Source organism: Narcine bancroftii, chromosome 2 (assembly GCF_036971445.1).
Source record: "Narcine bancroftii isolate sNarBan1 chromosome 2, sNarBan1.hap1, whole genome shotgun sequence".
Taxonomy (NCBI): Eukaryota; Metazoa; Chordata; class Chondrichthyes; order Torpediniformes; family Narcinidae; genus Narcine; species Narcine bancroftii.
This window is the reverse complement of record NC_091470.1, coordinates 42,968,471-43,220,991: the sequence shown is the minus strand read 5'-3', so window position 1 is coordinate 43,220,991 and position 252,521 is coordinate 42,968,471. Positions and strand designations below refer to the sequence as shown.

At 40.3% G+C, this 252,521-nt stretch overlaps 1 protein-coding gene and 1 long non-coding RNA gene across 10 annotated transcripts; one reads left to right on the top strand and one right to left on the bottom strand.

Annotated features, from left to right (window-relative positions):
- Positions 1-36,011: 36,011 nt before the first annotated feature.
- LOC138753446 (uncharacterized) lies at positions 36,012-126,102 on the bottom strand. 4 transcript variants are annotated; one of them, XR_011351179.1, is made up of 7 exons: positions 125,301-126,102; positions 124,545-124,634; positions 102,787-102,837; positions 98,987-99,028; positions 88,016-88,102; positions 39,553-39,693; positions 36,012-37,279 (listed from the first exon to the last, which is right to left on the bottom strand). It is a non-coding gene; the product is annotated as an uncharacterized lncRNA (long non-coding RNA). The 4 variants fall into 4 exon arrangements; XR_011351176.1 differs by lacking the exon at positions 98,987-99,028 and having other exon boundaries at positions 36,014-37,279; positions 125,301-126,095; XR_011351178.1 differs by lacking the exons at positions 88,016-88,102; positions 98,987-99,028 and having other exon boundaries at positions 36,016-37,279; positions 125,301-126,090.
- Positions 46,922-244,090, top strand: eml1 (EMAP like 1). Of its 6 annotated transcripts, XM_069916448.1 has the most exons (25): positions 125,271-125,852; positions 148,304-148,357; positions 182,366-182,548; positions 184,794-184,850; positions 190,716-190,845; positions 205,393-205,527; positions 206,277-206,305; positions 209,195-209,221; positions 211,595-211,724; positions 214,773-214,922; positions 215,409-215,478; positions 218,324-218,434; positions 218,532-218,627; positions 221,598-221,732; positions 222,083-222,182; positions 223,534-223,688; positions 224,944-225,069; positions 226,698-226,829; positions 229,503-229,570; positions 234,347-234,435; positions 235,380-235,477; positions 235,868-235,955; positions 239,847-239,942; positions 240,422-240,552; positions 243,849-244,090. In XM_069916448.1, exons 1-25 carry the CDS (start codon positions 125,786-125,788, stop codon positions 243,972-243,974), a joined length of 2,583 nt encoding a protein of 860 aa, XP_069772549.1. In that variant the 5' UTR covers positions 125,271-125,785; the 3' UTR covers positions 243,975-244,090. The 6 variants fall into 6 exon arrangements, with proteins under 6 accessions (XP_069772554.1, XP_069772549.1, XP_069772551.1 ...); XM_069916453.1 differs by lacking the exons at positions 125,271-125,852; positions 148,304-148,357 and adding an exon at positions 46,922-47,098; XM_069916450.1 differs by lacking the exon at positions 148,304-148,357 and having other exon boundaries at positions 125,272-125,852.
- The last annotated feature ends 8,431 nt before the right edge of the window (positions 244,091-252,521 follow it).

Sequence of the window (252,521 nt, the reverse complement as noted above, 5' to 3'; positions counted from 1 at the left end):
TGGTGAGTTGTTCAATGATGGCAACGATGCTGAATAACAAAAAGATAAGCTAATTAATTGAATGATAGAAATATATATAAAAGGAAAAATCTTCTTGTTCTGCTTATGTTTCCAATAATGCAAACATTTAAGTCTTGATGAAAGATTCCAGGTCAAAACGTTGACCATTCTTTTTCTCCCATTGATGTTGCCAAACCTGCTGAGTTTCTCCAGTAGATTGTTGTTTGCTCAAGATTCTAGCATCTTCAGTTTCCTGTGTGAACAGAGGCATTAATGTTTGTTTCATTTTGTGGATAGACAGTTTGTTTTGAAGTGGTCTTGGAATACAGTTTGAAATGGAGCCCATCAAACCTTCCCTCATGTTCTCAGTGCCAGATTCATTGTCATATTCCTTTGAGTCTGACATTCTCATTGGGAACAAACATAAAGTAAATTCCTGGGTATCACTATCTTGGAGGACCTGCACTGGACCATCATATTGATGCCATGGCCTGGTGTGGGGACATCAATACCTCTGAGTAAAAATCCTGCATAAGGTAGTGGACTCAGCCCAGAAGATCAGAGGCAAAACTCTCCTCATCGTTGAGAATATCTAAAAACATGTTGCCATCAGAGAGCTACCGGATCCACACCACCCAACCTCTGTTCTTGCTGCTGCCAACAGGAAGGAGGTATAGGTGCCACAGAACTTGTATCACCAGGTTTAGGAATAGTTGCTACCCCCCTCAACTGTCAGACTCCTGAACAATAGACTCATTCAGAGACTCATTTAAGGACTTGTATTTTGCTCCTTATTTATTACTGTATATTTATACACCTACATTTGCACAGTTTGTTCATCGTTCTTTCCTTCTTTGAGTACAGTTTGCAGCTACCAGTAATTAGAAATTCTGCCTGGACTGCAAAAAAAGTTTCAGGATTGTATGTGATGTCAATAAATTTGAACTTTGGCTTTTTGACTTTGACTAATAAAAGCAAAGTGGGCTGACCAAAGAGAACATGTTTCCTGGAATAATTCCAAAGAGTTTATAATAATTCGGAGATTAATTAGCATTGAAGTAAATTGTCAAATGTCTTCAGAATAACGTGCTCAACATTATAAATGAACTATGCTTATTCAAATGCTATCTCAAGGTCTGACACAGAATAAAATTAAAAGATCCTGACATTAATTTATCATGCACAAAATTGGTGATATAACTTGCACAGTTGAAGAGATATATTTTGTGTAAATTAAATGATTAGGTGCCTTTGAGAGTATGATAATGTAAAATTACCTACTTAGAATCGTACAGCATAGAAACAGACCAGTTAGGCCAACTTGACCATGCCAACCAGTGGGCGCCCTTCCATATTAATCCCATCTCCCAGGACCATACCTAAGTGATTCAAATATTCATCGATATACTGAATATATTCTATCAATAACCCAACCAGTCTCTCGGGCAGTGAACTCCAGGGACTTTCCAGTCTTTGGGTGAAGAAGGCCTCTTTCAAAACCCTTTATACCGTTAGAAAGTGATGAGTAATAGTCCCATCAGAGAAACACTCCAAATCTACACACTGTTAAGGAAATGCTGTACTGTTGGACTTGCTGTCTTTGGGTTATGGTGTTAAACAGATACTCCATCTTCTTTCAAAAGGGGATACAATGGATCCTGTGATACTATTTCAAAAGGGTAATATCTATCCCTAACTAGCATAACTAAAATAGATTAACTGGACATTGTGGTATTATTGTCTTGAGAAGTTTCTGTGTACAAATTGAAACTTGGATTTCCGACTTTACAATAGTGAATATTCTGTAAAAATACTTCCTTGGTTGTGAAGCATTATGGGACATCACAAAATTGTGAAAAGCACAAAACCATACATTACAAGTCTTTCTTTTAGCACCAGCATTGCCTCGGGCAACATGGTTGGCGTAGCGGTTAGTACAATGCCTTTACAGCGCCAGCGATTAGGACTGGGGTTCGGATCCCTTGCTGTCTGTAAGGAGTTTGTACTTTCTCCCCATGTCTGTGTGGGTTTTCCCCAGGGGCTCCAGTTTCCTCACACCATTCAAAACGTACTGGGGTGTAGGTTAATTGGGTGTAATTGGGTGGCACAGAGGCGTGGACTGAAATGGCCTGTTACCGTGCTGTATGTCTATATTTAAATTACATTTGAATTTTAATTAAAGTGATCAAAGCTAAGATTCAAACAAATAATAACAAATAAAGGGATGGTTCAAACAGGTTTCATTCTGCATCACTTTCTATGAATCATCTGATTTTTTTTTCTCCAAAGGTTATTTTTAATATGTAGTAATAATTCTTATCAAGTGTGGTTTTTTAAATAAAAAGTAGATTGTAGTGAATAGAATCATGGAAGCAGACAGATGGAAGATAGAGATGGACTTTTTGCCCCACAGAGTCTGTGCCAACCAAGAAACAGCCATTTCTAATCCTACCTGTGATAGTACAGATTCTATCACCAATGTGTCTATATAGAGATGGTAGTGTAGGATGACTGTGATTGGCTGACAGTGTAGCCACACCTACTGGCAGGTCTTAAAGGATTGCTCCTAGCCAGACCAGGTCATTCTGGACTGGTCGACCTACTTGTGATGATGCTCCAGTCTTCTAGTTAATAAAAGCCTTGGTTTGGATCAACAAGCCTTTGATTCTTTCAACACGCTCTACACTACCCATTTTATTTTCCCATCATTCCAATCAAACCCCCCCCCCATCAAAATTCTACAACTTACTTACTCATAAGGGGCAATTTACAGTGAACCTATCCACCAAATTACTGAGCACAACAAATTTGGAAGGAATCTATAAAATAAAGAATCTTCTTTTAGTATTCTGTTTTTAACTGACTAATATATAATCACTATTCCAAAGCAAAACAAAAAAGTGCTGGAGAAACTCTGCAGATCATGCAGCATTTATAGGAAGTAAAGGGAGACCAACGTTTCTGGCCTGAGCCCTTCATCAAGGTATAAGCTCTATGGTTCTTTTATTTTGCTGATGTGGATGCGACACAAAATGCACTCTACCTATTTGTGAAAGATTCAAAGTCTGTACTGTACCTCCCACACTGATATTGTTTTCCAGTTCAAAGAATAAGGGCAGAAGGTACATGGGGAAATCATTACCTCCAGGTTTTTTTTCTTCTGTTTTCAACCATTCTTACTCACAGATAAATATTATTGCTTCCTTGTCACCAGGTCAAAATTTTAGAACTGCCAACCTATCAGCCACACGAGTCTCTTCACTTTTGGGATTGCTGCAGTTCAAGAAGGTGGCTAACTTCCATTTGCCCAGGGCTAATTGAGGATGAGAGGTAAATATTGCCCTGCTTAATAATGTCCCCGCCTCAGGTATGAATAAAAATAAAATGCTGGATAAAAATGTCCTTTGATATTCTAATAAGTATATAGTTATAGATAAATTAAATAATTGGAAATGTGTTTTAAATAGGAAATATTTTGGATACCATTCATAAAATTTGTTATGAAAGTGTCACTCAAATGTGAACTAAGGTTATTTTGGATCTTCCAATACCATATAAAGCAAACATGCTTTGTTTGCATACATCAGCATTCAGGATACTAATAGAAATGAGCATAAAGCAAAGGTGGTGAGTCATTGTCAGGCAGTGTTGCAATATTCTTGATATTGCACATCAAAATCTTGTATCTAAATTGCCTGAATAAAGTTGCAAAACAAGCCCAGACACTTCAAGGTGTGTAATAGAACAACACGATCCACAAGAAATGAAAGACTGTGCTTGTATCACTTTTTTCCCCCTGTTCTCTGTTATGGGACTGTGGTGCTCATAATGAACCCAACCCTGCAGCTCAGGCAGGAACTGGTGAAATTCATCAGTTTCCAAAAGCCAAGTTCAAGTCCTGGGGCTGTAACTGCCTCAGCTTGAGGGCCAATGTGAAATTTATGTTAGCGAACAACAAAAGCTCAGAAAATATTAGCTTGAATCTTGTAATATGGTCATTTTTATTTAATTTGTGTCCAAATTGTGGCAATGTGCCTAGTTTATTATGGTGACTGCACTTTTAAAATATTTCAACTGCTTGGCATGCACTGAAAAGTTCATGGAACACTGTGTAGATCAGAGTCTTCTTTTTTCTGCCTCAGGCAGCTTTAGTGCAGTTGATGTAAAAGCCAAGTTGCTCACATATGAAGGAAACAACACAAATGAACTTGTAAGACAATCTGTAAATCTGCAGAGAGAAATTGTGTCTCAGACAAGAAATATTCATATAATATTGGGCAATGGATCATGCATTCCTGTTTTGCAGGTTATAGATTATAAGGGTGTACAGAAATTCAAAATTGTGTTTGCACAGCTTAACTCCAATATTAAAAAGATAATTATGAGAGTAGTTGTGGGAATGCTATGTAATATCAATGGGTGTTGCAAATGCATGTCAACTCATACCTAATATACTGATATACACTGATAATTTGTAAGGTTGCTTGAAAACTTGATTTTCCCCAACCATGCTTTGTTATTCTTTGCATTTGTATCTCTTCCAGCAATTAGGAATTCCATACAGTACTTAGAATACCGGGCAAAAATATTTTGGCCTAAAAAGTATTGATATTTGTAGATGATAGACAATCATAAGATTACTTGAGGACTCTGTGAGATAAATTTGATACTCCATTGAGTCTTAAGATGAGAAATAATAATTAATAGTATCCATTTTCTAGACAACGTCTGTCCCCTTGGAGTTCAAAAATTACGTCCTCAGTGAGCATACAAATTTGCAAGAGGAATTGCACTTGATGCCACATTGGTGAGGCACAAATGCGAACAAAGTCAGCAGGGCAGGGCAGACCACTTCATATTTGAGATCAGTGCTATCATTTTGCAAAGGAAGCATTCTATCTGTGAATACATTAATGCACAGTAAATAACTTGAGGGGCTAAGACTGAGTCACTGAACTTCAGGCTTTTATTCACAATGGACAAGGACCTCATCCTGAGGTGTCAGAGGTATTATACAAGGTCAAAAGAGGGAGGGGCCACAGATGGAACAGAACCAGGTAATCAGGAATACAACAGTTCACCACATTCACCCCTTGTTTTTTTTAATTGTCTGGCAGGGTGATGTGGGACACAAAATCTTACATGTTAAGCCAGTCTGGTGTCTTGATCTTCCGTACTGATTAGGGCAAGAAGGATGACTTTCCACACGGTGCCATTTTCTCTCTCTCTACCTGACCACTCATGTCCTGCCGGTGGTGATACACCTGACCAGTAAGAACTGGCGCAGCTCATCACTCATAAACAAGGACCCCCAGTCGCTATGGATGTAGTATTGGTACCTGAACAGGGTGAACAGATTGCACAGGGCCCCAATGGTGGTGGTGATGGTGGTCATGTCGGGGCAGGAGATGGCAAAGGGGAATTGCGAATACTCATCAATAACCATGAGGAAGTATGTATTGCGGTTGGTGGAGGGAAGGGGGCCCTTGAAGTCCATGCTCAGGCACCTAAAGGGGCACATGGCTTTTATCAGGTGCGCCCTGTCCATTTGGTAAAAATGCGGCTTGCACTCCGCCCAGACCTTGCAGTCCCTGGTCATGTCTCTGAGATCCCCAGTGGAGTATGGCAGATTCCAAGATTTGATAAAGTGAAAATAATCTCGTGACACTGGAGTGGAAGAGGTCGTTGTGGAGGGCCTTGAGGCGATCCACCTGTGCGCTGGCACATGTTCCTCGTGAGATGGCTTCCCTGGCCAGTACAGGATGTTGTAATTGTAGGTGGAGAGCTCAATCCTCCACCTCAAAATTTTATCGTTCTTTATCTTACCTCGCTGTTTATTGTTAAACATGAATGCCATGGCCCATTGGCCCATGAGCAGGGTAAAATGTCTGCCAACCAGGTAGTGCTTCCCATGCCATACTGTCTCAACGATCACCTGATCCTCCTTCGTTTGAGGAGTGTCAGACTTCAGGGTCCTGGAGAAAAAGCCATCGAGGTGGCCTGCCCGATTAAGGGTGGTGGCCAGGGTGAAATCGGATGCCTTGCTCTCCACCTGGCGGTGACCTGGGCTTTCTGGGGAAGGGTCAAGGTTTTAGAGGGTTTATACAAGGTTAAAAGAGGGAGAAGACACAGGAAGGGGCAGAGCCAGCTAATCAAGAATACAGCAGTTCACGAAATTCACAAAGCTGAAGGAAAACCTGGTGCAAACCTACACACGGATAATGGGAACATGAGAAAACCTTTGCAGGGAATGCAGCACGACTCTGAGAAAGGGACAAGTAGTGCAGAACAAACTGTTAGAAGATGGAGGTCAAGCAATGAGACTCATGGCAGACAGATTACATATGATTTGGTCTTTAGAGAGGAATTTTCCCACTTGGAACTGACCATTTGTACTTCATTGACAATTGCTCCTCTAAATGAGCTTGATGCAATTTCACATCAAGATAAGGGATTTCAGTGTTAATGATGGCAATGAACTTTTTGAATTAATTTTGTTCCAGGCAAAAGGAGTGAGGGGCTGAAAGAAGTAGAAAAGCAGGGATTACTAAAAGCAAGCCACCAAAAAAACTGGTGATTACCGTAAATATTTCTGTATAATGTGTTTTGTGTATAATACAAGCCCCCCTTTTTGAGGGGAAAAAGGGGGAAAATTTTTACCCCCATGTATAATATGACCTCCCTCCCCTCACCCACCCGATTTGCGCTGGCGTCTCTCCCCGCCCCTTGCCCGCCCAAGTTGTGCTGCTGTCTCTCCCCACCGCTTGCTCGAGCCACGCTGCTGTCTCTCTGCCCGCCCAAGTCGCACTGCTGTCTCTCCCCCCTCACCTGCCTGAGTCGCACTGCCATCTCTCCCCCCGCCCCCCCCAAGTCGGTCTGCCGTCAATGTAGGCGACTGTTGATAACCTTATCATTAAAACTTGCAGAATTTAAAAAAAAATTTTTACTCCCGTGTATAATGCGACCCCCCCCCTCCCCTACTTTGAGCTCGAATTTTGGTACAAAATCTTTTGCATTATACTCAAATATTTACAGTAGTATTTGTAGGTTGCTGGAGAAGAGGTTTCATGGACCTTCACTAATTTATCAGAGGAAACTTCCAGGCTCAGAGTCCAGTGCAAACTAATTTTACACAATTCAAAATTACCGCCTGACATTTTTCTTCTTTTTCTATCCTGATCATCCTTTCTCCCATCAGTGGCAACCAAAGTGGTGTAGCATTAGGAAACGGGACATAGGGCTAGTTGCTTGAATGCAAGTGCAGTTTCCATGCACACCTGGAATTTGATTGATTCGGGCTGAATATTATCATCACATGTATAGCTGTTTAGACTTCCACGCAGTTGTCTCCTAGCATTTTCTCCTGTCACAACAATACCTTCTGATTTGTGTCAAATGCCATTGACCCACTATTGCCATTTATTGTTTAACAAAAGCAGCAAGGCATTTTTTGGTAAGATAGTGGTTTCACTATCAGTAGCTCATCAGGTAGGAAGAACCATATTTGACCAGTAGTTGGAAGAAAGACATCTGATGAAAAATATTTCTGCTCCATAACAAATAAAGAGAAGCTGAATATTTGCTTGCTTACAATCATTTTCAGTATGTTCAAGACCAAGTTTATTTGTTATCCAATTGTACCAGTACAACTCGATGAAACAGCATTCTCTGGTCCACATTGCAGAACAATGTAAAACATGTTTACAGACATAACACAGATGTAGACAAGCAATACATATAAACACAACAAATGTACATATATTAAAATAAATATTCTTAATAAATAGTAGGGTCACAGAGATTTGTTTCCAGCATTCTCAGTGCCAGAAGGAAGAAGCTGTTCCTCAGCCTGGTGGTTTTGGCTTTGATACTTCTATATCTTTTTCCCGACGGGAGTAGCTGGAAGATGTGTGTGGGGTGGTAAACCTCCATAACGGTTTTACGAGCTCTCTTTAAATAATGATCCTCATCAACCCCATCCCATGGTGGGCGGGGGGGGGCGGGGGGGGGGGGGAGTATGGGGACAGCAATACTAGTTATCCTCTCTGCAGCTTTTATGGTCCTGTGGATTGACCTGCGATCGATGCTCTACAGCAACCACCCCAAACTGTAATGCAGGTGGCCAGGACACTCTCAATAGGGTTCCCATAGAATGTGGATTCTGAGGATCTTGTTGCTCTCCCACTGCTAAGCTATTGATGGGTAGTGGAGGGTGGTCATCCCTGGTCCTCCTAAAGTCTACATTCATCTCCTTTGTCTTGTCCACGTTGAAACTCAGGTTTTTATTCTCTCACCATTTCACAAGATTTTCCACCTCTTTTGTATATTTCAAGATCGTAGTTGCTGATGTTCTGTCATCTACAAACTTGATGACTGTTGGAACTGGATCTGTTGTTCAGTAATCTGAACAATAATGGACTGAGCACACAGCCCTGAGGTGATTCACATTCTGCTGCCCTCTAATTATAATTATCTGGTGCCATTGAATTAATGGATTCCTTTAACAAAATCAATAAAAATATTCAGGTTCCTTTTCCACTGCTAGATTCCAACATTGACCGAATGATCATTAGTAACCCAAGCTTTCCCACAAAGCTACTTCAAAGATATTAATAATGGACAAACAAGAGGAAGATGTAAAGAAATTAAAAATTTTTAAAAATTAGTGAAATCTAAAATAGAAACAGAATATGCTAGAAATACCATGCAGGGTAATCTGCACCTGTAGGAAGAGCAACAGAGTTGATATAGAGAAAAGATTGGGAAGATGAAAATATATTACAAGGATAGGAAGGGCAGAGAAAGAGAAATAAATTATAATCTTTCAACTGCACGTCCATCGACCATTCATACTGACCCGAACTATCCTCCATCTATGCCACTTCAGCACAAAATTCAAATCACAATATTTTCAAATCCAGATGAAATGATTTCTAGCAACATTTTTTGTGTCCACACATTTCTTGATCCTGCAGAATTAAAAGACCCAGCATCATTGTTCAGGTGCGCACCAAATCTCCTGAAGTCCTTTTTATTTGTTTGTTTCATTGAGATTTTCTCTTTTATTGGAAGGTGGAAAGAGAAGGAAAAGTACGAACGAGTCACAAGTAATAGACATGCTGCTCAATACAGTTTATAGGAGGCACCCCTCCTTCTGAAGGAAATACATAGAGCTTTTTTTCTGGGTTACAGATAACTGCACAACTATGTGGATTTTAATTTTAATTTAATTCAGAGATATAGCATGGTAACAGGCCCTTCTGACCCACCTACCTGCGCTGCCCAAATACATCATGTGACCAATTAACCAACCCACCCCATATCTTTGTAAGGTGGGAGAAAACCCACATGGACACAAGAACAATGCACAAACTGCTGACGGACAACAGCGAATTTGAACCTGGGTTGCTGGTGCTGTGATTGTGCGGTGCTAACCACTACACTAACCGTGCTGTGTGAGCAAGGATCTTCCTTACAAAGGTTTGTATATTGAACATAGAAAAGTATAGCACAGGAACAGGCCCTTCAGCCCACATGATCTCCCAAGCAAACTAAAACTCTGCTGCTTGCTCCCTGATAGATAGATACCCCTCCATCCTTTCATATTCAGGCATCTGTTCTGAATTACTACCATGCCTGGTTCCGTCTCTACTCCTGGCAGCCTGTTCCAGGCATCTAACCCTCTCTGTGTCTAATATTTGTCCCTCACATCTCCCTTAAATTCCCCCCAACCTCCTTAAATGTTCCCTAGTGTGTGATGCTTTTTCCCTGGGGCAAGGATTGGACTGTCCACCATAACAATCCCTCTCCTGATTTTATACACCTTGTGGCAAGAATAAAAGCTCTCACAGCTAGAGTGAGAACACATGCTTTTATTAGCTTTTATTAGCCCACCTCATTGACAAAAGGCAAAGGAGGAAAAACCCAACACCCAACCCCAACCCACCAATTTTCCCCTGCAACCGCTGCAACCGTGTCTGCCTGTCCCGCATCGGACTTGTCAGCCACAAACGAGCCTGCAGCTGACGTGGACATTTACCCCCTCCATAAATCTTCGTCCGCGAAGCCAAGCCAAAGAAAAAGAAAGAAAGAAGAAAGAAACAAAGGGCAGGGTCTTACAACAGATTTCTGTAGGGCTCAGGATTTAGATGGGAAACCTGGGTTATATATGGGTAGATGGGCATGGAGCCTGGGGGAGGAGCCAGTCATTAGTACAACCCATCACCAATGAATCTCAATTCACTGCACCCCTCTATCAGGTCTCCTTTCAACAGCCTTCTAGATTTGAATTAATTTTCTCTAATAACCATGACTGCAATTTAATTACAATTATAGCCTAAATATCCATGAGATTGTCTAATCTCAGAAGCTAAGCAGGCATAGGCCTGGTCAGTACTTGGACCGCCAAGGAACCCCAGGTGCTGTAGGTTTCCGTGAGGGGTGCTGGACAAAGTAATGACTCTCTGTCTGCCTTGTGGTAGACAAAAGTTAAAGAATTTCATGCATGCTACATTCTAAATGAAGTATTACATGACAATAATACTTAATACTTATTAAGTATTACATGACAATAATGGAACCTTTACCCTTTACCTTTTTTTTTTGTCTTCTTTGGCTTGGCTTCGCGGACGAAGATTTATGGAGGGGGTAAAAAGTCCACGTCAGCTGCAGGCTCGTTTGTGGCTGACAAGTCCGATGCGGGACAGGCAGACACGATTGCAGCGGTTGCAAGGGAAGCAGCGGTTGCAAGGGAAACCCTTTACCTTTATAATCACGTAAAACATCAAAAGTGCTCTCCAGCTACAAGTTCTTTCTTTCTCCCAAGCCACCAGCGGTGTTCATTTCAGACAGTACTATGTGCATGCGATTCCCCCTTGTGATTGCAGTTATACCTTTTTAAAGCACAGAATTAAGTTAACAGCTATGAGTGTCTCCAAGGAATGCACTATTCCATGGAATGGTCTCGATAAAAATGATCACTATGAGCTTACGGATAGAAAGAATGGGGGATGTAGCAACATCATAGTACTGATATCAAAAACTGCTATTGGTTACCACAATTGCAGAAGGTTCTGGATATTAAATGATGGCTGAGGTAGGGCAAAAGAGGAATCGATTTGACAAGGGATTTTAGTCTACTTGAAGGGAGTTTACAAGTTGTTCAGTTGAAAAGGGCTGCTTTATTTTAAATAGTTTCAATTTTTTTCATCTTTTTTTCTCTATCTCAATAATAATCACTGAAAACAAAACACAAGTACTCATCACAGATGAGCCTTGGCTCAAATGCTGAGGCAACTGGCCTTGAACTACAAAGGGAATGGATAATATTTTAGCAGATCCGGTGGGACTACACCATCAAAAGAATTTCCTGTTGACCCACACCAATTTTAATTTTGCCAGCACATTATAATCTCTCACTTTTCCAATTAAGCTCTGTGTTGAAGTGAAACAGGGAAGTCTGCAGACACTGTGATTGTTGCAAAAACACAGAAATGCTGGAGGAACTGCAGCTTCCCTCAGAGGTAAAGACATTTCAGGCCTGAGCCCTTCATACCTTGAAGAAGTGCACCTTCTCTTCATCAGATTCCACCACTGACAACCTTTGACACTAGTAATTTCCCATCCCACCCTGAATAACTCGTATTTTACCTGGCCCCTTTGTTTTTTTTTAGCCTATCTCTCTCCCTCTGTCTGGCATTTGCCAAACAACGGCCTCTGTCCATTATCCAGTACCTCTTCCTGCTTCACCAATCCTCCAATTGTCCAAGCCCCCCCCCACCCTGTCCAGATAACATCAGCTGCCTCTCCTCTGCACTCTCAGTCTTGGTGAAGTGTTCCTTTCCAGAAGGTTAATAATTCTTTTCATCGTACAAATGCTGCTCAACCCGTTGCTCTGGATTCCAGCATCTGCAGTCTCTGGGTGTCTTCAAGGGCATAACATCCTCCTTGAGCCTATCATAAAATTGGCAGTTCACTATTGGTATACATGGAGAAAAAATGATTCTTCCAGCTGTAAATGAACTTCCAGCTGTAAATGAACATGTATGCTTATGTGTATATCCATCTACCCAGTGACCTCTGGGAATGACAGAGGTCTTCTGATCACCCTCCAGAAGTTCAGCATGCCAAAACCACATTCTTGTAGGCAACTAGAAGCAGGTTGTGACCTTCATTCGCACAAACATTCTTTGGAATATAACCAGAATACCACACTACCTGACCATTTTAATCATTGAAAAAAATCTGAATTAATATTGCCCTTATATTGTCAAGGATGTTCTGCATGAAACAAATTGTGTGCTTGAGTAATTTTTCACAGCAGGGCATTAAAAGGTTCATTTACCAGTCTGTTCTAATGTACTCTCACAGAAAATGGTATGTAATATCTAATTTGACAGAACAGAATCAATTATCCTTCTCAAACCTCTCTGTGGGAAGACATGAACTGATTCCTATAGTGTGGTGTATTGGCCTAGAAATTGTTTACCCCCTGTTTTGCTGTTATAAACATTGACTGTAGTATTACCTAGTGTCGCCGAGAATATTCTCCCAGAATCACAGTGCGGCTTTCGCGCAAACAGAGGAACTACTGACATGGTCTTTGCCCTCAGACAGCTCCAAGAAAAATGCAGAGAACAAAACAAAGGACTCTACATCACCTTTGTTGACCTCACCAAAGCCTTCGACACCGTGAGCAGGAAAGGGCTTTGGCAAATACTAGAGCGCATCGGATGTCCCCCAAAGTTCCTCAACATGATTATCCAACTGCACGAAAACCAACAAGGTCGGGTCAGATACAGCAATGAGCTCTCTAAACCCTTCACCATTAACAATGGCGTGAAGCAAGGCTGTGTTCTGGCACCAACCCTCTTTTCAATCTTCTTCAGCATGATGCTGAACCAAGCCATGAAAGACCCCAACAATGAAGACGCTGTTTACATCCGGTACCGCACGGATGGCAGTCTCTTCAATCTGAGGCGCCTGCAAGCTCACACCAAGACACAAGAGAAACTTGTGCGTGAACTACTCTTTGCAGACGATGCCGCTTTAGTTGCCCATTCAGAGCCAGCTCTTCAGCGCTTGACGTCCTGCTTTGCGGAAACTGCCAAAATGTTTGGCCTGGAAGTCAGCCTGAAGAAAACTGAGGTCCTCCATCAGCCAACTCCCCACCATGATTACCAGCCCCCCCACATCTCCATCGGGCACACAAAACTCAAAACGGTCAACCAGTTTACCTATCTCGGCTGCACCATTTCATCAGATGCAAGGATCGACAATGAGATGGACAACAGACTCGCCAAGGCAAATAGCGCCTTTGGAAGACTACACAAAAGAGTCTGGAAAAACAACCAACTGAAAAACCTCACAAAGATAAGCGTATACAGAGCCGTTGTCATACCCACACTCCTGTTCGGCTCCGAATCATGGGTCCTCTACCGGCACCACCTACGGCTCCTAGAACGCTTCCTCCAGCGTTGTCTCCGCTCCATCCTCAACATCCATTGGAGCGCTTACATCCCTAACGTCGAAGTACTCGAGATGGCAGAGGTCGACAGCATCGAGTCCACGCTGCTGAAGATCCAGCTGCGCTGGATGGGTCACGTCTCCAGAATGGAGGACCATCGCCTTCCCAAGATCGTGTTATATGGCGAGCTCTCCACTGGCCACCGTGACAGAGGTGCACCAAAGAAAAGGTACAAGGACTGCCTAAAGAAATCTCTTGGTGCCTGCCACATTGACCACCGCCAGTGGGCTGTTATCGCCTCAAACCGTGCATCTTGGCGCCTCACAGTTTGGCGGGCAGCAACCTCCTTTGAAGAAGACCGCAGAGCCTACCTCACTGACAAAAGGCAAAGGAGGAAAAACCCAACACCCAACCCCAACCCACCAATTTTCCCCTGCAACCGCTGCAATCGTGTCTGCCTGTCCCGCATCGGACTTGTCAGCCACAAACGAGCCTGCAGCTGACGTGGACTTTTTAACCCCCTCCATAAATCTTCGTCCGCGAAGCCAAGCCAAAGAAAGAGTATTAATGTGCACTCCAGACTTCAGAAAAAATGCATAACTTGGCATAAACATAATGGGAGGTAGTGCGGAGCACACAAATTCAGGAACTCAAGTGGGACCTCAGTCCTTCCTGTTGGGATCACTAGCGCAATGTCAACAGCCGCTGAAGAATTGCAATTGGAAATAGATCTGTGCTTAAAGAACTCAGGATAGCCTTAGAATACACACAAAATGGAGAGAGGAAATATGCTCAGGATCCTCACACATGATGAACTGGTCAATTAAGAACGGTTTAATTTCACAAAAAATGCCTTATCTCAAAATAGACTTACTCCATTTTCTATGGATAATTAATTGCTGAGAAGTTGGATACGGATGGGTGTGAGAGAAAAGAAGATTTATTATTTTGAATGAATGAAGAATAAATTTAATGTGCCAAATAATTTTTTTTTCTGTTTGTAGAGCGCGTCAAAAGAACCAAAGACTTATTGATCCAAACCAAGGCTTTTATTAACTAAAAGACTGGAGCATATCACAAGTAGGTCGACCAGTCCAGAATGACCTGGTCTAGCCAGGAGCAATCCTTTAAGACCTGCCAGTAGGTGTGGCTACACTCTCAGCCAATCACAGTCATCCTACACTACAATCTGTACATATACACATTGGTGATAGAATCTGTACTATCACATTCACTCCTTTGAGAACTGACCCCAGGGTGGATGGAGGTTAGGGGCTGTACTGGTCAGGGGGCCCGACCATCCGGCGTGACCACCGTGGCGCCGGGATTGGGGTCGCCGGAGTCGTGTCACCGGCAGGCCCGTAGGGTGCAGCCACTGCTTCACTCAATTCCCCAGCGGCGTTGTCGACAGTCTGGCCTGAGCTGGTGGGGTGGTGCTGGTCCCTCTGTTCAAGCACATGACCTGGGGGAGAAGGAATAGGGGGAGGTTGGGTTAAAAGCACTGCTGCACCTGATTCGGCTTGGGCTAGTCCCTTACCGAGACTATGTTCTCTCGCCCGTCTGGGTACTCAACGTAGGCATAATGCGGGTTTGCATGGAGCAGAGTCAGTCGGTTAACCAAGGGGTCATTCTTTGAGTACGGGACATGGCATCATAAGAGGACCGGACCGGGAACCATGAGCCATGCCGGTATGATCGTACCCGACTCAGATTTACTCGGGAAAGAGAACATCCTTTCATGGGGAGTGGCATTGGTCGCGGTGCATAGGAGGGAGCGGATGAAGTGTAGGGCACTAGTGAGCATGTCCTGCCAGCGAGAGGTGGGGAGACCTTTGGACCAGAGGGCAAGCGTAACAACTTTCCAGACGGTGGCATTCTCTCGACTTGCCCATTACCATGTGGGTTATAGCTGGTGGTCTTGCTTGAAGCAATACCATGCTCCAGAAGGTTCTGCCACAGCTCTGCACTCATAAACGAGGATCCCCTGTCACTGTGAATGTAACTGGGGTACCCGAAGATGGCGAAGATGCTGTACAGGGTCTCTATAACTGAGGAGGCAGTCATGTCCGAGCAGGGCACAGTAAATGGGAAGCGGGAGTACTCGTAGATGGCCGTAAGGATGTAGGTGTTATGGTTGGTCAACGGTAGTGGCCCCTTGAAGTCTACGCTGAGATGCTCAAAGGGGTGGGTGGCTTTGATGATGTGGGTGTTCTCCGGACGGAAGAAGTGGGGCTTGCACTCAGCACACACCGGGCAGGCTTGGGTCATGGAGCAAATCTCCTCGACCGTGTAGGGCAGGTTGTGAGCTTTGACAAAGTGCACGAACCTAGTGACCCCTGGATGACAGAGCTCCTCGTGGAGTTTCTGCAGCCTGTCCAGTTGTATGTTGGCGCAAGTCCCCCTGGAGAGCGCATCTGGTGGGTCGTTGAGTTTACCTGGCCGATACAGTATGTCATAATTTAAGGTGGAGAGCTCGATTCTCCACCTGGCGATTTTGTCATTCTTGATCTTACCTTGCTGGGTATTGCTAAACATGAAGGAGACCACGCGTTGGTCAGTCAGCAGCATAAAGCACATGCCAGTGAGGAAGTGTCTTCAACGACGTACTGCTTCGACTATGGCCTGGGCCTCCTTGTCGCCAAAGGAGTGTCAGCTCTCAGGACCCTGGAGGGTTCTGGAGAAGAAGGCTATCGGCCGGCCAGCCTGGTTCAAAGTGGCTGCCGCTGCAAAGTCAGACGTATCGCTCTTGACTTGGAACGGAATTGATTGGGATACCCATACGGTTAGAGGGCTGGATGGGCTGGAGTTCGTTAAATGTGCTCAGGATTGTTTTCTAAATCAGTTAGTAGAAGAACCGACTCGGGACAGTGTAATACTGGATCTCCTGTTAGGGAACGAGCTAGGTCAGGTAGCGGACATTAATGTTGGAGAACCAATTGGGTCTAGTGATCATAATTCTGTTAGTTTTAGGGTAGTTTTAGGGAAGAGCAAGGAGGGGCCTAAAGTTGAGGTTCTGGATTGGAAAAGAGCAAATTTCAAAGGAATAAGAAGGGATTTGGGGAGTATTGAGTGGGACAGGATATTTTCAGGTAAGGATGTTAATGAAAAATGGAGGATATTCAAAAAAGAAATTTTGAGGGTACAGAGTAGTTATGTCCCAGTGTGGATCAAAGGAAAGGCTGGAAGTCAAAGGGAGGCTTGGTTTTCGAGGAATATTGGAAATTTGGTTAGGAGAAAAAGGGAGGTGTACAAGAGGTATAAAGAGCAGGGAACTGAGAAGTTGAAGGAGGACTACAAGGAATGTAGAAGAATCTTAAGAAAGAAATTAGAAAGGCCAAAAAAAGGCATGAAGAGGCTTTGGCAGACAGAGTAAAAATAAATCCAAAGGGTTTCTATAAGTACATTAAAAGTAAAAGATTAGTGAGAGATAAAATTGGACCCCTTGTAGATAGCGAGGGTAGGCTGAGTGAGAAGTCTGAGGAAATGGGGGAAATTTTGAATGATTTCTTTGCCTCAGTATTCACTGGGGAAAAAAATGTTGAACCAGTTGAAATAAAGAAAAATAGTGAGGGGGTCATGAAGCATATAAGGATAACCGAGGAGGTAATGATGGCTGTGTTAAAAAAGATAAAGGTGGATAAATCTCCCGGACCGGACAAAATATTCCCTAGGACACTCAGGGAGGCTAGTGGACAGTTAGTGGGGCCATTAACAGAGATATTTAGGATGTCACTGGCCACGGGGGTGGTGCCAAAGGATTGGAGGGTGGCGCATGTGGTTCCTCTGTTTAAGAAAGGGTCCAAATGCAAACCTGGGAATTATAGGCCTGTAAGTCTGACGTCTGTGGTGGGCAAGTTGATGGAAAGTGTTCTGAGGGATGCTATTTACAAATTTTTGGAGGTACAGGGATTGATAGGGAGTAATCAGCATGGTTTTGTCAGGGGTAGATCATGCTTGACAAACCTGATTGAGTTCTTCGAGGGGGTTACAAAGACCCTGTTCACCGGTCGCTTGTAGAGCCCTTTCAGCACCTTCATGGCTGCGGTGTAAGGGGTAGGTTCCTGGACACTCTGGTAGAATCTTGGGGACACCATAGTGATCAATATTAGTAGTCGATGGCTGTCCTCTATCACGTCAGGGTCAGAGAGCTGTAAGTATGTCTCGAAGCATCTCACCCAGTGCTTAAAGTCTTTCGAGGCTGTAGCTGACTGTGGGTCGATGTCGAGGCATTCCAGCTATAGCATACGCTCCATCCCTTCAAAACTTTTTAGTTAATAAAATTGTAGAGCGTGTCGAAAGAACCAAAGACTTGTTGATCCAAACCAAGGCTTTTATTAACTAAAAGACTGGAGCATATCACAAGTAGGTTGACCAGTCCAGAATGACCTGGTCTGGCTAGGAGCAATCCTGTCAGTAGGTGTGGCTACACTCTCAGCCAATCACAGTCATCCTACACTACAATCTGTACATATACACATTGGTGATAGAATCTGTACTATCACACTGTTATTATCAAGTTAAGGCTTTTTTGACAGATAAGATAGGTCCTAGTTTGATGTTACCTACTTTGAGTGAATTGGAATTATTGATTCATAATAGTAATGTGAATAAATTTATCTCTGTAATATATCATTTACTTCAAAAGAAAGCCCCTAAAATAGGGGTACATATATTGAGATTAAGATAGGAAGCAGATTTGAATAGACAAATGGATGAAAAAGATTGGATGCAACTATGTAGAGATGATAGGACAAAAATACAAGATGGTTCAATATAATTTTCTTTTAACATGAGTTATACTTCACTCCTCAAAATTAAACCCAATATTATCAGATTTATGTTTTAGATCTGGTTGAGAAGTTGGATCATTTCTGCATTCCACTTGGAAGTGTCCTAAAGATAAATGCTTCTGGTTGGAAGTTGGAAATTTTTTAGAATTAAGTTCCTGCAAGATCCAATTATTCTTTATCAAACTTCTCTGTGGGAAGACATGAACCAATTTTTATAGTGTGGTATATTGATCTAGAAATTGTTTACCCCCTGTTTTGTTGTTATTTGTTGGGTAATATTAAAACTAAAAGACCTAAATTAAAATTAACTATGTATCAAATTGAATTTGTATGAATTGCTTTAGCACTTTCTAGGAAGTGTTGAGCTATTACTTGGAAATCAGATACAGATTTAGGGATGGAGAGATGGCATGCAGAACTTCATAGCTGTATTCCACTTGAGAAGATTACATATAATTTACAAAATAAATATCAAATATTTTGGAAAATATGGCACCCATATTTGCAAAATGTGGGTATGAATGTTTAACAGACTCTCTGAAGACCCCATCTCTTTGTAACCTCCAGCATCATTACATGATTAAAAACTTTATGTTAAATAGTGTATTCTTTTGTCATTCTCCAGGTTTTCTATTTCTTCCTTTTCTTCCTTCTTTTCCTTTTTTTGGGGGGGTTTTGGGAGGGGAGAGGGGAGATTTTGTATACCACATGTATAACTTTTGTAAACTTTTTATTGGAAGAAATTATTCACTGTGGTTTAAAAATTGTTAAATAAAATATTAAAAAAAAACTGGTCAGTCAACTTCTACACTACCAATAACCCCAGCCCACCAGGAGGGGAGGCCTGAAAATGGAACCCTGCATGAAGCTCACAAGTAAATGCTTAAAACAAGTGGCTGTGATCATTGAAAGGAAACCCACTGAGTAATCTCTTATTCTTTTTCTTCTTAGAAATTTCCTGGGGATGGAGGGTGATTTACTTCCCTCTGGATTGGTGGCTGACAAAGCCCAATTGGGAACTGCAGACTCGCATAGATGGAGTCGGAGGTGTCTGATGGGATGGGCAGATGCATTGTCGTGTGCTCCTTCCACCATTTTCGCTGAGTCTGAAAGTTTGTGGGTGTTGTATTGGAAATTTGCAGTCTGATCCCTGCATCCTGCATGCCAGTGGGCTCCCAACAGAAATTTTCTCAGGGCACTGAAAAATATAACACTGTCCAATGATGGTTTTACTTCCTGAACACGTTTGGGTGTATTTTTCGGATTTCCGACTGCTGATCACAAAAATCATCTTAAAATTTTCCTGTCACATACCTATTTTTAGATATAACCTATTTTTGTGATTTCTGTCATATTTTATATTTATTTCAAGCATACAAAACCACGAAATGCAGCATGTCATTGAAGATTCATTTTTTGCATTCACACTTGGACTACTTCCCTGCTTGCAGTCATTGTCAAACATAGTGAAAGATTTCACCAGGAGATTGTGACCATGGAAAAGCGGTATCAGGGCAACTGTAATCCATTAATGCTGACCGACAATTGTTGGACACTGACACAAGAGGCATCAGATGCCGAGCGCAAATGAAAATCAGCGACAAAACACAATGTATCAGCATTATTATGCGATTAAATATGCTAGATTTATTAAAAGTTAATTTAATGTTTCTCCAATTTCCTACATGATACAGCAAAGCTGAAGTGATCTTTGTGTTCAGTGTGAAGTTGTTCATCATAATCTATTTTTTTTTCTGGAAGCAATTCGTTTGAAAAAAAATTTGTTGTCTAATGTAACCAACTCTGTCTCCATAAAATCCTTCAATTTTGTTTTAGAAGGATAATTGAACCAACTTCAGGTCTTATTTCAATATCTTCAGTTGTTCTACACTGGGCATCTTTGCATCTTCAACACAAGACTCCAGAAATGGACATTCTATTCTGAACTCAATAATAGGAGAAGGGAGGGAACTGTGTGGCCAGAGAAAAGAGGCCAAGGATGTTCTCAAAGCCTCATTGAAAACTAGTAACAACCCTATTTACTCAAGGGGACCACTAACCCATCATCAGTCAAAATGAGCATTTGGAAGGCATTGAGACCATGCATAATAAATGCACAGAACCCCTGTATAAGCAGCAGTAGGAACACAAAACCTAATGAATTATACACTCACCTATGCCATCTGATCAGTCCACCGTTCCCACATTGGCCTCATTGGCCACCTCAGAATCTAAAGAGCTGGAATGGACTCATATCATCGTCAATTCTGAGGGACTGCTAAAGGCTAAGATCATCTAAATCATTAGATGTTGAATAAATCTGAGGTTTTGTGATCAATAGTAAAAGCTGTCCTGAGGAACATACTGTATTTGAATTCTATTTTATGGAGCAGTAAAATCCTTGGTATCTGGAATTCAAGCAACCGACAAACTCAAGCAACTGGCAAAAAAAAAAAGCGGAAAATAAATAGGTAAAAATATGAACATTTAAAATTAGCGCTCCTAGCAGCTACTTCACCAATCACACAACATGCGATTGAAAGCAACTGGCATACCAACTTATCCAAAATCTATCATCCCCATAAGTGCCAGATACCAGGGGGTTTACTGTGCATAGTTTGTGTATTATACAATCAACAGTTTATGAGAAGGTGGTGGATATATGCAGCAAGCTACCAGAGGAGGTGGTAGAGAGAGTCGGGGGGATTTGGATCTAATGCAGACAAATGGGGATTAGTGTAGATAGGCATCAGAGTTGATATGGACAAGCTTCTCTACCATACTACTCTTGTAATGGAGCACTTATTCTTCATTTCTAGGCCGAGCAGAAGCATATTTATTTGGACAGATTGGTGAGGTTGAGGTCAAATAGGTTTATCCATTGCATTTATTAATGGGCCACCTGTCACATTTGGCAGCTGTGTCCTTCAGTTCATTGATACTATCAAGTCATTCTTGGTGATGTCTCACACCCTTGCTACTTAGTGCTTCTTTTGCTCAACACTGATTCAATAAGTACAGGATTGAATAAGTATAGATCCGTGCATTAAGGGTCCCTGATTTTCCTTTGTGCAAGTGGTAAGTGGGAGGAGGTTTCCGAGCCCAAATTTCATCTGACACCTTGGGACTTCCTATGGTCTGGAGTGAATATTGAGGACTTCACCAAGTTGTATCCCCCTGTGTGTTTTTGCTCGTGAGACGAGATGTACTCAGGAATCAAGGAATCTGCCACATGGCCTGTCAGTTAGGAATCTGTGGGTTTGATTATATCAGGCTGTTGCTTGCTAGTTGTAAGTAGCTCTCCCAATTTACTTACCAGATGTTTCTGAGGAGGACTTTGGTCTGGGAATAACTGTAGTGTCCCAATTCAGTGCACAATTCAATGCCGGGTGGCCCATTCAATTGTATTCATTCTTAGAAGGACATTTAAGGAGCACATTTAAGGGCCATCCAAGTCGGGTGTGTCTGGGTTCACACAAAGGACACATCTGCTAAGGATGACAGGCTTTCTTTTCTCAAAAATACATTTGTGAACCTTGTCAGGAAGTTGCCACCAGGAATCTTTTATTTTCCCTGCTCTTCTTGATAGCTGCAAGTTGTAAAGCACTCAAGTAATCATAATTCCTTGGTGATCCCATGCATCCTTCCTGATGATACGCAGTTGTCCATGTTCTTTCACCGACCAGGCCGAGGTCATCATTAGCAAATAGAAAGAAAATGGACAAGCGAGTGAGAGATGAGAAAAACTGATATTGCAATATGAACATGAAGAAAATAAAATAGATATGGGAGGAGGGAGGGAGGGGGGGGGAGAAAATGGCACTGTATATGTTTGAAAAGGAAAAAGTATGTATCATGGTTAATGTGGTTAATGCTGTGAAAAAAAAATAGATACATAAGTAAATGAATGAAGCCAATACAACCAACATGAGACATGGATATTAGAAGGCAGGAAGCTGACACTGTCTGGGTAAGATAAGAATCTCCTAGCCCTTCAGAAAGAAGCAGCAAGTTCACTGAATGAAGGAGATAAGGACAGATAGAATTAGCAATGCATAAATAATTAGAAGACCTTAGACTGTATTAGCAAGTTATACATATATTGTTGGGGTCTTTCATGGCTTGGTTCAGCATCATGCTCCCCACCATGACTACCAGCCCCCCCACATCTCCATCGGGCACACAAAACTCAAAACGGTCAACCAGTTTACCTATCTCGGCTGCACCATTTCATCAGATGCAAGGATCGACAATGAGATAGACAACAGACTCGCCAAGGCAAATAGCGCCTTTGGAAGACTACACAAAAGAGTCTGGAAAAACAACCAACTGAAAAACCTCACAAAGATAAGCGTATACAGAGCCGTTGTCATACCCACACTCCTGTTCGGCTCCGAATCATGGGTCCTCTACCGGCACCACCTACGGCTCCTAGAACGCTTCCACCAGCGTTGTCTCCGCTCCATCCTCAACATCCATTGGAGCGCTCACACCCCTAACGTCGAGGTACTCGAGATGGCAGAGGTCGACAGCATCGAGTCCACGCTGCTGAAGATCCAGCTGCGCTGGATGGGTCACGTCTCCAGAATGGAGGACCATCGCCTTCCCAAGATCGTATTATATGGCGAGCTCTCCACTGGCCACCGTGACAGAGGTGCACCAAAGAAAAGGTACAAGGACTGCCTAAAGAAATCTCTTGGTGCCTGCCACATTGACCACCGCCAGTGGGCTGATAACGCCTCAAACCGTGCATCTTGGCGCCTCACAGTTTGGCGGGCAGCAGCCTCCTTTGAAGAAGACCGCAGAGCCCACCTCACTGACAAAAGGCAAAGGAGGAAAAACCCAACACCCAACCCCAACCAACCAATTTTCCCTTGCAACCGCTGCAATCGTGTCTGCCTGTCCCGCATCGGACTGGTCAGCCACAAACGAGCCTGCAGCTGACGTGGACTTTTTACCCCCTCCATAAATCTTTGTCCGCGAAGCCAAGCCAAAGAAGACATATATAATTAGTAAGTCATACACAGATTTTTCAAGTATGCATATTTAACTAGTAAACCCTAGACAGGATTAACGAACCCTGCAGATGAAGGGACTGACTGTAGCCCTGAGAGTCGGGAAGGTGTGAATGGGGGCAAAGTTGTGAATAAGGACAATGGGAATAATGGCATGAGAAGACACCGACAGGATACCCCCTGGTCCTCCAAGTCCACTGAAACTGCACGTAGGCAGGAAGGATTGCCTCTGCCAAACCCATCCAGGGAGCAGAAGAATGTAAGGGGGAGGGTATTCTGATACTGAAATTTACTGTATAAAAGTTGGGTGAGCCCCACTGTACGTGTGCATTCCCAGGATAAGGGGAAGCACCCAACTTTGCATTGTTGTTGTAATAAATGTTCTTTGTTCTCAATATTTGTCTCGAGCAATTTCTTTAAAGGTACTTCTGTTTCTAACAAGCGAGTTGTGGCCATTCATTCTTGTTTCCCATGCTGGGACCAGTGACGTTGAGGCACCATCACCACCCTTCACCCAGGTGACATGAACTCACTGTCCAGGGATCTAATCTCTTATCTTTGTAGATTATAATTAGTTATTTATCCATGGGCATTCAGTTGCCCTTCAGAAGCAGAGCAATTGTATTGAACTTCAGAATAGCTATAAATCAAGCTGATGATAATGAAATCACTTTCTGAAAAGAAGATCCATTATGCTTCTTTCGTGTATCAACCCCCTACTCTTGAACCGGTTCTTGGTTCACCAATGCTTTGATTTTAAAATTCTTCCATCACTCCATACCTTCTCTCTTGACTAAATTTATAACCTGCTCCATCTTTATCCGCTTCTGAGAGTTCTGCATTTCAACCTCAGCCACACATCCACACTTTTTTTTTTCATTCCACTATTGAAAGCCTTCTGCCAAACCAACCTGGAAATCTGGAATTCCCTGACTAAATCCTCCTCAACCCTTCCTCATTAACATACTTCCTGAAGCGTTCTTGTCAGTGTCAAACTTTATCTGATTATGTCTCTGCAAATACCCTTTCGACATTTTTAAAAAAAACAATGTATAATATAAAGAAAATGCAAGTTGTTTTCTTAATAAATATTCTGGACATAATTAGTGACTTTTTAAAATATGTTTCTTCTTTGGCTTGGCTTCGCGGACGAAGATTTATATGTTTAAAGTAATCTAAAGTTCAGCCTAAATCTCATCATCATTACAATATTAATTGAAGGTGCATTCTCACCTTGATGACAAGTGCTCTGAATTATTTGGCAGAAGGAGTAGAATTGGGAACAGTTTACTTGTCTCTGCCCAAGGATAAGAAGGTTTTCCTCTGTGGGCAAATGCAAAATGCAGCATCTTCTTCAACGGTCTGATGCTTTTAGAACCATTCAGATCAACTCCTCCCAACAGCTGTTCAAGGGTGCACTTTATTCCTTTTTAGGTTAAACTGAATACAATTTCTTAGTGAGTGAAAGTTAATTGGAGGCCGTTTCTAGGAGATTCTGCACTGCCAAGAAGTGAGTAACTTTTAAAATATTTAGCTGTTGTGGGTTCAAACTCTGATGACCTCACCAGTTTGATTTGACATTTTCATTTTTTCTGCCTTGCAGGGTGGATTGATTTGGACACACTTTCCATGCCCTTTAATAAAGTAGAATCCAGATGCAGACATCAGAAACAAAATGGAGGGATAAATATTTTACAGTCCAAACTGCTAAACACATTAGCACATAAAATAAAACTTTATGATTTTAATAGGGCAATAAAAATATTCAAACCTTTACATTGCCAGATTTTCTTTCCATGGCTTACAACTTAGATAATTATCCTCTCAATCTGATGCACCACCTCCTCCCTCATCTTTGAGCAAGTGATTGATGTGCAGTCAATGCAGAGTGGCTCGGGTACTTGCTGATTACAAACATAGTTTCTAAATGATGGGCTTTGTCTTGTTATCTGCAGCAATGGTGGTCCTGGTTAAACAGCAGCTACAACCCAGGCAGGTCATTTGTTGGCCTTTCTGTGAACCAATCTTTCCAAGCAAATCAGCTCAGTAGTACTGCCTGACTCATGCTCCCAAAATCCTGTTTGGATTTTGTGTCTGAGGTCTCAATAATGGCGATAGAAAGAGGAGATGTGGACCATGAAAAGCATACAGAATATATTAGCTCAAATTTGGTTGAAATTCAAGAGGTGAAACATGGATACGTAATTGAATAATGGGCATGGTATATAGGACGGCTTCATTTATTGTGTATTTTCCAGTGCTGGTGTGAGATTCATTCATGTTATTCATTAAATTTCCACATGAAAGGTGATAAATCAAAGGAATTCTGAAGCACATGTTCTTTTCAAACACAGATGGGTAGTGTAATTTCTGCGATATTCCTTTTTCATAAACCTTTGATATTTCCCTTACCACATGACATCAATCTAAATTTTTAAAAGGACACAATCTTTGATTTCACTTACATATTCTATTTAAATGGTACCTTTTAATGTAACAAGACGTGTTATAACAAGTCACTTTGTTATGGTGTAAATCAATCTTATTGTGCCATAGTTTTATGAATTAAATATTTCTCAAATGGCAAAATTGGTTAACTAAAATTCCACGTGACATGAAGCCTTGCATTAAAATTTACATTTTTCATATTCAGAATGGATTAAACTGAAATGCAATTAGATTGTATTGTATTAAGATGACAGGCACCTTTGAGCATGACTCAATTTTAATGGCAGAATAAAACTTTATAAACTACCATTATAATACTAGGGTAATTATAAAACAGAACGTCATTTAATGAACAATGTGTAATGCCACTGGGGAACCACTCGTATGAATGGGTCATTGTGAGTTACCTTCTACCTGTTAGCCTGTTCCACCTCCTCTTGCCTACCCTTTTATTCAGACATCTCCTCAATTTTGGCAGTCCTGAAGAAGGGTTCAGGCCTTTAGGCCTTTTACTATCTATGGCTCCTGCATGACCTGCTGAGATTTTCCCAGCACTTTTATACGTAGCACTAGACCCCAGCATCTGTAGTGTCTTGTTCACCTTCAAAAAAGTACCAAGTTATCATTCCTGAGAGCTCTCTGTGCTTATCTGTCTCATGATTCTTCTGATTAACAAAAAGTGATGATGTGGAGACATTTTTGCGTGTGGCAAGAGCCCCTCCTTTCTCATTAGAAAGAAACTGAGGAAGAACCCCACCATATCTTTTCAGGAAGAGAAATCAATTTTTAAACAGTAAATGCAAATCGTACTGGTTTCAAGTATGAAAAAAAAACAATGAAATGAAGTAAATCAAAACATTTTCTAAAGAAACTTTGTGGTGGATATATTTCAGATTTTGATCTTGTAACGAACAAAATACTTTACACATGATTTTTAAAAAAATCTATTAATTTCACTGAAATAATTCAAAACCAACCAAGCAAGTTATTCTATAATCATTCTGTTGGCTTCTACTGAGGGAGTTTTCTTTCATCTCTTCACAAAGCCATTAGCTGCGCTATCATTTAAAAAAAACTCCAAGCATTTTCCTGCAAACACTGTTAGATAACAACACTGATTTCTTACCTTCCCCTCTCCAGTGCCTCAGCCTCTTGTCTTTCATACCTGGTTTCCAACATGGCAACCTTAGTCCTCTCATCTCCAGGTTCAGGTCCCATTACAGCAAGGTTTCCATTATTTCTACATCTTCCCACCTTTCAGTGCAGCATTCCTGATTCTTACCTCTTGCCTCATATATATTGCCTTCTTTTCTGGTCGTTCAGTTTCTGTGAATTCATCTACCATTCGGTCCATCTGTCTCTGGAAGATTGAGACTCCATTTGTGATACCAAATGAGACCCTCCAGAACTGATAGATCCTCCCGCTAGCCTCAAAAGTGGTGAGGGATGGTCCTCGAAACGGATTGGCAACTGGTGGTAAGCAGCTTTAAGGTTGATGGTCGAATAGACCTTGTACTGCACAATTTCGTTCACCATGTCCAAAATGCAAGGGAGGGGGTATGCATCCAGGAGTGTGATGCGATGAATAGTTTGACTATAGTCAATTACTAACCTGAACTTTTCTTCCCCTTTTACGACAACCACTTGTGCTCTCCATGGGCTGGTTCTGTGCTCGATAATGTTCTCATCAAGCAGTTGTTGTGTCTCAGCCTGCTTTTTGTAGCAATTGGTCTGCAATCGGCACTCAGATTGGGGAGCAGAAGGGGTGAATCTATACTTATTGTGGAGAGACAGCAAATGGCATTAGAATTTTGAGACGTTCCATTCTGAACCATAATGGATGGAGAATATCACGTTTTTAAAGTGACACAAGGAGTCAAGGCCCAACAGAACCGGGTCACATAAAATTCTTAAGTATATACAGTTTGAACTTACAGAATTCCCCCTCCTGTAAAGATAAATGAATCATACAATGTTCTTGAATATTTACAGACTGCGTATGGAACACTAACTAAATACAATAATTAGCGGGATGATTTTGGACTGTCTCTGTGTTTATGAAACTCCCAGTTGAGCCAGAGCCAATTAAGTATTTCAGTTTATGCCTGTTAACCCACACCTTTGTCATGGAATTGTTCAGTTGGTGTGGTATCTCCTGGTCCAACACCATCGCTGCCAAGACTCCGGAGACGACGTCATTCCCCTTGTTGGAGTCGCTCCCCCCGCACAGATCCTCATGCTTGAAAGATGGCGGGGCCCACAAGGCACAGATAGATGGCCGTCATCCTCCTCCTGCTTCCACCGTTATAGATGGCATGGAATTTGAACGCCGGAAAGTGGTGGAGACCACGTGGTGCAGTAAAATGGCTGCTGTCGCTCCTTGTCAGATGAAGATGGCGCCAGTTTCAAAATGCCCCGCAGGAAGGTCATGACATACAACACTAGTATCAAGAGGCCAGGGGTTTGGGTTTTGGGCTCGCCTCAGTCAGCCCGTCAGGAATCGTGCACACATTGGACTCTCAGCTCTCCCCCTTGCCCCGCAGACTTTCACCCAGTGCCTCTTCTTACCACAACTGGGGCAGGTGGAGTCTTTAGCTGGACATTGAGTTCTTGAGTTGTGTTGCCGACCGCAGAAGAAGCATCTGATGCAGCGTGTGGCGTCGGTCCAGGGCCCAGGTCTTCATGAGGGGTGCTGCCACCTTCCAGATTGTCAGCCCCCCAGTTGGGCCATCTCCAGCTACTTGGCCAGTAGTACATAGTCAGGCAGTGCCATGCTGCCTTTCTCCAGCAACTGCTGCCGAATATATTTGGACCACACCCCAGTGACCAGAGTGTCCTGGATCTGCTCATCCTCTCATTCTTGGGCTGCGTCGTCCTCATACCTGTAGTTCCTCAAGAGTGCTCAATAGACTCACCAGGCTGCTGCTTCCATTGTGAGAGTTGATGCCTTGCTGGGACAACGATTTTGGCCTCATGTGGTGGGCCTCCAGCTTCTCAACAGCCATTGTGTAAGTTGTACAGCCCCTGATGATTGGGAATCCTTTAGGTTCGACGCAAGAGAGGAGCACTGATCTCTTGATCTCATCCATCGAGTAGTCCTCTTGTGTGGTTGACAGGTACATTTGGAAGCACTCCAGCTAGTATGTGAACTCTTCCAGCACCTCCGGGGACAGAGGATTGATAAGGAGCATCGCGGGCTTCAACAGCACTTCCATCCTGTTATTTATTGAATAAAATTGTAGCGCGACAGAAAGCACTCAAGCCACTTTTATTCAATAAGAATGGCACACATGGTCTGAATTGGGGTTTTGGCAGAGGGGTCTAGGGTTTATATTGGGATATGCGGGGGAGCGGAGTCAGGGGAGGAGCCAGTCCTTAGAGCATCGCCCCAATAGTGAATTCCCAGTTCACTACACCCTGTTAATGGAACTCTATGTCTTCCAACTCCTTGTGAGCTAAGTACAGACTGTGCAGAATGCTTAACTATAGCTTTCAGTTGAATTTAGTAACAAAGATTATTAATTAGTTCAGAGAAATTGAAGGATCAACAACCACTGCTGAATCTTGAACAAACAATGAATGAGCTGTTAGAGGAACTCAACAGGTCAGGCAGCATCCATAGGTAGAGAAGATCAGTCAAGATTTTGGGTCAGGAGTCTTGTCTGGAGATACTGTGAATAAGGGCCAGCTACTAATAGACTACTGCATATTACTATCATTAGGAAGTTTAAAATGTCAATTTAGTCATATATTGACAAATGATGGTGAGAACAAGGTCAGAGGACCCAATAGATAACAATTCCTGGACACGGTTTATTAACAAACAATAGTCTTTATTTACATGCAGAGGAATTTGCAACAGGTAACATACTCACATACACAGATAAAGCAACACACAAACTATGTGCATCGGATGCAGATTAATCACCAATAATCACAACTCCCAACTGTAACGCGAGGGTTAAACAGATGATACTTTCACTAGCAGGCATGGCACAGAGATCAACAAAAAGATGCCAATTAACTAGTAAAAATAACATGTGAGACACAACAGTCTCTCTTGGGTATGCACCACAACAACCCCCCACCCTTTACCCGTACACATCTTGAAATTGTTTCTCCAGCGTCACCAATGGCTCACAACCTGGAATGGAACTATGGTTCCTCCCAAGGGGAAAAGAGAATGAGTTGCTCCACATGCTCCAGCATCTGGCTGGAGGGGCTGGCTCAGGTATGCCCACATGTCCTAAGGTGTTGAGGAGAACCAGTACCAATGCAGCCTCACCTGTGGGACTTGTTAGCAACTTTAACAAAATATTATTGATCAAATTTAGGATAAATAACTAGTACAGGAATAGTAGGACTGTTATGGGGAAAATTTGTTAATTTTTACCAAATGCTTATCCAAATATTTCACTAGACTGATTGGCAGTAACAATATTACCCACCATCTTCATACTGAAGTATGGAAATCTCTCAGCTGTTTCCGACGTCACTTTACAAATCACATTGAAGACACAAAGCTCCCTGGCTTTTTCCCTTCATTTTCAGATTCCTAAAAAAAATTCTTGGTGTGGTGATTTTTTTTGTAGTATTTTTGTTCAAAATGCAAACACTATATGTTTATTCTTCATCCATGGAAACCTTAATGCTTTTACTCAGTTATCTGACGAGAAAAATATGAAGGAATCCTGTGTAACCTCCCTTGTTTCATCATTTAGATGGACTCACAATATTTCATCATTTCTAAAACAGACGCACCACTGAAGGTTAACCTACATTAACTATTCTTTGCCTGAATGGGGGAATAGAAGTAGGACAATGCAGAAGAGGCTAATATTTCGAGAAATAATTGACACATGAAAATATTTCCCTCTTTTGGTTATGTTTTGATTCTAGATTGATTTGTATCAAATTGAAATCTCTCGTCCACTGTGGTGCTACAAAGAATTATATCCCTAGAGCAATATTTGCAACTATTTCTTCTTTTTTCTTTGGCTTGGCTTCGTGGACGAAGGTTTATGGAGGGGTAATGTCCACGTCAGCTGCAGGCTCGTTTGTGGCTGACAAGTCCGATGAGGGACAGGCAGACACGGTTGCAGCGGTTGCAAGGGAAAATTGGTGGGTTGGGGTTGGGTGCTGGGTTTTTCCTCCTTTGCCTTTTGTCAGTGAGGTGGGCTCTGCGTCTTCTTCAAAGGAGGTTGCTGCCTGCCGAACTGTGAGGCGCCAAGATGCACGGTTTGAGGCGATATCAACTACACCGCCTCACACAAGTACATTCCATTATTATTTTTCCATTTTCTGAGTGATTTTAGTAGAAACAGCAGGAAAAAAAAACACACTTGTCCTGTACCCTTAATGTATAAACTGATCATGACCATAATCTTTTCCACTGAGGTTTGTTGAGGAATAGGTAAGAGGTTATGGGGATCTTTCCTGCCTTTTTCTGCTAGTTTTGTGAGAGAATAAATTAGGATTGGATTTAATATCCCATCCGAAAGAGGCATCCAGCAACAGCACCCCCTCCATACTCTCATTATTTGCTGTCTGACTTTGTACGTGTGCAAAATGCAATGGAGCCCCTAACCTTCCAAGTCTGAAGTGAGATGGCTAGCAACTGAGCAACCGCTAGCAGAACCTGCTGGGTAACTGAAGTCACAACTGTTCATAATGAGACAAAAGAATAATAAGGATAGAAAGAATTGAGGGGGAAGTTGTAAGTTGGCGGAGATAATAGAGAAATGGAAGAAAAGGCTATTTTAAGTAGAATTACAATAGTTTTGAATTTGAGGGATTTAAGGACCATGTGCTACTTTAAGTCTTTAAGGTAAAAAGACAGAACATAAAAATAGGAGCAGGAGTATGTCATCCAGCCCATTAAGCCTCATCTGCCATTCCGTAGGCCCTTATATAGTGTGTAAAAAAAATTACTGTAAAGACAGATACCCACTCTTTAAATTGCTTCACTTACTTCCATAAAAGGTCTGAAGGCAGATTGCCTGGTCGAACTTGCTATATCATCCATCCACCTGGGTGGGGGGGGGGTTGATTCAGAAGTGGAGCGAAGTCGCTCTACCTCCTCCGTACAATTGCTGCTGAATGCAGCTCCAAAGGGGAGGGCTGATGACATCACTATGATGCCGTCAGCCCACGACCCAGCAGCGCGAATTTTAAAGAAACGTGGTCGAAAAAAGTGATGATGTTGCACAGAAGATCTGCCTGAGACCTAAGACTGCATGCATGGATTTCCACTAGTGCTCGAACCTGCCCTTCAGTCGTCATTGTCAATATAGGCTGCTTTCTCTTCCCAGCACATTCATTGGACATTACAGTGGCGGACAGCGCTACTGCACTTCTCGCCCCGGATCCTTCAGCTTTGGAAGCCGCCTCATGAGTCACCTCTGCATAAAAGCATCATGCGGTGAACTGCACCCCCTATCTGAAGTGATGAGGGCAGGGAGCCCGAACTGCGCCACCCAGGTTGCGATCAGAGTCCTGGCGCGTCTATTGGTTTGTGATCCTCCCCCTTCTCGGTCTTTCCATCTCCGAGCTTTTTATTTCAGGCTCCTGACAACTTTTTACCAGTAACTTGAAGAGGGCCTGGTATGCCACTGTGAGAGAAAGAAACATGCTGAGTTGAGCAGAGTTTGAGTACAACTGATTTTCTAATTCAAAATTACGTGCTTAAGAGGACCACTCTTCCCAGCGACCCTTGCACCCTGCGGGGCGGAAGTGACATTGACTTCTGGGCTGAGGCCCCACACAGAGTCCCCATGGATCCCACTGGCTGTGGGGCCGCTCATGACCACTGGAGCTGATTCGCTTGCCGCATGTGTGAGCCGCAACATGACACCCCCACCCCAGAAGTGGCAATAGGAGGCACAGAACCCTTAACCTGTACACTGTCCATTTTACATGGCCAGCCACGTCTCTTAGCAGGTGGCACCACAAATGGTCGTTCAATGTCCAGGTGTGCCAATTTGAGATAGCCGACGGTAAAAGAGTCCTCCTGGCCACCAATGTCCAGAATATAGGTTGTCCTAATATGGCGCACCACTTTGAAGGGTCCTTCGTACGGCCGCTGCAGGGGTGGACTGAGTACTCCTTGGTGAACGAAAATGGGCATGAATGAGGGTACTGCTCTGTGGTTGAACATCAGTCCTTGCTACCTCTGGGACCAATGCGTACCTGTGCCTCCGCTAACACTGCGTAGTCTGCCCCTGGAGACAGAGTGTGCACTGACTGGATGGATGCCCAATGACAGTGCGTCAGCCACCACATTGTTCTTCCAGGATATATGCTTGATCGTGGTGGTGAATTTGGATACATACGGCAGGTGGTGCTGCTGGCCATGGGTCAGTCACTTTGGCAAACACAAAGGTGAGGGGCTTGTGATCTGTGAGGATTGTGGAATCCACCCCTGAAGTGCTGGATGGCCAGGTACAGAGTTAGCAACTCTCTTTTTTTTTCAAACTTTATTTAAAATTTTCAAGAAAAAACTTATACAAAGTCCATAATATAAAAATGAAAAACTACAACTAACCCACCCCCTTGCACCCACCCTCAGCAAACCCCGCAAGGATACAAAAAACATAATAAAAGAAACACATACAACATACACATAAACACATAACACATACGTACTTGATCTCTGGGGGTCGTAGGTTCTGGCTGAAGAAAGCAAACAGTTTCCATTGGCCTTTGATTAGCTGTTCAAGTATGCTGTCAGCTGGAGCTTCAAAGGCATCTACAGTGAGGGCTGTTGGGACATCTAACTGGGGATGGACCAGGACTGTGGCATCAGCCGGTGTGTTCTTGGTTTGGTTGAAAGCTGCCGTCGCCTCCTCTATTTGCCGGACATCAAACCAAAAAGGGGATGCATGATCTGAGCCACTGAGGGAATTAACCGGTGGTAAAAGTTAATCATCCTGACAAATTCCTACAGGCCTTTGACTGTTGGGCCTGGTGAACTGACGAATGGCTTCCACTTTTATCGGCAGAGGAACAGCTCTGTGATGGTTGATCCAGTGTCCCATGAAGTCAAAAGTGGGTAGGCTGAACTGGAACTTGGTGAGGTTGATTGCCAGGCCATAGTCACTGAAGCAGCAGTAGAGCAGGTGCAGATGTGCCAGATGCTCCTAATGGGAGTGGCTGACTACCAGGATGTCATCAAGGTAGATGAACAGAAAATCTAGATTCCATCCTACTGCATCCATGAGGCACTGGAAGGTCTCCACTGTGTTTTTAAGGCCAAACGATGTAATATTGGCAATCTTTGGAACATCATCCAAGTGGATAGGGGCTTAATGATACCCTGCAACCAGGTCAATTTTTGAAAAGATGCGTGCCCTGTGCAGGATGGCCGTGAAATCCGAGACGTGGAAGACTAGGTATCTATCGGAGATGGTTGCGTCATTCAAACTTCCTGTAGTCACCACATGGCCTCCATCCTCCCGCGGACTTGGGCACCATATGGAACAGGGAGGCCCATGGGCTATCCAAACTCCTCCATTTTGTTAAACTCCTTTCTTGTGAGTTGGAACTTTTCTTGTAGTAGCCTGTGGGCCCAGGCGTGCAGGGGGTGTCCCTGTGTGGGAATGTGGAGCATCAGACAGTGTTTGGGCGTTGCTGTGGAAAACTGCAGCATGATGATGGATGGAAACCCCGACAACACCCTGGCAAATTCCAGATGGAGAGCGTGGAATTTGGCCTCACCGAGAGAGAAGGTTTGGAATGTCTTTGCATCGACTCACTGTCATGCCTTCAGATCCACGAGCAAACAGAGCTTGTGGAGGAAGTCTGCACCCAGCAATGTTTATGATACCGCGGCCAGTGTAAATGTCCATGTGAAGCAGTTGGAACTGAATTGCAGGGGATAGATCTTGTGTCGTAGTTGTGGATGGTGTTGCTGTTGACTGCTGAGAGCTCCCCTCTAGCCCTTCTAATTCTGGTATCGTGGCTCAAGGGGGGTGGGGGAAGACACTGATTTTCATTCCTGTATCTACCAGGAATCTGCACCTGGAGTGTCTGTCCCAAATGTATTGGAGGCAATCACAGTGGCCAGATGCCATAGCCATCAGCAATGGCTGGCCTTTTCGTTTCCATGGAATGAGCATGGTGGTTGGCATTGGTGGCCCCCGGATCCCTACTTTTGATGGTAAAAAACACTGAGACTCAGAAATGGTGTCGTCTCTTGGTGTGGGGATTGCAGGTTTTGTCTCCATGATGCAGTGTGGCTGGGCTTTCAGCCGTGACACAGCATTGATCCCGATGCTGGCTCCACCATTTTGTTTGGTGGGCCACAGAACGACCGTGTGAATTGCCACGTTTCGCAGGTTGGAGAAGTCCTCGTTTGCTAGTAGGAGACAGATGTCTCCTGCTCCAAAAAGATTTGTTCAAAGAGTAGTTACAGCTTATAGCCATCTGCTAGTGCTAGCATGTCACTGATCAGGGCTGACGGCACACGGTCGCCCAGGACGTCCATATGTAGCAACTGCCCGCCCGTTCACGGCGTGAGAGGCTGAATGTGCCTCATACTGTCAGTCTCCAGGGGCTGATGAAAATGTTGATTACTTGGCCTGCTGTTTCTTGGTTGAGAGCAGCCACCACGTAGTAGTACCTGGTCTTATTGGAGACAATGTTCCTGATCTGGAACTGGGCCTCTGCTTATAGAAACCAGACGAGGGGCTGAATGGTCCAGAAAGCTTGCAGTTTAAGCGAGACTGCATTCTGAAGAGCCGAGTCATTCATGTTGTCCATGTCGATTGTGTTTTTTGTGTTGGGTCCAAATACCATTGGACCTTTGGGGTCATCAGTGTGGCTGGTATGCCATTGCAAGTGAAAGAAACACGCTGAGTGGAGCAGAGTTTCAGTACAACTGATTTACTAATTCAAAATCGCGCACTTAGGAGGCCTGTACTTCCCAGCAACCCTCGTGACCTGTGGGGCAGAAACGACATCGGCTTCCAAGCCGAGGCTTTGATCCCCCACTGAGAGTCCTCACTGGAGCCGGTTCGCTTGCCGCATGGGTGAGCCACCAGTTATATACCTTTATCTCCTATGGACACTGCGAGACCTGCTGAGTTTCTCCAGCATTTCTGTGTTTTTACACAATCACAGCATCTGCAGACTTTCATGTTTCACTCATAGGTTTATAAAGCATGAGATGGTATACAGATGGTTGATGAGATTTGGAATAGTGAAGACTGAGATTTCTTTTAAAATAACCACTCAATACTTCTGAAAGAATATCTGTGATTTTAGGAATTGCAGACCACCCATAAATAATGCCTCATAACCTCTGCAGCAGTTTTCATTGCTTTCACACCATTGTGTAAAGTATTATTCCAAATCAAGTTTGCATAATGTGAATGCAGCAGACAACACAATCAATGTTTTAATGTGAAAAGGTCATCAGTGTTCATGGCCATTCAGTTCTACACATGCTGAAGGAAAGTCGAAAAGTGGATCCACTCTATTTAATGAACATGACGTGATTTCCATAAATGCTTAATTAATTACAGCCTGTCGTCTGCATTCAGGGAACATATAGTAAAACAGCAGTTCACGCAAGAGAAGTTGAAAATTAGGTTCACCTAACTTTACAAAACTAACATGAGGATTACAATTCAAATGAAATGATTAAGAGCAAGAAAGCATTAGAGAGTAATGAATGTCTCTGTTTATTGATATCACTACCTGTTACTCATTGTCCTAATGAACAAAAAAAACATAATTCCCTCATTATCACATGATTAATTACCTGGAATTCTCTACCCAAGGCCATGATGGAAACAGATTCATCACCAGGGCTGCAGTTGCTCACAAATACCTCTCAATGCCCACAAAGTAAAGCACTACAAATCAGATTGCATATTAACATGCAAACTAAAATTCAGTCTCCACGCTGCTTTGTCGACTTTTCAATTTCACAAAGTAATGTATTTATCATAGTTTCACAAACTCTGATGTTGAAGTATTTGAGCTCTTATTTCCATTGCTTCTTTGTGTTCTCTTTGCGTGAAAGCAATATCCTTGCCCTTGTTATACTGAGTGAATAAAATTAATATTTATTTTTACATCTTTAAATGTGTGCATATTTATTCATTTTTCTCTGTTGCTTTATTTACTATTGTTAATAAACACCTCCATATAGTAAATGAGTCCATTTAAATTTATGCTTTCATTTCCCCTTTTCCAAATTCTGTATTGCTATGTAACTGCATATTGTAATCATCACATCGTCCTTTCACTTCCACACTCTGTATTTAAGCCTACTCCAGATGGATGTAATCCTTGTCCGTTCAACTATTGATGACGAAAGTTATCAGCCTTGAGCAATTTCAGCACAGATTCACAGCAGAGAACCATCTGAAATTTACAGATCACTCAGAGACCATAGCATGTGGGAAAGTCACAATGGAACAGAAGGTTTAACCTTGGGTTAAAGTTCACATCGAGGACCCAATGAACAGAATTTTATGTGGTCCATAACTTTGTAAAGCTTGATGCTGGCACAAGGTACCTGCTCTGCAAAAAGTTTCCATTGCCATCAGGTCTACCTGGAGGAGCAGAAGAAAAATCCACAATTTGTTTCCACAAAAATATTTTATTAATCAATATATTAATTGAAATGTTAAACAGAAATGGTTTATGCATGAAACTTGGCTTTTTGACTCTCTGTCAGTAACACACATTTCCGATTATCTGAAACCCACTTAATCGAAATTCTCTGGTATCTGAAAGAAATTTCGACGGCAACATGACATGACAAGTTGAATAAAAATTTTCACCTGTCATGCTCATGTGGGGCTCTACGTGCTGTTAGCGGCAGTTTGGTAACATCAGTGAGTGACTGAAAGAAATCGGCGGGTCAGGCATCACATGGGGAGATTGTCCTTGTTCCAGGCAACTCCCTCCTATTTCTTCTTTACCCTCCATTATACATGGTTTTCCGCTGTCCCCGGAGATGATGTCAGAACAAATCTAATCAGGGAGCACTAAGGTAACCACAGGGGGGCACTGAAATTTTGGCGGTGTTGGACTGGGGATGGCAGGGGAGGTAGTGGCGGCAGCATCGGACCTGGAAGGGGGTGGTGGCAGTGGCAGGAACGGGGGCATCGGGCTCCCAGGCAGGTCTGGCAACAGTGCTGGGGAGGTGTTGGGGATCGGCGACCGCAGCAGGAGTGGGGACCTCAAGGTCCTGGGCAGGATTGGTGGTGGTGCTGGTATTGGAGAAAGGGACCTTGGGCTCCCAGGCAAGTAGAGCGATGGTGGTGGGGAGGTGTCAGCAATCAGTGATGGCCGATACAAGTATTCTGCTGATGCTGGGCTACTTAAAGCCATTTCTCAGTTTCCTAAAAAATGTAGTTAATCGATACAGGTCTGGTCTCGAGCGTTTCGGATAATCAGAAACGGAAGGTATATAAATACATATAAACACAAGTATAAATGTATTGTTAAGAACTGAATAACAATGTATTATGTGGTATGACTTCGACAGATTACCGTATTAGAGGATGCCCTATTGATAGCTTTAGCTCTGTAATTTGCCTATGATTGAGGATCATTAAGGCTGAGACACAGTGTATATTTACTTTTGGGCTTATTATATCTATTCTCAACATCCAGAAAATTCATATGTACACATTGCTCATTGGTCACATGCATTAGAGTCACTTTGGAGATTCAGTTCAGCTACCTTCAATAGAAACAGTTTTTAGAAGCAGAATACCATGTCACAAATTTAATAGATTTGACAGAGGACAAATTTTCCACTCAATTACTTGACCATTTTAACTATTCTGTTTCTCCTGGTCTATGTGAAAATTCAAACCTCCCATTTAGTCATTTGTTTTTGCTCCCTCCAGGCTTTCGTAAACAATGAAGTTACACATCCTTTAGGCAACAATTACCATACTGTCCATATAATGCAGCTTCATTTACATTCTTGAAAATGCAATTGAGGAATGTATAGATAAAGGAAAGCAAATTCAATTTTAAAATTTATTTTATGAAGTTTAGAAAATTAATCTTTCGGTATTGCTGTTCTTTCATCATTCTTCATCAATGTCCTTTACACCTTCCATCATCTAAATGCACAATAGTTGACCCTGGTCACCAAGTATTTTTTGAATGGTTTAATGTAATATGTTTGTGACGATCTAGTAGATGATATATTTAATTGATGCTTAAATGTGGGTTGTCATGGAAGATAGAATTAGCTCAGTGATTATTCTGTAATTCATACCAAGAAACATTGCCACTTGATCTTTACTTGTGATGCCAACCACATAGGTATTTGATTATCTCAGCACAGGAAAAAAGATCAAAATATCAATGTTTAACCACTGAAATATAAAGGAAAATGAGTACTTCTGAAGCATTTTTCCCCAACCTCAGGACAGCCCAAGGCATCTTATAGTCATTAAAGCCCATTTGAAGTATAGTTACCATGGTCAGACCATGGGAGGTGGTGCCAGATACACAACAAACTCCCTCAAGCAGAAATGCAATAGTGATTACATATTTTCAAACTAATACTGATTGGATGATAAATATTAGGCAGGGCACAGGGCATAACACCTCCTCAATACTGGAATTTCAAATATAGTTTTTTGTGCTCCATAGTGGGAATACAAATTCATGTTTCCCTGTAATTTTTCGCATAATATTAGCGGAATTACTTTTATTTATTGTATGTGTCTCCTAAAACAGGTGTGCAATATGAAAAATACTCTGTTCATACATATACATGGAGAAAGCAATTTCAAATCTCTGGCGTGTTTGTTTTTTTAAATTAAAAGTGCTGATTTTTAAAGCGAATACTACTTACAATATTATGCAACATCTGATTCTCAGATCCAGTTTATATCTGTTTAATCTGGAGCCTTTTGAATATGAATCTTTCCTCTTGTATTTAGATTAGTTCCTTGTTTCATGCAAACTATCCAGGCATCACAGATGTCTTTGGGTTCTGCAAGCACAATTTCAGAAGTTTTACTCAACTGGAAAAGAAAGAACAAAGAAGCTGTTCCTGAACCTACCAGGAGTAACTTTGTATTCTTTTGGACTGGTTTGTAGTAATATTCAAGTGAATATTTACTAAACAATATAACACTGTCTGTAAGGAGTTTGTAAGCTCACTCGGTGTCTGCGTGGGTTTCCTCCAGATGCTCCAGTTTCCTACACCCTTCAAAAACATACATGGATTGTAAGTTAATTGGTGTATTCAAGGGTCACAGGTTCATGAGCTAGAAGGTCCTGTTACTGTGCTGGATGCTTAAATAAACACTGTACACCAAAATGTATCCATTTTCATGAGGAGAAACTGGAAGCTTTCCAACAAGATTTGGAAAGAATTGTAAAAAAGGAGCATGAACTCAGAGGACTGCCAACATGAAAGAGAGAGACTGATGCGTCCAAAGATTTGTCTGTGGGGTGGTACAGACCAGAGCCTGTGCTCAAGAACTAATCCAACAGCCAGGGAAACTTTTTGGAGCAGAAACGTGATTATGCTATACCCGTTAGTTTGCAGGAAGTAGGTGCAAGGCCTAATATATTGTGCAGCGTAGATGTACTCAGTATATATCCAATTTCAGAAACCTATAATTGTCCAGCACATTTTCCTATAAGGTCCATTGGTTCTGTAAATCCAGGGCACAAACCTTTTTAGATCACTAAGCAAGTCAGAAATCACTAAATAATGGGAGTTGCCAACCACAGAGCATAAAACATTACAGCCCTTCAGCCCACAATGATGTGCTGTCCTATGTAAGCTACTCAACAATTTAAACTGTCCCTACCTCACAGCCATAATCCTCTATTTTTCTTGCATCCATGTGTCTGTCTAAAACCCCTTTCACACTTGCATCCCAGTAAATTGGCCATATAGTGTCCTGGGATAGGAATGGGAGATTGGCCTTTCACACTAGACCACTCCTAATTGGGACACTGAACACTTTCACACTTGCAAAGGTTTATCCCTGGCGTTTGGTCTGTTCTACCTTTAATTGGAAGTGCCTGCAATGTTGCTGCCTGTTTCACACTTGTCTGATCTCAACACTGGTGTCTCTAGATGCCGGAGATTGTACTAGGGGTTGAGGCTGGCGATCCCTGGCATGAGATGACGTCATCTGATGCCGACGTTGAGCAGATTTTGCTTTCACATTTGCCACTTTAAAGGCTGATTGGTGTTCAATTCCTGGGATCACTGTCAAGTGTGAAAGGGGCTTAAGAGTCTTTTAAATGTCTCGATTGTACCAGCCTCAACCACCACCCCTGTCAATGCATTCCAGGCATCCATGACTCTCTGTGTAAAAAAAACTTACCCTGACTTCTCCCCTAAACTTTCCTCCCCTCACCTTATACAGATGTTCTCTGGTATTATTAGTATTGTTCAGGGGGAAAAGGTGCTGGCTGTCCATCCTAACCATAATCTGATGGACCTCAATTATTATTTTTGAAGCACCAGTAACAGCAAAGTGTGTTATAGGTGCTGAGTGCTTTGATTTTTTTTCTCTCTACATGGTCTCCAAATACAGTCATTGTTAAATATGTGTGTATAATGGAGCTAAGCAAGGAACATGAGCACATATATATATATCCACCGCCAGTGGGCTGATATCGCCTCAAACCGTGCATCTTGGTGCCTCACAGTTCGGCGGGCAGCAACCTCCTTTGAAGAAGACCGCAGAGCCCACCTCACTGTCAAACGACAAAGGAGGAAAAACCCAACACCCAACCCCAACAAACCAATTTTCCCTTGCAACCGCAGCAACCGTGTCTGCCTGTCCCGTATCAGACTTGTCAGCCACAAACGAGCCTGCAGCTGAGGTGGACTTTAACCCTCCATAAATCTTCGTCTGCGAAGCCAAGCCAAAGAAGAAAAAAAGAAAGATATATATATATATACATGTAAAATGAGAATGCCAATGGCAATTTTCTGTTACTTTCATTGAGTAAATATGAGAACATTTGCAGCACGTAAAGCATTATTCAGCTTGTCACTGCACAGAAAATACTAATTTGTATGTCAGTGATGGATAACATTTTTGTCACTGTTTTAAGTTGTTAACATTTTGGATACAGTTGGGGAGGTCCTGAGATGTCTGCAGGAGAAAATGATAGCAGCAGCCAGATCAGTGGCACCCCAAATGGCTCAGCAGGGAAGATCAAACACTAGGCGAGCAACTGTGTCTGAGGTCCACAGAGAGGCAATTCTGTGGCCACAAGTGGGACTCCAAGATGATGTTCTTTCTCCCTGAGTCGTCACAGCACATTCTGAAAGGGGAGTATGAGCAATTAAGAGGTCACGGTCCACAGTGGTATTCACGACAAAGGCAGAAGAAGAACTGAGGTCATGTAAAGAGAATTTAGAGAATTTGGAAAAAAGTTAAAAACAAGACCCGTATAGTTGAAATTTCATGGTTACTCAACATGCCATGTGCTAGCAAAGGAAGATAATCATGGCTAAGGAGCTGATGCAGGAGAGAGGACCACAGGGGTACATGGATCATTGGGCTTTCTTCCAGGGCAGCTGGGACCTTATAAAAGGGTTTGGCCACAGTTAAATTCCATTATCCTAAAAGAGAGGTTTGCTCAGGAGGGTTTGAGGTGGCATTTAATGGGTATGGGAACCATATCAGTTGGTCAGTAGTGGGTGACTTTAATTTCCCCAATACTGACTGGGAATTTCTCTGTGCAAGAGACTAAGATGGCAAAATTTCTTGGGTGTATCCAGGAGGTTGTTTAGAAACAGTATGTTTATAGTCCAATCAGGGAAGAGGCCATGCTAAACCTTATACTGGGAAATGAATTTCAGTGGGAGAGCATTTTTGGAACAGTCATCATAACTTTGCAAGTTTTCAGAAAGTTATGGATATGTCTGAACCTCAGTGAACATGTTAAATTGGAAAAAGATAATTAAGAGGATTAAGCAGGACCTGGAGAGAGTAGACTGGGAGCAGTTGGTATTGGGAAAGTGTGCCAAAGGGCAGCTGGTCAGAATTCAACCCAACATGTACCCATAAGAAAAAAAGACAAGGATGGCAAGGTCCAGGAATCTTGGATGACTGTAAATTTAGTCAAAAAGATAGAGGAGTCATGGAAGATTTGGAAAGTTGAAATTGAATAGGGCCTTGAGAAACATAAAGAGTTCAGAAAGAACTTAAACAAGGAATCAGGAGGGCAAAAAGGGAGCATAAGATGTCCTTGCTGAATAGGATTAAGAAGAATTCCAAGGTATTTCATACATATGTTAAAAACAAGATGGTTGCTGGGGAGAAGGTAGAACTGTAGCGTGTCGAATTATTCAAAGACTTATTGACTCAACCAAGGCTTTTATTAACAAAAGACTGGAGCGTAGTACATCGAGGTCAACCAGTCCAGACTGACCTGGATCTGGTTAGGTGCAGCTCTTTATGACCTGGCCAGTAGGTGTGGCTATGGCTCTCAGCCAATCATTATCACTATATGCAAATATATACAAATATTTACAGTGGTGATAGGATCCCATACTATTACAAGGACCATTCAAAGACAACATTGCGAATTTATTCCTGGAGCCAGAGGAAGTGGGTGATGTACTTTTCATCAGTATTCACCAAGGAGAAGGGATCTGTGAGATCAAGGAAAAGTATACTCATATTCTAGGGCATGTTGATATCAAGGAGGTGGAGGAGTTGGGTCTTTTGAAAAGCATTAAGGTGGATTGAGCCTGATGGGACATATCCCAGGTTATTGAGAGAGGCAAGAGAAGAAATTGCTGAGGTAATTGCCGGAAAATAAAGGATGTCATATTCAAGCAAACACACCAGGATGAAATCTGACACAGAAGGATCTTAATCTATTGACCCAGAATGGAAGAATAATGGTAGGCAGATTTTAAGAATTCCAAGTACTGAGATTACCCAATGTGATTGCTTTATCAGCCTGAATTCATCCATGCTTTTGGAGAAATTTTAATCTTTAATTAGTCTTTTTAATTAGCATTTATGCAGAACAGGAAGGTGTCAACCAAATGAGTTCAGGCTGTACGATTTGAGCTGTTCTTATTTTTTTCGTGCCAGGTCTTTTTAAAAATATAATTTTGCTGGATTTGTCCACTGCTTCCATGGTCAGCAGTTTCTGTTTTATCACTACTTATCCTTGAGATAATGGTGACAAGTCATCTTCTGAAGCTACTGCAGTCATTTTTGTGAAGGAGCTCCCACAGTGTTGAAGGGTGGGACATTCTAGGACTTGAACTCAGCAACTATGAAGGATTGGTAATATATTTCCAAATCAGGATTGTATGAGATATGCGCCCATAGGTTAGAATGTCCCAACTTGCTTCTTTGGACACAATATATTCTTTGGCTTGGCTTCGCGGACGAAGATTTATGGAGGGGGTAAAAAGTCCACGTCAGCTGCAGGCTCGTTTGTGGCTGACCAGTCCGATGCGGGACAGGCAGACACGATTGCAGCGGTTGCAAGGGAAAATTGGTTGGTTGGGGTTGGGTGTTGGGTTTTTCCTCCTTTGCCTTTTGTCAGTGAGGTGGGCTCTGCGGTCTTCTTCAAAGGAGGCTGCTGCCCGCCAAACTGTGAGGCGCCAAGATGCACGGTTTGAGGCGTTATCAGCCCACTGGCGGTGGTCAATGTGGCAGGCACCAAGAGATTTCTTTAGGCAGTCCTTGTACCTTTTCTTTGGTGCACCTCTGTCACAGTGGCCAGTGGAGAGCTCGCCATATAATACGATCTTGGGAAGGCGATGGTCCTCCATTCTGGAGACGTGACCCATCCAGCGCAGCTGGATCTTCAGCAGCGTGGACTCGATGCTGTCGACCTCTGCCATCTCGAGTACCTCGACGTTAGGGGTGTGAGCGCTCCAATGGATGTTGAGGATGGAGCGGAGACAACGCTGGTGGAAGCGTTCTAGGAGCCGTAGGTGGTGCCGGTAGAGGACCCATGATTCGGAGCCGAACAGGAGTGTGGGTATGACAACGGCTCTGTATACGCTTATCTTTGTGAGGTTTTTCAGTTGGTTGTTTTTCCAGACTCTTTTGTGTAGTCTTCCAAAGGCGCTATTTGCCTTGGCGAGTCTGTTGTCTATCTCATTGTCGATCCTTGCATCTGATGAAATGGTGCAGCCGAGATAGGTAAACTGGTTGACCGTTTTGAGTTTTGTGTGCCCGATGGAGATGTGGGGGGGCTGGTAGTCATGGTGGGGAGCTGGCTGATGGAGGACCTCAGTTTTCTTCAGGCTGACTTCCAGGCCAAACATTTTGGCAGTTTCCGCAAAGCAGGACGTCAAGCGCTGAAGAGCTGGCTCTGAATGGGCAACTAAAGCGGCATCATCTGCAAAGAGTAGTTCACGGACAAGTTTCTCTTGTGTCTTGGTGTGAGCTTGCAGGCGCCTCAGATTGAAGAGACTGCCATCCGTGCGGTACCGGATGTAAACAGCGTCTTCATTGTTGGGGTCTTTCATGGCTTGGTTCAGCATCATGCTGAAGAAGATTGAAAAGAGGGTTGGTGCGAGAACACAGCCTTGCTTCACGCCATTGTTAATGGAGAAGGGTTCAGAGAGCTCATTGCTGTATCTGACCCGACCTTGTTGGTTTTCGTGCAGTTGGATAATCATGTTGAGGAACTTTGGGGGACATCCGATGCGCTCTAGTATTTGCCAAAGCCCTTTCCTGCTCACGGTGTCGAAGGCTTTGGTGAGGTATTAATATTTAAAGTGAATAAAGTAAAAAATCAGTAGCTTCAAAACTAATGTTATAATATAAATTATTAATTACATGATAAAAATTGTATTGCTATAAGACTGAGAATTAATTTCTTGTTGAAGGTAAGTTGGGAAGAAAAAAGAGAAATTCTGTTTGGCTGAAATTCAGACACAGGACATGAAGAATGACCTATGCCCGTTTGTTGGTGAAGATTAGAAGGAAGGTTTCTGCTCCAACTTCATTACAACAATTGGAGTGCTTGACCAGTTGATCATATTCATGTCAGCACATATCTTTGTTTCTCAGCCAGCACAGACATTAGGGGGCCCAAACAAGCAATAATGTAAGCAAGACTTGCGCTGCTAGTTTGTTGGCTGCAACTGGCGCTAGGGTTCCATTGAAAGGAGGGAGCCCACGGTTGGTTGTGCATGGCTATATTGGAGGAGAGGGATTCAATCTCCCCCAGAAGAGTGGAGAACCATCCAGATTGCTGGGATGTGGATATTTCATGCTCTCCTCACCTGCACTCATGAACAGTCTTTCAAGGGAGCTGAAGCAAGATCACAAAAAAAAAATGCAGGTTTCTTTCCATTTTAATAATTTATTTCTGTTAGAAAAAGAGTCATTGGTGTTCTCATAAAATCTTCCTGCCTCCCTTCCCAAGGCTCCTCATTTCCTACTGGATTTCTGGCTTCCCACCAATGCTCCAACATTTCCTGCCAGCCTTGAAGTTACAACTTGCAACTCAGCTTTAAAGGAGAGCTGCTGGAATCTCTACTTGCATCCCACCTCCTATCCACTCCCCACTCACCATGGTTTTTTGAGTGCTGGATCAGGAGTCAAATTGAGCTGAGGCTGGGACATTAGGTGGCTCAGATCATTGTGTGCCAGACATTCCTGCCCTGTTTAAACTAAAATGCAGTGAATGAAAATAGGGCTTTGTGATCAGTCTTCAAAAAGGATATGGTTACTCCGAACTGTAAAGAAGACAGTCTTTCCTTGCCACAAAAAAAGTAAACAAAACCTTTATCTGTCAAAAGAGGAATCTGTGGCTGCTTTTATTACTTTTGTGCAAAAAAAATCATGTCAGCTTCTAAATAACGGCTGAGCCTATATCATGGATGACAGTTTCAATACCACTTTAAATTATGGTCTCTGGGTTTAATGTGTTTGGTTTCCAAGACTGCTTGTTCCTTGTGGTTACACATGCAGAAAATGCAGTACTGTCTGATGCTGTAACATGACATCAGCTGACAGGGTTTTGAATCAATCTGGCCTTCAGCTCATCCTCACACTGTACACTTCCTTTCTTGCCTTATTAATATTTCAATAGGAATTAAATATATCCATCATGACCCCCTGACCTTGGGTGGGAATATGTTGGGAATAGGCGGGGAGAAATAATTATATCCACCAATGGGAAGAGAGAGTTTTGGCACAGAATTGCATTCTTTACATCCCATAATGAGCTGTGGACTGTTTGTTTCCATTAGCAGGGGTGGGGATTGCTGTCAAGCTGCATCTGGGGCTGATTACTGTTCGCAGCGTGCTCTCCAGTGGAAGATTTAAACTTCAGGTTTTTTGCAGTGGTTTAGGGATACAAGACAAAACAGTGGGAAAGAAGTAAAAAAGGCTCTTTGTACACGATGTCTGACTGTGAGGGATTAACTCTGGGTAAGTGCCAGTTTCAGTTTACTGCTCTATCCTCAGCTCTCAGCTTTTGCTCTTTGGTACAGATTTAAAAGGTGTACACTATGCGGCAAATCCTTCAATGCTGCCAGTCCACAGGATTAAGCAACTTAACCTTAACTTGTTTTAATCTTAAATAAGCAGCTGAGTGAATCAACCAAAACCATTCCCGAGTTGATGAGACTGCAGTCATACAAAATCTACAAATATCCTAAGGATCATAGAATTAAAATAAAGACTGCAGAGGTCAGGAGGAAGGAATATGTGGCGCATATAAATGTATGAAAATAGTTGTACCAGATCGTTGCAGTCCTGCTGGACCAATCATTCTCAAATCTAATTTTCTTAAGGCAGTTTATTTACCTCTTCTAAATACAGTACATTATAAATTTATATTTAATGCAGTTTTAATAAAATGCATATTCTGAGAATTGCATTTTTATCACCTATTTATAGTAGCATTAAAATAAACATAATCGATGAGATTGTAGGTCTCTTTCTCTCTTGCTTAATATTAGATTAGACAGTTTAATTGCAAAATTTCAATTATATACCACCTGAGAAATATACTCAAAATTTACAGGGACGAGACAGTCAGTGAGGTTATCTAGTACTGTGGAAGCCAGGAGAGCACAGGCTCTGAACCCACTCTGAACAACTCACACAGAGTTTATTATTGAACTTATTCCCAAGGTGTGGGAATTGAACACCCACCTTTATTACTCTTGACAATGTGATGGGTGGCAAGTCATCCTCTTCAGCAGGTGCATCCCAACTGTAAAGGTTCTTTACTTAGTGACCCGTTGGATTCACTCCAAGTCACCATAATGGAATCACATAAAACTCAAACCAGATTCCCTTCTCGTAATGAGCGCTGGTGAACCTGGCGGGTTTTTGCACAAATGTATTTGTTTCACGGCCACTATAACTAATGCCAGATTATTTATATAACTTCTCTATTGGGCTTTTAATTCATGTTTCTAGGTTAATGGTCTTGGCCACAGGGTTGCTAGTCTAGTACCTAAACGAGTGGACCACCATGGTCCAGCAGTGCAAACTGTATACATGTCTGTAAACAGCCTGAGCTTTCTGAGTGGAAAGTTTATCACAATTTGAAAAGCCAAACAAATGCTTTGGGGAGGAGAACTCAACAGTACCTATGAGAATCCCTGTCTTTGAGGCCGATGTCAGAACATCATTCAGGCCCTGATGGCGTATCTGGCAGGACACGGAGAACCTGGAATGCTCATGGACATTTTCAACCTCTCACTGCTGCAGTTGGAGTGTCCCATCTGCTTCAAAAGGCTATCAATCATCCCTGGGCCCAAGAAGGAGCAGAGTGATCTCCATCAACAACTATTGTCCAGCTGCACTAACATCTACTGAGCTGAAATGCTTTGAGAGGTTGGTCATGGCCAGAATTAACACATACCCAAGTAAAGGACTGGGCCCTCTGCAATTTGTCTACTGGCACAGCAGACACTAGTCACTGGCTCTCCACTCAGCTCAGGAAGACCTAGACAACAGCAACTCATAATTCCAGCGACTCTTTATTGACTACAGCTCAGGCCTAGACACCACTATTCCCTCAACAAGCTGGTCAACAAGCTCCAAACCCTGGGCCTCTGCACCCCAGCTTCTGCAACTGAATCCTTGATTTCCTGATCAGAAGACCACAGTCAGTACGAATCAGAAACAACATCTCCTCCTCACTGACGATCAACACAGACACACCCTAAGCCCACTGCTCTCCTCAATCTACAACCATGGCTATGTGGCTGGGCACAATTCAAATGTTATCTACCAATTTGCCAATTTGTCAGCAAAATCACAAACGGCAATGAGGAAGCGTACAGGAGGGATATAAATCAGCTCATTGAGTGGTGATACACCAACAACCTTGCACTCAATATTAGCAAAACCAAAATGATTGTGATCTTCAGGAGGAAGTCAGGAGAACATGAACCAGTCCTCATCGAGGGCTCAGCAGCGGTGAGAGTCAAGAACTTCAAATTCCTGAGTGTCAACGTCTCTGAAGATCTATCCTGAAGCCTCTATGTCGATGCAATCACGAAAAAGGCTCACCAGCGGCTATACCGGTGTGGAGTTTGAGGAGATTCTGTATGTCACCAAAGACTCTCAAAAACTTCTTCAGGTGTACCATAGAACACATTCTGGCTGGTTGCATCTCTGTCTGGAATAGAGGTGCCAACACTCAGAACAAGAAAAAAAAACTCCAGAGGGTTGTTAACTCGGCCTGCACTGTGACATCACAGGCACCAGTCTTCACTCCTTCGAGGACATCCACAGCAGCCAATGTCTTAAGAAAGCAGCCTCTATCCTCAAGGACCCCCAACCCCCTCTTCACTCTGCCACTATTGAAGAGTTTCAAGATGAGCACTCAGCGGCACAAGGGCAGCTTCTTCCCTGCTGCCATCAGATTCCTGAATGAACAATGAACCATAAATACTGCCTTACATTATCTTCTTCTTTTTCTTGCACTATTTTTATTTATTTTGTAAGGTGGTTTATGTAAATGTTTGGACTCTGATACTGCCACAAAACAATGAATTTCATGACATATTCATGACAATAAATTCTGATTCTGAATTCAACTAGACCATACTGCCTTTCCAAAAAATCATCTCCCTCTATGTTTTATTGTGAAAAACCAGTATCTGGAATTTGGATGTAATGCACCATCCTTTGACTTTCAAGATAATCTCTGAGCCTGCTCATTTCAAAATGTTTGACTTTATTCAGACAGAGGGGAACAGGAGCTCCTTCATTCCAACATTAAGTAACCTCTTGTACTGTGGCACAGTGAAGGACCATTTATGATGGTGCCTGTGAGCCAAGAGATATAAACCTCAGCAGCATACAGAGTACACATTTGAAATTCCTTGATACAAATAAACCCAAGTTAGAATGAGCTTGTTGATTTCATGGAGAAAAAAAAACCTACAGGAAACCTACATGTAAAAAGCACAAAAAGATCCTTTCACTGACCTGGGCAGCAAGGGAAAGCATTTGGCTGTCTTGCATTCAGCAATTCCACAATTTAAGAAGGATTAGAAAAGATGGTATAAAAAGCCATGCCTCATTTCTCCATCATTGCTGGAGAAACCTGCCTCCACCTTGATGACATGCAGTTGTTGGGCAGTCGCCTTAAGCTGCTGCACCAAATCAAATACTTCAATTAGATGAAGTGTGGGTGACAACAGAAGGCTACATGGTGCAGAAAGTCTTCCTATAATCCATAACTGACCTAATTCAGGAAATTGGAAGTGGTTGACAGTTTGGATGCACGGTGGCTGAAAGTACTGCTAACCAGGCAAGAAATATCTTTACTTGATTTGCCACTTGAGTAAAAATGAAAATCTCCACATATGGAGTAATTAGGCATGGATTTTTATACCACCTTTTCTTATCTTCCTTAAAGTCACACTCTTCTTGTTGGCATGTGGAGAGATATGTGGCTTCGGGTGGCTCAGTGGTGTGGCTGGCAGAACTGCTGCCTCACAGTTTTAGCGACACAGGTCCAATCCTGACTTCTGGCACTGCCTGTGCACACCTTTCGTGTTCTCCCTGTGACCACCTGCATTCTCCTCCAGATAACCTTGTTTCTTCCTACATCTCAAAGACACGTGGGTTGGTAGGTCCATGGCCACTGTAAATTGTCCCTATTGTATAAGTGAGTTGACAAGATTGTGAAGAGAACAAAAGGTCATGAGTGTAAATCAGTACTCAATGGTCAACACAGACAGCACACGAAATGCGTGGCTCTATGACACCATGCTTACCACTGCCAAAGGATCCATTGTCTTGTTGATCAAGAAAACCATTCACTGACCAGCCTTTTTGACTGCGAGCACTGCTCAGGCATCTCCCAGCCATGGCTGAGATCCTCATCTCACTCCTTGCTGAAAACTGCCAACATGGATACCCATTCAGAATATTCTATTGGTTCTTCCTTCAGAGTTTGAGTTGGGTCAGTGACTAGCCACAGCATCATACCAGTTCACTCTCAAACTTTTATAACCATATAACCATATACAGCACAGAACAGGCCAGTTTGGCCCTACTAGTCCATGCCGGAACAAATCCCCACCCTCCTAGTCCCACTGACCAGCATCTGGTCCATACCCTTCCAATCCTCTCCCCTCCGTGTAATTATCCAGTCTTTTCTTAAATGTAAATAACGTCCCTGCTTCAACCACCTCCGCCGGAAGCTTATTCCACATCCCAACCACCCTTTGCGTGAAGAAATTTCCCCTCGTGTTCCCCTTATCATTTTCCCCTTTCAATCTCAAACCATGGCCTCTGCTTTGAATATCCCCCACTCTTAATTGAAAAAGCCTATCCACATTGACTCTCTCTGTCCCTTTTAAAATCTTGAACACCTCCATCAAATCCCCCCTCAATCTTCTACGCTCCAGAGAAAAAAAGCCCCAGGCTGCTCAACCTTTCTCTGTAACTCAAACCCTTACATCCTGTCAACATTCTCGTGGATCTTCTCTGCACTCTCTCTATTTTGTTTATATCCTTCCTATAATTTGGTGACCAAAACTGCACACAGTATTCCAAATTTGGCCTCACCAATGCCTTGTACAATTTCATCATAACATCCCAACTCTTGAATTCAGTACTCCGATTTATGAAGGCCAACATTCCAAATGCCTTCTTCACCACTCTATCTACCTGAGTAGCAACTTTGAGGGTACTATTTACCATAACTCCTAAATCCCTTTGTTGTTCTGCACTCCTCAATTGTCTACCATTCAATGTATATGACCTATTTAGATTTGCCTTTCCAAAATGTAACACTTCACACTTATCCGTATTAAATTCCATCAGCCATTTCTCAGCCCACTCCTCTAGTTTTCCTCTATCTCTTTTTAAGCTACGGTAACCTTTCTCACTGTCCACAATACCACCAATCTTTGTATCATCTGCAAACTTACTTATCCAATTCACCACCCTTTCTTCCAGATTGTTAATATATATAACAAACAATAGTGGACCCAGGACCAATCCCTGAGGAACTCCACTAGTCACTGGCCTCCAATTTGACAAACAATTTTCTACCACTACTCCCTGACACCTCCCATCCAACCATTGCTGAATCCATTTCACTACCTCCTTATTTATACCTAATGCCTCCACCTTTTTTCCTAACCTGTGGGAAACTTTGTCAAAAGCTTTACTAAAGTCTAAGTAGACAACATCCACAGGCTTCCCTTCATCAATCTTTTTTGTAACCCCCTCGAAAAACTCTATAAGGTTTGTTAAGCATGATCTACCCCTGACTAAACCATGCTGACTACTACCTATCAATCCCTGTTCTTCCAAATATTTGTAAATGCCATCCCTCAGAACACTTTCCATCAACTTACTCTCCACAGACGTCAGACTCACAGGTCTATAATTTCCAGGCTTACATTTGGACTCTTTCTTAAACAGCGGAACAACATGAGCCACCCTCCAATCCTCTGGCACTACCCCTGTGACCAGTAACATCCTAAATATCTCTGTTAATGGCCTCATTATCTGTACACTAGTCTCCCTCAATGTCCTTGGGAATACTTTTTCCGGACCTGGAGATTTGTCCACCTTTATCTTTTTTAACACTAGCATAGATCATCTTATTTGAGGGGAACTGGAGATAAAGGATCATCAATCTGAAATAGTCATGGGAGCCAAATTAATTTGTGCAGAGTAATAACTGAGGCAGAGGTCAAGGCAGGGGAGGAATTAGACCATTTGAAAGAAGAGAAGATGCAACATTAGAGTAGACAAGGGCAATTAGATTAATTTAGGATTACTCTGGAAAAGATCCAAAACTCACAAAATTAATGGATGAAGGTAATTCTACAAAACATTCTACAATGTGTCCTTGTGGGTTGAATGGACCCTTCAATGGATTTTTAAAGCTCCTGGTACAAATGTCTAAATTTATAGTTCAATTTTTGTGTGAGCATCAATACCTGATATGCACGTATGCTATAATTTATCAGGTAGCAAATTAGACCATAGGAGAGTACAGCATGGGAACAGGTCCTATGGCCCATGATTTGGGGTGGTATGGTTAATATAGCAGTTAGTCAATGCTGTTACAGTGCCAGTGACCCAGGTTCAAATCCACTGCTGTCTGAAGTGTCCTGTTATATGCTGTACTTACTTTTTACCTCCCAAGCTGCAACATCTCACACTTTTCCAGATTAACCTCCATCTATTGTTTTTCCACCTTAATCACCAACTGATCTATATTCTGTTGTATTCTTTGTCAACTTGCTTCAACAATATTTTGTGTCATCTGCATATTAACTAATCATCCCATCTACATTTTCATCCAAATCATTACAAACCACAGAGATCCCAGTAACACTCCTCCAACCATTACACTCTGTCATCTTCAGCCAAGCTAATCTTGAATTCTATCTGGCAAGTAATATGTCTTGGTCAGCACAGCAGTTAGTGAAACAATGTTATAGCATCAGTGTTCAGGACTAGGGTTCGAGTTCCATACTGTTTGTAAGGAGTTTGTACATTCTTACCATGACTGCATGGGTTTCCTCCAGATGCTCTGGTTTCCTCCCAAAGTTCAAAACGTATTGGGGGTTGTAGGGTGTAATTGGGCAGGATGGGCACGTGGGCCAAAATGGTCTATTATGGTGCAATATGTCTAATTTTAAAAAAAGTAATTGTGGATCCCTGGACCTTAATTTTCTAGATCAGCCAAAACAACAGGGACCTTGTCAAGTGCTGTACAAAAATCCAAGTAGACAATATCCATCCAGTTACCTTTCTCAATAATGTTTGTCATTTCTTGAAAAAAATCAATTAAGTATGTAAGACATCACCTGCCCCACACAAAGCCTTATACCTCTAATAAATCCTTACTCTTTCAAACAAATAAATCCTCTTCCTCAAAATTCTCTCCAATATCTTCCCTGCTATTGATGAGAAGTTCGCTGGCATATAATTTGCTAAATTATCCTTATTTCCCTTTCTGAACAAAGTGACAGCATTAGTTATTCTCTATTCCTCTTGGACATCATCAATAGGGTAATAGAAAGATCATTGTCAAGACCCCAGCAATCTCCTCTCTTCCCTCTCTCAATAACCTGGGATAGATTCCATTAGGTCATTGGGACATCCATTTCCTTCTTGATATTAACATGTCCTAGTATGTTAGAAGACTCCAAAATGAACTCATTATCCTCCCACGTCCATCTCTTTAAGAATATGCTCACCTCACTCACTTCCTTTGGCTCCAAATTGATGGCACAGTTTCCAACTAGTTGTCAGTGAGGTTTCAAGATTATTTCTTTTTTTTAGTCACCCTTTCCTAAAATATAATTTGGCAAACTATAACTGTTGCGGGAAGCTGAAAGAGTATTGAAAAAGTTGCAGATTGAAGAAGCTCTCTATTATTTCCAACATTGGCTTGGTAGAGGTGAATGTCCACTTGCGTGAAGTCCCAGATGTCAGCTCATAAGAAAGGCAAAGTATTGTATCAAGGTTTTAAAAAAAGTGAAGAGAAACACAGCGTGGCAGGACTGACTTTGACCAAAAGCTATGAGCAATATCATCTGGTAATGAGGACATTATCACTTGTGCTATTCCTTGCTACAAGGTTTTATTGGGAACAGGACCATGCAAGGTATCATGTTTCTGCTGAACACATAAACAGGTCCAGATGTGAATGTGATGCGAAATCACATTCATTTTAAATGATCTACATAGTATTTAAATACTCTCAGCAGAAACATAGCAGATTATTAGGATGGGTACTTCTTTTTTAAACTGAATTTGTTCCCTGCTTCGATGAGTGGTTTAGTACAGCAACATAGGCTTCATTTCCTTGTATTTTCACAAGTAATTAATTATCCCATCTGCAGCCAAGCTCCTTCCTGATAGGTGCCAAGAAGAGATACCATATCTCTCCTATTCTGGCCTCCCTCCATTGGCTGCCAGTATGGCTCAGAATTGATTTTAAAGTTCTCCTCTTTGTCTATAAAGCCCTAATGGCCTAGCCCCTTCTGATAAGGATCTCCTAACTCCTTATTTTACTTCAAAACCCCTCAGGTCGGCTGACTTGGAGCATTTGACTGTCCTGCGCTCAAACTGTAAACTCAGAGGAGATTGTGCCTTTGTTATTGGAGACTCCAAACTGTGGAACAACATTCCTCCTTCTATCAACTCGGGCCCGTCCATCAACTATTATAACCAGAATGAATAGCATTCTGAGTCCTCCTCATCCACCTAATTGTTACCTTGTGTTCTAATCTCTTGTATTTGTTTTATTCTGTACTTTAAATAGCTGTGATGTCTTTTTGAGCTGTACAGCACTTTGGTCAATGTGAGTTGTTTTAAATGTGATAAATAAATAAAGATACACGGAACTAAACTCTGATCAGGATTTGATGTCACACGACATGCAACACTTCAGATTACAGACATTTTCTTCTAATTTCCTTTAAATCAAGACAGAAAATTTAAAAATAAATGATTTAAACTGTATACTTTAAGCATTGTTTAGTTTGAAGAGGGCCCATGGAGGTTCAACCAGAAAAATCTCAAATCCAGTGTCAGACAGACAAGGAAGCTTCCAGATTTCATCTCCAGCTTGGACATAGTTAATAGAATTTGGTGTGAGTGGTAATGTAGGCCCTCGGAACAATGGATCAGAGAGAGAAAACAGAGCAGCTCACATTCCTGCTGTTGATCATCTAAATGACAAATTGGGGCAACACCAGATTAATCTGTGGTGGCCACAACATTTAGATAACCCAGAAACAATCAATGTCCAAATTCACATCTGAGAAGTTACTAATGGGTGGGATGCAGCAGCAGAGCCCAGCAACATCCTGACATCATGTTCACAAGGAGTCACTCCCTGCCAAGTGGATAGGAGAAATTTTGTGGGTGATGAGAGGGAAGATGTACAAATATCCCCTTAGTCCTTGGGTGGGTTACTTCCAGTAACTGGCATTTGGGAATTTGAAACTTGTTCCTGCAGGAACTCATATTTTGAATAAGTAAAGTTTTTACAATTGCCATTTTTTAAAAACAAACATTGAATTGGTTGAGGCGAGCACATTGTAAGCCCTATATCAAGGGACTTGCTCCAATTCAATAATAACAATAGAAGTGAGTGCTTTTGATGCTTTGTTTCTATGGCAACAAATAACGTATTTGGTATTTATGAATAGTCTATTATGTGGCCCAGTGTTATTATACATGTAAATATGGATTGTGAACTGAATCTGAATCACCTTTGCCTTCAGAGGAGTGACTATGTTTCTCAATACTCTTTATATTCATTGACTGGCATGATATTTGAACAATAGAAGATCATTGAAATCTTTGCTTAACACAAATTTTTGTACGCACATTCAAGGCAGTAATGTTGAGTAACAAACAAGGATGGCTCCCTTTGACCTTTAGCAGACGGTTCCATTCTGTACAAATGCATGCATTTGGGAGTGGAAAATACAGCTCATTTTCTGAACTTCAGTTCAAGTGCTGACCTCGTTACGCCACCACACATTAGCAAGAAACAGCCATTCAAGGAATGAGTGGGCTTTTTTATTCCCAAGGACATTGAGTAAAGAGTTGTTGCCATTATATTTTGGTGTTAGCATTAACTGAAATTAGTAGCCATTACAAAGCAGCCATTGTATTAAAGGGAGTCTGATAACAGAAGTCTGAGAATTTTATCCAATATATATCTATTCTTTGTACTAAACCAATGAAAATATATTAAATGGGAAGGTCACTGTGAGGAAAACTTTTGACTCAATTTACAATATTTTACTTTGCTTCTACTACTTTTCAATGCAAGGAATTTTCAACACCGAAATAGGCCATTGTCCCATAAGACCTATGCGAATGCACTCCATAAGAGCTTCCTTCCCACTAACATTTTCTGACACTAAATGAATATCTTTTTTATTGCTTAAGAATTTAACTAGGTTCTCTAGAATGCACCTGTTATGCATTTCAAGTGCTTCACTCAGCAATGAATTCCATGAGGGGTTGGATCATTCTAAGCCCACCCACTGCCTGAACATGCTGTCTACAGGCCTCCTTGCCTCAAAGTTCAGGTTTATTATCAGAGAACATACATGCTATTCCATAAAACCCTGAGATTCTTTTTACTGCGGGCCAGGCAGAAGTTTTACTTAGCAGTAGTGCAAGAAAAGATATGTATAGTAACTCGATATTAATTTACTTTATTATTATTATTAACATATACAGCTATGTATTTTGCATGTTAAAACCAATAAAAAGATTGAAAAAGAAAGGATATGTATACAAAATAATTATTCCAATAAATAATGTACAAAGAGAACTTAAATGTGTCTATGATTGAATTTATTGTTTAAGCGTCTGATGGTGAAGGGGTTGCAACTGGTCCTGAACCTGGTGGCACATGTTTTGTGGCACCTATACACCACTTTGCTGACGGCAGTGGTGAAAACAGTGTGTATAATACGGATTCTTGACGATTGCTGCTGCTCTTGGCTGCATTCCATGTAGATTTTCTCGATGGTGAGTAATCGGCGGTGCCCACTACCTTTTGCAAGGCTTTCCACCCAGAGGTATTGGTGCCCCTGTACCAGGCCATGAGGCAGCTGGTCAGCACCCTTTCCGCAACACATCTGTAGAAGTTGGCTAAGTTTTAAAAAAAATCTCATACAGAGCCTCCGCAAACTCCTGAGGAAGTAGACATGCTTTATTTACGATGATGAAAAATTCTCTTACATTTAGGACTTGAAAGGAGTGAGGAGTGAGCTCCAAGCAAGCCAACATAACCCAAGGTCTCCACTCCTGCACATTACCCTGATAGCTTACAATTGTTCAACAACTGTCAAAGAATTTTTAGAAATGTTTATATGTTTCTGATCATCAGATCTTCAGAAGCAATTAAAATGAAAACAAGCATCTTTTTAAAATAAAATTAAAAGTTTTATAAATTAAAATACGTCAAAGACTGCAAAATGTTAATGTCATACTTTCAAACTGCATCCACTCTTTTTTTTTTGCATTTAAATTTTTTACAATTTTAATTTAGACATAGAGCACAGTAACAGCCCCTTCTGGCCCATCGGTCCGTGCCACCCAAATGCCCCAATTAATCTACAACCCCTGGTATGTTTTTGGAGGGTGGGAGGAAACACATGCAGACACGGGGGAAAGTACAAGGAGACAACACTTTCACTGTAATGGTATGGCACTAACTGTGTACAAGTTATAACTAAGCTATAATCAGGAACGAAGAAGAGACAATGGCCCTCTTCACATTGGCTAACCGGTAAATTGGTCATCTCTCTACCTTGATGAAGGGCTCAGGCCCAAAATGTTGGGATACCCTTCACTTCCTGAACATCGGTGGTTCTCAACCTTTTTCTTTCCACTCACATCCCACTTTAAGTAATCCCTGTGCCATCAGGGCTCTGTGATTAGTAAGCGATTGCTTAAGGTGGATGTGAGTGGGATGGGAAGGTTGAGAACCACTGCTCTGGACCCAACTGATTCTGAAATAATTTGCTTGAGAAAAATGGTCATTGGCCCATTTCCTTTAGAGTTCTGAAACCCTGCACATAATGAGTCAATCAGAGGCAATTAAAACAGTGATTTTCAAACTTTTTCTTCCCACCAACAAATCACCTTAAGCAACCCCTTACTAAGATGAAAATGGGGAAAAAGGGGATGGTGGTGGTGAGGAAGAGGGAAATGAGGTGTAAACAAGATATGAGATGGCCATGTTGAACTATATGACTATAAATATTAATGGAATACATAACCAAAATCAAATGAAAAAAGCTATTAAATTTCCTGAAAAAAGAAAAAAATAGACATAGAATTTGTGCAGGAAATACATCTACCTATAGTGGAACATAATAAAGATTGTAGATACACATGGGAATATAGTGATAGGAGGGGATTTTAACCTTAATTTGGATCCAATGTTGGATAAAACTGGACAAAAGACTAGCAAAAAGAATAAAGTGGCCAAATTTATGGTTAAATCAATGCAGGAAATGAAATTTATGGACATATGGAGGAGGCAGCACCCAAGGGAGAAGGAATACTCATATTATTCGAGTAGGCATAAAACATACTCAAGGATTGATATGTTTTTGTTGTCAGCCCATATTCAAGCAAGAGTCAGGAAAACTGAATATAAAGCTAGATTGTTATCCCCTTATCCCTTGCCGGGCAACCACAGCTCCCCTCTCCATTTGGATTGCGAAGCCGCTCGCAAGCGTCAACTGATTTCGCAGTGACGGTTATCCTCTCCCACCCAACCCCCCCCCACCCAGAAAAGACATTTTTTTTACACATATAATAAAGTTCACCCTCTTTTTTCCCCCTTTCTTCTCTTTCCCTTCTTTGGTTCTTACATATACATTATTTTTACATCTTTATATTTTATTGCCGTTCTTCATTCTTGTTACATCTCTTCATCTGTTCTGCAGGCGTTCTGCAAATTCTCGTGCTTTCTCTGGATCCGAGAACAGTCTGTTTTGCTCCCCAGGGATAAATATTTTAAGCACAGCTGGATATCTTAACATAAATTTATAACCTTTTTTCCATAGGATCAATTTTGCTGCATTAAACTCCTTCCTCTTCTTTTTTTTTTAATTTTTTATTTTTCACACCATAAATCACATTAGCCATGATACACACTTTTTCTTTTTCACACATATACAGTGACTTTTTCTCCCCCCCTCTCCCACCTCCCAAGCCACCCCCCCATCCCCCCCCCCATCCATTTTAGGTATACAATCTACGTTACATTAATCCAGTCAGACAATGTTGTCATTCAACAAAATTACACCAGAAATTCTACTGAGTCCATTCTTTTCTTTCCTTCTCCTTCCATCAACTTAGGTAATGATTGTCCCCGGTAGGTTTTCGCTATTGTATTTAATGTAAGGCTCCCATATTTGTTCGAATATTTCAATATTATTTCTTAACCTACATGTAATTTTTTCTAATGGAATACATTTATTCATTTCTATATACCATTGTTGTATTTTCAGATTATCTTCCAATTTCCAGGTTGACATAATACATTTTTTTGCTACGGCTAGAGCTATCTTAACAAATCTTTTTTGTGCATCCTCCAAATCAATTCCAAATTCTTTGTTTTTTATGTTACTTAGGAGAAAGATCTCTGGATTCTTTGGTATATTGTTTTCTGTTATTTTATTTAATATCTGATTGAGATCTTCCCAAAATTTTTCTACTCTCTCACATGTCCAGATTGCATGAATTGTTGTTCCCATTTCTTTTTTACATCGAAAACATCTATCAGATACTGTTGGGTCCCATTTATTTAACTTTTGAGGTGTAATATATAGCCTGTGTATGCAGTTATATTGTACCATACGTAACCTCGTATTTATTGTATTTCTCAGAGTTCCTGAGCATAACTTCTCCCATGTTTCCTTCTTTATCTTTATGTTTAGATCTTGTTCCCATTTTTGTTTAGTTTTACCATTTGTTTCCTCATTCTCCTTTTCTTGTAGTTTAATATACATGTTTGTTACAAATTTTTTGATTATCATTGTGTCTGCAATCACATATTCAAGGTTACTTCCCTCTGGCAAACTCAAATTGCTTCCTAATTTATCCTTCAAGTAGGATCTCAGTTGGTAATATGCCAGCGCTGTATCTCCAGTTATATTGTACTTATCTCTCATTTGTTCAAAGGATAAGAATCTACTTCCTGAAAAACAATTTTCTATTCTTTTAATCCCTTTTTTTCCCCATTCTCTAAAGGAAAGGTTATCTATTGTAAAAGGGAGTAACTTATTTTGCGTCAATATTAGTTTTGGTAATTGATAATTTGTTTTATTTCTTTCTACATGAATCTTCTTCCAAATATTGAGGAGATTATGTAATACTGGAGAAGTTCTATGTTGTACCAATTTTTCATCCCATTAATATAATATGTGTTCAGGTATCTTTTCCCCTATTTTATCTAATTCTAATCTCGTCCAGTCTGGTTTTTCCCTTGTTTGATAAAAATCTGATAGGCATCTTAATTGTGTGGCTCTATAATAATTTTTAAAGTTTGGCAATTGTAAGCCTCCTTGTTTATACCATTCTGTTAATTTATCTAGTGCTATCCTCGGTTTCCCCCCTCTCCGTAAAAATTTCCTTATTATTTTCTTTAACTCTTTGAAGAATTTTTCTGTCAGTTGTATTGGCAATGCCTGAAATAAGTATAATATCTTTGGAAAAATGTTCATTTTAATACAGTTTATCCTTCCTATTAGTGCTCTAAATCGTCCTGTAATTTTTTCATTAGTGGATAATAATTGAGTTTATATAATTGGCCGAGATTTTTGTTTATTTGTACACCTAGGTATCTTATTGCCTGCATTTGCCATCTAAATGGAGATTCCTTCTTAAATTTTGAGAAATCCGCATTATTCATAGGCATTGCTTCACTTTTATTTACGTTTATCTTGTAACCTGACACTTCTCCATATTCCTTCAATTTCTTATATAATTCTTTTATTGATAGTTCCGGTTCTGTTAAGTACACTATAACATCATCCGCAAATAGACTGATTTTATATTCCTTGTCTTTTATTTTTATTCCTTTTATATTATTATCTATTCTTATCAATTCTGCTAGTGGTTCTATAGCTAACGCAAACAATAAAGGTGATAATGGGCATCCCTGCCGCGTTGACCTGCTTAAGTTAAATTGCTTTTATACATGTCCATTTACTGTCACTTTCGCTAACGGTCCCTTATATAAGCTTTAATCCAATTAATATACTTCTCCGGTAAACTGAATTTTTGCAATACTTTGAACAAATAATTCCATTCTACTCTGTCGAAGGCCTTCTCTGCGTCTAAAGCAACTGCTACTGCAGGTGCTTTATTTCCTTCTACTGCATGAATTAAGTTAATAAATTTACAAATATTGTCTGTTGTGCGTCTTTTTTTGATAAATCCAGTTTGGTCTAAATTTAACATTTTCGGTACCTGCTCTGCTAATCTGTTTGCTAATAGTTTAGCAATTATCTTATAATCTGTGTTTAGTAAAGATATTGGTCTATATGATGCTGGTGAGAGTGGATCTTTCCCTTGTTTTAGTATTACTGTAATTATTGCTGTTTTACATGAATCTGGTAAGCTTTGTGTTTCATCAATCTGGTTGATTACATCCAGGAGGGGCGGAATTAATAAGTCTTTAAATGTTTTGTAGAATTCTATTGGAAATTCATCCTCTCCTGGTGTCTTATTATTTGGTAATTTTTTTATTATCTCTTGTATTTCTACTGTTCCAAATGGTTCTGTTAATTTATTTTGTTCCTCTATTTGTAGTTTTGGTAGTTCAATTTTAGTCAAAAATTCATCTATTTTCCCTTCTTTCCCTTCGTTTTCAGTTTGGTATAATTGTTCATAGAATTCTCTAAAGTTTTCCTTAATTTCTTTTGGATTATATGTAATTTGTTTGTCTTTTTTCCTTGATGCCAATACCATTTTCTTAGCTTGTTCTGTCTTAAGCTGCCATGCTAGGATTTTGTGCGTTTTTTCACCCAGTTCATAATATTTCTGTTTTGTCTTCATTATATTCTTCTCTACCTTATATGTTTGTAATGTTTCATATTTTATTTTTTTATCCGCCAATTCTCTTTTTTTAGTTGTATCTTCCTTCATTGCTAATTTTTTTTCTATATTTACTATTTCCCTTTCCAACTGCTCTGTTTCCTGATTATAGTCCTTCTTCATCTTGGTTACATAACTTATTATTTGCCCTCTAATGAATGCTTTCATTGCATCCCATAGTATAAACTTATCTTCCACTGATTCCGTATTTATTTCAAAATACATTTTTAATTGTTTTTCAATAAATTCTCTAAAATCCTGCCTTTTAAGTAGCATGGGGTTTAATCTCCATCTATACATTCTTGGAGGGATGTCCTCTAGCTTTACTGTCAATATTAAGGGTGAATGGTCCGATAGTATTCTAGCTTTATATTCTGTTTTTCTTACTCTATCTTGCATACTAGCGGATAACAAAAATAGGTCTATTCTTGAGTATGTTTTATGTCTAGCTGAGTAATATGAATATTCCTTTTCTTTTGGGTTTTGTTTCCTCCATATATCCAAAAGTTGCATTTCTTGCATTGATTTAATTATAAATTTGGTTACTTTGTTCTTTCTGTTAATTTTTTTCCCAGTTTTATCCATATTTGAATCCAAATTCAGGTTGAAATCCCCTCCTATTAGTATGTTCCCTTGCGTATTAGCTACCTTCAAAAAGATATCTTGCATAAACTTTTGATCTTCTTCGTTAGGTGAATATACATTAAGTAGATTCCAAAACTCCGAATATATCTGACATTTTATCATTACATATCTCCCTGCTGGATCTATTATTTCCTCTTCTATTTTAAATGGCACATTTTTACTAATTAATATAGCCACTCCTCTTGCTTTTGAATTATACGATGCTGCTGTTACATGTCCTACCCAATCTCTCTTTAATTTCTTGTGCTCCAATTCAGTTAAGTGTGTTTCTTGGACAAATGCTATATCAATTTTTTCTTTTTTCAGTAAATTTAGCAGTTTCTTCCTTTTAATTTGGTTATGTATTCCATTAATATTTAAAGTCATATAGTTCAACGTAGCCATTTTATACTTTGTTTATCTTCCCTTTCCGTTTCTCCATCATTACCTTTCCTCCTTTTCCATTTCTGTTTTCTTATTTTAAACCCTTTATAAGACAACATTCCTAAAACATCGAACATTTTCCTTATTCTCCTATTTATAACTTCTTTAGCCCCAATCTCCCCTTCCCCTCCTGAGTTGTCCTTTATCCCTTGTCGGACAACCACATCTCCCCTCTCCATTTGGGTTTGCGAATTCACTCGCAAGCGTCAACTGATTTTGCAGTGACCGCTATTCCCCCCCACCCAGCCCCCCCAGAAAAGATTTCACTTTTCATATGTAACAAAGGTCACTCTTTTAATTCCCTCCTTATCCTCTCTATTCCATTACCTTCCCTTATTAATTCTTGTCTATACTATCTATATTTTCCTCTAAGTACAGATACATTCACGTATGCACATTATACCTATACACTCTTATACCTCTTTACCCACATACATATCAATCGTGATCATTTTTACTCTCATTACACGTCTTCATCCCTCAGTCTATTTTGTAATTGTTCTGCAAATTTTCGTGCTTCTTCTGGATCCGAGAATAGTCTGTTTTGTTGTCCTGGAATAATTATTTTCAATACCGCTGGATGCTTTAGTATAAATTTATACCCTTTCTTCCATAAAATCGCCTTTGCTGTATTGAACTCCTTTCTCTTCTTTAGGAGTTCAAAACTTATATCTGGATAAATGAAGATTTTTTGCCCTTTACACTCCAGTGGCTTGTTGCCCTCTCTTACTTTTTCCATTGTCTTCTCCAGTACCCTTTCTCTTGTAGTATATCTTAGGAATTTTACTAAAATAGATCTTGGTTTTTGTTGTGGTTGTGGTTTAAAGGCCAATGCTCTATGTGCCCTTTCTATTTCCATTTCTTGCTGTAGTTCTGGACATCCTAGGATCCTAGGGATCCAATCTTTTATAAACTCCCTCATATTCTTGCCTTCTTCATCTTCCTTAAGGCCCACTATCTTTATGTTATTTCTTCTGTTATAATTTTCCATTATATCTATTTTCTGAGCTAACAGTTCTTGTGTCTCTATAGCTTTTTTATTAGATTCCTCTAATTTCTTTTTTAAGTCTTCTACCTCCATTTCTGCTGCTACTGCCCGCTCTTCCATCTTGTCCATTTTCTTTCCCATTTCTGTTAAGGTCATATCTATTTTATTCATTTTCTCTTCTGTGTTGTTTATTCTTCTTCTTAAATCATTAAATTCCTGTGTTTGCCATTCTTTAAATGACTCCATGTATCCTTTAATAAGAGAAAGTAAATCCTTTATCTTGCCTTTCCCTTCTTCTTCTATTTCACTGTACTCTTCCTCTTCCTCTTCTTCTTCCTCTGGGTTGGCCATCTGTTGTTTCTTTGTTGCCCTTTTCTTCTCTTCTTTCTTGTTTCCATTGTCTTCTGTGTTTTCTTCTTGCTGCAGGTGTTCTGCAGCTGTTGTTGCCGGCTGTGGAGATCGACTCCCCAGCTGGTCCCCCCTCCCGTCGGTGTGTTTTTTTTCATGCGCGGTTGCGCACTTTTACTCGGCTCAGCGAGCCACTTTTGTAGTCCAATTTCTACCGACCTGAGGGAGCGGGTTTCTCTCTCCACCGCGGGCCTCTTCGAACAGGTAAGGCCTTCTCCTTCTTCCTCCGTTGTCTTCTCTTCCTCCCTTCTTACCGTTGATTTCGATTTTTCTTATTTTGTCGCCATCTTCTTTTCACCTTTATACTCACTTTTCTTTAACTTTTATTTCTGTGCCTTTGTGTTTTCCTTTGTTTTTTCCAACTTTTCTGGAGAGGGCTGGAGTTCACCGTCCGGCCACTACTCCATCACGTGACTCCTCTCGCATCCACTCTTTTCCATAGGATTGGTGACTTCATTGAATTGCCATTCATACACTTGTTCTTGGCTAAAACAAGGCCAACTATGATGCATCAGTACCCTCTCTTGAAGGAGTCAGTGATCTTCTACTGAGCTCCCTGCGGGAATCCAGAGGCAGAGCACACAGTCAATCACTTCAACCTCCATCGCCTTGGATTGTCTTTCACTGCACATGCTCAGAGGTTGGAACAGCATTGAGAAGAGAGATGTGCTTGTCAGTCATTCCTTGGGCCCACTGGCTGTCAATCATCATAGTTTGAGTTGATCCTTTTACCCATTGGATAGAAGAGTTCTGTGGGTGCTTTATCACATTTACATAACTGGCTTATATTTATAGTTCTTCTTGCCAGCATCTGGCCTATCAAATGGACATTGGCTAAGTTGTTACATGATGTGAGGAGGTCCTGTAATGAGAGTTCAGGGAGTTAGGCACTAGGTGGAAGGACAGGACCTCTAGGGATGTGATCTCAGGATTGCTATCTGTGCCACGTGCTGGGGAGGTTAGAAATAGGAAGATAAGGAGGGAAGGCTTCAGGTTTCTGGATCATTGGACTTTCTTCCCAGGAAGGTGGAACCTGTTCTGATGGGACGGTTTGCATCTGAACTGGAGAGGGACTAATATCCTTGCAGGAAGGTTTTCTAGTGCTGCTCTCATAGGTTTGAACTAGATTTGCAGGGGGATGGGAACCAAAGTGTCAGAGCAAATAGTGGAGTGGAGGAAGGAAAAGATGATGTGAAAATTGCATGCACTGTTAGAAGTCATTGGGTTGTACGTGTTAGAAATGTCTCTCAGGTGAATCTATTTCAATGCAAGGTGTATTGTAGGACTGGCAGAAGAGCTTAGAACATGGATTGATACGTGGAATTATATCATTATAGCCATTAGTGAAACTTTGTTGCGGGAGGGACACGATTGGCAGCTCAATGTTCTGGGCTTCATTTACTTTAGACGTGATAGAACAGGGGGGAGCGAAAGTGGGAGAAGTGGCATTGCTCGTCAGGGAAAATATCCCAACTGTGCTCAGGCAGGACAGAATAGAGGGCTCGTCTACTGAGGCTATATAGGTGAAGCTGAGAAATGGGAAAGTTTGCTGCACTCATGGGGTGGTATTATAGACCACCCAGTAGTCAACTAGAATTGGAGGAAATTATCTGTAGAGAGAAAGCAGACAGGTGCAGGAAACATAAGGTTGTGATAGTAGGAGATTTTAATTTTCCACATATTAGCTGGGACTACCATACTGTAAAAGGGCCGGATGGCTTGAGGTTTGTCAAATGTGTTCAGAAAACTTTTTAAATCAAAGAAGAAATAACTAGATTTGCCTTTTAATTTTTCATTTAGACATACAGCATTATAACAGGCAATTTCAGCCCATCAGGGGAGTAGGTTAATTGGGCAGCACAAATTTGTGGGCAAAAATGGCTTGTTACTATGCTGTTTCTTCTTTGGCTTGGCTTCGCGGACGAAGATTTATGGAGGGGGTAAAAAGTCCACGTCAGCTGCAGGCTCGTTTGTGGCTGACCAGTCCGATGCGGGACAGGCTATATGTCTAAATTAAAAACTAAAGGTTGGCCACTCCTTTTTTTTTTAAATTTTTTATTTTTCACACCATAAATCACATTAACCATGGTACACACTTTTTCCTTTTCACACATATACAGTGCCATTTTCTCCCCCCCTCCCTCCTCCCATCCCACCCTCCCTACCTCCCCCCTCCCGTCCATTTAAGGTATACAATCTAGGATACATTTAAACAGTCAGACAATGTTGTCATTCAATAAAAATACACCAGAAATTCTACTGAGTCCATTCTTTTCATTTCCTTTTCCTTCCGTTAACTTAGGTAATGATTGTCCCCGGTAGATTTTCGCTATTGTATTTAATGTAAGGCTCCCATATTTGTTCAAATATTTCAATATTATTTCTTAAACTATATGTTATTTTTTCTAATGGAATACATTTATTCATTTCTATATACCATTGTTGTATTTTCAAATTATCTTCCAATTTCCAGGTTGACATAATACATTTTTTTGCTACGGCTAGAGCTATCTTAACAAATCTTTTTTGTGCATCCTCCAAATCAATTCCAAATTCTTTATTTTTTACGTTACTTAGGAGGAAGATCTCTGGATTCTTTGGTATATTGTTTTCTGTTATTTTATTTAATATCTGATTTAGATCTTCCCAAAATTTTTTTACTTTCTCACATGTCCAGATTGCATGAATTGTTGTTCCCATTTCTTTTTTACATCGAAAACATCTATCAGATACTGTTGGGTCCCATTTATTTAACTTTTGAGGTGTAATGTATAGCCTGTGTATCCAGTTATATTGTATCATACGTAACCTCGTATTTATTGTATTTCTCATCGTTCCGGAGCATAACTTCTCCCATGTTTCCTTTTTTATCTTTATATTTAAATCTTGTTCCCATTTTTGTTTAGTTTTATCATTTGTTTCCTCATTCTCCTTTTCTTGCAGTTTAATATACATATTTGTTATAAATCTTTTGATTAACATTGTATCTGTAATCAGGGTTGGCCACTCCTGAAGGAGAGAGTGCAATACTGGATCTCCTATTAGGGAACGAGACAAGTCAGGTGACAGAAGTATGTGTAGGGGAACATTTTGGGTCCATTGATCATAATGCCATTAGTTTCAAATTAATTATGGAGAAGGATAGGTCTGGGCCTTGGGTTGAGATTTTAAATTGGAGAAAGGCCAATTTTGAGGAAATGAAAAAGAATCTAGAATGCGTGGATTGGGATGCTGTTTTTGGGCAAGGATGTGTGAGGCAAGAGGAGGACATTCAAAGATTAAATTTTGAGAGTACAGAGTTTGTAAGTTCCTGTCAGGATTAAAGCAAAGTTAACAGGCATAGCGAACCATGGTTTTTGAGGGATATTGGGGATCTGGTTCAGAAGAGAGAGGCGTATAGCAGATATAGGCAACATAGAGCAAATGAGGTAATTGAGGAGAATAAAAACGCAAGGAAAACCTCAAGAAAGAAATCAAAAAGGCTAAAAGAAGACACGTTGTTGCTTTGGCTGACAATGTGAAGGAAAATCCGAAAGGGATCTACAGGTATATTAAGAGCAAAAGGATAGTAAGGGACAAAATTGGTCCCCTTGAAGATCAGAGTGATCGCTTTGTATGGAGGCAAAAGAGAAGGGGGAAGATCTTAACTATCTGTTTTTTTTTCATTAGTATTCACTCAGGAATCGGGCATAGGGTCGTGGGAAGTAAAGAAATGAAGCAGTGAGGTCATGGAACCTATACAGATTAAAGAGGAAGAAGCGCTTGTTGTCTTAAAGCAAATAAGGGTCGATAAATTGCCAAGGCCTAACAAGATATTCCCTCAGACCTTGAGGGAGGTTAGTGTAGAAATTGCAGGGGCTCTAGCAGAAATATTTAAAATGTCCATAGCCGCAGGTGTGGTGCCAGAAGATTGGAGGGTAGTTCGCATTGCTCCGTTATTTAGAAAAAGTCTCCAAAAGTAACCCTGCAAATTAAAGGGTGGTGAGCCTGACATCAATACACATAGTAGGTAAATTATTGGAAGATGTTTTAAGAGATCGGATATCCAATTATTTGGATAACCAGGATCTGATTAGGGATAATCAATATGGCTTTGTGCATGGTAACCAATCTTATAGTTTTCAAGGAGGTTACCAGGAAAATTGATGCAGGAAAGTCTGTGGATGTTGTCTATGTGGATTTTAGTAAGGCCTTTAACAAAGTCCCACTTGGGGTGTTAGTCAGGAAGGTACAGACACTAGGTATTTATGGTGAAGTAGTGAACTAGATTTGAACTGGCTGGACGGTAGAAGGCAGAGAGTAGTGGTGAATGATTGCTTCTCAGACTGGAGGCATGTGACTAGTAGTGTGTCTCATTGTTTGTCATCTATATCAATGATCAGGATGTTAATGTGGTAAATTGGATTAGTAAGTTTGCAGATAACACAAAGATTGGAGGTGATGTGGACAGTGAAAAAGGTTTCAAAGCTTGCTGAGGGATCTAGACCAGCTGGAAAAATGGGCCGAAAAATGGCCATGGTATTTAATGCAGACATGTGAGGTGTTGCATTTTGGAAGGACAAACCAAGAAAGGACATACACAGTAAATTGTAGGGCACTGAGAAGTGTGTTAGAACAGAGGGATCACAGGTAGATAGGATTGTAAAGGGGACTTTTGACATATTTGGCCTTCATAAATCAAAGCATTGTGTAAAGGACTTGGGATGTTATGATAAAGTTGTATAAGATATTGTTGAGGCCAAATTTGGTGTTTTTGTCACCTAACTACAGGAATGATATCAATAAAATAGAAAGAGTGCAGAGAAGAGTTACTAGGATGCTTCCCAGTCTTCAGGAACTGAATCACAGGGAAAGGTTAAGCAGGCTAGGACTTTATTCCCTCGTGTGAAGAAGAATGAGGGGAGATTTGATAGAGGTATTTAAAATTATGAGGGGGATAGGCAGAGTAAATGTATGTAGGCTTTTTCCACTGAGGGTAGGTGAGATACAAACCAGAGGACATTGGTTAAGGGTAAAAAGAGAAAGATTTAGGGGGAACATGAGGGAGAACTTCCTCATGGGGAATTAAGCCATTCTTTCATGGGGACCATGCCATCACAGGTGGCAAGGAAAGTGCCATCAGAAGTGGGCTGGTTAGTGGGAATGGAAGTGGACCAGGGAGTCACAAGGGAATGGTCCCCATAAAATAATGAAAGGGAACGAGAGGGGAAAATGTCTCTGGTGGTGGAATCATTTTGAAGGTGGCAGAAATTGTGGCAAATGATCTGTTGAATGTGGAGACCAGTGGGTGAAAAGTGAGTACCAGGGAATAGTAGCATGAAAATCATAGTTCAGGAAGAAAGGAAATATTTTAAATTTTTGAACTTAGACATTCAGCATGGTAATAGGCCCTTCTGGCCCACAAGCCCATGCCACCCAATTAACCTACAACCCCTGGTATGTTTTGAATGGTGGGAGGAAACCGGTGCACATGGAATAAAACCATGCAGACAAAGGGAAAATGTCCTAACTCCTTACAGACAGTACTAGATTCAAACCCAGGTCATTGGCGCTGGACCGCGCCGCCCTGCTATGCTAACCGTACCGCCACGTACAAAGGCACCTGTACTGAAAAGCTCATCATTGGTGAAAATAGGACAGAGAAAAAGGAAGTGACGAATAGAACAGACACCTAACTGGAGACATAGTGGGTTAAAGAGCAAGCAAGATAGTTGTGGGAGTCCGTTAGTGGTTAGTTATAAGCCTCTCTGCTGAACTGGAAACAGAGTGATCCAGAAAAGGAAGTGAGTTCAGCGATTGACCATGTGAAGATGAGAGCAGGATAAAATTAATAGTAAAGATAATGAAATTGTTGAGCAAACAATGAGATGCTGGGGGAACTCAGCAGGTCATGCATCATCCAGGGGCAGAAATGGTCAGTCAACATTTAAGTTGGAACTCTTTTGCTTGAAAAAGTTTCCAGAGCTGACATGTTGACTGGCCATTTCATTCCATGGATGCTTCCTGACCTGTTGAGTTCCTCTATCTTCTTATTGTTTGTTGAAGCTGCCAGCAGCTGCGGTTTTTAGTGTTTCTCCCAAGAAGTTATTGAGTCTGCGTTGAGTACAGGAAGTCATCATCAGGGGTCCAAGCCATGCCTGCCTTTTTGTGGGATGTGTGGAACAATGTGTGTTTCAGTCCTATTCAGACCTACTCCAGCAACTCTTTTTAGGCACAGCAATGTTTTACTGGAGAATGGAATTGAGTGGGAAAATAGATCAACCTGGATTGAATGGCAGAGCAGATTTGATGGGCTAAATGGTCTAATTCTGCTTCTACATCTAATGACTGCAGTGGTTGGACCAATTTTATTGATATTTCCGCTATTACACTTATCCACTCTGACAAGCTCAAACCAGATGTGGAATCATGTGGTTTGGCAATTCCAAGCCTACAGATGTAAGGCAAAGTAGTTTCTAAAAATTATTCTACATTAGTGTCATGTTTTAACTGCAGTTTAATTCACTTTATATATGTTTTTAATTGTTTCCCATCATTCAACTATACAGAAAACCAAGATCTGTCCCAGCTTTGCCTCTGTCATGACATACTGAGGGTGGAGCATCTGAAATACCAAGTATAGGTCTGCAGGGGCTTATTCACCAGACTGCAACTCCATCTGCACAGAAACACATTGGAAACAATGAACCAGTGTTGCTGTATTTAAGGGTGCTTTATGATAGAATAATCATTAGTAATTAGAAGCCCAGGTTTCTTGTACTTTCTCTTTGCTTTACGATCAATATCTAGGATTGGCTTGCCCTTGATAAACCAATAGTTCTATCATCATCATGTAATTTTGATTGAAATCCTGGGAACTTTCCTAGGATTTAAATTGCAGCCCTCGATTGCAGTGCATATTGCACAGAAGAGGGCTGAGCCATTACTGGTATAATTTCTCAGATATCTTCAGGCACTTTATCTATCCATGTGTACTTTAAAGCACTGCATCCCAGAACCTTACTCATGCTCAAGGTTCCATGGCGTGCTCTCTCAAAAGCGAGTTGAATAATTTTGAGCCTGAAAATATTTCTGTAATTGGCCTCAGATTGCCCACTGTTAAATTTAATCCAATGGTACCCTTAACTGCTAAGGACTACTCCAGGGCATTTTGACTTACTGTATTGATTTTATGAGCTGAATTGATTTTTTAAAAAAAAGTTAGTTTCATTCTTGGAGATTGAAAAATAAAGTGCTTTATTTCAAGTTTCCAGCATCTTCAATATTTTGTTTTACGATTACTCTTACTTCCTTAAAATTCTGAGGGGAGGAGTCATACCTGTGGCATTTACGTTTTGATAATCGAACACTAGAGGGCCCCGATGAGAGTACAATCACTGCAGTGACCTGCACTGCATGAAATCTTCCCATATAGGAAGGTACAAAAAGTCTGACATGAGAGTCAATAATATTACTGTGCCGATGAGAATACTGTATTATGCACAAAGAACACAGACTAAATTTTATTTGGAAGCTGGAAATAGTTCAGCAAGACCCAAGGTGTGTCTACAGGTCTGCAGACATGCAAGTCCCACTGTCATTCAGGAGTCCAGCCCAACACAAAGCCAGGTTCACAATGTTTCTGCTTTCAGCTGTAGCCAAGCACAGAACTTCCTGCAAACTGTTAGTTCAGATGATGTGAAGCGACATAATCAGCTGGTGATGCTTTAAGTAATAAGTAGGTCCTTGTTTGTCTGTAATAAGAACCTCATTTATGTAGTATATCAAGTTTAAAAACATGGGATCTTAGATCAGAATGTTTACATTTTAGAAGCCTTGCATTTGCTCGAACCACTCATGGAGAATAGGGTGAAGACACTTGTTAAAATCAGGGCATCAGACCTCACTTTTCAAAGTGAGTTGAGGTCAACCCGAAGTAACAAGTGATCTGCAAGGAGTCCAGGATGTCTATACTTGGTGTGTTCAAACCATTAGGCAGACTGGAGCAATTTGTAATTTTTAAATAAAAGTTTGAATATTTATTTGTATCACTTAATTCTTTGATGGAAATATTGCTTATTTTGCCCCATTTCAACTTCTTACTTCCTGTTCACATCAAATAGAATTCCTAATCTGCAGCTGCACCTCCAAGTTGGCTGCCGATAGTCTTGCCCATCTGAAATGTCTAAGACATGAGGTATTTAATAATTTGTTCCCTGGGTGCCCAAATCTCCAGGAGCTGTATCAAAGGAAAACACTGAAATAAACTAACAGCAATTGGCTCCTTTGGTTTCAAGTGAAACATGATGACTCTTGGTTGATAAAGACAAAGAACCAAACCTCCAATGGAGACCTGCCACATTCATGTCTCCTCTGATGGAAAGGAGAGAGGAAGAATTTATAATAAGTTATTAACCCTTCTTTGGAAGTTTCACTGCAACATCTGAAGTTTCTGTGCTTTAACCAAGTTAATCTGGCCCTTGTTTTATCACTTTGTGTTTGAATTTTCAAGGATTTGAACACGAGAGTTGGGTCAGGGTGAAAATGATTTTCAATTTTTCAATAAATTAAAATGAATTCAGTACATTCAACAAATTAATCCAGTGCACTCCTGAAATTTGGATTGCTGAACTGTTGCCATGTTTCTATCATTTTGAAGGCTATTTTCAGTTTCTTGATGTAGTTGTAGATGTTTCTGTTACCATGTGGTAACTGGAGAGCTTGCACTATCTCTGCCAGAGCTATGAATGCATGATATGTGAGGAGTGATATGAATGATCAGTAAAAGAAGGACGTCAGTCAGCTGCAGTTGAAAGGCCACAGATCAGGTTTGCTGTGCGTTATTTTAATGGTAAGAACAATCTATGTCGGTCTCTCTCACATCGCACCATGATTTATATTGTTATAGGTCACGAGGATAATATATTTTGCATGCTTTCGATTTGCAAGTCAAGGGGGTCAAAGCAAAATAATTCTGGTCTTTCTTTTAGGTTTTACTTTTCATAGCTTTTTCTTTTTCTGAAGATATATTAAAACTAAGAAATTTCATAAAAGTAATGAAAGCAAGATATCATCCACCTCTCTCTGCAAATTGCATGAATTTTGGCACGTGATACTGCACTAACTTTGATTTTTCAATGTGGACTCCATTGAGAGTAAGTATTCCTCTTGTATGTGCTGTTGAAGGTCATGGTGCAATGTGGTAGCAGAAGGGTTTGGTCTGCATCATTGCTTTGTTTTCATTTGCAAAATGACCACTGCTCCATAATAAATTAGTTGAGCTATAAAGGCATCTCTTGGAAGTGAAGTTCATGTTAATTTTGATTAGCAACTCAGTTGGGGTGATTTATTAATGGAAAGAACTGGTGAGGCCAAGTGATTCATTTCTTTCTGCTACAAGTGATAAATTAGCATAATTGTATAATTTAATGTTTAATTGTTATATCACAGTAGGCAGTTTATGAAGGAAAATTTTTGAGTTTTCCATCACTACCTCCATGTACTGAGAATTAATCAATCTTCTTGTCCTGCTCCCCCTTGGAATTTGTACTTAGAACAATGAATATTGCTACTAACAACATTACCCTGAGGATTCATGATCTTCCCGTAGAGACCATTTGGTTTTTGTCAGAAATTTGGCTTATAAGTGATAACAACTTGCGGATCACTGAAGCATCCCTCCTGGTTATAATTTTGAGAATCTAAATGCCAAATCCATCCATAGTTTTCCAGTCCTGTTCCTTGAAGCAAGTTCATTTTAAAAAAAATCCCTGTCAGCCACTTAAGATCCTCAGTTCTCTTCAACTCCAAACTGAACCTCTCTTTGGGATATCCTTTCCAGTTATGCTTGGCTTGACTCTCTCCAATCAGACTGCTACACCAAATTCTTCACCAGGTTTCTGCACCTGAAAATTATCAACTTTAAAGGACTCCAATTGCCCTTGGTTGCACAATTGCAAATGTCATGGAATATCATTCCTGATATCATAAAACAGCATTTATTTCAGTCACTATGAACAATATAATTTGAGGACTGTTTTTTTATGGAATCCCACTGTTTCCGTGTGTAAAAATTGTACAAAAAAAAGGAAAATTGCAGCAATCTAACTTTTAAATTTAGACATACAGTATGGTAACAATTATACCCAATTGATCTCCAACCTCCATACATTTTGAAGGGTGGGAGGAAACTAGAGCACCCGGATTTAACCTACGCAGACTCAGGGAGAACTTACAAACTCCTTACAGAGTAATGTATTATTTTTCTTATGAGGAGGCTATACCAATTTATCGTACCATACACCAATCTTGCATTCCTGTTTGACTGCAGCAATTAAGACTTTTTGTGCATCTTACGTAGTTGCATATGTAACCATAAACTCTCATTGCTCCAGTCATAAACCTTTTCTATATTCTAGTCACCCTCCACCTTCTGCAAGTTCTGATAAGTTAACTCTGTTTCACTTTTCGCAGATGCAGACTGACCAAGATTTTTCGTGTTTTTATTTCCATGATTTACATTTCTGTCTAGACTTCAATCTTGTTCCATCAAAGTAACTCCGTCTGCATCAGTGACAGTAGCCAACCACTTCAACTTCGTGCCCCACTCCCAAGCTGACATGTCTGTCCATGTCCTCATGTACTGTCCCACCAAGACCACACACTTTCCCATCTTGGCACTCTCCAACCAGATGGCATTAACATCAACTTCTTTGGTTTCTGCTAGCCTACATTTTCCCTTTCCCTTTTGTCTTCTTTCTTCCAGCTCTCCACCTCTTTGCCTTTACATTCACAGAGCTATCCCTCCTCCCCATATGCTGGTGTGCCCTCCCATTACCTCCTGCCTGTGGGACTGTGATCCTCCCCCACCCCTCCACCCACAATTTTGTTCAGGTGCATGCCTACATTTTTTCATACCTTGAAGAGCTCAAGCTCGAAACATTGGTTATGTATTTTTATCTTTGCTCTATAAAGCACACTGCTTGACCTGCTGAGTTTCACCATCATTGTGTTTTTAAATAGCGAAAACCTACCGGGGACAAACATTACCTAAGTTGATGGAAGGAGAAGGAAAGAAAAGAATGGACTCAGTAGAATTTCTGGTGTATTTTTGTTGAATGACAACATTGTCTGACTGGTTTAATGCAACCTAGATTGTATACCTAAAATGGATGAGGGGGTGGGGGTGGGGGGGTGGCCTGGGAGGAGGGAGGGGTGGGGGGAGAAAAAGTCACTGTATATGTGTGAAAAAGAAAAAGTGTATATCATGGCTAATGTGATTTATGGTGTGAAAAATAAAAAATTAAAAAAAAAAACCATGATGTCTGCAAACTTTTCTGTTTTACCCCTAATAATTAACTCAACTTGAGTCCAATTAGTCATCCACGAGACACTAAAGTGACAGAGTACATCAACAGGTGCAGGCAAGAAATTGGTCAGTGCCACTAGGAAATGTGGTGGTGAAAGAGGTGCAAAGTATTTTTTTCAGGAAACAGGGCCTTGCATCCTTGGAGGATTCACCATTGTGTAGAAAATTGGGTTGGTGTAGTGCCAGAGTCAGAGAGCAGGTGTAATGGATGAGGGAAGCCCAGGGATAGGCAACATTAAAATAGAATATTATATCAGCAACTGAAATGAAAGATTTGAATCAACTGAAGTTGGAAGCTAAGAGTATCCTTGCCAGATATTTTTAGCACAACTTGATAGATGATACAAGATAACAGTCACTGGAATTATCAGTTGGACTAATTAAAACTTCAGTAAGATGAAATCTAATTTGGAAAAAAAAAGGCCATATGCCCAATAGCTTTCAATGTCTTCCCCTAAGAACAGCAGTATATTAATCACAGTTTCAAAGATGACAGGATCAAAATAGGTCAAAACAACCATGTGAAGTAACGATGCAACTCGTTAAAAGTAAATGGACCTCTTGGTTTCATTGTGTAAAGGAGGACAGTTCTACTAGTAATTATAACTTGACTAAAGGCAAGAAATTAGATCTTTTGAAAAAGCAGCTATGAGATAAAGAAAGAGCAAAGAATATTGATTTATTCCCAGACATTCGTGCAAACCACTCTGATCCAGTTTTCTGGATTAATTTTCATAGAATTTTTCTTATTTCCTGAATATTATTACAAATTCTGTATGTTAATGTAATAATACAAAATGAAAATCTTTTGCATACAAATTATTAACTGGGCAGATTAATTAAATAAATGGATACAGAGTTTGGATCCCACTATGATAATCATTTCTCTTGCTTTTTTTGAGAGAAGGGATGCTGTTTACTAAATAATTTTCTCTCTGTATGTCATTAAGATTTTTAAAAATTATAACCTGAGCAATGTGGTAGCAAGATTTTTGTCATAAAAAGAATGAGACTTTTCATTGCTAAGTATACTACAGTATGTTAAATTATGAAATATCTGATACCTATTAGATGCTTTCATTTATTTTCCAATGAATAAACTTAATATTCTTGTAGTTTCTATAGCTATAATATAGTTTGCCTATTAGTTGCATAAGAATAGTGCCATATGAAAGAATTTGCATTTTTATAAGGATTCTGGACTTCCTAACTGCCAACCCAGGCAGTACAATTTCAAGCAATGTCATGCTGAACACTGGAGCAACTCATGGTTGTGTGCTCAGGCTGATCCTGTTCATGCTACAGACCCATGACGAAACGTCAGATCCAGCTCCAAAAGGGTCATCAAGTTTGCAGATGGCATAATAGTAGTTGACGTCATCAGCAAAAATTATGAGTTGCTCTGTAGAGAATAGGTGGAAAATCTCATGAAATGGTATGAGAATAACAACCTGAGTCTCAACATGAACAAGACAAAAGAGATGATTGTGGACTTCAAGAGGACCAGGAATGACCACCCTCTACTACACATTAATAGCTTGATAGAGCTATTAGAGAGCACAATTTCCTTGGAGTTCACTTAACTAGTGAACACACAAGGTGGCATGGTTGGCATAGAAGGCAGCCTGGTTGGTGTAGATGGGTGGCAAGGTTGGTGTAGATGGGTGGCATGGTTGGTGTAGATGGGTGGCATGGTTGGGTGGCACAGTTGGTATTGTTGTAAGCGTAACGCCTTTACAGTGCCAGCAATTGGGACCTGGGTTCAAATTCCATGCTGTCTGTAAGGATTTTTTAAGTTCTCCCTGGGTGCTCTGGTTTCCTCCCACTGTTCAAACGTACCGGGTGAGTAGGTCAATTGGGTGTAAGTCTAATTAAAAAAAAATTAAACATCTCCTCACTTATCAGGATGGTGCAACAGTGACTGCACTTCCTGAGAAGACTGAGGTGGGCAAGGGTACCCTTGCTCTGGAGAGCATCCTGGCCAGCTGCATCTCAGTGTGGTTCAGTTGCTGTAGAGCAAAGGTTTTCAAACTGCCCCTCTAAACTAAACCAAGCTCTATGCCATAAGTGCTCTGTGAGTAGTATGAATAGTAAGGGATTGCATAAGATGGTATACAAGTGGAAAGAAAAAGTTTTAATCGTACCTAATTGACTCGTTATTTACATGGTTTCATAATGTCAAAGGAAATGGGCCAATGACAATTTTTCTCAAGCAAAATATTTCAGTAAAAATTGGGTCTAGAGCAGTGGTTCTCCACCATCCTTTCCCACTCACTCACATACCAGTCTGGTGGTGCATGAGACCATGGACAGACATGTCAGCACAGTGGCAAACAATTTCATTTCCCACCCTATTCCACGTTGACATGTCTATCCATGGTCTCATGCACTGCCAGGCTGAGACCAAACGTAAATTGGAGAAATAACACCTCATATTCCATCTGGGCACCCTTCAACCAGATGACATTAGCATAGACATCTCCTGTTTCCATTAGGCTCTCCAAACTCCTCTCCCCCCACCCACCACCATCTCTCTACTTCCCCATCCTTATTTTCCCTTTCCCCGAGCTCAGTCTCTCTTGATATTCAACTAGGTGTGACAGACTGCCATGCCTGTCCAATGCCTCTATATATTGGCAACTATATGAGCAATAAATTCCAAAACAAAACCTCTAAGCTTATACGGCTGCCGAAGAGCGCTCCAGTTCTGTCTGCTTGCACAACTCTGATTTTGGTTGATTCGCCCCTGGCAAGCTGCCTGGGCCTAAAGCTTTACTATTTCCTCATTAAATGTTTCCCACCTCTCCCTTTCAACTGGCATAACATATTTGCTATTTGTCAATGCTGTAATATCTCCTTCTGCAATTGTAATCTCTCCTAAGTTATTTGATACCTTGTATTTTTTTGAGGTCCTAACTCAATGCTTGCCCATTAATACAAAATGGAGGATTTGCATAAAATATTTTCTTGCACACCAATTCTTTCATCCAATGGATCAATCTCTAGAGTGGTTACTAGAGCCTCCTGAGCTTGAAGGTTTCCTTGTTCTTTTAGAGGATAAAACTAAATGCTTGCCCAGTAAAACAATATGGGGGATTTGCATAAAATATTTCCATGTCCTCTTAGAAGGGATAATTAAAAGAGTGTGAGCTTTGTTTGAGATATCTGGCTGAAGGTCAGGGTTATAATAAACAGAGCTAAATAGCTGCAGAATATGCCCGATTCTTCTCTCTCCGTGCATTATTCTTGTATTAATATGTTCATTTGTTCAGTTAAAAGTTGCTTTTGAAAGTTAGCAGTGTGTTTGATGTCAAAACATGCATATTCACAGCTGAAGGAACAGAGAAATGTAATTGCTGAGAGTTCTACACGATAATTAAAGTGAAATGTTTGCCAAAGGTCAGAATTAATTGGACTGGCAAATTTCAAGAATGAATTGTAACTGTACAAGTTAAACAGAAATAAAATAAATTCTAATCTGTAAGCATTGGAGCTAGGTGATATTGCTTACATATATTAATTAAGAAGTAACTTTAAAAAAAAACCCAGAATCCTTAAGTTAGAGGTCAGATGGATATAAAATGAAAATCTGGACCAAGCCCCATCAATCTGAACCTAACCCAAGCCCAAGAATTCACAATTTTCCCATGTTCAACACATCTCATTTTCAGAAAAGCAGAAAACTGCTTAGACCCAAACATTGTTATTAATCGGAAATAGACCAACATAATCTTTTCTTTGGCTTGGCTTCGCGGACGAAGATTTATGGAGGGGTAATGTCCACGTCAGCTGCAGGCTCGTTTGTGGCTGACAAGTCCGATGCGGGACAGGCAGACATGGTTGCAGCGTTGCAGGGGAAAATTGGTTGGGTGGGGTTGGGTGTTGGGTTTTTCCTCCTTTGTCTTTTGTCAGTGAGGTGGGCTCTGCGGTCTTCTTCAAAGGAGGTTGCTGCCCACCGAACTGTGAGGCGCCAAGATGCACGATTTGAGGCGATATCAGCCCACTGGCGGTGGTCAATGTGGCAGGCACCAAGAGATTTCTTTAGGCAGTCCTTGTACCTCTTCTTTGGTGCACCTCTGTCTCGGTGGCCAGTGGAGAGCTCGCCATATAACACGATCTTGGGAAGGCGATGGTCCTCCATTCTGGAGACGTGACCTACCCAGCGCAGTTTGATCTTCAGCAGCGTGGATTCGATGCTGTCAGCCTCTGCCATCTCGAGTACTTCAGTGTTGGAGATGAAGTCGCTCCAATGAATGTTGAGGATGGAGCGGAGACAACGCTGGTGGAAGCGTTCTAGGAGCCGTCAACCAAATTGTCAGGATTTAGGTAAAGAATGAATTCAAGTTGGTACTGCAGGATTCATTCAAAATTGAACCTGGATATTTTCTTAGAGTACAGGAAATACCCAACTTGATTCATACTGGACGCATAAACAGATAGATGGCATGGCTTGGATCTTCCTTGTAAACTGAATCTATTTTTTATTATTTATAGGTTTGGTAAATATCTTGGGGTAAATTTTCTAGGTACAGTACTCAAGTGGAAGAGATTATCTCATCAATTATAGAAATGGGCAATGTTGTTTCATTGCTTTAATCAAAAATCCTGTCAATAACGTTGATCCTGAAATCCCTATAAGCTTTTATGGACTAAAATAGGGCATCACAATTCAAATTACACTTTTTTTTCCCCAGTAACCTGGGTCAAATGTACGTGTTATGAACCTGACTGAAACCATTTTTTGAAGTCAGAGCTCATTATTAGTCCAATAATTGGCCACTCAGATACAAGACTTTAAATCTTGTGGGCTAATCTGGTGAACTATCACATGATTAAAATTACATGACAGATTCTAGAATATGTGCAACCAGTCTCACCCCTTCTCCTTGCCTCAAGATACCTGGAACAAGGCAATATAGAGTGCATAAAAAGAAAACAATACTATGCTCCAAGTGCAGCTAGCAGAAGGTTTTGAATACAGCAATGAAGAGAAATTTGACAGGAGGCACAAGGGCAAATAGACTGGTTGCCCGCCTTTTCAAGCAGCAAGTGGAGCTGTCACTCTGTGTTGTATTTCCACAGGGAAGATCTCTCCCTTGGGGAACACACTTTGGGTTAGTTATCCTATCAGTCAACATCCTTAGTTAGAGTGAACAGCTGGAGGAACAATGCCGGGGTAGATGTGGGGGAGGGTGGAGGCATCCAGAGTTCTTTTGCTCGAAGGAACCTGGCATCCAACAACATCAGCTACATCTAAAACCAACATAATGTGATTGTAATGACCAACTGTGAATAGTTATATTTTTTCTCTTTGTTGCTATCTTTTTCTCATTACCTATGTTTCTATGTGTTGTGTGTTTTATGTAAACTGTGAAGCTACATCAACAAAGACTTTCATTGCATCTGAAATTATAACGATAAACTTAACTTCATTTCATCATCTAGTTCTAGTACATCTAGTGCACAAGGTTTCGGAATGCCCAGAAGCATTTGGCCCCAGGTTAGTGTATTCAAGGTGCCTCAGCTGTTTCGTTGGCTGCTTGAATATTGCCATGGACTAGTATGAAGTGAGGCATCTTTGGGTGCAGAGCATTGCCTTGTTAAATTGGTCATCTGTAGGGAATGAGGAGTTGGGTGGGGACATTAGCAGACATCAGCAGCTTCAAAAAATGTATTCCTCCCAAAATTTTAAGATTTGACTGACTGAAAATTTCAAAATTCTGAAGATAAATATGTGATGTAAGAGCTTAAAATAATTAAAGAGTATAAAATAAACATCATACATGTGTTCTAGCAGTTCTCATTAACTGTTTGTAGACTATCATATTCCTAGCACCACTTGCAGTTAGAAGAAGAACCACATCTATTTATATTTTTTTAAAAGTAAACTCTTATTCATAAACAATATACAAGAAACACAAAAATGCTGCATAGCTTTCTTTAAATTCAGTCAAAACACAGAAATGCTGGAGGAACACAGCAGGTCTTGCAGCGTCCATCGGAGGTAAAAATACATAACAGATGTTTCGGGCCAGAGCCTTTCTTCAATATATGAGTAAATAACAGGCAGGCATCTGAATTAAAAGGCTGGGCAGAAGGAAAGAAAGAACAGGCTGAAGAGTACAGACCAACAGACAAAAGGTGGTAATTAGACATGGATAGGAGGACATGAGGAAAAGTGAGAATTGATCAGGGGTAGTGGTGGCTCTGTGAATGCAGAGCTGGTGAAAAGGAGACAGAGGGATAGGGAATGAGAGAGAGAGAGTGAGACAGAGCTAGAGAAAATAAGAAATATAGATAGAGGAAGTAGATAGGGGAGTGGGGGAGGCTAATGGAAACAGAAGTCAATCTTAATGCCATCCAGTCTATGGTTTTATGTACTGTCAGACTTCTCCAGAAGTCACCACCCACAAATTGGCAGAAGAACACCTCATCTCCCATCTAGGCACTCTCCAACTGGTTGGCATTACATAAAATTCTATGGTTTCCATTAGACAACCCTCTTGATCTATCCCAGGTGTGGCCAACTATGGCCCATTGCCCATTTTTAAGTGGCATGTAAGACCATAGTCTCAAATAATAAATACAGTGTATGAACATGCACTTCTTAGCTTCAACACTAGATGCCACTGCCATTAGAACAATACTAGGCTACCATTGCACTTCTTAATTTCAATAGTAGATGCCGCCACACAGTTAAATAAATAAATAGATGCATAGAAACAATCCTATTTTTCTTGCAGTGCAACTGGTTGGAAATTCCCAGGCTTAATATTGTTTGGCCCACGACTCCTTATATTTTTCTGTTCTTGGACCACAACCAAAAATGTTTGGCTACCCTGATTTATCCCCATTTCTCCTTTCATTCGTCTCTCTTTCTTTCCTTTCCCCTCTATCTCCTTTCCTCCAGATCTGCATTCACAGAGCCATCCACAATCATTTCTCACCTTTCCTCTCCCGTCCTATCCAAGTCCAGTTATCTCCTTTTGTCTGTTGGTCTGTACTCCTCCCCCTGCCCTTTCTTTCCTACTCCCCAGCCTTTTTATTCAGGTGCCTGCCTGCCTTTTACTCATACCTTGAGGAAGGGCTCAGGCCTGAAATATCAGTAATACTTCTCTTCATCCTATGGATACTGCAAGACCTGCTGAGTTCCTCTAGCATTTCCACATTTTCATTCCAACCACAGCATCTTCAGAATTTTGTGGTTCACACTCGTCTTTCGAATTCACTGTTCTCTCTATACATTAATTGTGTTAGCAGGTCTATACATTTTCAATGTTAATAATTCCATATGCAAGGCACTACTGTCACTCACATGTTTTCTGGATGATACAAATGTGACTTTTTGAGAGGCTTTTGCACAGGACCCAACCTCTCTATGCTTAGTGGCAACAGGACCTTGTACTAAAGTCCTTCCCCACAAAGGTTTTGCATTGGCTGCACCAAGCTCAGTGCATCCTTTGGTAAGCAGCATTGCCTTACAGTGGTACTGGAAGGCCAACAAGGTTCAGGCTGACCAAAAAGCAGCTGACACTGAGCTGATCTTCCAGTAGTAGCTGATGCTTGTCTTGTTGTTAAGGCCTTAAATCAGCGAAACATCTATCAGGTAGCTGCTTGGGTTGAATCTCAGCAGGGATCCTTGCAGTCTTTTCCAAACCTTCTTTGTATTTATTTCGGTGTAATTTTATCAGGTGAAGATTTTAAAGGTTATCGAGCCACAGCAAGTAAGAGTTAAGCCATTATCTAGATCAGCGTTTTTCAAACTTTTTCTTTCCACTAACATACCACTTTAAGTAATTCCTATGCCACGGGTGCTCTGTGATTAGTAAGGGATTACTTAAGGTGGTATGTGAGTGGGAAGGGAAGGTGGAGATCCACTGCTCTGGACCAAATTGTTACTGAAATATTTTGCTTGAGAAAAATTGGCCCATTTACTTTGGAGTTATGAAACCGTACACATAACGAGTCAATTAGGTACGATTAAAATAGTGGTTTTCAAATCTTCTTTCCTTTACTAATCACAGACGACCCATGACATAGGGATTACTTAAGGTGGTATGCGAGTGGAAAGAAAAAGTTTGAAAACCCCTGATATAGATGATGGACCAAGCTCAAGGCCTTCTCCTGTCCTTATGTAGCAATAAATTAAATCACACTATTAGTATCTGTGCAAAGATTCAGACAGATTGAAAACCTATTAGAATTAGTGGGCTGTAAAAGTAACACAAACTATATTGGAGCAAAGGACAAAGAAAAAAAGGATTGGATGCTACGTAACAGCTATTAAGATAGTTGGGCCTGGAATGATACAATTGGGTCTTGTTTTAATTCAAAAGCACTGCAACATTGTGCTATTTGACTGATTCCTTACCAATGAAAAGCCTTGACCTTGCGGATTGCGGAAAGACATTTAGTTGGACATCAAGCAGTGACTTTGACAAGTTGCACAATTAGCTGTGATTTTCTGAGTAGTCCATCTACACGTATTTCAAATGCATAAATTGGAGGATAAATTCCACCAATCAAGCTTTTGTCAACTATGATCAGAAGGCATGTGGAGTCTTGTACATTTGCATAACCAAGGCTGTAAAGCGTCACAATTGATTTAAAAACTGCACCTCAACAGTATTTTCCATTTCTAACTGTCACCTTAAACTAGGTCTTAATGACATCATCGTGTTATTACTGCAGCTTAAAAGGAGATTATGTAGAGAACATGCCATTGTTCTTCTTATGCCTTCACTATATTAGGCAACGGCTGAGTTAAGCCAACTGGACAAAATAGATTGCATGCAGAGTCCTGTAGTTTCCCCCAAACGTGGGTTCATCACAACTTGATTCAAGTGCAATGAATATGAAGCCAATACCTGAGGAACCAGTGCAGATGGCTCATCACGCAGTTCTGCAGCCAACTCCAGGTTATTTCTTTCTTAATCCAGTTTAATGCTTTGGTCTGGGACTGAATATTGTTGAATTGTAAATCAGAGTTCTTACTGGTACTTCATGGATGTGATGTAAAGAATTAATTAGAATTTCCATACATCTTTATCTGAATTGTTTATCAACTATAAACAATAATTATTGATGCACCAAATTATGTGTATTTGGCAATGAATGAAAGGGTCTGTCACAGTTGTTTTGAAACTTGGCAGTGACACAATGGGACAGCAGAGCCCTGTTGACTGTTGTTGAGTGGGAAGGTCATCAGTGGATCCCACTTGCATGTGGACCAGACTGCCTTGGTGCCAGTTGTCAACAGTTTGAATCTGTAAATGTTTACATCTTTGCACAAGAGCATGGAACAGTTAGCATAGCGGATAGTGCAACACTATGACAGTGTTGGTGACCCAGGTTCAAGTCCGGCGATGTCCTTAAAGAGTTTGAAAGTGAGCTGCGTGGGTTTTCTCTGGGTGTTCCCACCCTCCAAAATAGATGGGGTCATAGATTAATAGGGCTTCACAGGCCGAAAGGGATTTCTACTGTGCTGTATCATTAAAATTTAGGAATGCCGTGGTTAGCATTGCAGTTAGCACAATGCTATTGCAGTGCTGGCGACCCAGGTTCAAGCCAGCACCGTCTATCAGGAGTTTGTACATTTTTCACATGACTGTGTGGGTTTTCTTCAGGTGCTCCGGTTTCCTCTCATGTTAATTGGTCACATGGTGCATTGAGGTGGCACAGGCTTGTGGGCCAGATTGGCCTGTTATCGTGCTGTATCTCTAAATAATAAAATAAATAGATTACAAAATAAAAATAGGTGGGATCTATTTTTAAAAAAATGTTTAAGTATGACCACTGCTCACTTTTTCCTCAGTGGTTGAACAAAAGAAAATGAAACTTGCACAAATTGAGCTGTTGTCTTCAACCTAATTAATTGTCTTTAAAAAATCTCATACGAGGTTTCCATCCTTAAAACTATTTTCCTTCAATAGACTTTCTGGCATTATCTGGAAAGTAACAAGTTAATATTCTCTGTGACTTAATTTAGGGGGAGTGAATGGACAGGCAACCATTTGAGAACACTGCAGCATTGAGCCAAACTGAGCAGTTATAACATTGCTGGAACCGCCATCCTTGCAGAAAACTCTCTGACTTTGTCAGCCTTGATCAATGGATGTGCAAACACCAGGATGCTCTTTATTGACTACTGTTCGGCATTTAACACCATCATCCCCTAACAATTGATCAGAAAACTCCAAGACCTGGGACTTAACACCCTACTGTGTCACTGGATTTTTGATTTCCTCACCTCCAGACTACAATCAGAGAAGATTAGTCAGAACATCTCCATAAGTAAACAAGCAACACAGGGCTACCTTCTTAGCCTCCTGCTCTATTCACTCTACACCTACGACTGTTGCTCGGAATGACACACTATCTACAAATTCGCTGACGATACCACAGTAGTGGGTTGTAATAAAAAGGGGAGATGAGTCAGCACACAGGATGGAGATTGAAAACTTGGCTGATTGGTGTACTAACAACTTCGGACTTATTATCACCAAAACCAAGGGCTGATTGTTGACTTAAGGAAGGGAAAACTAGAGTTGTATGATCCAGTGATCATTGAGGAATCACAGGTGGAGATGATGAACAAATTTAAGTCCTTGAAAGTCACTATCTTGGATGATCTTTCCTGGACCCAACACACTAATGGTATTGAGAAGAAAACACATCAGCGCCTCTATTTCCTCAGGAGTTGGTTTAAGTTTGGTATGATATCGGAAACCCAGTAAAATTTCTACAGATGTGTGGTGGAAAGTGTGTTGACCAGCTGCATCATGGTCTGGTATGGGGACTCCAATGCCGCTGAGCATAAAGTCTGCAACAGCTAGTGGACACAGCACAGAACGTCCACGGGGAAAGCTGTCGTCGGAGAACATTAGCAATCATCAAGGATCCACACCACCCAGCACACACTCTGTTCTCGCTGCTGCCATCAGGAAAGACGTACAGGTGCCACAAAACTCGCATCACCAGGTTAGGAACACCTGCTACCCCTCCACCATCAGACTCCTCAACCACAAACTCAGAGACTCATTTAAGAATTCTTACTTGTACCCTTTATTGTTATTTTTTCCTCTCTGCATTGCACAGATGGATACATTTCTTTATTTGTTTACATGTGCACATTGTGTACTGCTGTTTTTGCACGAATAAAAGTGATAATTCTGCCACGCCCGCAGAAAAAAAGAATCTCAGGGTTGTATGTGACGTCATGTATCCACTGTGACAATAAATCTGAAATCTGATGTACTTATTGCTCTTCAGAATCACTAGGATGTGCTTTGAAGCTCCAATTCCAAGATGAGTGAGGATATTCTATCAGCGGAATCATAAAACCTAATGCTTAGATTTTCTGGATACCTAGAAAATACAAAACATTCTTCACAACATTTATACACTGACCAATACAAACAAAACACTGGATCTGATGAGTTACCTTATTCTTGCTTAAATGGGGAGCTGTGCTTTCGTTCTCTGCTGGAAAATTACCTGCCTGTGAATAACTTCAGTGCACACTGAAGTTCTGAAAGAAATTGTATAAATTAGATTAATTGGTTTGAATAACATTTAATGTTGGTTAAATAAGGATATGACATAAATAAAAATGGATTGCTTCTTCATTGCGGAGATACGGTAAGGGAAGGCTCCAGTTTAGTTTCGGATCTGGAGCCAACATCTTGATCACTGTCAGGATACCGTGAGCACTTTCTCTCACCTCTGGATTCAAGTTCCATACCACAGACTTGAAAACTAGTATCTAACTTGACAACCACTGCAATTCCAGACCATATTACACCAGCATTGTTCAAACTGTCTATTTCCAGCTCTGCCACATTTTTTTTGACTCCACTTTGGTCTCAGTTCTCTTGCCTGCTGAATTCCTCATCCAAGTCATTAGATGAACATCCACTGCACTGCTGAACGAGTTACCTCTTTGGGGTCATTGAAATGTCTACTGCAACAGCTGGTCTTCATAGAATTGATTGAAACAGTCCAAAGCCTTCAAAACACCAATTACATCCGCAATGCCATATAGCACTCAGTCAGAATATCTCTTTGTGACCTAAAGTTCCACTCACACATTTCCCTTGTGCTGCTGGTTTTAAGTTGTTTTGCCTTTATTTTGTAGTTCTGTGACTCAATCTCAGTAATCTTCTCTAGATATTCTATCCTTCTAAATTTGTATGTTGTTCCAATTTTGATCATTCCAAATTTAAAGACTCCAACACTAGAAGCCGTGATTTCAATTGGCAAGGCTATGAATTGTGGAATTCCTCCATCAATATTTTTTGTTACTCTAATTCTCTTTTCTGCTTTAAGATGTTTCTCCACACCTGTTCCTCTGAACAATAGTCCCCCCCCCCCACCACTCCCTCCCGATTTCTCTATGTGCAGTTAAAAACTGGTTTTGACTTTGCTCTCTGTATGTTGTTTATATTCAATGTGCTACACAAAGACAGGTTGTTGTTGTTTTAGCTTTGTAATGCATGATCTGAATCTTTCAGAAGCAGCTTATCTGAGGAGATTGTCATTTCTTTGAGTCTGGTTAATGCGATCCCAATCTGCCAGTCCTGATACTACCTTGACAATAGCCTGCTGTGTGCCTTCAATTGCATCAGTTTAAGATTTGGTTTTAAATTTGTTGAGAATTTTCAATTAAATCATAATAAATCATTAACTATCCAAGTCAAGTTTTTGTCACCCCAAAGTAAAGTCTGACATCTTGACGGCTGACCCATCAAAAAACCTGGGGTATGAAGCCGAGGATTTGAGTAAGGTTGAATTAAACAGCTAATGCAATATCTGGTGCTGTTTCCTGTTAATGAGAAAGCCTGCAAGCTCATTTAAAACCTCTTGATGCACAAGTGGAATCAGTGAAGACCTAATTCTGAATCCTGGAGGATTACATTCACCTTCTATCAAACTGAGATGATCTGACTGAGATCTACATGGCCCTTCACATATAATTAGGATTTTGGATGTTTTGAACGACTTCAGCTAGTTCCATGGAGACCAGATTAATAGGCCTCACTTATTCACAATGGGAAAGCATTGCAAGGAAGATCCAAAACTCGATTGATGTTTGACCATTTACCGTTACTCAGAACTCAATTGTGAGCAGAACTTGTGCTGTTCACCGACTCTCTCAAATTAGGCTGCCTCCCAAATAATGGGCAGCGAGGAATAATTAGCATCTGGAAGTGAACCAAATATGAACCACCAGCCATGACACAACACAAGTAGAAAATAATTGGCCCATGATCACTTAACTTTAAGTTTATTTAAGGAAAGGGTGATTTACAAATTTATGTTATGAAGGTATTGGGAGATTTAATAGTAGAGATAATGTAGTTAATTCTGGAAGAGTAAATTAAATTACTGCAACTATATAAATTACATTTAATTTAGTCTATCTGTATATTTCAAAGGAGAAAACTGTTGTAGAAATGTTTATTTCTCTAGCTTTTTTATTTGAAGGCAGCAACTTAAAAGAAAAAAAAACTGTTGAGCAATATGCTGACATTTAAAGTTCACTGGTTTAAATCTTAAACCTATTCTGGGAATGAGGTGATCATCTGTTCCTTCTGAGTATTGTCATCACTCGACATTTTCTGTACAATTTGGTACATTTGAAGTGAAGGGAGTATGATAGTTTTCCACCGATGCTATTGGCCAGGTATATTAGTATAACAAGAGTACACTATTTGGCGACATGCAAGACCAACTTTTGTTTCCTAAAAATTGGCTCAAAAATATTCCCCAGTTGAAGTTGAAATTGAGAAGGTCGCTGGTTACTCGCTCAGCTTCCAAAAGCCAGTGGAGGTGCTGCAGCTGTCCAAGAAGCAGGCCCGCAGCTTTGTGGACCAACTTCCCTTGGGTGGCCCATGCTTTCCAGAGCCACCACCACTGCTCACTTCACCCGGTGAGAAGGCTGACTACGGCGACCCCCGCCAGCAGCACAAGAGGTGTTCACCTGTTCGCCAACTTACCCATAAATACACACAAAACAAAATTTCTTCATATTCCCTGCTGAAGGGGGTGGGGGGGGAGGGGGGGCTTATACACCCATGGTCTTCCATGCCATCATATATGGTAATTCATATGCCAGTCCTTTATCAAGAGAAAACATGGTAATTACAAAGGATAGTTTGCCTGAACAGGCAATATTTTAGATGGGTTATATATGTTTATCACAATTATGTCAATATAGTCTTATCCAGTTTAATGGTAGTAAAATGGTAAATTAATCCAATTCAATCTACTGCTAAACACCTAATAAATATACAATCTCCCACAGAAATGAATTTAGGTTTCAAAAATGCACACTGTGGCAGGTGTGGGTTGAATATGCAAACTGCACTGGTTTAGCCGGTCTCCACCCTTCCACCCATGAATCTAAGTTCTAGTCCTTAACTCCATCATCCCCAACCTTCTGAACCATTTTCCCCTTCACCCCACAGTCTTTAGCCACCACTTAATCACCAAGTTGACTCCAGTCCTATTTGGTCCAATTAACTTCTGACCTACACTTCATCCCTGAACAAGCCCCAGTTTCAGTCAGTGCAGACTAGAGTTTCTCACCTTTGCACTTGATTTAAGTAAGATACGAGCCCAAGCACAAAGAAAGGATTAATAAAGTAGAATCACTCAAACACCAGTTGCTTTATACTGCTGCGGAATTAGCAAAATTTGGCATTTTTATAGAAGTAACATTTCAGGAAGAGGAGCAGTCTGGTTTTGGAATACAAAACTAAATTAGCTCATTGTGCCATATGTTAAAAACAAAACAAAAACATATTGTGAATTTATAGTATTTATATTCAAAGGTATTAATGAGTGTCTGAGCCACAAATATTAAATGAAATTTCTTGGCATTTCCTCCTTCAGCGTTATTTGTTGCCACTGTGTCATAGCAACTGCCTGGACTTACAAAATGTTACTGTTCAAGTTATTACCAAGGAAACAGGGAGAGAAATATAAACAGATAGTCACCGAGAACATGGTTTTATCAGCACATTTTAATCAAATGCACAAATATTCTGCAACATAAATGACACTTGGTCAGGTTGTGGGGGTGTTCATTTAGCTTCCCTATATCACAGAATTGTTTCGTACAGTAATGGGCCATCTCATCTCCACTGACAGTCATGTCTGTCTAATCGCATTTGACTGCATCGGGCCCATATCCCTCCATGCCTGTCCTTTCCAGGTCCAAGTGCCTTTTAAATGTCGTCATTGTATCTGCTTCTACCACCTCCTCTAGCAGCTTGTTTCAGTTAACAACCATACTCTGTGTGGAAAGTAATTGCCATTCACTGCATAAACAGTGACAGGTTACTCTATCCTTCATTCCTTTCTGTCTTTGCCTAATTCTCCACTTAACACATTTGTCTATGTGATGCAGATAGCCACTGTCTTTTTCTTGTAAAAAAACAAACTCCTATTTGCTGGAGTAACTCAACAGGTTGAGCAATGTCTGTGGGGAAGGAAGGAACTGTCTATGTTTTGGTGCCAAGTCCTGTATTGGCACTGGGAATGGAGAGGGAAGATAGCCAGAATAAAGAGGAGGGGCTGGAGGGAGCAGAGACAGGCCAATGGCCAACAGGTGGACCGAGGAGGGATGAAAGATGATGGGCAGATGGAGCCTGATGGTGAGGGGTCAAGTTGGGAGATAGAGGCAAGTGTATGATAGGTGAAAATAGACAAAGAGAGAGAGCGAGAGAGAATAAAAAGGCAGGAAAGGAGAGAAGAGGGTGAAGGCAGTTAGAGCTGATGGAGGGTGATGATCAAGAACACAAAAGCATGATAAGGGGATAATGGGTACCAGTAAGGACCAGATGGAGCCAGATAGGGAGGGGATTTGAAGGGTGAAATGTGTGGATAGCAAATGGATGGACTGAGGAGAGGTAAGGGGATAAATGAGCGATGGAGGCTGAAGGCAGATATGAGAAAGGGTACCCAACTCATGGCTGCACTGCAAAATTCAGCTCCAAACGAATCATCAATTATACAGATGGTTCAACAGTAGTTGTAGTGAGGCAGGCGGAGGCCCCTGTCCGGGCAAGAGCGAAGGGGAGGCGGCGGCCCCGGCCTCGGTTGAGTGAGGCAGGCGGCGGCACCGGTCCGGGCACAGGGAAAGCAGCGGTGGCCCCGGCCCCGGTCCGGGCAGAGGGTAGGCGGCGGCGGCCCCGATCCGGGCAAGAGCGAAGGGGAGGTGGCGGCCCCAGCCTCGGTCGAGTGAGGCAGGCGGAGGCCCCGGTCCAGGCAGAAAGTAGGAGGTGGCGGCCCCGGTCCGGGCACAGGGAAACCAGCAGCGGCCTCAGCCCCGGTCCGGGCAGTATGGTCCGACCTAGGAGGGGAGGCAGGCCCCTCCAGCCCGGGTAAGAAACCTGCATAGGAGAAGGCCACTCCGATATAAAACCTACGACCCAAGGACCTCGCTGCCACGTCCCAGCTTGCTTGGCCACGGCACACGAACCATAGGTGTAAAGGGTGGGGCCAGTACTGCGCACACTGCACTCCACCTAAAAGCTCCTTTGCGCAGGCCCAAGGACAGGTCCACGTCCTCCCCCTCCACGTCCTCCCCCTCAAAAGAAAAAAAGATGCAGCTGACGTGGACTTTTACCCCTCCATAAATCTTCGTCCGCGAAGCCAAGCCAAAGAAAACAACAGTAGTAGGCCTCTTCAGCAATAATGGTGAGTCACATTACAGAGAGGAGGGTGAAACGCTTGTAAAATGGTGCAAGAACAACAACCTGAGTCTCAAGGTGGACAAGACAAAGGAAATGACAAAGGAGGTCTCTCAACACTTCCTCATTAGTCAGGAAGGCGCAGCAGTGCCTACAAGTCTTAGGAAGATTGAGGAGGACAAGGCTACCAGCTCCCAACTTGACAACCTTTTATAGGAGCACAATTGAGAGTGTCCTGTCTGGCAGCTTCATAGTATGGAATGGCTACTGCAAAGCATCATAGCAGAAGTCTATAGAGGATCATTAAAACAACTGAAAGGATCACTGGGGGTTTCCCTTTCCTCTATAGATGAAATTTATTGGGTACATTTATTCTCTAAAGAAGGCTCAAGGAATTTTGGAAGACCCTTTCCATCCAGCACACAATATCTTCAACCCACTACCATAAAAAGAAGGTAGAGGAGCATCAAAATCAGGACTGCAGGGCTGGGGAATAGATTCTTCCCGCAGGCTGTGAGACTGGTGAACAGTATCCTGTAACCATGTCAATTATCCCAAATATTGATATATACACTATTTATTTTTATTATTTATATGATCTTTATGTACTATCTATTGTGTTTTTGTGTACCATGGTCTGGAAAGATGCTGTTTTGTCAGGTTGTATATTTACAATCAGATGAACTTGAACAAAATGGGAGGATCAGATTGGATCAGGAGAAAGAGTTGAGCACAGGAATACAGGTGATCCAGAAATGAAAAATAAAATATTCATATCATTGAGATGGAACCATGGAATTGTACTGCATAGAATCGGCTCTAGTCGATGCCAAACTATTATTCTGTTGACCCATCGACTTATACCTGGTCTGCAGCCCTCTGTACCCCTCCCATCCATGTACCTATTTGAATTTCTCCTAAATGTTGAAATCAAAACTGCATCTACCACTTCTGCTAGCAGCTTGTTCTGCATCCTCACCACCCTCTGAGTGAAGTAGTCCCTCTGATGTTTCCCTTAAATATTTCAGCCTTCATCATTAACCCATGTCCTCTTGTTCTTGTCTCACCCAAGCTCAGTGGAAAACGCCCCCTTGCACTTATCTCTCAAAATTTTGAATGTCTCTATCAAATCTGCTCTCATTCTCTGATGCTCTACGGCAGTGGATTTCCAACTGCCCCCCCTAAACTCACATACCACCAGAAGCAATCCCTATGCCATAGGTGCTCTGTGATTAGAAAGGGATTGCTTCAGGTGGTATGTGCGTGGAAAGAAAAAGGTTGAAAATCATGGTTTTAATTGTACCGAATTGACTCGTTATGTGCACGGTTTCATAACTCCAAAGGAAATGGACCAATGACAATTTTTCTCAAGCAAAATATTTCAGTAACATTTGGGTCTAGAGCAGTGATTCTCATCCTTCCCTTCCCACTCGCATACCACTATAAGCAATCCCTTACCAATCTAGGAGCACTTATGGCATAGGGAATGTGAGTTTGGAGATGGGGACAGCTTGAAAACCATTGTTCTAGGGAATAAGTTCTAACCAATTCAACTTTTCCTTTTAACTCATATCCTCAAGTTCTGGCAACATCCTTGTCAATTTTCTCTGCACTCTTTCAATCTTGATATATTTCCTCGAGGTAAGTGAATGAAAACTGCAAACAATACTCCAAATTTGGCCTGAATAGGCCTTCTACAAATTCAAAAATAATATACCAATTCCTGTACTCAATACTTCAAGCTCTCTTTATGACCCTACCTGCCTGTAACATCACTTTAAGGAATTATGTATCTGTATTCCCAGATCCCTCTATTTTACTGCACTCTACAGTACCCTACCATTTACCATATAAATCCTACCCTGATTTGTCCTCCTAAAGTACAACACCTCACACTTGTCTGACATCTGCCATTGTGCATCCCCTTTTTCCAGCTGGTTCAGGTCTTGCTGCAAGCTTTGAGAGCCTTACTTGCTACCCACGACACCCTCAAACTTGGTGTCATCTGCAAATTTGTTGATCCAATTTCCCACCTTATCATACAAATTATTGCTATAATGACAAACAATAATGGGCCCACCATTGGTCCCTGAGGCATGCAACTAGTCAAAGAGGCAATAAACTATGAGCAATCTCTGGTTTCTCCCACAAAGCCAAAGTCCAATCCAATTTACTATCTCATCCTGACTACAATACAGATTTTGGTCTACTCTGGCTGAATACGAGGTTTTGTTCCTCTCGTTTATATTGAACTTCATGCCAGCCAGTGGAGAAGACAAGGACAGAAAAGGCTTTTTACCTTCAATTTCTCTTTTTTTTTGCCATCACCTGTATTTTTACCCCTTCTGTACCCAGGCATACTTTGACACTCATATGTCTATGACTGCAGGGTTTGGAGAATCCGGTTCTTGTTATCCACTAGCAAAGCCCAGTAGGTACTTCATAGATTTTCTGCAAATCCCTCCAACTTTTCCTTTCAGAGACCATATGTGTAGGTTGTTGAGACTATAATTGCTGCCAGTTATGGGTGGCATTGAGTCAGTCTTATAGAGTTGATAATTCCCAGAGATACCAGGAGCTTCAAAACAAGGATGGGCACCTTAAAACCAGCAAAAACTGACACATGCTTACAACACACACATGATGTTTGTAACCCATAAACACTCTGGATGCAAACATAACCCAGTCACTAAACTTTGACCACACCTCACAGAACAAATATCACATGAACAAAGTCTGGATAAAAGCAGATTAAAAATGGAACCTTAGAAATTGGCAGTGTTTTGTGGCTCACTGTGCATTGTTGGACCAAAGCCCTTCTGTTGGGGCAGTGTGAACAAAAAGGCTCTGCAGGAGCTGTCATGCAGTTGGCATCTCCACAAAGAGAAGAAGAGCTGAGAGTTCTCCATGTCCTATGTGAATTAGCAAGATGATTGAAAAGGTCATGTGTTTGACTCATATTAAAAATGATTGCTATTTAAACAGTGATTAATTTTGTCTACCTTTCTCTCTTTGAGACATATTTTATGTGCCCCTTTACTCCAAATAAATTCCAAAGGGTATGAAGGTGAGAGTTGCTTCCAACTTTCTGTCAAAGGAGCTAGATGCAGTTGAGAATGAGTTGCCCTTCCTTTACACCACCCAATTCCAAATATGTACAGTGCTCAGCTTCCATTGGCCAAATTTTTGCAGAGTCACAGCTGGAGTGAAGTGCCAAGTGAGTGAAGAGTGAAGACAGCTCATGTCTCGTCACAGTATCTTGACTCTCTAATGCACTTCAGCACAAAATAGGTTTTCTGTGCTGCTTGATACAGTAAATATGGTTTGTGCCTTCTAAATTGCTTCAGGGACATGCCATGGAGTACAGGTTTCCAACTTGCAACATTCTGTAGTTCACTTCTTTGAGAAACTATTGGGCTAAATACTATTTTGGGGCATGGTATCTCCAATCATTTTGTGGTGACAGTTGGAATATTCCATCAGTGTGTGGACTTTGCTACGAGAGGGGCGAACAAGTTGGACCTTGTGTATACGAACATTTCCGACACATATTGGGCGGAACCCCACCCCCACCTCGGATATTCAGACCACATTTCAGAAATGCTAACCCCAGCATACAGACCACTCATCATATGCTCCAGACCAGTTCTGCAACAGGTTAAAACTTGGCCAGCAGGGGCCATTCATGCACTTCAAGACTGCTCTGAGCATACTGTCTGGCACATGTTCAAGGAAGCAGTAACCGATGGTGACTGCATCATTCTGGAGGAGTATACGGCATCAGTGACCAGTTACGTTAGTAAGTGTGACATCACTGTGCCCAAGACCATTATTACTCGCTCTAACCAGAAGCCATGGATGACTGCAAAGGTGCGTGTGCTGCTCAGGAACAGTGAAGCTGCTTTCAGAGCAGACAACAAAGTAGCCCTATCTATTGCAAGAGCCAAGCTGCCCAAGGACATCCTGGAAAATAAGGACTCGTATCTTTGAATGTTGTATATTGACTTCAGTTCAGCATTCAATAAAGTGCCTGTGACGAGGAAAGACCCAGTGTGGGTCGACGAAGCCTTAGAGGCATTCCAACAAATGAAACACACCCTGGCTAATTCCACGTTACTCGTACACCCAAGGACAGACATTCCCACCGACTTCATTGTCGACGCATCTGCCACCTCCATTGGTGAGGTACTCGAGCACCTAGTAGATGGGCAATGAAAACCCCTGGCTTTCTTCAACTCCATTTGAGGCCACCAGGGAGCTGCTGGCATTTTACCTTGTGGTGTGCCACTTCATATACTTCCTCGAGGGGAGGCCATTCACGGTATTCACCGACCACAAAACCCTTAACATACGCCTTTTGCAAAATTTCGGAGCCCTGGTCAGCCCGGCAGCAGCACCACAGGACCTGCATCTCTGAATTCATCACGGACATCCGACAACGGTCCAGCAGAGAAAACATCATGGCATATGCCCTATCGAGGCCCGCAGTTCAAATGTTAGTGCCAGGCCTAGACTACACAGAACTTGCACAAGCACAGGAAGCGAATGCCGACACTCACACTCTGCGCACCGCCATCACTGGTTTGCAACTACAGGACGTCCAACTGGCACAGAGCAGAAAGACACTACTCTGTGATGTGTCCATGGGGAATCCCCACCTGGTGATCCCCACTTCATGGAGGTGCAGGGCTTTTAACTCAATTCATGACCTTTCCCATCCCTCCATCAAGACCACCATACTATGGTTGTTGGTCGTTTCATCTGGCATGGTCTGCGCAAGCAGGTCAGTGAGTGGACACAAACATACGTGCACTGCCAGACCGCCAAGATCCACAAGCACATTAAGGCACCCATTCAGCAGTTCGAGACACCAAGTCGCAGGTTTGAACATATACATGTCATCAACGTGGGGCCCCTTCCAGTCTCCAGAGGTTACCATTACCTCCTCATCATCGCCAACTGCCCCCATTAGTGAGACCATAGCAGACACCTGCACCAGAGCACTGCTGGCAACATGGATATCCCGCTTTGGAATCCCCGCATATTTGACTACGGATCGAGGTGCACAGTTCACTTCAGCCCTATGGACAGAGTTGGCCCGCTGTTCGGCGCTAAACTACACCACACAACAGCCTACCACCCCCAATCCAATGGCCTGGTTGAATGTTTTCACAGGCACGTCAAATTGGCCCTAATGGCCTGGTTGACTGGCCCCCAACTGGGTGGATGAGCTACCTTGGGTCCTCCTCAGAATCCATACAGCCCTAAAGGAGAACCTCCAGGTGTCATCACCTCACACTCCCAGGCAAATTCCTGCCAGCAACAAGTGACCAGGAGTCAGAGGCTGCCACGGTGCTCAAACTGCTCTGCAACAGGATAGGCAAGCTCGCGCCAAGCCCACTTCCCTCCATGGTCAGAGCCCCTCCTCTGTACCCAAAGACTTTGTGTTCTGAATTTGTGTTCATCCACAGGGGTGCCCACATCTCACCCCTACAGCGTCCTTATGAGGGCTCTTACAAGGTAATCTGCATCAACAGCTCTGCATTCACTTTGGACATTGGAGGTAGGGAGAACCTTTCACGATTGACTGTTTGAAACCGGCCCACCTGGACTTCAGGCGAACCGGCTCCATGTGTCACGTGCACGTCAGTGGAGCAGCCACATCAATCATGGCATATGCAAACCAATTAAGAGGAAGAATGAAAAATTACAATTACCGTAATACTTAAATTATTCTTATTCTTTGAAATGTTCCATTCCTTAAAAAGAGTGATTGAGAGAGACTTGTCAAATTTGAGGATAGATTACTGACACAAAAAATATCTAACATTGAACCATAGCTTTTAGAACATGTATCAATTTTATCAGGTTGCATATCAAAACTTGGTGTTATTACTGAAAACCTTTCTAAAATGTTTCATTCACATAGCTAATATCGGAAACATTAACTTGCTGTCAGCTGGTCATCGATGCTTTTATACTCGTGTTTTTCTTAGTCAGAATAAATTATCCTGCACTCCATGTACCGTCTTCTCATTTTAACTGCCAAATTCAAGTCTGTTATAGTACAAAAAAAAGCAGACACCATTTTCTGTGACAACTAGATCAGATTTTATAAATTTAAGAATGGGAGATTTCAGTGTCCAACATTCTACATTCAACAGGCACATGTAATACCTTGAAAGAATGGTTGCTTTGAAATGTATAGGGTCACAATCCTTTGCCAGTTCCAAAAAGCACCTTAAATTAAGGTCAATACTTCAACAAATATGGAATAACCATGAGATGCTTCTGCTTCCTCTCTCCAAAGGCAAAGTGTGATTGACAGAAATGATCAATAGTTCCCCTCGTGATACAGTCCAAACACGCTTTGATATTATTGCCAATATTGACATTCATTTCCTATAATGAACATAAATGCAATTTTCTAACACAATATTTATCCATGACATTCAAGATTCTATTTTAAAAAAAGAGAACAGAGCTCATTTCCTAATTTAGATTGTGAAAACAAAATGCTGGAAATCTGAAAAATAATCAATTGCATGTTGGAAATTCTTAGGTTGGGCAACATTAAGTTATTGCTTTCATCACCTTTCTTAATAGGTACTTTCAAGCAGGGAAAACACCTGTCTGTAAAGGCAGAGGCCCTTCGCCCCTAAGCCTAAAGATGCAACTTTCTGAATGCTCTGTGGCCAGCTCTGAGGTGCCAATTGCAACCCTTCTTGTGAAAGGATAATCAGCGGAGCACAGCGCTCCACCGCCTGACCTGAATGTACAGCTGCTGCAAACGGCTGGTTAGGGGGCAGGCTGATGATGTCATCAACCCGCGACCCATCTCCCCATTCACCCCTCTCCTTCCATGACCCCCTCAAGGCAGGGGTGGCGGGCGGGAGCCATTGGGGCAGCAGGGGCTGTCGGGGGAAGCAGGTGCTGGCAGGAGCCATCGAGACAACGGGGGCTGGCGGGAGTGGTTAGTGCAGCCTCACCAAGCTACTTTGGCCTTCGGGGCCGCTCTCTGTGGCTCAAAATATGGCAGAGCAATGGCCAAGTTGCAGCTGTGTGGGGGATTATGGGTAGGGAAGACGGCCATTGCTCTGCTGCATATTTATGATAGGTGACACTATGGCACCAGTTGCCCCACCTCCATCTGCTCCAGAGGGCACTATGAGGCGCCTCTCCATATGAATGGGACATTGGAGCAGCCTTTTAGGGCTGCCGTCTGAAAGGTAAGTTCTAAGTTTTTGATCCACTCTTGCAGTTGGCCTTCAGGAGTCCTGGCATGAAATGGCCTAATGTGACAAGATGATCTGCAAACAAGTTTTTAATTCAACTAGTCAATAATTTATTTTGACACTGATTTCATTCCACCTATTTAGTTTTGAAACACATTTTTGGAAATATTACCGAGAATGCTTCCAAAGTGTAAATCAGACCAAAGGTAAAGTTGCTCTTTGGCAATTGTATAGAATGGGCGATCAACGGCCTGTCTTGTGCTTCTACGTTATTTTTTTCCAATCGTATGATGGCAATATTACTATTGTTAATATTACTCTTCTGTTAACGACACAAATTTTACCTCAGTGAACATGCAGTGTAGTATAGCACATGATCATGGCCCCAAGATGCTTTACAACTAATGAGAGAATTAATTTTGAAGTATATTCACTGTTGTAATATGTGCAAATTCAGCAGCCAATGTGTGCATAAAAAATCAAATTAATAAATAATTGTACAGTTCTTAGCAATGTTTGCACATGGAGAAATGTTGGGCAAAACACTAGGAGAATGATCTACTTTTCATTGAATAGCACAAAAATCAAATATCTTCTCCAAAAGCTGGCACCTCTGAAAATATAACACTCTGTATTGACAGCACGATGTGAAAGACAAAAGAATATGTTCAAATATATGGAGGGACAAACACATCAACCTTTGAAGTTTAAGGCAAGAGTACTACCAACTGGACCAAGTTAACATTAGGGGGCAGCCCTTAATGGCCATCGGAATTTAGTATAAGAGAAACACTAAAGGCGCAGATTTAAACAAGAAAATCTGCAGATGCTGGGGTCTAGAGTAATATACAAGAGTGCTGGAGAAACTCAGCAGGTCACACAGCATCCATATGAAGTAAAAGGCAATCGATGTTTTGGGCCTGAGCCCTTCATTTCTGTTGTAATTACCATTGACTTCCCATGGATGCTGTGTGAACTGCTGTCCAACTGGTGGTTCTTTTTTTCGCAAAGGATTTACAAAGTCCTTTTGTTTCTAGACATAGAGTTCTACATTCTTCCTCCTATCTTGGATAGAGGGCCATTGTTGATAAAGATTTCTGAAGCGTTCTCATCACAAAGCCAAGCCTTGGTACTCGAGCAATGATTGATACCATCCTATTCTGTTTTAGCAAAAGCTGATTACCCTCAATACCATGAACACTCACAAAGACATAGCCTTAGAAATAATTTAATCAGTAATTTAGAGCTGGTTGACAAATTATTTGGATAAAATCGATATCTTTTGGAAAACAAAGCCCAATATTTTAACATAAAGAGTGTGGGTAGCAAAAATAAACAGTAACCATTTACTTCAATTTCCACACTGATACAGGAATAACTAGTTTTAGTTCCTGTGGTTATTCAGTTGTTTTCACAATAAATATCATATTTTGCACACACAATTTCTTAGCAGAGAAGAGGCACTTTCAAGTGACAGAAATATAAACACAAATTGCTGAAAATATTTGGCAGGTCATTACTGAGTGAAAATTAGATCACATCATGAAGTCCAACATTTCAGACAGTGGCTGCGATCTTGGTGACACAGGCCCAGCATCTGCAATTATCATCTATGGTCTGACAATGTTCCTACTGCTCCAGATGTGGAGGACTTCAGTGAGCTTCTAATGGCACCCCGAGTAACCCCACTCGAAAAACTCCACTCTAACCTCTGAAATGTGGCAAAACCATTCTAGTTGGCCAGTCTGTCTGAACTTTATGTTTCTGAATATCATCTGAATATCAAAAATAATTTAAGTTTAGACATGCAGCTTGGTAACAGTCTCTTCCAGCCCATGAGCCCATGCCGCCCAATTACACCCTATAGACCAACAATCCCAGTATATTTTGTAGGGCGAGAGGAACCCTGCGCAGACATGGGGAGAACATACAAAGTCCTTACAGACAGTGCTGGATTTGAACCCTGGTCGCTAGCGTTGTAACAGCAGTGTGCTAATTATTGATACTACACCAACAGTGCTGCCCTTCTGTCCACCAATGTTACACAGTAGCTGCAGTGTGTATATCCCAGGGAACTTTGAATGCAACTTCCAAACCCATAAAATATTACATCAAGAAAGACTAAGACATCAGTTGCTTTTGAACACCACTAACTATACCTCCCCCACCAAGATACAAACACATCCTGTCTTGGAAGTATATTGCCATTCCCTTAAAACATTTCTGAATCACCAAAGCTATCAAGTGAACAAACACATAACTTTACAAAAATAGAAACTTACCTTTGTTTCAAACACTTCCCTGCAACCTTTAAATCTTCATTGAAATCAATCCTGCAAAATATCCAAGAGTCAATTTGCCAGCTGAAGTATCTCATCAAGTTGGAGTACCACCATTGAAAACCTTCAGTGATAGAACATATTGAAACATGCTTCACCTATTAATGCCAAATAAGTTTGTGTCCTTACTATTTGACTAGAATGTCCCACATCTTGTAATTTGGTACGACACCAACAACCTGAGTCTAATCATGAACAAGACAAAGGAGATGATTGTAGACTTCAGGAGGATCAGGACTGACCACTCTCCACTACACATCAACAGCTCTGTGGTGGAGAGAGTGGAGAACACCAGATTCCTTGCAGTTCACTTAACTAGAGACCTATCGTGGACACTCAGCATCTCCTCACTTGTCAAGAAGGTGCAACAGTGACTGCTCTTCCTGAGAAGGCTGAAGCAGGCAAGGCTACCAGCCACCATTATGCCATCCTTCTACAAGAGAGTGTCCTGTACGGTGCTGCATAAAAATAGATTGAACAATAATCCACAGAACCCTAAGTGGCAGAGAAGGTCTCTGGAATCTCCTTCCCCCTCACCCTCCTATCAATGACGTGATCTATAGGGATTGTTATCTGAAGAGGGCACGCAAAATTATTGAGGACCCCTTCCACGCTGCACACAGCAATTTTCAGCTGCTCCCATCAGGAAAGAGATACAGAAGAAAACATCATCAGGCTGAGGAACAGCTTCTTCCCACGGGCAGTGAGAAGGCTGAACGACCAAAGGAACTGCTCACACTCACCCTCCAAGACTCTCATATTCATGAAACAATGTTTATTTATTATTTATATAGATGGATACATGTAGATGCATATATGTATTGTTTGTGTGTATTTGTGTTATGTCTGGTTGTGTTTTTGAATGTTTTGCACCAAAGAGAGGAGAACATTGTTTCATCACGTTGTATTGTGCAATCAGATAACAATGAACTTACTTTGACTTGCTGATATCCTGGTCTTGCTGGCATTTTAATACGTGTTTCTGGTTGCAGTTCAAACTATTGATATTGATTCTGATGCAGTAAAACCCCTGGTGTCCAGCACCTGAGGGATTGGCAGATGCCGGATAAATTAATTTTCTGCTTGCTTGAGACTGCATGTTGCATAATTGGCAGACTAATGTTGAGGCGTACCAATATTAAACATGTATTTTTTTTATCCATTTACTTTCTGCAATTTTTGTTTGCTGGTTGCTTGAGGCTGCTGGTTGCTTGAATTCCACTTCAATGTATTTACATTCCCTCCAGATCCATCACATTGTCTCATTTCTTATTCTTGTGCCAACATCTGTCATTCTATTTCTACCTTCCACCCTTTGTTCCTCTCACCTCTCCCATTCTTTTATCTTCAAAGGTTTGTTTGTTCATACTTCAGTTGTGATAAAATGTCACCAACATGAAATACAGTGTTTCCCTCTCCACAGATGCTGTCTGACCATTGAAGGCATCCAGCATTTTGTTTTCACTTCAGATTTCAAGGATTCGTAGATTCTGGCTTTTCTCTTCACAATGACAAATCTAGCTGACCTTCAAGTTAGCAATAATGTGGCATAGTGAACCATTCACTGAAACGGACACTGACATCCCATAAGAAATATTTCTTGGAAATCTTTAACTATGACTGACAGCAAAGAAAGGTTGTACAATTGCACTGATCTTTATTGAGCTCAGGCTCAATTCCTTTACATTGTGTAATGGCTTTAGCATTGCCGAGCAAAAACAAAAGTACATTTGTCTTTATATATTCATAATATATAGTCTAAAACAAAACAGAAAAGTAGGTGACAAGAAAAGGGCATAATATTAATTTCCTCCATTACTAATTCCTTTCCTAAAGTGATTTTGACCACTACCTATTTATTCCTTAAGATATTTTTCCTTAAGATACAGAAGGTGGTAATTTGGCCCATTGAGTCCAGATTCTCAGAACAATCCCAATCCCTTCTTATTTCCCTGTAACCTGTTCTCTTGCCTGGCTTACTCCTTCTGGATTCTCCCACATGAGGCGTACTTTACAGAAGTCAATTAAACAAACAAACAGCATGTCTTTGAGATATGGATGAAAGCAGAGCCCCTGGGGAAAACTGGTGAAATCAAGGGAGCACGTGCAAACTTCACACAGGCAGCACCAGAGCTCCGAACTGATCCCACAATACAAGGGCAGTGAGACAGCCATTAATTTATCGAGAAAACAGAAAGAACCATGCTCGTGATCGAAAGGCAAATGTAAAAAGTCAGTCAATTAAATTTGTTAATCCAGTGATTGTGTGACAGCTTTCACAGATTTGTTTTATGTACATTTGTCATTTCATTTGCTGATTCTGGTAGAAAATTTCAGAAAGTTGTGCAACAAAATGAGGGTTCATGTTTATACTCTTATGTGCAATCACGCCAATATCTATCTGCACTGAAGGTATTTTTGGGAACGTTGACTAATTTTTTTCCAAGGAGTTCAAGTTGTTCCATCCATTTCACTGCATTAAAATCCTCACTCTCAATTGCACACCCAGCCTCCTACATTTCTCATCAAGATATACTCACTCCTTCCCTCTATCAAGATTCCCAAACTAAATTACATACATCATTTTAATTTTCCATTCCCTCTCTGCTCTCTTTTACTTACAGAAAAATAAGAAATGGAGCAGACCATCCGGCCGGTCAAGCTTAATCTGCCATTCATTAATGGACTCAGCTTCATGTACCCATGCCATTAATGCTTGCCACGAGCTCTCTGATGAGAAGCTGAAGGGCATGTTTATGGCACACTTCTGTTTCAGTGTAGGATTGATAGTGGTCCAATTGGAATTGTTAGTGTCCACTAATCAGACTCCATGAATAATTAGGATTCCAAAATGGCATCCAAGGCACAAATGCACATTTCTGATGTAATGCCCACTGGCACCTGTATTCATTAAGAATTACAATTCTCCATGATGCAAGATGCACTACCACTTTACTTTGCCTTGTGAAATAAGCATTTCAGAAGAAGATACTAAGCACAGGAGGTCAACAGCTTAGACAGATGGGGTTCAATGAAGAGGGAGGAAGAACATGTGCACAGCACAAATGGACTGAAAAACCTATTTCAGTTTGCTTCTATGCAGAAAGCAGACTGAATTAATGGCAGTCTCTAAGATAAAGATCATTAATGGCAACAAACCATGTGGGATTTATTGAGATAATATACACAAAGATTATAACATTTTCAGAATGGATGTAATGAAATTTCCATGCTGCTAGGTTCTGATAAATAATATGTACTCAGCTGACTAAAGCTTTGAACATTGATTTACTTAGCTTGGCTCCTAAAGTTAAACTGATCCAAACTTTTTAAAGCAAAATAGTTTCTACTAATGCTGTTGAAATACAAATTACCAAGAGAGACTTCCCCGATACCTACATTAAAACTGTGTATAGATAATACACTTTCCATAGTTTAATGAATCACAATGAATATTTCACCAATACCAAGTGAAGACAGAAAAGACCATGTTTGCTGATGACCCAAATACTTATCAATGGTATGGTTATTTCATCCGAGAGCCTATTATTATAGATATACAGTAACCTGGAAGATTAAGCATGCTATTTGAAATTACTTCAGTGTACCCTGGGAGAGGTTAGGTGATAGTGATTACATTAGAGGTTGGGCTAGTAGGACAAAAATTTTTTAAACTGAGCACAAGCAGTGAAGCAAATTTCAATTTGCTACTGAAGTTTACGTTATTGTTATTTCCAGGAATACATTCATGAATATTTACAGAGATTTCCCCTTATTATTCTCAGAGATTCAATCTTTAATAGACACAGAGAGCTACCTCATCATTATTCATCACTTTTTTATTTAATGGGGTTCACACCTTATTAACCCGAATCATTTTGTCTTCCTGAAAGTATGGGTTGATGGAATGGCTGTGTGAACATGGAATATTCTAGGTTTGCTTGATATGAGTGGAGACACTAAATGTAGAGCCATGGTGTTAAATACACCTGGGACTAACTTTGGTCTTACACATTGTTCACCCTTAACCTGTAGCTGGAGCCACTGGCAATGATATAGACTAAGATATCTGACTGATCCTTCCTCTTGAATTCATGCTATTCATTCAATTTTCAGAAGTTTGTGGCATTATTTTTTTTACACAAGCATGAGGAGACAGGTGGCTGCACTGTGTGGTATGTGACAAAAACATCTATGTTTCCGACTCTGCTTGGAAGATCATGGTCTTTGCTCTGATCCTTGCTTTTCCAAACAAATGTGATTAAAACTCAGCACTGAGAAATTTGTGGAGGCTTACAATAGATTTATGAAGTGCCCAGTCAATCCCTGGTAAAGTAGAACAATACACTACCAGGTCTCATGCAATCCTATCATCTTTTTCAGTTCAAATAGGAGCAGCAATTACCCTCATGTAATGCCCAAGTGTCTATAGTGAAGCATGGACCCCTTTCACCACTTTGCATGCCAAGCCCATAACTGTTGTTACTGTTTTTGATGTTAGTACAAAATGTGTCAGGCATGGACTCAAAAGCACAATTTTTCAAACTCTCATGAGGTTGGCCAGTTTCCAGAAACTGTGGCGAGACAATGGCAGGGTAATGGTTACTGTCATGTGGGAGTTGGCACCCGACTTCAGACTGTGGGAAAATCTTTCATCTATTCACAGGGTGCCTTTATGCGCAGAGTGTTTAATCTCTAAGACAAACAGGGAGCTAACACAAAACGATTATCTGAAACAAAATACCCATTCGACTTCACTCATTTGGTTGAAACCTCTCAGATGTTTAATAAAAATTGAATATGGCAGCAAAGTTGCTTTACATAGTCATTCAGAGCAAAATGTTTTCAAGAAAAGCCTACATATTTACACAACAAGATCCACCAATATTTATTTTGTGGATGTGTGGTTGATATTCCGAAATAAAGCTCAGGGTACAAGGTAGAGAAACAGATTTTTTTTTTAATGGCTTAAATTTAATGTCAAATTTCAACTGCTGCTCTTGATAAAACAAAGAAAGATCAATTTGGTATTTTTTCATTTAGTTCTTGTAATCAGAAAGGTGAAAATATTATTGTTGCTTGAAGCACACTTCCATTTCAGTAACCTATTGCAGAAACAAGTTTTCAAGCTACATGTGCTACATTCCAACAGCAGTTTCAGAATGACCCATCTTATGTTTACCACGCTCTCCTCTGATTGCAATTTGGGGCTCCTTGTTTCTTTACTGCCCAGTAGGGGGTAATCCAAACCATTTTTTTTTGCAGGTGATGACAATCCACAGAAAGACAAGATATTCATCACAGCAGCCTGGGCTAGGCTTTAAAGAAATCAAAGACCAGTATCAAACCTGTTCACCTCAAGGGGTTTATTCATAGCAAATACAAAATAGAAACCCTGATACCGATATGAAGCTGAAGGCACATCAACACTTCAAAAATTTGTTTACAATTTGGCATTACCATTTTTAATTATTTATCCCACTATGAACCATATCAACCAAAATATGTACAGACATTTTTCATTAAATATACACAGTGACATTTTCCCCCTTTTCTCTCCCCTTTCCTCCCTCCCCCCTTTAAAACCAATAAATATTAAATATATACAATACAATAAAACCATAAAACATCTTCACACAATGGAAAACAAACAAGAAAATGTGTCATCTACTTTTACACACTAAATCTAATTTTTTAAAATCTTCTTATCATTTTAGGAGATGGAGGTCCGAGGCAAGCTCTTTCTGTTATGTCCATGTATGGTTCCCAAATTTGTTCAAACAAAGTAACTTTATTTTTTAAATTATATGTTATTTTTTCAAATGGAATACACTTATTCATTTCCATGTACCATTGCTGTATTCTCAGGCTCTTCCATTTTCCAAGTTAACATTATACATTTTTTTTGCTACAGATACTGCTAAGCTATCATAATGAATCTTTTTTGTGCTTTATCCAATTTGAGACCGAATTCTTTGCTTCTTATGTTACTTAAAAGAAAAATATCTGGATTTTTTGGTATGTTGTTTTTTGTGATTTTATTTAATATCTGATTTAGTTCTTCCCAAAACATATTCACTTTTGTACATGCCCAAATTGCATGTATTGTTGTTCCCATTTCATTTTTACAGCGAAAACACCTATTCAATATTGTTGGATCCCATTCTTTTAATTTTATACTGTATCATGCATAACCTTGTATTCCTCATAGTTCCAGAACATAACTTTTCCCATGTTTCATTCTTTATCTTTATATTTAAGTTCTTTTTCCACTTTTGTTTGGGTTTATATCTTATTTCATAATTTTCCTTACCTTGCAGCTTTATGTACATTTTCATTATAAATCTTTTAATTATCATTGTATCTGTAATCACATATTCAAAGCTGCTTCCTTCTGGTAATCTCAATCTGTTTCCCAATTTATCCTTTAAATAAGCTTGCAGTTGATGGTATGCAAACATTTTACCGTGAGTTATTCCATATTTGTCCTTCAACTGTTCAAATGTTAATAAATTATTTCCCAAAAAACAATTTTCTATTCTCTTGATTCCTTTTCTCTCCCACTCTCTAAAGGAAAGGTTATCTATTGTAAAATGGATTAGTGGATTTGCGTCAATAGCATTTTTGGTATTTGGTAATTTATTTTTTTCCTTTCAACATGTATCTTCATCCATATATTAAGTAAATGATACAATACTGGTGAGCTGTTATATTGCACCAGCTTTTCATCCCATTTATAAAGTATATGTTCCAGAACTTTCTCTCCTATTTTATCTAATTCTATCTTAGTCCAATCTGGTTTTTCTCTCGTCTGGTAAATCTGATAAGTACCTTAATTGTGCGGCTCTATAATAATTTCTGAAGTTTTGTAACTGCAAACCACCTTGGTTTTACCTCTGTTAATTTATGTAGCGCTACCCTCAGTTTCCCCCCTTTCCACAAGAATTTCCTTATTATTCTCCTTAGTTCAACAAAGAATTTCTCTGTTAAGGGAATTGGTAACATTTGAAATAAGTATTGTACCCTTGGAAACACATTCATTTTAATGCAGTTCACCCTCCCCATCAGTATTAGCAGTAATTCTTTCCAATGTTCTCAGTCTTCCTGTAATTTCTTTAATGGCTGATAATTTAGTTTGTACAAGTGGTTTAAGTTATTGTCCATCCTGATACCGAGGTATCGGTTTGCCATTTAAATGGAGATTCTTTTTTAAGTTCTGTATAATCCGCATTACTCAATGGCATCACTTCGCTTTTATTTGCATTGACCTTATACCCCTATATTTCTTCAGTTTTTTATGTAGTTCTTTTATTGATTTCTCTGCAAATAAACTAATTTTATACTCCTTCTCCTTTATTTTTATGCCTTTTATTTTCTTTTCTTATCAGCTCTGCCAATGGTTCTACTGCTAAGGCAAACAATGAGGGGGAAATGGATATTCCTGCCTAGTTAATCTACTTAATTTAACTTGGTTGAATACATATCCATTTACGACTACCTTTGCCAACGCACCATTATATAAAGCTCTAATCCAGTTAATATATTTTTCTGTCACATTGAACTTCTATAACACTTTAAATAAGTAGTTCCACTCTACCCTGTCAAAGGCTTTTTCTACGTCTAAGGCAACTGCCACCATTGGTTTTTTACTCCCTTGAGCTGCATGAATTAAATTAATAAATTTACAGACATTGTCCGCTGTTCGTCTTTTCTTGACAAATCCAGTTTGATCTTGTTTTACTATTTTTGGTACACAGTCAGCCAATCTGTTTGCTAATAATTTTGCTATTATCTTATAATCTGAGTTAAGTCCATATTATGCTGGTGTTTTTTTTTTAATTTTTTATTTTTCACACCATAAATCACATTAACCATGGTACACACTTTTTCCTTTTCACACATCTACAGTGCCATTTTCTCCCCCCCCTCCTCCCATCCCACCCTCCCTACCTCCCCCCTCCCGTCCATTTAAGGTATACAATCTAGGATACATTAAACCAGTCAGACAATGTTGTCATTCAATAAAAATACACCAGAAATTCTACTGAGTCCATTCTTTTCATTTCCTTTTCCTTCCGTTAACTTAGGTAATGATTGTCCCCGGTAGGTTTTCGCCATTGTATTTAATGTAAGGCTCCCATATTTGTTTGAATATTTCAATATTATTTCTTAAACTATATGTTATTTTTTCGAATGGAATACATTTATTCATTTCTATATACCATTGTTGTATTTTCAAATTATCTTCCAATTTCCAGGTTGACATAATACATTTTTTTGCTACGGCTAGGGCTATCTTAACAAATCTTTTTTGTGCATCTTCCAAGTCAATTCCAAATTCTTTATTTTTTATGTTACTTAGGAGAAAGATCTCTGGATTCTTTGGTATATTGTTTTCTGTTATTTTATTTAATATCTGATTGAGATCATCCCAAAATTTTTCTACTCTCTCACATGTCCAGATTGCATGAATTGTTGTTCCCCTTTCTTTTTTACATCGAAAACATCTATCAGATACTGTTGGGTCCCATTTATTTAACTTTTGAGGTGTAATGTATAGCCTGTGTATCCAGTTATATTGTATCATACGTAACCTCGTATTTATTGTATTTCTCATCGTTCCGGAGCATAACTTCTCCCATGTTTCCTTTTTTATCTTTATATTTAAATCTTGTTCCCATTTTTGTTTAGTTTTACCATTTGTTTCCTCATTCTCCTTTTCTTGCAGTTTAATATACATATTTGTTATAAATCTTTTGATTAACATTGTATCTGTAATCACATATTCAAGGTTACTTCCCTCTGGCAAACTCAAACTGCTTCCTAATTTATCCTTCAAGTAGGATCTCAATTGGTAATATGCCAGCGCTGTATCTCCAGTTATATTGTACTTATCTTTCATTTGTTCAAAGGATAAGAATCTATTTCCTGAAAAACAATTTTCTATTCTTTTAATCCCTTTTTTTTCCCATTCTCTAAAGGAAAGGTTATCTATTGTAAAAGGGAGTAACTTGTTTTGCGTCAATATTAGTTTTGGTAATTGATAATTTGTTTTATTTCTTTCTACATGAATCTTCTTCCAAATATTGAGGAGATGATGTAATACTGGAGAAATTCTATGTTGTACCAATTTTTCATCCCATTTATATAATATGTGTTCAGGTATCTTTTCCCCTATTTTATCTAATTCTAATCTCGTCCAATCTGGCTTTTCCCTTGTTTGATAAAAATCTGATAGGTATCTTAATTGTGCGGCTCTATAATAATTTTTAAAGTTTGGCAGTTGTAAGCCTCCTTGTTTATACCATTCTGTTAATTTATCTAGTGGTATCCTCGGTTTCCCCCCTCTCCACAAAAATTTCCTTATTATTTTCTTTAACTCCTTGAAGAATTTCTCTGTCAGTTGTATTGGCAATGCCTGAAATAAGTATAATATCCTTGGAAAAATGTTCATTTTAATACAGTTTATCCTTCCTATTAGTGTTAGTGGTAAATCTTTCCAATGCTCTAAATCGTCCTGTAATTTTTTCATTAGTGGATAATAATTGAGTTTATATAGTTGGCCGAGATTTTTGTTTATTTGTACACCTAGGTATCTTATTGCTTGCATTTGCCATCTAAATGGTGATTCCTTCTTAAATTTTGAGAAATCCACATTATTCATAGGCATTGCTTCACTTTTATTTACGTTTATCTTGTAACCCGACACTTCTCCATATTTATTCAATTTCTTATATAATTCTTTTATTGATAGTTCTGGTTCTGTTAAGTACACTATAACAATCATCCGCAAATAAACTGATTTTATATTCCTTGTCTTTTATTTTTATTCCTTTTATATTATTAACTGTTCTTATCAATTCTGCTAGTGGTTCTATAGCTAACGCGAACAATAAGGGTGATAGTGGGCATCCCTGCCGTGTTGACCTGCTTAAGTTAAATTGTTTTGATACATGTCCATTTACTGTCACTTTCGTTAATGGTCCCTTATATAATGCTTTAATCCAATTTATATACTTCTCCGGTAAACTGAATTTTTGCAATACTTTGAACAAATAATTCCATTCTACTCTGTCAAAGGCCTTCTCTGCGTCTAAAGCAACTGCTACTGTTGGTGCTTTATTCCCTTCTACTGCATGAATTAAGTTAATAAATTTACAAATATTGTCTGTTGTGCGTCTTTTTTTAATAAATCCAGTTTGGTCTAGATTTACCATTTTAGGTACATACTCTGCTAATCTGTTTGCTAATAGTTTAGCTATTATCTTATATTCTGTGTTAAGTAATGATATTGGTCTATATGACACTGGTGCGAGTGGATCTTTCCCTTGCTTTAGTATTACTGTAATTATTGCTGTTTTACATGAATCTGGTAAGCTTTGCGTTTTATCAATCTAGTTGATTACTTCCAGGAGGGGCGGAATTAATAAGTCTTTAAATGTTTTATAGAATTCTATTGGGAATCCATCCTCTCCTGGTGTCTTGTTATTTGGTAATTTTTTTATTATCTCTTGTATTTCTACTATTCCAAATGGCTCTATTAATTTATTTTGTTCCTCTATTTGTAGTTTTGATAGTTCAATTTTAGTTAGAAATTCATCTATTTTCCCTTCTTTCCCTTCGTTTTCAGTTCGGTATAATTGTTCATAGAATTCTCTAAAGTTTTCCTTAATTTCTTTTGGATTATATGTAATTTGTTTGTCTTTTTTCCTTGATGCCAATACCATTTTCTTAGCTTGTTCTGTCTTAAGCTGCCATGCTAGAATTTTGTGCGTTTTTTCCCCTAGTTCATAATATTTCTGTTTTGTCTTCATTATGTTCTTCTCCACCTTGTATGTTTGTAGTGTTTCATATTTTATTTTTTTATCCGCCAATTCTCTTCTTTTAGTAATATCTTCCTTCATTACTAATTCTTTTTCTATATTTACTATTTCCCTTTCCAACTGCTCTGTTTCCTGATTATAGTCCTTCTTCATCTTGGTTACATAACTTATTATTTGCCCTCTAATGAATGCTTTCATTGCATCCCATAGTATAAACTTATCTTCCACTGATTCCGTATTTATTTCAAAATACATTTTAATTTGTTTTTCAATAAATTCTTTAAAATCCTGCCTTTTAAGTAACATGGGGCTTAATCTCCATCTATACATTCTTGGAGGGATGTCCTCTAACTTTACTGTCAATATTAAGGGTGAATGGTCCGATAGTATTCTAGCTTTATATTCTGTTTTTTTTTACTCTATCTTGCATACGAGCTGATAACAAAAATAGGTCTATTCTTGAGTATGTTTTATGTCTAGCCGAGTAATATGAATATTCCTTTTCCTTTGGGTGTTGTTTCCTCCATATATCCAAAAGTTGCATTTCTTCCATCGATTTAATTATAAATTTGGTTACTTTGTTCTTTCTGTTAATTTTTTCCCCAGTTTTGTCCATATTTGAATCCAAATTCAGGTTGAAATCCCCTCCTATCAATATGTTCCCTTGCGTATCTGCTATCTTCAAAAAGATATCTTGCATAAACTTTTGATCTTCTTCGTTAGGTGAATATACATTGAGTAGATTCCAAAACTCCGAATATATCTGACATTTTATCATTACATATCTCCCTGCTGGATCTATTATTTCCTCTTCTATTTTAAATGGCACATTTTTACTAATTAATATAGCTACTCCTCTTGCTTTTGAATTATACGATGCTGCTGTTACATGTCCTACCCAATCTCTCTTTAATTTCTTATGCTCCAATTCAGTTAAATGTGTTTCTCGCACAAATGCTATATCAATTTTTTCTTTTTTCAGTAAATTTAACAGTTTCTTCCTTTTAATTTGGTTATGTATTCCATTAATATTTAAAGTCATATATTTCAACGTAGCCATTTTATACTTTGTTTATCTTCCCTTTCCGTTTCTCCATCATTACCTTTCCTTCTTATCCATTTCTGTTTTCTTGTTTTGAATCCTTTATAAGACAACATTCCTAAAACATCAAACATTTTCCTTATTCTCCTATTTAAAACTTCTTTAGCCCCAATCCCCCCTTCCCCTCCTGAGTTGTCCTTTATCCTTTGTCGGACAACCACATCTCCCCTCTCCATTTGGATTTGCGAATTCACTCGCAAGCGTCAGGTGATTTTGCAGTGACCGTAACACCCCCCCACCCAGCCCCCCCAGAAAAGATTTCAATTTTCATATGTGACAAAGGTCACTCTTTTAATTCCCTCCTTATTCCCTCTATTCCTTTTCCTTCCCTTATTAATTCTTGTCTATACTATCTATATTTTCCTCTAAATACGGATACATTCATGTATGCACATTATACATATACACACATATACCTCTTTACCCACATACATATAAATCGTGGTCATTTTTACTCTTATTACATGTCTTCATCTCTCTGTTTTGTAGTTGTTCTGCAAATTTCCTTGCTTCCTCTGGATCCGAGAATAGTTTTTTTTCCCATAAGATCGTTTTCGATGTTTTGAACTCCTTCCTCCTCTTCAGGAGTTCAAAACTTATGTCTTTTTAGTTTGCAGTCTTTTGTACTCTCGTTACACGTCTTCATCTCTCAGTCTATTTTGTAATTGTTCTGCAAATTTTCGTGCTTCCTCTGGATCCGAAAATAGTCTGTTTTGTTGTCCTGGAATAAATATTTTCAATACCGCTGGATGCTTTAGTATAAATTTATACCCTTTCTTCCATAAAATCGCCTTTGCTGTATTGAACTCCTTTCTCTTCTTCAGGAGTTCAAAACTTATATCTGAATAAATGAAGATTTTTTGCCCTTTGTACTCCAGTGGCTTATTGTCCTCTCTTACTTTTTCCATTGTTTTCTCCAGTACCTTTTCTCTTGTAGTATATCTTAGGAATTTTACTAAAACAGATCTTGGCTTTTGTTGTGATTGTGGTTTAAAGGCCAATGCTCTATGTGCCCTTTCTATTTCCATTTCTTGCTGTAGTTCTGGACATCCTAGGATCCTCGGGATCCAATCTTTTATAAACTCTCTCATATTCTTGCCTTCTTCATCTTCCTTAAGGCCCACTATCTTTATGTTATTTCTTCTGTTATAATTTTCCATTATATCTATTTTCTGAGCTAACAGTTCTTGTGTCTCTTTAACTTTTTTATTAGATTCCTTTAATTTCTTTTTTAAGTCCTCTACCTCCATTTCTACTGCTGCTTCTCGTTCTTGCACCTTGTCCATTCTTTTTCCCATTTCTGATAAGGTCATATCTATTTTATTCATTTTCTCTTCTGTGTTGTTTATTCTTCTTCTTAAATCATTAAATTCTTGCGCTTGCCATTCTTTAAATGACTCCATGTATTCTTTGATAAGAGAAAGTATATCCTTTATCTTGCCTTTCCCTTCTTCTTCTATTTCACTGTACTCTTCCTCTTCTTCCTCTGGGTTGGCCATCTGTTGTTTCTTTGTTGCCCTTTTCTTCTCTTCTTTCTTGTTTTCGTTGTCTTCTATGTTCTCCTCTTGCTGCAGGTGTTCTGCAGCTGTCGTTGCCGGCTGTGGAGATCGACTCCCCAGCTGGTCACCCCTCCTGTCGGTGTGTTTTTTTCATGCGCATGCGCGGTTGCGCACTTTTACTCGGCTCAGCGAGCCACTTTTGTAGTCCAATTTCTACCGACCTGAGGGAGCGGGTTTCTCTCTCCACCGCGGGCCTCTTCGAACAGGTAAGGCCTTCTCCTTCTTCCTCCGTTGTCTTCTCTTCCTCCCTTCTTACCGTTGATTTCGATTTTTCTTTTTTTGTCGCCATCTTCTTTCCACCTTTATACTCACTTTTCTTTAACTTTTATTTCTGTGCCTTTGTGTTTTCCTTTGTTTTTTCCAACTTTTCTGGAGAGGGCTGGAGTTCACCGTCCGGCCACTACTCCATCACGTGACTCCTCTCATATTATGCTGGTGTTAATGGATCCTTCCTCATCTTTGGTATTACTGTAATTTTTGCTGTGTTGCACGAGTCTGGTAAGTTTTGTGTTTCTTCTACCTGGTGCATTTACTTCCAGGAGAGAAAGAATTAATAACTCTTAAATAATTTTATAAAATTCTATTGGAAATCCATCCTCTCCTGGTGTTTTATTGTTCGGCAGCTTTTTTAATATATCCTGTAGTTCCTCTATTTCGAACAGTTTTATCAGTTTGTTTTGATCCTCTACTTGCAATTTCAGCAGTTCAATTTTGGCTAAAAACTCTTCTATTTTATAATTTTTCCCTCATTCTCAGTTTGATATACTTGTTCATAAAATTGATCTCTGTTGGGTTATATGTGATTTGTTTGTCCTTTTTCCTTGATGCCAATACAGTTCTTTTAGCTTGCTGTTTTAAGTTGCCAGGCCAATATTTTATGGTTTTTACTCCCAATTCGTAATACTTTTGCTTTGTTTTCATTATGTTCTTCTCCACCTTGTATGTTTGTAATGTTTCATATTTTATTTTTTTGTCTGCCAATTCTCTCTTTTTCTTTATATCATCCCTTTTCACTAGTTCCTTTTCTGTACTGGCTATCTCCCTTTCCAGCAGCTCTATTTCCCGATTGTATTCCTTTTTCATCTTAGTTACATAAACATATCAAAGGTAGAACAGAGCTTAAAACAGGAAATAATAGTGGGGTGGAAAGTTAGCAGTTAGTGCATCACCTTTACAGCGCTAGTGATCGGTACTGGGGTTCAAGTCCGGCACTGTCTTAATGGGATGTTGTACTAATGGCAGCAGATTTAAACATGCCAGATCATGAGAGATGCCGGACCACAGAGCGCCAGATAAGAGGGGTACAATCTGTATCAGATTAGAGATGCTTTATTGCATCTAAAACTGCCCCAAGAAAGGCAATAGAACCTAAAAAGTGAAGTAAGATGATTTAACAGAGGCATCTGAAGGAAGCAAAAAATAACTTGGGGAACGAGTCCTATAATCTGTGACTAAATGATTTCCAATTCTGTAAATCAGGAATAAGTAATGTGAGGAAACAAAGACAGAAGTATATGAAGTACTGCTAACTTAGGATGGTTGTAGGTTGAAGATTGAGATGGCATTGATATCAAGAAGGGTACGGGTAAAATCACAGACTCATTACAATATGGGAAGAAACCATGTCAGCACCTCTACTTCCTTAGGAGTTTGTGGAGGGTTTGGAATGACACCATTAACCCTGGCAAATTTCTACAGATGTGTGGTGGAAAGTGTGCTGACCAGCTGCATCATGGTCTGGGGATGGAGACACCAATACTCCTGATTGTAAAGCCCTCCAAAAGGTAGTGGACACAGCCCAAGACATCACAGGCAAAACCCTCCACACCATCAAGACCTCATCTACAAGGAACACTGCCCTCAGAGAGCAGCAGCAATCATCAAGGATTCCCCACCACCCAACACATGCTCTGTTCTCGCTGCTGCCATCAGGAAAGAGGTAGAGGTGCTACAAGACTGACACCACCAAGTTCAGGAACAGCTGCTACCCCTGCACCATCAGACTCTTCAACAACAAACTCAATCAGGGACTCATTTAAGGACTGGTGCACTTTATTGATTTTCTTTTGTTCTCTCTGTACTGCACAGTCAGTTTGTTTACATTTGTTATTTCTTTACAGTTCTTTATTTGTTCACATATATACGCTGTGTACAGTTTTTATGCACTACCAATAAGTGGTAATTCTGCCTTCCCCACAGAAAAAGAATCTCAGGGTTGCCACTGGTGCGGACCCGCAGGGAGTGAGGGAGCAGAAATTCAGCGCTCCCGAGGGTCTAGCTGCCCAGTCAAATGCCATTGACTCTGCACGGCCTTTGAATGACCAGTTGAGGGAGCCAAACAGTGGTTTTAGTTGAAATCCCACGACAGCAGGTCTGCACTCAAGATAGCGGAGCCTATTGATCGGCAGCAGCCACGAGGGGCTGCAGACTCAGGGGAAGAGGACTGGAACAGGGCACCAAAGGGTAGGAAGATCATGCCTTGTCAGAGAGAGAAGTGGACGAGATGACCCGTGAGGGAGCTCTGCAGCTGAGGGACCAGTGCATGTGGCGGGCTGCTGGCAACTCAAGGAGAGAAATCCATGGAAGCTGTGGTCTGCTAGAGACTGCTGTTGGGAAATTCGCGCCGAGCTGCGGACTGCTGGAGACTGGCTCGAAACTGGCTGAGGGGTACCAGATATTGGAACCGGATGTGAGAAGGTGCCGAGGTCACTGAAGGTTTTCTGACTGTCTCAGAGGTTTAGATCTGGAGCTCAGATTGCCAACGGTTTGGACTGTACTCTGTGTGGCTGCGGGAGTTGCGGAAGCGCTAGAGGTGAATCTTCAGACACTCAGCGACTTCAAGTAGGGTGGGGGAAACTCTCTTTTGCTTCTCTCTCTCTGCAAGTCAGACTGCTAGAGGTGCTTAGGCAGTTACTTCTGGTGGTGAATCTGTCTGCCTTGCAGCAGGCAAAAAGGAATTTCATGTAATATGACACTGTTTTATTACTATGACAATAAATTGAATCTTGAATCTTATGTGATGTCATGTATGTATTCTGGCAATAAATCTGAAAGGAAATCTATTGGAATTGTGAAAGCAAATCCTTTAAAAAATAGTGTGACTTGGTAATTGATAGTATATGGATCTTGTTTGTAAAAGAAAGAAAGAAGACTGCATGCATTGAATCCTTCACATCTATTCATAGTTTTAGACAGGCTACAGTTGATATACGAGGGAACTTGAAACATTACTTGTGCAAGGTTAAAACCAGAAAACAAAGGGAACACCACCTGTCAGCAACTTCCCCTCAAATTTATGAACTTGGACATATATTGTATTGCTTACTTATTGCTGGGACAATAGGAGTACCTGTTCCTGCAGGAGTAAAGAAGTTGTCTTATCTCTTCAAAAGTAATTAAGGATCCAGGCAATAAGAGCTAGCTTTGTCAGCAAAACCCAAATGTAAAGAAGGTAAGAAAAGAGGATGATGAGTATGTTTGAATGTCCAGCTCTGGAGTTGACAAAGGCAGGAAGAACATTGCAGTTCCTCAGTATTGTTCACAAACTTTGCTTCCAGTATCTGAGCAGAGATTTTATTTTAGAGTTACAGTAATTGCTTTGAGATCCGCATCAGTTAATTGATATAATCAGAACACCAGGCAGAAGAGAACTAAGTCATTGGGAAAAGAGATGGATTTCAGTACACTTTAGTTTCAAACAAGGCAGGAATGAGCAGCTAAAGCAGGCTAGGATTTAAATTGTAATGAATCTATTGGAGGACTGAGTGGAAAGGGACAAATTCAAAGGTAAAGGGAAGAATTTTGAAATAATTTGACATATCACGTGCTCCTACAGATATTGGCAAGGAGATTGAGAAGCTTTGTGTAAGGCTATGTGTGATTGAGGACAGAAGCAGCAGTGTTCTTGGCACCAGTATTAATCCTTCCACTTCACCGACAACAGTAATGGGAAGTAAATGGCAAAATGCATTGCATTGAAAGAGATGGGGGACACTTAACCAATGCATGTACATTGGAGTTGTACATTATCATTCAGACAGATTTGAAGCTAACTGATGCTGCATGGATTTCCTAGGGGGTGGGTAATTCAGTTTTTGTCTCCGAGGGATCCTGCCTGTGACCATTCACCGAACAGACTTCCATCTGGCCAGCTGCTCCAAGGGAGATGGAACTGCAAGATGTTATTGAGCTACCATGTTCAGATTTTTGTGTCTTTGTAATCAATTTGGCCTCACCAGAAATATTAAGGCTCTTCAATGACTCAATTGCACATTGTGTTTTTTAAGACTTTAACAGTAACAAGAAAGAGGTGAGTGTGTACAAGGATTATATTCTGGAAGCTCTAGAACAAATACATTTCAAATTTAAAACAAAAGTAGTTAGAAGCGGGATATAATTCTACCCATCAGCAACATTATACTAGAGCGTAAAATTAGACTGGCTCAGGTCAGCAAGATATAATCATGTACATTTGCAGAATAAACAGGATTTCCTTCAATCAAAAGCTCTATTGTTTTACACATCGTGATTCTGAAAGGTTGGCTTGTTGTCTGCACAATTCATAACTGCAGAGGCCACGTGCAGAAGGTACGATGACCTCAGCATTTTGTCTAATAATTGAAATCACTGAATTTTTTAAAGTGATAATGAGATTATAATCAATTTCACTTGATCCAAAGATAGTGACAGCAATTTCTAGTTCATCTCAGCCGTCATTAGTCATAGCAATGGCTTGCACACACTTGGCAACACCAGAATTTCTATTTATGTTAATTTAATTTAGAGATATAGTGTGGTAACTGATCCTTCTGGCCCACAAGCCTGTGCTGCCCAAATACACCTACGTGAACCTACGTGTACATCTTTGGAATGTGGGATGAACCAGAGCATCCAGAGGAAACACACATAGACAGTGGGAGAATGTATAAACTCCTTACAGACAGCATCAGATTTGAACCTGGGTCACTGGTGGTGTAATAGTGTTGTGCGAACAGCTACATTAACCATGTTGCCTTTCTAGTTTTGAAATTCTCATTTCTAGTTTATATTTTACATTTAATTTTTACATTTTAGTTTCTTTCCCCAGAGATAATTCATAGAATGACGCCAGTTATATCCCATGAAAGTAATCATTAAATGGTTTCCATGTTTCTTACACCTTCTAGTGTCTGTGACATCCCAGAACTCAACCATGACTGAGACTGACTTGGCTTAGTTTGTCAATTCAAAATAGCAATGTCATAAACACCACTTCTGCACAGGATTTAAAATCATTGGGATTTTGTTAACATAAATCACGTTATCCTGTTTATAAACGAAAGAAACAAGGCTACATATACATTGAATACTTCAAGTCTCATGGGCATTCACAGCATTTTGTACTGTGGACACTTCTGTTATGTGATCACAAGGACCATCTAATTAAACACTAAGATAATGCAAAGAGAAACCAAGGTATATAGCTGGTTAATCTATGTGCTAAAGTGGTGTTGGGGTAACAGGTTGACTAGATTTCTAAATAACTCCTTGCCTTTCTATGAATAGTGATATGAAATCTTGTGTATCCACCAAAACAGAGAGGAGGTGCTCTGGTTAATTGTTACATTTGAAGAAGATAACATAAATTGATGACAATGTAAGACAACAATGTAAATTGTGCTGAACTAGGCGGCTCATCAGTTCACTTTCAAATGTTTGAGTTAGCACTTTTCATTTTTAAGCAAAAATAAAATGCAGTGTTGCCTTGCCCAGGGCTTTAAAACTTGTTTGACAGTGTGATTTTTCAACAAATCTTCTCAAGAATTCTGCTTTCTATTTCCCATACTTTCTAAGCTCTTCATTCTCTTTGTCTCCTGTGTATTATTATATTTTTGGGTTGCAATTTCTCTTCTGATGACAGAAGGGATATTCCATTATATATGAGAATAGACATTTTACCTTCCAAATGGAGAAATCTTTAAAGCCAGTTTGCTTCCAATCAATTCTTTTGTAATAGATTTTCCCAATATTACAAAGATGTTAGGACAGTGATCCTGCTGTGGATGGTCACTGAATGAGTGAGATACCTACATCATAAATGGAGCATGCTTCCCACAAAAGACCAATTGCCACAATATCTGAGAGGTTGCAGATGGTTCATTCCTGCCGCAGAGGTGTATAATATCAGGAGCACGTTTAAAGTACGGTTAGGAGATTAAAGAGGTTGGAAGGAACATGTTTTTCTACCCATATGTCAAATGCTACTACATTTTATTCGTGGAGATGGACACTTGAAGGTCAGCATGGAAATCATGAGCCAAAGGGGCTGCTTCTTCACTGTATGACTATTCTTCCTTTTCTTTGGCTTGGCTTCGCGGACGAAGATTTATGGAGGGGGTAAACGTCCACGTCAGCTGCAGGCTCGTTTGTGGCTGACAAGTCCGATGCGGGACAGGCAGACACGGTTGCAGCGGTTGCAGGGGAAAATTGGTTGGTTGGGGTTGGGTGTTGGGTTTTTCCTCCTTTGCCTTTTGTCAGTGAGGTGGGCTCTGCGGTCTTCTTCAAAGGAGGTTGCTGCCCGCCAAACTGTGAGGCGCCAAGATGCACGGTTTGAGGCGATATCAGCCCACTGGCGGTGGTCAATGTGGCAGGCACCAAGAGATTTCTTTAGGCAGTCCTTGTACCTTTTCTTTGGTGCACCTCTGTCATGGTGGCCAGTGGAGAGCTCGCCATATAACACGATCCTGGGAAGGCGATGGTCCTCCATTCTGGAGGACCCACCCAGCGCAGCTGGATCTTCAGCAGCGTGGACTCGATGCTGTCGACCTCTGCCATCTCGAGTACTTCGACTTTAGGAATGAAAGCGCTCCAATGAATGTTGAGGATGGAGCGGAGACAACGCTGGTGGAAGCGTTCTAGGAGCCGTAGGTGATGCCGGTAGAGGACCCATGATTCGGAGCCGAACAGGAGTGTGGGTATGACAACGGCTCTGTATACGCTTATCTTTGTTAGGTTTTTCAGTTGGTTGTTTTCCAGACTATTTTGTGTAGTCTTTCAAAGGCACTATTTGCCTTGGCGAGTCTGTTGTCTATCTCGTTTACCTATCTCGGCTGCACCATTTCATCAGATTTATGACTATTATGATTCTATTAATGGCGCTTACTAAGGCAATTCTTCCTTTGTACACTAGGGACATAGCCATTTCTACACTGTATGATGCCATGATATTCCCACGAGATGAGAAAGACCAAATAACTTTGCAGCTATTTCACTTAATCCGTATCCTCTGATATTTTGCCTGTGGCTATCCATTAAAATAGGTTAAATTAAATAACCTTAAAATCTTTACTCTGTGAGAAGATGTTTGTTATCCAAGATTGCAATTTGTTTCTCATCAAAAATTCAAAGATGGTTGTTTCATGTCCTATTTTGCACACATTATATCACATTAGCCAATGGAGCCCCAGATGGTTAAAGACACTTCAAATCCCATCGTGGATCTGTTTTGCAGATTTAATCCAGAGAAAATGTTTTAGAACATTTAAGGCTCCTAGATTGTACGAGTTCCACCTGCTTCTACCCCACCCCTCCAAAAGCATTTAAGTGGTTTTCGCTATTCTGGCCATAAAGCAATGCACAAGAGATATTAGATTCCCAGGGTGATTGTAAAGGCATCATAAACGAACACTTAACCATGTATTCTTGATAAAGTATTTATGAAATGGAGAATATAGGAATGGAATCACTGCTAAACTTGTCGCAGCAAATAATTGACTACAAAAAAATGTGGGTCTATGATTCTTATTGAAGTGAAGTTGAAGATTACCACCATTAAAAGACTAGGCTGAATTAATGAAGTGGAGTTTGGCTTCTTAGTCATTCTCTGGAAAAGAAACCAACCCCCCCCCCCCCCCACAAATGGGAACAATTCGACTCTGGTTCCTTTTTAAACGTCTTTCAAAGGTTTGGTGGGGTAACAGAAGTGAAAGTTAATTACTCCAAACGGAAATATAAAGTGATTACCTATGTGTGGGTGAAGAAGCCTTCTGTCGGCTAACTGAGTGGGTTGCCCGACTTCTGTTGAAGCTCTGTGCTTCAGTGAACTAACCATTCGCGCTTGGTTTTGCCAAGTCTTAGTCATGTTTAAATGCCTCTCAAATCGCAAATCTTCCTTTTGGAAAAAAGGACAGTTTACGGGAATCAGAAATAAAATGAGCAAGTAGCTTCACAGCCACGAACCTTTTATGTTTTGAGAAAAGCTCCACCACAGGAGGCGAACCGCCCAATCTTGCCCAGGCAGCGTCTTTTAACACATTGCCGGGTCTGTGGCTACATGAAAGGAAGCATTTGGGGAGTATTTTAAGAATAAAAGTCCTTCATCCCGCGGAGGAATTTTAGATTCCCCATAAACTGCTGCACCCACCCCCCACCACCACACATCCAAAGGAAGTCCCTGTCCCCCCCACCACACATCCAAAGGAAGTCCCTGTCCCCCCCCATCACCACACATCCAAAGGAAATCCCTGCCCCCCCACCACCACACATCCAAAGGAAATCCCTGCCCCCCCACCACCACACATCCAAAGGAAGTCCCTGTCCCCCCTCATCACCACACATCCAAAGGAAATCCCTGCCCCCCCACCACCACACATCCAAAGAAAGTCCCTGTCCCCCCCCACCACCACACATCCAAAGGAAGTCCCTGTCCCCCCCATCACCACACATCCAAAGGAAATCCCTGCCCCCCCACCACCACACATCCAAAGGAAGTCCCTGTCCCCCCCACCACCACACATCCAAAGGAAGTCCCTGTCCCCCCCCACCACCACACATCCAAAGAAAGTCCCTGTCCCCCCCCCACCACCACACATCCAAAGGAAGTCCCTGTCCCCCCCCCCCCCCACACACACATCCAAAGGAAGTTCCTGTCCCCCCTCCAAAGGATCTCGTCGGTCTTCCAGCTCGGAACGGTGACGGAGATTGACATGACAGTACCTCCATTTAACATGAGCTCGTTTCCGCTGGAGGGCTGCGAGCAAGCCCTGTTGCCATGTCAAGCTTCACGCGGATGAGCCGAGGGAAATGGCCGCTTGGTGATCAGGCGTGTGGGCTGCTGGGGTGAACGAGCCCGGCTTCCCGGTTCCCAGTCCGTGTCGTGGCCAGTCGAGCCGCTCTCCGCATCAGCTGGTCGGATGCCGCCAGGTGATTGGTCAGCGCCAGGTGGCTGGATTTTGAAAGGACGTTGAAGTCTTGTCCGTCTTCCACGGCCGCTCCGGCAGGGATCTCCCTCCTTCGCTGTCTGAAGCCCGTGGCAGCGCAAGAAGAGACGCGTTGAGAGAAGAGGGAACGAATCTGGTGGAATGGGTTGCTATGGCAACTGACTCTGGCGGGGAGACCCCGGAAAACTGGATCGTGAATGGGGGACATCTCCCGGGGCAGGCCAACTAAGTTCCAGAGGGTCTGGAGGGAGCGGGTCGAGCATGGAGGACGGCTTTTCTGGCCACAGCAGCCTCTACGACACCTCCTCGCTGCTTCAGTTCTGCACTGGTAAATGCTCTTCGTTTTCACGATCTTGCAGGAGGCAAATTGAAGTCCTGAGCTAGGGAGTGTGGTAAAGATTAAAACTGGGACCCCCCCCCCCAAAAAAAGCTTGGGTCTGTTTTTTAAAAAAAATTACTGAGGGCTGAGGGGGGGGGGGTGGATTTTACAGCAAGGCAGGAAGTAATTTTGTTGTCAATGTCATTGCTGATGCCATTGTTTTACTATAAACTTGTGTGAATGCAAACTAAACAGGAGTGGCAGAGAGTCAAATGAGTTGGATGTTGCTCACTGTGTTGTTCTGATCATGGAAGTGGACGCAATGTTGAAAGAGTTAACCAATTGAAAAAAGTTTACCCTATGTAGTGGGTAAGTGTTGCTAATATAAATTCAAACTGCTGTTGTTATTGTTAAAGGTGTTTTCGAATAACAATACATTTTTGATTTGTGACTGTAGTTTTCCTATTTCCTTCTTTTTCAATATTATTGGCTTTGCTGGTCTATAGATCAAACTTGCCCTCCTGCTCGCTCACGTGTTACAAGGGTGGTTTTCAAACTTTTTCTTTCCACTCACACTTCGCTTTAACCAATGCCATAGGCACTCTGTGATTAGTCGAGGATTACTTAAGGTGGTATGTCAGTGGAAAGAAAAAGTTAGAAAACCATTGTTTTAATTGTGATGTTCATGGTTTCATATCTCCAAAGGAAATGGGCCAATTTTTCTCAAGCAAAATATTTCAGTAACAATTTGGTCCAGAGCAGTGGATCTCCACCTTCCCTTCCCACTCACATACCACCTTAAATAATCCCTTACTATTTACAGAGCACCCATGACAGAGGGATTACTTAAAGTGGTATGTGAGTGGGGGGGAAAAAAAGTTTGAAAACCATTTTGACTTTTGGGGGACTTATTTCCCCCATCTTCCAAGAACTCTGGCTAATTGGTCATCTGCCTGTTTCAATATCTGCCAGTCTGGGTTAACTTTGAGTTAAGATTCCCAAGTAAATCTGATTGCCGTGAACCCCAAACAGTGGGCACAAGGCAGTGAGCCAGAGTGGAGACACAAGAGGTTGACATGTAGGCAGGAACTGGTGAGAGTTGCTAGGAGGTGCCAGGGTGACCAAGAATAGGACCACAAAATATATTTACACCTAACTTTCCAGGGCCACTCACTAACGTTTGACCTCAGTGAAACATGGAGCAAACCATCGACATAATCGGGTTCTAAACTTAGGGAGAGCGAGCATTGGATTAAAAAAAAAGACGCCACAACGTAGACCAAATAACTTTATGTGTGCCTTTCAACAAAAATCTTGCAACCAATTTTTGGATCACTCCAACTAATTCGCAAAAAGCCAACATGCAAAACAAAGTATGGTGTTTGCTCTTTGTGAGTAAATTGAATTACCTGAGTAAATTGAACAACCTAAAATGAATTATAGATAAAGTAACAGTGAGAACGCCAGAGTAATTCAAGCACACCGTTTATCTAAAACCTCTATAGTGAGATTATCAAAGAAATGGGGCTTTTTCAAGCATCGCCTACTCTTTTTGAGTGATGCCTTCCTATTGGCTGCTGTGGTTACAGGCACAAAACTGAAGGAAGAAAACACTTCAAAGATGTGGCTAGCTGGCTATAAAGCTGTTGTTCAAACTGTTCATAGCAAATCTACGATACCTAATTGTATTATATTTCCATGCAACTCTTTGGCTTGGCTTCGCGGACGAAGATTTATGGAGGGGTTATATCCACGTCAGCTGCAGGCTCGTTTGTGGCTGACAAGTCCGATGTGGGACAGGCAGACGCGGTTGCAGGGGAAAGTTGGTTGGTTGGGGTTGGGTGTTGGGTTTTCCTACTTTGTCTTTTGTCAGTGAGGTGGGCTCTGCGGTCTTCTTCAAAGGAGGTTGCTGCCTGCCGAACTGTGAGGCGCCAAGATGCATGGTTTGAGGCGATATCAGCCCACTGGCGGTATTCAATGTGGCAGGCACCAAGAGATTTCTTTAGGCAGTCCTTGTACCTCTTCTTTGGTGCACCTCTGTCTCGGTGGCCAGTGGAGAGCTCGCCATATAACATGATCTTGGGAAGGCGATGGTCTTCCATTCTGGAGACGTGACCTACCCAGCACAGCTGGATCTTCAGCAGCGTGGACTCGATGCTGTCGGCCTCTGCCATCTCGAGTACTTCGATGTTGGTGATGAAGTTGCTCCAATGAATGTTGAGGATGGAGCGGAGACAACGCTGGTGGAAGCGTTCTAGGAGCCGTAGGTGATGCCGGTAGAGGACCCATGATTCGGAGCCGAACAGGAGTGTGGGTATGACCACGGCTCTGTATACGCTAATCTTTGTGAGGTTTTTCAGTTGGTTGTTTTTCCAGACTCTTTTGTGTAGTCTTCCAAAGGCGCTATTTGCCTTGGCGAGTCTGTTGTCTATCTCGTTGTCGATCCTTGCATCCGATGAAATGGTACAGCTGAGATACGTAAACTGGTTGACCGTTTTGAGTTTTGTGTGCCCGATGGAGATGTGGGGGGGCTGGTAGTCATGGTGGGGAGCTGGCTGATGGAGGACCTCCGTTTTCTTCAGGCTGACTTCCAGGCCAAACATTTTGGCAGTTAACGCAAAACAGGACGTCAAGCGCTGAAGAGCTGGCTCTGAATGGGCAACTAAAGCGGCATCATCTGCAAAGAGTAGTTCACGGACAAGTTGCTCTTGTGTCTTGGTGTGAGCTTGCAGGCGCCTCAGATTGAAGAGACTGCCATCCGTGCGGTACCGGATGTAAACAGCATCTTCATTGTTGAGGTTTTTCATGGTTTGTTTCAGCATCATGCTGAAGAAGATTGAAAAGAGGATTGGTGCGAGAACGCAGCCTTGCTTCACGCCATTGTTAATGGAGAAGGGTTCAGAGAGCTCATTGCTGTATCTGACCCGACCTTGTTGGTTTTCGTGCAGTTGGATAACCATGTTGAGGAACTTTGGGGGGCATCCGAGGCGCTCTAGTATTTGCCAAAGCCCTTTCCTACTCACGGTGTCGAAGGCTTTGGTGAGGTCAACAAAGGTGATGTAGAGTCCTTTGTTTCATTCTCTGCACTTTTCTTGGAGCTGTCTGAGGGCAAAGACCATGTCAGTGGTTCCTCTGTTTGCGCGAAAGCCGCACTGTGATTCTGGGAGAACATTTTCGGCAACACTAGGTATTATTCCATTTAGGAGAATTCTAGCGAAGATTTTGCCTGCAATGGAGAGCAGCGTGATTCCCCTGTAGTTTGAGAGTCTGATTTCTCGCCTTTGTTTTTGTACAGGGTGATGATGATGGCATCACGAAGGTCCTGAGGCAGCTTTCCTTGGTCCCAGCAGAGTTTGAAAAACTCATGCAGTTTGGCATGCAGAGTTTTGCCGCCAGCCTTCCAGACCTCTGGGGGGGATTCCATCCATACCTGCTGCTTTGCCACTTTTCAGTTGTTCAATTGCTTTATATGTCTCTTCCTGGGTGAGGACCTAGATTTAAACTAAAACCTTACTCTCTACAAATTTATGGTTTATTTATCTACAGAAAAATAAATTACTCCGACTGTTGATTTAGCCATGACTATAATGACTACATTACCAAAAAACAGGGGAATGTTGATTGCACTCACAGTAGGAGAGCAAGGAAGGTGCATTGGATAGGCTATGGGTGCCAAAGTGTTTTGCCTTGTAAACAACACAAAATTCATGGGTAGCCAATCTATAATTTGATGTTCTGTCCATTCTTCCAACTATATATTACAGTATTTTTATCACTAACATTATAATTTTGAAACCCAAGAAGAATGTAAAATACCTTCGGAGCTACTCCTCCCAACCATGCTCAACATTTCTTCAAACTCTTAGAATATTAGGCTATACTATATATTTACAAAGGCGTAGCTGGCCCACAATCATAGAAACATAAATGTAGGAGTAGGCCATTTGACCCTTCAAGCTAACACTGCCATTCATTTTGATCATGGCTGATCATCCACTCAGTACCCTGTTCCAGCTCTCTCTCCATACCCCCTGATCCCCCCTAGTCACAAGTACTAAAAAACTCTCTCTTAAATATAGCTGTGGAACCGGCCTCAATCACTTCCTGTGGCAGAGAATTCCATAAATTCACCACCCTGAGTGAAAAAATTCTTCCTCATCTCAGTCCTAAAGGACTTCCCCTTTATCCTTAAACCGTGACTCCTGGTTCTAGACTTGCTCAACATTGGGAACAATCTTCCTACATCTAGCCTGTCAATTCCCTTAAGAATTTTGAACGTTTCTATTAAATCTCCTCTTAATCGTCTAAACTCCAGCGAGTACAAGCCCAGTCAAATAACAGTAGATGGGTAAATTTGCAGTTTTATACAATAAATTTCCCAACAGCAAAAATATGTGTTTCAAATAGTTTAGATACTTTTCTTCTATGGCACACCCGGCAGAAATGCTTCATTTTTAATTTATAACCAGTTTTATATATGAGCGCCCTAGACAATCGTAAATTCGATGCAGGTGTTTTTATGAGGTGGCTGTGCTGTACCAGAAGTTCCACCACTGAGTCGGTGTGGGAAGAAGTCAGAAATGGGAAGGAAGCATCACTGTGCTGGGAGTAGCCTATAGACTCCCAAATAGTCCTCTGGACACTGAGGAGCAGATAAGCAGGCATTTTGGAATCGTGTGGGGAAAAACAGGGTTGTACTTGTGAGTGATTTCAACTTCCCTAATATTAAATGACACCTACTGACTGCAAGTGGGATAGATGGGGCTGAATTTTTCAGGTGTGTACAAGGAGGAGTCCTGACACAGTATGTGGACTGGCCGACTAGATGTGATGCCATTCTTGATCTGGTTCTGGGGAATGAACCTCGTCAGGTGGTTGGCCTCTCAATGGGGACCATTTTGGTGAGAGTGACCACAATGCCCTTAGCTTCACCATAGCTATGGGAAAGGATATAAACTGTCAAACTGGGAAAGTGCTTTATTGAGGAAGGGCTAATTATGAAAGGATGAGGCAGGAACTAGCGAGAGTAAATTGGAAACCAATGTTAAAGGATGAAATCACAGAAGTAATGTGGAGGAAGTTTAGGGACCACTTGAGCAGAGTTCAAAATTGGTTTGCCCCACTGGGACAAGGGAAAAAAACAGTAAGAAAAGGGAAATGTGACTGATGAAACAAGTCAGGTAATGTCAAGAGGAAGAAAGAAGCATATATGAGATATGGGAAACAGGAAGGGCTCATGAGAAGTACATGGTAGCCAGGAAGGAGCTTAAGAGAGGACTGAGGTGAGCTTGAAGGGGGTATGAGAAGGCCTTGGCAGTAGGATTAAGGGGAACTGCTATGTTAATGTGAAAAACAGAAGGATGATGAGAATGAAGATGGGGCCGCTAAAGGGTAAGGGAGGCAACATGTGCCTGGAGGCAGAGGAGGTTGGTGGGGTCCTAAATGAATATGTCATGTCTGTATTCACAAGAGAAAAGGACCTTGATCATGAAAGTGAACAGGCCTGTGTACTGGACAATGTGGAGATTAAGGAAGCAGAAGTGTTGGATCTTCTTAAAAACCTCAAGATTGATAAGTCCTTGGAGCCGGAGGCAATATATCCCAGGCTACTGTGGAAAGAGATAGCTTTGAATCCTCTTTGGCCACGGGGGAGGTGCCAAGGAATTGAAGAATGGCAAATGTAGTCCCCTTGTTTTCAAAAGGTCACAGGGAGAATCCTTGGAATTATAGACCGGTGAATCTTGTGTCAGTGGCGTGTAAACTAATGGAGAGGATTTGTAAGAATAGGATGAGCATTTGGAGAAGTACAGTCTACTCAAGGATAGTCAGCATGGCTTTGTGAGGGGAAGGATATGGCTTGTCTACTTGAGGTTTTTGAGGAGATAACAAAAGAAATTAATGTGGGTAGGGCATTATTTGTGGTCTACATGGATTTAACAAGGTACCCCATGAGATACTCATCTAAAAAGTCATGAGTCATGGGATCAATGGAAAATTTGCTGTATGGATAAATAATTGGCTTGTAGGAAGAAAGCAGAGAGTAGTGGTGGAAGGATGGGTCAGTAAGTTTGCAGATGACATAAAGGTTGGAGGAATTGTGGATGGAGCAGAAAGTTGTTGAAGGTTATGAGAGGATATAGACAGGTTGCGGAGTTGGGCGGAAAAGTGGCAGATGGATTTTGGAAGGACTAACCAGAAGGGTGGGTACAGGATTAATGATTGGTTACTTAGGAGTGTGGATGAACAGAGGGACCTTTGCGGTGCAAATCCATATATCCCTCAAGGTTGCACAGGTTGATAGGATAGTTAAGAAGGCCTATGGGATGCTAGCATTTAAGAGACTCTTAGACACATGGATGAAAGAAAAATAAAGGGTTATGGGGTAGGGAGGGTTTAGTACTTTTTTTTAGGAAGGAATATATGGGTTTTATGAAACATTAAGGGCTGAAGGGCCTGTACTGTGTTGTATTGTTCTTTGTTCAATTTTATGTTTATTTATGCCACAACAGACAGTATAGTGTGTGACAAGAATATATCATAATATATTGATTTGGGGCAATGATCCTTGGTTCATCCTTGACTTTCAGTTATCAACAAACAAGTTGCGTAAATGCATGCTCATTTCTATTGCATTATGTAAAATATTTCATTACCTAGCAAAAATATGCATAATTGTATTCTACTTTCATTAATTTCATGTTTCAGTAATAGTATCATTATGTATGAAACTTGCATATATCTGGGGTTGTAACTTGTGACATGAGAAAGATCGAAGTCCCACAGGATCATCCAGCATCAGAGAGGAGGTGATGGCATCACTGTTTGACTTTTATTGCACAAGGGAACCAGAGTTTTAAAAAAATTGTGGTAAAGGCCCCACCTCTGAAGAATGTGCTCTGAGCTGTTTCCCCACCTCCCCCCCACCCAGCTACGCCACTGGTACAAGCCCCTAACAATTTTGTCCTCAAATACCATTTATGCTCCTCCATATGTCATAGGTTTCTCTTTGCCTTTGAAAATGACTAATTTTTTTCCAGAATTAAACTTTATTCACAATATTTTTTTACAAAAAGGAAAATCATTCTAAGTGTTTTCAGGTCCTTGGGGTTGAGGTCATACATTTTCATCAATGTACATTGCGACATTTGTTCTCTATTTGCACCCTTTCCACGATTGTAGCACTTTGTTGTTGCTCCACATTCTGTTGTTTGAGGGATTTCCACTCAGTCTCAGCACCTCAATGCCTGGTGACAGAACAACTTTTATCTGATCCTTCCCCAAAGTAGCTTCTGTTTGGCTGTGCAAAGTGTCAGTGCATTCCTCAGTACATCCCTCAGTACATGCTCCTGCAGCCTGGAATGTGCCAGTCGACCGCATTCCCTCACTGACATCTCCGTGTGTTGAAAAGCCAACTGATTTGGGCAGACCAAACGGCATCTTTCACTGAGTTGATTATCTTCCAGCAGCTCGGGATGTCTGTTTCTGCATGTAACTCTGGGAACAGCCTGTAAATCAGAGACTCCTTTGTAATGCTGCTGCTGGGGATTAACTGTGACAAGGACCTTCTCCAAATGCTTCTAGCAAATCTTCATTCTGCAAAGAGGTGGGCAGCTATTTTCACTCCACTGCAATCATCTTGGGAACAACTTGCATTGTTGGTGATATTTTTGTTGTACAGGAAGGATCTGATTGAGAGGGCTCCTCTCACCACCAGCCAGGCCACATCTGAGTGAGTGTTAATGAGCACTGAGGCATTCCACTAGATGACTTGGACAGTATGCTCAGGGAATGCCCCCATGGTATCCATTGAGTCCTTAACTCTTGAGGTCTGCAGGATGTTCTATTCTGACCACTGTCTGATGGACTTGAGGTCGAAGGTGTTTGTCTGGAAAATCTTTACCACAAAGGATAGATAGTACGGCAAAGTCCAGCTGACTGGGATATTGAACAGCAAAGGGGCCAGGCTCATCCTTCGTAATACTTGGGATAGGTAGAACCTAGCACATAGTGGCACTTACTGCTGCATCAGGCTGTGTTTGTTCCCGCACAACCTGATGCACCCACACACCAAGATAAGGGCCACATTGGGTATGCCCTTGCCCCTGTTGTCTTGAGACTTGTACATGGTAATCCTTTGGACACTTTCCATTTTTGGTCCCTATATGAACCAGAAGACTGCTCTGGTGACTGCAGGATGGAGGTGTAGGGGATAGGCTACACCTGTGCTACGTACAGCACTACTGAGAGCACCTTGTACTAGATGACCAGATTCTTCCCCGTTATTGAGAAGGAGTGTTGCACCTATAGACTTAATTTCTGGTGGACCTTTGTGAACTGCTCTGACCTAGTTGTGTTACATACCTCAGCCCCTCCAAACCAGATCCCCAAAACCTTCAGGTTGTCAGATCTGATTTTGAAGGGGATGGTTGCCCAGTCAGACCAATTACCAAAGAGCATTGCCTCACTTTTCTTCTAGTTTACCCTTGTGCCCAATGCAGACTCAAAACTGGCCGCAGAAACTGATCAGTCTCTGCAGACAAAATGGTGACATTGTCTTTGGCCTGAGAGATTCCACAGCCTGGCAACATCTTATGCCCTTGTTCTTCCTGATGTTTTAAACGACTGTCTCGGGTGAAACTCCCAGTGACAAATGGTTGATGGAGCAGTGTCCACTGCTCCCATTTCAAAGTCATAGAGTTGTGTAGAACTGAAATGGGGCCTTCAGCCCAGTGTGACTATGTAGCCTTTTTTGCCCATTTAATGAATCCCATTTGACAGTAAAGATGAGTCGTCCCACTGGCTGCTGAATGTACAGTGCTTTTGCTGTAAATTTGTTTATTTAACTTGAGATTTATTTGTGAAGTAATGTTGACTTTAAAGCAGTGATTCTCAACCTTTTTCTTTCCACTCACATATCACTTTTAAGAAATCCCAGTGATCTGTGATTAGTAAAGGATTGCTTAAGGTGCTGTGTGAGTGGGAAGGCAAGGCAAGGTTGAGAACCACTGCCCTAGACCCCATTGTTACTGAAATATTTTGCTTGAGAAAAACTGTTATTGGCCCATTTCCTTTGGAGTTATGAAACTGTGCACCTAAAGAGTCAATTAGGTTTTCAAACTTTTTCTTTCCACCCACATACCACCTTAAGCAATCCCTTACTAATCACAGACCACCTCTGGTATAGGGGATACTTAAAGTGGTAGGTGACTGGAAAGAAACCAGTTGAGAACCACTTCTTTAAAGATCAAGCTGATTTGAGGCAATCATGGCAAATTATTAGTATGTCCTCCAGAAAAGAGAGTTATAAATGGTAGCACATTGTATAGCTCCAATCCATACTGTGTAATTGTCAATCAACAAACGTCTTGTAATTTTTGGGACCAGTTAATTTTTGCTTGAAAAGCCTCTGATAAAACAGCATGGGACACTACCACCAAAGAGAAATAAAGAGGAAGGGAAGAAAGTAGTGATTGGCTGTGAACAAGCACTGATTTAAAAGCTCAGCTGATTGTGAGTGGATGGAAAACTGAAAAAGTGAAGAAATTTGGGGTTTGGAGAAACAATTGGAAAAAAATTAGATAGTGTATGCAGACAGCAGCTGCCATCAACTGCTCTGCACCCGCTGCAATCTCATTGCAGCCACCATACACGCCACTGCAAATGCACGAGCACTGTGAAAGCATGTTAGTTGAATAGAGGACTAGTAGGGAGCAGACGTCACACTGTGGGCTCTCTCTCTCCCTACCCTGTTTATCATGCTTGGTTGTGTTCAGTCAAGTCTTTTATTTGGTTTACCTCACCTGTCGACTCGACTCGGTATTAAGCACGCAATAACAAACAGTGTAACAAGAAGACAGGGGGCAGTGAGTGGATTGCAATTAATATCATCCCAAACATTATTTTGAGAGGCAAGTAATTAATGTAAAGGCAACAGTTTGATTAGCTACCTTTAATTATATAATTGGTATCTATTCTTTTCAGGGTGTACTCAACTTGATTAGGTCTGACTGTGAGGGAAGAAGAGATTCCTGGATATCAATTCCTAGATGTTCATCAGACTGTGGAACATTAGGGGGTAACAATGGAGGGGAATGGTGAAAGAGGAATGCACTGTTCTGATTTCCATCTGAAAAGGAAGAACCTCTGTACACCAAACGAATGGGATGGGAGTCATTAGGATGATTTGGTTTGCAATTTTGCAGACATGCTCAACGGTATTTATAGGTGTATTGATAGAGCTCTGAAGAAGGCTCATTGATGATAAATAAAAAGAAAAGCAGGCTTGGTCTGTTACCCATGACCACCCAGACAAGCCATCCAGGGTTAAAATTAAGCCAGTAGATTCTATTTAAGGCTTTGTACTACTGTATTTAGGGTAAGTGAATTTATGTCACCTTTGTAAAATGTCATTTGGTTCCAATGATGGGGACTGAGAGAAATAATTGGATAATTTATATTTAAATTAATATAATATTGATAGTATGTTAATTCTCCCTTTTTGAATGGTGTATGGATTAGTTTCCAGTCTTGGTTTTATGTTTAGCAATCAGGAGAGTGTATTTGTTTAGTTTTAAATTTAGATTTAGACACACAGCACAGTGACAAGCCCATGCTGTCCAAATACCCCAATTAACTTACAACCACCATTCGCTTTGGAGGGTGGGAGGAAACCGGAGCACCTGGAGGAAACCCACACAGGCATGGGGAGAATGTAGAAACTCCTTACAGACAGTGCCTGATTCATAGCCAGGTCACTCGTGCTGTAACAGATGCTCTGATGTTTTTTACTTACGTTATGCAGGATTAGATGAACAACACCTCCAGGGAATTTGAATGATCTTGATCTCGCTGTTGTTGAGGGTCTGTGTGAGAGAAAGGGAAGTGGTGGGGTTGGAAATGGTATTCCAGTTACCTACTAACAATTGCAGACTGCAAAGAGAGATCAACACAAGACTAGAGTTCCAGCCATTTATTTTTGTGCAGAAGATTTGTTTTAATAATTCATTTCTCATCTCTATTACAAACCGAAATGAAACTGCCGCGAATCTTGATGGCTCCGCTGCTGTCTCCGCATTTGCCAGGGAATTATGTGGAAAATATGCCTTGGCCTTTTGGTTGGAACGTTTGGTTTTGAAGAATGAGAGAATGACACACAAAAAGAAAACAAATCCAGATACTTGTACTTTCTTAAGACTGCAGATGGAGCAATTCACGGAACTTTATGCTTGTAGCTATGATTATACCAACATTTATTACTGCATCAGTGTGAGCAACACAATGTAATCTGTAAGTGTTTTAAACAGAGGGAACTCAGCCAGCCACACATTTCCAAGTTGTGTAATGTGGCAGAATGTAATGTAAGCTTTTGCTTTGTTTGCAAGCTGTGAGTACACTTAGCTGATACAAGAAGTAGGCAGACAGTCCATGTTGGATTCAGTGGGTGAGTTTTTGTGGAAAACATTAATTGACAGGCCGTTTTGGATGTCTCAATTTTTTTTTCCAGAAGCAGAAATACCAGTAAGCAATTTGTCTATCACATCTTTTAACATTAAAAAAAAATTTCAATGGACTTCAAAATTAGACATATATGGGATAATAGACACGTAACCATAGAGGAAGTATTTAAGAGGTGACTTGTCAAACCTATGAACTTTGAGATTTTTAAAGAAAGCTTGCTTTTAATGGTGAAGAAACAGAGTGTAAGAAGCACCCAGCTGATCAAGAAGTATCTGCGGAAGGAGAAACAAAGGCAACATTTTAGGTTCAAGTCTCTTTAAGAGAACTGGGGAAGAGGGGAAAGAGTTTTAAGTTGCAAAGAGGATAGGGGAGAGATGAATAGGTCAACATGAATCAATGATAGCGGCAAGGTCTGGGTTGCATTGGTGATAACTTGTAGATGTGGTCATCTGGTCAATGAATTAATGGGGGGGGGGGTGGGAGAGAGAAAAACCATACTCAAGGGATCTGCATTCAATCCTGACCTCCAAAACTGTTATCTATGGGGTTTGCAAGTTTTCATTGTGGCCTCATGGATTTTGTCCAAATGTCACTAGTCTTTCCCCTGAGATAGAGATTAAAAATCCAGAAAAAGAAGGACAAAGTTAAAATCTGACCAAGTTATTGTAAGAGTACAGTGGAAATTGTCAGCAAAAGTAACAAGATGTTCAACTTGCATGCAAGTGCAACAAGTAAGACCAACAATGTAGTTGATTAATCGGGGGGGGGAAGAAAAGTTGGAAGGGCTGAAACAAAGATTGCCCCATATACAGGTATTCCATAAAAAAGCCAAGCCGAACTGGACTTGTGTGAGTTCCCACAGATACCCTTTGATGAGGAGAGAGTGACTAAAATTCAAGGAGAAGTTGTCCAAGAGTGAGAATTAGTTCAGCAGGAGATTTGAATGTGGTTATCCTTTTTTAATAAGAAACGGAGGACCCTCAGACCATCCTGATGTGTGGAGGTGTAAAGCAATTGTTCATCCATATAAAGACATGTTAGTTGAGACCAGGGAATTTGAAACTGTCAGAGCGTCAGAGGGCATTAGAGGTGTGACGGGCGTATGTGGGAAAAGATTGGACCAGGCGAAAAAGAATGAACAAAGGAATAAGTTTGGTGCGACAAAATGAGGCTGAAATAATGTGTTTTCCAGGACAGACCTGCTTGTAAATCTTTGGCAGGTGTAAAGAAGCAAGTTGTGTGGGCTTCAGATGCTACAAGGTTGGAAGCTGGGGAGGAAAATCTGAGAAAATGAGGTTTGTGAACTGGGGCTTGATGTTCAGTGGTGGAGTCCTGATCCGGAAAAAAACCACAAGGATGTGTCTGAGAGCTTAGAGATAGCAGACCCTAATAGCACAATAATTTCTGGCAGGTTTTTATGACTACACAGGGATTAGTTATTTAGAAAAAAGTGTTGCAAGTTCAGAAGAGGATGGTGCAAAGTGAATTAAATGGTACATGCAAAGCAGTAATGCCACATCAGCTATGAGAAAAGTGTAAATCTAGGGAGTAAGGGACAGAGGGAGGTAGATGGTTAATTCTGTTGATTGGTCAGTTAATCTCAGTTGAAAACCCCTAAGCAAAGAAATGAGAACAGGGGCAGAGGTGGTAGAGGAAGAGTTCAACATCATGTAAGGTTCAGAACTCATTAAGATGAGAACTCTGGAGGACAAAGGTGTGGCCAGGCACTGAGCATTTAGGATAATTGAAGGAAAAATCAGAAGGAATGGTGAAAGCACTGCATGGAGTGGAACTTGGTGGGGGGGGGGGGGGTGGGGGGGGGTGGTGGTGGGAAGATGGGTCAGTGAAAAGTGAAGGGTATGGTCAATTTCACACAAGGCTGAAGGATTAAGTTTACTGAGGTTAGTAAGGGCATGAGATTAAGAATGAGATGAGGAATTCAATACACTGGAAGAAGGTGTGGATTAGTGGGAGCAATGTGATGGACAAGAGAAAATTAATACAGTATGGAAAAGATTCAATGGGATTTTGAAAGTTGGAAAGCATAAATAGGAGAAAACAAGGAAGGTGGGCAATGGAATATTTGTTTAAATATGATTGTCAAATAAGCAGAGAAAGGATTTAGTAGGAGAGGGTTAAATGTGGGAAGCATTGTGCGGAGTGAACTAATTGCACTTGGTGATGCACATCTCAGGTCAGAGTTTGTTCAAGGCCAAGCTTTATTCAGAATGCATAGCTGAGTAAACGATTAGGGCTGAGATTAGGGAGGGTTCCAAATTAGTGTTGTTCTGATGTTCAATTGAGGAAGATTTGTAAACTTAAAATTGCAGTCATGACCTGCGTCGGTATTGTTCACATGACCATTCAATACATTTAGTGTTAATCTTTCAAGTATAGCAGTGCTATAGTCTACAACTCCCAGAAGTCCAGCAAACTGGCACGGGATATCATGACATAGCGCGTGTGGTTTAGCATTTTAAAAGAATACGCATGTGACTCGAGTAAACAAGTTCTGATTTACCTGCACTGTGTGTTTTGTCATTTTGCATTCATCAGGCACCACTGTGTTTTCAGTAATTAGAATTGGTGACCCCGACGGGTCCAAAACAAGCTTTTGAACCATATAGATACTGCAGCTGTTGCTGTTAAGCTACCACCCTTCTGGACGGCGGAACTAGAGCTGTGATTTCAACAGGCTGAGGCACAATTTCAACTCCGGAAGATCAAGGTGGACATGACTGACTCACTATTATCACCTCGTCAGTGCCTTGGACCAAGCCACTGCCAAGCGAATAGGTGATGTCCTGGGCAATCCTCTGGAGCCGGAAGAGCCCAAGTTTAATACTCTAAAGGTGCTCCTGCTGTGAATTTACGGCATGTCCTGCAGAAAGAGTGTTACACATGGAAGAATTGGGTGACTTCACCCCGTCCGAATTAATGGACGACACACTGTGTCTGACATCTGGCCAACGGCCAGATATGTTATTCAAACAGCTCTTCCTGGAGAGGATGCCAGAAGACATTAGACTCTTATTATCGCAGAGTGCTTTCGAAGACCCCAGGGCGGTAGCTGCAGAGGCAGACGTCCTGTGGTTGGCAAAAAAAAACACATCAAAAGGTCTTTAGACAATGTCACTGCGTCATGGTTGTCTGCACCCAGGGCGATTGGGGGGGGAAAAAAAAATGCAGCACCTTTGATAAAGAGCTCCTAGCCATGTATTTGTCCATCTGTCACTTCTGTTTCTTTTTGGAAGGCAGACACTCCACCATATACCCTTGACCTTTGCATTTTCAAAGTTGTCGGAGCCCTGGTCAGCTCGACAACAGTAGCAGTTGTTGTTCATTTTGAAATTCTCTACCAGGGTAATGCACATTTCTGGAAAAGATAATGTAGTGACTGATTCACTTTCCTGCTCAGTTGCGCTCGAGGTATCAACTATGGACTACAGTATTGACTATGTTGCTCTTGCTGTTGCCCAAGCACAAGATGATGAGATGGCAGAGAATGCTCCATTGGCCAGATGGCAACTCTTGCACCTATTTCTATGCTCTAATGTTTTCTGTTTCAGTCCCTTTAATCATGGTGTGGGTCACATTTTCAATTCTTGAAAGTCCAACAGTAGCTAGCTGTGCATTTATCCCTGATGGCATCTGATGCATAATTTCCATTCATTTTGGTCATGCCTTTAGATAGACCTCCATTCACTATGGTCCCCAAATCATAGAACTGACATAGTGCAATGCAGGAACAACCCTTCAGCCCATGATGTCCATACTGTACACAATGCCCAAATTAAACTAAAAGCATGCTACTTCCTCATGATACATATCCTCTACTCCCTGCATTTTCATGTGTCTATCTGGAAGCCACTTAAATGTTACTATCATATCTGCTTCCACTACAGCTCTTGGCAGCCCTTTCTCGGCATCTGTGCAGAGAAAAAATAAATTGTTCTGCACACCTCCTTTAAACTTCTTATCCCTCCCTCACTTTTTCTTGAAACACATCTCTGCTAATATGTGACATTTTCACCCTGGGAGAAAGATTCTGAGTGTCCACCCTATCTGTGCCCCTCCTAATTTTATAAACCTGTCCGGTCTTCCCTCTGTTCTAAAGGACCAGAGTAAACAACCCAAGTTAGTCCAACTTCTCTCCATGGCTCATACCTGGCAGTGCCCTGGCAAACCTTTGTAACCTTTCCAAAGCCTCATATGTTTTCTGTTATGGGGCAACCATCATTTCACACAACACTCCATTCGACGTTTTGTGTAAATGCAATCAAGGTTGTGCATTACTGCAATAATGACTCTGACCAATGAAGGCAAGGAGATGCCTTCTTTACCACCCTATCTACTTGCATGGCCACATTCAAGAAGCCATCGACCTGGACAGCCTTACCCTCCCCCCAGATGCCTCTGCTTTTGAATGCCTTTAAGAGTCCTGCCATTGATTGTGCACTTTCCTCATTCACTTGACTTGGTGCAAAATCTTAAACCTGTGCGGATTAAATGCCATCTGCCCTGATAGATACCCTGTTGCATTCTTTCATAACCCTCTACATTGTTCACAACTCCACCAATCTTTTTGTCTTTTGCAAAGTGACTAACTTACCCACCCACTTTCTCACCCAATTCAGGGTCCCAACACCAATCCTTGTGGAACACCATTGGTTACCACCATTCTCCTACTACCCTCTGTCTTCTATGAGCAAACAAATTCCAAAACTTCTTTAACAATAAATGCTGAGTTTTGAAGACTGGAAACAATTGTAATATTTGGGGGCTGCACTAATTGCTTTGTTTCAAAAGTTTTTATTTGCCTGAGAACTCCATGTGGTTCAATGTCTGAGTTTTGAAGCTGAAACCTAGAGGAAGTGCAGGTTTATCAGAAAAAAGGTTTCCTGCTGGTCTGAGATGTAAGTGATGGTCAGAGCATGATACCTGAGGCAGAAGAGCTTTGCTGGTGGATAGCTATTTTCTTTGTTAGAAAACTAAATTGCCCCAGTTTCCCCTGCTCTTCCGATCCCCACTGCCCTATCCCCCACATATGCACATTTGATGTCCCATACTCATCGTCGTAGATATCCTTTGTAGTCAAGGATGATGGCCTTCGTTCCGTTGATCCACAGAGCAAAGATGTCTGTGGGTGTATTTGTTTAACATACTTGATGTTGCACTCCAAGAAGCACACTATACTTCACAAATTGGAGCTGATAGATTTATTGCAGCCTTTGTCCACCTTCACAGCTGTTGAGTTCAGAGTAACTTTGTCCGCCTGTTCCACCATTGAGGACTTGGTTGAGTCCAATACTAACAACGTAGTCATTTGGTTTTATCCAAGAGTCCCAAAGTTTGCCATAGTGCTGCATTAAAACACCGTGACCATCCCTCCTTGCCCATGGGATGCAGATGCTTCAGGAGCACAGCCAGTAGAGTGTAGCCTCACAATGCTTGTGACCAGAGTTCAAAACTGACCTTGGCTCCTGTCTGTGCAGAATTTGCATTGTGTGGATTTCCTCAGGTGGTCCAGTTTTCTCCAACTTCCCAGCAATGTGCGGGTTGGTATGTTAATTGTTCACTGTAATTTGTGCTTGGGGTGCAGATGATTGATAGAATTGGGGGAGGGGTTAGTTGATGGATGTAAATGTGGGAGTATAAATGAAGGGTTAGTGTAAATTGGTAGTTGAACAGCTACTGTCTCTGGGCTGAATGGCCTGTCTCCCTGTTGTAGTTTGCTTCCATGTCCTGAGCATGTTTCATCAAAGTACAGTTAAGTCAGAATTATTGAAACTGTAACCACGTAATCTAGTACTCAGCATCTTAATAAGAGGAGATTTACTTTGGAAGACTCAGCGGGAGATTTGTAAATGGTGGAACTGAGTGGAGCTTGCATACCTGTGGCTGTGTGGCAAGATTGTAGGAAATTCCTTTCCCATTTCAAGTCCGACTTTAAAAAAAAAAATGGCCAATCCATCTGCCGGTGAAGGACATTCAACTGCTGTTGACATTGCCTATCCTGTCTAAGTGTGCTTTTGGAAGTCAGAGGAGGGAGCTCTCTTAATGACTAACTTTCTAACCTCAAAGAACACTGTAAATGATTTATGCTTTTCCTGGGATTCTGCTGTGCACATGTTGTCTGAGAAGTTCATCTTTCAGGCAATTTGAGAATGAAAATGGCACAACATAAATGCAGCACAGGTACCACCCACAAATTAGAGGAACACCTCATGTTCCATCTGGGTGCCCTTTAACCAGGTAACATTAATGTAGATTTCTCCAGTTTCTGTTCCCCCCCCACTGACCCTCTCGTCCCTATAATCTCCTTTCCTCCAGCTCCTTTCCCCTTCTCTCTCTCGTACTCCTCATTTTATTCTCTCTCTTTCTGTCTCCTTTCTTCCAGATCTGTATCCATTCCCTCCTCCAATTGGCTTTTCTCTCCTGCCTTTATATCCATGTCCATTTCTTGCCTGTTGGCCTGTACTCTTCCTTCATCCCTTCTTCCCTCCTCCCCCTTCCTTTTATTCAATCACCTGCCTGCTTTTTTCTCATTCCTTGACGAAGGGTTCAGGCTCGAAACCTTGGTTTATGTATCTTTGCTCCTATGGACATTGTGGGAACTACTAAGTTTCACCAGTGCTTTTGTGTATTTACAATATAAATCCATGTCTTTATTTCATCCTCCTATTATTGGGCTAGTTTATAGTTTCAGCAGTTAAGGATACTCTTGCTGTTAATATTTGATTGTCAGGCTTTAACAGTAACTTAATAAAAGAATCAATCAATTATTTATTGAACTTATTCTAATTTGTACATAAATGCATACACATCAAATTGGTTGTCTAACATTAGACCCTTTCACACTTGTGTCCCACTAAATCAGCCATTCGATGACCCGGGATAGGAATGGGGGTTTGGCTTTTCACACATGACCACTCCTAACTTGGACACTGAATGCTTTCACACTTGCAAGGAGCCATCCCCAAGGTTAGGACTGTTCTACCTTCTACCGGTAATGTCATGACGCATCGAGTGACGGTGGACTTGCCCTAAATCCTAATTAACGCATTATGATCTTGTATTTGAATAAAATTAATCATACTTAATTATGAGACCCTCATCCCCTGTTGTTGCTATACCAACCTATATAATAAACCTTTATAAAGGACCCTAAGAAGGTGTTAGCAATAAATAGCAATAGTAGACAATTTTTAAGCAGGGTGGGAAAGTTGGTAGCGCTATTGCGTACAATTTATAAATATTGTGGGGGGGGAGAAGGGATGGTGGAGGGAAGGGATGGTGGACCTGCCCTCCCAGAATTCCATGCAGCAAAAAAAGGGCTGTATGCATGGTTGCATACACGGAGCATCTATGGAGGGGTTTCTCTGCCTCATGGCATTCTTGGAAGTTAGGTCCATAGGAACATAGGAAGTAGGCCAAAAATGGCCCATCGAGCCTGCTCCACCATTCAATACGATCATGGCTGATCTAATTTATGACCTAACTTCACCTACCTGCCTTCTCCCCATATCCCCCAATTTCTTTATCATGTAAAAATTTATCTAACCAAATTTTAAATATGTTTAATGAGGCAGCCTCAACCACTTCCCTGGTTAGAGAATTCCAAACATTCACTACTCTCTGGGAAAAACTATTTTTCCTCATCTCTGTCCTAAATCTACTCCCCCGAATCTTGAGACTGTGTCCTCTCATTTTAGTTTCCCCGGCCAGCTCAAAAAACCTTCCGACATCTATCCTATCCATACCCTTCATAATCCTATATATTTCTATAAGATCTCCTCTCATTCTTCTGAACTCGAGCGAATACAATCCACCATTGCTATTTTCCACGGTTTTTATAAATTGCGCTGTAGCGCTACCAACTTTCCCATGCTGTTTAAAAATTGTCTGTTATTGCTATTTTTTTCTCTTCTCTTCAATTTAATCTTTTCTTCCTTCGCGTTCCTGCACTGACGCAAAAACTTGGGTAATTTCTATCCCACATTGCAATTGACCATTTTACATTTGCATGATTGCAACACCAGCATCTGCAGACGCTGGGGACTGTACTTGGGGTTGAGGCCGTCGATCCCTGGAGTGATAATGACATCATCTTACACCAGCGTTGAACTGATTGTACTTTGACACTAGACACTTTAATTCCTGGGATCACTTGCAAATGTGAAAGGGGCTAATGAGAGCGCGTTCACACTTTTCAATCTCATTGCTCACCCTGCAGTGTTATTACCCAGAAAGGAACATAAATATCAATGTATATATTGGAATAGTCTGCAGCACAAATATTATGGCTCAGGAAGTCACATCTTGCATTGACCATTATACTGGTTATTACAACAGTAAAAGTGCTTTGAGAGGGGACAAGACATTAATTTTCTGCAGCATTTATGTACAGTATTATGTTTATTTTGCATGTCCAATTTTAATTCAGGTTGGTTTACATGCAGGTTTTGATCAAAATGGTGTGATGAGAAGTGCCACTGTATAACCATTATAAATATTAGTAGGAGCACATTTCCTGTTCAAATGTTTTGATATCACAAGTTTTATTCTTTCTTTATAACAATCTTGAAGCTGAGATTACTGTGTGTAAATATCAAGGAAAGGTTGCAGACAAGAATGTGGGTGTATGTTCTGATTTGCACTGAGCCATTGAAGTCTCTGAACTCCATTGCTGGTTCGCACAAAACTAGAACACTTTACTGTGGGTAATTTCAAGGTGAATTCATCTCATTAAACTCGGTCTTTGATTTTGTGCAAGTCCCTGAAAGAATGAGGAGATAGTGAGCATTCTCAGATTTTGAGTTTAAATAAGTCTTAATCAAAATACAATAAAACATTTTTTCTAAAAATACATCACATCTCCTGTATAAACATATCAGTTTTCTGATTGTATTGGTTTCCCTCCCCTCAGTCATTGGGTACACTTGCTTTTTTTGCCAACTATAGAAAGCTATCATTTTTGGCTTCACTTCTAAACCTTTTTGAATGTTATCAGCGGAGTCTGTGAAGTAAATATTATTATTTTGATGAAAGTAAACCTCAAATCTAAATAACTCACTGTGCGACTGCAAATGTACTATATATTTTATCTACTTAATTTGAGTTTTCATGAGTAACCTGGTTGCCCTTCATGTAATTAAAAAAAAAATCTGGAAACAGGCCAAGGTCCAAATGTATTGTTGGATGAGAAGCAATAGCCATGTCGATTTTTGCACAGATTTCCAAATACCATTCATCCATTGAAAAGCACAGAAATCTCTAGAAGTGACCTTTACTCTCGTTTTAAATTTGGTGTGTAAGGTATGACGTGTGCAATTCTACCTGCCTTTTTCTCATTTTTCATGCAAGCCTCATGCATATTTTCTCAATTTGATTGATTGTGGTTTATTTTTAGCCTAACTTCTTAAACGTTCTTCTCCCTTTCTCGCTGTGACGTGTGCTCTGTTGTTCTGGCAGATTAAAAAAAATGATGGATAGTTGCTTGATTTGTTTCTGGATTTATCAGAAGGAGGCAGTCTGATCACAAGATCACACAGTAGTCAGAGTAATGAAAGCTATCTAACCTATCTTAAGTCATTTAATTACTCTTTGGTATTGGCAGTAAAATAACGTGAACAATTTGAACGTTAATCCTTTTTCTCTACTAACGGTTTAATTACAGTAATATTTTTGGTTAACTTTGGTTACACAATTTGATAATTTGAGATACTTCAGCAAGATCACATTTTATTTTTTTTTGGCTATGAAACTCATAGCCATTCCTCTCATAACTTTAACCCAATTTTTCATACTGTTCTAGCGTGTGAATGTCTCTTGTTTCTTGATGACTTGAACCAAATGTAGAATGTATCCTCAGACCTAATGAAGTTTCAGTTTGAAAAGTTGCCCATTCTTTCCCTCCCACTGATGCTGGTTGGCCTGTCAAGATCCTCCAACAGATTGTGTTTAACTAACTAGGTGATAGTTACAAAAGATTAATGGAACCTGAATGCCTTATCATACCATTTGCATATAATGCTGATCCACTTTTAGCCCCAATACAAGTTATAAGTCACTGATGGCATTAGTTCTTGGTGAGTGAGCAGTCTGCACTGACTACAGGTATTGTAAAGGCTTGTATTAAAGTGGTGACACACTTCAATGTAGTGAATATAGTAACAAAGTATTTGAATTACTGTATGGTATCCTGAAGTGTACGTTTTTGATCCAGAAAGATGAGTTGGAATCCAGTCATTCAGGAATTTTAAAAAAAATGGTCAGTACGAGCAAGGATGAACATAAAACTGTTGTTCATTTACTAATGCCCTTAAAAGTGGGAGATCAGCTTTGCTTTCCAAAAGTGACCCTTTTATTTTAATGTAAACTAGGAACTGCCTTCCAATACTATTACAATGCCAACAACCTGGGTTAAAATCTGGCGCTGTAAGGAATTTCCCAGCTGCAATTGGTTTCCTCCACTCTCCAAAATGTACAGGGTTGTAGGTTAATTTTGGTAAAATCGGGAGGGAGGGGTTTAAATGGCCAGAATCGGTTCTCCTGAGCTGTAAATGAAATGTAATTTATTTTTAAATGACTCAGCAAGTCATTTGATCAAGGGGTTATTAAAAGGGTGGAAACAAATGCTTATGTTCATTCCTAACTTGTGAATTAATCATGAAAAACAGTACTCCCTGGCAGAAGGATGACAAAATGGAAACATCTCTTCTGCCGCCTTTGTTTATAGGAACAGAATGAAGACTTGGAAACAATCTGAGTGTGTCAATAAGTTGCCAGGATTTTTGAGTATTAAACATTTTTGGATTTCGCTCTAAAAGGATAATCATAATGAATTCAAAAATCTGCCCTTTGATTAATGTAATTAGCAGGAAGAGTACTATTTGTACATTTTTTTTTGTAATTTATTTTATAATTGGTTCATCCATAAAGTGCAGAATAAGTACTGTATAAGGGAAAATATTGCTTAAAATGAAACTAATGTTTTTCAGATTGGGTTGCTTCAACATTCAGGGACCAAGGGAATATGATTTGTTTTATCCATTGTGAGTAGCAATTTGATCGTCTCGCTTGAACATAGTTATCAGAACAGAGTTTATTTGATCAAGTACAGGTTTAGTGCCTTTGGCTCAGTGCTGTGACACATTTAGCCTCTTTTACTCTTGCATCCCACTGAATTGGCCATTCAGAGTCCTGGGATAGGAATGGGGGTTTGGCTTTTCACACTTGACCACTCCTAACTGGGATAGTGAACGCTTTCACACTTGCAAGGTGCCATCCTTGGGGTTAGGACTGTTCTACCTTCTACTAGTGACATCATGATGCATCGAGTGATGGTGGACCTGCTCTAAATCCTGATCAATGTATTATGGTCTTGTATTTGAACATAATTAATTGTGGCTAATTATAACATAATTAAGCTTTATGTAGCTTTTTCCTACAGTTTTTATAAATTGTGTACTATAGCGCTACCAACTTTCCCACGCTGTTTAAAAATTGTCCACTATTGCTATTTATTTCCCCTCTCTCTCTCCTGCTGCATCTTTCCCATGGCAAAGTTTATACTTTCATTTTAATTTTTTTTCCTTCACGCTCCTGCACTCGTGCAAAGACTTCAATCATTTCAATCCCACAATGCAATTGCCCGTTTTCCCACTTGAACGATTGCAATGCTGGAGATGACAGGGATTGTACTTGGGGTCGAGGCCGTCAATCCCCGGCGTGAGATGACGTCATTTGATGCCGGCACTGAGCTGATTTTGCTTTCAGGCTAGACACTTTAAAGGCCGATTGGCCAATAATTCTTGGGATCCCTTGCAAGTGTGAAAGGGGTACCAAATTAATTAGCTACATGAAACAGCAGGGATGGGGCACTTCATTCAGAGTTTTATGAAATCTACTAACTCAGTGTAGTCCAACTGTTACACAAAAATGTATAGTTCCCTTCCTACTCATTTATTTAATGTGGGAACTTTTTTCTTGTCCAATGCTGTATTTCCAGTTAAATGTAAGTCATTCATTTGGAGCTTCTCACCTTAACTCTCATAAAAGCTTTAGTAACAGCACCTATGTAACTTAAGAATTTTTAGTTACTAATTATAAATTCAAGCCATTTTTAAATTGAGTATAATTTTAAAAAGTAGCACATTTGTATTCTTGACCTTTTTGGCCCTCTGGATATCCCATAGTACTTTACACTGGAAAAATAGCTGTGGCATTGTAATGGGTGACTAATGTGATTGCATCTAAGGAGCAGCAATGAGATAATTGGCCAGTTAAATGATTGAGTCAGGGCAACAGAGAAAACTGTCACTTCCTCAGTAGTGCCATGGAATATACAGTATTAAACATTGCCTGGGTCCAGTGCAATACTGATTGTGGGAATTCTACACATGTAGAGTTATGAGTAATGACTTTTTGACAAGCTTTGCTTTGCTTTTGGTGGTTGAAATGTGGACATTTTCCAAATGATGCTATCTTGATTGTTGGAGATTCACAATACCAGATAAGGTACCTGTTTACTTTGGCTGCTTGCAGTCACATAATAGTTGAATTGTGAATTAATGAGATCACGAAGATCAATCTTGGTTCTGGAATTGGGAAGAGTATACATGTGGAACTATAAAGCAATGAGTGTGCAGTCAGTGGCTTCTCTGCATGAGAAACCCTGCAATTATAGTAAAGGACTTATCATTGCTCCATTTACTGGCTTCTAGCTACTGCATTAATAGAGAAAAGCTGATGACAAACTGAGATGTTGCAAACACCTCTGATATACCTTGAAGAGAGTCCAATGCTTGGAAATTTATTGCTATGGTTACCTTGATAGCCACTGGCATTAGGATCCTTGCCCTTTAATGAGGCTTAGGCTCACTTCAACAAGTGGTATATTTCAGTGAGATGTACTCATTAAACTGTAGATGTCTTGTTAAGATTCAGAGAGAAGAATCACTCCTTGAAGATTCTTGTCAGAGATGCTGAGACTCCTGTTGTGGTAAGAAATTTGCAGATCCTGGGGTCCAGTGCAATATGAAATGTGGGAATTGTTGTGAGCAACGACATTTTGACAAGGCTTGTTTTGCCTTTGGTGGTTGAAATGCGGACTGTTTCCATATGAGGCTTTCTTGATGTTGGTGTCCTCTTTCATTTCCCTCCTGCAAATTTCCCAAATTGTTCAAGTTTATTGCACAAGTCTCTCTTTGGCTTGGCTTCGCGGACGAAGATTTATGGAGGGGGTAAAAAGTCCACGTCAGCTGCAGGCTCGTTTGTGGCTGACCAGTCCGATGCGGGACAAGTACAACCTGGCGAAACAGCATTCTCTGATCCTCAGTGCAAAACATGCAGACGCACAACCAGATGTAACACACATACAGGCAAAAATGCATATGCAGGACAAGTATTAAATGTATACAAATAAATAAATACATATTGTTTAGTAAATATTAAAGTCTTGGCTGGTTAGTGTGAGCAGTTCCTTTGGTCATTCAGCATTCTCACTGCCTGCAGAAAGAGCTGTTTCTCAGCCTGGTGGTGTTGGCTCTGATATTGGGAGTACCTGAAAGATGCTTTGTGTGGGATGGTAGAAATCTTCAACAATTTTGCATGCCCTCATCAGACAATGATCCTAGTAGACTATATCACTGGGGGTGGGGGGAGGGGGAGGAGACTTCAGTGATCCTCCCTGCCACTCTTGTGGTCCTGTAGATTGACCTCCAAACCAATACTCTCCAGTAAAAACCTTACCACACTGTGATGCAGTTGAACAGGACACTCTCAATAGAGCTCTTATAGAAGTTGACATGATGGTGGCCGGTAGCCTTGCCTGCTTCAGTTTTTTCAGGAAGTGCAGTTGCTGTTGCTCCTTCCTGACAAGTGAGGAGATGTGTGTCCATGATAGGTCACTTATTAAGTGAACTTGGTGCTCTCTGCTCTCTCTACTACAGTTGATGTATAGTGGAGAGTGGTTGCTCCTGGACCTCATGAAGTTCACGATCCATGTTGAGACTCTGGTTGCTATTCTCACACCATATCACAAGATTTTCCACCTCTTTGTAGTGTGACTTATTGTTGTTGCTGATGAGGCCCAACTACTGTTGTTCATCTGCAAACAATGACTCTGTTGGAGCTGTATCTAGTGATGCAATCGTGGGTCAGTAGCTTGAACAGGAGCAGGCTGAGCGCACAGCCTTGGGGTGAGCCTGTGCACAGCATGATGGTGCTCAATGACTGGCCTTTCCATTAGGAAGTCCAGAATCCAGTTGAGTTCCAACGAGGATAGCTTTTCCTCCAGCCTCTGGGGAATGATCGTATTAAATGTTGAGCTGAAGTCGATGAACAGCATCCTTCTGCATGAGGCATTATTCTCCTACTGGGTCAGGACGGAGTGGAGGGACAAGGCCTCATCAGTGGAATGGTTTTTTTCTATTAGTGAATTGAAATTGGCCCAGTGTCTCTGGGAGTGTACTTTGATGCTTTCCAACATCAGACTCTTGATGCATTTCATAAGGTGGAGGTAATTGCCACAGGATTATAGTCATTGAAGCCTGTTACTGTTACTTTCTTGGTACCGGGATAATGGTGACTGTCTTTAAATGCATGAGAATGATGGACTGCTGAAGATGTCTACAAAGATCTCCATCAATTTGTCTGCATAGTCCTTCAGTACCTGACTATGTATGCTCTCTGGTCTTGCTGTCTTATGTGGGTTCACCTTGGATAGGGTTGACCTCACCTTGCTTATGGCTATGCAGGGTTCATCAGAGGATATGGAGCTTTCTTCTGCATTATCCTGTTTGTCTCCTCAAACTCTGCGTAGATGATGTCCAGTCTGACCTGAAGAGAGGCATTGCCTTTAACTTGCAAGGTTAACTTGTGAACTGTTATGGACCTGATCCATTGCCACATGCACCTATGTCACCAGTGTATTTTGTACTGCATGAGACCATAAGATATAGGTGCAGAAGTAGGCCATTTGCCCCACGAGTCCATTCCGCCACCTCATGTACCCATACAAAAAGCAATAGGTTTGTGTAGATTTATTGAAGTTAGGCCAAAGATCTTCTTGCACCTGTCACATTATTCCCTGGAGACCAAGCTCGAGCTGACCAGAGTGAGCCAATTACCTATAGAATCAAAACGAAATTGAGGAAATCAAACTGCAAAAAATTGTGAATAGATTTTCACTCCTTCAGGTAGAGCAGGTGGAGATGGTAGAGGGCCTCTTCCTGCTGTTATTCAGCTGTACAAAATTGACTAGAGCAGTGGTTCTTGACTGTTTCTCTTCTACTTTTACCATACTGCGCACCATCTCTGATTAAACTCATGGACTCCCAGGGGTGGAATGGAGGGGGGAGCTGGCCAACTTCAGCCCTTTACCAGTATCTTCTTTTATTTGCCTTTGCTGCATGCAGTGGACCATCCATTTCACCCCTACAGACCACCAATGGTCTCTACTAAAGGTTGAGAAATACTGGACTGGAGCATTGAGCTTCACAGTGGCAGCATGTCATGAGATCAGTGTTGCATGTTGATTGACTTCATTGTCTGTCTTTTTGTAAGTTACCAATATTACATGAGCTATCCTCAACAATGGGTGCACAAATGCATCCATTGGGGCAGGAAGATAACTTGAGCCACCCAAAATATGTGCTTCAATGATCAATATTGATTACTTGTTATAACAATATTGTTAAAAATGTAGTACCTAGCTTCAATGTGGTTGTCATCGTCTCTTCCCACTGCCCCCCCCCCCCCACTCCATTGACATGATCTACTGGGATCATTGTCTGAAGAGGCAGCACAAAATCATTGAGGCACCTTGCACAGAGCCAGCGCCACCAGGCTGAGGAACAGCTTCTTACCGCGGGCAGTGAGAGTGCTGAACGACCAAAGGAACTACTCACACCAACCATCCAAGACTCTCGTATTTACTAAACAATGTTTATTTATTTTTATATATGTATATTTATCCTGCATATGTACTGTTTGTCTGCATGTGTGTTGTCTGGTTGTATGACTGCATGTTTTGCACCGAGGACTGGAGAACACTGTTGTATCGGATTGTACTCTGATAGCAATGAACTTGAATCTCCAACTGAGCTAAGACAACCATTAAAACCAATGAAGTACTGCTCTTCCCCACAAGCCACAGAGTTCTTTCACCCTTCAGTGTTCCACAGTTGAGCTTCTGTTTTGGCTAATAATTCTAGTTCAAGAACTCCCAATCTGAAATCCTCCAAAATCCAAAACTTTTTTCGTCCATGGTCCCATAAGGTAATACAAAATAGAGTTCAGAAATCCTGATCGGGGAGCGGGACATAGTGGACGTAAGTAGTGCATTGAGTGCAGATTTTTCAATACATGTCTACTTCAGTTAATTTGTGCCTATGTAAATATTTGTATTGTAAGACCTCAACAATGAAGACGCTGTTTACATCCGGTACCGCACGGATGGCAGTCTCTTCAATCTGAGGCGCCTGCAAGCTCACACCAAGACACAAGAGCAACTTGTCCGTGAACTACTCTTTGCAGACTATGCCGCTTTAGTTGCCCATTCAGAGCCAGCTCTTCAGCGCTTGATGTCCTGTTTTGCGGAAACTGTCAAAATGTTTGGCCTGGAAGTCAGCCTGAAGAAAACTGAGGACCTCCATCAGCCAGCCCCCCACCATGACTACCAGCCCCCCCCCCCCCCACATCTCCATCGGGCACACAAAACTCAAAACGGTCAACCAGTTTACCTATCTCGGCTGCACCATTTCATCAGATGCAAGGATCGACAATTTGCCTCGCCAAGGCAAGGATCGACAATTTGCCTCGCCAAGGCAAGGATCGACAATTTGCCTCGCCAAGGCAAGGATCGACAATTTGCCTCGCCAAGGCAAGGATCGACAATTTGCCTCGCCAAGGCAAGGATCGACAATTTGCCTCGCCAAGGCAAGGATCGACAATTTGCCTCGCCAAGGCAAGGATCGACAATTTGCCTCGCCAAGGCAAGGATCGACAATTTGCCTCGCCAAGGCAAGGATCGACAATTTGCCTCGCCAAGGCAAGGATCGACAATTTGCCTCGCCAAGGCAAGGATCGACAATTTGCCTCGCCAAGGCAAGGATCGACAATTTGCCTCGCCAAGGCAAGGATCGACAATTTGCCTCGCCAAGGCAAGGATCGACAATTTGCCTCGCCAAGGCAAGGATCGACAATTTGCCTCGCCAAGGCAAGGATCGACAATTTGCCTCGCCAAGGCAAGGATCGACAATTTGCCTCGCCAAGGCAAGGATCGACAATTTGCCTCGCCAAGGCAAGGATCGACAATTTGCCTCGCCAAGGCAAGGATCGACAATTTGCCTCGCCAAGGCAAGGATCGACAATTTGCCTCGCCAAGGCAAGGATCGACAATTTGCCTCGCCAAGGCAAGGATCGACAATTTGCCTCGCCAAGGCAAGGATCGACAATTTGCCTCGCCAAGGCAAGGATCGACAATTTGCCTCGCCAAGGCAAGGATCGACAATTTGCCTCGCCAAGGCAAGGATCGACAATTTGCCTCGCCAAGGCAAGGATCGACAATTTGCCTCGCCAAGGCAAGGATCGACAATTTGCCTCGCCAAGGCAAGGATCGACAATTTGCCTCGCCAAGGCAAGGATCGACAATTTGCCTCGCCAAGGCAAGGATCGACAATTTGCCTCGCCAAGGCAAGGATCGACAATTCGCCTCGCCAAGGCAAGGATCGACAATTCGCCTCGCCAAGGCAAGGATCGACAATTTGCCTCGCCAAGGCAAGGATCGACAATTCGCCTCGCCAAGGCAAGGATCGACAATTCGCCTCGCCAAGGCAAGGATCGACAATTTGCCTCGCCAAGGCAAGGATCGACAATTTGCCTCGCCAAGGCAAGGATCGACAATTTGCCTCGCCAAGGCAAGGATCGACAATTTGCCTCGCCAAGGCAAGGATCGACAATTTGCCTCGCCAAGGCAAGGATCGACAATTTGCCTCGCCAAGGCAAGGATCGACAATTTGCCTCGCCAAGGCAAGGATCGACAATTTGCCTCGCCAAGGCAAGGATCGACAATTTGCCTCGCCAAGGCAAGGATCGACAATTTGCCTCGCCAAGGCAAGGATCGACAATTTGCCTCGCCAAGGCAAGGATCGACAATTTGCCTCGCCAAGGCAAGGATCGACAATTTGCCTCGCCAAGGCAAGGATCGACAATTTGCCTCGCCAAGGCAAGGATCGACAATTTGCCTCGCCAAGGCAAGGATCGACAATTTGCCTCGCCAAGGCAAGGATCGACAATTTGCCTCGCCAAGGCAAGGATCGACAATTTGCCTCGCCAAGGCAAGGATCGACAATTTGCCTCGCCAAGGCAAGGATCGACAATTTGCCTCGCCAAGGCAAGGATCGACAATTTGCCTCGCCAAGGCAAGGATCGACAATTTGCCTCGCCAAGGCAAGGATCGACAATTTGCCTCGCCAAGGCAAGGATCGACAATTTGCCTCGCCAAGGCAAGGATCGACAATTTGCCTCGCCAAGGCAAGGATCGACAATTTGCCTCGCCAAGGCAAGGATCGACAATTTGCCTCGCCAAGGCAAGGATCGACAATTTGCCTCGCCAAGGCAAGGATCGACAATTTGCCTCGCCAAGGCAAATAGCGCCTTTGGAAGACTACACAAAAGAGTCTGGAAAAACAACCAACTGAAAAACCTCACAAAGATAAGCGTATACAGAGCTGTTGTCATACCCACACTCCTGTTCGGCTCTGAATCATGGGTCCTCTACCGGCATCACCTACGCTTCCACCAGCGTTGTCTCCGCTCCTTCCTCAACATTCATTGGAGCAACTTCATCGCTAACATCGAAGTACTCGAGATGGCAGAGGCCGACAGCATCGAATCCACGCTGCTGAAGATCCAACTGCGCTGGGTAGGTCACGTCTCCAGAATGGAGAACCATCGCCTTCCCAAGATCGTGTTATATGGCGAGCTCTCCACTGGCCATCATGTCAGAGGTGCACCAAAGAAGAGGTACAAGGACTGCCTAAAGAAATCTCTTGGTGCCTGCCACATTGACCACCGCCAGTGGGCTGATATCACCTCAAACCGTGCATCTTGGAGCCTCGCAGTTCGGCGGGCAGCAACCTCCTTTGAAGAAGACCACAGAGCCCACCTTACTGACAAAATAGAAAGGAGGAAAAACCCAACACCCAACCCCAACCAACAAATTTTCCCCTGCAACCGTGTCTGCCTGTCCCGCATCAGACTTGTCAGCCACAAACGAGCCTGCAGCTGACGTGGACATTTACCCCTCCATAAATCTTCGTCCGCGAAGCCAAGCCAAAGAATGTGAATGCATGCATTCATACTCCTCGTCTGAGTGAGTGTATTTTATAAATGCTGTTCCAAAATCTGAAAAAATACAAAACTCTTCTGGTCCCATGCATTTCAAATAAGGGGCACTCGACCAGTATTACAAAACCATCAGTACAATCACATCAACATAAGCCTTCCTTTCTGGAGGGCTGCATCATGCTTAGTGTTTTATGATGTTGCAACATCTTGTACTTTGTGATCTGCCTTCTTCATTACTTCTTGACCCGTAGGGATCTGCCTCTTGGATCGCTAGGTCCCCACCTGTCACCCCTGCCACTTACCACACCCCTGCTGCTAAATTAGTTTTAATTCGGGAGAAGTCTCCAAGCCTCTTCCAGTTGGTGGTCATTACATTACGACCACTCACTGGCTTCTCCCACACAGCCAATATGAGATTTCACATCCAAAGTACAGAGTACCTACGGATAGATGTTAAAATTCTCAAAGATACACTACACTTAAAATCACCAAGTCCTGGAGAGGGCGCACAAAATCAGTGAACTGGTGCGGACTCAAAAGGCCAACATGGCCTGTTTCCGCTCCGTAAATGGTTATCTGGTCATATGGTTATATGGTCATGTAAGTGAGTTCAATGTACATGTGTATTGAAATGTTTGCTTGCTGCACCCAAACAAGAAATGTAAGGTCCACCAGCTATTATGATGGTGGCACGGTAAGTGTAGTGGTTAGCATAATGCCGTTACAGCGCCAGCGACTGGGGCTCGAATTTACATTTTGTGAGTAATGGGAATTACCTGATTAATGTGAACTTTACAGAATTAATGACTACAAAACTGAGTTTTCTTTCAAATTACTTAACAATTTGCACTGTCTTTTGACTTTTAAACGGTTTATTCTTAATGCTGGTGAATAGTTAGGTATTGTAAGAGTGAGTCTCAAGCAACCAGAAAATTGCTTATCTGGCATATATTAATCCCTGTAGGTGCTGGATACTATTTCCATTTTTTTTTCAACATACTTAGAGGGCAATTTTTTGCCTTCCCTGCTGGTGGGAATAGAATGACTCTGTAACTGCTCCTTTTCTGACTCTTCTGTCTGTCCTTTTTGGCAACAGTTGAGCTACCTGCTGGATTCCAATAGAGCCACCATAAATTATTGCAAATCATAGTTCCTTAGACAGCTGCCTCAACAGCGGTGCTGTCAGGAAGCCAAGAAGTTGAACTTAAAAAAAACAAAAACACGTAGCCCGGTAGGTGTGCTCCCCTACAGCTTCAGAAGGAAGACAGGCCTCAAGCTGTTCTAGATCTTCTCCCACTTGCTCTTGCTTCTTCCAGTTATGTGTCCATCACAATCTTTGGCTGCCCTAAGTACTTTGCAGATTGGAGTAAAACACAAATATATGCAGAAACAGTGTTTGAAGTAAAAATACAATTCTGGAAAATCTCAGCACGTCATACAGTGTACAGGTACTTTATAGAGCCTTTCATCAAGATATGACAAACGGTAGGCAAGCGCCTGAATTCATTTTCTCTCTCTGTCAATGTAGTGAGACTACTGAATACTTGCAATGATATCTGATTTTCTTCATATTTCCAGTTTATTTTTGCTCATTTTTATGAAACTGGTTTTAAAATATGAAACCTTTGCAAGTGATCTAATTGTTTGTGATGGTTACTTCAGCTCTTGTAACATATATTTCTAAAACTGTGTTTTGCTTTAGTGAAGGTTTCTGTCTGTGACCTGTCGACAATTAGTGTGGTTGAAACATGCCTGACAACTCTGAGTTATACAAATGAAAATGGTACTACTTATTGAAGTTTATATATTCCAGTTTTTATAAATTACCCATGGGCTACATTTTTATTGGATCAATGTACTAATTTGATATTTATACAGTATATATTAATTGAATTGTGTTGTAAAATGATTTCCATAATGATTTTCATTAGAAATATTGATTCTTCTCGTAATTTAAAAAAAAAGTTATTCTACTTTTGAAACTGGAGGTTGATTCAAAATGATGGGATCAAAGTTACAGCATAAAACTCGTGTGAGCAAGTTTGTCATGTTTTCACTCCTTGATCCTTTCTGCATTATCTGTTTCGGCCAATTTTCCACCTCATTTCCCACAAATTCTCGTTATTAATTTCCTTTTACTTGCTTCACCTTATTCTGTTACTAACATTTTCTCCATCCTGAATTCTATTAATTCAGAATCCTTTCTATTTCCCTTCTGAATAACAAACCTTGTCAAGGTTATTAATGTCTTGAAGTAGGCTGAATGTCAGGCTATTCAAATGAATCATCAGATTTGTGCTTTTATGTTGGATGTGGGTTTTATTGCTGCCCATTCTAAATTCCCTTGAAAGAAAGGCTGACTTTTTGAACTGCTAAGTGCACTTCCACAGGCTATTTGGAAGGAACCTCTCGAATCAGTGAAAACATTCCAATAAATATCCAAATCAGTATGGTATTGACATGGAGGTGAACTTGGGAGAAGTGCAATTTCTATGTGCTCGCTTCTTCAAAGTGATTGAGAGTGAAAGTTTGGGGGCTATGTTGATGATATCTTCACAAGTTGTGAGGTGTGACCTTTAAATACACTGTTGTCATCATTTTATTTTTTGGTGCACGCAAAAAATGAAAGCTATGGACAAAGATGGCCATATTTTGTCAACTCTGGTAAAAAGAATTAGAAAAAGCTGCTGGGAGGAGAAGCATCTCAGCAGTTTGCATCAGGAGAAAATCAATTTATTTCAATAATGGAATATGAATCAAAGTTTTTCCAAATGAATTTATTATATGATTACTGTATACAATATAATATAATTTGCTTACGATTCATGTTCTGTATTTTAATGTATTGAAATTTATGATAATTGTCTGTTCAATGTATGGCATGTAATATTTCTCTCTTCCAAACCAATAAAAATATATTAAAAAGGAGAGAATCAACATTAAACTGATTAATTATAGTCACAAGTAAACAGTTTGATTTTATTTAAATATTTAAAAACAAAACAAATTGATCTTTAAACTGTTTACAATGTTTTGCATTCTATGGTTTAAAAAGAAATGAATTTAATATTTTAAATAAATAATTATATATTTGCAAATTGTTGAATCAACATCTTATCAGTTCCTTGTATTCTACTGTTAGGTGTCTTGGACTTTAGTTGAGTAAATTGGAGAAGCAATCATTAGTGAATGGGAGAGATGATGCTTCTTGTACTTTAATTGGATAATCCAGATACAGTATATCACCACGTTTTCACATTTAAGTTTTGCCTAGCAAATTAACTGGAAAATGGCAGCTAAACTTCAAAATTGTAGGCTCGTGTTACACTCAGTGTTCAAACAATCATGACGTAGATTTCATATGATTCCAGTTAAGATCAACTGCGGAGCCTTCAAATAAACATGAACTCAAATCCACTGTACATGATTAAAATTCATCCTGCTTTGCTACTTAAGATTACACTTAAACGTTAAATGGTGTTTGGGAAAGAAAAGTTCAGGTTTATTGTCAGAGAACATGTATGATATCACATACAACCTTGAGATTCTTTTTCCTGCGGGCCAGGCTTCTACTTATTGGTAGTGCTAAAAAACTGTACTCAAGAAAAGACATACATACAAAAGAGAGAAATGTAAACAAACTGTGCAGTACAGAAAATAAATATTCATTAATAAATAATGTGCTAAGTAAGAGTGAGTCTCTGAGTGTTGTTTAGGAGTCTGATAGTGATGGGGTAGTAACTGCCTCATCCTGATGGTATGAGTCGTGTGGCACCCATACCTCTTTTCTGATGGTAGCAGAGAAAACTGAGGAAGTCTTGGGTGGTGTGGATCCTATCTAACAGTAGCGTTCCATATAGATTTTCTTAATGATGGGAGAGTTTTGCCTGTGATGTACTGCACCGTGTCCATTACCTTTTGCAGGGTTTTCTGCTCTGGGCTATTGGTACCAGATCATGATGCAGCCGGTCAGCACACTTTCCACTACACATCTGTAGAAGTTTGCCAGGGTTTTCGATGTCAAAAAACCCCTGCAAACTCCCCAGGAAATAGAAGCACTGACGTGCTTTCTGTGTGTTGACGTTCGTGTTTTGGGTCCAGGAAAGATCCTCCAAGATGGTGACTCCCAGGAATTTAAATTTTCTGAACCTCTCCACCTCTAATTTTCCCCCAATGATCACTAGATCATCCAACTCTGGTTTTCCCCTCCTAAAGTCCACAATCAGCTCCTTGGTTTTGGTGACATTGAGTGTGAGGCTGTTGTTCCTAAACCATTCAGCCAAGTTTTCGATCACCTTCCTGTATGCTGACTCATCGCCCCTTTTATACAACCCACTACCGTGGTATCGTCAGCTAATCTGCAGATGGTGTTATTGTCATTCCAAGCCACACAGTCACAGGTGTAAAGCGAGTAGAGAAGCAATGGTAGTAAGGTTACGGGTATTTCCACTCTTCTAGCAAAGGGCTGCATTAAATTTCAAAGGGAAGTTTTTAAATTGCATGGCCTATCGTATGGAATAGGACAAAAATATATGCAAAATGATTCCTAAAATAAGTCAAAATATGTGTATTATACAAAAAATGGTTTGCAGAGTTATAGTTTATGAATATCAAATGCATAGGAAAGGACTTGATTACTGTTCTCCCAGGGGTAAAACAAAAGTTTCGTGATTGTTCCAACACTCGACACAAACCACAATCTATGTTGGCTGCCCCTTGAAGAAAGGGCAGTATATATTTTCGTATCCAAGATTTTACTCTGCTTCAGTGCAGTTATTTTTTTAAAAACCTAATAATGGTTTTGTTGTGCAATTTCTCTGTAATTTAACACAAACATATTTGTCCTTTGATAAAACTCCAGATGAATGCATATTTTGTGCATGAGTGTGGAGTGTAAACATAGAAGAAAGTTTTGTCAGCATCATTGCACACACAGCAACACACTGAAGTTGGCCAATTCATATCTCCTGTGCTATGGGGAACATCAGTGACAAATGAGTCATTGTAAATGAAAAATAAAACTATTTCCATGTCTCGAGCAGCAAGAAATTGTAAATGACACAATCAAAGTTTCAGTTAACTCAAGATTTCATGATACTTTAATACTAATGGTCAAAATTTGAGTGGAAATACTGGTGAGATTGTCAACATTAATGATTTAGAGAGGGGACTGAGTGAAGCATTTGCTGATGACACCAAGTTGACTAGAAAATCTAATTGTGCAGAGGATGAGAAGAATCTGCAGAGAGAGAGATTGATTTCGTTAATGGGCAAGAATCTGGCAGATGGAATACAATGTTGATAAATGTGAGGTCAGACACTTTGGAAGAAAAAAATAGTAGATTGGATTATTATTTAAATGGCAAGTGATTGCAGCATGCTGCTGTGCAGTGGGACTTGGGAGTGTTTGTGCATGAATCACAAAAGGACAGCTTAAAGGCACAACAGGTCAACAAGAAGGCAAATGGAAGTAAAACCTGAAAATCTGGAGACATGGCTGTTGAAGTTGAACACAAAGCTGGAGAAACTCAGCAGGTCAAACAGTGTCCTTTATATAGCAAAGGTAAAAATACATAACCAATGTTTCAGGCTTGAGCCCTTCATCAAGGAATGGAAAATTATCAGTAGGCATCCAAGCAAAAGAATGGAGGGGGTGTGTGGTCACAAAGGCAGGAGGTGATTGGTGGAGAAGGGAGGGAGGGGACAGTAGTGGTCAAAGGGAGGAGGGATGGCTAGATGAATAGAGGGGCAAGGGAAGGAGGAAAACTGGAAAGTGAAGTGGGGGGGGGGGGGGGGGGGGGAGAGGAGAGCAGGTTAGCAGAAACCGGAAAAGTAGATGCTAATGCCATCTGCTGGAGAAGGCCCAAACAGAAAATAGATGTTCCTCCAATTTGCAGGTGGTCTTGGTGGGACAGTATATAAGGCTATGGACAGACATGTAAGTGTGGGAGTGTGACACAGAACTGAAATGGTTGGCTCTTGGGAGGTCTCTGTCACTGGTGTGGACGGAGCAAAGGTGCTCAGTGAAGTGATCTCTCAATCTGGGCCCAGTCTCTCCAATGTTGAGAAGGCCACAAAGGGAGGACTGGATATAGTCCTATGGATACACAAACTATATCACTAAGGTGCAGATTGTTGGGGGGGGGGGTGGTGGGGGCATTGTCAGCTTAGACCAAGATATTGCACACTTGCATGATGCACGTGCTCTCCAGAATGGGCTTTGGGGAAGGAATTCAAAATGGGATTAATCTGCTCTGCATGGACCTCTATGGCACAGTCTAAATCAATGGATGGGAAACATAGCTATCCATCAAGACTGATGGATTTGCCTGCTTTCTGTCCTATTTGTGAGCTACATAGTGCCAGTTGCTGAATCCATCAGGAAGGACAGGGGCCTAAGAGGAGTGATGTTGTCAGCCAGTGGAGGCATTCAGTTCAAGGCCTGTACATAGATGTCGTTGCCATCTTCTGTTTGACTACGTGATCAGTCTGCAGTCATTTTGAGTCTGCATTGGGCGTCAAGGTAAACCAAGAGCATGGTGTCTCTTCTTCTGGTGACTGGTCCATCACAGTCTGATCTGACATTCTGAAGGTTTAGTGCACTACAGAAATTGGGAGGAGCGGATGGTGAAGGTCCACCAGAAATTGGGTCTGTGGGCGAGGCTCTCTCTCAACAACTTAGAAGCTAGTCATCATGGGCAAACTGCTGAATGACTGCTCACTCTGCTCGTACAATCCCTCGGAGAATCTCCCATAATTAATTTTTTTATATTTACTGCATATAAATTGTTTGTAAATGCATGTGCTATTTCTTTATACTACGTGTTTGCATTTTTTTTCCACCGAGGACTGAAGAACACCATTTCGTCCAGTTGTACTTACAATTGTATGATGATAATAAACTTGATCAGGTACGAGGAGCTCTTGAGACTGCCGTACATGGTGGAGATGTGGATCATCCTCCATTCTTCTGCCCTGGTGCCAGCAGAGCAGTCTTCTAGTTCATATGGGGTTGCAAGATGGAAAGGGTCCAAAGGGACACCATGGACATCACCAGACAACGTGGGCAAGGGTGTACCCGACATGGCCCTCATTCCTGTGTGGCTGCATCAGGCTGTGCATGGAACTAAATTATGAGGCACAAAGTGTCGCTATGTGCTGAGGCTCTACCTGTCCAGGTTTGCAAAGGATAGGCCTGGCCCTGTTGCCGCATGAAGTCCCAATCAGCCGAACTTTGCCACACCACCTATCCTTCATGAAATTTTTTTTCCAAATGAATAAGTTTGACCAAAGGTCATCAGACAGTGATCAGCATAGAGACAAAGACTGGTTGGACATGATGGGGTGGTTCCCTGAGCAGACCATGCAGTTCATCTGATGGAATGCCTCATCACCAGTGCTCACAAACAAGCACCAGGACCTGGCCTGGTTTGCGGTGAGAGGAGCCCTTCCAGTTAGATCCTTTGTCTCCAAGATGACTGCATGGAGTGGAGACAGTCGCCAACCCCTGAGCAGTATGCAGGTTTGCTAAAATTATGTAGAGAAGGTCCTGGTCACGGTTCAGTCTTAGCAGCAGCATGTCAGTAATTTATTGGCTGTTCCTGGGGACACATACACAGTTGGACATCCAGAACTGCTGGAAGACCATCAACTTGATCAAAGATGCTTTTTGGTCTGCCCGAAGCTGGATGGTGTTTCAGCACACAGAGATGTGGGTACTGGAATGCTGCCAACCAGCACATTCCAGGCTGCAGGAGTACGTGCTGAGGGATACACTGAGGCTTGGCGCGGTTAATGCAAGGGTGCTATGGGTAAGGATCACAGTCTAGAGTCCTTCCATTACCGGGGATTGAGGGGCTGAGACTGTGGGGGAAAAACTGCTCAAATAACGGGATTAACGACAAGGTGCCACAGAAGTGACAATGCTGCTAAATAGAAATAATTGTAATAATGTACAGTGATGGAAATGTATGGATATGAAACTAAGGCTGTGAAGAGGAGTTTGAACGGTTTTCCATTTGTAAGTAATTTATTGTGAATAAAGTCTAATTTTGGGGAAAAAAGAAGCTTCCTGTCACTCTAATCCAAATGGTTGCAAGGAGATTCTCAGAAAATGGCTTGGTTCATGATGAATTGAACAGACTTAGAATTTCCTCCATTAAAATATTTTTTTGTGGAGACTGTAGCCTCTGCATTCAGGCTGCCACTGACAATAGGCTGATGTCACCAAGACTTTTCATTAGATAATGGTAAATTAGATTATGACATCCTGATGTGTTACAAGGTTGTTGTTACACACTAGGACAGTGGTTCTCAACCTTTTTTTCCACTCTCGTAACACCTCAAGTAATCTCTTACTAACAACAGTGCACTGATGGTACCTTATGCCATAGATGCTCTGTGGTTAGTTAGGGATTACTTAAGGTGGTATGTGAGTGGGGGAAAAGGTTGAGAACCACTGCACTAGGAGCACAATGTTAGACTTGTAGCCTGATTATTTGTTCATGTCTGCCAGCAGGTGGCTGAATTTTGTCGAATATGGCCTCCATTCATTGTTCTTATTGGTCTAACTTTTGATATCTTTACCTGGCCTTTGAGTTGGAATCATTTCAATCAGAGACTCGTAGTCTGGATACCAAGCATGTGGCATTTTGTTTCAGTTTTTTTTAAAAAAAGCTTAAGAGTTTAGCTCATCTGCAAACACCTTGCTGTAATGTAAAATCAAAGAGATTTTTCCATATTAAAGCCAAACCCAAACATTTTGTTCTTGGATTTCCAGACACCACAGATTACTTATTTATGGACCAGGATGATTCTCATACTTCTCCTGTGTGTTTGCTCATGAAAATGAGGAAGAAGATTTAATAATAATTTTAATCAGCAAACAAAAAGATGCTGGTGGGACACCTGGGGCAGACAGCATCCTTGGAGAGAAATGGGCAGTCATAGTTTTGGGTTGGGACCCTTTATTGAGACAGTTAAGATGATGACAAAAGCTAAGGATGAACATTCAATTCAATCTCCGATGAAGGCAAATTGTGCCAAGTTGTGTTATTTTACAAGTATGATTATTTTCTAATGTCAAATTATATCAATGACTTCAACTGCAACTTCACTAGATTTACAAGTTTAATCAGTGCAGGATCTAATCTGCACTAGTACCATATCTGTGTAGCACAGCAAGGTTTGCTAGACCCAGCTCATCTCTGAGCAAAACATGAGTTTGCAGATGCTGTGATTGTAGTAAAAATGCACCAAAATGCTGGAGGAACTCAGCCAGTCTTTCAGCATCCTTAATAAGCAAAGATATATCATCAACATTTAGGGCTTAAGGCTTTCTTCAAGGAATAAGCAGAATGACTCATTCTGCTTATTCCTTGAAAAAGGGCTCAGGCCTGAAATGTCAGTAATATATCTTTGCTTTTTATGGACATTGAAAGACCGGCTGAGTTCCTCCAATAGCAAGGAGTTTCAAGACCAGGTTCTGCTGCACACACTTATTGTAAATGCACAGACATTGCACATATTGTTTGGACACAACTGTTAGGGCACATTCTTTTCTTTACTTCCTCCACACCCTGCAATCTGACACTGGTTTCTTCAAGTTCTGTTCCCTCTAATTCCTACCTCCTTTAATTACCCTTCCCTGATCCCTTCTCTCAATCCCCTCAACCCATTAACTCCTTCACTTCTAAAATATCAATAACTACATTGACAGCATCAACAACTACTCTGTAAACTATATTGAGTAGTGAGATTAATCTTTGTGGAGATCAGATGTACGAGAGAAGCTGAGTCACATCAGAATTTGAACCTATGCAATAGCTAAGTTATCTCATAACAAATATCAGTTTAAATGTGTAAACAGACACATCCAGAGATAAGTTAGTAATGGGTGATGCTCCTATTCACAGGAAGGATCTAAATGAAAGGGCTCCTCTCACCCCCATCCAGCCCAGGTCCTGGTGCTTGTTTGTGAGCACTGGTGATGAGGCATTCCATCAGATGATCTGCATGGTCTGGTCAGGGAACCACCCCATCATGTCCAACCAGTCCTTGTCTCTCAGTGTTCTGTGCTGATCACTGTCTGATGGCCTTTGGTCAAACTTTTTCATTTGGAAAAAAAATTTCATGAAGGATAGGTGGTGTGGCAAAGTTCGGCTGACTGGGTCTTCATGCGGCAACAGGGGCAGGCTTATCCTTTGCAAACCTGGACAGGTAGAGCCTCAGCACATAGTGACACTTTGTGCCTTGTAATTTAGTTCCATGCACAGCCTGACGCAGCCACGCAGGAATGAGGGCCATGTTGGGTACACTCTTGCCCATGTTATTGTTATAGATTGACCATTTTCTTTGCATCAGAATTTTTTTCCATGAGGTAGAAAACCTAAATATCCATATGATGATGTGTGTAAACTTATGGAAACTTGTTGAATGGCACTTGAGTTTATGCAGCAATTTTCAAGCAAGAGCTCCTGTATGATGAGATAACTGTTTAAAATCCTCAAATGGATTGCATTAGATCTGCAATTTCCCACTGTTATGAAGAGCACCATTAGTCTCTGAAACAATTGGTATTAGCAAAAGCTAGGAGTTTTCTCTCTGGGGTAAAGAAGAATGAGAGGTGACTAATAGATTTCTACAAGATTTTGAGAGGCATAGATAAGGTAGACAGCTAGCACTTTTTTCCCAGGGCAGGAATAGCAAACACCAGAGGACATTGATACAAAGTGAAGGGAGGAGTGTTTAGAGGAGATATCAGGGGTAAGTATTTTCCAGAGAGTTGTGGGTGCCTGGAATGCCTTTCCAGGGGTGGTAGTGGAGACTGAAATATTAGGGGCACCTGAGAGACTCTTAGACAGGCACATGGATGAAAGAAAAATAGAGGGTCATGAAGTTGGAAGGGTCTAGTTTATTCTTGATAGGCATATATAGGTTGACACAACATTGAGGACCAAAGGGCTTGTACTGTGCTGATCATTATCTTTCCCATTCTGCCCACTGGAATAAAATCCTGTTTCAAATATTCAATGGGGTCAGGTTCATTGGCATTGCCCTCATGTTTCCATGCAGGAACTACAGCTGGGGAGGTGTTTCTTGTGGCTATCTGTTTTAAGGTAGCCTTTTACCACTTTAGTGTCATTATTTGGGATGAATAAAACTGATGACAAATCATCTGTCTAAGAGAGATGCTCTACTTCAGTTGTCTTTTCTTTTCATGGAATAAACTAAATCTTTAGCAAGTTGTATATCCACAATTGTTTTTGGGTCTGCTAATATTGTGTAAATCTTTATCATATTTGTTAGTTTGGTGTACATGTATTGTCTATCTACATACTTTATTTCTGAATCTCATGTATTCTGTGATCGGCAAGGAGCCACTCTACAGTGAGTGGATAGTTTAAGTTGGACATCATTTATATAATTTCTGGAAACCTCTTTAAAGTATAATGCACACAGAATTTGAGTCTGATTCAGTTCCGCATCAAAAGCCTTAGACAATTGGACATTTATGAGAAGTGAACAGGCCTCGGTTCACAGATTTCAAGCATTTGTGATGAGTCATTTCTGACTGATTTGTCCAATTCACACATTATTAATTAAGATTATAATGTGCACCATTAGTTCCCAAAAAAAGTTTCATTTTTTTCTGAGGCCTACAAAATAGAAAAGTCGCACTTTCTTACTGAATCTGCTTGCAGTAATTTTCAGCCCCGTGGCCGATGACCTTGAGCACACTAATTGAGGCCTTTCAAGAGATTGCTACCCGTAGAAATCAGTTGGAATTTTCCATTTTACACTTGCAATTGCACCACATATAACTTGGAATGAGAAATGCAAGGGGCATGCTGTCAAAATCAACTGAGAGAAGCTAAAGGGACCAGCCTTTGAACCTCCCCACACAGTTAAGAAGGAGGGTCAATGTTGTAGCTAACAACTTGGTTGTGTACACTGCCTTGGTATATGCTGCTGCTGCTAGAATTAAGTTGCTGGGAGATTTTGCTGCCAATCAATGAGTTTATCTGGACACTGAAAAATACCTGTGTATACCATAGATTATATTTCCTGGGGCAAAGCAAACAGTTATGTTCAGCACTCTCCCATTTATCCAGGTGGATGAGGGCAAGTTCAGGACACCCACGTGAGCATACAAGTTCCAAACTCATTAGACACTTTCAGGTGGCCAAAATACCCCGATGTAAAGCCGCATATTCTCCCCTTATGCCGCTGTCAGGAGGCCACCTGAAAGAGTGGGAGGCACCTCCGAGGCGCACTTTCCAACCCTCCTCTGAGAGGGATAATCACTGGAGCACTGAAGTCCCCCTAGGCACCTGAATACAGCTGCCTGAAAGTGGCTGCTAAGGGGATGATAATCAGTTAGCGAGTGCCTGACCGCCCCCCTCCCTGCTGCCCCTTCCCTCCAGCATGGGACGTCAGGGCCCGGGACTACAGGACCCGGGGCGGGTAGCCCTGTAGTTCCGCGCCAGCCGCTCCAGCTCTGTAGTCCTGTGCCAGCCACCCCAGCCCTGACGTCCTGTGCCGGTTGCCCCTGCTCTGACGTCCCAAAGGGACAGGGGCCAGAGTGTGCTCCGAGGCACCTCTCCTGCAGTGTCCCTTTCAGGTGGACAGCGCAGCGCTTTCAGGGCTGCCACCTGAACGACCATTCCACAGGTCTGCATCCGCTTCTGTAGACGCAGAATGCACCTGAAAGTGGCTATTGACAGCTCTGCCAGCACTTTTGTGATTGTTGCTCTGTCATCAGACTCCTTTTGGAGTCTAGTAGCAGATCACAAAGTTGTCGCAGATGCAATTTTAAAAAATTGCACCATATTTGATCTGGTGTGGAACTTCGCTGATTTTAATGGAAGAACACAGATTCAAGCTATTGAAGTATTAGTAGTTTTAGTTTAAAAGCATTCAAAACTCAAACAATTAGATTGTTAAATTAATTAATTTTAATATATTTTTAATAATTTGATTTATAGTTCTTCCCAGGGGCAGTGAGAATGCTGAACAACCAAAGGAACTGCTCACACTAACCATCCAAGACTCTCATATTCAGGAAACTATTTATTTGCAGAGATGAATACTTCTCCTGCATATATGGTGTGTGACTATATGTGTATAATGTCTAGTTGTGTCTGAGTGTTTTGCACTGAAAATCAGAGAACGCTGTTTCAAGATGTATTTGTACAATTAGATGATAATAAACTTGACTTGAATTATTAATTAATGGAATGATTACACACACACACACACACACACACACACACACACACACACACACACACACACACACACACACACACACACACACACACTCACACACAAACGCATACAGTTTATTACTTAGTGTGGGAACTGTACTTGGTTGGCATTAAGAATTTGATAGCGTGGGGGAAATAAATAATAGCGGCAATGAAACATGCACAAAGCTAATAAACTGATGTGGGGAGAAAAGAATCATGCATACAATCAAGGGAAAAGTAAATTCATGTCCTGCCACCTCTTGGCTCTGGGGACACTGATCAGTTCTCCCAACCCTTATTAAAGGGTACCCTTATCTTCTCACCAACAGCTTCTCCGGTGCAGGTCCAAATTTCTCAGCCCAGGATGGAGCAGGGGATCCCTTGAAGATGGTAAGAGAGTGAACAAAGGGTGTATGGCACCTTTACAGAGCTGGGAAGTCCAACTCAGGTGATTGACTGGGGGGGTGGGGGCTAATCTAATAATCAGCTAGCGGGCGAAAACAAGTGAGGGGGTAGTGTCGTTACCACCCACTAGGTGATCATCCAAATGGCAGAACAGGTGGAAGAGGAGACATCTCCCAACGGCTGCAAAGGCGGATGAGGATACATCTCTCAACGGCTGCAAAGGCGGATGAGGATGCCCAACAATGGGTGGGGAGGCTTGCAAGCACAAGGCAAGTACTGCCGTGGACCCATGACACTCCGGAATTGTCTACCTACCGTGTAAAGTCTGGATTTGGTGGATTGTGTTGAAGAAATCCTTACTGGTTCAAAGAGCAGAAAGGCAATTCTTAGCAATGCATCAAGAAGCGCTAAGAGGGCACAGTGAGACACACACATAACACTGCTGGCCATCCACTGCATCCTGACCTGTCTCCACCATCTCAACTATATCTTGCCACTGGGTCCAGATAGGCCAGGACGAGAAAGTGAGGCTGACGACTTGCACAACTCTTCCTCACTTTAATCCAAGTTAAATGCAAGTCATGACTTCAAACCCAATGCTTTGAAGCTATGGTCATCTTCGACTACGAAAGACGAACAACAACATTCTAATTATGGCAGCCAATGACCCGAGGTCAAGTACAGACAGGCTGGAGGGTGTAGGGCAGATAATTAACAAGGTGTGTGCTAATAGGTGGGGTGAAACTGGAGCTTGATTGGTAGCTGGTGTGGCCTCTGACTAGATAGGGAGGAGTGCCAGAAAGCCATGACCTCTCTCAATACACTGGCTGTTAATTTTTTCACAATATATTTATAGGCAAGAACTGTACCTTTAAAATGCAATGAACTTGTCTAAGAAAGCTACAGAGGGATCTCTCTCCAGAAGATGGAGTTGGTTCTGTCTTGGAGGTTCCTGTTGAGAGAATAAGTGTTCTTCCCCAGAGAGTAATACAGCCCATCCAGGGTCCATAAGTCAACGTTGTCCATGACTTGGAAAATACAAATCACTCATTTATGGTAACCATATCTTGACAGTATTGTAATGAATACTTAAAAAGCACACAAGACTGATAAGTTTTAAGTAAATAAAACTGACAGATTGCAGAGATTTACTTGGATCTTGCCCGGACTTCAAGAACTGAGTTACAGGGAAAGGTTAAATGGGTTAGGACTTTGTTTCCCTGGAGCATAGAAGAATGAGGGGAGATTTGATAAAGGTATTTAAAATTATGGAGGGGGGGTATAGACAGAGTAACTGTAGGTAGGCTTCTTCCACTGAGGGTAGGGGAGATACAAATCAGAGGACATGGGTTAAGGGTGGAAGGGGAAAAGTGTAGGGGGAGTGTGAACCAAGCTGCCAGTTGAAGTGGTGAATGTGGGCTCAATTTTAACATTTAAGAAGAATTTGGACAGGTGCAGGGATGGGAGAGGTATGGAGGGCTAGTAACTGTTGCAGGTCAGTGGACAAGGCAGAAAAATAGTTTGGCACAGATTAGAAGGGCCGAAAAGGCCTGTTCCTGTGCTGTAATGCTGTATGGTTCTCTAAGAAAGAACAATTATTAGAAGTGGAGAGAGAAAGGAAAGAGTTCTGCCGTTCTTAGGAATGAAAGTTTGTACACAAGTTGGGCATTTGAATTTAATAATATGGGAGCTCATTCATATATTGGGGTGTCTATAAGTTGAGTGTTCATAACCTGGGCACATCCTGGAAGATCTCTGTTATCAACCATAGTTTCTCCATTCAGCAACACTCAACTCACACTCCCAGATCATTTAGAGCAGTGGTTTTCCAACTTTTTCTTTCCACTCACAATACACTTTAAATATTCCCTATGCCATAGGTGCTCTGTGATTAGTAAGGGATTGCTTAAGGTGGTATGTGAGTAGAATGAAAAAGTTTGAAAACCATTGATTTAGAGGGTGAATCACAACATTCAGGGTGCCCTTGATTTGAACATCCACAAAGTGACATGGCCAGTTTCATCAGACTTTGGTTTTTACTAGATTTGGAACATAGAACAGTATAGCACAGGAACAGGCCCTTCAGCCCATGACTTCTGTATCCAGCATGATGCAAATGTGAACTGATCCTATCTGCCTGCACATGGTCTATACCTCTCCATTCCCCACCTGTCCGTGTACCTATGTCCATGTACCTATCTCAATGTTGTTAGATCTGCTTCCCCTGCCCAGGTTCCAGGCACCTATCTCAAAGCTTTTTTTTAAAAAGCTTGCCTTGTATGTCTCCTTTAAACTTGCCCCCTCTCTTCTTAAACCTATGACCTGTAGTTTTGACAATTCCACCCTGGGGGAAAAAAGACTCCAGCTTTTCATACTTTCATCTATATTCTACGTATATTTTTGATCATTGTCTATAATTCTATCAGGTCACCACAGCCTTTGGCGCTCCAGAGAAAATGATCCAAATTTGTCCAAACTATCCTAATCTCCAATCCAGCAACATCCCGGTGGACATCTTATGCACTCTCTCCAAAGGTTCCTATTTCTTCCTGTAATACTGCTGCAACATTCTAAACCATCTATTCTCCACAGAGGCCAAAGACTACTCCCTCCCCCCCTCCCCCCCACCCAAGGGTCCAAAGCATTAGGCCCTTTTACAGTTGCATCCCACTAAATCGGCCGTTCAATGTCCCATGATAGGAATGGCATTTTTGTTGTTCACACTTGAACACTCTTAACTGAGACACTGCAGGCATTCACACTTGCAAGGAGCCATCCATTCCCAGTGTTCTACTGGTGACATCGTGATGCATTGAGTGATGGTGGATCTGCTCTAAATCCTGATCAATGTATTATGATTTTATATTTGAACAAAATTAATCATGCTTAATTATAACATAATTAACCTTTATGTACAGTGCAGTATAAGCCTGTCAGCCCCTGTTGTGTCAACCTATATAAACCTTTGAGGGACTGTGGAAAAGTGCTAGCAATAAATAGCAATAGCGGACAATTTTTAAACAGTGAGGGGAAGTTGGTAGCGCTATCGTGCAAAATTTATAAAGACCGTGGGAAAAAGCCACGGCAGACCTGTCCTCAGAGAATGCACGGCTGCATGCACAGAGCACTCATGGAGGGGTTTCTCGGCCATACAGCATTCTGGGAAGCCAGGTCCACCATCGCTTTTTCCCACACTTTATAAATTGTGCACTATAGTGCAACCAACTTGCCTACGCTGTTTAAAAATTATCCTCTATTGCTATTTATTTCCTCTCTCTCTCCCTCCTGTTGTGACTTTCCCATGGCAAAGTTTACAGCTTCATTTTAATCTTCCTTCACATTCCTGCACTCATGCAAAAACTTGGATAATTTCTATCCCAGTTCTATACTTGCCTGATTGCAACGCTAGCATCTGCAGATACCAGGGATTGTACTAGGAATCAAGGTAGAATGTACCCAGTGTGAGATGACACCAGTGTTAAGAAAATTTTTGTTTCACACGAGACTCTTTTTAGGCCAATTGGCTATTAATTCCTGGAACCATTTGTCAATGTGAAAGGGGCTATATTTAAGGGGGGGGGGTCAAGGAGTGAAATCATTAAATATTATGTAGGAGAGAAGTACAGAAGAAACCAACTAAATTTGGCTGTGAAGTCCTAAGCTTTATTTAAAAAAAAGTAGGGGTCGAGAATGGCGAGTAATAACCCTACTTTATCTCGGATAAATGACCAGGAATTCAGGACTTCCCAGGCCTTTCACACCACAGGCCAAATTCCTGGGAATTTGCCCTCCCCTGCCCCCCACCGATTATGTCTTATGCACTCACAGGACTAAGAGTATGTTCCCCCAACACCCTGCGGCCACTCACTCACCTGCTCCTTCTCTCCCAGCTGTCTGTCGGTCGGTTGCCTGCCCATCCATCCCCGCCACCCCGCGCTTCGGGACTGCTTTGGCACGTCGTGACGGTGGTGCAATGCTGGATGAATGGCTGATTTCATTTCCCATAATCCTTCATGTAGCTGGAACCACTCTGGGAAATACAGCTACGTGAGGGATTATGGTTAACGAGGATGGCCATTCATCCCGCATTGTGTTGCTGTTGTGACCTGCCGGTAAGTATATTTTAGTTTTAATCACCTCTGCAGCACAACACGTAAGCGCTGACATCATGAGGCCTCCCTGCTTGGGCATTTGGCTCTTCACACCGCAGGGAGAGGGTGGACCGATTTAAAATTTCCAGGCCGATCTTTTCACACCTCTGGTTCACAGGAGTATTCGTGAGAAAATTTCCAGGGAATCTCCAGTTTACAATGCTGTGTGAAAAGGCCTAATGTTTTATACAGTTGCAATAAAAGTTGCCAATTTTAATGTTCAATGTGTATCCATTGTTTGTACCAACCTTGCAACAATGTATCAGGGGATGTTTACAATTTCGTTTATCTGCTCTACCCTGGAGGGCTGAAGGGATTAAATCACTGAACTCATTTATAGGTATCTGGATATTAGGGAAATCCAGGATGCAGCGATTGTGCAGAAGAATAGCACTGAGATGAATGATCAGCCTTGATCTTGATGAATGTGGAGCAGGCTGCAAGGGTTGATTGCCTACTCCTGCTCAGTTTTATGTTCTTAAGATGTGTTCATCTGCTCAGCGTACTTACCAGATAATTTGTGAAAACATGTTATATCATGACCCACAATGAGTGATTGAGGGGAAGTCTTGCATGTGATTGAATGCAGCAGCAAGAGAGGTGAAGCAGTAAAATACCTGACAGCTACCAACGTATTTAATCAGAATGCCATACTTTCAGTGCAGAACCTGCTATCTCTAAATGTCTCCGAGGCCCACTCACTCAGCAAAAGGGTCAATAGTTGATGCAGATTTCATGGATCAGAGCAGATGAGTGAAGGCTCAAAATACTTGGTGAATTGCCACTGGTTTAAGACACTGAATAGTTTATGCATTTTAATTTTATGATAGTTTAACACTTAAACTGAAATGAATATTCTTCTTTGTGATAACAGCGGAAGTATTGGGGCAAGATTCTGCCCAGAGGTTAACATTTTTGTGGTTTATGAAACTAATTCTCCTAATAGGGGTGGCATTGTTACAGTAGGGGTTAGCACATCGCTGTTACAGTGCCAGCAATTGAGACTGGAGTTCGAATCCCGTGCTGTCTGTAAGGAGTTTTTACGTTCTCCCCATGTCTGCATGGGTTTTCCCCATGGATTCCAGTTTCCTCCCACCCTTCAAAATGTACTAGGGGTTGTAGATTAATTGGTATGTTATGTAGGACTAGATGTTAATATCCCTTATTACACCCCTGAGACTTGCTGCCTAGACTTTGTGGGGTAGACAAGTGAGAGGTGGCATCTTCTGGGTTATCAAGTGAGTGCCCTCCTTCCTCAGTGTTTTGCTGTTAGACCCACAACACCTCCGGTGGGTTCAGCAGTGAATCGAGGCATCCTGGGCTCACCCCAGGATGCCATTCACTCACTTAGGTGCCCAGGTGGATTCCTTTTTCTCATCCAGAGCAACTGACTACCCCTTTCACCAGCTCTGGAGAGATCTTTGACTGCTTGTCAGTGTGTCTTTCCTTTCACTCCCAAGTCCTGGAGTAGTTTTAATGTCAATGTGGCTACAAATCCTCTGCAGCCTACTTCAACTGGTCAGACCCGTGCCTTCCAGCCACGTTGCTGCACATCAGCTGCAAGCTCCGCATACCTCAATTTCTTGAACTCACAGGCCTTCTCCACTGCATTCCCCCAAGGTACTGTAAGCTTGATGATGTAATCGAGATGGAGTGAGGCCGGCCACAGCACAAGGTCTGGTCTGAGGTTGGTTTCGCAATTTTATTTGGGAAGCAGAGCCTCTGGCCTAAATCTGCCGCCATTTTTCCAATCACGTGACCTGCCTAGCTGCCTGGAATTTGATCTTAATGTGGCGATTCTGGCTTGACTCTCACCTTTCCATACAAATTCTGTTAACAGCCAACTGGATGAAGGGGAGGTAGAGCTGTAACACTTGTCTGCCGATTTTCTAGCACTGCTGGAAGCTACTGTAGCACCTCATTGTGATGCCAGGTGTATCGGCCTTGAATGAAGCTGGTCTTGCTCCCTCTGCCTGATTTCAGCAACATTAAAACATATTTTGGTGGGCTGCATGTAGCATCCTCTCCATACCACTGGCTGAGATTCATGGCAAACATCAAGACATCGTATGCAGCCCTGAGGTTGAAGCTAGCTCTGAATTTCTTCATTTCCCACTTTTCTTTCCAGGAGAGCTTCCTTTTCTCCACTCCCTCCCATCTCATCCATTGCCCTTGCCTTGCCTTGCCTGAGTGACAGCCTTTGTGTACTTTTCTGCTTTCTCCTGCCAATATATATCTTCTGTCACAAGCCTATTTCTCTGAGACAGAGCAGCCTTGTTCTAGGCTGGTATACTAAGACCAAGACCATTCCTCCCTTGCTGCACTTGGCCTACGATGTTCCTATGCTCAAGTGCTACCTTTGCTTGCTTAATTGCTTCTGATGAAATCCATTTCCTCCCAGTAACCAGGATGATGGCAGCTTGAGCTACAAATAGATCACTCCCCTCTGTTAACATCATCTCCAGTCTTACTTCGGCCCACTTGTATTCCTCTGAAAGACTGGAAATGGGTAGCTCTAGGACTCCTTTGCTATAAAGCCCTATCCTGCTGAGGCACCTGAGAAGACCAAGCCACTTCCTTGTGTATGAGTTGATCAGTGTCTCCAGCTTTTCCACTTTTGAGACTGGAACTTCATACAGGGTTAGTGGCCACATGAGCTTGGAAAGAGCCCAAACTGCGTACACCAGCTTGTCAGGTAGTGTGGTTCTGTTGATGCTCTCAGGGCCACTAACGGCATCCTTCCTGAGCTGATGTACCTGCTCTGTATCTTGGAGGGATGTATTATACAACCAACCTAAGTTTTTCACTGGTTTCTTGAAGACTGTTGGAATCGTCTCATCGACCATGTAGAACACACATGTCAAACTCAGGCCCGCGGGCCAAATTTGGCCTGTGATATAATTATATTTGGCTCACAAGATCATATCAAATATGTATTAGAGCTGGCCCGCTGGCCGCCGCGCCAGTATAGCGCATGCACAGCTAATACTACAAATCCCAGAATGCTTTGCAAATGCGTTGGCGTCAGCCCGCTAATCGCCCCCACCTCCTCTCTTTCCTTTCATTAGCATCTGCGACCTGTCGCCCAACTCGCGTGTAATAAACCCCTTACGAAAAATGGCCAAACGAAAGACAGAAAACAGGACCTTTCAAGACAAGTGGGAGGCAAACTCTGACCCCACAGTTTGATGAACTTGCATCTAAGAAGAGATGCCAAGTATCTGCTTTAGACCCAGGTGCATCAGAGTAAATCACAGTGTAGCAAGCTAAGCTTGGATTAATATTTTCTTTGGTTCACTTTGGACTGTTCATCGTTGAAAGATTGGATTTTCATTGAAGCAAGTTGTTATTTTTTTGACTTGTGAAAAAAATACATTTAAAAGGAGCTTAAAGGCTATAGAGAAATATTATTCATTGAATATTTTATTTCTCATTTGTTAATGCTTCTTCTGGAAAGAGTTTAACCAAAACTATTAGTAAACATTTATTTTAATAAGAAAAAGTTTAACATTACATATGTTGAAAGAAGAGAAAACATGCAGATGTTGTTGAAAATTTTCAATAAATATTTTGTTTGGCCCACTACTTAGTCCAAGTTTTTAATTTTAGCCCTCTGTGAATTTGAGTTTGACACCCCTGATGTAGAAGCATTGATCTACTAGCTTCCCCTTAACAATTGAGCTGCTTCTGGACTTGCTCGGCTTGATCTTCATTCAATGTTCTCTTGCAGCTTTCTCAACAGGTGTACAATTCAAGCCTTGGTGGTGGTCAGTGTTGTGAGATCATCCATATATGCTCTGATAGGTGGCAGTCTCATGCCAGATCTTATGCGCTGCCCTCTAACCACCCATCGAGATGCTCTAATGATTACCTCCATGGCCATGGTGAAGGCTTGTGGGAAGATAGAGCAACTGGCCATGATTCCCACCTCCAGATGTTTCCACGTTGTGGTGTAATCTGCTGTGGTCAAACATATCTGCTCTTCCTGGAAGTAGGCCTTAATGAGGCTCATGAGGGCCACTGTGATCCTGAAGAATTTGAAAGCAGTCCAGAGGAGGTAATGGGAGACCGACCCAAAGGTGTCGGCGAGGTCCAGAAACACCACATGAAGATCTGTTCCCTCCTTGGCAACATGGATCTGATGCCAGATAGTGCAAGCATGTCCCAGACAGCCAGAGAACTCTGCTTTCTGTATTGATGCATCAATCAGATGTTCCTTTGCAGATATCTTGACAACCTATGAGCCACCACACTAAAGAAGATTGTAATTGGGCGGCACGGCTTGTAGGCTGAAAGGGCCTGTTACTGTGCTGTATGACTAAATTAAATTTAAAAATTTTAAAAATAACCACGAACACACCATCAATACCTGGTTCTGGTCGACCATCCTTGGTCACTGAATAGTAGGTTTTTGTAAATGCGTACTGATGTAGATGTGTGCTTGATCTTTATTACTGTATGAAACTGTTTCATTATCAGTGTAGGCAAGTGGAAACTTTACAGAGTGATGCTTTTCTGTATGTGAAATCATAGGCCCTTTTAATACTGAAATGCAAATGTCCCTGTCCAGTGTAAAATGAAGGAGAACCAAAAGCTGCCATCATCCTTCTTAAAGAAGACAGCAGAAGTTAAAATCAACCCGCTACAGTAAAAACATAGTGAGGTATCATGCTCCAGCAAAGGTGATTCATTGGCTATGACTGAATGGATTAGTTGGGAGTAGATGTCAGTGATTCAGCTTGAGAATCCTGGTCTGCCATTAAATAAGGTCTTGTTTGATCTCATTGTAATCTAAATGTCATGCATTTGAATTGGGTGGGGGGGGGGGGAGGGGGTTGTAGTTTAAAGGAGATGTGTGGGACAGGTTTTTTTACCCAGTGAGTGGTAGGTGCCTAAAACAGGCTGGCAGGAGTAGTGGTTGAAGCAGATACGATAGTAGCATTTAAGAAGCTTTTAGAGAGACGTATAAATATTTTATTCAGATATATTTTATTACATACATGACATCACATACAACCCTGAGATTCCTGTGGGAGAGGCAGAATTACCATTTATTGGCAGAGTAAAACAAACTGACTCAACCTACACATTTAAACAAAGAAAGAAATGTAAACAAACTGTACAACTAGTGACAAAGAAAAATCAATAAAGTGCACAAGTAAGAGTCCTTAAATGAGTCCCTGATTGAGTTTGTTGTTGAGGAGTCTGTTGGTGGAAGGGTAGCAGCTGTTCATTCATGAACCTGGTGGTGCTGCAAGTTTTGTGGCGTCTTTTCCTCTTTGTCGATAGTAGCAGCGAGAACAGAGTGTTGTGCTGGGTGGGGAATATAAAACATGTGCAAACAGGAAAGTTTTAGTTTAATTTGAGCATCATGTTCAACACAGACATTGTGGGCCAAAGCACCTGTTCCTGTGCTGTCTTTTCACACTCTTGCTGAACAAGAATAGGTCTTAAAAATATTTTATGTCTCTGCTTCTATTTCATAGAAAGGAAGTGTCAAAGACTCCCACAACCCTCTGAGAGTAAAACAAAACTTTTCATATGTCTTAAATAGATGACCCCTTATTTTTAAACAGTGACCTGTCAAATTAGATTTTCTCACTCACCATGTGCAGACCCTTCAGGGTGTCGAATGACTCAGTCAAGTTTCCCTCTCACTCTTCTAAACTCCTGCAGATAACAAACCAAGTCTGTCTAACCTTGCCTGATGGACATCTCGTCCATTCCAAATTATACTCCAGAATATTCTTTGAAATAACCATTTAGTTAACCATACTCTCCATGTCCTTGCAAATTTTTCCTTTACACAAATTATCTTTAAACTTTCCTCCAAACCCCTTTCAGGCAGTGGATTCCAATTCAGAACACCTAATTGCATGAATATATTCTCTTCCATTTTGTGCAGATTTGTACTTTAAAGACCTAACCAATCCCATGTCACATCTCATATCACAAAGCATTCATAGCCCTGCTATTTTCACAACTATACATTAAATAGCCCATGTGAAGATTCATGGTTAAAAAAGTTAAAGCTTGGTACCTTGAACTTAAGAAAAGTTTCATCTGATACACAAAGATTTCTTATTTTATTGATGTGTGAATTAGAAACTAAATGACAAACTGAACATAATTTTATTTTTTCATGTTTTTCAAAACTGTATCTAGTTCAAATCTTTCATAGTGACAAATTCTTTGCAAAGGAGAGACTGGAGCCACAGACAAACAGATCACCAGTAAACTAAATATGCCTATCTTCACATGTTTCAACATTGAGCTGTTAAGCTTATTAGCCAGTGTAAGCCTTTGCAAATCTTCTCTGTCATCAAACCTTTTCAATTGCTAGGTTATGACCTACATTATACAACTGTAACACCCCATATGGTGGAGACTTGTACTTTGCATTGGAATTCTCCTTTTGGAACCTGAGAGTTTCTAATAATTTTATTGCTTTTAAGGAACTGCATTCCCACTTCCTTTCAGATCTAATACAACCACATGGTATTCCCATTTCTATGCTGCTAACTTTGTTAAGAGGTCTTGCAAAGAATCTTTACAGTTGTCTGCCCTCAAATTTCCATATAACTGGAATTGCAGTGGAGTGGAGAAACAATCCCTCACTCTCTGTCTTTTTTGCCAGAAATCCAGCAGATCCATTCCATATCATCATTTCTCTATTTTTCTGCTCACCCACTAACAAGCCTTCAGTCTATGCAACATCTACTTTTGGGAAGTAACTTCTGCGAGGTCTCAGTGGAAGCAATTGCTGGCTTCCATGTACAGTACAATCCCCAGGATCCAGAATCCAAGCAAGCCGCAAAAGAATTGCGGAAAATAAATAGGTAAAAAATACAAAAGATTAAATTGGCTCCCCCTAGCAGTTAGTTCACTAAATCCACACAACATGCAGTCTCAGCAACCGGCAAATTCACCTATCTGGCATCTACCAATCCCCATAGGTGCCAGATGCCAAAGGTTTTACTGTACATTTAACTCTATTCCAGCATATTCCGCACATTAATTCCTCTCCTACTGATGGTACAGATTTGCAGAAGCTCACTATTCTCCTTGTGAACTAACTGACTTTTGTTTGGTGAATTTAGTACTTCACACGCCCTGCAATGTTGGGTACAGGTTCCTTGTTGCCAATATGATTTGATTTATATTGTAATTATAGTTTCATAAAAAGTAAACATGCCTAAAGTCATCCTGAAGTCTTAACTATTGAGGAACATTAGGCTGAGCATTACCTGAAGGACAGCTGTGATACAACTAAATTAAGTTTGTTGAATCACTGAGGTCGTTGGCTGAGAGATCTATTTTCTACTTGGACTTTTAAGCAGCTAAACTTGGCAAATTGGGCAACTGTTTTCCCCAAAGTTGTTGCCCGCTGTGTCAAAGCTGATTGCCTTTGCACCCCACTAAAACCAATACAAGAGCTACTTTGGGTGAACAATCCCCAGACAGATTAGTATTTTAAGAAATGATTATTCAGCCATTTAATCAGCCGATTCTGTTGATGTCTTATCATAGGCTATAAATGAAAACTAGAAGCATGCATAGACAAAGCAGCTAGAGTTGATACAAGGATTAATCAGATGAGGGAAGGTTTGGGTATTGATAAGAACTCTTTTCTTTATTATCAAATTCAATCTTTGGTAAGATGTATGTTTGGTAGAGATATTATTGGTGGAGAGCGGGAGGTTTGAACTAGTGGAGTTGTTCTAGTGAACCGGTGCAGACTCGAAAGGCCGACATGGACTGTTTCTGTTCTGTAAATGGTTATATGGTTATGGAGTGTCCTCACTGCCATGTCACAGCCATTGCTGGCAGAAGATGATCTTATTTCAGATTTGGGAGTCTATTGCTTTTTACCTCTTCAGTTTGCATTGTCCTCTTCCCTCAGATGATAGTGCGTCTGCAGCCAGCAGCATGGAGGTCACCGATCGGATCGCCTCACTGGAGCAGCGTGTCCAGATGCAGGAGGATGAGATTCAGCTGTTGAAGTCAGCGCTGGCAGATGTGGTCCGCCGCTTGAATGTCTCTGAGGAGCAGCAGGCCATGCTGAACAGGAAAGGGCCGACCAAAGGTAATAAAGAAGCATAAAACAAAAGGTGCAATTAATTGCAAAGCTCATTCAGTGTTGGAAGTAAACTCTGCACTGCATACATTTAGATTAGTTTTGACAGGATCAAATTTATCTTGAATCTCCTGTGCAAAATGTAAAATATAGCAGAAATTGCACATTCCATTTTGCTCCCAAGAAGTGGGATACCTTGAGAGTAGTTTGTAATGTAGGGTGAGTGTCACTGGTAATGGAGCTGGGACAGCTTGGTTAGAGGGAAATGGCTTGGAGAGTCCTTTTAAATACAGGAACTCAGTAAAGAACTTAAGATCAAAAATAGTTGAAAGGAGAACATTGAGGCTAAGGATTTTAAATTTTGGACCAAGAATTTTGATTCAAATAATCATTTTCCCTCCACTATTTCTGTCCTTTAAGACCAGTAATTATTTGCTTCCCTCCATTGTATAGGTGTGAAGCTTTACATTTAGAATCGGCAGGTTATTGAATTCATGGATGAATCAATAGGTCTGGAGTCAGCACTTCTTATAGCAGCCACCAGGTGGCAAACAAAAAGAGATGCCTGAAATATATCTCAACTTTGGGATCTTCAGTGATGTTCAGGAATTTGTTTATAGCCCTTTCCATTGCTAACTCCTCGATGAGGACTGGTTAGCGTTCTCCTGATGTCCCCCTCCTGAAATCCTCAATCAGTTCCTTAGTGTTGCGAACATCGAGTGCAAGGTGGTTGTTGAGACAGCACTCAACGAGCTGATCTGTCTCACTCCTGCAGGCTTCCTCAATAATGTCTGTGATTCTACCAGTGACTGAGGTCTCATCAGCAGGTTTGTAGATGGTATTTGAATTGTGCCTGATCACACAGTCATGGGTGTAGAGAGAGTGGAGCAGTGGGCTAAACACACATCCTTGTGGGGCACGTGTGTCGATTGTCAATGAGGAGAAGACTGTTCTGATCTGCACTGACTTCTAATAAGAAAGTCAAGAATATAGTTGCAGAGGGAGGCACAGAAGCCCAAGTTTTTAAGCTTGCTGACCAATACTGAGGTGGCCAATAATGTTGAAAGCTGAGCTGTAATTGATAAAAAACAGCCTGATGTACATGCTGCTGTTGTCTAGGTGATCAGGGCTGAGCAGAGAGTCAGTGAGCTTGCATCTGCTCTGGAGCAATTATGACAGTAGGTGAATTGCAGTGGATCTAGAAATTTACTCGGGTATGAGTTAATTCTGGCCAATACCAACCTCTCAGAGCATTTCTTCACAGTAGTTGTTAGTGCTTCTTGGTGATAGTCATTAAGGCAGCTCCCTTTAGGGTACCAAGATGATTGATGCCCTTTTGAAGCAGGTGGGAACCTCCGACTAAAGCAATGAGAGATTGAAAATGTCCGTGAATGCTCCAGCTAGTTGGATGGTGCAGATTTTCGGTACCCTTCCTGGTATACCATCAGGACCTGACACCTTGTTCTGCCATTAGCTTCAGAGACTGATATCACAGGGGTGCCAGCTTCTGCAGGGATTCTCATTTGTTAGAAAATCTCAGTTGTTAGAGTAGGTTTTTGGGTCGGCACCACACTGTGGGCCAAAGGGCTTGTAGATTTCAATGTTTTATGAATAGTTTAAAGGGATCATTGTATTTAATCTAGCTGTGAAATTATTTTTAACTGTCTTTTGTTTACAGAGGGAATACTGTTGAGAAAAAAGCTGAGATTTTTGTTTAAACTCCAAAGTTCATAAATTTAGATTATAATCTAAATTATATAATCTAGATTATATAGTGGTGGGAATGAATTGAGGCAGGTCCCCCTGAGAGTAGGATGTGAGGTTTTTTTTCTAAAAGAAATATTTTAGCAGTTGTGACTTTAGTAAAAGACTTGAAACACTCAGCATTCGTTTCAGCCGTAATATTCTATCTGGCATTCATTTTACTTGTATGCTCCAAGCTTACAATTAAATCATTACAATGTTAAATTTAATAATATCATAATCCCTTTTCTCCATTAATTTTGAAATCTCTTTAGCTCTTTATTTGGAGGTTTTTAAATTCTGGTCTGTATCGGAGTGATACTGTTGCTACTGATAACGTTCCTTTCATCACTCCTGTACTTTCAGTTGTTTAGCTCTTTTATTTAGCTTGCACTGTTAGATGTTTCTTTCTGGAATTTTTTTTGTACTTCAGTCACATTTACATTTTATTTTCTTTTTTTGTCTCTGTCTGTCTTTCTTTGCCCAAATGCTCCTCTTTATGGACCTTTAGATCAGGCAGCATCTAAACGAACAGAGGCAGATAAACAGGGCAGAAATAGCAAACCAGGTAAGCGCTTGATTGAGCTCCTTTCAATTCCAGATGATAGAAGTTCCCCAAATAATAAAATAAAATTTGCAAATATGTGGAAGATGCTGACAACTGAGTGGCATTGTTTAAGTTAAAATGTCAGCAGATATACAGTCTAGTGTTAACTAAAGAAGTTGGATGGAATATTTTTTTTAATGTTGTTAACAAGGAATGACATTTTCACAAGCAGGTAATTATTTGAACTCAATTCAATGTGCATGTTGCACACTGGCCCAGATGATCCATTGCTTTATCTAGGAATCAGGTGTACAGATGTACTACCACCTCTGATATCTCTGCAAAGGTTACCCTGCAATTGTGCAATGGAAGGTGCTATTGAACAATGCAGGATATCATTGTCTTCTCATCTTCCTTTGTGATCTTTGGAGCTGTGCCAAACAGTATTATGACTATGTCATGGGCTGCCAGACTAATTAAGAACATACCATGTGGTAATGTTCAGGAAAATGGCCCAACCTATTTTGCCCACAAACCATTTTGATGATACATTAATTTACAATACCTATAATATTTATGTGAAAAAAATTGATTGCTTTACATATTAAAAAGGAACACATTTGCTGTTAACATAATTATCACATTTCAGTTATTTCAAAGTTTACAGGCAATTAATTAGTTTTAAAGAGCAGAGTAATGATTCTTGTTTCTTCATATTTACATATGAAACGAGGGTTCATATCTATGGTTTGCATTTGAGTAAGTCTTGCTGGAGATTTGCCATTACAAATAAAAGTTCTGTTAAACAAATTGTACACAATTCCATTGTCATTAAAAAATGGACTTGCATTTATACACTGCTTTTAACATAAAAAGGCTAAGAGAAAGTAGATGTGAAGTAAAAGAAGAGGCTGGAGGAAAGATTAAAACTTTGTTCAGACATGAGTGTGAAGGTGGAGAGCCAAAGGAGTGATTTGGGAATCACAGATAAATGGAGGTCAACAACATGAAAGGTGAACATCATTCAATATAATGTAGAATGAAGCTTGTGAGGCTTTGGTTGGGTTGAAGGGTAAGAAAGATGAAAATTGGGAAACAGTTAAAACTAGGAATATTTTGAATAGTTTTAAGCCCAAAGAGTTAAGTCTGAAGGACAGGCGAGAATATGAACAGCAGTGGAGCTGAGTAGAAATTAGTGGAGGTAGTTTACAGATCAGAGGACACAATAGTGGATGCTTGATCTTGAATGAACATGAAAACATAAGAATATAGGAAATAGGGACAGGAGTAGAATATCTGCCCTGTGAAACCTGTTCCGCCATTCAATAAGATCATGCAGATCTGTCCTTAGACTCAGCAAATTCCCCATATGTCTGAAAAGCATTTAATAAGGTTGCCTCTACAGTTTCAATGGCAGAAAATACCTCAGATTCACTGTTCTCTGAGAGAAGCTGTTACTCTTCACTGCCGCCTTGAACCTACTTGCCAGAATCTTGAGGCTATGTCCCTTAGTTCAAGCTTCACCTGCCGATTGAAACAACTTCCCTGCTTCTATCATGTGCTCCTTTCATACTTTTATATGTTTCTATAACCTGCTCCTCCTTTCTTCTAAACTCCAATGAATATTGTCCCAGGCTACTCAATCTCTCTTCATAAGCTAACCTCCTCGTTTCTGGAATCAACCTGGAATTATCATTAGTCTTGGAAATATGGCTGGAGGATAGAAATATATTTGAAGATTTATGCTGTGTCTTTGTGAAGTCTGTAAACTGAATAAGAGTACATAGTGAGGAGTGGAGTCAGAATAAAGTATAGTATTGTAACACCAAGAGCAACATGTGTTTGAGGAAGAAGTGAATTGTTTGAGAAGACATTCTGATTAATATAGGAGAAAATTTCAGATGTATGGATGAATGCAATGCCTCATTAGTTATTCTCCGAGTAAATACAATAGGTTTGGGGTTGATTTTTAAGGCTACACGCAGCATTGGAAATAACCATGTAAAATCTTATATGTTGGGAACAACAAATAAAACAAACAGCAATTACCACTAAAATTACTCCCATTAACAGAAGAGTGCTGAGGGAACTCCCACATTCCACTCTTGCTCTATTGATATTATGTCCCACCATTCTGTGGACAGTGGTAAACTTCCTCCTGCTTCTGTCGACCGCAATACTCTCCTTTGGTTATGGGAATTACTGCAGCCAGCAGGTAGAGATGCCCAGTCCCATTATCATACTCGACTGTTTCTCCAATACATCATTGCCACCATTTTTTTGGTTATTTTCCCTTTTATTACATTTGCTTAACCGTACATGGCTACTGAGAGGGCAGAAGAAAGGGTTGTTTCTATTTACCTCAAGCCATTAATGAAAACATTCCAGACAACTGATTTTATCTTTAGAAAGTTAAGATGGATGTCTCTCCAAAAATAGGACTTGGGCTCATCCATTATATGGTTAACTCAACAACATTCTGCTTTCCAAAGTGTAACTTGTCAACTTTGTTCCATAACATTTGTTTTGTGGTTAACCGAAAGGAGTTTTAAGACAAACAAGCCATAAACCTCTGCTGTGACCACAAGATCAGGTGCAGTGATTTAACTGCATTAGCTGCTACATCAACGAAAGCTAGTGTTAGAACCAACAATAATTAAGATGCTTGGCTTCCCTACTGTTCTCGATCAAAAGGGCTAATAAAAGATGCTACAAAATAAATTATATTCCTGACGAAGGGCCCAGGCCTGAAACGCTGGCCACCCTTGACTTCCTTTGGATGCTCCATGACCTGTTGAATTTCTCTAGCATATTTGCGTATTACACTCAACCCCAGCAACTGCAGACATTCTTGTTTAACTTCATGGCACAAATATATACCATTGTCTCCTAGATAATTTCTAAAAGTAAAAAAAAAGCTTTAGTTAGAAAACTATTAGCAACAGAATCACAATGTTTCTGGTTTTGTACAAATTCCAGAGCTTGCCCAGTATAGGTTAAAGGCTATATGATTTGTTCTAAATAATGCTGGCAGTTCTATTCACATCAACACTGTAGTAGCTTGTTGAGCACAGAGGGGTCCAGGCAGGCAGCCATCACTCATCAGCATTGCGTGCTTTGCTCTGAAACAGCAATGAATGCACAAGAAGGGACGACTTGGAATAAGATCGATGTGTGTATTTTTTTTAGAGGGAAAATTACATCCAGTAGTAAATGGAAAACCCTTCACAACCTGCTGTGCCACTGTTTTAATTAATATGCTTCATAAGGCAATGAGCCAAAAGTCTATTTGCAAATGTGTTTGTTTCTGGCTGTGATGTAAAAGATCAAAAGCCGAAAGAAAATAATAATTAAAACCATCACAGAAAAAGCTTGATGTCTGGAAGAGTTGGTTGAGTAGAAAATAATGGTGCCAATTCTCCCAGGAAGATTGATATTTTCACCTGATGTTTTAGAATTATTTTGGGGAGATTTTTGAACATCTGAACTGCACAGATCCAACGTTAATGAACTAACAATGGTCTAACTTCAACTTTGATGAGTATAGGGATCTCAATTTTTGGAAGAGAAAATTACATTAAAATGGCATAAAAATAAATGGGAAATATCAGTAAGATGGAGAAATCCTGGAAGTGTTTAGAAAAGATCAAAAGTCTTTCAATTTTACCTGGGTTGAGGGGGCTGAGTTAAAAAATGGGACAAAATAAATTCAAAGATTACTTAAAGAGCACATCTGAGCATATGAGTGATATCATAAAATATTATATAGTATTTAATATTTAAAAACGTCTTTAGCTCATTAAGGCTCTGTTGGTGTTTATGCTTAACATGAGCATTCATCTAATTTATTAACCTATCCCTTTCTCTTTCATGTATTTATTCAACTTCCTCCTTAAAATAGATTCATCCGATTCCATTCTTTGTACGAGCAAATGTTATACTCTGCCCACTCTGGGTAAAGCAGTTCCTCCACAATTTCCTATTTGGCTTTTTGGATTTTAATTGTGATTCATTGTTTTTTTTTTGTTGCTTTGTCTACAATAGAGAGAATCAGCATAGAAATAGACCCTTCAGGCCACCGAGTCATTTCTATCCATCAGTCACCCATTTACACTCATTCTTCATTCTCATCAAAATTCCTCGTACACGAGACAGTGGCCAATTAACCTGCAGGTCTTCAGATGTGGGAGCAAACCTGAGCTTCCCGAGCAAATACACATGGTCGCAGGGAGAGCACACAAACTCCATATTGATAGCACCAAAGGTCATGATTGAACCAGAGTCTTTGGTGCTTTTGGGTAGTGGTTCTACTGACTGTGCACACTGAACGACTATTTAAAAATTCTTCATCGTCCTAAAGTTATAAACACAGTCTAAGCTTTTCCTGGAAGAGAAAAACCATAGATATAGGAGCAGAAACTGGCCATTCGGATCATCAAGTCTACTCCGACATTCCATTATGAGTTGATCCATTCTTCCACTCAGCCCCACTCCTCTACCTGCTCCCCATCACTTTTGATACCCTGACTATTCAGATACCTATCAATCTCTGCCTTTCTTACACCCAACGACTTGGCCTCCATAGCCACCGATGGTAGCAAATTCCAAAGGTTCACCACTCTCTGACTAAAGAAATTTTGCCACATCTCTGTTTTAAATGGCCACCCTTCAATCCTGAAATTATGCCTTCTTGTCCTTGACTCCCCAAACATGGGGCACAATTTTGCCACATGTACTTTGTCGTGGGCTTTCAACATTCAAAATGCTTATAGGAGGTTTCACCCCCCACCCACCCACCTTATTCTTTTCAACTTCAAGGAGGATAATCCAAGAACCATCAAATGTTCCTTCATAAATCTTCTCTGAACCCTCTCCAATGCCAGCACATCCTTTCTAAAATAAGGAGCCTAAAACTGTACTCGGTACTCCAAGTGAGGCCTTACCAGTCCTTAGAAAGCCTCAACATCATATCCCTACTCTTTTATCCTATTCCTCTAGATATGAATGCCAAGATTCCATTTGCCTTCTTCATTACCGATTCAACCTGGAGGTTAATGTTTAGGGTATCCTGCATGAGGACTCCCAAGTCCCTTTGCGCCTCTGAATATTAAATTTTATGGTTTGCCCTTTTATTCCTTCTACCAAAGTGCATGACTGTACATTTTACAACATTTTATCTATTTTCCTGTTCAATCCTTCCTGAAAGGTGCAACCTCTTAGACCTGCTACTTTAAGCAGTACTTGTGCAAATGTAAGCTGTAATGATCTCTTCAGATCCTCCCTGCATAATGGTTACCAAGTAGTTCTGCCACATTGCAAAACAAAAGCTGGGTGTGCTTAGGAATTGGAGAAGTCAGGAGAGCCCCAGATCCCTTCCAATTAAGGTATATTAGGATGGCAGGTGCATGCGTGTTTGCATTGGATATGCGTGAATTTCAATTCCTGGCCCTGCCATCAGCTGACCACAATTCTCACTGGTTCAACTGACCCTATTCTATATCATAGTAATTCAGATTTTTTTTTATGGCAACTCTCCTTCCTTTGGTTATGAAATGTAAGAAAGTGAGTTAAGTACTGACATTTAAAATATGGGTATGGCAGTTTAAAGAATTTGAAGAAATATGAAATTCCACTCCCTGCACCATGGTTGGAAAAGAGAATTTTCAGACTATGTTGTTAGCTATGTGTGTTCTTTAGCTCGCTTTCATTTCATTGTAATTTATTTTTAAACACAGAAAATACTTCCAAATAGAGCCAAGGTATCCTTCCTGGTCAGAATATTAATCTCCTAAACAAAAACAGCTGAAAAGACTGTAATCCTACATTATTTAGTGTAAGAAGCAAAGTGTGCAGGGAGTAGTGATATGTTATTTGCTTGCTTTGCAGCAAGACCTTTTGTACAAACCCTGCCATTAAGACCAACAGTGAACAATGGAACCATACTACCAAAGAAAGGAAGTGGTCCTCTACCATCACCATCTGGTACCAGAAAGGATGTAACACTAACAACCAAAAGGTAAGAATAGACTTGGGCAAGCAAAGCAGTATGTTCCATTTATAATCTTGCATAACTCCTCTAATACTTGCTATCCAAAGGAGTACATTATATCTCCAAAAATCTTTATCCTCAATATTATCTAATATGCTAATGTTATACTCCATAGAGCACTTTGTAATACACTTGAGTAACCACTTGTATCTCATTTCATATTAACCATTCTATCAAAATGCCTAGCTTTCATTGCACCTTTTAAAGGTTTTTAAGTTTGGTACCATTTTATATAGGTTACTTCTGTAGATACTCCCTGTTATTGCAAACATGTCTGATCAGCTGTTTTCGGGAGGTAACTGAGGCAAGTCCTCTGATGACATTACCTAAACATTCTAATTTGATAAAGATTAGTATGATGCATTACAAGTTAACATAGAAAGTAAAAGCAAAACTTGTCAATGGATGAGCAATTGACTAATATAAAAAAAAATCTACTTGCATCGATGGAGTTCATAAGTCTGATTTCCTATGAAGGCATTTGTCGTATGAACATCGTCTGCACAGACTTTACATGTGCCTCCCTGAACTTAGAGGAATGAGGTCATCCCATTGAAAATTCCAACCCGGTTTGAAAGGGTAAATGCAAATTTTACCTTTTTCTGACTGGGGTGTCTGGAACAAGGTCCACAGTCTCAAAATATGGGTTTGGTTATTTAGGTCTAAGATGTGTTGAATCTATGCAATTCTCTACCAAAGGAAGCTGAGGAGGTTCATTCACTAAGTATATTTAAGGCCAATTAAAAAAAAAATGAAATTTAAACATATAGCCAATTCGGCCCTACAAGTCCATGCCGCCCAATTTACACCCCATTAACCTACACCCCTGGTATGTTTTGGAGGGTGGGAGGAAACTGGATCCCCTGGAGAAAACCCACTTAGATATGGGGAGAATGTAGAAACTCTTTACAGAAAGTGTGGCGTTCGAACCCAAGTCGGGTCCCGATCTCTGGCGCTGTAAAGGCATTGCGTTAACCTCCATGCCAACTGTGCTGCTCTTTTTAAGTATTTAACATTGAATATAGAGAATTATGGGGATATTTCAGGAAATTTGCACAGAAGTATTAAATTAGTCATGATTTATTGATTGATGGAGTTGGTGTGAGAAGCCAAATGTCTACCTTTGCTTATATGTGTTCTCATGGAGCCAACATCAGCTTAATTCTTGGAATGATTCAGTAAATTTCTCTCAATATAAGGCCTTGTATAATTTTTAAAAATTTACAAGGTATTTTACAAGTTCCTCTCTCTGATCAGAAATGAACATTCTAGCCTTTCTACTGGTGACAAACCAAAAGTTTTTCTCATTAATTGAACTAGCAGCACTGAAATCAGACAATGATGAGAGAAAAGCATAACCATTTTTTTTCCCCACATTTGAGCATCAGGTGTTTCGTAGGAAAGCTGAAATCAGTTGCTTTTCAAGATAACTGAGTACATAGAGGAATCGTGACAACAATTTTTTTCAAAAGTTTTGCTTCCTGAAAGAAAACTAGTGGTTATGATAATCATGTTGTAGCTGAACACAAAGATAATATCAGATTTGCTGTATCACATAGGAAGTTGGAAACACAACTTCAATGAACTCTTATTGATTTAGCATGTTTAATTGCATAATGATGCTGTCAGGTTGACTGCGCATGTCACACAACAAATATGAGGAACCCAGAGTTTGTCGTGGTCAGCAATTTCAGAACTGAAGTAGAGCTCATAAGCTTTCTTAATAAGTGCAGTCATGATTTTAGAGCGTATACTCTCCACAAATGTAACAGAATGTATCACAGCTGTTCAGATGTTTTCTGATTTCAGATTTATTCTCAGATTACATACATGACATCACATACCACCTTGAGATTCTTTTTTCTGCAGGTGAGGCAAAATCACCACTTAATGGTAGTGCAAAAAAAAAACTGTACACAGCTTATACATTTAAACAAATAAAGAAATGTAAACAGATAATAAATGTAAAGAATCTGTGCAATGCAGAGAGAATTATTTTTAAAAAATCAATAAAGTGCACAAGTAAGAGTCCTTAAATGAGTCCCTGGATCATTGGGATCTCTTCTGGGGAAGTTCTGACCTCAACAAAAAGGATGGGCTTCACCTGAACTAGAGGTGGGGGTGGGGGGGGGGAAACTAATATTCTGGCAGGCAGGTTTGCTAGAGCTGTTGGGGAGGGTTTAAACTAGTTTGGCAGGGGAGTGGGGATCAGAATGTATGTGCAGAGATTAAGGGAGAAGAGAACCAGGGTGTTAAAGTTGAGAAAAAGGAAAATAGAAAAAAGTCAAAAATAATATTCAGCAGAGATGACAAAAAGGGACAGGCAGGTGAAAGGATAATTTACAATATAAATACAGCAAAATCAGTAACAGATACTGGTCTAAGTGAACTGTACTTAAATGCACAATGCATTGCCAATAAAGTAGATGGCCTTGTTGTACAGATACAAATTAAAATATCTAACATTGTGGCCATCACAGAGACATGGATGTGATTGGGAGCTGAAGGTCCAAGTGTACACAGTGTAAAGGAAAGATAAGCAGGTAGATAGAGGGGGTGGTGTAGCCCTGATGGTAAGCAATGATATTAGATCCCTAGAAAGAAGGGACTTGGAGTCAGAAGTGGTAGAATCCTTATGGGTTGAGTTAGGAAATGGCAAGGTTAAAGAACCCTATTAGTAGTTACATACAGGCCCCCAAACAGCAGCCGGGAAGTGGACGACGAATTACAGTTGGAAATAGAAAAAGCGTGTCAGAAGGAAAATGTCAAAATAATTATGGAAGGGGATTTGGAAAGTCAGGGGGGATTTGGAAAGTCAGGAAGGTTCTGGATCTCAGGAGAGAGAGTTTGTAGAATGCCTACAGGATGGCTTTTTGTTAGCCTACCAGGGGATCAGTGGTTTTGGATTGGGTGATGTGTAATGAATCTGAGGTGATGATGGAATTAAAGTTAATGGAATCCTTAAAAAGTAGAGATCATAACCTGATTGAGTTCAGTTTCAAATCTGAAAAGCAGATATCAGTTGTGTCAATATTTCAGTGGAACAAAGGGATCTACAGAGAGGAACTGGCTCAAGTTGCCTTAAGAAGTAAACTAGATGGGGGGATGGCAGAGCAGATTTGGATGATATATTCCAAGAAAAAAGAAAACTATGAATGGAAAAATGGCACAAATATGGCTGAGAGGTTAAGGCTAAAATAAAAGCAAAAAGGAGGGCATGCAAGGAAGCAAAAATTCATGGAAAAACGTTTAAAAACACAGAAGAGACAAAGAAAATCATTAGGAAATAAAAGATGAATTATGAAAGGAAGTTGGCAAATACCATACAAAAGGATACTGAGTTTTTTTTTAAATACATGAAGAATGAAAGAGAAACATGGATAGATAGATATAGGACTGAAAATGATGCTGGAGAAATTATAACAGGTAACAAAGAGATGGCAGAGGAACTAAATGAGTATCTTGCATCAGTCATCACTGAGGAAGACCATAGTAATATACTTTATAGAAGTCTCAGAGAATAGAATTAAGTACAGTCAAGATTACAAGAAAGATTGTGCTAAGTAAGCTAAATGAACTAAAGGTAGATAAGTCTCCGGGACCGGATGAGGTGCACCCATGGGTTCTGAAGGAGGTGGCCTTGGAGATCGTGGAGACATTGAAAAGGATTTTCCAGAAATCAATAGACTCAGGCATGGTTCCTGAGGATTGAAGGTCACAAATGTAGTTCTTCTATTTTAGAAAGGAGGAAGGCAGAAAAACGGAAATTATCGGCCTGTAGCAGGCTGAGCAATTGTGCATTTAGATGGGCCGAATCACCATCCCAGTCAGATGGCGTGGGCTCCCTTTCCCTTCTCAGGAGAAGCCTGCATTTGGCAACACAACTTGCCAAGGTAATGTTGCCACTTCCTGGTCACATAGCACTGAGCAGGCAGTGACTCTGCAATGCGCTGTCACTCCCACAGTCCAGCGCGTTCTAGACAAGAAGTGGCTCTCGTACCCTTAAAGCAGCGCACAAAAGTGAGTTACTGGCTCACCCTCGTGTGTGTGTGTGTGGACGTATTTCATTTCAGCAGTGCTGCTGTTAGCAGGCGCTACAGGCCTATTAGTCTGATGTCAGTAGTTGGAAAGTTATTAGAGTCGATCCTCAAGGACAAGGTTATGAACTATCTTGAGGTGCATGGCATGATAGGTCCAAGGCAGCATGGTTTCATGAAGGGAAGTTCCTGCCTGACCAACCTATTGGAATTTTTTGAGGAAATCTCAAGTAGGATGAACAAGGGAGAGGCTCTGGATGTTGTGTATTTGGATTTTCAAAAAACCTTCGATAAGGTGCTGCATAATAAGTTGAGAGTGCGTGGAATTACAGGAAAGATATTAGATTGGGTGGAGCATTGGCTGATAGGCAGAAAGCAAAAGGTGGTTGCTAGTCAGTGTTGGGCCCATTTCTTTTTACAATGTTGCCTTTTCCCCATTCTAGTATTTCCGTGGTGAGTAGGTATTAGATTTGAGTGTGATTTGCCATTTCATTTTTCAAGAAGATTGAGAATGCAAGAACATTACACGTCTCTCACCTTCTTCTAACCTTATATGACCATACAAGACACATAAAGATATAGATACGGAAATATAAAAATGTATATATAATATTACATTCTGAGCAACTCAAGATTCATGCCAGCCACTGGATTTGTATTTCTTGGGTCATGTTCTCCCATCTTTACTTTTAGTGTAGTTTGTTCTTGTCCATGTTGTCTGACTAAAACTTCTGATATATTGAGCTTTGATGGCACTTTAGTGGCCGGAGCACTGCGGAGAGGTATTCCTTGACTTTTTGATTCTCAAGTCAAAAAGTGATATTGGCATTGTTTCATCCTTTTAGAGAACATAAATATTCCAATATTGTGATACAAGGATCACAAAGCAATAAAAAAGATACCATTGTATACAACATTGTATGAGTTAACTGAAGACTAATCCTAATTTGTGTGCTTAAAAATAAATTTTATTTTAATTGTGACTAGATTTATATGATGTATCATCTACGTAAGATAAATGACTTCTGCTGTACATTTATAAATTACTGGTTTGGCCTTAGCTAGATGACTGGATTCAATTCTATGCATTTTGCTTTCAGAAGGATGTCAAAACCTTGGAACTAGTCCAGAGATTTATTGGAATGGTGTCAAGTTTGAGAAACACATGAATGAGGGGAAATAGCTCCATGGAAAGACTAAAATTATTCTCTTTAGAGTGTCTTCACCAAAAAGGCTGCAACAGTTCAAGAAGATACCTTTTCATCTTTTCCATGAAAAGAGTCAATGAACTCTGGTCTTGTCTCCATCCCTGTAATTAAAGAAGGAATGAGGAGATTGAAAATGCAATGTTTCATTGAATAAAATAGCAGGAACTATTTATATTGACAGGAAGGTAAGCAGGCAAAGGATAGAAATTTAAGTTAATTGATGAAACAATCAGAGAGAGAGCAAAATGCTTCTCCTATTGTGAATCACTATGAACTGGAATGCCCAACATAAACAAGCAGATTCAACAGGAACCTTCAAAAGGGAAATGGATACATATTTGAAAATAGAAGAATTTTCAGGTATATAGGGGGAAAAGAGCGATTAGGAATAAAGAACTGGCAAAACAACCTCTTCTTGTACTTTGCAATTCATCCTTCCATGATTTAGACACCTTTATATATTCTGACTCCAAGCCAGAAAACCACAATATACTTGCCTCACAACTGTCTTTGCAAATCTATGTAGTCAAAGGCCATACATGTCAAGGAATGTGCCTCAGTTATTGTCTTTGCTGTATTAAGCACACTTTATTTTCAACTATACAGTATTGTGATAGATCACTGAGAATGCTAATATTTCACCAGAATGCATTAAATATTTTCATTGTCACCTTTTTTTTAACATCCATCATGTTTGAACATTTATGATCAATTGTTTTGAATAACATACTATATGTTTTCATGAGATTTTATTCCTTTTTATATTCCGCATAACATTTATCTTTCTTTCTATAATGCATGTCATTTCTGGATTTAGCAGGCAAGGGTGTCTGACTAGTTTGTCTAAACTGAATAGAACTACTAAAAGGTGAGATTACCATGGAGTCAGTTTAAATAGAAATTTGTTCAGTGCACTCTGCTAGTAGGCATTTCTCCTTCTCCACATTTTTGAGTACCACTATCAAGATACCAGTAACTGCATTTAGAAGTGAAAGTGACGAGCAAAACAGCTTGAATGCATTGAATAGGGAGATATTAAATTGAAGGTATGGAGTATTATTTACATTTTAAATTTTAGCAATGTTATTTATCTCTTGTTATATGTCAAACAACATTGGAAGAGAAAATGGCATCAAACACAATGAACTGTACTTCACTAGAGGAAAGCATTTATTGTCTGTGTTTTACTGTGACATATGGTGCAGATCATCTCACATGGATCCTGGCATCCCAATTAAAGTTCCCGATGATAAGTACCAGGAAATCTTACATTGTTTTTTCATGGCTGTTTATTTTTGGCTTGAGTTATTTGATCAATAGATCCTTTATTTATGAGTATTATTTGCCATGTTTAGGCTATGTTCAACACAGAAATCAGTCCTCTCTTCTACTACTAATAAAAAGGGATTTGTTCAAAATTCTATCACATCATTAAATGACAAAAATAACATGATCTGTCTGAGCAACAAGAATAGCTTGAGGTGGAATTAAATGTGCCAAACCTACAGGCTTGACATGCAAATGATAAATGAAATTACTATTTGGAAAGTAATTATTTTTGCAGAAGATGGACTGACTTTCAGTTCTTTTATTCAGGATTATGCTAGCTAACAAGAAACACATTTGAATGTAAAGGAAAGCGTGAAATTAAAAAGGGACTGGGTTGGGCATGTATATTCTTCTTCATTTAATTCTAGAGCTAAAGGTGTAGCAATTTTGATACATAAAAAATTATCTTTTGAATTACAATCAATGGAGGAAAAGGCAGGACGTATTCTTAAATTGAATTGTAAGATTTTTAGTGAATTTTGGACTTTACTTAATATTTATGCCCCAAATGCAGATGATGAAATATTTATTTCAGATGCATTTTTATGTTTGGGTCAGGCTAATGATAATATTTTAGTTGGTGGTGATTTTAGTTGTGTTTTGGAACCTTTATTAGATAAATCACTGAAGAAAGTTAAAAAATCCAAGATGGCAATTCAGGTCCAAGCGTTGATGAAAGATTTTAATTTAGTAGATATTTGGAGACGTCTTAATCCGACAGAGAAAGATTTTTCCTTTTATTCATCTAGACATGAATCGTTTTCAAGGATTGACTTCTTTTTAGTATCGGCACATTTACAAGGGAAAATACAACAAGCGGAAAATAAAAGTAGGGTGATTTCAGAAAATTCTCTGTTATATTTTACATATAAAACTTCTGAGAAAATTCAAATAGCTTATCATTGGAGATTTAATACAATGTTGTTAAAAAATATGGAATTTATTGATTTTTTGAAAAAACATTAATTTTTTTTGAAAGAAAATTCTAATTCTGTTCAAAGTAAGTTTGTATTATGGGATGCTATGAAAGCTTATTTGAGAGGACAAATAATTAGTTATACTTCTAAAATAAAAAAGAATCGATTAAATCAGTCTTGAATTAGAGAAACAGACCGATGAGTTAGAAAAGGAATTTCAGAAAGATGCTACAGAAGATCAGAAAATAGAATTATCTAGGCTGAAATTGAAATATAATACTTTGCAATCTTATCAATTTGAATGTGTGATTGATAGGACTAAACAACGGTATTACAAATGGGAAGAGAAAGCACATAAGGTATTGGCATGGCAATTAAAGAAAGAACAGATATCGAGGACTATTAATGCTGTTAGACGGAATTCTCTTATTACTTATAAATCTTGTGAGATTAATGATGAATTTTATTCATTTTATAAAAAGTTATATACATCTGAAGGAAAACAGGAAACTGGATTGATTGATTTTTTTTAATCACAGTTGAATTTACCGATATTAGAGGATGGAGATATACAGGAGTTAGAAGAACCATTTACTGATTCGGAAATTAAAATGGCTATGCTGGAAATGCTGAATGGTAAATCGCCTGGTAATGATGAATTTTCGGTTGAATTTTATAAAATTTTTAAAGATGATTTATCTACAGTGTTTGGGAATGTATTATGTCAAGATGGAGAACATTATGAATTACCTGAGTCTTGTTCTAGTGCTTTAATTACAGTAATTCCTAAAAAAGATAGAGATCCTTTGAAAGTATCTTCATATAGACCAATTTCGTTATTAAATGTAGATTATAAAATAATAACTAAAATATTAGTGAATAGATTGGCTAAATTTTTACCAAAGTTAATTCATATTGATCAAACAGGTTTTATAAAGAATAGATATGCTTCAGATAACATTTTGCACGTGATTAGTTTGATTAATAGATTTCGACAATCTTTAGATCGCCCGATGCTGATATCCTTAGATGCAGAAAAAGCATTTGATAGAGTTGAATGGAATTTTTTGTTTAAAGTTTTGGAGAAATTTAAGTTTGGTCCTTCTTTTATTGGTTGGATTAGGGCTCTATATAGTAAACCGGTAGCTAGAGTATTGACGAATGGTTTGATTTCGGAATCTTTTAAGTTAACTCGATCAACTCGTCAAGGTTGTCCTTTATCACCAGCTTTGTTTGCGTTAGTGATTGAACCTTTAGCACAGTTGATAAGACAAAATACACAGATACAAGGTATGAAAGTTTTAGATGAGGAGTATAAAATTAATTTATTTGCTGATGATGTATTGGTGTATTTAATAAACCCAGCTCAGTCACTTTTGCATTTGAAGGAATCTTTAATACAATATGGATGTCTTTCAGGATATAAAGCTAATTAGGAAAAAAGTGAAATATTACCGGTAAGTGAAGGAAATTATTCAGTTTATAAGAATATTATTAATTTGAAATAGACTGATCGAATTAAATATCTGGGTATAATTTTGAATGTTAATTATCAATATATAAATTAAATTATGCTCCGTTAATGAAAAAAATTAAAACTGATTTGATTAAATGGAAGGATTTACCTATTAATTTAATGGGAAGGATAAATACAATTAAGATGAATATCTTTCCGCGTATACAATATTTGTTTCAATCTATTCCGTATTGATAAAAATTTTTTTCGAGATTTGAATAAAATGGTTAGCGAGTTTTTATGGAGGGGTAAATTTTCGAGAGTAGCTTTGAATAAATTAACTTGGAAATATGAGTTAGGGGACTACGTTTACCACATTTTCAAAATTATTATGAGGCAGCTCAACTTAAATTTATTAGTTCATTGATTGATTTGGTACGGCCTCCTAGTTGGGCTAAAATTGAGATGGCAAGTATTTCTGAATTTGAAATACATCAATTTTTGTTTAGGTGGAATATAAATTTGTTACAACAATATAATGTGCCTATACTAAAACATTTAATGAATTTATGGATAAAGAAAAATAAAATGATAGGTTCTAGGGGTAAATTATTGGCTTTGACTCCGTTGTATAATAATCAACTTATTTCTTTTTCAATACATAATCAAAGTTTATTGCATTGGAGATTTAAAGGTGTGAAAAATTTGGGAGATTGTTTTAAAGAGGGTAAGTTTTTATCTTTTAATCAGATGAGGGAAGATTTTTGTATTGATAAGAATTCTTTATTTCTTTATTATCAAATTAGATCTTTGGTAAAATGTATGTTTGGTAGAGATATGATTTTACCTAAAATGACTAAATTTGAGACTTTTTTTATGAAGGTACCAGAGAAGGGTTATATTTCATTTATGTGTCAAATATTACAGGATGGTATGGATAAAAAGGGTTGGGATAGATCTAAAATCAAATAGGAAGCGGATATAGGTTTTATTTTTTCTGAAGATGATTGGTTAGATATCTGTTATGATAGTGTAACTAGATTGATAAATGCACATTATGCAATGATTAATTACAATTTTTTACATCAATTATATTTGACACCTGAAGAATAAAAAAAATATGGTTTTAATGAATCAGATTTGTATTTTAGATGTGGTGATACGGTTGGAACTATTTTTCATGCTGTTTGGTTATGTATACATATACAATCTTTTTGGAAGAAAATTCAATCATTTTTAGAATACCTGTATAAGATTAAAATAGTTTTAGATTCAACAGTATTTTTATTGGGTAGTTTGCAACCTCTGAAAGGTTTGGGATTAGATAAATTCCAGCTTGCTTTTGTATATTTAGCTTTATCCGTAGCGAAAAATGTATTGCTAGTATGTGGAAAGATACAAATATGATTGATATTAATAGATGGTATAATGAGATGAAATATTGTTTAATATGGAAACAATTACGTATGTTTCACATGATAATTATAATTTTTTTAATTAATAAATGGCTGTTATACACAGAATATTTATATTTCAATTTATATTGATTAGATTTTAATATGTATATTTAACTTTTTCTTTAATATTCTTTCTTTTTTTTATGGCTCTCCTTAGGAGAGTTGGTTGAAGGGGGGGTTCTTTTCTTTTTTTCATGTTCATGTTTAATTGCTGCATATGTCATATATTATTTGTTTTTTGAACAAATAAATAAAGTTTAAAAAAAAAAGGATTATGCTAGCTATTAGTTCTAATCTGATTGGTTTGTCCGGATAACCCCATCACTGATATGACCTTAATATTTCAAATGAATAATTTTCAACAGTTCAAAGTTATCATACAATATTAGCTTCACAAATCTTTCCTATTGTTTGAAGCTTTTAATTTAATATGTGTAGTTCAAGGTATTTTGGTCAAGAATGGATGTTGTATCAGTGTACCCCAGTGGGCAGTATTTCAGATGCATTAATTATGCTGTTATACATGACAGATAATATAAATCTGGAAATATTAAATTAGACATTGAATGAGCTCAATTGTCTTTTTATAGTGTTCAGATCTGCTGAAAAGAAATTTACAGATAAATAACTTTAACAAATAAAGTTCAGGTGCAAAATATTTTCAGTTAGTGGTTCCAGTACTCCTTTCAAAGTAGAAGGTTAATTATCTTTGAACTTTATTAAAAAAATTTTGTTCATTCATCAGGAAATATTCTGCCTGATAAATCACAGTACTCCAAGGCAGTCTAAAATGTTCTTTGATAAGGGAAGCAAAATAAAATTACTCATGAAATGCATTCACCCTTTTCCTCAGATATACCCTATTGCATAGATAGATGAATTTTACTTTACACTTGGATCAATATGTTGAGGGACGTATGGTGTACGTGATGCAGGAGGCCTTCACTGATCCAAGTGATAAAAGGGTTTAAAAAAACTGTTGCCTGATCCCAGACAGTTTGTAGTGTTGGGTAAATGAGTGTACTGCCGTATTGGAATTTATAATAAAATAGTACAACTCATCCCACTGAGAGATTTGCAAACCAATCATCTAAACAAGCATACTGACTTGGGTCTTCTTGTTTTCTAGTTCTCATTTTCAATGTTAATTTTTCTTTCTTGTAAGTCCCTTCAATTAACAATTCCTTTGTGTTATCTTTAAAATGCCAATTAAAACAACTTTTTAAAAATTGCAGTTATTTTCCCTTTTGTTTTCCTCAAGCGTGTGAGGTGATGCTTGTTTTCAGTTGTTTCCAGCCTTGGAGATCCATACTTTAAATGGAAATTAGAGAGCCTCCTTTCTCTATCAAAAACACTAGTATACTTGGGCTCAGAAGTCTGCTTCCTTTAATCAGCAATTACTATCCAATTTCTAGGTTTTAATGAGCACTTTTGAAGAGACTATTGGTTTGTTGTAACATGGCAATTGCCCCCAAACTGCCTAATTTTGCTGACTTCCTTCCTTGAATAATATTAGTGAATTATTTTTCTTTTGACATTTGTAGATTTATGGCTTACAGTTTTCATCTATAATAAGTACATGAATTTAAATTCCCAAGTTTCTGTGATGATTTTCAAATGTGTTCCTAGATCAATTTCCCGACTTCTGATTCCTCATCCAGTAATTATGACCATACCACAGCCTTACTGCACCTCAGCATCATAAGGAGTGACTATGTTTCAGAAATATTCCATTGGTAGTAAAAAAATCTGTAGTGGCAGGTGTTGTAGAGCTTGGTGGGACTGGTGCCTGAAAGTTGCTACATAAATACAAGTCTTTCTTTCAACTTTTGATTTAAGCACAAATTATAATGGAAAACATTTATTTTTTCAACATTGCTATGATCAGTGATGAAAGCATGTTTAGAAATACAAATATTATTCCAACCCAGACATACAAAGGCCATAATTCCAAGAAATTTGTACACCTTCAGGAAATATGCTCTTTAAAAAAATGCCCAGGTTTTCAGGTTTGGTCAGCTGTATTAGTAGAGTGTTCACAACATAAATTATAAATCTATTCAGGAATTGTGTGACTGGAAATATAATGGTGGCTTTCCATTCAAATTCATCTTTGTATTAGAGTTTCATATCATTTGTTTTATTAATATGTTATTTAAATTATATTTTCTATAACAGTTACTGTATTTGTAGCTAGCTTTAGATATTTACTTTGTATAAAATAATTTTTAATAAAAACCATTTGAGCAAAATGATATGTGATTGGAATGCATTGCATATGAAATGAATAGTTATTTCTCAATATACACACAATACAGCACCTAGTGAAACACAGGATTCTGTTGACACGGTGGTTAAGTGAAAAATCACACACAAATGCTGGAGAAACTCAGCAGGTCTGACGTCTGGTGGGCAAGGGATTGATAGGGAGTAATCAGCATGGTTTTGTCAGTGGTAGATCATGCTTGACAAACCTGATTGAGTTCTTCGAGGGGGTTACAAAAAAGGTTGATGAAGGGAAAGCTGTGGATGTTGTCTATTTGGACTTTAGTAAAGCTTTTGCCAAAGTTCCCCACAGGAGGTTAGGAAAAAAGGTGGAGGCATTAGGTATAAATAAGGAGGTAGTGAAATGGATTCAGCAGTAGTTAGATGGGAGGTGTCAGAGAGTAGTGGTAGAAAATTGTTTGTCCAGTTGGAGGCCAGTGACTAGTGGAGTTCCTCAGGGTTCGGTCCTGGGTCCACTATTATTTGTTATATATATTAACGATCTGGATGTAGGGGGTGGAGAATTGGATAAGCAAGTTTGCGGATGACACAAAGATTGGTGGTGTTGTGGACAGTGAGGTAGATTACCGTAGATTAAAAGGTGATTTAGGAAGGCTGGAGGTGTGGGCTGAGAAATGGCTGATGGAATTTAATACAGATAAATGTGAGGTGCTACATTTTGGAAAGGCAAATTTAAATAGGTCATATACATTGAATGGTAGACAATTGAGGAGGGCAGAGCAACAAAGGGATTTAGGAGTGATGGTAAATAGTACCCTCAAGGCTGATACTCAGGTAGATGGTGTGGTGAAGAAGGCATTTGGAATGTTGGCCATAAATCGGAGTATTGAATTCAAGAGTAGGGAGGTTATGATGAAATTGTACAAGGCAAATTTGGAGTACCGTGTACAGTTTTGGTCACCAAATTATAGGAAAGATATAAACAAAATAGAGAGAGTGCAGAGAAAGTTCACGAGAATGTTGACAGGATTTCAGGGTCTGAGTTACAGGGAAAGGTTGTGCAGACTGGGGCTTTTTTCTCTGGAGCGTAGAAGATTGAGAGGGGACTTTAAGATTTTAAAAGGGACAGACAGAGTAAATGTGGATAGGCTTTTTCAATTAAGAAAGGGGGAGATTCAAACTAGAGGACATGGTTTATTACGCAGAGGGTGATGGGATGTGGAATGAGCTTCCAGCAGACGTGGTCGAGGCGGGATCATTGGTTACATTTAAGGAAAGACTGGATCGTTACATGGATAAGAGGGGACTAGAGGGGTATGGACCGGGTGCTGGTCAATGGGACTAGGAGGGTGGGGATTTGCTACGGCATGGACTAGTAGGGCCGAACTGGCCTGTTCTGTGCTGTAAGTGGTTATATGGTTATATGGTTATAGGTCAAACAGTGCCTTTATGTAGCAAAGGTAAAGATACATCACCAACATTTCGGGCTTGATTAAGGGCTCAAGCACAAAACGTTGATGTATTTTTACCTTTGCTACATAAAGGCACTGTTTGACCTGCTGAGTTTCTCCAGCATTTGTGTGTGTTTTTTTCCAATACAGCACCTAATAGCCTGAATGTGCCTGAGATTGTCTGATCTTAGAAGCTAAGTAGGCTCAGGACTGGTCAGTACTTGGAGGGGAGACCACCTAGGACACCAAGTGCTGTAGGTTTCCATAAGAGGCGCTGAACAAAGTGGCAACTCTCTGGCTGCCTTAGAGTTGACAAAAGTTCAAAAAGAATTTCATCGATGTTACATTCTAAATGTAGTATTATGTGACAATAATGGAGCCTTTACCATTGATAAAAGGGAAGTCATCACATTTGAACTCTATTTTAATGTAGCTCTGTAAAGAGAAGCAATTCATCTGAACGTGTGTCCTCGGCTGCACGAAGAGAGAGTTTTGGCGAGTCAAAGAGCAGCAGGACCCGCACTGGATCAAACAGCAGCGGGTCTAGTGGCAAGAAGACCAGTGAAGGGTGAGTTAAAGTGTATGCATACATTTTCCAAGACGTGCTCACCACTTCTGAAATGAGTTTGATAGGACTTTACTGCACCTTCAGTGAAATAAATGATTGTGATCTGGGCCTTTCACAGTTGGCTGATGACATCATTGAAAATGTTCTCGCCCTCAGACTTGTAAGGTTTCCTTTAATTCAGCGCCAAGCTGAGATTTTAGTATTTATTAATCTTTTCAATGTCCAGCAACAAATTAACATTGGCAAAAGACAAATCAGGGCAAATCTTTAAAAAAAATGCAAAGCAGCAGTATTCAGTTTACAGTCTTAACTCTGTTAGGATGTAGTTTGGATTGTTGTAAATAAATTTGATTAGTAGAAATACTCCATTTACAATATGATTAATGGTAAGCCAGTTCGATGCATCTTGAGATAATTTTTGACCGATTGATGTTGAAACAATTTGGTGTGAAAACAAAATTGAGTACTGTACTAACTATTGTGTGTCTTAAGCACCTGTGAGACTGAAGTGGACGCTGCCTGCAACACTGCTATGCATGAAGGCTTTCAGATGATGGGTTGACCTTCTTCTCTGACACTGATCTTCTCACAACTGTTACAGACAGTTCTGAAACAGCTCAGCTGTTTCAAAATGCATTATTGTACTTTTCTAGAACAGAAATGTAACTGTTAACTGATTTATTCATATAAACATTCCATCTAAGATGTGCCAATACTGAAGATTTATTTTGATGCACTTTCTTTCATAGAAAATCCAAGGATTCCCTCTATAATGCAGGTGAGCACCATTCCTTTACAGTATTGAGAAACGTAATCAGATATTCCAAAAATTTGTACCTTTCTTGGGTTTATTTTTCCGCTGTTTTATCTTTTCCTATTTCAATTTTCTCACTTTTTCAAAAAAAAATTTTTTTTTTTTTTGCTTTAATTCCCTGAATTTCAAATAGATTATTTTGCAAAGCCAGAGATAGGGACTCAACTGGAGTGTCTCAGAAGTTGGTTAAATCTCTTCAGGCATTAGTAAGAAAGCTCAGTTCAAATCTATTAGAATCCCTAGAGTGCAGAATTGGCACAGGGTTTGAGTAGTATTACGAATGAGTCACAATATAATGCTCAGTTAATGCATCCTTTTAGCATTGCTCTCAGGAAATAGAATATTTGTTCCCAAGAAATTTGCCCTCTCCTTGACCCACCTGGCATTTGAGGAGATGTATATTTTTCATAGCTCATTTTCAATCAGAATTCCTTTGCTGCCAACATTGTATTAGGTAGAGTCTTTGGGTGATCAAGTTCAAGACGTTAAAGGTTAACATTATTTCCTTCACCTTTTCTCATCGCGTTCCCAAGAATGAAATAAACTCTGATCACATAATCGCTCCCATGACATCCCACTAAGGAACTACAGTTCTTCAGCATTGCTCTTTAAATTAAATGCCTCACCATTGCCTTGACTCTCATTTAATTCAGTGTTGTTAATATTGTTAAGATCTGTAAAATCACATCATTAGATAGTTCAGATAGACAACAGCTTGTCTATAATGCCTTTTTTTTATTGCACAACCTTGTAGATAAATAATTACATGTTGAAACGGTGGTTGCTTTATTGAATTTCTCTTCCCAGTGCCCTTTCCTGCAAAAATCCCTCAACCAACATCACTAAACAGATTGCTTATTTATCTGTTCCATTGCTGTGTCAGAGGGATTTGCTGCATGCAAATGGTCAACAGCATTTCAAAAATGACACACTAAAATGATGTAATTGCTAGCAAAATGCTTTGAGAGATCCCATGATTATAAAAAAATACAAAATAATTACTAATTCCTCCAATGCAGAATAAAAATTGCCTTTTACTCTTATTGAAAAACCCTAAAACGCAAAAATTAATTGAGACATACAGCATGATAACAGGCCCTTCCAGCCCATGAGCCCATGCTGCGAAATAACCCAATCAACCTACAACTACTGTACGTTTTGAAAAGTGGGAAGAAACCTGAGCATCCGGAGGATACACATGCAGACACAGGGGGGAGCATGCAAACTCCTTATAGACAATGCTGAATTCAAACCCCAGTGGCTGGCACTGTCATAGCATTATAATAACTGCTACGCTATCTATGCCATTCCAATTTACTTAGCTACTATGAAATGAATTCTCCTTTTATTCATAACTCATAATTGTTTCCCTTCCTTCAAACTGCTACTGCTACTGCCCTCTTGTAAGTCCCATACATGGCAGCAACAAACTCCATTCATATGCCCCTTTGAAAGAACAAAATGTGAAAAAAAAGACTAATCGGAGAGCATACCTGAACTTTGGACAAAGAGGTAAGTTTAAGGAAAGCCTTGAGGATGAAGAGAGAGGTGGAGAATTTATTAAAGAAATTCCAATACTTAATGTTTGGATAGTTGAAAGCATGGTTTGACTTCTGGAGTAAAAGGATAGTTGGATGCACAAGAGAATAGAAAGAAGAAATTTAGAAAGAGAATGCAGGAAATGTATACAGCCCCTTACTGAATGAGGCAGTATATACACTCAAATACAGTGAGAATCACCAAGATTGCAGTGTACCACGATTGATCTGAAAACTCTTGGGCTGTGGAATGGTTAAGAAAGATGAAGGTCTGTTGGATGAGGTTGACCTCAGCGTACAGGTGTAAACCCAGAATTGTGTGTGGATCATATTGCCATGGTATACCATGAAAGAAGAAAATGTAATTGAAAGATCCTCAAGGAGCTCTATAGTAATATAGCAGGACAAGAAGACATGTAACAAGTGGAGTCACATTCAGTTACACAAGGGGATGTGGTATGAATTTTTAAAAATTAAAATTTAATAAATCAGGAAGGTTGGAGTTGTAGCTTGTATTAAACAAGAAGGATATTGTAATGGATCTTCAGAGAATATGGAGTCAGAGAGAATGTGTGGCTCAAGACTTGGCTGATGTCAGGAGAATACTAAGGGCAGAAGAGGAGAGATGGTCAAGGTTGAGTTAGGAGTGGGGGTGGAATAGTGAGCTACCTGGATTCAAACAGGTGCCTTAAATGAATGGGAGGAAGAGGAGAAAACAAATTAAAGGCCCAAGAAGGAAAAGTGAGATTGTTGTGGTTTGGGACCATTTTAACCATAATGAAAACTGAGTGTTGTTGGTTGACGAACAGAAGTCTCTACCTCTCTTCTTTGTCACTCAAGGACTTTTCTTTAGCTTTTAAATATGGTGCATTTGATTGAATTTCAGTTGGTCTATCACCCAAATGAATCCAGACGTTACTAGCCTTCGTCATATTTAAATATGTTCATTTCTATTGAGCTGGAGTATATTCCAAATGATGCAGAAGAGCCCATTCAGAAAGTTTAATTATTAAAATAGCATTTTCAAAATGTTATATCATGTGAATTGTTTTTTAACTATGTTGAAATTCCCTTCACGTTACTAGGTATTGAGATTTAATGAGTTCACAGTATATCATAATAAAAATTGCATGTAACAGATTTGGAGAAAAAATTCGTGGCAAGCATGGAACCAGATTGTTTATCCTATGAGAGGTTAATCAGAAGATGCAAATGAATGTGGCTAAGAGGCCATTAGAATAGGTGTTAGGTGAACCTGACTTTCCTCATACACATCTTTATCTAGCACTTCTGTCTCTGTCTCTGTAATCACAAGGGAAGCGCCGTGTGATACATTGCAAAGGTAGGTCTCATTTGTGCAATATTCTAGCTCTCTGAACGTACCTGCCTCTTTGCTGTCAGGTCTCATTCACATGCACACACTGCCTCTTCAAGCATGCCTCCATTTTTAGTTTTGAAATGCAAAGCTTGTCTATTTAGAAATCACTTTTAAATGCAACCAAACTTCTCAAGTGCATTAATCAGACTTTCCTTGGAGCAAGCCATCATGAATATTTGGTCACGGGAAAAATAATGGTGGTGAGGTCTCCTGAATCACTTACAGATCTTGGTTGAGTCTTTGAGTTTTGGTGGCTTGTTGAGTCATGTGATTGACGTGCAGAGAGCTAGGCCCATGCGTAAAATAGTGCTGCTGCTTTTCAAAATGTGAAGAACAAGACCTCGTCATTTTGTAATAACTGCACGTGGGTGTGTCTAAATGTACTAATCATTATAAACAAAGTTCTTGTAGCAGATCAAAGCTTAATCAGGAACAAAAAAACCCTCAATAGAAGTATCACGTGAATACTTGTAGACAAACTAGACATTTGGTTTTTTGTGAGCTTCATCCAGTAGTTCTCAAACTTTTTTTTACATTCATGTACCACCTTAGGTAATCCTTTACTAACCACAGAACACCAATGGCATAGGCATTCTGAAGTTAGTAAGGGATTATTTAAGGTAGTATGTGAGTTGAAGACCACTGGCATAGATTGTTCGTTAGCAGCAAATCACGTGCATCGGAGAGACTGTAGATGCTGGAAATTTGAAAAATAAGAAGTATTGAGCAGGCGAGGGAGCATCTGCAGAATAGACAAACCCTGCTTGGGTAACCCTGGGTATTGCAGTGTCTAAACTCGCCATTCTCAACCTCTTTTCATCTAGGACTCTGCTCAAAGTTTATGAGTCCCCTTCCATACTTCTCTCCTACTAACTGCGTTAAATAAATAAATAGAAAATATTTGTTGTGTGAGGCAAAAAGAAAACAAAGATTTTACTTAAATGTGCCAGGGGTGAGGGGGGGCAGGGCTTCCATTGAGATTGGCTGGTCTAAACTACATCCTCATTTCAACTATTGATACAAAGAGTAAGTTACTTGGAGTGATAGCCTTAAAAAAAAAAGGGTAATGTTAATTGAAGACAATGGAAATAAAATTTAGAAAATTGTAAAATGTACTGTTGACTTGCCATCACATTTTATCACACAAAGTTATTTCCACCCCCTGGATTAATCTCAGAAAACCATGAGTTTCTTTCATGAGTTGCAAGCTCCCTTGCCACTTGCATTCTCTAATTACTATTCTTGGTTTCATTTCAATTTGTGAAAATGACATGGGAAAATAGCTATCACCATTTTAATGTCAAAGCAGGTAGCATTTGTGACTATTGTATATGTAATTAAACACTTAGATAAGAAAACTGTGTGGAATACTATGATTATGTTTTCAATCTCTTTTTTAAAAATTCGGGTAGATAATTGAGGTTGATGATTGTAAAATTTCAATTGCTAAATTTTAAGAATGAACTGAGTGTTGTAATAGCTTAAATAATAGTTCATTTTCACTAGCAATGTTAAACATTGAAATCTTATGGTCATTTGTAATCATTTATTGCTTCTGCTTTCCCATTCACTCTGCATCCATGCAGTATCAGTACAGGTATTTTTGGGTCAAAATTCAAAACTGATTGATTCTCCTGAGAGCAGTGCTGAACTCCTTGGTCTTCTATTGAACCAAGAACCAACTGTTCAAGAATCTGGAACAACCTCAGTTAAAGTTGCTGGGAAGCTTGGAACTCACAAGTCACCCTCTCTGACCCTTCCATTTTCTAAAAGTCCAAGACAGATTCCCAGCAGCCCTACTGCCATGTCACGATCTCCAAGTTTGATAAGCCCACTAAAATCCCCAAGCCAATACTTTCAGATTTGTTTCTAACTTACCTTTTACAATTGCATATTGGATGGACTGTAAGGAACATGTCTGTTTTATTTTCTTCTGTGTCCTTCATGAATATTTGTATGTCATGTTTTCATCTATCATGCTCTTTTTTTGCTCACTCTTGTTTTTTGCATTGAGATTTATTTTGTATGTTTAATATTTATTATGTAGCATGTTGTGTCACTGATACTATTTTGGAAATATGGAATGTTATCACAAATTGCTGCATTTTGGATGATTTGCTTTCTTGTTTCAACATGAGCAACACTCACTGCATGTAATGAAACTGTATGAGACCTTCACATAATAAAGAAAGTGATAATCTTAAATCAAATTCTGGTGTTGACTGTACTTCAATTTCTTTCTGTCTCTTAATGCTGTCAGTTTTTCTCTCTTTATAGTATCTTATGTAATTCCAAGTAAAAAGGAATGAGTGTTACCTTCTGTCTTTTCTTTTTTAGAGGAAGGATATGTAAAAATGTTCCTACGTGGGCGACCAGTCACCATGTATATGCCCCAGGATGTTAAGGAGACCTACAGCCTGGAGGATAAAGCTGAACTTCCGACCAAAAAGTTGAAGCTGGATTGGGTGTATCCTTCAATCTGTAGACCCCAATTATTTCACCGCCATTGTATGTTTAACATTTTCACATTCAGAGAAGCCACACCAAAACTGTAGAAGTAACAGCAGAAAAACAAAACAACTGAAAATGCTCAATAGCAGAAAATTCTGGAGCTACTCAGCAGGTTGGGCAGCATCTGTCAAGAGAAAAAGAGAGTTAACATTTTAAGTCTGATGAGGGGATTTTTGACCTGCTACATTAACTGCTTCCACAGATGCTGCCTGTCCTGCTTAGTGTTTCCAGCAATCTCTGATTTTTTTTTACCTCAGAATTCCAGTTTTGTTTTGAGAAGGTAGAGGAGTGGGAGAACCCGGATACTATAGCGGGGAATGGGTCATAAAAAAACCTGTTAATAGTGGTTGATCTGCAGGAGATGCAAATTGAAGAAAATGGAAAAGAATGAAGAATGAAGAAGCAAACGATGCTGGCAGTGGAGGATGTGGGTTTGGGAGATGCTGTTCAAGTAGCCTTGTAGGCTAACTGCTTCAGGAATGCAACTGAACACCATACAGTTGTCAGAAACCTCACCATTAAAACAGAATTGGGGTCATTGCAAAGCAGGTTTAAAAAAAATAGTAGTAAAAGGACTAATAATGTCCCTTTCATACTTTCATGATGCTTGCTGCTTCAAGAGAGCCATGATCATTGAATTGTAGAATATGTTTGAGGATATGTATATTCTATTCTAAGGTGGCTCAATCTTCTTCGGTGTTAATTTGAGATAGATTTTCGAAGCCAGCTTTGGTAATAATGTTCTCATGCATATGAAACCAAACTTCTCTGGTTGAGTCTTGCTGCAAGAATATTTAGGTAAAAAACACCACCATTCACTATTTCTTCAATTCCTGCTGCACCAAGACTTCAGTACAGAGTGCATTTCCCCTTCAAATTGTGCACTGCATTGCCTTGAAAATACTTCAGATCTGATGAATCCAAATTTTACAGTCATATCCAAATCTTCCTGAACTTGAAAAATCTGTTGAGTTCCAGAAAGTTGTGAGCCGCCAATGAATTGTGATCTCTGACCCAACAAAAAGTCCATACATCCATCAACCACAATGAACTGCATTAATCTTCCAGCTTCACTGCTTTAAATATTACACTGCTAATAACAGCAAGAGTGAAGCTGGGAATGTCGATGTTCCAACAGCATATTGTGATATTAACCAAATACTATACATGGTAATTGAAGATGTGAGAGCTACAAAATCTTCACTTACTGTAAATTAGATTGGATATTTGTGAGGCATTTATTTACACAGAGATTGGTAGGTACCTGGGGAGCAATATTTAAAAGATTGAGGTAGACACATAAATGGGCAGTAAAAAGAGAGATTTTGACCATGTTCAGGCAGATAGATTGGACCGACATCATGGTCGTTGCAGACGTGATGGGACAAATTACTGTTCTGTATCCTGTATACTAAGGAAGTATTATATTCAAGCTGATACCACACAATCTGTGAAATTTGAGTTCCCTGATTTTTTTTTTTGTTGTTGCTTTAATGCCATCCTGGGAAAATTAACTATTCAGAATTCAGTCTACATTATTGTACTGAAATATCAATCTGGCAATATTGCATCACAGCTTTGGTGCTCCATCATTCAAAAATTGGACTCCAATCACTGGTCCTTTTGCTGTTTATCAGAATGTACCAGAATGTAATTATTACATGCATCTTCCAAACAGTATTTGGAATATCGGGCATACAAGAAGCAGGGGTAAGCCATTCAACTCGTTCCACCTTTATAGCTGGCCCTTTACATTAACATTGCCCTTCTGCACTAGCCCCATGTCCCTTGGCTTTCTCACTAACTAAATCTGTCAAGCCTCCAAAAGGTTCTTACATGGAGCATTCCAAGGAACCATCACCCCTGGGGAAAGACATATTTTTCTCACCTCTATTCTGAATTGCAGACTGCTTATTTTTAGAATGTTACCTATAGTTTTAGACATCCTGGAAAGGGGGAACATCATCTCTATATTTATTCAATCAAGCTCTATTAAAATTCTGTATTTATCTTTTACTCTATTAAACTCGAGAGAATATGCTCCCAGTCCGCTAACCTCACAGGACCTTATCCCCTTCTTAGGAGTCAATCTGGTGAGCCTTTGCTGCACTAACTTTACAGCAAGTATATCCTTACTCAGGGAAGGGGAACAGAAGCAGATTTGGTCTCATCAGAGCTTTCTTCTTGTACTCTTCATTAAAGACCTACATACCTGCATGGGAACTTTCAAATGTCTCAAGGAAAACGTTCAAGGAACATTTTTCTCTCTCTCTTATTTAATAAAAAAAATCTCCTTTTCTTATTCTTTCCTTTGCATGCAAGGCTAAATTAGTTTTTTTTCTTTACTGAGCCCATGTTTTTTGAGATGTCCTAGCTGCAACTTTCTATACAACCCAACTACCCTGAGTGAAGCCCAGACTCCTTGCAGTATAAATAGAATTTATTTGCCTCACCTCTAATATCAGCTGCACCACGATGCTCATTGCCAAATAAATGTATTGTAACAATCTGCAATGAAATGTGGTGTTTTCTCTCAGCCTAATATGTATTAAGCTGGCGGGATACATATTAAAATAAAATTTTAAAGATGTGACCCAAAAATCCTTACAAAGGTGTTTGAGGGATGTGGATACTGCAGTCAAGGCTTCATTATTGGTTTTTCTGGTTCATTCGAGAAATATAAGACTGGGATCCCATTAATTAACCCAGAGCTAAACTACAATGTTATTTAAAGGGGTGTATAGAGAAAAGAAATTACATGAGTGATTCTTTCCCTCTATTTCACATCTAGTGTTTTCAAAATGACAAACCTTCAGTTTGACTGATAAAGGATAATCTCGCCTAGGTTCCCAAAGCTTTTGTAACCTATACATCTTGAAACAGCATTGTGTCTTTTGACCTTGTTATCAAAGTACGTCAGAACATGAATAAAATTTGAGGCTTCTCTTGGCCTGATTAAAACTTGATCTCTTACTCCAGTTAACATCTTTAATAAATAGCTTAGTTATGGCTATCGAGGCCGAGATTGCCGCTGCAACCTGTACCTTCTGCCAACAGGAGAGATTGTATATTTCATTGCATCTGTGGTTGTATTGTACAACGTAGAGGAACAGCATCAGAGACACTACACTGGACACAATGATGATGTCAAGTGGTAAGTTTTGGGGAAAAATAAAGTAAAATAAATTCTACTGTCTGATTGAGCCTTTTTACAAATGAAGCTACAGTTGCTAGAATCTGAAACAAAAGCAAAATGCTGAGAGAAGTCAGCTGCCCTGAAAAAGCGTCTCTTCCCCAGACCCTATTTACCATCAATCTGGCTGCTTGTTTCACACCTGATTATCTTTCGTCGCTTTGATTTGCAGCTGTCTGCAAACACAAAATTTTCCTGCTTTGAACTAGGTTTTGGCTGATAACAAGATCAATTTTTAAATAGCTATTTTCAGATAATTGCAGGCTGATTTGTCCCATTGTGTCAGTGTATTTATATTAGCACTTAGACCATTCAAGTATCAGCAAAACCAAAATATTGCTAGGCTCCTAATTAAAATTAATGTAATAACAGTTATTAATAAATTATGGACACTATAACCCATGGATTTGTATTCATGCAGTAGTTGACTTGTTTATCTTTTCACAGCCTTGCAGTCCACCCTGACAGGATCACCATAGCAACTGGTCAAGTTGCAGGGATAACCAAGGATGGAAACGTGTGTGGTACTTTTTATTCACTTAATCAACACCTAGTGTAAAGTTAAATAGAACATTGCTTTGTGGATACTGAATTGGTTTGCCCACAGAAGGCAGAGGGTGGTTGTAGGTGGTTTGTATTCCGAATGGAGGTTGGTGACCAGTGACATAGAAATGGTAACAGGCCCTTTTGGCCCATGAGCCCGTGCTGCCCATTTACACCCAATTGACCTGCAACTTCGTGTGTTTTGGAGGATGGGAGGAAACTGGAGTACCCATGGGAAGAATATACAAACTCTTACAGATAGCACCGGGTTTGAACCTGGGTCACTGGCGCCATATCTAGTTAGCTGCTACACTGTTTTGCAAGGATCTGTTCTGGGATCCCTCTCTTGGTGATCTTGTTTTGTTTGTGGATAGTGTAGAAAGTTGCCAGAGGTTACAGAGGGGAAAATGATAGAATGCAGAGCTGGGCAGAGAAATGGCAGATGGAGTTTATCCCAGAAAAGTGTGAAGTAGTTCATTCAGTAGGTCAAATTTGAGGGCAAAATAGAATGTTGATGGGAGGACTCTCAGCGGTGTGGATGAACTGAGAAATCTTAGAGTATGTGTCCAATGGACACTCAAAGCTGCTGCACAGGTTGACAGTGTTGTTAATAAGGCATTTGTGTGCCTTCTATTACAAGGCATTTCATTTTGATGTGACTGTTACTTCAAGGGTTAACAAATTGAGGGCTAGTATAAGCTGTGACCATTCACAACTATGGAGAGTACTGAGTTGGCAACAATCAGATACAGACTGTGCCCAAGGTTTATCCTCTGGAGGAAGCGAAGGAATACTTGTTGCTTTTATCCAGGCACAGGTGTGGAGAGGCATGTGAGTGAAACATTTAAAGGAACAACACACTTGGTGATCAGGGGCCATTTTAAAGGAATGGCACATCAAGTAGCACTGTGCTGGAGTAACTCTGTGTGGTAACGGACTATTTGATTGTTTCTCCCTGTCAGGAGAATTTTTGATTTTCACAGAGGCCAAAGGGAAGGTCATTTTGAAGGGGAATTAATGTACTGCACCATGACCAAAGGAAAGGTAATTATTGAATCCCACCATAACCAAAGGAAAGGTCATGTTAATTGATCCGTATTTGGGTTTTTGGAAGCAGAAGTAGAACTGCATTGGATCATGACCATTGTGATGGTCATTTCGTTTGACCCACATCTTGGTTCTGGAGGCATTGTGAAAGTCATTCATTTCATTTCCCCTATGAAAAGAGTTGTGACCGCCATTCGTCTGAAAGAATATTCATCTTGGAAGTAACTCAACAAGGTTTCGTGAGTTTTCCACAGTCCGTCACTCAGTCTCTTCCAGTTCATTCATAATCACTTATTTGAATCAGTTTAAGAGTCTTCATGTCAACACTGGATTTCTAAGACTGACTTTGGAATAATTTTCTAGAATTGTGCCTAAGCTGTGATGGTTTTGGGTGTCACACATACACTGTAGCGGGCCGCCAAACAGGCCACACCCAAAGTGGTGACCCAACACTGGGAGCCCGCAGCCTACTCATCCGGCCGAGATGGGCTGCATGCTTTGAAGTCAACGCTTGACTCAGTAGCACGGGGCTGCAGTGCTCCACTCCGATGGGCTGGCTAGTGACAACTAATCGGATGGAGCTAGGGAAACAGCCACACCCAGGGATGAGAGGGGCTCACTGATTGGCCTCTCCCCGTGTAGCATCCCAGGAAGCAGATCGTAATGCCACCAGTCGGGTGGCATGATGACATCAGAGACGGGCTTCTGAGCCCTTTATAAATGGAGCTGCCAGCACAGTAAATCAGTGTTGAATTCACTCCCATAGTGTGTGTCTCTTCTTTGAGCATAACCTCTCCAGCAGTAGCTGCACTACAACACATACAAGTCTATTCACACGGAGTTAAGTTTAGATAAGTTAGATAAGGTTTTATATTATTAGTAATTAATAATAAAAATATTATTTTAAAAATAGCACTTGATGAATTTCTATTGCTGCTAGTCTGTGATGTAACATTGACTGTGGATTTGAGTTCAAGAGATAATACTGCAGCTACTTAAGACTTTAGTTAAACCCCATTTGGAATATTGTGTTCTGTTCTTGTCATTTCACCTCAGGAAGAATGTGAGGCTAGAAAGAGGGTGCAGAGGCTATTTACAATAATGTTGCTTGGATTGGAGAGCATACCTTTTAAGAATAGGTTGAGTAAACGTAGTCTTTTCTCCATGAAGTGACAGAGAGTCACTGATAGAGGTGTATAAGATGATGAGAGGTATTAATTATGTGGATGGCCAGGGCTGAAATGGAGCATAGTTTTAAGGTGTTTGAGAATAAGTACAAGGGGAATGTAAGCGATAGGTTTTTCACCCAAAAAGAGTGGCAGGATATGGAAGGCACTATGGGCAACGTTGGTGGAAGGTACATTAGGATCTCTTAAGACACTATTAGATAGGTACATGGAATTGAGAAAAATGGATGGTTATGTAGTAGGGAAATTCAAGGCGTTTTTTCGAGTAGATAATTAGATTAGCCCAACACCGTGGGCCGAAGGGCTGGTACTGTGTTGTAGATTTCTCTATGTTCAATGTAACATGTAGACATGCAATGAAGCTCATTTATTTCATCTGATGTTTTAATGAAGGAATTTCCAACCGATTGAAAATATGCCTGCACATTTTCATCACTTGTAAGAAGATCATTTTAACTATGACAGTAAAAAGACAATGGGGAAAATCCGTTCAAATTTCTAATAAAGTTTGCTGAGCTATTTCAGAAAGTTGGAGTACAGGCTGGACTGAAGTGAAATGAATCTGCCTCTGTTTTATTTGAACAGCAAGCTGCTCCTCATGTTCGGATCTGGGATTCTGTGAGTTTGAATACACTACACACAATTGGAACAGGTTTTTTTGATCGATCAGTAAGCTGTATTGCATTTTCCAAATCGGTAAGTGTTTGAATTTATTGGAGCGAGAGATGTTCTTACTGTTAAACACTATAGTTAAATCTACTGTGACTCTGTGCTTCTATTACATCTCTTTCAGAATGGAGGGGCTACCTTGTGTGCAGTAGATGATTCCAATGACCACGTCCTTTCAGTGTGGGATTGGCAAAAAGTTGAAAGGCTGGGTGATATTAAGGTATTTCCTTTTGATTATGTTTCTGATTCTACATTCAAGAGATTACATTGTAGGGATTACATTTCAATTTAGGTAATATGTTGGTTCCAACAATTGTAGTTACCTTTTATACCAATCTGTTTCACCTGATCTGTATTATTCTGTCCCTGAGCAGAGTAATGGGAAGGGGAGAAACAGATAGTTAGCAGTGATGTGTGTAGGTCAGATTGTAACACTTATAAAGCTGTACAGCAAAATAGGAACATAGAAATAGGACCGGGAGTAGGCCATTCAGCCCTTTGAGCATGCTTTACCATTCAATAATTGGTTGTGGACTCAGCTCCATCTACTTGCTTTTTGTGCCCACTTTCCCCAGTTCTGGTTTCACCTACCAGTGAAACAACTTGCCTGTCTCTATTTTATCTAGTCCTTGCATAATTTTATACATTTCGATGAACATATGAAAGCATGCAAAGTCAGAGGTATCCCAACTGGACATCCTGATGGTACTAAATTTTAATTACATTTTTAAAAAATGTTTAAATTTAGATTACACGCCATTTCATCCCATGACCCCATGCCACCCAATTACACCCCTGGCATGTTTCAAAAGGTGGGAGGAAACTGGAGTCTTGAAGGAAACCCATGCAGGCATGAGAAAAATGTACAAACTCTTTACAGACAACACAGGATTTGAACCCCAGTCCTGATGGCTGGCACTTTAACAGCGTTGCGCTAATTATGCCGTGGTTAAATTACTGGGGTAGGAACGAAGAGACAGATTCAAATCCACCATAGCAGCACTGGCTCTTAAATTCAAATCTAGAATTTGAGCAAATATAACTAGTCTTAGCAATGATAACCAAAAACCTTTTAGAATATCATAATATTCTAAATGCCCTTCAGAGGAGGAAATCTGCCAAATTTATCTTACCTGTTCTAAATATGATTTCAGGTTGACATTAGTTTTAATTTTTTTTTATTTTTCACACTATGAACCATACTCACAAAAATACACACAAACATTTCACTCAGTGTCATTTTCTCCCCTTTTTCTCCCCTCCTTCCCTCCCTCCTTCACCCCCTCCCCACTCACTCAACGTTCAACATATATATATTAAACCCATTAAACAATGTCATCACACAATGAGCCCTTTATAAATGGAACAATTTGTGTCTTCCACATACTGGGTCAGTTCATTTCGTCTTCTTCTCCTTCTGTCATTTTAGGGGGTGGAGGTCCGTGGTAGGCCCTCTCTGTTGTGTTCCATGTACGGTTCCCAAATTTGTTCGAATACTGTGATGTTATTTCTTAAATACATTTGTTCATTTCTATGTACCATTACTGTATTCTCAGGCTATCTTCTAATTTTCAGGTTGACATATTACACTTTTATGCTACAGCTAAGGCTATCATAATAAATCTTTTTTGTGCTCCATCCAAATTGAGTCCAAGTTCTTTACTTCTTATATTACTTAGAAGAAAGATCTCTGGATTTTTTGGTATGTTGCTTTTTGTGATTTTATTTAATTGTAGTTGACTTAAAAATTCCATTGAAATGGTCAGGGTCTGTTCAGGGACAAACAATAGGTGGGTGACAAATCCTGGCTTTGCCTGAAATGTCCAAATGACGAAAAACATGCATTTATTTCGAATATTTATTTATGTTCTTTATCACTGATCCTCAGCAACTTTCCATGTTTGCCAAATCCCCCCTAGTTTCTAAAAGTCAGATATTTAATTGAAGTATATATTGTGGGGAAATATTTTCAGAATGCACCTGTTCAGTTGCACTGATTTTTCTTAGCTACAATGATATTTGGAAATGGCTTTATATGTTAAATAACTTTAAACTGCAAAAATTAATTACTTTCTATATTCCAAAGATATAAAAGAAACCATTAAGGTATATTACTACTCTTCCTTACTGTTACAGAGGTTATTCTCAGTGGCAGAGTTTAATTGTAAGTTATGATTTTCCCGTGATTGGGTGCACACGCTGAGTTTCCAGTTTGTAAATTTGTCATTGACAATAAATGTGAACTTCTATGCATTGCCATAAATATAAAATGTTGGAGGAATTCAGCAGGCCATGCTGCATTTGTGGAGACAGCGAGATGGAGAATATCCTTACATCTCTTATCTTTTGGATGGATGAAGTGCAACATGCCAACTGACTGAAAATTACTCTCCTCAAAAGATAACAGAAAATAATACGGGGTAGTTGTGACATGCCACCAATTTTAAAGGGGTGTAGACGGAGATGTGGATAGGCCCATAAAATGGCCAATGAACGCAGCAACCGCGTGGACCTGGGGGTGACACTGCCATCGTCTCAGGTGACCTTCTGCACAGCAGAAAGATGGGGAACTGTGGCAGGAATGCTGGCCAATCCCAGGCCAGTGCACCAATGATGTGGGGCCCTGACATTAGTACTTGGGGCCCATATAAGCATGACAGCCAGAGCAATAAATCAGTCTCCTTTTCCAATGCTTTAGTTTGCATGTTGTTCTTTTCCACACTCGCATAGCGCGAGCACTACAGGGTAACCTTAATAATTGGTTGAATCGTACATTTCGCGTGATAATTATAATTTTTTTATTAATAAGTGGTTGTTATATTCAGAATATTTACATTTCAATTTATATTGATTAGATCTTAATATGTATATTTAATTTTTCTTTTTTCTTTCTTTATGGCTCTCCTTAGGAGAGTTGGCTGAAGGGGGGGGTTCTTTTCTTTTTTTTCTAAATATACAAAATAACATTCATGTTTATGGTTAATTGTTGTATATGTCATATATTATTTGTTTTTTGAACGAATAAATAAAGTTTTAAAAAAAAAAATAAAAATAATTGGTTGAACCAACTGTGAGTCAAAGCAATGGTAGGGCAAAGAATTATTTCTCTGATGTGAACTGCATGTGTTGTACAATTAATAGTCATTGAACAACAATTTTTTGGTTATTTGTTTCTCTTTATCCTTGCCAGTGTTCAAATGAGCCCATATTTGCAGCAGATTTCCATCCAACAGAGACTAACATCATTGTAACTTGTGGAAAATCCCACATTTACTTTTGGACACTTGAAGGAGGCTCTTTTGCAAAGAAGCAAGGGCTATTTGAGGTAAGTTTCCATTTCATTAAAAAAGTTGTTAAATAACACAAGCTAATCAAGAAAATAAACAGCTTTAACTATGACTGGGGCAGTAAAGATCAAGAAGGTTTTCTGAAAGTGCAATGTTACCACACAATAGTGTTGGTCAATTCATTCCTTCTGATATTCATTTCACAAATACACCGTGAAATGATAGCATTAGTGTGTTAAAAAGATGATGTTATGTTTCAACCAGAAGTTCTCTAACGATGTATCTCAACCTAAGTGGAGACAATTGCAGACATAATATTCAGGCTATTCATTCTTACCATGTTGTGCATTGTCCTGAAATGAACCTAAATATATCTGCTTCTTCTTAGAAACATGAAAAACCAAAGTTTGTTCTGTGTGCAACCTTTGCAGAGAATGGTGACTCAATAACCGGGGACTCAAGTGGAAATATCCTCGTCTGGGGAAAAGGTGAGAATGGAGTGAAGTTTGTTTGTCAAGTTACATTTTCGTTCTGGAGAAACACCCAAAACATTGACTCCCCATTTCACTCCATGAATGCTGCCTGACCAGTTACCCATTGCACATTTTAGTTCTGTTTCTCCTTTTCTCTTCCATCCTGGTGTCACGCATTCAATTTCAGCAGCGAATTCAGGTGCAAATGACCAAGAAAGAACACTAGCTATGAATAAAGATGCTATCTCTGAATCTATATGGACAGCACGGTTGGTATAGCAGTTAGTGCCATGCCTTTACAGCGCTAGCGACTGGGACTGGGATTCAAATCCTGCGCTGTCTATATGGAGTTTTTACGTTTTACCGTATCTGCGTGAGTTTTCTCCGGGGGCTCCGGTTTCCTCCCACTGTTCAAAAATGTACTGGGGGTGTAGGTAAATTGGGTGGCCTGTTACCGTGCTGTATGTCTAAATATTGTACTAAAAAAATGCAACCTTTTTCATTCACCAATCAGCTTGTTTCTATCTTACTTGCACAATGTACTTGTAGCAGAATTCTTTGTTTTCGAGGTGTGTTTTGGGATGATCTTTGTCATACAGCACAGGAAGAGGATCATTGCCCCACCATATCCTTGTCAATCATCACAACCCCCTATCTGTACCAATCAAATTAGCAGCACTGGCCTGTAGCCTTACACACCTCATGGTTTATGTCCCATCCTTCATTGACTTAAAATGCTTCACACATCGTTCCGACCTGCAAATAACAGAATTTTCTGTTAAAGGTTGGCATTATACTGCAGAGTATTAAAAAATAGGAAATCCCAGGTTTGACCCTGATATTCACAGTTCATTTTCCAATCTACTGGAATGTCACAAAACACAAGTATTGTTCAACAATGACAATTTTAATATATGTATTGTTTTGCGTAAAATAAAGTATTTCAAGATCAACTATAAAACTGCCAAATTTTTTTAGCCACTGTGACAGTTTTTAATGTGATCTCTCTCCAAGTGGTGTTTGTGATGCACGGCTGCAGCAGGAAGCAGACACAAAACTCGAGAAAGACTGTACAACAGGCTTTATTCAGTTAAAAGTCTCTGCTACAGTGGTAGCTGTATTGGTGACTCCTGAGTGACTGGCTTGGGAGAGGCCGGCTCAGGATTATATCCTGGGTGGCTGATTGACAGCCAGCCAGGTATGGTCTGTCCTCCGGTGATCTTCCTGCAGGTACAGAGATCGCCCCCTGCAGTAGGCTAGGGGTGTATCACCTCAGTGTTATGATTTAAGCAAATATTAAAATTCTTCTATTTCAAAAATTGGTTCTATCTCATAAATTGTCACAACATAAATCTATTTCTCTTAGGTACCAACCGCATCAGCTATGCTATTCAGGGGGCCCATGAAGGGGGTATATTTGCACTTTGCATACTGCGCGACGGCACTCTCGTATCAGGTGGGGGAAAAGACCGGAAGCTGATTTCTTGGGACCGTAATTACCAGAAGATACAAGAAACTGAGGTGAGATTTCAGGGCAAGAATTGCTTTAGTGTCCAATTCAAGCCAACCAGCATGACAATTCTGACTTTATTAATGAATATTCTCCAGTCATGGTGGAGTGTGCATTCCAACAGCAGTTCTGCACGTGCTTTAAAAGTCTATTTAGGATTATCCTCAAAATTTAATATGAATGTTTTTGACGATTAAAGTTTAGAATACCAACCACGAGAGAAATGTGACGTTATGCCACTTTTAACCAGCAGGTGACTGGGAACGCAAAGTTTCCCAACTGAGGATTTCCCTGTGATTTCTTCAGGGTTTGTTGCAGATCATTTGAAGGCAGTGAATGCCATTGTTTTGTAAACTTTCCATTATTATTTCTTTATTGCTTGATTAGAGATTGATGTTAGTCTTTTTCTACCAGCATACCCAGGTTCCTCTTGGATTCTGCAAACAAACTAGGTATGATCTCGAGACACGAGAGAGTGCAAATTCTCCAATCTGGAAAAGATGGTGGGGAGAAGGGAGAGTGAAGGCGGAGTCAGCTGCAGGAGATAATGAGTGCTGGAACTTCAATTCTACAGGCCCTGGGTTACAAACACTAGACTAACAAACACCCATACATAGGAACATACTATGGGCTGGGGTCGAACCAAGCAGATCTGGGAGGGCTGAGCAAACTCACTCATTGAGTCAGTGAGGCTGGCAGATGGAACTCTTGCCACACCTGCTCACTCCTCTATCAGCCGTTTCTAGGATTCTCTCCCACACTTTGCTTTTGTTCAATTCTGACTTGGAAAGAATTCAGGTCAAGAACAGTTCTCAGGGACAGAACTCTTGATGTAACCTAGGGATTGCTGATACACAATTGAAGGGTGCATTCACTAATTGAACAGTTAAAAAACAATACAAGAAAATGTCTGTATTCCTCCTTTATACACCTCATCATTGTTGTTGTTTCATTTTGTGATACAAAATAACAATACATTTTTATGATGAGATCTTCACTATTACCTGGAAAACACTGGCATTATTTTTACTACTCCTCAAATGAAGAGGTCAATGTAATTCAATCATGGAATCTATTTCCAGTAGCAGCAGCAGTCAAAAAACTAATCCATAAACCATTAACAAGAAGTTGATACTCTGCCAACACTTTAATTTGTCTTATGAACATGATATCATAACCTTATTGTCTTAAACTACTACCATCGTTTGGCCAGAGTACAACACTTCTTGCATTGAACCATTTGTTACTTTCTGTTATATAATTTAGGTTCCTGAGCAATTTGGTCCAGTGAGGACAGCAACTGAAGGAAGGGGAGAAGTGTTACTTATTGGCACAACGAGGAACTTCATCTTACAAGGCACTTTATCTGGAGACTTTCACCCAATCACCCAGGTAGGACCAGATAGCCCTGAAAATATGCCCACTTTGTTTCTTCAGAATCCTTGAATTGCTGAAAGAGCTTAAATGCAGTAAATCATTATCACAAATGTAGCTGTAGCCCAGACATTATTCATTTCAGGCCCTAATTAATCACCATTGTAAGTTGCTCATGTGGAACACGTCAATGTCAAAATGGCCTTTGAAATTTGAGATATATATCGGTCTATTTTGGTGAGACCCTGAGCAGGTTGGCTTTCCTTTTCTGTGAATAATCCTGACCGTAGTTTACAACTGGATAGATAATGAGCAGCAATTTGAACTTCAATTGATGGCACTGAACTTTTAACTGCAATTAGTGAGGCAGCCTTTTCTCTTATTGTTCTTCATGCACATTGGCTAGTGAACCTTCATATAAGCAATGGCATTTGAATACATTGGAGAGCAGTCAACTGTAATCGATGGTGAACGATCATTTCTTCTTTGTACAGGCGCTCCATTGCTGTGCTCCATTCCAGAAATCCTCTTTTATAACAAAATAAAATATTAACTTCTTGGCCAAGGATAAAATATTCATTAATACAGGTTGTACCTCTTTAATGTGGCGAAGTTGCGACCTGGCCATTGCCAGACCACAGAAAATGCCGTAAAACAAAAATTGACCCTTAAAGGTCATATCAAAATTAGAACAAAGCTTAAAACAGGAAATAATACTGTGGGGCAGCATAGTTAACATAGTGGTTTGTGCAATACCTTTACAGTGCCTGTGATCGTCAAGGGTTCATGCCCTGCACTCTCTACAATGAGTTTGTACTAATGACAGCAGATTCAAACGTGTCAGACCACGGGAGTTCCCGAACCACAGAGTGCCAGATTGGAGAAGTCCAACCTGTGTTCCATTGGAACCTGAATTATGTTTTTCAACCTAGTCAAAAATTGAGCATTGCAAAATACAAGGTTTTGAGAAAGCATTATTCGGTGCAGCAAATAAGCAAGAAGACAGCACATTGACCTTTAATTCACAGGAGTTGGAGTTTAGAAATAAAGAAGTATTGTTTCATTTATACATTTATAACCCTATATATAGGGTACTGTGCACAGTTTTGACCCCTTTTTTAAAGAAGGAATTCACTAGGATAATTCATGAAAGGAGAGGTTTGTCCTCTCATCAAAACCAAAAGAACTTGTGTCTGTATTCTTCTAGTTTAGAAGATTGAGGAGTGATCATACTGATAATCTAAGATCTTAAAGGTGCATGACAGAATTGATGTTGAGATGTTTTCACCAGTGGAAGAGCCTTAAGTGAGGATGCCACATAATGAACAGTCATTAAAAACTGGGGAGCAGAACTCTGAGGGTGGTGAAGATATGTTCTTTAAAGATTGAAGACTGAAGCTATGGAAACTGTCTCAGAAAGGGAGTTGGGGCTGGGATAGATCACCCTTGATCAGTTAAATTGCAGAACAGACGTGAGGGGGCAGCTAGCCTACTGTTTTTTTGTGTATAATACATTAAATGGGGTACTTTCAATTGTTCTAGTTTTATTCCTGCATCCTTTCTAATTTGACCTCTGATTATTTTTTCTTTCTTGGTTTGAACTTCAAGAGCTTTCAGTTGCTTTGTTTCTTCTGAAATATCTGCAGGGTCACACAGATGAGTTGTGGGGTCTGGCCATCCATCCAAACAAGGAACAGTTCCTAACGTGTGGTTATGACAAACATGTTTCCCTGTGGGATGCTATTGCTCATCATACCATCTGGACCAAGATCATAGAGGTATCAAACTGTCAGTTTGGCATCAATATTTCATCAGAAATTTTAAATGAGTTGATGAAACTATTCAGACAGGGAAGAGTGTTAACATAGCACTTCATTCAGGAAATAGATGTTTGCTTCCTTGAGATTGAAAATTCTGTGGATAATATTGAAAGAGATTGGGAAATCAGTAAAAAAACAACTGGACATGCTGAAAATTTTGAGTTAAAATTGGAAAATGCTGAAATCATTCAGCACGGCAGGCAGCATTTGTGATTTAAAAATCAAGAGAATAAACTTTTCATCTGGATTCAGGAGGAGAGGAAAAAAACCAATATTTTTTTTTTTAAGGACTTTGGAGATTGTGAGAAATGGTTAGCAATGGGAAATTAGAGAGAGCATTAGGTCCAAAGAGAGAGCATATCAATTGGCCAAAAAAAGTACCGCAACCGAAGACTGGGAGCAGTTCAAGATGCACCAAAGGAGGACAAAGGGATTAATCAAGAGAGCAAAAATAAATTACGAAAGTAAGCTTGCGGCAAATATAAAAACCGACTGCAAAAGCTTTTATAAATATGTCAAGAGGAAAAGATTGGTGAAATCCAGAGTAGGTCCTTTGCAGTCGGAATCAGGGGAATATATAATGGGGAATAAGGAAATGGCAGACCAATTAAATTCTTACTTTAGTTCTGTTTTTACAAGAGAGGATACAAATAACCTCCCAAGGATGTTGGGAAACATAGAGACTAATGCAAGGGAGGAACTGAAAGAAATCAGTATCTCTAAGGACATGGTCTTGGGGAAATTGATGGGATTGAAGGCAGATAAATCCCAAGGGCCTGATAATCTACATCCTAGGGTACTTAAGGAAGTGGCCATTCAGATAGCAGATGCTTTAAGAATTATTTTCCAGATCCCGATAAACTCAGGATCAGTACTCATGGATTGGAGGGTAGCTAATGTTACCCCACTATTTAAAAAGGGGGGCAGAGAAAAAGCAGGGAATTATAGGCTGGTGAGCCTTATATCAGTAGTGGGCAAAATGATGGAATCCATTATTAAGGATGTAATAGCGGAGCATATGACTAGCAGAGAACGGATCGGATGGAGTCAACATGGATTTACAAAAGGTAAATCGTGCTTGACAAATCTATTGGAATTCTTTGAGATGGTGACAGGTAAAATAGATGGGGGAGAGCCAGTGGATGTGGTGTACCTGGACTTCCAAAAGGCCTTCGATAAGGTCCCGCATAAACGAGTGGCTTACAAAATCAAGGCTCATGGGATTGGGGGCAAAGTATTGATGTGGATTGAGAACTGGCTGGCAGGTAGAAGACAGAGAGTTGGGATAAATGGCTCATTTTCTGAGTGGCAGGCGGTGACCAGTGGGGTGCCACAGGGATCTGTACTGGGACCCCAGCTGTTCACAATTTACATTAATGATCTGAATGAGGGGATTGGATGTAATGTCTCCAAATTTGCAGATGACACTAAGCTAGGAGGGGTTGTGTGCACGGAAGAGGGGGTCAGGAAGCTCCAGTGTGATTTGGATAAATTGAGGGACTGGGCAGATACATGGCATATGCACTACAATGTGGATAAATGCGAGGTTATCCACTTTGGTAATACAAACCGGAGGGCAGATTACTATTTGAATGGCAATAGATTAAGAGATGGGGAAGTGCAGAGAGACCTAGGGGTACTTGTACACCAGTCTCTGAAGGCGAGCATGCAGGTACAGCAGGCGGTTAAAAAGGCAAATGGTATGTTGGCCTTCATATCAAGAGGGTTTGAGTATAGGAACAAGGATACCTTACTGCAGCTGTACAGGGCCTTGGTGAGACCCCACCTGGAGTATTGTGTGCAGTTTTGGTCACCTTATCTAAGGAAGGATGTTCTTGCAATGGAGGGAGCGCAGAGGCGATTCACCAGGCTGATACCTGGAATGGCAGGAATGACTTATGAGGAAAGATTGCGCAAATTGGGATTGTACTCGCTGGAGTTTAGAAGATTGAGAGGGGATATCATAGAGACATATAAAATTCTGGCAGGACTGGACAGAATGGATGCAGATGGGATGTTTCCAATGATGGGAAAATCCAGAACCCGGGGCCATGGTTTGAGGATAATAGGCAAACCATTTAGGACCGAGATGAGGAGGAATTTCTTTACCCAGAGGGTGGTGAATCTGTGGAATTCATTGCCACAGAGGGCAGTAGAGGCAGGTTCATTAAATATATTTAAGAGGGAATTAGATCTATTTCTTCAGTATAAGGGTATTAAAGGTTACGGAGAGAAGGCGGAGACGGGGTACTGAACTTTAAGATCAGCCATGATCTCGTTGAATGGCGGAGCAGGCTCGAAGGGTCGATTGACCTACTCTTGCTCCTATCTTCTATGTTTCTATGTTATGTAATTCGACTGTGGACAAAACTGTTCAGATGATTTTTGTTTCTATTTGAAGAATGATTTAACAGCAAAAATGCCACTGCCAGGCTGAGATATGATTGTTGCACAGTTTAATTATCAGAACACTGTAAATGTAAGGAAATGTTTGCTTAACAAAAAATACTCCACCTACATAATTAGTATACATGCTTTAAACAATTGAGACTTAAGCCCACTTCATTCTAGGGTTTAATTACTCTATTATTCACAGTCTGTGCTTCTGAATTTGTTTTGTTCAAACTACAGGATCCAGCTCAATCTGCTGGTTTCCATCCATCAGGACATGTTGTTGCTATAGGAACTCAAACTGGAAGGTAAGAGTGAATAAGTGATTTCTCTATCTGGCAGACGAGGCAATGAGATTTGTTTTGTTTCGGTGTATTTTTATGTATACAAGTTCACAGTAAAATTTTTTAAAAAAAGGTAAAGTTTAATCTGGAACAGTTTGTGACCTCAATTCATTCCATGCTTTCTATTTTAATTCAATTTATTTTATTTAATTTAGACATAGAGAATGGAGATAGGCTCGTTCGGGTCCATGAGCCCGAGCTGCCCTAATACATTAATTACCCTACAATCTCAGTATGTTTTGAAGGGTGGGACTACCTGGAGGAAACCCACGCAAACACGTAGAGAACATACAAGACAGCATGGGATTTGAGCCAGGGTCGCTGGTGCTGTAATCTTTGGCTTGGCTTCGCGGACGAAGATTTATGGAGGGGGTAAAAAGTCCACGTCAGCTGCAGGCTCGTTTGTGGCTGACAAGTCCGATGCTCCCCCTGTGCTACCAGATAGTACAGGGCACATATCATGTTTATGTGGGTGGTGTTCAAGTGATAGTGATTGAAATGCAAGATGAAATTGACTTCTTTCTCATTTTTTTGTGAGAATCATAGTTCGAAAGTGACCTGAGACTTTTCTACACGGAGTAAACACTGTTTCAGTACTAGTTAGAGTGTCTGTTTCTTTCTGGGCCATTGACAGCAATGAAGATTCAATTTTGTTCTTCGTAGAAGTCATCTTCATTGTATGGTAGGCTCTTTTGAGGTTTTCCTGACTACCAATATCCTCTTTTCCAAGTTTCCATATCTAATGACACAATTTAAACAAGTCTGCCCCAAAGTGGCCCTTTTTGTTCAAATAGCACCTCCGCTATGATGGGAAATTACAGAGGCATATGGTAACACTTCTTGTATGACAATAGGCCTACCCCAATTTAATGCACACTTGCTTGCAAAAGGTTCTGGCTTCCTGATTCTAACCCAAAAAATGCAATGGGTCAAGTTTATTGTACAAGTACAATCCGATGAAACAATGGTCCATGGTGCAAAAACATGCAGACACACAACCAGACATAAATGCAGACAAATAATGCATTTGCAGGACAAGTATTATATCTATAAAAATAAATAAATGTATTGTTTTGTACAAATGAGAGTCTTGGATGGTTAGTGTGAGCAGTTCCTTTGTTCAGCATTCTCACTGCCCCTGGGAAGAAGACGTTCCTTGGCCTGGTGGTGCTGGCTCTGATATTCCTGTACCTCTTCTCCAACAGGAGCAGCTGAAAGATGCTGTGGGCAACGTGGAAGTGGCCCTCAATGATTTTGTGCTCCCTCTTCAGACAATGATTCCTTTGAAGGAGGGGGAGGGGAAACTCTAGTGATCCTCTCTGCCACGCTTATGGTCATATGGATTGATCTCTGAGCCATTTCTCTGCAGTAATCGTACCACAGTGTGATGCAGCCAGCCAGGACGCTCTTGATAGAGTTCCTGTGGAAGGTTGACATAATGGTGGCTGGTCGTCTTGCCCGCTTCAGTCTTCTCAGGAAGTGCAGTCGCTGTTGCAGCTTCCTGACAAGTGAGGAGATGTTGAGTGTCCACGATAAGTGAACTCTAAGGAACTTTGTGATCTCCACTCTCTTTATAGTAAAGTTGTTGATGTATAGAGGAAGGTGGTTGTCCTTAGTCCTCCTGAAATACACAATCATCTCCTTTGTCTTGTCCATGTTGAGACTCAGGATGTTATTCTCGCACCATTTCATGAGATTTTCTACCTCTTCTCTGTAGTGCGACTCATCGTTGTTGCTGATGACGTCATCTACTGTTGTGCAAACTTGATGACACTGTTGGAGCTGGATTTGGCGATGCAGTCATGGATTAGTAGCATGAACAGGAGCGGGTTGAGCACACAGCCCTGAGGTGCCCAAGTGCTCACTCAGCATGACGGGGCTCAATATTCTGCTACTGACCTGGACAGACTGTGGTCTTTCTGTTAGGAAGTTCAGGATCCAGTTACAAAGGGGTGTTGAGTCCCAGCGAGGACAGCTTCTCCACCAGCCTCTGGGGAATGATCGTATTAAACACTGAGCTGAAATTGATGAACTATGAGGCAGGACAGAGTAAAGTGACAAGGCTATAGCATCATCTGTGGAATAGTTTCTTCTATAGGCAAATTGAAATGGATCCAGCCTCTCGGGGTGGTGTGCTTTGATGCGTTCCATCACCAGGCACTCAAAGCATTTCATAACGATGAAGGTCAATGCCACAGGGCGATAGTCATTGAGGCCTGTTATTGTCACCCTCTTGGGTACCAGGATTATGGTGGCTGTCTTGAACCCTGTGGGAACAATGGGCTGCTGAAGTGAGGTGTTGAAGATGCCCTCAAAGATCTCTGTCATTTGGTCAGTGCAGTCCTTCAGTACCTGACCAGGTATGTTGTCTGGTCCTTCTGCCTTGGATAGGGTTCTCCTCAGTTCAGCTGCGGCTATGCAGGGGTCCATTCATCAGGGGGACATCGAGCTTTCTTTCGCATCATCCTGTTCTTTTTATCAAACCGTGGATAGGTGTTCAGTCTGTCCGAAAGGGAGGACTCATTGTCCTTAACTCGCAAGGCTGACTTGTGATCAGTAATAGTCTTGATCTCTTGTCACATGGGCCTCGTGTTGCCAGTATCACACAGCTGCCTGTGAACGTCTGCATGCTTTACATGGTCAAAAGTGGCACAAGTTCTTGTACTTTATTTTTAACCAAATGTGATATGAAAATGCTTGAATTTGTTTCATCATTTATCATTTGTTTTGAGTGATAAATAGCTGATCAAGCAACGGGGATACTTGTGCTTCAACCTGAGAGCAGCATAGCAACAGTGGAACCTGCTGGTAGCCCAGGGAATTTCTGACACAACTAGAATGAATATTTGGGACAGTTTTTTTTACTGGCACTAACCCACTACCCATAATCACCATTGCCCATTTACTACATTTACCTAATTTGGCATTGGAGGACCAATTCTGCTCTCGCAAACTTTAGTGGCATTGCCCAGCCAAAAGTAGTGTTTAAAAGAGTACCCTAAATCTCTACCCCTGCTTTTCAACTTCAATGCACTTAGTTTTTTTAATACAATGGCATTTTTTTGACTTTTGGAGAAATTTAAAAATCTTTACAAATGATGTAAATATTTACAAAATATAAATGTATATATTTCAAATTTAAAAAATAGATGGCATCATTTAAAAATTGAAACAATTAAAGAAAAATATTTCTCTACATTTTTCCAAGGCTCCACATTCCCCACTGAAATCAATGGGATGGTGATCCTCTGTCTGATTTATCCTAATACAGGATCTGGGGATCAGTTCCCCATGGTAAATGCTGGGGAATCTCAACAAATTAGAACCCTGCTGGGAAGCAGTAGAATGCCCTCTACTGCTAGACTTCCTTGTGAATAGTTCAGGTTCAAGTTAATTTATCATCTGATTGCACTGTGCATGGTACATCCAGATGAAACAGCATTTCTCAGGACATGATGCACACACATAAACCCCCACAATGCAGAGCACATAATAATAACATATATACATAAAGATATATTTTTAAAATACAAATGAATGATTCATCAATCTCGCAGCCTGAAGGCAGAACCTATTTTCCTGAGTGGCAGTCCTGATTATGATGCCTCTGGACCACCTCCTTGATGGTAGTGGACCAAAGATACTGTGTGCTGGATAGAAAATTATTTAATCCCTATTTTAACAACACTCCAGGAAAATTTCATCAATGGAGGAAATTGACCTCTGGACCAATGCTTTGCAGCTACCACACTGCGCAATGATGCAATGAGATAGGACCCTCCAATTGAGCACTTGTAAAATTTGTTAAGCTAGGGGCTGGTTGCCTTGCCCCCCTCAACCTCCTTAGAAAGTGTGGTTCTGCTGCACTTTCCTCACTTACAAGGCGGTGTTGTGAGTCCAGGATAGTCGTCCTATATAAGCACACCAAGGAACTTTTTGCTCTCCACATTCTTCCACAACAGAGCCTTTAATGTGCAATGGAGAGTGGTCATACATCAAATTCCTGCTTCCACTAAATTCAGTTCCACTGCTAATGGAGATATAATTAGTTTTAATGTGTAAAAACAAATATAAGCCGATACTCATCAGACGGGTGAAACTAGACAAATACAAATAAAACATCTAATAATGGTTCCATTCAAATTGAAACAACTCAACTGATGTATAACGTAACAAGAACAATGTTTCGCTATTATGGTCAGTTACACAGTTAACTGCATGTGAACTGGAATGTGCATCTATGCAGACATGGAATGTTTCAAGATATCCTCAAACCAGTTTCATTTTTATCGTAACATTCCATAATGACACCTGTGGGGAATTAGAAGGCATCTAGCTACTGCTGCATTTAGAAAATATAAAAATCCTGACTCTGAAGGAGCTAATTCAGCCATTCTTGTCTTTTGTCTGGAGATCACAGCTATTCAAGTAAATATCCATATCCTGCTTGTGTGTGAAGAGGTTTCTGTCTTTGCAATGCTTTCAGGCTGTGAGCTTCACCCCAGTGTCTGGGAGACAATGGTTTTGCTCATCTTCCATCTAATCCTCCTACCAGTTTAATTTAAACCTTTGGGTTTTCATTTTTAATCCTGTTAAAGGCAATCGTGCTTCAATGTATTCAATTGAGGCTCCCATTTGAGCTCCACAATTGTCTCCCCTCTCAACCTCCTCTGTTATGGTTTTTGAGATACTTGTTCAGAAAACAATTAGACTGAACAATGAAGTTTGTTTCATTTGCAGGTGGTTAGTTCTGGATACAGAGTCAAAGGATTTGGTGACTGTTCACACAGATGGGAATGAACAGCTGTCAGTCATGCGCTATTCACCAGGTACATAACACTTTTGAAGTCCTACCTATAGCTTGTGTCTAAAATTTTGCTTCAGAGCCTTGGCCAAACAAAAAAAGAAAATGTAATGTAATTTCTTCCCCTGACTGGTATGAATTCCTGTAGTTAAATAACCTGTCAGAGAAGCAGAGATTAAGTCTCTAATTTCCAGCAACAAATCTTCTTGTAGGAAAAAAAACTGAAACCTTTATTCAATAGGAAACATTTGCCGTAGTGCGATGACTAAACCTGCCACTTTGCTAGACTCTACATTTGCTCTGAAGTTCTACAACAAATAGCTCATGGCTGACAGATTCAATAGGTTAGGAACATGCTTTGTCTCTGGCCTGGATAAAAGTGAGATGAAATGGAGATGAGAAATATGAATATTCAATTTTCCAGAATGTCTTGCTTATTATTGTCCTACCACTTAAGCATTCATTGATTCTGCTGATGGATAGGTGGATAATATAATATTTTATTTCAGACTTGTACCTTAAAAAAAGTTCAACAACTCCAACTTAGATGGCATTTAATATTCTTAGATTCCACAACATGTAATTCAAAAACAACTGTGGAAAAAATAGTCTGTGAGGTGAATTGTATCAGTTATATTTAAATAAATATGTTTAGCCACACTTTTACAAAATCTTGAGAATGTTTTTTTAATCAGAAACACTGATCCAATTAAAGATTCCCTCAGAGTTATACAAAATTATGGTCAAAACTGTATATTAAGTCAAATTTCAATAAAGCAAAATAAAGGTTGAATTTTGGAATAGTAAGGTTTAATATTTCCTATTGGTATTCCTTCACATCTGAGTAATGCGTACCTGTAACATGATTTAATTGAGTATTTTGTAAAAAAAAATTTAGTAATCACAAATTTTACTTTACTTAGATTCAGTGATTTATTTTATTTTATGATTTGTTTTTTTTTCTCTCAGAGGGTAACCATTTAGCTATTGGCTCCCACGATAATTATATATACATCTACACAGTGAGTGAAAATGGCAGAAAATACAGTCGAGTTGGTAAATGCTCAGTAAGTTGCTTTTCATCTAAATTAGGTGTGATACTTATTTACATGTATATTTGTGGTTTGAAAAATTATTGGACTTTTGAAACTCTGGAAATAGTATAAATAGAATGAAGATGGATTGTGCTCTGTGATACATCTCTCCATATTCCATGTTAGCAAAAATCAGAAGTGTGTTACATGCATCAGTAAAACTCTAATTTCTCAGTGGATTACTTAATTAAGTAGATGAAGGGTAAAGGGCAGTGATGACCAACCAGAACATTTCTTCTGAAAACAAGGTGCAACTATTTCATGGAACCTTCCATCGCATGCATTTTTAGCAATTCCAGTTATGTATAATCACAACAGGGCATCCTATGTAATCCAGAAAAATATCATCTCTTCCCCTCCTAGGGTCACTCCAGTTTCATCACACACCTTGACTGGTCAAATGATTCTCAATATTTAATCTCTAATTCTGGCGACTATGAGATCCTGTACTGTAAGTATTTGATGTGTTGGATTCTAAATAGAAGTTAGTTTGATTTGCAACTTGTTTTTAATGAATAGCATGTACCTTTATTACACTAAATAATTTCTGGTCTAATGATGTGCAAAATCTGAAATACTGATCCTATTTTCAAATCCCATGTGTCATAGTAATCTCCATAGTCAGTCATAGTAATCTCCATGTCTTGCAATTCTCCAGGTTTTTTGTGGGTCTGTAATTTTGGCCTCATACATAATCATTTTTTTATTGCTTTCCTATATGGTGCTTTAACTGCCCAGCCTTAAAGCCCTGCAACACCCTCTTTAAACCTCTCTGGACATCTACCTCTCAATTCCCCTTTAACAAGCTCCTTTAAACCTACCAGATACTTAGTTATACCAACTTTTGAGTAAATTAAAGGTGCTATACCAGTGCAGGTTTTTGTTCTTCATTGGTGTGTTTTGGACATTTAATTTATAATTCCTGTTATGTATTCATGAAGTATTTCTATAGCAAATAATTTCTTTGCTGGTTTGGAATTTGAGTCTTTATAGTTATTCATATCAAATATCACAATGAGCTGACAATTAAAGAACAGCCTAGAGTCACATGGGTTCTGCACAATATTCTTCTGTCTCTCTTTGCATTGGGGTCAGCGCCAAGGGGGGGGGCATCTGAGGGCATTGATCCCCCCCAAAAAATGAGGTGCTGTGTTCCCCCGCACACACACACACACACACACACACACACACACACACACACACTCACTCACTCACTCACTCACTCACTCACTCACTCACTCACTCACTCACTCACTCACTCACTCACTCACTCACTCACTCACTCACTCACTCACTCACTCACTCACTCACACTCTCTCACTCACACACACACACTCTCACACACACACTCTCACTCACACACACTCTCACACACACACACTCTCACTCACACACACTCTCACACACACTCTCACACACACTCTCACACACACACTCTCACTCACACACACTCCCACACACACATTCTCACTCACACACACACTCTCACACGCACACTCTCACACGCACACTCTCACACGCACACTCTCACACGCACACTCTCACACGCACACTCTCACACGCACACTCTCACACGCACACTCTCACACGCACACTCTCACACGCACACTCTCACACGCACACTCTCACACGCACACTCTCACACGCACACTCTCACACGCACACTCTCACACGCACACTCTCACACGCACACTCTCACACGCACACTCTCACACGCACACTCTCACACGCACACTCTCACACGCACACTCTCACACGCACACTCTCACACGCACACTCTCACACGCACACTCTCACACGCACACTCTCACTCACACACACTCTCTCTCTCTCACACACTCTCTCTCTCTCACACACTCTCTCTCTCTCACACACTCTCTCTCTCTCACACACTCTCTCTCTCTCACACACTCTCTCTCTCTCACACACACTCTCACAAACACATACACAGAGCTAATTATGCTTGACACTATAAAAGTAGCACTCTCAGCACCTACATCAGAGGTGTGGATTATAGTAACAGCACCCCTCCTCCACTGAGCAAGTTTATGAGCATTGCACTGTGCCCCCCCCCCCAACATTCATTCCGGCACTGTCACTGTCTTGCATCATGTCATCAGACATAAGCTTAATACTTATACTTAATCTATTAGATTCTTTTAATATTAGATAGAAACAATGATAAATAATGCCAACTTTAATCCTTAAAAGTTTCATTTGTTATCAAGGTGGATAATAACTAGAGTGGATATGCAGGAACAAATGATTCAATTCTTAATTATCAGAATGAGCAGAGGATCACTGCACTTTTAAGTGTAGAATTCATTAATATGTTTTATTAATAATGCAATTCAGTCTAAAGATCTAATGTGGCAGAAGTGCCAATCATCTATGACTAGAGACTTAACAGAAGAAAATAATTAGAATGATCAGGGATACATTTCAACTGAGTATCTAGAATCTATCAGGTACTTGTCCATAAAATAATCATGTATTACCCAAGCCAAAACCCCAGTGTCCCAAACAATTTCCTAGATAATTAACTCATCTGGGGGCTGAAAAATAATTTGTCTCTAACCACCTTTTACTTTTCATTGAGGAAAATAGTTTACTTCTGGACTATTTAAAATGTGAAAATAGATATTAAATTTCCCCCTTAGTCACAAAAGTTTGTGTCTTGAGGAAGGAAAAGGTGCCATTTAATTTGAGCACTCACTTCATACCTCTACCACCGGATAGAATGAATATTACTTCTGCACCTGGGGAAAGAAAATGGTAACGGTTTTTGCTATGTCGTTAGATATAGTGTTGATTGAAATTCTAACCTTTATTACCCTTCGCTAAAGAGCTGGGCAACTGTCCTTCAATTTTATTGTAATTCAAGATGCCAACCTTCAGGAGTGAAACTTTATCATTTTGTAAGGTATAATAGGATTGGAATAGATGGATGCAGAGTAGAAAGCTATCATGCATCTCTGGGGATTTCCCTTATTTTTCCTTGCTTTTGTAGTTGATGGGAAAATAGACATGAAGTGCAGTGAAACTATGAAGAAGGTCAGGCAGTCATTTGGATAGGTTAAAATGTGTTTAACATGAGAAGTATTAAGAATAAGGGTGTTGAACTTAGAGCATGAATCTGTGTTGTGGCCATTACGGAGACTTGGCTGATACAAGGACAGGATGGGCTGATGCATGTTGGATGTTTTAAAAGGGATAGGGAGGAAGGTAAAAAAGAAGGAGGGGTGGCATTGCTAATCAGGGATAATATTGCAGCTGCAGAAAGAGAACACATTGTGGAGGGGTTATCTACTGTAGTGGTTCTCAAACATTTTCTTTCCCCTCACATACCACATGCCATAGGTGCTGTGATTAGTAAGGGATTGCTTAAAAGTGGTATGTGAGTGGGAAGGGAAGGTTGAGAATCACTGCTCTAGACCCAATTGTTACAGAAATATTTTGCTTGAGAAAAATTGTCATTGGCCCATTTCCTTTGGAGTTATGAAACCAGGTAAATAACAAGTCATTTAGGTACGATTAAAACAGTGGTTTTCAAATGTTTTCTTTCCACTTGCATACCACCTGAAGTAATTCCTTACTAATCACAGAGCATCTATGGCATAGGGATTGCCTAAAGTGGTATGTGAGAGGAAAGAAAAAGTTTGAAAACCACTGATCTACTGGGTCACTGTGGTGGAAGTAGAAACAGGAAGGGAGCAATCATTCTCTTAACAGTATTCCATAGGCTCCCAAATAGCCACCATCCCACTGAGGAGCAGTTAAGTAGGTAGATTTTGTAAAAGTACAAAAATAGCAGGGCTCTGTTGTGGGAGAATTCATCTTCCCTAATATTGACTGGCTCCTCCTTAGGGTAAAAGGTTCAGAGTGGGCAGAATTTGTCAGGTGTCTCCAAAGATTCCTGTCACAATTTTAGACTCCCTGACCTTTATCATAGCAATGGACCTTCATAGGAGTAGACAAAATGGGAAAGCGTTTAAGTGGGGATGGGTTAATTACAATGGATTTGGCAGGAACTTGGGAGAATAAATTGGGAACAGATGTTCTCACGGAAATGCACAGCAGAAATGTAGAGGATGTTTTGACACCTCTTGCGTGGGGTTCTGGATAAGTTTGTCCCACTGAGATAGGGTAGAGTTGGTAGGGTCAAAGAGCCACTTAGTGAAACAAGGATACCAATCAGTTGTGAATGTCAGCCTGGTAAGCACAGTCAGTGTTTTGAACGTAGCTTCTTAGCTCAAAATCACTATACAAAGCCTGGGGCATAGATACAATAATTTGTTTCCTGTTATACATGTGTGTATTTTACTCTGCTCTTCATCTTCAGGGATGCCTTCAGCCTGCAAGCAAGTGGTGAGTGTAGAAAATGTCAGGGATGTTGAGTGGGCCACTTACACCTGCACACTAGGGTTTCATGTATTTGGTAAGTATCCAACATTGTTCTTGCATTTTACAGGTGAGGACTTAAAATTTCTGAACTTCAGAGACCCATATTATGAAAAGAAATCATCTTTCCTTCTCAAATACTGAGGGTGCAGCGTGTGTGAGCCTCTAGGGTGGGTGATCTGTTACAGCACAGGTTTGATCTGTAATTGGTTGTGTCTTTTTGCTCTCCTCTGTGCTGTTAGTAAAAATGCAGGTGAACCATGCACAATCAGATAATTTTCAGTCACAGTTACTGGAACCTCATCATACTGTATGTAGTGTTGGCTTGGAGTAAGAAAATCCAGTATCTGGAACCCAGTTCACTTCAATATGTACCTTGTACTGGGTTTTCTCAGTTTAGTGAAATCACTCAATTATTTAAGTACCAAATGTAAAGTTGGATCTTTCCATCCCTTTTCCTAAATTTTGATGATTTTCTTGTGACTGAATACAGAAGATGCATCTTTTGTGTTGCAGGAGTTTGGCCTGAGGGATCAGATGGAACAGACATCAATGCTGTGTGCAGATCCAATGATAAAAGACTTCTTTCTACGGGCGATGATTTTGGCAAAGTACATCTGTTTTCATGTCCGTGTTCACAGGCCAGGGTATGAATTGAGTTTTCAATGTTTTTTTGATGTTTACCAATATTTAATCTTTTAAGATACCTCTATCCTCCATAAAACATAGCCTCTTCTGTTGAGTCTCATTCCACGATGCTCATACAAATTGGTAGAGGTAATAAAAAAACATAAGTAGTGGACGCAGGAAGAGATGGCCATGCAATTGCACCAATCCACTTCATCCAATAAGATCAGAGCAAATTCCTGCTGGATTTCCAATGTCCACAATCATTTCATTCTCAGGCAAGAATATATTCATAGTCTGAGCAACCCCAATCCATGAGGTAGAGATTTCAAAACACACTGAGGAAAGAAAATTTGCTTCACCTCTGTCCTAAAAGGCTAACTAGTTTGCACTCCAGATGCAAGTTTTCCAGCCGGGGAAGTAGCTTCTCAACATCTTCCACCTAGTAAGTACCTTTCAGAGTCTTCTATTTCAATGAAGTGAGTGTAGGGAACATACTCCCATGGCTCCATGAATTGCAAGTGTGTTATTTAGTTTTTCTCTTTCCGATACTATATGGCCTGGCTGAGATTTTGATTTGTCAGTGCAGTCCTGCCCACATAACCTTATACATTATAATTGATAAGAATTAAAACCACTGTCTAAGATATTGTATTCATTTAAAAAGGAAACATTCTATTGGATACATAGTGTATTTTTGAAAGTAATAAATAAGGACTAAAGGACATATGTTGCAGAGCTGTCTGTTACAATATAATAATTCCACTAGAGTTTGTTGAGCCATTACAGGATCCGCTTGTTACCATGAAACATATGGCACAAGTGCAGGCACTTGTCCAGTGCCCACCAGGCCAGTCATATATATATTCTGGCATCTGTGAGAAAGGTCACCAAACGTACCTGTACTCGACCATGCCTTCAGTAATCCAGCCTCAGAGCATTTGATATAGGTAGATCCTGCAACAGCTCTTGGAAGTCAAAGGCAATTTGCTCTTAATACAGGAACCTCCAAGAAATGCAGTGCAATAGAAATAGAATTTTCTGGAGAACTTTGCTCAAGCAATGATGAATTTTGGGGGCAGATCCAAGTACTGCTCTTTAGCCTGTGAAACATTAGGCCTCTTTTACATTGTATTTCTTTCTCTGCCTGGTGCTTTCCCATGTTTAGAGTTTTACTTCTGCACAAAATGATGACACATGGTGAGAAAGGTTCTTCTGCAAACAGACCAATGGATTACTTCCAGTATTATATCCAGCTGGGTATAGAGCACAGTTTACAGAGTGTAGGATCACTCTGAGAAGAAAGATCAATTTGCACCAAGCAAAGGCACCATTCTGATGCTGACAGAGAAGTACAGGCAGTCCCCGGGTTAAAATGTCCAATTTACAAGCAACTCATACTTACGAACAGGCAAGCCGGCTGGAGGTAGAGTGCTGTCAACTTCCAGTTCGAGCATGGTTGAGTCATCATCATGAGAGAGTGTGCTGTACAATACTCTCTCATGAATCTGCCGTCACTCAGCATCGCGAGTGAGTAGCGTACTGAATGTCGCAAGTGCGGGAATAGATTCAAAATTGAAAAGTATGGATTCGTACATTGCAATGTACGAAGTAATGTATTCTTCTATTTCATCTGGCTTACAAGGGACTCGTGGACCAATACTTTGGTGACTCTTTACTGCCTCTTTGAGTTAGCGGCAGCTAGAAATGAACAGATGCTTCTTTACAGCTGATTCCACCTCCAAGTTTCACATGGCAAAAACCTTAATACATCTGTACTGAATTTGCACAGTATCAAATCTACCAGGGGTAAAGCCCTCTACACACAAAATAATATAGAAACTATGCCTCCAATACAAGTGTTGGTGATGCATTATGTTTAAGATGTTGTAGTGTATTTGGAAGTATTTCTTAAGTGTTTTACATGCATAAAAATGTGAAGTATATACTATATATGCTATATACTAAGATAAACATTTAACTAACTGGTATATGTACTTGTTCCTACTTGAATACTAATTCAAGTTAAAGACAGATCTAGGTAACAGAACTCATTTTCAACCCTGGGACTCCCTATAGCCTTTAAGTCTGTTGGTGTGTGTTTTCACACTCTCAGCCTTCTTCCCAGTTGGGTGAAGGAAAAGAGAATGGGTGTTTGGGGTCTGATGGGTCCTTCAGTATATTGGCTGCCTTTTCTAGGCATTAGAGTTGCAGAATGAGTCCATGTTCTGAGCTGCATTTGTATTTTCTTTCAATCTTGAGCAGAGCAGCTCCCATACCATTGCATGATGCATCCAGTGAAAATGTTTTTATAAAAGTTGTTGAGGGACAGGGGGAACATGCTCAACTTACTTTGCCTTTTAAGAAAGAAGAGGCTTTGGAGCACTTTCTTGATTGTTGCATCAATCTGCCTTGTCCCAGATCAAATCATTGGAGATATTATTTCTTAAGAACTTGAAAGTCTTCAGCATAATTAATAATGAAATTAATGTTAATATCAATTCACACATTTTACATTAATTTTGAAGTGTTCTAGCTTCTATACCCAGGGGTGCAGTGCTAATTTTTTAGGTGCCAGAGCTCTCCAAAAACAGCGGCAAGGACATGCTGGAGTGGCCCCATGGTGTGCCCGGAGCTGCCCCCTGAAGCCCCGGAGCTGCCATCCAGCAGCATTGCACTCCTGTCCATACTACTTTGAAACTGAGAAACTAGAGTGTAACTCTGAAATGAACACTATACATTTAAATGGGATGTTTCAACAGATCAGATTGAATGTTCTGCACACCCAAAGCCAAGAATTAATTAAATGGTTTGGTCTTTATACCAAGAACAGACAATAGTAAACAGATGATGTGGAAAAGTTTCAGACAGGGAGAAATAGACAGCAAGAGTTTCTCAGACTGGACAAATGAAAGTGCTCAGCATATTAGCCCGACTTTGGAAGGCAAATATAATAAAAGTTTTCAAACTGCTGTCAAGTGTTAAGTGAGTGAGGTCTTGTGATCTGATGCAACATGGTTAATCCTCAAGGAATGAGTCCAGATGTGAATGCCATAGCTGTTTGGAGAGATGGTGGAGGGAGGATGGGGTTATTTTGAGAGTGTGAGGCAAAAAAAATTCTGAAAATGTAAAGGAGTATCTTCTGGGTAAATATATCAAAAGCTCCATGGATCTTTAATTGAAATCAGTCCATTCAGGATTGGAATTAATTTAGGTCTTTACTAGTCCCTTAATAACAGCATGCAACTGTTTAATTCCTCGTTTTACAAAGTTAATGCATAATGTGACAGAAAAATATTTTTTGTTCACGTTACAGGCTCCTGGCCACACATATGGAGGACACAGCAGTCATGTGACCAGTGTGAGCTTTCTGTACAATGACAGTCAGCTAATCTCCACTGGTGGGAAGGACATGAGTGTCATGCAGTGGAAAGTCATTTAAAAGCACCTCCTATCTTGAGATATGCTTTGGACTTTACAGCAAATGTAACAAATATAGAATAATATTTGCCAGATGTTAAACTGCAACTAAAAAAATAAACAAAAGAAGTTCCTGCACTTTTATAGGCCACAATTTGACATTTCTGTTAAATGTCAAATATTTTATTTAAACCTCAGGAAAATCAAGCCTCTGCAAGGTTACTGGTGCATGGTGTGGTAATTGATGGTGTCATGGTTGTTCAGAAAGCAGACCTGCTCTTGGTCTCTACAGTCTCAAACATATTTCTATGTAATGAAGTGAGGGTGCACTTGCATTAACGTGCAGTTTTGTTTATACATTTACTACAGCATAATGTCCATTATACATCCTTTCCGTTCAATTGGTGAGAATAAGCTGAAATAAATTGTTTATTATTGATACAGTATGCACTAAATTTCCTGTATTGACAGCCTTTTGTAAACATGTTATATAATGTGTCTTAACCCTGTGTTGCAGTTCATATCTAATTATTGATCTGTTACTAAACCACGGGGAAATTTGACCTTCTGTTATCACATTGGTGCAAGCTGCTGTGTATTTTATTCCCTTTGCCCAAGAGGGAGCCGCAGTCTTGACCACAATTGTTTATTTGCAGAACAACTGACTAATGCACTCCAAGCCTGCAGAGGTAGAGAACAATCCTGCACTTCTATGAGTGTGCAACTTCTACTCCACCTCTGCAATTTTCCCCTTACCCCATTAGCCCATTCCCTTCCAAGCAGGATGCCTTGTGCACGGAAATTTCCCCATTGTAAACAAAAAAGCTGCCTGCTTGCAAGAAAAAGTGTGGACAGTTTCTAAACAGAGCTGGTGTGTAACAGCTCACACTTTCAGCAGAATTGAAACATGCCGTTTACATTTGAAATATCAAGTTTTTTTAAATCAAAGTTATTGGTACATTCTTTTAACACTAAAATTCAAAGGCTTGTTCTGTGACTTATCAACAATAAATCAAAGTTGCTGAAAGATATAATTGTGAATAGATGTCTGCACTTTTCTAAACTACACAAAAATACAAGATTAAGAATGAATTCCAGTTTACAGATAAGTTCCTTATGATTTTTGCATTTTTTCAGTTAATGCACCAGTAAATTCAACAATCTTCGTATTCTACTTCAGATAGAATAAATGCTGAACGTGACCACATTTTTATGGAGACATGGATAACCATGTGAGGATGGGAGTAGAAGACATTGAAGACAACATAGTCTCAAGTAGCAAATAGGATTGGGTGGGAAAGAGACCCTGCAGATGAGAAGGTAGGAAAAAATCAGGGGAAACCTCCTGGAAATGGTGTCGTCATATATGTAGTTTTGCCAGGGATTTGCTTATCTGCATTGAAGTTCCAATGGGATGTAAGAGCAAAATGTCCTGAAGGAAATGTTATCCCACAGAAATAGAGGATGAACAGTTCCAGAGCAGCAGGAGAAGTCAGGGAATGTTTCTGATTTTTGACTAGTCTTATCTCATTGTGATGAGGCTTCAACTAGGGAATGGTACAAGCAATGAGGTCACATTTTAACATACCAATGTTATCCAGGATGTTAGAGAAAAAGAAAACGTTGGATTAGGGTAGTTAATGCAGAAAATTATGAGATCCAAAATGGTTTTGCATGGATTGACGTTGAACTTTGATTAAGTCCAGACAATCAATGGGACTACATTATTCTATTTCTGCATCTTCACCTATGCTGCTCATGTAAAAGTTAATTTAATATTTCAAATCTCATCCACCACTATTTTTCTTTAGATGCAACTTTTTTTTCCAATACTACCCTGACTGGATCCCCCTTCCTCTACAAATATTTTATATCATCCAAAGTTCTGCTACTGTAGCTCTCCTGAAGTTCAGGCCAAAATAATTGCTGGTTAAACATTGCCTTAATTTGTAAATTGTATACATCAAATCCTTCCATCACTTTCTCTTTACAAACCTCTGTTATCATCTTAAGATCTTCAACAGTGTGTGCCATCTGCATTTCTTCAATTTTACACTCCTGATCTTCTCTGAAGTTCACTACTGCTGGCCCTGAAGTCCCCTCCCTAAACATATGTCTCTTTTCTCTTTTTTTTCCCACTTTAAGATGCTCCTTTTAAACCCTACCTTTATGACCAAACCTCTGCCCCTTTACCTACTTAACTTTACTAAATGATAATACTGTACTTCTGTGAAGCATTGGGAACATTTAGTAACATCATCTACATATTGCTGTTGATCGTTTGGAAAGATACAAAGTAACTACATGCTTGAAAGGATAAAAAAAAGTTAAGGACATGGAAAGGGAAGGAACAGATATTGGAAAACCTAAATACTCTACTACACCAGGAAGTCCTTGCAGATAACAGATGACTTGCTATGAAACCACAAACACATTGTCCTTGATTTTCCTAGTGGAATTTCCAATTGTTGGGGCATTTACCTTTCACATCAATACAACAGGTGACAAGGTTAGCGTAGCAGTTAGCACAACACTATTACAGTGCCAGCGACCTGGGTTTGAATCCAATGCTGTCTATAAGGAGTTCATTCATCTCCCATGGCCTGCATGGGTTTTCTCTGGGTGCTTTGGTTTCCTGCCAACCTCAAAAACATATAGGATTGATAGTTTAATTGGACAGCATGGGTTTCTATGGCCAGAATGGGCTCCTACTCATTTAAAATATATATAAGTAAATTCATATTCAACTGAAAGCTGAATGTCTCATATCTCCCTTAATAGAAATAATATTTGTTCCTCACTAAAAAGAGCAGATTGGAACTCTTCAAGACCAACATTTAAAAAAAAGGACTATTTGGCTATGCAAAGATGATATCAAACATGCAGAGTTGCGGCAGATGAACAATGAGACTAATCATTTCCTTTCTTTTCAAAATATTTTTATTGATATTTGAAGTATAAACAATTGAATAGTACAATTATACAATGTGAAACAAGATTACAAATATGATCATAATTAAAGAAACCAGAGCACATTCTTAATAATAAAATAAAGCATAATAATAAAAAAAAGCAAAAGGAAAAAAAAGTTTAAAATTTTCAAAACCCCTGCCTCAAAGCAAGGTTGAAAGTTGCCATGTATGAATCAAGTGTCTCCTTTTTGGAGAGGGACAACACAATCCCAAAATTCCTTAAAATTATGCTATTAGCTCATAAATAATGGAATTTGGTATTTGAATCCTTGATTGGATATCTAATTTTTTTTTTCTAAATTTAAACAAGATAAAATATTGTTCAGCCACTGTGCATGCGTAGGTGGGGTATTATCATTCCATTTTATCAAAATTCTCGTCTGGCTATCAACAAAGTAAAAGATAAAATTTGGCTCTGAGTGGATGTCAATAATACATTATCCTCTTGAGATAGTCCAAAAAGAGCAATTAAATGGCAAGATTCAAATTTTAAATTAAAAATCACTGATAGTGTTTGAAAAACATCCTTCCAAAATTTTTCTAAACTAGGACAGGTCCAGAACATATGAATGAAAGAGGCATCAGCTGTTTTACATTTTTCACATAAAGGATTCATATCTAAATAAAAAATGGGAAAGTTTAACGTTAGACATTTGTGCTCTGTGGACCACTTTAAATTGCAGGAAACAATGCTGTGCACAAAAGGAAGTAATGTTAATCAAATTTAAAATAGAGTCCCAGACCTCATGGGAGAACAAAAGGTTCAAATCCTGCTCCCAGGCATTCTTGATTTTAACTAACAAGGCTTATCTTAAATTAACTTTGTGATAGGTAAGAGATATTAAGCCTTTATGTATCGTGCATTTGCCTCAGGGATTACAGGAAAATCAGAAATCTGAGATTGAACAAAATGTCAAATTTTTAAATATCTAAAGTAATGAATTTTAGGTAAGTTGAATTTTGCCACAAATTGTTCAAAAGATGCAAAATTGTTATTAATAAAAAGGTCTTTAAAAAATTTGTGCCAGTTATTAAAGGCAGAGTCTTGCAAAGAAGGCTGATAAAGATGATTGGATATAATAAGGAAAACTCTGAAGTCCAAAAATTCTCTAAATTGTGCCCTTATTCTCAAACTGTGTTTAATTATCTGATTATCAGTTAATTTATATAGAGAGGAGGGACCCTAGAATTGTCAACATGGAGGTATTTTTAGCAAAATTTAGTTCCATTTCTACCCATGCCAGGTGGTCAACTCGATTATCAAATTGAAACAAAAGAATCATCTTAAGTATATTGATCATCCAATAATAAAATCTAAAATTAGGAATTCCCAAACCACCTTTCTTGTTGGCTTTCTGAAGATGAACTTTATTTAAGCAGGGGAGATTTCGTTGCCATATACAAGAAGATATAAGCAAATCAAGTGAATCAAAAAATGATTTAGGAATGAAAATTGGTATAGATTGGAAAAGATACAAAAATTTAGGCAAAATATTCATTTTAATAGAATTAATATGACCAATCATAGAAATAGATAAGGGTGACCATCTCATTAAGGGCATTTTTACAATTGAATAAAATAGAAAACTTTTCCTTAAAAAGATGTTTGTAACTCATTGTAATTGTAATACCAAGGTAAGAAAGTTGGTCCTTCACAATCTTAAAAGAAAAATCAGAATACCTTGGTATAGGACCATTTAAACGTAAAAGTTCACTTTTATGCATCACAAAGACAATATGATTGGTAAAGAAGCATCTGGATTAGATACAAAGAGCATCTTCATATAAGGAAACTTTATGCTCAATGCCCCTCCTATGCACTCTCAAAGGGTCAAAGGCAATTGGTTGTGGTTCCAAAACTAAATCAAAAAGTAGTCGACTTAAATGGCAACCTTGATGAGTACCCTGTGTTATAGGTTATATTAGCATGGTTATGTATAAATGTGTTTTTAAAAAAGACGGATTGTGGGGGTTTAGTGTAGGTCATTTCACAAACAGAGTAACATTTCATAAAAGACATCTCATTTAAAATGCAAGAGTTTTGCTGAAGCTAGACATTGAGGCTCCATTTGGCTTTGCAGAGACAATGGGACTGTTTTAGAAAGAATTTCAAAAGGAGGTGCAAATGGAACAGAGTCCAGGCTCAAGTACTGATAAGACCTTTCAAAGATTGGAGGGTTGAGCCTTGGGAGATTAGATTCAGAATAATGCAATTTAGAATAAATTCTCTAAAGGTATCATTTATTTTAGAATGATCTGTAGTAATCGTACTGTTGTCCATTTGAATCTTAATCATTTGTCTCTAGACTAATCACTTCCAAAGGCATTCCACTTAATACATGCAGTTTGGACACAGAAGATATTGTTACATTACCAGTAGCTGATCCCAAGGTGATAAAGTGCTTGAGATGCTGAGACATACTTGCAGAAAATCAGGGAAGGATATCAGCATAATCATGGCCTGATTAAGACTTCTAAATACATGTGTTAGTGAAATGTTTTCCATTTAAGTTGAAACTTTTTTGTCATCCAATTGTACCAGTAAAACCTGACAAAACAACGTTCTCCAGTTCACGGAGTAGAAGGGTGCAAAACGTACAGACATGTACACATATAGAAAAGTAATATAAGTTTACTTTTATATGTAACACACACGTACATTTTAGCAGTTTAGCATGGGATTTAACTGACTGTTGAAGTTGTCAAATTAGAATATTGGCAAATTCTTCAAACTAATTGGAATGGGTAAGCCAATATCTCAAGGTTACCTAGAATATTGCACTTCCTTCCAACCCATCAATCTTATGACCATGTACAAACTTCCTCAAAAGTGTAACAAGTCAAATGGGGACATCACTATCACATAACTTTACCATGAACTTCACTCTATGACCATACAAATATACACCAATGCCATAAATGTGACCCATTTCCTTTTGCCAAAAATTTCCTTTCCTTTTCACAACAATATAAAAAGTGATGCAATATATACTGAAAGCAGACTATCCCATGACTACTTACTAGAAATAATAATTGATTCTTTGGTTCATCAGACTTTCATTCACTATTCGGCTGGGGAAAGTGTAAGACAGATATGTAAAATCTCAGTAGATTTTATGGGAATTTTGCTCACTTCACATTTACTCTGAAATAAGATGAATTGATCTGTAATGTAAGAAGATCAAAATGTACAAAGTATGGAACTAGTCCAAGGTCAGTTTCATTTGGTGTGTACACCAGACAGCAATCCTTTCAGGAACCAATTAGTTCATCCATTAATTTTAATGGAAGTCAAATGCCTGTTAAATGATTTTCACAATTTGAGTGCTTTATTTTATAGTTGATTTATCTGTCAAGAACAAACTAATATCAAGGACTTACCTTTATTGAACAGTTAAATTAATTTAAAGCCAAAATATTTCTGCATCTGCTCTACTCAGTAACTGAATTGTTATTTTTGACTATTGACAATATGTGCTTGCATAATTTAAAATAATTCATATATTGAGTAAATATGTACATGGAGAGGGGGGAGGAGGGGGTGGTGGTGGTCTGTGGAGAACACAAAATAAAAGTCAAATGAGGGTGCCAATGGGTCTAAACTACAAGATTAATCTTTATATATGAAATAACCAATTACGGTGGAACCCTGTTATAACACGATAGTTTGGGTTAAAAAAAAGCATCGCAATAAAAGCGGGGTTGCGCTAAATCAGGGTTTCAATAAATCATTGTAGCTACAGTTGAAATTAAAACAAATTAATTTTTAATAAACCAACCATCGCTGCGCTTGCGGTAGCCCCAGGTTCTCTCTGCTTGCGGCATGCCCAGGTCCCCACTGCTCACGGTAACCCCAAGTCCCTGCTGCTCGCGGCAGCCCAAAGTCCCTGCTGCTTTTTAAAAATTTTTTTTTTATTTTTCACACCATAAACCACATTGACCATGATACATACTTTTTCCTTTTCAAATATATACAGTGCCATTTTCTCCCCCCCACCCCCCACTTCCCTCCTCCCATCCCACCCTCCCTACCTCCCCCCCCCATCCATTTAAAGTACAAAATCTAGGATACATTAAACCAGTCAAACAATGTTGTCATTCATTAAAAATAAACAAGAAATTCCACTGAGTCAATTCTTGTCATTTCCTTCTCCTTTCGTTAATTTAGGTAGTGAAAGTCCCCGGTAGGTTTTCTCTATTGTGTTTCATTTAAGGCTCCCATATTTGTTCAAATATTTCAATATTATTTCTTAAACTATATGTTAATTTTTCTAATGGAATACATTTATTCATTTCTATGTACCATTGTTGTATTTTCAAATTATCTTCCAATTTCCAGGTTGACATACATTTTTTTGCTACGGCTAGAGCTATCTTAACAAATCTTTTTTGTGCACCATCCAAATCAATTCCAAATTCTTTGTTTTTAATGTTACTTAGGAGGAAGATCTCTGGATTCTTTGGTAAATTGTTTTCTGTAATTTTATTTAATATTTGGTTTAGATCTTCCCAAATTTTTTCTACTTTCTCACATGTCCAAATTGCATGAATTGTTGTTCCCATTTCTTTTTTACATCGAAAACATCTATCAGATACTGTTGGGTCCCATTTATTTAACTTTTGAGGTGTAATGTATAGCCTGTGTATCCAGCTATATTGTATCATACGTAACCTCGTATTTATTGTATTTCTCATCGTTCCAGAACATAACTTCTCCCATGTTTCCTTTTTTATCTTTATATTTAAATCTTGTTCCCATTTTTGTTTAGTTTTACCATTTGTTTCCTCATTCTCCTTTTCTTGCAGTTTAATATACATATTTGTTATAAATCTTTTGATTATCATTGTATCTGTAATCACATATTCAAAGTTACTTCCCTCTGGTAACCTCAGACTGCTTCCTAATTTGTCCTTCAAGTAGGATCTCAATTGGTAATATGCCAGCACTGTATCTTGAGTTATATTGTATTTATCTTTCATTTGTTCAAAGGACAATAATCTGTTTCCTGAAAAACAATTTTCTATTCTTTTGATCCCTTTTTTCTCCCATTCTCTAAAGGAAATGTTATCTATTGTAAAAGGGAGTAACTTTTTTTGCGTCAATATTAGTTTTGGTAACTGGTAATTTGTTTTATTCCTTTCTACATGAATCTTTTTCCAAATATTGAGTAGATGATGTAATACTGGAGAACTCCTACGTTGTACCAATTTTTCATCCCATTTATATAATATGTGTTCAGGTATCTTTTCCCCTATTTTATCTAATTCTAATCTAGTCCAATCTGGCTTTTCCCTTGTTTGATAAAAATCTGATAGGTATCTTAATTGTGCGGCTCTATAATAATTTTTAAAGTTTGGCACTTGTAAGCCTCCTTGTTTATACCATTCTGTTAATTTATCTAGTGCTATCCTCTGTTTCCCCCCTTTCCATAAAAATTTCCTTATTATTCGCTTTAACTCCTTGAAGAATTTCTCTGTCAAGTGTATTGGCAATGCCTGAAATAGGTATAATATCCTTGGGAAAATGTTCATTTTATCCTTCCTATTAGTGTTAATGGTAAATCTTTCCAATGCTCTAAATCATCCTGTAATTTTTT

Excerpts from the sequence above, each read along its gene's own strand:
- eml1 (XM_069916448.1), top strand. The coding sequence starts at position 125,786 with ATGGAGGACGGCTTTTCTGGCCACAGCAGCCTCTACGACACCTCCTCG. Across the intron at positions 206,306-209,194 it reads GGATTCCCTCTATAATGCAG|GGAAGCGCCGTGTGATACAT; the intron begins GTGAGCACCATT and ends TGTAATCACAAG. Across the intron at positions 211,725-214,772 it reads AAGTTGAAGCTGGATTGGGT|TTATGGCTATCGAGGCCGAG; the intron begins GTATCCTTCAAT and ends TAAATAGCTTAG.